The sequence below is a fragment of the Dama dama genome, chromosome 1, assembly GCF_033118175.1.
Source record: "Dama dama isolate Ldn47 chromosome 1, ASM3311817v1, whole genome shotgun sequence".
NCBI classification, from domain to species: domain Eukaryota; kingdom Metazoa; phylum Chordata; class Mammalia; order Artiodactyla; family Cervidae; genus Dama; species Dama dama.
The window spans coordinates 72921895-73208147 of record NC_083681.1 but is presented as its reverse complement, the minus strand read 5'-3'; the positions used below and the strand labels follow the sequence as shown (position 1 = coordinate 73208147).

Genomic DNA, 286253 nt, shown 5'->3' with positions numbered 1-286253 from the left:
GATAAAGAATCTGCCTGCAATGCGGGAGACCTGGGTTTGGTCCCTGGGTTGGGAAGATTCCCTGGAGGAGGGCATGGCAACCCCACTCCAGTATTCTTGCCTGGAGAATTCCATGGACAGAGGAGCCTGGCGGGCTATAGTCTATGGGGTCACAAGCAGTCGGACACGACTGAACACACACACACACACATACACACACACCCTCTCTCGGGTCAGTGTCCTCCTATTCTTGGGGCCTTGGTTCATTCTGACCAGTCAAGAATTGGGCACAGAGTCAGCCATGAACCTGGTCCATGCTCACACATGCCATTTCCAGAGACAACAGCAGACATCACGAATCAGTTAATACACTCATTCCCACCAAGCCCAGATATGGCCACGGAATCCTTCACATTGTGGGTTGTGATCCACAGAACACCTATCAACTGGTTGCAATTGGCATAGGAGTTGAAATTAAATTGCCCACTCAGGATTAAAGTTGATCCCTATCTCCTGGAGGCAGCAGTATTAAAAAAACAAAAACAAAAAACCTCTTCATTTTGAAATAGTGGAAGCTTTGCAAGGAGTTGTAAAGTTGTTATAGTGAGTTCCCATATAGTCTTCTTCTAGCTTCCCAGTGATAACATCTTACATAGCCAGAAGTGATTGTCAGAATCAGGAAATTGACTTTGGTGTAACACTGTTAATTAAAATGCAGACCTCATTTGGATCTCACCAGCTTTGTGCATGTTCATTTGGAGAGGAGGTATAGAGCAGAATCAAATGTTATCACACCTGTAGATAAAGAAGTTCCCTGCACTCCCCCTGCATAGTCACACCGCCTCTCCCAGCCCCAGAAACGGAGCTTCCATTCATCTCTGGGTCTCTCCCTCTGCCAGGATCTTGATTGCTGTCTTGATTGCTATAGCAGTGGAATAAAAGAACTGCCTTTTAATAGGAATTCAGAACTTAGGCCGTAAGTAAGAAGCTCTGATAGTGAAATGTTGTGAAATCTGGATTCCAGGCTTGACTCTGTGTGATTTGGGGTAAGTCACTTCACAATTCTGGGTATTTTGTTCTTTACTAGTAAAGTAGGGATAATAACAATAGCCTTCTCATTGCAGAGCTGAAATGAGGAATCCGGGAAGTTACAAATAGTCTTTGACCCCTAAAGTGCTATCAAAGTGTTTTGTTGCTCAGTCACTAAGTCGTGTCTGACTCTTATCGACACCACAGATTGTAGCTTCCCTGTCCTTCACTGTTTCCTGGAGTTTGCTCAAGTTCATGTCCATTGAGTCGACGATGCCATCCAACCATCTCATCCTTTGTCACCCCCTTCTCGACTGTCCTCAATCTTTCCCAGCATCAGGGTTTTTTTTCCAATGAGTTGGCTTTTTGCATCAGATGGCCAAAGTATTGGAGCTTCAGCATCAGTCCTCCCAATGAATATTCAGGGTTGCTCTCCTTTAGGATCGACTGGTTTGATCTCCTTGATGTCCAAAGGACTCTCAAGAGTCTTCTCCAGCACCACAGCGCAAAAGCATCAGTTCTCCGATGCTCAGCCTTGTCTATGGTCCAGTCAAGGTGTTAGTGTTGATGTTTTTGAGGGGGGCTGATAATTGCCTCTGCTCATCCCTCAGTTCTGAACCAACTGAGAAATGGAAAAATATCAGTGTTATTACTGATCAAGCTGATACTGGAAATTGTAGCTTATACTGGAATTGTAGCTTATGGAGAAATGAGCTGCCTAACTCTGAATGCTGGAATCAGGCAGCACTACCCCCACCCCAACCCCCACCAAGGAGTTCTGTGTACCATTCATCCGCCCTGGGATGCCTTGGGCTGCGGTATCAGTGCCAAGATGGAGAGAAGTGGGTGATTCTGAGATCTCACACGGAGGCGGAGCTGCTGACAAGGTTTGCTGATGGATTAGATGTGGGTGGTATAGGGAAGGAGGGAAACCAGGATGGCTCTTCTGTTCATAGCCTGGGGAACTGGGGGGAGGTGGTGCCATTTACTGAGATGGGGAAAAATGGGGGTTGGGACACGTTACCTGGAAGGGAGGGGACCAGTTCAGCCACAGACTGCGTGATGGGCCACGGTTGAGCCCTGACCCCTGTTAGATTGACCCTTAACCCTGGGCATTCTCTAGGTCTTTTCCCTACTGATGTCCCCAGACTCGTGCCTTTGGTGTCCAAGTGGGCCTCGTCTGTGGATGAGTGTCAGCTAGAGAGGGTAGGACCCTGGGAGCACCATCCAGTGCCCTTCTGAAAGGTCAGCGATCCCTGGGCATTCCTCTGCCCAAGCCCATGGCCCTCACATCCTCAGTGCAAGGAGCACCTCTAGGACTGAAGGTGCATAGGCCCTCAAGCAGGCTGTGGGGACCCCAGATAAATAAGACACTGGTCTTGTTCTGCAGGAGGGCACAGCCTGGTGGGAGAGGCATTCTGCAGTTATGTCCTCTTATAAGAGGCTGAGTGGTCTAAACTCAGGCCTCAGGACCCCCGACTAGTGCTCCTCCTCCTCCATCGGACTTCCACTCAGAACGATCCCCTCTCTTTGCAGGGCTCCATCCCCCAGGGGCTCCCCTCACCCCCATCAGAGCGGACTGGTATAAAGACAGTCCCTGGGTACCTATGCGGGCTTCGGTGGTGGCTCAGATGGTAAAGAATCTGTCTGCAATACGGGAGACCTGGGTTCGATCCCTGGGTTAAGAAGATGCCCTGGAAGATGGCATGGCAACCCACTCCAGTATCCTTGCCTGGAGAACCGCATGGACAGAGGAGCCTGGTGGGCTACAGTCCACGGGATCACCAAGCGTCACACATGACTGGGCAGCTAAGCACGCAGGGCACAGGGCACCTGTGGGGCGCGGCTGGGCTCACAGGGTACTGAGGGTTTCAGCGTGCTCTCTGCCTCATTCATTCCTCGCAAACATCCCAAGGTCATGCCCGGGAGCGTCACTCCAGGCCACATTCAGATGGTGTTCAGGAAAACGTTATCCTCTCCCTGCAGAGAGCCCGGGAGTATTGAAGGCGGGGGTGGGTGGGGGAGGCGTGGGAAGGGGCCCCCCCACTCCGTGCTGCTTGAACTCAGTCCTGCAGGGAGGGGTGCATCTCGGGCACCCCTAACGGCCAAGAGCAAAGGTCCTGCCCCCACCGAGGGAGTCTGGGCAGCCTTGGCTCCCTGGTCTCGGCTTCTGCCAGTCGGACCTGTGAAGGTGACAGAGAGGACGGCTCTGTGATTCACAATCGGAAAAAAACAACCGCAAGGAAACCAGAGAACCACCCGGAAGGCGAGCTGAGGGCAGAGGGGAACAAATCTCAGCTCAATAATACTCAGAGGGTCCCACCTCCCAGCTGCTCGGAGCTTGCCCAGCACAGGTTCCAATGCGGAAACTGAACCAAAATCCCAGCACGAACTGAAAAATGCAACTGACTCTTGCTCTGCCCGTAGGATAGTTAATGATGTACTTATTCAGTATTATTTTTAGTGAATAAAATAATGTCATCTATTGAGAGTTTACTCTAGGCACCAGGCTAAATCCACTTATGCTTCAGCTTATTGGATTCCCTCATCAACTCCGGGGCCATTATTATCTTCATATTACTGAAATGAACTAGAGAAGATAAGTACACAGCTAAGAAGGGGGAGGTGAGAATTGAACCAGGTTTTCCCGTGCAAAACTCACACTGGTTTAATTATTGTCACTTCATAGTATATTTTGGTATCAATAAAGTAAAATCTCCTTGTCATCTTTTTTTTCATCACTACTTGTCCATAATTTTCTTGGCTATTTGCAAGCAATTAGTTTTCCAAGTGAAGTTTATATTCCCACTACTCCTTTCCTTGGAATTACCTTATGTTTATGAATTATAGGAGAGACAATTGACATCTTTACATTTAGGACTTTCTTTCTAGAAATATGATTCTGTCTCTACTTATTCAGATATTCTTTCTTTTTTCCTGTTGTGAAGTATTAATAGATTTCTTTCTAGAGCTCTTGCAAAGTTTCTTGTGAAGTAAATTCCTAACAGGGTTTTCAGCTTCCTATTATAAGCAAGATCCTATTGCAAATAACACTTTGAAATGAAGTATACTAACAAGATGGGAAAACAATTAATTTTTACCTAATTTTCATATCTACATCTTTTAACAAACGTTTTTTTTACCAGCATCGCTCATTGCTATCCAGGCATAGTTGTTTGGATTTTTCAACTTAGAAAAATCACATCATCAGCAAATTGTTACCATTTTTGCCTCCCTTTCCAATGTTTTTCATCTCTGTTTGTGTTTTCTTGTTCTTGGGACCACCTGGAGCAATCCTCTCATGTGCTGAGACTGGAACCAAGTCCTGGAGAGTTAAGAGCCTAACGCCCTTGTTCATATCATTTACATTTCATATTTTCCGAGTGCCATCACAAACACTAACTCATTTGATACTCACAACAATCATTTTGTCAATCAAAAGCTGTGTGCCAAGCACCTCCTCTGTGCCAGGTGACCCAAGACATGTGTTTCTTGTCTCCATGGGGTGCACAGAGTGAACCCAGGAAGGAAACATTAATTAAACAATCACAAGTAAAGAAAACACAGGCCTGAAAAAGCATAAAGCATCATCACCTCCAATTTATAGGTGGGGAATCAAGGCCCAGGATGGAGCTGTGACTTGCACAAGGTCACGTGGCAAATTGGTGGCCTAGCTGAGATGCAAATGCTTTTTTGCCCCTTGAGGTTAGGGGCAACCTCCCAGCTTTCTCCAGCCTGTGCTGGTGACCCTTCCTGGGCCCAGAGGGCCAGCTGTCCTCCAGCAACACCAGTGTCCAGCCGAGGGCCGAGGAGAGCTCTCTGCTTTCCTTGCCAGCCAGCCAGTCAGACAGGGAGGTGAACGCTGCTATTGGCAGAGCTTCTGTGGAAAACCTTGAAGCCCACAGCTGTTGCTACTCTCTGGGCACCTCCTGCCCTCAGAGTTTGCACTGCTGGGGAGTCCCGCTTCCCTTCCTAGAAGGCTCTGCCCTGGGAAGTGAGGTCTGGCTGTCGATGGTGACCTGGCTCCAGGACATGTGGCTTCAGGCCCGGTTGAGAACCGAGGCCAGTGCCAGGTCTTGTAAAGTGGGAATGAGTGTGGCCATTGGCAGGGAGGCTACACTCATCTGCATGTTCCCAGGGGCTCCACGGTGGCTCAGAACAGGGAGGATGGAATAGAACCTTCTATGGCTCCACCGCCAAGACCAATCCTAAAGCTCCCACCTTTGACCCTCCTCCACTGGTCCAGCCACTCTTCACCTTTCACGGCCTTCATGTTCAAGGCCAAATGGCGCTATTGCAAGTTCTCCATTTGCCTTCCTAGCTTACACCAGCTGTGTGTTTGCTCACTCTCTTGCCTCCAGTACTAACTTTGTCTCCCTCTCGCCCCGCACCCCCGCCCCAATCCTTTGTCCACACGACCAGATCCTCTCCATCCCATGCACCCCAGCCCAGATGTCTCCTCCATCAAGCCTCCTGCACCCACCCATCCGTCTGCTGGAAGTGAACTTGCTTCCTCTGAACGCCAGGTCAGACAGCCAGGTATTCTGATTGGCGGAGTTGGTGGACCTCTCAGAGCCTCAGCTTCTCTGTCTATGGAGCTGGGATGCTAGTCCAGTTACCTGGGACAATCACTGGCTCAGAGGATACAGTGGAGACTCATGCAGCACTTGCTACCTGCCAAGCACCATGCGAGGTGCTTTGCAAAGGTGGCGCTCTTCTTGTTCCTGGCCTACGAAGAGAGAATCAAGGCCCAAGGAAGTGAAGGAACAAGCTCAAGGCCTAATCTGCAGCCAAGGCGAGACTGTGCCAGGGCAGTCTGGTTCCAGCTCCCTGCTCTGAATCACAGTGTGATAAGCAATAGGGGTGTGTGTGTGTGCGTGTGTGTGTGTGTGTGTGTGTGTGTGTAGGCATGTGTTCGTGTATATATATGTATATGTGTGTGTCCATTGTGTATCTATGTTTGTATGTGTATATATGTGTGCCTGTGGGTAACATTTACTTTCACCGCTCCTCTCTGCCCCTCTGACTCGGTCCCTCCTATTTTGTGTTATAATTCTTGTGCTCACAGCTTATCTTCCTACCACCTAACTGAGAGCTCCTGAGAGGGGGGCAGGGGCTGACTCTCCCCCAAGTCTGGATCTCCAGGCCCACTCCCAGGAGCCCTGACCACCTCCCCTTGCTTAGATTTTACTTTCCATCTTTCTAGGATGATCCCACAATATCTATATTTGTCTGTTTCTCTTTCCCTCCCACTGGTATCTAAGCTCTGTCAGTAAAGGGTCCCTGTCCGCGGAGGAGTTCAGAGCAGAGCTTTTTACCCGACCATGTGCTCGCCATTCACCTGGGGATCTTGCTAAAATGCAGATTCCAGTGGAGTAGGACCAGGGTTGGGCCTGAGAATCTGCATTTCTAACAAGCTCAGGTGATGCTGGTATGACCAATCCCCACGCCCTGAGCAGCCAGGTCCTAGCTCTGTGGTTGTCAGCCATATGGAATCAGAAGCTCTGGGGCGGGGCCCAGTGGCAAGCGTGTTAATGGGTGATTTGGAGACACGCTCGACTGTGCAAACCTCTGATCCAGAGCTGTGTTAAGGGAATCAGCCCTGGAGCCAGGGCCGCCTCAATTCAAACCCTAGGGTGACTTATTCCCTGCACCGTTGCTTGTCCCGCTGTGTAATGGGGATGGTGGGGCTTCCCTGGTGGCTCAGTGGTAAAGAATTCACCTGCCAGTGCAGGAGATGCAGGAGATATGGGTTTGATCTTGGGTCGGGGAGATCCCCTGGAGAAGGAAGTGGTGACCCACTCCAGTATTATTGCCTAGAGAATCCCATGGACAGAGGAGCCTGGTGGGGCTATAGTCCATGGGGTCATAAAGAGTCAGACACAACTGAGCAACAGAACAACGCAACAATGGGGATGATAGCAATCTTTCTCACGGGACTGTTTGAAGATGGAGTGAGTTAACACATGCTTGCTGTCACCACTCTGCTGATTTGTCCAATGAGTGATTGGGTGTCAGCCAGAAGCTGTCAACAGGAGGTGATGGGAGTCGCAACTGAAGGCCGTGCCAGGCTGGGCATGACTTTCCGGGCCCGCTGTCTCACTGGCTGACAAGGATTCCTGTCGCACTGACTCCCAGGCTCCAGCAACATTACAGGGTTGGCCTAAGCACCAAGCCACACCTGCTCCGTGGCATTTGCAGAAGCGTTGGTCACACAGGAAAGGAGAGGTCCCGGGTTGCCAGGGGTGATCTCTCACCAGGCCTTGTTCCAGGGATGCTGGCTTGGGGGTTGCCTGGGTACCATGGAGGAGAAGAGGTGGCTCTGTCACCAGCCCAGATGAAAGACATGACACTGACACTTTTCCCAGGTGACCTCATTAGAGTGTGTGTCAGTCTGCAAACTGGGCATTATCCCCATTTTACAGACAAGGAAACTGAGGCTCATGGAAGCGCCTGGAGGGATCCACAAACAAAGCTACTACTGATAGGGAAGCTAGAAGGGCTGGTCCTGACCCAGAGGAAGGTAGGTCCAGGACCCCTGCCCTAGCCATCCCCATCCTTTATCCACCAATCCCTGGAGACTGAGGGCAGCACCCCCAAAAAAACTCAGGGTCCCAACCTTCCTTGTAACTTAGCATACAGCCACAGGCCTGGCCCCTGATGACTGACTGAGGGCCAGTTAAAACCAGGCAGTGATAGGCCTGCTGGGGCAGAAGGCGAGCCAGGCTCTAAGAAGTGGGCATGCCCTTGTCTCTGCCATGCACCTTGCTAGCCGCCTGACCTACACTTTCCCAGAGAAAGTTTTTATTAATTCATAAAGTAAAGTCTACATAATTATATAGGAAACCAGTTATGTTAAAATTTATAAAGCAAACAAAAAGTTGCAATATAGTAATATAGAGGTGTTGTTGTTGATTCATTAGATAGCAAGATCCAGTGGCAGCTCTAATATACTAGTGTGATTTCAAAGCAGTGATGATAAATGATGAGCACAAATGAGATTTCAGGATGCCTGCCACACCTAGCATGCATTAATAACGTGGAAATACCTGTCATTTCTTGTGGCAACAAAGTCACAGGTGCTGCTTATCATTGTGGTTTGTTGCCTACACACTCTGGAAGGAAGTGGTAAATTTCAAAGAAGAGAGATAGAAGTGTTTTTCTCCATTCAGATCCGTGGATCTCAGTCAGAGCTCTTTAAAAGAGGCTGGAGCCCAGGGGTAGAGCCTGGAGGGGTGATGCTTGAGAGAGCTGCGACTATGGGTGGAGGGAGACAGAGCCTCACCAGGGCCCTTTGGCTTTGACGATCCCCTCTCTGCACTACCTGGTCTGACCATCGGTGTTCCTGTCCGCTGTTGCATGCCACTTCCCTCCACTGACTTCTCAGCATGATCTGAGCTCCCTTTGGGGAGAATGGGCTCATGGAGAAAGTCCTCTCCCAGAGTCTGTATCCCCTGGGTTTGCACCAGTTGTCTCCCCCCAATGCCAAGGCCAGCGGCGCCTGGAGGGAGGTGTGGGTGGGGCAGGGAGGGCCTCCCAGAGCTGAGATCCAAAGGATGAACAGGAGGCAACGAGATGGGAGAGTATCACCTGGGGGCGGGGAGCCGCTGTGCAGAGAAGGGGTGAGCTGTGCGGGCCCCGGGATCAGGCTGGTTTCAGATCCCGGGGGGGGGTCTCACTGACTAGTTGTACAAATACGATAAGCCCTTCACACTTCGAGCCTCGATTTCCTGAAAATCAGGATAATAAACATACCTACCTCACAGGAGTGTCATGAAGATTTAATGGAGTGAAGGGAATAAAACAGCATGATGCCTGGCCCCTAGTAAAGGCTCCAGTTCACCCCTCTAGCTTTTTTTTTTTTCTTCTTTTTTTTGGCTGCACCTTGCAGCATGCACGGTCTTCGTGCCTCAGCCAGGGATTGAACATATGCCTTCTGCATTGGGAGCACAGAGTCTTAACCACCGAACCACCAGGGAAATCCCCAGCCCTTTAGCTTTTAGTAAGTGTAGACACAAAAAGACAAATCCGTAAAAGCAGTTCACAAGAAGCTCTGGTCACAGCATAAACTGAAGGGGTATGTGGAAAGTTCTACTGGATCGCCCAGCAGTGGTTCAATCTCAGCCACATATTAGAATCATCCAGGTGCCCGGGGCATACCCCCTATCAGTTAAGTAACCAGGTTCTCTGAAGGCCCATCACAGTACCCGTAGCATTTAAAGCTCCCTACTTTATCCCAGTATCCAGCCAGGACCCAGAGCTACGGTCTTGGAGGGAGGCTTCTTTACTGTCTGCTGCAGCTGAGGAAGGCTTCCAGGGCTGTCGGTGATTGAAGGTACCTTCCAGGAACAAATAAAAAAAACTAAGATCATGGCATCTGGTCCTATCACTTCATGGCAAATAGGTGGGGAAATAAGGGAAACAGTGACAGACTTTGTTTTCTTAGGCTCCAAAATCACTGTGGATGATGACTGCAGCCATGAAATTAAAAGACACTTGCTCCTTGGAAGAAAAGTTATGACAAACCTAGACAGCATATTAAAAAACAGACACACCACTTTGAGGGTAGGGTCAAAGCTATCGTTTTTCCAGTAGCCAGCTAGGGATATGAAAGTTGGGCCGTAAAGAAAGCTGAGCACCAAAGAATTGATGCTTTCAAACTGCGATGTTGGAGAAGACTCTTGAGAGTCCCTTGGACTGCAAGGAGATCCAACCAGTCCATCCTAAAGGAGATCAGTCCTGAGTGTTCATTGGAAAGACTGATGCTGAAGCAGAAACTCCAATACTTTGGTACCCTGGTGCGAAGAAGTGACTCACTGGAAGAGACCCTGATGATGGGAAGGATTGAGGCAGGAGAAGGGGATGACAGAGGATGAGATGGTTGGATGGCATCACCAACTCAGTGGACATTAGTTGGAGCAAGTTCCAGGAGTTGGTGATGGACAGGGAAGCCTGGAGTGCTGCAGTCCATGGGGTCACAAAGAGTCAGACACAAATGAGTGACTGAACTACAACAACAACCACGAATAGAGAAGCTTCAAACACACAGAAAAGACCAGGGAAGGAATTGCAGACTTTGGGAAAAGGCTGAGCAAAATCTTGGAGATTGGGGTGTGGCATGGCATTTGGAAAATGAGATATTTCCTTCTTTATTTTGGCTGCACTCTGTGGTCAGGGATGGAACCTGTGTCCCCTGCAGTGGAAGCTCAGAGTCCTAACCACTGGACTGGCAGGGAAGACTAGGAGAAATGAGGAAAATGAAGGAGATTGGACCGGCTGAGGAAGAGGCTCACACAGCCAGCCGGGTAGTTGATCACAGAACTGGTGTCAATTGCCGAGGAGGCCGGAGGACAGAGAGAGGCCTTTGTTGGGGTAGACTGGAAACGTTGTTGCAAGTGGATGGATTTGGAAAAACTCATCTGGTCTGGGGCTGCCTCATTGGGAGGAACAGAGATAACAAAGGGGTATCACCTTAACATGCCAATTTCTGCTGATTGGAGTAGCCGTTGAGAGCACTGTGTTGAGGACTCTGAGCCTGCGTCTGAGTGTGGCAATTGATTAGCAGCGGTGACCAAGCGTGTGGGGCCAGCACGGGAGCTCACATGCCAGGCACTTCCTGGCCTGGCTGGGTGGGGCTGCAGGGGGCAGCAAGGGCAGACAGTAGGGGTTGGTTTTTATTTTTCTTCTGTGGTACCTTCACTGAAGTTGCTTCAAGAAGAGGACCTTCCCCACACGTTGGAAAGTAAGGAGCCCACCAGGGGGACGGGAGGTGGGTCTGAACTGGGTAAATGACAAGACAGGAAGAGGTAGGGTCAGGAAAAATGGAGGGGCGGGCTTAGAGATTCCTAAGAGTCCTTCTAGTTCTGATATTCAGTAGAGAAAAATTTCCCAAAGTGCCTTTGAGAGATTGTGAGATTCCCATCACTGGAGGCATTCAAGGTAAAAGCTAGAAGACCAGTGGACTGCACTGCAGAGAGAGCCACATCTCAGACAAGGGCTGGTTGAGAGAACCTCTTAGGGGGTCCCAACACAGTGATTCAGCAATACAGCCAACAGCTGACCAGGGGACTGGAAACTGGCCTGTTCCTGGAGGCAACAGCAAGGATTGCAGAGGGCTGGATCTGTGCCTCGGAGGCCCAGAGAGCAGAGATTGGGACCCAGAGGGAGGCGAGTGGGCGAGGAGGGGGTTCAAGGAGCCCAGAGCCTAAAATAAAGAATGCTGACTGCACGTTGGGTTCACCCAGCCGTCCCAGGCACAGGACCCAACCGTCAGCCAGTGGCCTTCATGAGTTTCTTTCCTCTGCGCCAGCCTTGGCCTTGGAGAGCTTTGGGACCTGGGCTAATGTCCGTGGAGTCTCTCTTCTGAACAAGAGGCTTGTAGACTCTTGTCCTCTCTCTCCTTTGCTATTCCAACAGACAGAGCCTGGAACAGCCAGATCTGCTGTGACCAGCCCTGTTTGCAGGGGGCTGGACAGGCGAGGAAGCGCTGTCTTCGGGCCTGAAAGGTCACCATGCCCATCCATTCTGCTGCGGACTTGGAGAGGCCAAGGCAATGACCTAGCATCGCCACGCGCTGCTGTGCGCACGCTTTGGGCCGTTGGCTCAGGATGCATCCCCAGGAAGTGGCCTTTCTCTGACTCCCCCGGGACGGTATAGAGCAGCCACTAAGAGTCAGCGTGGATACAGAGCTGCCTCAAGACAGACACGGCTGCACACACCCCTTCTCCTCCTGTTTGTGTAAAACATGAATCTGAAATACATACATACATGTGGGTTCCGTGTTAGTCTTGATTTCACAAAGTAGCTTGCACTTTCAGTATTTTCTAAAATATGGTACAACGTAGAGCTATTGCAGTGCATCCATAAAATGGGTAAATGTTCTGATTTAAAAAAAAATACCTGTATATTTATGCACAAATGATCTCTGGAAGGGTGTTCAAAAGCCCAATACGTGTGGTGGATATTTCTTAGGAGGGGAAGCGGGTGGCTGAAGGACAGGGTGAGAAGAGAGACTGGTCTCCTGTCACATAACTTACATAACTTTTTGCATTTTGGACCATGGGCATGAATGACTGTTCAAAATTAAATCAAGCGTAGGGCACCGTTCTTCGGTCAGACTCTCTGGGGCGAAGAGGGAAGCCTTGAGCACATTACTTACCCTCTGTCTGTGCCTCAGTGTCCTCTCCTGTGAAGACAGGATGTTGACAGCACCTGGCCTAGAGCGGGTTCTGAGAACTCAGGAGAAAGCGTGGTCAGGGATGCCCGGCAGACAGGACATCTGTGATGATGCTGCGCTGTGGTCACCACTGGTTAGCGGAACCAATGTTAGAGATGTTGTTAGAAATGTAACTAACTAACCAATGTTAGTTAGAAATTTCCATCCAGGGAAGTTTCTAATAAGGAGACCGAGTCTCAGAAAGGTTAAGTGACCCAGCTGAAGTCCCCGTGTCAGGAGCCCGTCCAGACGTAAGATCCAATGAGACACTGTCCCTTCCCATCTTGGAGGGTGTGGTGGGGACAGCTGTATGCAGGGCAGCACGTACTACGACCAATACCCCTACAAAAGGCTGTGCAAACGCAGAGAGGGGGCCGTGGGTTCTGCCTAAGGGAGGGGAGGGCACGCGGGAAGATGAGGGGGGTTGCTGAGGACTGGGTGCACGGATAGGCATGCCAGGTGGAAGGCACAGCCTGCGCAAAGGCTCAGAGGCACTGATCAGCAGCAGGTGAAGGGAAAGCAGAGAAGTTGAGTGTGAAAGAAAACAGCGGGAAAAAAAGAGATGACTGGGGAGAGGGCAAATTAGCACAAAGAAGTAGGACAGGAGGAAGCAATCAGGAATGGGAGACCAGCATGAAGCCATCGGGAGCGGGAGGCTGAGCCAGGGTAGAAAGATAAGAAGATTTTCTCTCATCTGCAATCTTCTCTGCCTTCATCTTCCATCCATGTGATAAAGAGCAGGCGTTTCCTGTTACAGACACACACAGACGTGCACACACATACACACTAATCATGCACAGAAGCAGACTCAGTCTTCATGCTTCCCTCGTCTGGGGTGCAGGAGACAATCACAATTGGGCACTGATTATATACTGAAGCAAATTAGAGAACATCAACACATGGATGGATGGAACAAGATGAAGCTCAGAAAGCAACGTCTTCTCCTCTGTGGGGCCGTGTGGACCACCTTGTGTAAACCACAGAAGCCCTCCTCCAGCCCCACCCTCCTCTGTGTCTATCATCTTCTGGCCTTCTGATAAGCTACTTAGCTGTTTGTTGTCTGTCCGCACCAACATGAACACTCCATGAGGGTGTGGGTTTGTTTTGCTCTCCAGTTCATCCCCAAGACCTGGAACCGTGCCTTGGACACAGTAGATGCTCAAATAGCAATATTTATCATGGTTGGGCAATTACCTGCTTGTCAATTCTCATGCATACTTTGTTTTACTAACTGTCTCAATCCCACCCTTTGAGGTGGGGAGTTTGATTTCCATCTTATGGAAGAGGAAGTTTAAGAGGGATCCAGTAAGTCACCAAGATTTGAATCCAGCTCCTCGGGTTCAGTCAAACCTTTAAAAACCTCTGAGTGCCTTTCGAGCCCCTCTGAAGCAGGGAGGGGATAGCCAGGCTTCCACCACCCCACCCAAGTTGGGCACAGAAGCCTGCAACTTGCCAGCCAATGGGCCTGAGGAGTTTAGTCACTTCCACCAGGGACCCCTTCCCTTGGCACCAGCCCCCTCTTTCATAGAGGAGGCAGCAGCCCACCAGATTATCACCCAGAGTGTGGAATGCTACTTCTTATTGTTGGCTGTCTGACCGAAGCCCTACTCTCCCCTAAAGTGGAAAACAGGTCGTTAGGTGTAAATAAAACAATTGAGTACAGTGTCTGACATGTGCTGCGTTAGTCAAGATCCCACAGCAGGTAGAGGCACAATCAAGGATTTAACTGACGAGAACTGAAGAGCCTCTTTAGAGAAGGGTGATGTATTAGTTTCCCACTGCTGCTCTAACAAATTACTACATGTGCTTATCCCTTAAAACAATACAGGGCCTCCCTGCTGGCTCGGTGGTACAGAATCCACCTGCCAATGCAGAAGACATGGGTTCAATCCCTGGTCCAGAAAGATCCCGCATGCCATGGCTATTGATCTTGTGCTCTAGAAGCTGGGAGCTGCAACGGCTGAGCCCACTCGCTGCGACAACTGGCGCCTTGGAGTCCTTGAACCTGTGCTCTGTACCAAGAGAAGCCACTGCAATGAGGAGCCAGCACCCACAGCTAGAGAGTATCTCCAGCTCGCTGCAACTAGAGGAAAGAAGGCCCAGCACAGCCCAAGATAACTAATTAACGAACTAAAAAATGTTTTTTATAAAGTACAAATTTACTCTCTGGTTCTGGTGGTCAGAAGTTCAAAGTGCTGGTTCCTTCTGGAGGCCCTGCGGGAAATCAGTTTCTTGTCTTTCCCAGCTTCTAGAGGCTGAGGGCATTTTCCCAGCTCCTGGCCACATCATTCCAATCTCTGCTCCCATCATCAAATCACCTTGCCCCTCAGCCTCCCTCTTATGAGGACCCTAATGATGACATCATTGCACCTGCCCAATAACCTGGAATAATCTGCCCATTTTAGGACCCTTGATTTAATCACACCTGCAAAGTCCTTTTAGCCATATAAAGTAATATATTCACAGGGTCTGGGGATTAAGGCCTGGGCACCTTGGGGACCATGATTCAGCCCATCACATGTAGAAGTGGATGGAGAGGCAGCCAGGGATTAGCATCTATGGGGAGCTATTACCATCCCTAGGCCGGAAGCAGGAGAAGGGGAAAATGAAAAACTGACCTTTGCTCCTGCCAGTGCCTCCCGCTGGCTGAAGCCCAACCAGAGGCAGAGGCGCAGGGCAGGGCAGGGCAGGGAAGAGATGGGGGTGAGGAGATGGAAAACCAGCAGCAAAACGTACTGGAGTTGTCTGAGATATGCCTGGTGTTCTGAAGGGGGCCCAAGGTCTGGGTTGCCTGTGCTCACCTCCCCCTCCAGGAAAAGCAGAGCCTCCCATACCATCCCACCACCCAGGGTGGAAAGTCTGTTCTCCCCAAGACACACTGTTAGGATTTGGGGCAAAAGAGCTGCTGGGGAAATTCAAAGCAAAACAGCCAGCAAACTCTTCAAAGCCCATCACTGCAACAAAAGACCGAGGGAAGAAAAAGGCGCAGGCCAGCAGGTGGCCAGTTAAGCAGCTGCCAGGGCTGCCCGAGAAGCAATTAGAGCCTCACAGCCTCTCTGATCTTGCACAGAACCCCTCACAGGCCCTTAAACAAATCCCTCTGGTGAGCTTGAGGCTGAGCAGTGAGGGACGGGGAGCCCAGAGCCAGGAATCTGGAGACTATGCTCTTGACTCACTATTTGACCTTGAACATGTGCTCATTATGCTCTGTGCACCTCAGTTTCCTCATCTGTACAATGGGGCCAAGGGGACTCAGTGACTCAGGACAGATTCTCTAGAAGCAAAGACTGAGATGAGGATTCTTGTCCAAGTGGTGTAGAGAGGGAAAACTGGACGGGAAAAAAGGAAACAGGATGGGTTGGAGAAGAAGCTAAGCAAAGCTATGGGTTCTGTTGAAGTCTGGGTTTAATCTGATCCTAGAGAAGTCTCAAGAACACCACAGATTTGTTCCCCTTGAGGCAGAGGTAGGGCCTTTGTATCCATGTTGGGGGAGGTGTGTGCCTCCATCCCTCCCCCACCAGAGCAGACTGGACAGTAACCCCCAGGGATGTCCACATTCTCATTGTCAGAACCTGTGAGTATGTTACTTTCTAGGTTGAAATAAAGTCGGGGTGGGGGAGACACTGCAATTAAGGACGTTGAGACAAGGACATTATTCTTGGTTAACTGAGCGGCCCACTGTTATCACATGGGTCCTTATAAGGGGCCTAAGAGGGTCAGAGTCAGTAGTGGGAGAGGTGATGTTAGGTGCGAGAGACGGCAATGACATGAGGAAGGGGCCACAAGCCAAGGAACGCAGGCAGCCTCTGGAAGCTGCCAGAGGCAAGGAAACAAGAGTCTCCTCCAAGGCAGCTGGGAGGAGCTCAGCTCTGATGCCGCCTTGATTTTTGACTTCTAGCCTCCAAAATGGTATGGTTTCAAGCCGCTTTGGGAAAACAGCAGTAGGAAACGAACACACCTGCTGCGGCACGGTGTGGCCACACAGCTTGTCCGAGGCCCAGGGGTCCTGGCCCCAGCTCTGCGCAAGGGCTGCCCCTGCCTCCACTTAATGGGTAGGTGACACAAGAGATCCCCTGGGGTCCTTTTGCCAATTCCAAGTGCCCCACCTCCCACCCCCCAGCTTCTGTGCTCTTTGGCTTCTAGCAGTCCTCAGGCCTGGAGCCCCTTTGACCTCGGTTGCAGAGGGCGGGTAGCTAGGATGACCCTCAGCCTTGCCTCAAGTCTGACCAGCTCAGAGGCGTGATGCACCTCGGCTCCCCTCCCCCACATCGCCCTGCCCCCCACTCTCATCCCCCTGGTTCCCCTGCAGCCCGGCCCTGATCGACTGGTTGCACAGAAACTCTCCTCTCAGGCTCTGCTTCAGAAGGCCCAGCCTGAGGGGCCCTGGGCCAGCAGCCTGCTCTATCTGGTGGTCCCCATTATACCCTGAGATGGGGAGGATGACGATTCTCATTTTACAGACAAAGAAACTCAGGCTCTGACAGTTCCTGACCATAGGGGTTATTAAGCCAGAATCAGAATCCACACACAGGAGACAAAGCTTTCATCCACGGACCCTGCCACCTCGAAAAGGTACCCTTCCTCCCAGGGGATGCTCCTTTAGCCCTTGGGAATAATCGTCTGCATTTCCTGGGGGCAGGAGGCAGTGGGAGCAGAGAGTTGGGCTCTGTTGGTGTCTTACCCTTCCGGCCCCAGCCTGGGTCCCCACAATGGGCCAGTGTGGGAGGAAAAGGTCTAGACCCTGAAACTGGGGTTTCAAAGCCATGGCTCTATGAAGCCATCAATTGCTGAAACTCACATAGACTTCAAATAGATTCTCAGACCAAATCCTAGCAGAGGCTTTATCCCTGGCAGATAATTTATCTCCCCTTCCTTTCTCCTCTGTGCGATGAGGCTCATAGTCCTATGACTTTCATCCTAGTCCAGGACGAAAGGAGTAACAGATGGGAAGTGGCTAGGACAGAGACTGCCATGGGGGAGGAGAGGGGGCTTCTTTCCTGCTTAGCTAATCTTGCCGAGCCTCAGCTTCTTCACTCGTAAAATGGGGATAATAGCATCTACAGTGCAGTCACAGTAGAGAGAGACTCACCATACGGAGAGGTTGCTGTGGGGCTTCAGGAGTATGGCCACCGGAGCCCCAATCCTGGGTGACCGTGGACTAGTCACTTAACCTCTCTGTTCCTCTGCTTCTTCCTCTGGTTAGTAAGAACCATGTGAGGGCACAGATGAGATGTGCGGAAGGGTACCCAGTGCATAGTAAGTGCGCTCCTTACCACATGTTCAAAGGGCTCAGCCAGCACCTAGTGCGTGATTAGTGCTCAGTCTTATCATCAGCGTTCCCTGGTCCCCGGAGTGAACGTCACCTCCCTACACTTCCAGCAGCTCTCTGGCTTCAGCCTCCAAGGCCCAGGTCTCCAGAAGACTGATCAGGTCAGTTAGATGGAGATGATTTTGAGAGAAGTGTGGACCCTCCTTGGCCCCTCCACCCTCTCGGGGTCTTTTCATGCTTCCAGCTCTCACCCCAAACACATCCCCCCCACCCTCTTTTTCCCCAAACCCGCATCCTTCACCCACTGGTTCCCCACCCACCACCAGCTAATCCATGGTGACTCACACGGAGCCGGGCCGATGCTGTGATGCCAGCGTAGGTGTGCTAGCCTTCCAGAGTCTCTCACCTTCTCTGAGCTCCTGCGGCACGGGACCTGCCGCCTCTGAAAGTCTGCCCACCTCCGGGGCTCTGAGGGTGCGGCTCTTTCTCCCCAGGGAACCCTCTAACGTGGCAGCTCGGTCCAGGAGGTCCCGGTGAGGTCCGGCGGACACCCCCGCTACGCCCACAACTCCAGGCGTTTCCACTGGTGCATTCCTGCCCGAATAGGAGAAATCAGCTTCCAGTATCTGACACCTCTGGTACTGAAAGCAGCAGCTTCGGGGCTTTGACCTTTCTTTTTCTGGATGAACAGGCCTGGATTGCGGGACCCATCTTCCTCCCTTCTTGGGGTTCAAAACCCCAGGACAGACCGGGCAGCCCAGAGAAGGGATCCCCTTTGGCCCTCCACCTTCTCAGCATCATGCTGGCCTCTCATCAGGAGGTCTAGAAGATTCTAGGCCAGAAGATTCTAGACCAGAAGCCCTGCATTGCCTCCCATCGCACGCAGGAACTCAGCTGGGGACTGGGCCAGTCTGAGGGCGCTGAGCCAATCCATCTTCTAGGCAAAACCAAAACGGGGCAGGGGAGGATCTGAGTCTGAATCTGAACCACCTCCTTTGTTAAATGAAACAAACCTAGAAAACTAGCAGAGTGAAAAAAAACCCCAATTCCGCCCGCAGGGGCCTCCTGCACGGCTGGTTGGTAGAGTTCCAGTGATGTGGATGATGGTGACGGTCTTGGCTCCGGCTGCCCCTGGGCTCAGGAATGAAGCCACACATTCCTGCCCCTGGGACTGTCACAGCCGGGTGGGAAGGGGAGACTGAAGCGGCACGGTGGAGGCCAAACAACGCCCAGAGTGGACAGACACGTGGTGAGGTCTGGCTGAAGAGGTCAGGGCCTCTGCTGGGAGCAGTGCCCCAACACAGCACATCTGTCCCCACACGAGCCACTCCGCCACCGGGGCCTCTGCTGGCTCCTCTGACGGCAGGCAGGGCCTTCTTATCCTTCCCTCTTCTGCCTCCAGAAGCAGCTCCAGCATCACTGGCTTCAGTCTCCCCTCCCCTAGTCCCTGCTTCACCCATCACGCACCCCCCCACTTCCCTCCTCACACACTCCACATCCCCCCTGGTATCACCTTCTCTTACTCAAGTGTCCCCTCTGGTCCCCCAACTACCACCACCACCCTCCTCCCCTCGCCCCCCACTCCCCCCCCAACCAAGAGAATCCCTGAAAGGAATGACGGTGACTAAGGGAAAGGCTACCCACTCCAGTATTCTGGCCTGGAGAATTCCATGGACTGTATAGTCCATGGGGTTGCAAAGAGTCGGACACAGCTGAGCGACTTTCACTCACATAGATATCTCAGCCTGATTTCAAATCGAAAGAAGCTCGGCTTTATTAAGGGCTAAAGGCTCAGGAGCTTTTAAGCTCAAACACAAGACTTCAAAGGCATTTCCTGCTAATGGGATTAAATGAGATAATGTGTGGAGCCCGGCGCACTTCCTGTGCAGACAGAGGCTGCTTTGGATAAAGCCCTCAGACCACCACCAACCGGGGTCCTGGCTCTCCTTTGCTGTCAGGGCACTTTGGACCGGGCACATGATGCTGGGGAACACAGCAGACACGGGAGCCCAGTCATCCGGGCACCTTCAGGCACAAGTGTGTACAGAGGGACGTGCATGCGTCCGATGGAGAGGTGAGGAGAGCAGGCAGGCTGACGGGAGAGCCATCTGACCACGTCCTGCTGAGTCTCGTGTCTCCCTCGGCGTTTCACTTAGCTGCTGTCTTGCTGCCACAGTCAGGCTGGCCTTAGGAGGTCACTGTGGTCAGTGCGGTTCCCCCTGGCTTGGCCAGAGTCCTTTTCCCTTAGACCTGCTGTCATTTCCAAAATGATTTTGTAGGAAGAACAAGGTGAAAACCTGAGCATGTCTGTATGCTTGATAGTTATTCCTTAAGGCCAGGTTTCTGGTTCTAAGAGACCCCCAAGGAATCAGCAAAGACAACTTTGAGCCTCCCACGCTCCCACTAAGATAACCACAAAGGCACATTTGGGCATACAAGCATTCTTCTGGACATTGTCTACTAAGAAGAGTCAGCCATGGTCCACAGGCATCAAGTAGGGGACAGGCATTTCCAAACACTGAGTTCCCACACTGCCCAGGTACTGTGCTAGGAGCTTCAATTCATGAGCTCATTCATTCCCCGTAACAACCTCACGACACAAGGTCCAGCTAGACAGGCCCTGCTCTCAGGGTACAGAGTTGGAAAGAATGACTCCAGCTACGGAATGTCTTCTGGGCTGAAAGCTGATCCATATTGTATATGTGAGAGCACCGGACCCTCTCAAACCAGGGGTAAGAGATTAGGTGCTTTCCTTGTCCCCATTTTACAGATGAGGAAAGTGAAGTCCAGGGAGGGGAAGGGATCCATCTAAGATCCCCCAGCTGGCCAGAGGCAGCATTCTGGGACTGGAGAAGCTACTCCCCTCTATCTTCCCAGGCTTCTTGAGGAAGAAAATGGGCAAATTTGGCAGCTCCTAACTTTCTGAGAGCTTTGTGTGACTATCATCACTTCAAAGATTTACAAGGGCTCAAGCTCAGACTAGGCAAGAAGCAGGGGGCTTTGTCCGGTGGCCCAGAGCCCAGCTTGGCCAGTGGCCCAGTTGAGTCACAGTTCCTTCTCTTGGACTCAGCTGGAGCAGGAACGTTGGATGCTGAGGTCCTGTAAGCCTCTCCCCTGCTCCCCCTCCTCGGCTTCCTGCCTGACCTGGGCCACCCCTGGGTCTTGGGCAACTCTCCCTCCACGCTGGCAGGATCTCTGCTCTCCTCCCAGCAGGGTGGCCAGGCAAAATAGGGCCAACACAGCTTCTGGGACCAGGACCAGAAGCTGATTTTAATCCCAGGTCTACCACACACAGCCTGTGTGACCTCAGACATGTCAACTCACCTCTCTGAGCCTGTTTACCCCCACGTGGTGATTAACAGTAGTACTCTACTCCAAAAGATGATGCAAAGCTTTCATCACTTCCACCTCTTCTTTTTTTTTTTTTTTTTTCCATTTTCAGGGAACAGTATTTATATAGCACTTACTTTGTGCCAGCCACTGTTGTAAGTACTTGTATTCCTAATTTAAACCTCATCAAAACCCCATAAGGAAGTCACTGTTACTATCTTACTTTACGAATGAGGCTTCTGAGGCACAGAGAGGTTAAGTAACTTGCCAAGGGTCACACAGTCTTTTGAGGAAATATAATTGATATCTAACATTACATACAGCTTTTAAGAGGCAGAGATAGGACTCAAACCCTAGAGTTCAAGTTTTTAACTTCCTACTCTGTACTGGGGCTTCGCAGATTGTTCTGCCTCTGGCAGAGGCTGACTCTGGCCAGCTGGGGCATCTTAGATGGATCACTTCCCCTCCCTGAGGGGTCAGGGCCCGGCTAGAGTGTGTGTGGGGATTCCCTCCTGACTTCCAGAGAAGGGCAGGGGGTGCTCACTCGGTTCTGCCCACCCAAGCCCCCAGCAGACTTCCCCCAAGCACATCTCCTGTGCAATGCAGGAGACACAAGAAACTCAGGTTCAGTCCCAGGTCAGGAAGATCCCCTGGAGGAGGGCTCAACAACCCACTTCAGTATTCTTGCCTGAGAAATCCCATGGACAGAGGAGCCTGGTGGGCTATAAATCCATGGGGTCACAAAGAGTTGGACATGACTGGGCAACTAGCCCAGCACAGTACTCTGTACTGAGATAATATGTATAAAGCATATTAGTATGAAATTTAACAAAAGGGAAGTAATAAATGTTAGCTCTGGTGGCTGTGTGATCTTGGGCAGGTCATTTTACTTCTGTAAGTGTCTATTTTTTTAAATCTCCAGAAATGGGGCTGGTGATACTTCTCTGACAGTCTTGTGAGAAGTGTTGAATACAGTCATGGGTGTGGCGTGTCCATCACAGATGCCTAATGCAGAACTAGATATATACTCTCAGCGGCCCTCCTTTCTGGAAGGGAGCGGGGAGAGTGCAGGGCTGACTTTAGACACATCTGCAGAGCCAGCAAGAACAAAGTGTAGAAAACCCACAGATCTGGCGGGGGAGGGGCCAGGTGAGGCAGCAGGTGTGCGGAGCATAGGCAGGTATAGGCCTCTGAGGAGGTAGCCTCTGGGGGTCCAGGCAGGGGCCTCGGGGGAAGAATGTGAGCACTGATGAGGCCGTGTAATCCTCACAGCAAGCCTGAGACAGGGGACGTGACGAAGCCACGCTGCTAGAAGGGGTGGTGACGGACTTTGCAACTTAGTGCAGCTTTGTCCTTTCCTCTCCCACCACTAGCAGGGTCAAGAGTCCCAACTACAGGGTCCAGGTCCAGGCCAGGAGGCCCTGTTTCCTCCAAGGGTCCATCACAAGAAAGGCGAGAGTTCCTTCTGGAGAAGCGTCCTAAACAGGCAGGGGCTGCAGCGGGGCCCTGGGGGGTGGGCGAAGAAGAGGGGTCCATTTAGGAGGGGGCAAGCAGGTGGGGTGAATGAGCAGCAGGAGGATGTGGTCCGGGAGGGTGCAGGGCCCGGCTAGGGTGTGTCAGGGGATTCCCTCCTGATTTCCAGAGAAGAGCAGGAGGGTGCTCGCTCGCTTCTGCTCACCCAAGCCCCCCAGAAGACGCCCTAAGCACATCTCAGAGTCACGGCTACCCAGGCACCCACAGCCAGTGGGTGATGGGAGCCCTTTCCAAGGAAGCTGTCTGTTGTCCTCAGAGGCGGGAAAGCCACTTCCTGTGGCCCCAGCTGTATCCTGTAAGAAACCAATCCCTGGCCCAACAGCCTCTCTCCTAACTGTAAACCGGAAGCGGCCTGGGGCGGATTCACCCAGAGCCCTTGCCTCGAGGAGGGCAGATTCCTGTCTTTGCAGCTCTTCCACTTCCCCCGGTGGTGATGACGGCCCAGCCGGAGCCCAGCGGCCCCAGAGTAAGGTCACCGCGCCGAAGTCTGACCTCAGTGTTGCCATGGGAACGCTAGGGATGCCCCCGCCACCTGTGAGCAGTGGCAGGGAGGGCAAGTGCGAGGGGACAGTGGCTGATGACGCTCCTGGCTGCTGGGGTGGTTTGCCGCCAAACGTATGTTGTCAGATCTCAAGCAAGCAGGTTGGGCAGCGGACACCGGGTGGGTGGGGGGCACTGCTGGCTCCATGGTGTGTGTCTGCGTGTTCAGGGCATGGGAGAGAGGTGTTTATGAGACCCCCCGGGGTGCTGCATTTTCCTCTCCCCCTGGACCCAGCTGATCCCTCTGCTCTTCATGGACCCAGACTTGACATTCATAGACCTGGTCTCCATAGCAACCAGCTGTGACACCACAAGGAACCTATGGACCCTGTAGCCAGAGCAAAGAAAGCACATATGCATGTTCAGGGCAAGAAAGAGTGCCTGCTTTCCCTCCTGCAGCCCCTCACAAGATAGGGGAAGTGGGCAGGATAGGCGAAGGGCAAGAGATTCTGGTTAGGAAACCAAGTTTTCCTGTGAGTTGCAAACCGACACGCCTTTGGAGGTTTGAATGGCGTCTCAATCAAGCGGCTCCCTCCCTCTCATTCTCTTCTCTCTTGGCATCCCTTAGAAATTACATCTCAGTTCCCTCAACTTTAAAATGAGGATAATAACATCATTCTTTATTAAAGTCTTGTTATGTGCTTACTTGTCACCGTTTTTAAGCACCTCGTGTGAATTTTCTCCTTAACCTCATCACAGCGCAGTCTATTAAATAGTATTTTCCTCTTAGTAGTCCGCCTTTATGAGCAGAGGAAAATGAAACACAGCAAAAGAATTTGAATGCAGTCTGGTTGGAGAGCCCATATTCACAGCCTCCCAGGCACTCAGCGGCACCTCTATTTTCAGCCACGCTGTGGCAAACAGTTTCACGCGGGCTTCGATTCACTTTGCACTGACAGCATCTCGCCTCATGTGAGTACCAGGCATTTTTCTTTCTCTGCCCTAGAGCTTGTGCAGCGCCCAACATGGGCTGCTGGCCCAGGAGTACGCTCAGCATGAGGATGTGTGGAAGGAAGCTGTCTTTCTCTGGGCCAGCTTCAACCAGTGGGGCCCGGAGTTGATGGATGAGTGTTCCTGCCAGCTCGCCATCTGGCTGACAAGCTGGAAGGCCCTTCAATACGCTGCTTTTGGAAGGTCCCAGCGGCACTGAGACCCAGTCACCCACAGCAGTGACCTGGTGAAGCTCCGTTACTTTGGATTTTCTGCTTTTCTTTTTTCAGTCGGATTGGTCCCTCATTTCTGCTCCCTGGGATCACCTCCAAAATAAAGTCCTTGGACACATATCCATTCATTGGGTTCTGTTTTGAGGGGACTCTAGGCTAAGACAGTTGGTCCTGTGGCATGCTGGACCGGATCACTCGGTGAGACATGGTGAGGACCCCACTGCAGTGGGATTGGGGCAGGAGTGGGTATGACAAGCTGCTATACTAAGCATCACAGACTTTAAGACTGTTGGCAGTGTGGGACTGGCTGGCTACTGTTAACTGCTTTGGAGGCCTTAAAGAAAGAAAGTAACAGGCTCAGGTCAATCAAGTATCAACTCATGGCATATGGCAAGCACCCAAACCCTCAATGGTACTGTTTAAAGACTCTCTCTTCCGGAGGCCAAAGAGAAGCAGCCTGCATTGATGATCAGGCTCAGGGGGGACTTGGAGAGGGGCAGGGCTGCAAGGGAAACTAGTGCACGGTCTAGAGATCTCTAAAGCAGAGCCAGAGCCCTACTCAGGAGAGAGTGGGACCCTGACATCTGAAATGGGGACCCTTGGGTGGGGGATTCTGAGAACCTTAGAGGCCCAGACTCCTCTGAAACTTTGAGCACTGAATCCCCACAACTCAGCAAAGCACTCCTTGGCCAGTTGAGGCAGAGGGGCAAGGCTGGGCTGCCTCCAGGAAAGATTGTCTCCCCACCCTGTCACTTGTTCTGAGTCAGGCTTGATGGAGAAATCTCAGTCAGGGACAGGTCATACATGTTCTCAAACAGAACACCAGGCCCTGAAATCTTGTCTCATTTCAAATGAGCTTGGGATTCAGATTCATCCAGTCTTGAGTGGATACACAACCTAGCAAGGTGGAGACCACAGCTGGGCTTGAGCTCAGCTGAACCAGCACGCTGCCTGGTCACTCCCATTGGTGGCTGGGACCCAGGGAATCTTGTGGATCCAAAACCCATTACCGCTGACCGGGCAGGTATTTACCGTGTGGTAGGCACTGCGAAATGGGAGGCTGCAGCCATAAATAGCTCCTGTCTTTTCAAAGCACTTACAGTCCAGTGGGGAACACAGACATGTATAAACCAACAGTTAAAAAAAAAATGGACTTTTTTGAAATTTCACTAAACACCAGGCTTTGTACTGAGCTCTTCAGGTATGTGGTACTGTAAGATCCTTTAAGGAACTCAGTGGAGGGAATTTCACCCCAGTTCACAAATGGGAATGAGTGGTAGGGCTCAGAAGCACGTGCTTTGCCTCTGTCCACAATCTGCTTGCATTCAGGGTTGTGACAGCCACAGCTGATGGATGTCCAAGATAAAAGGGAGAAAGACCACGTTGGTCTGATGGGAAGGTCCAGGAACGTCTCCCAGAGGATGACAAGACAACCCACATATCTAAAGGACAGAACAAGGGGCAACCCTGGTTAGCTTTTTATCCAGCATCTGTAATGGGGGCTCTGTCTTGGGATCAAGTTTTCAGAAATGGTTCAATGCCACACAGATCAAAGCAAGAAGGAGTTCTAGCTGCTGCCCCACACTCGAATGGTTAGAGGGCAGCCCCTGACCTTGGCAGCTACCTGGGTTATTGTTGTTCAGTCGTTAAGTTGTATCTGACTTTTTGTGACCCCATGGACTACAGCATGACAGGCATCCCTCTCCTCCACTATTTCCTGGAGTTTGCTCAAACTCATGCTCATTGAGTCAGTGATGCCACCCAACCATCTCATGCTCTGTAATCCCCTTCTCCTCCTGCCTTCAATCTTTCCCAGCATCCGGGTCTTTTCAAATGAGTTGGCTTTTCGCATCAGGTAGACAAAGAATTGGAGCTTCAGCATCAGCATCAGTCCTTCCAGTGAGTATTCAGGGTTGAATTTCTTTAGGATGGACTGGTTGGATCCCCTTGCAGTCCAAGGAACTCTCAAGAGTCTTCTCCAGCACCACAATTTGAAAGCATCAATTCTTTGGCGCTCAGCTTTCTTTATGGTCCAACTCTCAAATCCTTACATGACTACTGGAAAAACCATAGCTTTGACTATACCGATCTTCATCAGCAAATTGATGTCTTTGTTTTTTAATATGCTATCTGGGTTTGTCATAGCTTTCCATCCAAGGAACAGGAGTCTTAATTTCACGGCTGCAGTCAATGTCCACAATGATTTTGGAGCCCAAGAAAATAAAACCTGTCACTGCTTCTACTTTTTCCCCTTCTATTTGCCATGAAGTGATGGGATTGGATGCCATGATCTCAGTTTTTTGAATGTTGAATTTTAAGCCAGCTTTTTCACTCTCCTCTTTCACTCTCATCAAGAGGCTCTTCAGTTCCTCTTCGCTTTCTGTCTTAGGGTGGTATCATCTATCATCTGCATATCTGAGGTTGTTGATATTTCTCCTGGCAATCTTGATTCCAGCTTGTGATTCATCCAGCCCAGCATTTCGCATGAAGTACTCTGCATATAAGTTAAATAAACAGGGTGACAAAATACAGCCTTGATGTACTCCTTTCCCAATTTTGAAGCAGTCCATTTGTTCCATGTAAGGTCCTAACTGTTGCTTCTTGACCTGAGTACAGATTTCTCGGGAGACAGATAAGGTGGTCTGGTATTCCCATCTCTTTAAGAATTTTCCATAGTTTGTTGTGATCCACACAATCAAAGGCTTTAGCACAGACAATGAAGCAGATGTTTTTCTGGAATTCCCTTGCTTTCTCTATGATCCAAGGGATGTTGGCAATTTGATCTCTGTTTCCGCTGCCTTTTCTAAACCCAGCTTTTATATCTGGAAGTTCTCATTTTGCATACTGATGAAGTCTAGCTTGAAGGATTGTGTGCATAATCTTACTAGCATGTGAAATAAGCACAATTGTTCAGTAGTTTGAATATTGTTTGGGATGGGAATGAAAACTGACCTTTTCCAGTTCTGTGGCCCCTGCTGAGTTTTCCATATTTGCTGACATATTGTGTGCAGCACTTTAACAGCATCATCTTTCAGGATTTTAAATAGCTCGGCTGGAATTCCATCAGCTCCACTAGCTTTATTTGTAATAGCGGTTCCTAAGGACCACTACCTGGGTTTCAGAGCCCCACTTCTGACCCCAGAGGAGACCAAACACTTCCGTTCCCAGATCTTCTCTTCCAGGTTTTCTGATGAATGAATTCTGGAGATGGGGACTCCTGGGTTGGGTGTTTTCTGGCCTGGATGGAGGCAAGGACATAGTGGTTGGGCTCCAGAGTTTGAGCCCAAGAAACCAGTTCACACTGGGTTCAGTGACAGGGGGGACATCTTTTTGAAACCCTGACAGTCTCTTCCAGATTGCCCATGTGGGACTGGCAGGTAGGGCCAGGTCTGGGGAGACGAGAGCTGGGCTCAGAACCGTGGGGAATGTCTCTCCCTCCTCATCTGGGTCCCCGCTGCCAGCTGGCCTTGTTCTTCTCCCTCTTGGCCAAGAGCAGTTTCCATTCCTCAGAGGCCATGGCTGCCTGGAGCAACTAGGGCCCCTCTTCTGGCTCCATCCCAGCCCTGCAGAGAGACCAACCCGCTGTGTCCCTCCCTCTCCTGCCCGTCTCAAATCCCGGTGTTCAAGGGCAGGAACAACTGACCCAGATGGGGTCACAGGTCCACCTTGAGTCTAATTACCCCTAGATAGAGTCACACAGTACCATCCCGCACCCTCCCTCGGGGATGTGGGCAGAGGAGTTGCTATAGAAAGGAGGGGTTTTCTCCTCCTAGGCTCTGCAGACCTTCCCAGGAGTGGCTGAGGCCAGGGACCTACCTCTGCATCCACCTCCTACCTGCTCCCCTCTCCCCACCCCTACCCTGGCCAGATACCCACAAAGACCCTTTTTTAAAAATATTCCACCAGCCCTAGATCTCAAGCAATGTGTAACTCATCAGCTAAAGCCCTAGCCCATCAATGGAATTAATACTTTCACCTTTCTCTTTATCATTATTACTGTCTAGCATTATTGAGGTCTTCCTCTATTTCCGGCACTGGGTGTAGCCCTTTACACAAATTGCTTCATTTAACCTTCACAGCAACACCGTGAAGCAGATACCACAATTATCCTCACTTTATGGAATTAGAAGCTGAGGCCAAGAAAGGTGAAGCAACCCGCTGACCATCCCTGTGGGTTGGCAGGGCTGGCACAGAAGCCCTCTGAACCAGTGGGCTCGGCTCTGTGCTGGAGGCTGCCGGGCAGAGAGCTGCGGGGCTCTGCTTCGTTAGCAAGACCTTTCCGGACACAACAAAGTCACGGGCAGGACTGGCTGAGCGCACCGCTGCGGGCTAGCTGGAGGAGGTCGCAGGAGGAGCTCAGAGAGGTCCTGATCAACGAGGAAAGGTTTCCTGGAAGGTGGAACGTGAGCTTCAGAGGACGACTGAGGCTAGGGGAGTGGAGCAGGGGCACTTGAGAGAGAGACCCCCATCGGGAGGGTGCGTGTGAAGACAGCCGGAAGGTGGCTCAGGTGGGCTGCAGCTCAACCTCCAGGCCAGACACCGGGGCAGGCGGGCAGGCCCCGGACTCCAGCCGGCCCGACTTCCAGAGGCACCCCTGGGACCCAGCATTTGTTGAACTGTAAGTAAAGGTGACCCAGAGCGAGAGGAAGGTGGCACAAGCTGTGGCTGAATGAGACCCAGTCCTGTTACAGGTCCTTTACGTGGGTCACGTACCTGCAGTGTCTCTCCAGGTAGATCCTCACAAGTCAGTGATGTCGACAAGGATCACTCCTCCTCTTTCCCAGATGATGAAACCGAAGCAGAGAGAGGTGAAGCAAGTTGCCCAAGGTCACAGAGCAAGCGGGGGCCCAAACCCCGTGCCCTCTGTTACAAATCCAGGCCTCCAAGTAGGGGGATAAGGCATCCCATCCCATCACTTCATGGCAAATAGATGGGGAGACAAATGACAGACTTTACTTAATTGGGCTCCAAACTCAAGGCAGATGGTGACTGCAGTCATGAAATTAAAAGACGCTTACTCCTTGGAAGAAAAGTTATGACAAACCTAGACAGTGTACTGAAAAGGAGAGATATTACTTTGCCAACAAAGGTCCATATAGTCAAAGCCATGATTTTTCCATGTATGGATGTGAGAGTTGGACCATGAAGAAGGCTGAGCACCGAAGAATTGATGCTTTTGAACTGTGGTGTTGGAGAAGACTCTTGAGAGTCCCTTGGACTGCAAGGAGATCCAACCAGTCAATCCTAAAGGAAATCAGTCCTGAATATTCATTGGAAGGACTGATGCTGAAGCTGAGACTCCAATACTTTGGCCACCTGATTCAAAGAACTGACTCAATGGAAAAGACCATGTTACTGGGAAGGATTGAGGGCAGGAGAAGAAGGGGATGACAGAGAATAAGATGGTTAGATGGCATCACAGACTCAATGAACATGAGTTTGAGCAAACTCCAGGAGATGGTGAAGGACAGGAAAGCCTGGTCTGCTGCAGTCCATGGGGTTACAAAGAGTTGGACTGGACTGAGTGACTGAACTACAATAACAACAAGCAGGAGGGGGCTTGATAAAACCTGGGGACAGTTTTCCAGTGTCTAAACAAATCAGGAAATGCTTAAACGCTGACATTTAGAGACAGAGGGAAGTGTTCTGGACCCACAGCCACCAGGGTTTGAATTTTAGCTTTGTTTCTTCCTAGGCAATCCTGGGCAAGTCACTTATCTTCCCTGTGAGGACAACGGCTGGGCTCTGAGGGTCCTTGTGAGAATTAAGGGAGTCGATCCTTACACACGATGAGCTCAGTAAATGTAAACTATTATTTATGACCATCACAAGTTGCTTAAGCTTTGAGCCTTGGTTTTCTCAGCTATGAGGTGGGGGTAAACGTTCCGAAGGAATCCTAAACATGGCATCTGGGAAGACAAATGAGACAACATACCCAGGTCCCATCCCAGTGTCTGGCTGAACGCACATTCCTTCCATCCCCCTGTGATCCCCGTGCCAGACTTACTCTTCTAGCATACATGACCCACCACTCGAAGAAAAGCACCGCTTGAGAACTTGAACACACAGGCGTGAGCTGAGGAGGCTTAACGCATGTCCCCTCCCCGACCTGGTGAGAAAGCCTGTGCGGACGTCAGGGCGAAACGGCCTGAGTGGGTGCACCGGTACCAGAGGGATCAGGCTGGATTCAGCTTCCAAGATTCTCCTCGGGTCCTTCTTGCCTTTTGGTTGGGGGTGGGTTGACCGGGGGTAGGGCAGAAAATTTGGGGAGCAAGGCAAGGACAATGTCCTCTCCCCAAGACTGAGCCATAGATCTGAACTCCTGTTTTCTTTTCCTTTTAACTAAACTACCAATTTACTAAGTTTCAGGCACTGTACCAAGCAGTTTACCTGAATCACAGCCACAACTCTCTGTGCAGCCTCAGGCAAATCACTTAACCTCTCTGAGCTTCAGTCCCCTCATCTGCTGTTGTCGCTGTTTTTGAGTTGCTCATTCTTTGCAACCCCGTGGACTGTAGCCTGCCAGGCTCTTCTGTCCACGGCATCTTCCAGGCAAGAATACTGGAGTGAGTTGTCATTTTCTTCTCCAGGGGATCTTCCCAATGCAGCGATCGAACTCACATCTCCTGCACTGGCAGGCAGATTCTCTACTGCTGAGCCACCAGGAGAGGCCTCCTCATCCGTGAAATGGGCTTAATAGGATGTCTGCCTCCTAGGGTTGTGATGAGGGTTAAATGAGTTCATACACACCAGTCTTAGGGATTAGATTTTGGTGTTTTTTAAATACATTCTTCAATTTAATCTTCATAATGATCCTGGACGATTAAAACAATTGTCTTCTTCCTCACCTTACCCCGGTTTTTCGATTTGTTTTGTTTTGTTGGGGGGAGGGGAATGAAAATTGAGAGGTTAAATTTGTGGCTCCTGAGTGTTGACCTGACCACATACCAACACACGGAGAACGTGTGATAAACAAAGTTCCCCGGGGAGTCCAGGATGGGCCCAAGATGCGTTTGCAGTGAGTGCAGCGTCCCAGGTGGTCTGGAAGTGGGAAGCTGGGCTAGATGATCTGGCAAGGGCCCCACAAGGGTAGGATTTGACTGTTGCAGTGGCATCATTTTCACAAGAGCACTTCCACCGGTGGATGGGTTCTAACCTACTCTCCATGGCTCCCTGGGGCTTGGGAGGGGTGGGGAGCGGGGGTGTGGTTCTAGCCTGGCCCTCTCTCTCCAAGGAGGAGGGCTGCAAGGGGCTGTCTGGAGCAAGGTCTTCTAAGCAGCCTTTTGCAGACCACCCCGCCCCCGTCATGGCTTCCTTTCCCAAAGCCACCCAAGCTATTTCATCAGCTCTTGTGCATTCTGGAAGGTCTCACCAAGGATCAGAGACCTGGCCCCCTTTGGCTCCACAAAGACTTCCTCTTCAGGACCCCGTCTCTGCCCTCTGGTGCCACTGGGCACGCGGAGAGCCTCAGGCAAACGTCAGGAGCTGCCGAAGCATTTGGTTCTTTTGCTCATTTTATTAATAAATGTGCACTGATGCCAACAACATGGAGACTGATGCCTGGGAACAGGAATGGGAGCTTGCTCTGGGGAGTTTTCTGGCTGGATCACGGTGGCAGGAGTGACAGGGATCGGGGCGGGGTGGGGAGAGGGCAGGCAGGAGGCCTGATAGCCCAATTTTGGGCAACTGGGGGCATCCAAGGACCGCTGGAGTTTGCGAAGACCTTTTTGGGAAAAGGAGAGCTTGGAGGGACCTGATGAGAAGGCCCTGGTGCCCTGACCCTCCAGCCAGAGGACCTGGAGCTGCTTGGGGCTGGAAGCCTGGCTTAGCCCAGCTGCAGGCAGGTGGACACATCTTTCCCCAGGTCTGCTGGACTCTGGGTGTGTGAGGAGGGGTGGGGGGAGATGGCATCAGTGCTGTACCTGGAGAAGAGCTTAAGCCCCGAAGGCACGAGAAAGGCAGGGAGGCAAATCCCCAGGGGGGCTGCCAGCCTGATGCCGGGCTCCGAGGGAGGGAGGCAGGGATGTGGAATGAAGGGCCTGGGGCCTGACGCACAGCAGACCCTCCGTACTCACAGCGCAGCATCAAGCACCTTTCCAGGATGCTATAAACAGACACAGTCAGCCCTGGCGTGGCTGATAAGGTCAGGCCAGAGAAGTGGGTCTCAGTATAGAGGTAGCCAGCCGGCAGACCTTACAGTGGGCAAGCTCCCAGTCTCCAGCTCCATGCACAACCATCAGAAGCACCCTCCCTTTCAGCCAGGATGTGTGTTCACTTCTATTACTGGCCAGTGAATAAATAAGCGAAAGACTTGCCAGGATCTGCCGTTTACCCTTTAAGGGAATGAACTGTTTCATTTGGGGAGTTAAAAAAAAAAAAATCCCTTCCAGATGAAATCCTCACATCACAGTCCAGGGGTGTCCATCAAGCTTGCTCATGCCCCTGACACAGCAAAAAGTTTTGACCACACCTACTGAAAATCTCTCTTCATTTATAAGTAATAATCATGCATTACTATACTCATGTAGGCTGAATGTTATTGAACAGGCACAAAAATATAAATTGAAAGTGAATTCAATTAAATCAGATTACAATAATATTTTTAATGTTTTAATAAGTGTGACTGGTTTTACGCCATCATTGGCTAAGATCACAAACCAAAAATCTACATTTAAAGTTGGAATCCATGGCTCAGTGGGTAAAGACCCATCCTGCAATGCAAGAGACGTGGGAGATGCAGGTTTGATCCCTGGGTTGGGAAGATCCCCTGGAGAAGGAAATGGCAACCTACTCCAGTACTCTTGCCTGGAAAACCCCATGGACAGAGGAGCCTGGCAGGCTACAGTCCACGGGGTCGGACACGACTAAGCACACAGGCAGAGTCACAGTGGTGGATACAAATTCTCGTTGCAAATTGTCTTCTCACTCATATCTGAACTTTGGGGAGCACTCTCTTATTAGACCCAGTTGGATCATCATGATGTTTGCTCATCTGTGGCTGTCAGAGTGGATGCTGGGAGGCAAAGGGCCCACACCAGGCCTCATTCTGGATTCGAGCACTTGCATTATATTCAAGGTTTCTTACATTTTTTGTCCCTCCTTTACGCCGTCCTTTTAAATCCTCCTTCCACTTGGTGAAAAATCAGTCGGAGAGTATTCTAATCTAGAAATTTGCTGAACTGGTCTCCAATGAAGAGAAAATTCTTCAAAATGCAGACAGCAAAGAAAAAGGCCGGGCTGCCAGCCCAATCTTTCCCGCAGTAACATTTGACATAGAGACCAAATATGGACATCAGCGTGAGTCCATAAATACTGGTAAAACGAAATTCTCCTCCCACCCCTTTCTGGATTAAATGGAAATGGAAATATCAATTTTGAACATTCCTTTCTCCCCAGTGAACTCCCCCGCACATCTCCCGGGGTGTCTGCACCCCACTTTGGAGAGCTCTGTGTCAGGTTCCTAGCCGTCCTCCTCACTCCCTTACCATCTCTGTCACAAACAGGAGCCCGGCCGGAGCTCAGGAATATGTGAGAAATGTGGGTTTGGCCAAGTCACTGCCCCTGGCTCCCTCTCACCCTTCAGGTCTCAGTTCTAAGATCACACCTGTGAGAGGCCAGGTCAGCCCCTCACCTAGAGATTATTAACCATGCCTCCCCTCTGCAAGTATCCTCTGTCTCCATGCTCCTTCATAACCTCCAGAGCACCCACCACATTTTGTCACTATGCAAATCTGTTCGCAGACTTCGCTGTCTCTTCTCCCAGAGGATAAACTTAGGGGACGACCGGGGAGTCCCCAGGTTCGCCTTTCTCACTGCTGTGCGCTTGGAGCCCACTGTGGTCCCAGGCACACTGCAGGTGCTCACTAAGCAAATGAACAATGAGATGAATGAATCTGGTCTGGGCGGATCTACAAAAGTTCTCTGGATCAGCCTCGTCTCTTGGCCAGCGCTAGAAGCTCCACAATATGGGAACCAGCTCCCCATCTCTGGCCTCAGGCCCCTCCAGCCTTGCTGACATCAGGGAGGCCAGATGTCCCCAGACCTGTCCACGGTGCTCAGAGAAAGCCTGGAGAGGCTCTTTGAGGCTTTGAAGAGCGAGATGTCAGCTGCCCTCCTTCGAGGGCCGAGAAGCCAGAGTATCAGAGAGGGGCAGGGTGGCAGCTAAAGACGCACAGCAATGTCGGGACAGGGAGCACTTCTGGATGAGGAGACAGTTGGCGCTTCCTTGGCACAAGCGACTACGGCGCCCGGGAAGTGTGTGGTCACGGGGGACAGTGGTGTCGTCGCCTGGGCGGGGCCCTACAAGGGACAGGGTTTGAGGCCTGACGTCGCCCTCCCTGGGGACTGCTGTCTGTGCTCACATGACCCTCCTGGGACCCTCGTGGGATGTCCCTACAGCCTGGTCAGGGAGGCACAGATGAGGTGCAGAGAGGAGTCTAGGCTCACGCACGTGGAGCCAGGGCCACACCTGGGTTTCTCTGCGGACACAAGGTGACGGCCCTTCCCCTCCCCACCTCCACCTCCTCTTTCTGAGCCAGCGTTGTGAGCTGCATCACTCTGGGGCCCGCTTGTCCTCGGCATAGAGAGGAGGGACAGTCGGCAGCCTCATCTGGGTGTCATCAGGTGCGGCCGCTCCACCGGCACCCACCCCAGCTTCCCCTGCTCAGCGCTTGCCTCTGAAAAGGGATGAAATCTGACCCTCTAGGAAACCTTGGAGAAAAAACAGGGGAAAATTTCTCTTTTCAAGAAAGAGACCCAAAGGGACCCTGTTTCACCAGATTCCTTGTCAGCACCTGGGATAGGGAAGCTCGAATATATTTTAAAGAAAACTTGAAGCCCACGAGGTAGAATGTGGTGGGAACTATTTTTAAACATCGTTTCCTCTTTGGGTATCAGTTACTCCTTTACCATGAAGGGAAATGGCCTTTATCACCCAGAGCCAACGGCACAGGCCTCCCGTGTCAGATATCTAGGCTCCAAGGAACGTTCCTCAAAAGTGGAAGCTGCATTTGGGTCTGGAAAGATTTGCAGAATGAAAAGTTCAAGCAAACACACAGGTGGGCAGGCCAGGGCCAGGTCTGGGGAGGCAGCCAGGGCCTGATCACAGGGTAGGGAGGAGGGAAGGGGGAGGGGTAACAGGAAGAGCCTCAAATCCTGACCCTGGGTTCCACTCCCGGCTCTGCCGCTGACCTGCTGGGGGATGTGGGGTGGGGTCTCTGCCCCTTTCCAGGCCTCAGCGTCCCAACTGGCAAAACCAGGGGGACAGGTTTAAACTTGTTCAGTTGCCAAGTCCTCTCGGACTCTTTGAGACCCCGTGGACCACAGCACGTCAGGCTTCCTTGTCCTTCACCATCTCCTTGGCCCAAATTCATGTCCATTGCATCGGTGATGCCACCCAGTCATCTCATCCTCTGTCGCCCCCTTCTCCTTCTGCCTTCAATCTTCCCCAGCATCAGGGTCTTTTCCAGTGAGTTGGCTGTTTGTATCAGGTGGCCACAGTGTCGGAGCTTCAGCTTCAGCATCAGTCCTTCCAGTGAGTATGCAGGGTGGATTTCCTTTAAGATGGACTGGTTGGATCTCACTTAGATGAAGTGAGCCTTAAGCTGCCTGGGCCAGAGGTGGCTCTGACAGCACCTCCCCTCCCCTCCCGCTCCGTCCTGGCTCCAGCTGAAGCTGCCGGTGTCACAGGACTTCTCAGGCCTCTTCCAGCAGCAGCTTGCAGTGGGTCCCCGCTAATCTCCTTAAACCCACATCTTCTTGGCTGCAGTCACCATGAATGGCCTGTGGGAGCCTCCTCTCCCTGGAAGAGAGGACTTTGTGACTTGGCAGGAGTGAGGCGGGCAGGCCCAGCCCCTGCCTGCCCCCTCACCCGCCTGCGGCCCCCTGGCCATCTGTTCTTCAGGCTGGGTCCCAACAGAAAGGCCATTCAGCGCTCCCTGTCTCCCCGCCCCGGCCCAGGCCTGAGCAGATGGCCTGCTGCCACCCCTCTCTGCAGGCTGGAGAAGTCTGGAGGCCCAGCTGGAAGCCGGGGGCTGGTGGAGTCTGTCCTCCCCCTCTTTCAGAAGTGGTCAGTGGGTCCTGGGCCCCAAACTCACTGGGCCTCTGTGCCAGGCCCACGCCCTTCTCACCTCCCACTGCCCGGCAGCCCCACTTCTGAGCACCCAGAGAGGCACTGTGAGGGTGTGAACACCCCTTGACATGGCCCGGCCCAGGCCAGTCCCCTGAGTCTGCACAAAAGACGCCAGCCACCCGCTGAGGCCACACAGTTCCTCAGAAGTTAAGCCAAGACCGCAGCTTGAATCTCTGGCTCCTGGTGAGCGCTCACCGCCTCACGGCTGTGGTCCTCAGTCTGCCTGGACCTCAGTGTGACTTGGGGTGGGGAGGGGTGGCTAGATTCTGACCCGGAAGGTCTAGGGAGGGCCCTGTGAATCTGCATGCTTTTCACTGGGGGGTTGGCCATGCTGGGTCTTCGCCGCCGTGTGTGGTCTTTCTCGTGACTGCTCTTCATCGCGGCAGCTTCTTTAGTTGCAGAGCACAGGCTCTAGGGCGTGAGGGCTTCACTAACTGTGGTGCACAGGCTTAGCTGCCCTGAAGCATGTGGGATCTTCCTGGACCAGGGATCGAACCCTGCATTGGCAGAGGTGGATTCTTAACCACTGGGCCACCCAGGGAGTCCAGAATCTGCAATCTTGGTAAACCTTCCAGGTGATTCCCAGCAGGCCTCACAGGCACGGGCTTGCTAGCTGTCTTCTCTATTTATTTTTAGCGTGAATGGCAGTTAAAGTTCTGTGACACAGGCAAGTCGTCATTCCCAATCCACAGGGGAAGAAACCGCGGCCCCCAAAGGCAGGTGATTTCACAAAGTAAACCTCACACAGGAAGGTCCTGCCAGAGGCTGGTCTGGTATCGAATGCTGCTGGCTCCTTAGTTAGTGGCTTTTGGACCACAGTTCCCTGCCATCTCCCAGGGGACAGCAGGGATGGCCCTGAGACCCTCGTGACACTTCTCCCCTCCCCACACTTAAAAACACTTAAAGCCCGAGTGCTGAAAAGATGATGGCATCTCCCTCTATCTCCAGGGAAACTCTAAATAAAACATTAAACTCTAAAGTAATTGTAAGGAAATCCCAGGATGACAATAGTACCTTGCATTTAAAAAATATCATTAAATCCTTTAAAAACACCTCCCCTCATTTTGTGGCCCTCCTTCTATGGTGCCCAGAGCAACACCCCCACTTCTAAGAGATAACTCATTGTCCCAGGGACCCTTTCCTACCTGGGGGCCTGAGTGAGGGGCCAGCCTGCCACTGAGAGCTGCCCTGTCTTCACTGGGCCTCATCCTCCCCCTCTCTCCTCCAGCTCCACCCAAGTTCCTCCCCACAAAGCTGGAATCCATGCGCCATCGATCTCAGACGGGCCCTGGCAAGGCAGACTCTCACTGGTGGGGACTTGAGATGTCTGCCTCTCATCTCCCTGACCATCAGCGTTCTCTTTCTGCGGGGGCTCTGAGGGAAGGTCCAGGCTCCCTCCTCACCCCTTTGGGGAAGGGATTCCTCCCTAATCCTCTTCAGAGAGGAGAGAGAGGGAGCAGCCTTCCCAGGGACGGGGCCCTGAAGCTGCCCTCGCTCCTCTCGGGACCACCGGCCTTCGCTGGAAGGACGAGTCCCCTAGAGGGACTTTTGGGGGGCTAAGAAAGCCATGCTGTGTGCCCTTGAATAGGTCATTTAACCTCTCTGAACCTTACTAAAGTAAAACAGGACCTATATTCTAATCCTACCTTATACCATTATCCAAAGATGGAAGGAGATAGTACACAAAGACACACACACACACACACAGAAGGCATTGAGCACAGAGCCTGACTCACACTCAGCATTCAACGCGCTGTCCTCATTATTGCTGTGAGCTAGAGCGACATCAGAAGAAAGAGCACTGCAGAAGGAGTCAGACACCTGCATCCTAACCGGGATCTGCCACTAAAGGGTAAGCGGTTTTGAGCAATTCCCACAGCCTTCTGGGGCCTCAGTTTGCCCATCTGTAAAATGAGAGAGTGGGGCCGAAGAGGTCTCCAGCCCCTTCCAGGGCTGGCTCTCCATCACTCCACCACTTTCCATAGCTCCCATCTGCCCTTCCCTGCTCAGTTAAATGTCACCATTTCTAGGAAGCCTTTCCCAAGAGTCCTAACTCACAAGCCTTTCCGGCAGCCCCAACCCCAACACCGCATTCCTCCCACGGGCCCCGGGTAGGCTGACCATGTCCCCTGATCCATACGGGCTGTGTGTGCCACCTTGACCTCTGACCCTCAGCGTCTGGAAGAGTCATGAGATGGAGCAACCCTCTGTCCCTTCCTCTGGGCCAGTGTTCCCTCCGCCCCACAGACGCAGACACTGAGGTCTGGGTATTAAACAGCCCAAGCGGCACGACTCAGGGGGCCCAGGAGACCCAGCGCCTCCCCCTGATGTGCTGTAGTGACTCAGGACTCTGGCAATCATCACAGGGGCGATTACTCCTCAAACTGGGTATTTTTCACTGTTGACGCCATCGCTGCCGAATGGGATCTCTCTCTCTCTTTTTTTTTCTTTTCAGTTTGCATTCATCAGGGCGGGGGAGGGATTGAGTGTGAAGCAAGGCAGAAGGCAAAGAAAGAGAAAGCTGGACTGAGCAGAGAGGTCAGGGTGGCTGCGGGCTGCCCTGGGTCCCTGGTGGGGGAGGGGGAGGGGAGGAGAGGGGAGGGGGAGGGGAGGGGCAAGTTGGGGGGAGTCATTCAAAAGCTTGCTGCACCCACTGGAGGTCAGGCTCCTTGGACTCCAGGAGTTATGCTCCGGGCCGGGGAGCTGGATGTGTGTTGGAGGGGGTGCTGCTGAGACCAACACCACCCCTGCTCTCACAGACATCCCCCCGCCCTCGACACACTCCCTGCACTCCTCAGACACCCACTACATGCCCACCCTGGGCTAGGCACACAGATACAACAGTGAACTGGACACAGTCCCGCCTGGAAGTAGCTCTCAGCCGGCCCTGGGCACTCCGAACCTAACTCTCAAGTCCACCAGGGTGTCTTGAGAAAGTTGCTGGGGTCACCTGCATCCTAACCTGGGCTCTGCCACTAAAGGGTAAGCGGTTTTGAGCAATTCCCACAGCCTTCCTGGGCTTGTTTGCCCATCTGTAAAAAGAGAGTGGGGCCGAAGAGGTCTCCAGCCCCTTCCAGGGCTGACTCTTCATCACTCCACCACTTTCCATAGCTCCCATTCGTCCTTCCCGGCTCAGTTAAATGTCACCATTTCTAGGAAGCCTATCCCAAGAGCCCTAACTCATGAGCCTTTCCGGCAGACCCAACCCTGGTTTGGGGAGGGTCTTTGGGAACCCAAACTGGGACTAGAGCATGGGAGAGGCAGGTGAGCGGCTAGGAAAGAATTTGAGAGGAAATGAGCTAAGAGAAGCATGGACAAGAACTGCTAGGTGAAGACTGGGCGTGGTGGGAGAAGAGCATTCCAGCGGAGGTAATAGCACACAGGATGGATCCAGACAGCAGGACACGGCAGTGCCCGAGAGGGCAACTGGGAATAGCATCTGCTCGAATGTCTGTCTCCCCCATCAGATTACAAGCTTCTCTGTGGCAAAAATCACTTGTTTTATGTATGTATATTCACATACTCATTTAAGCTCAAACATTGGAAGTTCATTTAAATATCTTGCAAAATGAAGTGACAGGTTTATGATGGCCTTTACCCTCGGGCTGTTGGGTACTGTTGCACAGGTTGTGCACTGCAACATTCCCTGTGCAATAGGATAGGATTAATATCTGGCGCTTCTGTGCTACATTATTATTTATTAGTAATTATTCTCAATCCCTCTGTCAATCTCCCCACCTCTCTCTCTCTTATGTAATATGTACAGAATAAGGTGCTAGGAATACAATGGTGAGTGAAACAAATCAAGTTTCTATTGGCAAGGAGGGTATATTTATTGGAGGCAGAAAAAAGAAACAGATACATTTAAAAATGGAAAGGTAATCTTAGATGGTGACACCTGCTATAAGGGTACAGAAAAGATGAACCAGTTGGGTGATAGGGGTCAACTGTGATATGGTGACTGAGTAGGCTGAGATGACCTTTCAGTTGACACCAGGGTTGAAAGAGAGAGAGAGAGGCTGCCATGGGAAGGCCTTATGGGAACAGCATTGCAGGTAGAGGGAACAGCATGTACCAAGGGCCCAAAGTAGAAATAAGTTCAGTGGATACAAGAACTGGGAAGGTGGTCGGGAAATTCCCTGGTGGTCCAGTGGTTAGGACTTGGCACTTTCACTGCTGAGGGTCCGAGTTCAGTCCCTGGTCAGGGAGCTAAGATCTTGCAAGCTGCACTGTGCCGCCAAAAAGAAAGAACTAGGAAGGTGAACACCGTGTGGCTGGTGCAAGGGAAAGAGAGAAGGAAGGCAGAGAATGAAGGGCCAAGATGCCACAGTGATGAGTCTGGATTTTACCCAAAGCAGCAGGGGAAGCCATGTTTTGTCTTCTCCAATAAACTTTTTCAAAGCTCTCTTGGACTGCTGAATGGATGGCAAGCTGGAGAAGGCAAAGCTACGAGCTGGAGACCAGTTAGGAGGACAGACAGCAATTGAGGTGAGAGATGACAGTGACTTGGGTTACAGTTGGGGAGACAGGGTAGGTGCTGGTAGCTGAGTTGAGGCAACATAGAGATAGGTATTCTTACTGCTCTCAGTAAGTAACACCACCACCAACAATAAGTTGACTCCTGAGTGCAAAGCACTTTCACAGCTACTTTTATCACCTGTGACAGGGACAGGGCCCTAGCAATGGGCCCATTTTCAGCTGTGTAAACTGAGGCTCAGATAAATGAAAAGTCCTGCTCTCCAAATCCTAACGACCTGGAGGAGATCCCCAGAAACTCCCTCCTGCCCTCAGGATCCCCACTGACACCTCCTCTCCCCATGGCCCTGCCTGGGGCCGCTGTCCTTCCCCACCTCTGGAGTGCAGCAGCAGCCAGGCAGAGTGGGCTACTGTTTACTGCCTGGGGCTGAAAGTACATTTTAGCAATTGGCAAAACACAGGCGCAGCAGCTCAACATGCTTAGATTGGCAAACACACACTGTGCCCTTCTCTTAATATAAGGATATAAAACAATAATTTATTCTTACTCAGAAACCAGAACACTTCCTTCTGCCAAAGTCTTCCTGCAACCCCTTCCTTCAGCCACACCGCAACAGAGGGGCTCCCAGAATGCCCGGGGCGGGGGGTGGGGGGTGGTGGGGAAGTGGGCAAATCTTGGGAGCTAGAGTGGAGGGGCACATATTGAGCACCTGCTGTATGCTGGGCCTTCAGTGTTTCTCATCCAATTGCCAAAACAATCCTGTAAAAGGGAGATTAGAAACACAGGAGTTATCAAGACTAGGGTTCGAAGCCAGGCTGTGTCCCTTACCAGCTGGTGATTTGGGGGAGTTTACTTAAGGGGGCTTCCCAGGTGGCACTAGCGGTAAAGAACCCGCCTGCCAATGCAGGAGACGCTGTTCGAGCCCCGACTCAGGAAGATCCCCTGGAGGAGGGCTTGGCAGCCCAGTCCAGTCTTCTTACCTGGAGAATCCCTTGGACAGAAGAGCCTGGCAGGCAGGTGCAGTTACCAGGTGCTCCCAGGGCTGGAAGAGGCGGCCTTGAAGGCTTCCTGGTACACGTGTGATGGAGGGAGCAGCGGGGAGGTGCTGGGAAGGACCGCTCAGGAATGAGACTGCCAGGTGAATGGCAGGAGGGTATTCCCGGCAGAAGGCCCAGCCTGGGCAAAGGCCAGGAGGGCTGAAGCACTGGAGTGTTTGGGGGGTCTGGCAGGGTGGCTTCGCAGGGTCCGGGCTGGTGCCGCGTGTGGGGGCGGGGCCGTTGTGCTGATCCCCACTCACCCCAACAGGCAACAGCGCGGCCTTGGCACCCTCTGCGCAGTGAACACCAGCGCTTCCCAAGCCGAACCCCTTCCCCAGACCCTAACAAGGAGATCCACACCGTCGCCAGCATCCTGGTGCTCGGGCCCTAAATAGGCAAACAGAGGCAACAACTGATCCACGGTGGTTATAAAGACCTCTTGCAGGGTACCAGGGGAAAACCGTGGATTTTGGAGCTGACAGATTCGCGGGCTGGAATTTACGGTGCACGGGGCCTCAGGTTCCCATCTGTAAAATGGGACATGTCACAGACGCTTGATACGTGAGGCACGGGTCTTGCACCCACAGGTTGCCCAACGTGTCTCTTTTCTCTCTCTACCTCGACTTCAGTGAGGATTGGACAAAGACAGCGGCAGTGGCGGTGAGTGCAGGGACGGCAGACCCTGGTTCAGCCTGCCGGGGTGCGGGGGGACTGGGCGGTGGCGGGGACTGGAGATCTGCCTCTGGGGGCCCCCATCCCAGGAGCAGCAGGCTGCACCCAGCCACGCAGGGGTTAACCCGCCTCCAGGCCACGGGCTCTGGCGTGGGAGGAGGAGCGCGCGGGGTGAGGACTCCTCGGCAGGTGCTCCCTCCACCCGCTCGCCGCCCCTCGGAGTCCCCGCGCCGCTGAGCGCAGCCTCCCAGCCGGCTGAGTCCCCCTCCCTCCAAGTACGGGCGGCGGCCACTGGTGCCCAGAGCCTCGGGCACGCCCAGCCCTGCGCTCCTCCTCGGAGCAATTACATAATGGTGCCTCTGGCGCGTTGCGTGGCTGCAAGGCCGCCTTTGTTATTGCGATCCGCCTTGGCAGCGCCCGGCGAGTATTAATAAACCGATACCGCAACACGCCAGGCTGGGCTGTTTGTGAATTTGGGCTGGGGCACCTCCGAAAGAATAATAAACACGGCCCGCCCCCTCCCCTGGAAAGGAGGGCAGCTGGCTCCCCCCTCCCACCCTCAGTCCCTCGGCTCTGAGCCCCTCTGCCTCCTCGCCTAGGTCAGCAGTCTATACCCAAGAGCGAGGCGGGGCGGGGAACAAAACAACACAACAGGACCACTGCAGACTGTGGGTCCCAGGCCCATCTCTTCCACTTCTCTGGTGGGTGATAATCTGGCAGAGGGGGACTCATTACTCTTACCTGTAGAATATGCCGAATGACAGCCAAGTGTCAGTTTAAATAAGAGCGTCTAGGAATTGACTCTGCTTTGTAAGCTCTGAAGCCATCGTTCTTAAACTTTAGCTTCATCAGAATCGCAGGGAGGACTAGTTGACATGCAGATTGCTGGCCCAGCAACTCTGTCTCTTCAGAGTTTCCATTCTGTGTAATCTGAGGTGAGACCAAGACTTTGCATTTCTAACCTGCTTCCTGTAACCATGCTTTGAGAACCACTGCTCAAAAGCCATTTATGAATTACTGTTATAAATGTAAACGTTTGCCCTTACTCCAGACTTGGATGACTACACTAGAGATGTGTGCACATGTGCTAAGTCGCTTCAGTTGTGTCCGACTCTTTGCAACCCCATGGATGTAGCCCACCAGACCCCTCTGTCCGTGGGATTCTCCAAGCAAGAATACTGGAGTGGGCTGCCATTTCCTCCTCCAGGGATCCTCCCTACCCAGGGATCAAACCCTTGTCTCTTACATCTACCTTCATTGGCAGGTTGCTTCTTTACTAGGGCCACCTGGGAAGCCCCATACTGGGGATAGGGCGGGGCTAACAGTCTGCTCAGCCTTGCAGGAGATTCAACCATCTGTGCCCTGGTCAGCCTCACAGCCAGAGCCATCTGCAGCAATGGGCCTGGGGTTCCAATCCTGACCTCATTGCTCCTGGGGTGTGGCCTTGGGCAAGTTATGTAACTCAATGAGCCTCAGTTTCCACATCTATAGAATGGGACTAATACTGGGTACCAACCTCATAACATTTGTTAAGGTGTGTGTGTGTGTTAGTTTCTCAGTCGTGTCCGACTCTTTGCGACCCCATGGGCTGTAGCCTGCCAGGCTCCTCAGTCCGTGGGATTCTCCAGGCAAGAATACTGGAGTGGGTTGCCATGCCCTCCTCCAGGGGATCTTCCTGACCCAGGAAGACTACCACATTGCAGGCAGATTCTTTACCATCCGAGCCACAAGTGATCCTTTATTATGATGAATACCTGTAAATCACCCAGATAGGTGTCTGAAAGCGATCTACTGAGATGATAGAGCCCTCTGCGGTGTGGTACCCAATGCGCAGGAGGCAGGTGAGGTGCTGCTCATGGCCCTAGCTGGCTACCCAGGGACCAAGGTCCTGACCTCACAGCCCAGAGTGGCTGCTGAATGCTGTCACTGTGAAGGGGTGCTGGGGGTCTCCAAAGCTGAAGATCCACTACCTGCTGTTCCCTGATCCCATAGCAATTCTTTGTGGTCAGGCAGGGCTCAGCGCGTTCAGAGAGTCTGCCCCCATCCTGAGGCTCTTATTTGATTTGCAGAAATGTCAGCTGTACCCACAGGGGGTAGTCCCTACTCCATTCTGTCTGAGTTTTGGAAGCTGCCTTCTTCATAGCAGCACAGAAAAACAGGTGTCCTGGGCCCCAGACAGCACCCCCCGCCCCCCCACCCCCTGCAGATGGCAGAGGCTGGCTTTCCCGAAGACAGTCATATGCACCTCCCTCCACCCCACTCGTTGCCATTTCCACACGTTCATTTATTCACTGAGTCAATGAGCATTAACTGAGCACTTCTGTGAGCCAGGCTCTGAGCTGTGCCTCACTTAATCCTCCAGGTACCCTGTGCCTCGTCCTTTTTCTCTTCCCATTTGACAGATGGAGAAACCGAGACTCAGAGAGGTTGAGTTACTCAACTATGGCCACAGACCTAATTAGCAGGAGACTGGGGCCTTGACCCTAAACCCAGGGTGGTCTAACTCCCAAGTTCTGCCCTCACCTGCCCCCTTGAGCTCACTCCATGGGTGTAAGAAAGGGCTGGCTGTGGTTGCCGGTCCCAAGGCTGAGCTGTTACCTCCTTCCTTTAGAAGGACTGAGCCTGCCTGCTTCCGCCCCCATCATAACAGGCTGCCTCTCCCCAAGGTGAGGAGCTGCTTGACTTTCTGTGGTCCTGGAGCAGCAACAGCAGCGGTGGGGATGATTCATAGGAGGGAGGGCGGCCATGGAGGGAAGGAGCCTGGGCAGCTCTCCCCGAGCTGGAGGCAGAGGCTAGGCAGTGTGGGGGAGGCCGGCCCCGGGGTCCCTGAGTTCCCGGCAGCTCCTCCCAGTCCCCAAGGCTGTGCTCAGCCCGGGCCTGCCCGGACTGGAGAGGAAAGACTCAGAGATCTTCTTACGGACAGGCTCACAGGGAAGGAAGCAGCTCTGGAGGAAGTGAGGCGAACCAGGAAGGAAAGCGGCAGGAGTTATGAGAGCCCATCTGGCCTGCTTTCTGAAAGCCCTGTGTCCTGGGACAGCAGACCTGCGCCCGGGCCGACATGGTGCTCGTTGTGGCATTTTCACCACCCCCTGGCTTGACAGAGCTCACCCCAGAGCTAATTTTCCAGTTTCCAGAGCACCAGCCCCTTGGAGGCCCTCTCCCTCCCTCCCTCCTCTTACGGGCTTCCTACTAATAATATCAGCCTCAGCGGTTTGCTATGTGCCTTTTCTTTCTAAGGGCTTACCGAGCATCCTCTCTCTTAAATTCCCAATAACCTCTAGGAGGAAGGCTCCACTATTACTCCCATTTTACAGACCAGGAACCTGAGGTTCAGAGAAATGAAATCACTGGCCCAAACCAAGGATTTGAAGCCAGGCCAGTCAGTTCTTGCAAGGAGATCAAAGTAGTCAATCTGAAAGAAATCAGTCCTGAATATTCATTGGAAGGACTGATGCTGAAGCTCCAATACTTTGGCCACCTGATGGGAAGAGCTGACTCACTGGAAAAGACCCTGATGCTGGGAAAGATTGACGGTGGGAGGAGAAGGGGACGACTGAGGATGAGATGGTTGGATGGCATCACCGACTCAATGGACATGGGTTTGAGTAAAGTCTGGGAGTTGGTGATGGACAGGGAGGCCTGGTGTGCTGCAGTCCATGGGGTCACAAGGGTCGGACACGACTGAGCGACTGAACAAGAGTCTGTTCTGTAACCCCTGGGCTCAAGCACCACAGGCCTCTGACATCTTCCTCTACACGTCCCCGCTCCCGCCCCCCTCTCATCCCGAGAGGGGACCCTGGTGAGACCTATCCCCAGTCCCTAACACCAAAGACTAGACCAACCCACACTCCCCCAGCCTCTCTCCTCATCTCTTGGGTGCCAACACTGGTTCCACTGCTGGAATCTTTGAAATCTAATGGCATCTGCATTCTTCCCCAGGGATTCACAATCCACAAGTGATTTCTAACCACAGACACTGGCATACCCTGTGCCCCCCCCACCTTCCAACACCCACCTGCGCGTGCCGCACACACAGACACACGGGCACAAAGGAGGTGCTACCGCCCTGCTGCCGGCTGGGCCCAGGGCAGATGGAGTCCCAGCTGTTCCCAGGCTCCTGTGGGAGGCTGGAGGGGAGTGACCCACCCCCAGCTGGTGGCTCCGGGCTCCACCCCCACCGCAACCCCCCACCCCCACCCCCACCCCCCTGGGGCTTTGACGGATTCATTTCACAATAATGAGAATCACAGTATGAATGGTAATAATAGGAATTTGCATTTCCAGTTTGCAAACCGTTTGCATTTCATCACCTCACGTGACTCTCACAAGCACAAGAGGCAGGTACTTTTCTATTTCTGTTTTTCAGGAGCAGTAGAGAGGGCCCCACGCTGATTAGAAACAGAGCCCGGGTCCTAACCCCTTTCTCTCTCCCTGTCAGCTAACCTTCCCTGTCCTGCACTGTAAATCATCATGACATCTCATGGCTACTATGTGTCAGGCATCTATTCTTGCCTAGATTTGGGCAGCACTTTAAAGTGCTGGTTTTGGGGAATTCGCTGGCAGTCCAGTGCTTAGGACTCTACACTTCTGCTGCAGGGGTGCTGAGTTCAATCCAGGGTCCGGGATCTAAGATCCCCGAAGCTGTGTGGCATGGCCAAAACAAATAAATAAAATCAACAATCAATGTGTCAGTTTTTACCCTCTTTACATTTATGTTCATTGTAAAGATGAGGTAACTCAGAAATGTTAAGGGTAGAATGGCAGTCTAAAGAATGTTCCTGCAATAGAAGCACATCATTCTAGAAAATTGCATAGGAAGGAAAAGAACAGAGCTTCTAATGGGCTCTTTAGTGAAAGTGGACGCCAAGGATACTGCGGAATGGCTTTACCTTCTCCTCTGTGCCCCCCACCCCCCAAGCACTTTGACTGTTCCTGTCAGCTGTTTCTACTGTTGCTGTTGACTATATGTGAGTGTATCTGTCTCCCAGGAGCTGTCAGCTCTTCAAGGACAGGGACTGGGACCTTAGCAGCCAGCACCTTGCCTGGCACACCAGAAGGGCCCAGTCAACATTGCCTCCTTCGCAAAGGATGAAGAAGCTTGTGCTCACCCCTCCCATCTGATGGGCTTAGGAAACAAGAACACAGAATCGAGTCATCCAGGGCTCAAGGTTTATCCACATCAAACACCACTAGGGCGCGAACCCCTCCTTTGGCACCCTCATCAACTCCTCCCTGGCTTCTGCTTGTATGCCGCTAGTGACAGGGTGCTCAGCTCTACGGAGGGAGCTCCTTCTGTATTGGAGATCTTGGAGTGATCCCTATAACCTCCTTCTACTGATATAAGGCAGGCTCTTGTATAAGGAGTCACACCTGGGGCGGGCACTAGAAGTGTCTCCAAGTTGGGGGGGACAATCAGGAGGTAACACTGCATACCAGTGAGTCTGGTGCCTGCCCTTGGGCATGCTGCTGGGAAGGCAGGAGAAATGACCAATGAATTCATCATTCCTGCTTGAGCCAGTTCTGTTAAGGCAGTGCGCTGAGACTCTAAGGGGTCACAAAGGCTACCACCAAGCCCTGAGACTCCAGTCAGGGAGATCTTGGGTCTGTGCTTCACCCAGCACACCTAGGAACAATCCAGATCTGTAGTCATATTCATTCATTCACTCATTATTGGCCATCACCGGCCAGGCACTTGGCTGGCAGCAGGGACGGTGACAGTGTGGGCCACGGCACTGCCTCTGGATCAGAGTTGTTACCTTGCTAATTAGACAGCTAACCTCACTGAGCACTTCCTGTGAGACAGGCACTTCCTGTTTACTTCCGTGTAAAGGGCACAGCATCTCCCACCCAGTCCTAACTCCCAGGAGGGTGATGCGAGTCTGCTTGGCACCCCAGCTCTGAGCACCTGATATAGTCAGTGCCCAGTAAGTGTGAGTTGCTGCCATTTAAATGTCCACAACAACCATAGTGGTTCCTACTTTTGGTTGCCCCATTTTGTACACTGAGAAATTCAAACCGCTAGAAGTTGGGTAACTCGTCTGGGCCCAGCCACACAGTTTCCAAAAGGCTGAGTCAGGATTTGGATCTGGGCAGTTGGAGATCCCTAAACCTGATTAAGGAATGGGTGCAGGAAAAAAAAAAAAAAATTCAAAGCTGGAGTCAAAATGCCCACCTAGCTAGAAGCCTGGGGGAACCACTCACCTTTCTCTGCCCCCTTTGTTTATCTTGCCAAGAAGAGGGAGTTTGTCAGCAGCCTTGCCTTCCTCTTCCAGCCACCTCCTCCCCCATTGAGACCATCAGCCAAGATAAAGAGGTAGATGTTTTTTCTAAGGAGGAGGTTGGTGGGAGGTGGGGTAGGGAAACACATTACTGGTAACAAAGGATTGAAATGAACCCAGAATCTTGGTGTGTGGGGGGGGGAGTCGTTGCTGTAGGAATCCAGTTTTAGGCTGAAAGGTTCCCAGAAAGCCTCTGGGACCCCCAAACTCCATTCTCATCCCTCTTCCCCACCACAGGATGTGTGGGCATAAAAGGACTCACCACAGTGCCGACCCTCCCCCCACGGTGCCAATGAGCCCCAGATAAGATCTTATTTGCAGCAACCTGGCTGAGGTCGGATATTAGGCTGGAGGATGGAGATGTGTAAGTGTGCGTGGGGGGGGGGGGGGATAGGTTGGAGGGGTTGATGGTGTCAGGTTATTTGACAAAGTCACACCAAATAAGGGGCGACCAGAAGGGTGAGCCTAGGCTGGAAGCCAGAAGGCTAAATGAAATCAAACATTAATGACGGCGGTCTATAAAATGGGATCCATCATCCCGGCCCCATAGGTGGTTGTGAGAATTACATGAGTTAATACTTGTAATTCCTGCAGCACGCGGTGCCTGGCACAGAGCGGGCGTTCAGCAAAACGGGGACCATTGTTGTACAACTGTGTTCTTACACACTTCAGTATCTACCAGTCGAAGCAGAGTCCTTTCCATTTTAGATACTGGCCTAGGCCCCAGGGGATACCCCAAGGATATTTAAGACAAGGTGGCTTGCCAACCTATGGGGGTGTTGATAGTCTCACGAAAGGAGAACTTGCCACGAAAGTCTTCCCTGGGAGGCGCCCGCCCTCCGTTAGGATTCCCGACCGCCTTCCCCCCGGGGTGTGAGCGCGCCCCCCGCAGGCCATCTCCGGGAACGCCTCTGCTGGGGAGCCCGGGGGGCCTAGTCCCCCCAACCCCTCTCTCCCGCCCGCCCCGGCGGCCACCCTCGGGGGCGAGGCAGCCCGGCGCGTGGGAGGGGACGGCGCGCCATTGGCTTGTGCGCGGAACTGAGAGGAGGGACCAGCTCGGGCCGCCAGACTCGGGCAAACCCCGGCCGCACAGGGCGCCGCGCGCAGTCCAGCCGGCCCTGCCCTGCCCTGCCCCGCGCGGGCGGCGCGATGTGAAGCGCCCGAGGGCCCGAGTCCCCCAGCTCCGCGCAGCGCCGGCGCCAGCAGGCGCTACGAACGTAAGTTCTGCTCCCCGCCGCCGCTTCGGAGCCTCGCACTTTCCCTTCCCGCCGCCAGCCGGCCGGGTGCCTGCGCAGCACAGCCCATAGGGGCTCTTGCGGCCGCAGGGACCGCCAGGGACAGTGAGGACCCAGTGCGCGCGAGCCGGGCGCCCCAGCACCTCTCGGCGCCGGCAGGTTCTGCCGGGACCCCGGGGATCTCCGCCCCCACCCCCATCCTCGGCTCTCCTGGGCGCCGTCCCGCAGCCCCTTCTGGTCCTCTCGTTCGCGCTCTCCGCTCGCTGCCCTGTCCTCTGACTCGGTTTCCCTTTCTCCTCTGGCTTCCTCCCTCTTCCGTCTCCTCCCTCCTGGACTGTTGATTCCGCCCTCGGCCTCCCCGTCTTGGGCTCGGGCTCTCTGCTTCGGAGCGAGGGAGAAGCCGAGCGGAAAGCAGTTTCTCCCGCTCTGGGGTCTGACTCGGTCCCCGCGCTCGGTTCTCTGTCCCCTCCCCCGCTCCATCCCCGTCCCCATCCTCCTCCTCCCTCCATTGTTCCCAGGTCCAGGGTGCGCGCGGCACAAACTTGCGAGACCCTTTCCTCGCCCCCGCTGGGTCGAGGCTGGAGGTGGCAGAGTTCCCGCTGCCCACAAGTCTGGCCGGATCTTCTGGTTCGGGGGGCCGGGGGCGGGGACGACCGCAGGCGCCCAACAGCCCAGAGCTACCGCCTAGAGCCTCCCCCCCCGCCCCCCAACGGCTCGCAGACTCGAGCCTCAGAAAGTGGGTGGGTGTCTGGAGCTGGGAGATAAAGGACCCATGGGAGGGGGGAGGAGCCAGATCGGGAGACCCCAGTCTCGGGGGTTGGGGGCAGCAGAGGCGGGAGCCGCGCCTAAGCCCCAGTTGTTGGGAGGGGGTTAGGGACGCACAGGTGGAAGCTGGCGCTCTCCACTCTCTCCGGAGCCGCGCGCTTAGCGGGACGGGGGCAGTGCGGGGCCATTGTCCTGGCGCTCAGTGGCCAGGGACTGCCAACCCTGGGCCGTGAACGCGCACCCACCCTGGGGGTCCTCAGGGGAGCCGGCAGAACGCCGCGCCCACCCCTGGCGCCCCCAGAGCGGTGGGGATCTCGCGCGGCGTCCTGTCGCCCCGCCCTCCCCCGCCGGGTCCTGGGCTCCCGTCGCCCCCGCGAGGCCCCGGGGGGAAGCGGGTTTCTACCCAGGAGCGAAGGGGGCGGGGGCGGGAGCCCGGTGGAGGGTGGAGGCCGAGAGCCCCGAGGCTTCTCCCGAGCCCAGAGCCCAGCGCCGACGCCCAAGGCGGCCTCACCGCCCCACGGACGGCCCCGCACTTCCTGCCTGATTTCCTTCGGACAAACTTTTCCTGGTGGGGCCGTTCTGCGGGGAGGGCACCGGGGATGCCTGCCCCCACTGAGCGGCTTCTTGGACCTCCAGCCCTGGTGGCCTGTGGGGAAGGGGCTGATGCCTTCTCTTCCCCCAGCCCGCAGATACCAGGGACTCCGTCGTCACCTCCAGGCAGGTCCATGGCTCTGAGTTGCCACCTGGATCAGGAAGGAGGTGGTGAGCCAGGACGGGGCAAAGTCCATTTTTCAGCCTCGTTCCGTTTAGCCCAGGGGGAGCGAAGATTTTTCTTGTTGGGTTGTTAGTATAATAAATAAGACCACGGTATTCTCCAGACCTCTGTTACGCCATCTGTAAAATGGGCCCTCTGGCCTCCAAGGTCCCCTCCAGGCCCCATTGTCTTGGGAACCAGCGGCTCTGACTCCTCCTTTTCTGTCCACTTGCTGTCAGCTTAATATATCCTTCTAAATTTGGAGTGGAAGGTTGAGGCCCAAAGCCCTCCAACCATATTTGGCCGTCAGCACCTGCTGGACGCACAGCTCAGGCCTGTTCTCTGCAGACCCCTCAATCCCACCCCCACCCCAGGGCCTGCAGCCCCACACTCAACTGCCTGCCCTCCAGCAGGATCTTATGGTCCTCCCTCCTCTGCTGGAGGAAGGGCTTGCTGGTGCTTGTTGGTCCTGGGGTTGGCATGGGAGGGACAGTGCAGTTAGCAGTGACCTGTGTTATTCACACAGCCCAGAACTGTTCTTTCCTTTCTTTCATTTACTGAACAAAACTGTGAGTGAGGGCTAGGCCAACATGATTTAATGAATAAAGTGCCAGATATAGTTCTGGGCACTACGAGACAGCTGTGAACAAAACTGAAAGATTCTTGCCCTTCTGGAGCTGACACGGAGTGAGGGAGGGACAAATAACTAATAAAGTAAATAAGCAAATTATATAGTATATTGAGAGGTGAGGCGGGGGAAAGTTGAGTGTTGGGGGAGTGTTGAGGCCAAGGGTGGGGTCACCATTTCCAATAGGGTGGTCAGGGAGGTCTCCCTGAGGAGGTGACTTTTCAGCTAAGGTTTTGAGAGAGTGAGCTTTGGGGAGAGTTTCAGGGACTAAAGATCTGGCAGAGAACAGCCTGTGCAAAGGCCCTGAGGCTGGAATATGCCTGCTCTTTTTGAGGAACCGTATGGAGCCAGCGGCTTCCCTGGTGGCTCAGTGGTAAAGAATCCGCCTGCCAATGCAGGAGACCTAAGAACTGTGGGTTCGATCCCTAAGTCAGAAAGATGCACTGGAGGAGGAAATGGCAACTCACTCCAGTATTCTTGCCTGGGCATCCCACGGACAGAGGAGTCTGGCGGGCTACCGTCCGTGGGGTTGCAAAGAGTTAGACGTGGCAGAGTGACTGAGCATCCACACACAGGGAGCCAGTGCAGCTAGTAGAGTGAGAGGGTGTGGAAGAGATAGGAGACAAAGCAGGCCGAGAGGGCATAAGCATTCCCATCGCATAGGGTGGGGTGCCCAGTGTTCTAACTCCTAGCTCATAATATTTTCCCTTCATCCTGCATCCCAACCATTTATTCACAACAGTGGCTGTGCCTCTCGCAGGGCCAGGCCTGGCCGAATGCTGGGGACACAGAGGGAAGCCACACAGACTTAGTCCTGGCCTTTCCCAGGTGCTTCCTCCCCACCTGTGGTCCGTACACTCAGGCTGTCTTCTTTCTCCTGAGCCAGAGTGACCCTAGTTCTCTCTTCCCACTTCCTTGTATGGCCCCTTCCCTGAAAGCACCCCCCGACTCCGTATCCACATGCGGCCGCTACAGGGAGACCTGTTCTGAAGCTGATATGGCCAGGGGAGAGACTGAGCAAAGACGTTGAATTCCCTTGTCTGAAAATAACAGCACCATAATTTTCGAGCGTCCACCAGAGATCAGTGCTGTGTTAGGGGTTCTTGTGCCTCTTCTCATGGGCGGGAGGTGCGTGTCATTATTACAGAGGAGGAAACAGGAGGAGCCCCAGAGAGGTGGTGTCACAGGCCCAAGGCCATGCAGCTAGCAGCGTGATGGAGCCAGGATATCAGCACAGGTCTTTTGAGTCATGCCAGAGCCCCACATCCTGGGGAAGGTGGCCGGTTCTGGTCTGTGGTTCTGGCCCATCCAGGCCCCAGGAGAAGTACCGGGACCTTTCTGCTTGCCTCTCCCAGCTCACCCAAAAGGCAAATAGCTTCTTGCTTATGAAAACGTTGGCTCAAAATAGTGGAGCATCTCTTCAGGGAAACTCCCTTTCTCCTCCCCTCCAAGTTTCTGAGCATCTTCAGCAGCGGGGGAGGTGGGAGGAGTCGGAGGGGCAAAGGGTATGTCCACTGCCTTCTCATAAGAGCTCATGGAATCTGGAAGCCAGGCTGTCCTGATGGCCATGGCCGCACAGGGTCTGGAAGCACCAGCTGCCTTTGAGGGCCCTGATGTGGTCACTGGGCCAGGGGGGAGGCTGGCCCGTTCCTGGGTTGAAAAGGACAGGAATTCTCCATGTGTTCTGCCCTTTATGATGGTAGGGACAGGGATGCCCCTCGCAGTGACTCCTGAGTGGCGGTGGATGGCCATCAAAAGGGCTGGGGAAGTCAGTGACAGCCCCCCACCCCCACCCCGTGTCCCCTCCTTCTTGCTCCTTGCCTGCCCTGCCCTCTCACCCTCTCCAACGCAGAGGGGATGTTTCATTTTTTCTGTCCCTAAGGCCTTAGAGATGTTCGTGATAAAAATGTGGGCTTTCCTCTGTCCTGGAAATTCTGCAGCTTCAAAAGAAAGAGAACTAGTCGAAAGGCAGCACGATTGTGTGTTTCTAGAGCCAATGAGCGAGGTGCTGGTGGGACTTGGGGGCGGGACAGCCTGTGCTGGATTCTTTGCTGGAGCTGGAGTGTGGCTGGTGAGTGACAGGTCTGGAAACCAAGTCAGGAATATCACAGCCAGGTGGGGCCCTGGAGACCACGCTTTCATTTTTTGAGACGGAGGAAACTGAGTCGCAAGGTCAGGCCCCGGCTTACCCTCTCCCACGAGGGCAGAGTCTGTGGTTGACCTCAGTTGTCCTGTCTCCCGGCCCAGTGACTCAGGACTCAGCCTTCCAGCTTCTGTCAAACCTTCTGCTGCCAGCTCCTGTGTTCCTGGAGGTTCTTGGAAATGGGGCGTGGAATCCCTTTCTTGACTGCAGAGCCCTGTCATGGGGGCAGGTTTATGTCCCCGCGGGATTCGAATCGTGTTCTTTCCTCTCCTTGGCCGGTTCTACTCCGTCATCCTCGCCTTTGACACATTCTGAGTCCGGGTGGTGAAGCTGGGACCCACCCTCCCCTGACTCTCTGGCTACTTGAGAGACCAGGCGAGCTGGCCTTTAGAATAACTGCGCTCTGCTCTCGAGGGACACGCTGCAAGGAAGTCCTGCCGCGTGGTACCCTCGCCTCGGCTTCTGCCCTTAGCCCGTGTGCGCTGAGGAAAACCCCCCACCCTGGCAAAACCTGCACCCCAGAGGCCGCTGTGATGGTGGCCGTGATGCAGCTGTGTGACCCTGCTGACACCCTAATAAGTCAGGCGTTGCCGCCCTGTTTACAATGAAGGGACGGATGCTCCAGGAAGTCAATCTGCCCAAAGGCACAGGACTCACGGGGCAGAACCCAGAGACTTGGACCCTTGAGACTGGAGACTCACTCTGCCTGAGGGCCTAACTAAGCGGAGGGCTCAGGGTTGGGGGTCTTTAGACACCCCCTCTTGCCCAAGGGTCTGATGGGCTGCCCTAGGAAAGGGCTGCAAGAAGGATGATGCCGGCTCTGGACCTCCTAGCCCCCACGGTGCCCTTGCTGGGCTCTCCCTGCCTCCCTTCCCTCTGCCCGGGGCCGGGAGACTCCGGCTCTCACTTCCCCCACTCCTCCACTGCATGATCCAGTCCCCATTTCCAGCTATTTTGTACCAACGTGATAACAGAACAATGGGTCTCCCTGCAGCCCTCCCCAGGTCCTGCCGGAGCCACAGGGCCTTCATCCAAGGGAGGCTGGACCCCAGGGCGGGGTTCAGATGCTGGCAACCCGCCAGGGGCTTTCAAGGGGAGATGTGATGGGGAAGAAGGCTTAGAGCTTGATTCTTGTTGGGTGTCGTTCACCACACCACACCCCCAGCCCCACACACCAGCCCCAGCACGTACACACACACACACACACACACATGAGCTCCTCTCTGAATATCCATTAGGCACCGTTAACTTGGTTGGAATTTCAGCTTTGTCATTTTGGAATTTTAGCCCGAGATACACATGTGTGTAAGTCACTTGGGCCTTAGTTTCCTTATCTGTAATACAGCTGTTCTCATCGGGCTCTGGGGGTGAGCACAGAATTCCTGGTCTGGAAGTACTTGTCCACTGCCTCCTTTCCTGAGGTGGAGGATCCGGGGGCGTTTCTCCTTAGGTGCGCTGACCCTCCTACAGAGGGTCTTACTTGCAAAGGAAGCAGCTCTTGGCTCTGATACTCAGCAGCAGTGACTCCCCCCTGAATCACCAGAGGCTTGGCAGCTGGTGGGTGTTCTGGGCCCCTACCCCTGCTGGTTAGGTTCCTAAGCCAGCCCTCGTGGGGGCACAGTCTCCACGAAGGGGACTGCTCTGCAGTCCATCTGTTTCTATGGAAACCGGGCTTCCCGGGAAGGTTCTGGGGGGGTTGGGAGAGGTGCTCCAAGACTGACACGGGAGTGATGCCCCAGCCCCATGGATCTGCTGTGGGGGCAGGGCCTGGACAGCTGCCCCGTGAGTGTTGTTAATTGCTGTCCTCTGGGGAGCACCAGGGGCCAGGCCCCTCCATGCCTTTTCTCAGTCTGTCTAATCAAAACGCTGTGAGCTGAGATGTTGTCCTGTGGTTTCACAAATGAGGCTAGGAGAGGTTAGGTAGCTTTCCTGACGTCACAGAACAGTTGAGAGAAAGGGTTGGGGGTTTGAATCCCAAGTGTGCCCAGTCATGAAGTTTATACCCACCCTCCCATCCTCCCCTGACTCTTGTAACCCCCAGCCCACAGCACTCCCCTGCCCAGCACCCCCGCCCCAGTGAGCCCTTCTCTCGGTCCAGTCTCTGGGGGCGTTGCTGTCTCTGTCCCATCACAGCCCCTTCCACCCCTTCAGCCTCTGGGAGGTCTTTGCGGGTGTTCTTTTCTGGCCTTGGACAAGGAAGGAGGAAGGGCCTGCAGGGGTGGGAGGAAGGATGTCAGATCTTGGCCAGCAGGGGACCTCAAAACTCTTCCCCCCAACTTTTGTCACAAATTTTTGTTGAGCTCTTCCCACGCCCCGAGCTGTCCAGGCCCGGTGAGCAAAACGGTCAGTAAGCGCTGCCCTGTGGCACTCCCCTCGAGGTGGCTGCGGCTTTCTGGGGGTGGGGGTGGGGTCTCATCCCACGCTCTCATCCAGTCTCCACCCATTTCCTAGGCACCCCAGATGCCAGGGGAAACCCCAGCCACTCTCGGGGAGTCTTCAGCACCCCTAACCTGCTTGCCCAAGGCCGCCTTGCCAGAGGAGGTGCCAGATTGGAACCCAGCTCTGCCCGACCACAGAGTCCCTTCCCTGCCCGTCCTGTGTTGCCAGCTCACGCGTGGCCCAGGGCAGTGCCTGTTTGCCCTGGGCCTCGGCGCTCCGCCTTGGCAGCCTGTGTTTGGAGCAGAGCCTCCCCTCGGGCCCTGCCAGCTCAGAGGGTGATCCTGAGTGTGCTGGGTGGGGTGGGGGAGGCCTGCTTGCCTTGGCCCCTGTCTGGTATTCGTCTGTGCCGTTGAGTGTCTCTGTCTGGGGACCAGCAGGACGGTTCTCAGATGGGCACAATACCAGCTCTGCCTTCAGATCGCTGGGTCCTGGGGAAGCCAGCTGGCCCTGAAATGCTCAGAATGGTGGGCCGGAAGCAGCCTGTGGCCGCCACTGAGAGTTCAGAGTGGGGAGGGCACTGTGCCCTGGGCCGGCACCCTGGAGGACCGGCGCTGCAAAACCCTTGAGGAGCCGGGGGCCTCGGGGTGGGAGGAGCAGAGGGCGGTGGTTCAGAAAGGGGAACAACTGTTCGAAGGCCCGTGATTTGCCGGATTATTGGGAATTGAGGTCAGAGAAGCTGGCTGGGGGCAGCATGCAAAACATCATGCATGCTGGGTCTGGGGGCTGCAAGCCGAATTTCCCCTTCTCCTCGCCTGGCCGGTGGAGAGGCAGCCCTCCTCCCGCCCCTCTCTCACTTGCCTTGGGCAGCCTGGCACCAATCTGGCACCCCCCGGGGGAGCCCTAGGGGCCCTTCAGGGGGCAGCGGGGCCTGGGCACGGAAGGGAGACAGCTGTGACAGGCAGGACTTTTCCACTTGCAGGGCTGGGTGAGGAAAGGGGAGGCGAAGGCGCTCGGCTTGGCCTGGCCCTGGGCAGGGCGGAAGGGCGCTTTGCTCTTGGCACCTGCTCATACATACTCTCTCCCTCCCTCCCTCCCCCCCGCACTTCTGCGGAGTGCCCCTTCTCATTAGCACAGGGGCAGAAACGGGGAGAGCTGCTGCGCCTTACAGAAGCAGGATTTGAAGCCAGGTCTGGCTGTCCCAAAGCCACTGTCCAGCTGGGGTGCAGGGAGGGAGCGGGGGACACTCCCTCCGTCCTGTCTTAGGTTAAAGTGGGGCCACTCCTAAAAAAGACACGTGGAGAGGCCTTGAAAGGGAGGACAGTTCATGGGCAGATGGGGGTGTGTGGGGTCGTCTCAGGGTTGGGTGCTTAGGGGTTGGTGAGAGCTGCCCACCGGCCCTCCCTGGGGGGAGCAGGGCCCCGTCCTGGGGTGAAGAAGTCCCGGGACTCAGCGCTCAGAGCAGTTAGCTCTGTAGGCCCGGTCGGCTGCTGGGGCCGGGCCCTGGGCTCCAGGGGTCCCCCCGGCCCAGGTTCCTGACGGCAGTGTCTGTGGATAAGGCTCATCCCACATCAGCGATGCTGGGCGTCCGATGGCGCCCAGGACGCTGTGACCCCCCCCCCCTGCCGTCCATACCAGCCCTGGGCCTGTGGTGCCAAGGGGAGCACTGTGCTGTGTTGGTGGCGAGGGCACGGGGGCAGAGGAAGGCAGCTGACCCTCTGAGCAGGGATCGCTGACCCAGCCCAGAGCCTCAGCCTTAGGCGATGGGACTGAGATCCTGGGGCTTCGTCCAGTGGGTGCAGACGTTAGGAAATGCTAGTTAGGCCATTCTCCTGATCCTCCCCAGTCTCCATCCGAGCCCTTGCCACCTGGGGGGCATGGGGAGGAGGGGGTGTCTGTGCCTCGGTGCCCATCTCAGCCGAGTACTTGGCGTGTGCCCGGCACTGCCCCACACTCTCTCCATGTGTGTTTTCTGACAGCTTCCCAGTGAGGGAAGACCCTTGGCTTTCCCAGCTGCACATGGGGCCACTGAGGCCCAGAGAGGTTAAGTGACTTGCCCACAGGCACACAGCTAAGAAGTGGTAGACCTGGGCTTTGAACTTGGGAGAGTACAGCTTCGGCAGCTAAGCTCTTCCGGCTTTAGCAGTTAGCTGGCCCTTTATTAACTACTTTCTGGCTATTATTTTGTGTCTCCTTTGACCAGTCCTAGGGAAAATGTAAGGATTATTGTTTCCAGTTCACAGATGAGAACACTGGGGTCAGAGAAGCAACTTGCTCTGATGGGTGGCTGACAGGTCAGTATCCCGACCCCCACCCAGACTGTAAGCTGCTGAAGGGCAGGGGCAGGGGACGGGTGCCACCGCCCCGTGCCTGGCTCACAGCTAATCCTTACTAAATGTACGTCTTTCATTTAAACATGCAGGTGCTGTGCTGTGTGCTGGGACTGAGCTTCTCTTTTTGCCCCTGGATCTCTAGGAGCTGAGAATTACAGCTCCATTTCACAGATGGGGAAAACTGAGGCTCAGAGCTGTGTGACTTGTCCACACAGCTAGTAACGGGCACAGCAGAACTGAGTCAGGCAGCCTGGCCGGTCTGGGTGAGAAGGGTTAAAATGCCAGGGAGACCCATATGAAGGGCCAAAGTCAAGTTTGAGAATGGCTGATGCTGGGGAGAACGTGGAGGAACAGGAACACTTGTGCATTGTGGGGAAACGTAAAGGGTTCGCTGCTTTGGAACGCAGTCTAGCACTTTCTTCTAGAGTTGAGTGTAGATTTACTGTATATTATAATTCAATATAATTCCACGCCCAAGCATTTACCTTAGAGAAATGAAAACTCATGGTCACACCCGAACCTGCACACGAATGTTTATGGCAGTTCTATTCTTAATGGTCAGACTCTCAAACAATGCAGATGTCAGTCAGTGAGTGATAGGGGAAACGAACTGGTACATTGACATCCGGGAATACCACTCTCCTGCCAAGAGGAGGGGACCGTCCATACACACAGCGTGGGTGGGTCTCAAAGGCACGATGCTGAACGAAAGAAGGAAGTGGGTCTCTGAGGTTATATACTGTATGATTCCATTTATGTAACACATGTGCAGAAACAAAACTATAGCGGCAGATGACAGAACAGATCGGTGGTTGCCAGGGGTTAGGGGCGAGGGCAGGGTCTGAGTGGTGAGGGTCCTGAGTGGAGGGGGTGTTACCTGTCCTTGTGCTACGATTCTTAGCACTACAGACCACAGAGAAGGTCCATTTTGCTGTATGCAAATAAAAGGCCAAAGGGGAGGCTGGAAGCGGAAGGGTGGCTGCCAGGTGCTTCCTTGGTGGAGGGCCGGGTGGGGGCCAGCTCTGGGCTGTTCCTCGCGGTGGCAGCCTCCCGCGGTCCATCTGGCATCGGGAGGGACGCAAGTCTAATTACACCTTCTAACTGGATTCACAAGAAGGTGGCGGCAAGTGACTGAGCTGTGACAGGGCCTGGGCCACCTCCCCGCCCCCGTCCCACCCCGAGGAGCCCAGTCACACCCTGGTTGCCCCAGGCTGGGGTTGGCGGCCACCCCCTCTGACCGGCATTGGGCATTGGGCTGCCTTCCGGGTCACCGCCAGCTGCCGCCTCCCACTCCCCGAGCGTGTATAAACACGGGAGGGAAAAGCATAGCTGCCCTTTTTTTTTACAGATGAGGCACTAGGCTTGCGGGGCTTCGGAGGGCCGCTGGGTCTGGGCATCACTCACAAAAGACCTCCAGTCAAAAGCAGAGACATTACTTTTTCAACAAAGGTCCGTGTAGTCAAGGCTATGGTTTTTCCAGTTGTCATGTATGGATGTGAGAGTTGGACTATAAAGAAAGCTATAAAGTTTGACTATAAAGAAAGTTGGGCTATAAAAAAAAAAGCGCCAAAGAATTGATGCTTTTGAACTGTGGTGTTGGAGAAGGCTCTTGAGCGTCCCTTGGACTGCAAGGAGATCCAACCAGTCCATCCTAAAGGAGAGCAGTCCTGGGTGTTCATTGGAAGGACTGATGCTGAAGCTGAAACTCCAATACTTTGGCCACCTGATGCGGAGAGCTGACTCATTTGAAAAGACCCTGATGCTGGGAAAGATTGAGGGCAGGAGGAGAAGGGGACAACTGAGGATGAGATGGTTGGATGGCATCACCTACTCGATGGACATGGGTTTGGGTGAACTCTGGGAGTTGGTGATGGACAGGGAGGCCTGGCGTGCTGCGATTCATGGGGTCGCAAAGAGTTGGACACAGCTGAGCGACTGAACTGAACTGAATGACCACTCTCCCCAAACTCGGGGCCGCTGTGCTCCATGCCCAGCTCATCTGGTCTAAAGCCTCATTATCTGAACGTCCTGCCATATGAGTCTTTGTTCTGATGTTTGTTTTCTGGGCGCTTTATTTTGTTCTGGGACACTGGGAGGCTGGAGGGCTGGAGGTGACCTGGGGACACGTCTGTGCCCTCCCTCTGGCAGCCCTGGCTGTGACCGGGAGGCTGAGATGTGGCTGGGGCCACAAGACAGGAAGACCTGCATCTGAGGCCTGGTCAGGGGTGTCCAGCAAGCCCACCTCGGGTCCCTGGCCGAGGGACAGGCAAATTCTGAGCCTTGTGGGTTAGCGGGGGGTGGTTTTCCTGCCCTGCTGGAGTTACTGTGGGTGGGAATGAGGTGCAGGGATGTGGGAGGCACCCAGCATGAGTGGGCCACATACTCGGGTGGGGGTTGCTACCATTTTTTAACCTGGTCTCTGCTGAACTTCATTGAACTTGGTTTCCTCATCTGTAGAATGGGTATAAGTGGTACCCGTCTAGCAGGATGGCTGTGGTCACAGGAGGCCCCCCTCGGGGCCAGCTTCTGGACACCTTGACCTCACTCTGGCTTACACTGTTGTCTCCTTCGCGTAGATTTTGTGCTGACTGAAGGTGAGGACGGCCACTCAACTCCCCTCAGCGTCTCCATCGCCCGGCACACAGTAGGTGCTCAAGATCCTGGCCAGAGGTGGAGCTGGGGGGAGGCTGGTGATTGGGGGCTTTCAAGGCTTATGGGCGGGGGGTGGGGGAGAGGTAAGGCCGGACTGCTGCCACAGAGCCCGACCGTCCCTCCTGGCCATCCCTCCTCTGGCTTGGCTGGGTCCTGGGGTCCCCCCCGCTCTTCTTTCCAGTGCTGGCAGGCTGAGTGGAGGTTGTCTGGGAGTGTGGGTGGGTGGGCGGGAGGGCTTGCTGGGCAGTAGGAATTGTCTGGGCAAAAGTTCAGTGGGGGCCTGGACCCCAGCACTCAGGACCCCTACCCAGGCTTGGGCAGACCTTTCCCTTTTCTGGCCAGGCTGACCCAGGCCCCAGTTAACTCCCTGCCTCCAAGAATCTTTGGGTCTGGTCTCCATCCAGGCCTGAATGCCTCATCCTAGGCCTGCACTTCCCCCACTTACAGGGGGCTGTCTGTAAGGCTGCCTCCAGCCTGGTCACTGGGGGTGGGCCACATCCATTTAGACCAGACGGGCTGGTAGAGCTGGAAGGTCTTAAGACCATCTGCTCTAACCCATTTTACAGATGAGGAAGTTGAGGCTAGGACAGGGCAGTGACTTGCCCCTTTCATCCCACAGCAGGGTGGTTAGGGAGCCCAGTAATAAGCCCGGGGCCCTCAGAGTCCTCTGGTGTCCACCTGCTGCCCCAGGCTGGGGTCTGGCTGCCTTCTGAGATCTGGGTGCTGGTCAAGGTTGGCGGCTGAGACCGGTGTCTCCCTGCAGCTCTCCTGCAGAGGCCGGGCCCCAGGACACAATGGCAGCCAAGCAGCCCCCGCCTCTCATGAAGAAGCACAGCCAGACGGACCTCGTGAGCCGCCTGAAGACCCGCAAGATCCTCGGCGTGGGCGGGGAGGACGATGATGGGGAGGTCCACCGCTCCAAGGTGGGCCGGGGTCGGAGGGGGGGCCTTGAACCAGCCACACACGGGGGTCTGCCTCTGAACACCAATTTGAGGAGGCGGGTCTGGCCCACTCTTTGGGGAAAAGAGTAGCTGAGACCCATATAGCTGCAGGGGGCCCCCAGATTCAGCTCATATCTTCTGGAAATGTAATGGATGTGTCAGAGGAATAGTAGCAGTAATGAAAACAGGTGGTTAGAATTAGTTGAGTGCTGTTTATTTGCTTGTTACGGCACCAGCTGCTCTATAAGCATTATTTTATCTTCCTGTTAGCCCTGGGAGATGTAGGTTCAGTTATTAACCCATTTTATGGATGAGGAAAACTGAGGCTCAGAGAGATTAAAGACTTGCCCAGGACAACCCCAATGAATGGTAGAGCCAGGCTTCAAGTCCACAGCTGGGAGAAGCCTGACCTCACATTTCTCAGCCCCCATATTTTCAGCTTCTCCCGGGCCCTGGTATCAAGAGGAGGCGGAGAGTGGCCTCAGTGTGACCCTCCCAGCCTAGGTGACTCTGGCTAAGCAGAGGCACACAGGTGGGTCCCTGAGCATCTAGCAGGCGCTGGGAGGTAGGGAGTGAGCTGGGCAGACAGTGCTGCCTTCTGACCCCTCTCTGTCCACAGATCAGCCAGGTCTTAGGCAATGATATCAAGTTTGCTGTTCGAGAGCCTTTGGGGCTCAGGTGAGCATTGACCTGTGAGTGTTGCTGGGGGGCAATGCTGTGGGGAGGGGCGCTGTGTAGTCTCGCCCTTGGTTTCCTCCTCCAGACCAGCTATCCCTCCATCTTGCCTGGAGAAGGGAGTGTCCCGGGGTGGGACCTGGGGGTGGCAGCGAGGGGGTCTGCCTCTGACCTTCCTCTCCACGTCTCCCCAGAGTCTGGCAGTTTGTCTCTGCTGTTCTCTTCTCCGGCATTGCCATCATGGTGAGTCCCTGCCGCAGCCCTGGGACCTGGCACTCTCCCCTTCCCTGAGACCCCCTGCTGCCTTTCCCCACAGGGCCATCGGGCTCTCTGGCCTCCTCCCTGACCTGTTCAGATGCTCATCCCCATCTGTGCCCTGCTCTGGAGCATCCAAGATCCCCTGGTCCACGGTCCCGACTCTTTGTCCTTGGAACCTGAGATCTCTGCTGCCGTGGATGGGGTGGGGGCAGTCAGGGTCCTGACCCTGGACTGCTGCTGGGGGAGGGAAGGAGATGTCCAAGGGGAAGGCTCCACAGGGAGCCCCTCACCCCGAGCCTCCCTCCCACTGTCCGCAGGCCCTTGCCTTTCCAGACCAGCTCTACGATGCGGTCTTCGACGGAGCGCAGGTGACCAGCAAGACCCCCATCCGCCTCTATGGCGGTGCCCTCCTCAGTGAGTATTGCTGGGCGGACGCTGGGAAGGTGATGGGCAACTAGGAGGCCCATGGAGGGCGAGGGAAACCTGGGGAGCCTTTCTTTTCTTTGTGCTGGGGCTCCGCTTCCCAGAGGCCGCCCTTTAGCTGCCGAGTCTGTCTCTGCCGGCTGTGTGCTACCATCTTGCGGCCACTGATGGAACATCACCCGTGGTTCAGGGCTGTTCTTAACCGTCATCTTAGATGGAGCACTTACTGAGCGCTTGCTGCATGTAGTGCTCCACCAGGGCATTGGGATAGAGAGATGAAGGAAGCCCAGGTTCTGCCTTCCAGGGTTCCTCAGCCTAGAAGAGGAGGCGAAATCAACACAGCATCTGTAAAACCCTCACCGCTTCTGTTTTTTCTCCAGCCTGAGTTACACACAAGCAGTGCCTGTTAGGAAAGTGAACGACAGCATTTAAAACCCCACACCTGTGGTGTCCCTATGCATCGCCAAAACTTTCTATGGCTCCCTATGACCTGCAGGCTAAAGTCCCAGTCTGACGTTCAGGGTTATCTGTGGGGTGCGATCCAGCCTCCCTTCCAAAACCTCCCTGCCTGTGAGTCAGGGCAGGGGATGCCAGAGGTCCTGGCGACTTTGCCGAAGGGGAGAGGAGTGGACCCCTTGCCCCTGCCTCAAGGACCGGGGTGTGTGTGGGGGGTGGATCAGGCCGCCCCGCGCCCAGTCCCTTCCTTGTCTCTGGCCCCAGGCATCTCCCTGATCATGTGGAATGCTCTCTACACGGCTGAGAAGGTCATCATCCGATGGACTCTGCTCACTGAAGCCTGCTATTTCTCGGTCCAGTTCCTGGGTGAGTCCTGAGCTGGACAGTTGCGGGCTGGGGGGGTTGGCGGCGGGTAGCTGACGGGGTGCCGGCAGCTTAATCCCTGACCTCCCCCAGCTCTTGCCACTTGATTTCTGGGAAGTGATGAAAACCCGTGTGCGGGGTAGGGACTCGTGTGGCCGTGTTCACCTGTGTGTGCGCACACCGGTGCCCACACGGCCCACGTGTGCCTGTTCCTGAGTGCACGTCCGTGCATCCACCGCCCACCGCTCCATCGTGTCCCCAGGACAGGGAGGGGACAACACACGCCCAGCTGTGCGCACATGCTTGCCCCTGCCCCTGCCACGTGGGGGACTGACAGCAGACCTACCTGTGGCTGGCCGGACGCGCCAGCTCAGGGCAGGACGGGTCGGTGGTCAGCCAGGCAGCTGCCCCGGGGTCCCTGGCGCCCCGTGCTGGGGCGGGGAGGAACAGCGCTCCTGACCCCTGTTCCCCCCCGCCTCTCTCCCGCAGTGGTCACGGCCACGCTAGCCGAGACGGGCCTCGTGTCTCAGGGGATCCTGCTGCTGCTGGCCAGCCGCCTCCTTTTTGTCGCCATCAGCGTTTACTACTATTACCAAGTCGGCCGAAAACCCAAGAAGGTGTAGCCACCCGCAGGGCCAGGGGCCCCTCTGGGGCAGGGAGGCCCTGGGACCGCCCTCGGGTCCCCTTTGGTTCTGGAAGGCAGGAAGCACCCTGCCCTGGGCAGGCAGGGCGGGCGCCTTCCCCTTCCTCCCCGGATGCTGTGATCTCTCGGGCCTTCAGAGCTGGGGAGGGAACGGGGCCCCTGTACCCCGTCCTGCCCCCTGCACGGTGATGCCGCCTTCTCGTGAGCCTCCCAGCCTCTGGATCCCCCTGGAGAGATGCTCACGGGAGAGCTTGAGTCACGGGCATCCAGCCGGGCCAGGCCCCTTCCCCTGTCACGAGACCCTTCTTTCTTGAGAGGCTGTGGACCGCCTCCCTGTCCGTCCCCTGCACCTCCCGGCCAACGCTGCCCAAGCTGCCAAACTTGGCTCCCTCCCCTGCCTGGAAGACCCGAGACCTCGACCCTGGGCCCCTTCCCTTCCATGCAGGCCCCCTCCGCACACAGGGGCCCCTGTGCCCCCTAAACGCCCAGCACAGCTGTGGGCTGGCAGGGAGCCGGGTGGGGGGCCACCTTTGAGCCAGCACCTCCCTTTCCGCCTCCCGGGGGCAGCAGGGCCCTGTCCTCAGCCCCGGGCTCACTCTTGGCTTCTCTGCCTTGGCCCCAGCTTGTGGAGGCCCCCTAGATGCCCCCTTCCTCTTGGCCCCAGGCCGGCCCTGACAGATGGACCCCCGGGTAACCCTGGATGAAGGCCACCTGTCAGTGATGGGGCTTGAGGTCAGGCAGAGAGAAGAGCATTCCTCCTCACTTGGGCGTGTCCTCCGGGGTTTGCTGCACATCCAGCCCAGCCCCCTTGGCCACCTTCCCCCCTTCCCCAGGGTGCTGCCCTTTGGCCTTCTGTCCTGGGTTTGCCACGAGGCCCGGCTGTGGGTGTGACTGGGTACCCTTCAAAGCTCAGCAGGGCAAAAAAAAAAAAGAAACAGTTCAGCAGGCCTCCTCCACTCACACCCGTTTCCCCCACTGCCCCGAAGGGGCTGAGACCCCTGCAGGCCCAGCACCCTTGTGCTGCCCAGCCCCCACCGGGAGTCCCTCCTTCGCTCTGTCACGCCGGGACTGGCGGCCCCCGTGTCCTGGGGACGGGTGTGCAGGGAAGCAGGCCGGGCCCAGACTTGCCTCCTGTCTCAGCACCGTGTTGAAGGGGCGGGCTGGGTGGTCCTGAGGTGTAGCCCAGCTCTAGCTGCTGCCACGTGGGGGTCCCCCACCCCGCCCTTGGGCCTCACTGCCCTCCCCCACGCCCACAGCTGTCCATGCGGCCACAAAGCCGGCGCCATGGCCTTTGCCCAGTGATGCCACTGCTGTTAACGGAAGCCCACTCGGCGGGTCGGGAGCCCAAGGCTGCTGGCTGCGGCTGAGGGCAGGGGAAGCAGGACCCTGAGGACGGGCCATTCCCACGGGGCCTCCGTCTCTTGGGCTGAGGTTCTGGTCTCCCTGTAGAATCGTGTCCACCCCGCCGCACCCCTCCACCGAGTCCCAGGCAGGCCCGGAGCCAGTGCGGCCTTTGGAAGGAGGTGTTGGTGGCGGGCGGGCCGTGCCCCCCCCCCCCGCCCCCGCCGGCCCCGCTGTGTTGAAGCTGACGCATGCTTTTCGAGGCCTGGCTACTGCGCCAGCAAGTGATGGACAGTTTGTCCTAAGAACCAACTGCTGAGCAGGGGAGGGAGGCTGGCAGGGAAGGGGGAAGCGTGGGCGCCGGAGCAGGGCCCCGGGCCGGGCCAGCCAAGCTGGGGAGGGTGGCACGGCCTTGGCTCCTGAGAGGGTGAACAAGGGCCCGCAGGGACGGCGCTGTCCCTCCTGAAGGCTCGAGAAGATCCAGCGTGTCCCCGCCCGGTTCACTCCCACCAAGCTCCTGCCTCAGCCCCAGCCTCCTCCACCCCCACCCCCAATCAAGACCACCGTTCCTCACGGTCACTATTTATTCTTCGTTCCTTTTTCTTTTTGTAAGAAACAGTCACAAAAACCAGTGCAAAACCGTCAGTGTGGGCGTCCTGTTTTATATTACAAAAACTCCTCTTGATATATAATATAAAAAAGGGAGGCTCACAGGGGATAAACATGATAAATTAGCTCTGCTACCTACGGCAGGCAACATGTACAGTTTCCAAAATAGACTTTCAACAGATAGGACCCACCAGGGAAGGGACGAGGGGGCTTCTAGGGAGATGGGGGACTGGGGCCTCAGCTGGCTTGGAGGGTCCTTTCTGGGCTCCTTAGGCGTGGAGAGGAGAGAGGGGGGATGTGGGATGCTGGGCAGGGTCCCAGCCCCCGGCCCCTAAGCAGGAAGGTGGCCTTTTCAGTACTGCGTGCGGTATGTGACCAAGTGCAAGGTCTCCCTGGTTCCTGGTCTATTTTCAGGCTCAGGAAGTCTCAGCTAAGAGACTCCATGCCCTGCCCCGCCCCACCCCGTGTGTGCATGCTAATTTGCCTAAGTCGTGTCCTGATTCTATGACCCTACAGATTACAGCCAGCCAGGCTCCTCTGTCCATGGGATTCTCCAGACAAGAATACTGGAGTGGGTTGCCATGCCCTCCTCCAGGGAATCTTCTCAACCCAGGGATCAAACCCACGTCTCTTACATCTCCTGCATTGGCCAGCAGCTTTGTTACCATCAGTGCCACCTAGGAAGCCCCACCCCCTCCCCAGCGGCCCCCAAATTGCCATCTGCACCCATCGAGAGCTGTTGGGGCTGGGCTTAGCCTTCTCAGGCCTGTTCAGAATGGTCGCAGACAGCCTTGCAAATAGCTACCAGCCTGCATTAATGCTATAGAGCAGAGGCCTGCTTCCCCTTTCCAGCCCCAGAATGTAGTCAGTGGTGGCAGATCCGGGCTCCTTGACCCTTTCTGGAAAGCCCTTGGTGATGAGAGACTCTCACATCCGCCTTCAAACCCATCTCCCCCAGATGTTCCTCCACGGCCAGCCTTTCATCTCAGGGGCCTGGGGAGGTGGGGTGGGAGGTGGTGTCTGATGCCTGGTGGTTCTTACCTTGAAGGCCCCAAAATCTGGGCAGTGGGGACTGGATGGGGCCTTGATGCCTAGGGCACCCCTACACTGAAGCCACACAGTTGCCCAAATTGACCCTAACCCCTGCTTAATCAGCTTGCTTTATTTTGTCCACCTCATACCAGCCCTTTGCAGGAAGTTGAAGCCAACTTACGGGTGGGTCTAGAGACCCGGCAGGAGTACCAGTTGCATGGCCTCTGGGGTCCTGGGGATGCCGGGTCACTAGGGAGTTTGTAACATCATTTATGGAGGTGCCAGGGCAGCCTGATACAGGAGCACTGTGGAAAGATCCAGACCAGAGAGAGCTCTGGTGGTCAGGAGGGTCAGGTGGCAGAGCAGGGGAGCACAAGCTCTAGGCCGCTGCTCCGTCTCCTGGCGGCTGGAAGGCTGGAGGGGAGGCTGGAAGCTGGCTTAGGGCCTGTGAGACAGAATGGGTCCTTCCCAGACCCCAAAGACGGACAATGATAGGAGGAGAGCGGGTAACATACCGCCCCTTCCACGCCCATGCCTGTGGCAGACATCACCAATCCAGCCCGAGTTGCTTGGCAGACATCACTAATCAAGATCACACTGTCCCTTGCCCACTGAGCCCAGACCAGAGCTCAGATCCTCTGCCCAGCTGCCACTCCTGACTGGTCAGGGTCGAGACATCTTGCAGTGCACTTGCCAACACTGGTCTGGAATTCGAGACCTGCACATATAAGGGGCTGATCTGTGGGTGCTGTGTAGGTGTGGGTGAGTCTGTGAGGAAACCTCCCCCTGCCAGATCCTAGAGGAAACACTCAGAAGTGTGTGCTACAGACGGTGAGGGGACCAGAAAGCCATGGCAGAGCAAAACTGACAGGTGCTCTGGGGGTCTTTAGCCTGAGGGCAAAGGGGCTCGGGGGGGGGGGGGGACAATGTGTGGCCTTCACACTTGGGGACAGAGAGAGAGAGCACACGGAGTGACATGGACAGAACCACAGGAAAGCAGAAACCTCTCGCGTGTACTGAGCTGATGCTGACGTCAGAGCGGTCCAAAGAGAAGCCTGTCTTGGGAGGTAGTGAGCTCCCTGACCTTGGAGGTGTGTGAGAAGAAGATGGAGAAGTCTTGGCAGGGATCATGCAGAAGGCATCCAAGCGGCAATTCTGAGTGAGGAGAGGTGAGCCAGATGATCCAGGGGGTTCCTTCCTGCCCTGGGAGCCAGAGAGGGGCTTGTGAGGAAAGGTGGGCAGTGTGGGAAAGGGGCTGTGGTGTGTGTGTGTTCCTGGGACTTAGAGAAGTGTGGGGAGGTGGGCAGGGGGTGGAGAACGTTCTTAGCTGTGGAGCTGGGAGGAGGCCACTCCTGACCAGCTTGCCCTCTCTCTTCTGGGAAACCAGGATGCGGAGGCCAGGGAGCCGTGAGAGCGGCAGATCTGCTGGGACCAGCAGACCCTTGGGAGGAGTGACAGGCAGCCTCGGGGTGACGGGGTTCTTGTTCAGAACGGTCATGCATGTGCTGTGTGACTGTGGATGAGAAACTGCTCCTCTCTGGGCTTTCCAGGTTATTCAGTCTGACAGATGGGGAAGCGTGGACCCTACCAGCCAGGCCATTCTTGGATCCAGTGTCTGGATCCTACTCTTGGCCCCAGCCTGAGGCAGGACAACTCCATCCTTGGGGGACCAGAGAATCCGAGTAGGTTTCAAATCCTCAAGGACGTGGTGACCAGGTCTCCCGGGGGCCCCCTGGGCTTCGCCAGGCTTCCTCCAACATCTTCTTTTGCTTCATTTGCCTACATCCTTACGTTCTTGGCACCCACTCCTGAAGCTGCGAGCCGAGGGCCCAGGTCCCCGGCTGCCGGATCTGGTTGGGCCGAGGAGGCGGCCTGGGCCTGCTGTTGCTTTGGTCTCCAGTGCAGACTCCCTCCTGGGTGTGCCCGGGTCCATGCAGTGAACCTGCGGTGCCCACTCCAGTCCAGACGGGCTGTATCAGTCCATAGTTTTGTCTTCATTTTGTTTTGTTAAAAAAATAGCTATTTTCCTCTGCCCCTTTTTCCTGGCCACTCAGGATGGCCTCACCTCCTCCCCCGGGGCCAAGAGGGCAGGGGTGTGGGGGAGGGGAGGGCGTTGGGTGCTGGGCAGTGGTGGGCGGGGTGAGTCTTCAAGCCTCAGGCCACACCCTCTACTGGATGCCCCGGAAGAGGCACATGGCAAAGATCATGGCAAAAAGCTGCAAAGAAAGTAGGATTTGGCGTGTCAGTCTGGGCTCACAGCCCTCCAGGGCGCTGTCCCACCCCGAGGAGAAGGGGCTGCCTGCCCTGGCACAGCAAGGGGGCTCACCCGTCACTCTTAGCACACTCTCGCTGCAGGCACTCCTGAGACTGCCCTGGGCGGGGCAAGACCCTCTGCCAGCCACTGTCCCCTCATGCAGTGTGGTCATGAAAAGAAGGAGGCTGGGCCATAGGTTCAAATCCAGCTCTCTTACTTGCCGTCAGCAAACGTGGGCCAAACACTTCCCTTCTCTGGGCCTGAGTATGTATCAAAAGCTTACTGTGTGCTGGACACAGTTCTAACTGCTTTCTCAGAAGTATTTTCACAGATCAGGAAGTGAGACCCAGAGAGGCCATGGAACCCACCTAAGATCACACAATAACAATGAGGAAGCCAGGGTTGGAGTCTAGGCATTCTGAGTCCAGAGGCCAGTCTCACAGCCCCTGCACTCCCCTCTTTCTAGCTCACAGGAAGGGGGTGAGATGGGAAGTCTAAGGTGATTAACAATATAATGAGGCCTATTATATAGTAGATGTTTAATTAAAAGTTACTAGAAATGTTACTGACAGCCAAGAAAGACATAGCCTTTCCCCAAAATAGGAGCACAGTCACTGAACACTTGTCTGAGGGCCATGGGAGGGTGGGGTATGCAGAGACCCTGACTCGGGGATGTCTATTTATTCAGGCTGGCTTGTACCCCGATGCCAGAGCTCCTGCAAGGAGTACAAGGCGCAGTCCCCAGACCACAGGCTCATGACCAAACCTCCAGGAGGGACTCTGGGTGGGGGAGGCGAGGCATATGGTAACCGTCCCTGTCTGAGGTCCTGCCCACCGCCCCCGACACACAGCTGGGCTTGTGGGCTGGGTGTGAGGGCAGCAGATTGGGAACACAGACACTGCTTAATGAGCCCCTGTCACAGGGTCCCCACCACCTCTGATGTCCACAGTGCTGTAGGAGCCAGCTTTTAGCATTATTTTGCAAATAAGGAAACTGGCTCAGGCATCCTGTGTGCGGGGAGAGGCAGATCTGGGAGCTGAACTCCAGAAGCCCGTGTTCTTCCTGCAGAGTACGCGTGTCTGCGATTTCCCAGGGGGCCTGGTACTGATCTATGTTTCCTGATCATTGTTTCCTCCCAGGAGAGGACTTGTTCACCTAGAACAGTGTTGGTGCACAGCTGGGGCTCAATCTATGCTTGATGAGGGAATGAATGGGTGAATGAATAAATCCATCTCCCCATCCTCAAAAGTCTCCACAAAACTGCTCTAGGACTGCAGGACAAAATACTCAATGGACACGAGTTTGAGCAAGCTTCGGGAGATGGTGAAGGACAGGGAAGCCTGGCGTGCTGCAGTCCGTGGGGTCCCAAACATTCGGACACAATTGAGCGACTGAACAACAGCAAAGGACACGGTAAGAAGCTAAGCAAGTCCAGGTTTATGGTGCTAGGTGGGAGGTGTAGGCTGAGAATTGCGCTGCCTGATTCCCTTTCCCCGCTGGCCAAGGACTGGCCGCCCCTTTCTTCAGATCATCCGGCGTAGGCAAAACTGTGCAACCTCCCAGGCCAGGGGATTTGAGATCCCAGACAGGGCTGGGTGGAAGGAAGGGGGCAGCGCCACCGTTTGACCACAGCGCCACCTAGTGGCGGCTCTAAGCATCTGCAGCGGCCTTCCTGTTACGGGGGCTCAGCGCCCTTCTGATCTTCGCTGGGGTCTCCATCTGCAACTTGTGAGGTTAGCAAGGCCCCACGGGCTCTGAACATCCCACAGAGAAGAGGCCTGATCTAGAAGCACAGGCTGTAGCCCCTCCCTCAAATCAGCTGCGTTGATCCTTCAGAGTTCACTCTGGACCTTGGGTGGGGTGCAGGGGTTGGGGGCGAGTGACTTTCAGGGCCTGTCTACCCCCATTGCCCGGAGACTTGCTCAGATGTGTCCAGAGCCCCATAACAACTCAGGGAACAGACAGGCATGGCTGAGTTTATCACTCCATAGTCCCCAAAGCGGGGTCTCACTGGGTCCTGGGTTAGGGAGCTGGAGGTAGGCTGGGGGTCCAGGCTATGGGAGGGTCTGCCCCAGACCCTGTGAGGGTGTCTTGCTTCTGGGGAACTGCAGAAGTGGGGGCCTTCACTTACCTCGATGGCCAGCACCCCTATGGCCAGGGCCCCGGCCAGGTAGACGTAAGTCTCAAAGGCGTTGAGGATCACTGTGTAACAGCCCTGCGGGGGAAGGACCAGAGGTGAGGCCAAAGCCAGGAGGGACAGGGGTCAGGGGCCAGCCTCCCGACTGGGGAGTGAAGCGTGGGAACTGGCATGTGACCCCAAAGCTCAGGCAGCAGCCGGCCTACCCTGTCCCACTGCTGTTGGGATAGTTCAGCGGGGAGGGGCTGGGCGGCAGGAGGCCCCTAAATGCAGCAACTTGGCACCATAGACCCACCTGGCCCTCTAGCCCCTAAGGTGGGGCTGAAAATGGCCAGCTTGACTGCTGCTCAATCCGACACAGACCCTTTTTTCTCTTTTGATGGGAATATTGGAAAATTTGCAATAAATGTCTGGACTCCCTTCTGCTCTCAAAAAAAAAAAAAAAAAAAAAAAAAAATCAGAAGATCCAGTAAGGTAGGCCGTCATTTCTACGTGGCTTTCCCTGGGGACAGGTACCCCCTGGGAATTCGCAGTCCCCACCATCTTCTATCTTCCCACACCCACCCTCTCTACTCCTCCCCATTACCAGCCTGGCAGCAGGATTTTGGTTTGCAACCTCTGCCCTAAGGAAAGCCAGTCCATTCTTCAAGATCTAGCACATACCTCACCACCTCCAGGCAGCCTTCCAGGACCAGCCCAGCTCTCACAGGACCCCTTCTAAATGGACTGAATTCCCATGCTATTACTGCTTTCTCAGGCAGTCCTCAGGATATACGGACTGAGACAGAGATGGAGCCAGTGAAAGGATGAGACAGAAAGAGGGGGACAACATACCATCATGTGACTGCCGCCCCATCTGACCCTGAGTGCCTCACGCCTTGGTCATCTTTGAGCCCACGCTCCCTCCCTCTGCTCCATGCTGACCAGAGACTGATGTGTGGTATTTGCTTTGAATGAATGTATTTTTAAAGAGAGAGAATTTTCTTTCTTTTAGGAGAATCCGCATATTCCTTGGGCCCAGCCAGGGGACCTGCAAGGGAAGGAGTCGCCAGGTGGGGGTTAGGGGATCACGCCTGGTCCCTGTTGGTGACACTGGCTGTGTCTGGGTTCTGCTGAGATTTGGGGGTGCTTCTTAGGTGATTCTTGGGGGCTCACACCCATTGTCCGTCACCCGGAAGCTCTGCCTCACTGGCTGGAAGTGGAAATGACACACCATGAGGCTGCACTCAGGCAGGTGACAGCAGGACCTGATCTGGGCCGAGTGGCCAGGCAGATGGCACGGGACCCTCCTGCTGGAGGCTGATGGGGGCTGGGCAGGGAAGGCCCCCACAGGCCCCTCTTTGAGCACCCTGCAAACATACAGGATGCTCCCAGACGAACAGACCCCCCAGCATGGTGAGCTGGATCCGCAGTGTTCTTGGGGCCGACGGTATGTCAGAATCATCTGAGAAGTAGTTAACAATACACATGCCAAGGCCTCACCCCCAGGACCCTGGATCGGAGGGTCGGGGGTGGTGTCTGGTGTGGAGCCCAGGAACCTACGTGGTGAGCAGATGCCCCAGGTGATTTCTAAGGCCTGTGCCATGGTCAGGCTGAGACACCCCAGGCCTGGCAAGGATGACAAGGAAAGAAGGCCTTAGCTGACTGGGAGCCCAGCCAAGCGCTGTGTGGCTGGGGCCCTAAGGGCGCCCTCCCGCGGGCCAGCTGGTCTGGAACCCAGCGTGGTTGGAGGTGGCTTCAGAGCCGGCAGGGAAGCCCCATGCAGCCGGCCAGGCCTGGGGCCACCCTGGGTCCGCCTGCGGCCCGTGTTGGGGCAGGACGCAAACCGCCAACCCCCTTGCTCCGTTTGCCTGTGTTTGTGTTAAGTCACTTCAGTCGGGTCCAACTCCGCCAGGCCCCTCTGTCCATAGGGATTCTCCAGGCAAGAATACTGGAGTGGGTTGCCATGGCCTCCTCTAGGGGATCTTCCTCACCCAGGGATCAAACCTGTATCACTTTCAATTCAGTTCAGTCGCTCAGTCATGTCTGACTCTTTGTGACCCCATGGACTGCAGCATGCCAGGCTTCCCTGTCCATCACCAACTCCCGGAACTTACTCAAGCTCATGTCCATCAAATCGGTGATGCCATCCAACCATCTCATCATCTGTTGTCCGCTTCTCCTCCCACCTTCACTCCTTCCCAGCATCAGGGTCTTTTCAAATGAGTCAGTTCTTCCCCTCAGGTGGCCAAAGTATTAGAGTTTCAGCTTCAGCATCAGTCCGTCCAATGAACACCCAGGACTGATTTCCTTTAGGATGGACTGGTTGGATCTCCTTGCTGTCCAAGGGACTCTCAAGAGTCTTCTCCAACACCACAGTTCAAAAGCACCAATTCTTCGGCACTCAGCTTTCTTCACAGTCCAACTCTCACATCCATACATGACCACTGAAAAAACCATAGCTTTGACTAGACAGACCTTTGTCAGCAAAGTAATGTCTCTGCTTTTTAATATGTTGTCTAGGTTGGTCATAACTTTTCTTCCAAGGAGCAAGCGTCTTTTAATTTCATAGCTGTAGTCACTATCAGCAGTGATTTTGGAGCCCAAAGAAATAAAGTCTCTCACTGTTTCCATTGTTTCCCCATCTATTTGCCATGAAGTGATGGGACCAGATGCCATGATCTTAGCTTTCCGAATGATGAGCTTTAGGCCAACTTTTTCACGCTCCTCTTTCACTTTCATCAAGAGGCTCTTTACTTCTTCTTCACCTTCTGCCATAAGAGTGGTGTCATCTGCATATCTGAGGTTATTGATATTTCTCCCGGTGATCTTCATTATGCTTCATCCAGCCCAGGGTTTCTCATGATTTACTCTGCATGTAAGTTAAACAAGCAGGGTGACAAGATACAGCCTTGAGGTACACCTTTCACGATTTGGAACCAGTCTGTTGTTCCATGTAAGGTCCTAAGTGTTGCTTCTTGACCTGCATACAGATTTCTCAGGAGGCAGGTAAGGTAGTCTGGCATTCCCATCTTTTGAAGAATTTTCCAGTTTGTTGTGATTCACACAGTGGAAGGCTTTGGCATAGTCAATAAAGCAGAAGTAGATTTTTTTTTGGAACTCTCTTGATTTTTCAATGATCCAATGGATGTTGACGATTTGATCTCTCATTTCTCTGCCTTTTCTAAATTCAGCTTGAACATCTGGAAGTTCACAGTTCACATACTGTTGAAGCCTGGCTTGGAGAATTTTGGGCATTACTTGCTAGTGTGTGAGATGAGTGCAATTGTGTGGTAGTTTGAGCATTCTTTGCCATTGCCTTTCTTTGGGATGGGAATTGTTATGCCCGATGTCCGAATCCCCGAGCGGGAAGAGAGAAGGCTTCCAAGACAATGCAACTCGCAAAAAGGGAAGTTTATTGCTGACTCGAGTCAGGGCTCCTGCCGCATCCAACGCAGTGGTGCGGGTCAGACAGCCCCAAGCCCAAGCTGTTACACAAATTTATAGGGTGAGCACACGCCGTTGGTAGTTGGTTTAAGCGGATTGGTTACAAGTTTGCAAAGCAATTTCATTGGTTAAAACTTTCGCGTGCGGGACTTTCCTGGGGGGGTTTCCGCCCCGTTCCTAATTGGCAAACAGTGGTCAGTGTTAAGTGAAAGCTGATTGATTGTATCCAGGTGGCCTGATAATCTTACCAAGTAGGAAGGCCTACTCCTAATCTAAGCTGCGTTACTTCTGCTTGCCTCACAGAATGAAAACTGACATTTTCCAGTCCTGTGGCCACTGCTGAGTTTTCCAAATTTCCTGGCATATTGAGTGCAACACTTTCCCAGCATCATCTTTTAGGATTTGAAAGAGCTCAACTGGAATTCCATCACCTCCACTAACTTTGTTCATAGTGATGCCTCCTAAGGCCCACTTGACTTTGCATTCCAGGATGTCTGGCTCTAGCTGAGTGATCACACCATCGTGATTATCTGGGTTTTGAAGATCTTTTTTGTATAATTCTTCTGTGCATTCTTGCCACCTCTTCTTAATATCTTCTGCTTCTGTTAGGTCCATACCATTTCTATCCTTTATTGAGCCCATCTTTGCATGAAATGTTCCTGTGGTATCTCTAATTTTCTTGAAGAGATCTCTAGTCTTTCCCATTCTATTGTTTTCCTCTATTTCTTTGCACTGATCACTGAGGAAGGCTTTTTTATCTCTCCTTGCTATTCTTTGGAACTCTGCATTCAGATGGGAATATCTTTCCTTTCCTCCTTTGCCGTTCGCGCCTCTTCTTTTCCCGGCCGTTTGTATTACCTTACGTCTCCTGTATTGGCGGGCGAGTTCTTTACCACTAGCGCCACCTGGGGAGCTCTTGCTTTGTTTAGCTTGTTTTAAAGCATCAGAACCCCAACAAAGAACCGCAGCAGCAGCAAGCAGGCCTGCTCCAGAGGGAAGGGAAGGAGCCTGGGAGAAGCCTGGGAGAGGGGCTTCCAGCCTCCCAGCCTCCCATCATTCCTCGAGGCTGCCACTCACCTCCTCCCTGCCCCCCACCACGCCTTCTGCCACCATACTCCACGCCCCACTCCCTCTACCCAACACAGCCTGGACTCACGATGTGCTTTGAGGGGCCACCCAGTCGAGAGGCACCAGTAATCCGGGGAAAAGTGGTTACACAGGTAACACCAGCCACTTGCTTACTGGTGAGCTTACAGGCACATTTCGTTTTATTGCACTTCACAGTTATTGTATGCTTTTAGAACTTGATGGTTTGTGGCAACCCTGCATTGACCAAGGCTGTCGGTGCCATTTTTCCAACAGTGGTTGCTCACTTCATGCCTCTGTGCCTCATCTTGGTAATTCTCACCACTCTCAGCATTTTCATCCTTATTAGAGGTGTCACAGGGATCTGTGATCAGTGATCTTTGATGTTACTACTACCTCATGCTTCCCAGGTGGGACTAGTGAAAAAGAACCCACCTGCCAATGCAGGAGACATAAGAGATGTGGGTTCGATCCCTGGGTCGGAAAGATAACCTGGAGGAGAGCGTGGCAACCCACTCCAGTATTCTTGCCTGGAGAATCCCATGGACAGAGGAGTCTGGAGGGCTGCAATCCATGGGGTCGCAAAGAGTCGGACACGACTGAGCGACTTAGCACACACTGCCTCTTGCTGATGTCTCAGATAACGTTGAGCATTTGTTAGAAATACAGAATTTTAAAATTATGGCATGCATACTGATTTTTTTTTCTTTTGATGTAAAGTGATTGCACACGTAACAGACTAAACGGTAGTGTAAAAACCATTTTTTTTAAAAAAAATTTGCTTATTTATTTGACTGTGCTAGGTGTTAGTTGTGGCATGTGGGATCTAGTTCCCCAGCCAGGGATTAAACCTGGGGTCCCTGCATTGGGTCCCTCGCTTCATTGCAATGGTCTGGAATTGAACCCTCAGTCTCTCTGAGGTGTGCCTGAAATTACTTTTTCTCAGCCTCCTTTGCCCCATCCAAAGACTGGGGCCTGTGTAGGCTAACTACATCCTAGGACTGGTATGAGGATAAGATGAGATGCTACAGATAAAGCAGGTGGAACAGTGCTGGCAGGGACCCACCCCTCAGTCCTGTTAGGACCATGTGCTCTCTCTCTGGGCCCCTCAGAGCACAGCCTGGGGGTGGGAGATGTCTGAGTGCAGAACTGGGTTTGCCCTGTACAATCCCGGGGATCAGTGGACCCCCCACACACACGCATGCACCCCTGTACCATAAGGGGATAGGAGAAGCAGTAACCCCCTTCTGAACTTGATGTTGACTTTCACATGCCTCACCTGGGCCTGGGGGCCTTCTTAGGCCTGGAGGGACCTTATCTGGCCAAGGGAAGTTGTCCCTGCACCCCTCGCCTGCTGCGGGCAGGGCACCCGGGGCCTTAACTGCTCATCTGCCCTCTGTCGGGCTCTGACACCAAAGGTTCACCCTGGGCTGAACTAAGTAGATGGCTTGGCTGACGGAGGCCCTGCCACTGAGACGCCCTCAGGGAGAGAAGCCAGGGCAGGGGGCAGATGGAGATGCCGCCAGGACCCAGTGAGTGTCCCCTCTGGCCAGGACTCTGCTGGGGCCTCATGTGCTTATTCTGACTTAGTCCCCATTCCAGCCCCTCGAGGAAGAGGAATGGAAGGAGGGAGCAGACAACCACTGGCTCAGGGTCACTGCCGTGGAGGCAGGGAAGCGGGTTTGTACTAAGGGGAGTGCAAGCTTCTTCTCTGCTCTATTCTAAGGGGAAGCAGTCATATCAGGAAGCCTTGGTTCCTGCTCCCCTGGGCGGGGTCCCTGGCTCAGGGCCCCAAACTCCAGCCAGCACCCCTGGGTATCACCTCTTCCTCCCGCTCAGGACGGATGCCCAGCCCTGACCCCCTACCCCGCCCAGGGAGACATTGCAGGGACCATCCTTCCCCACTCTGCCACCAGACTGTGTGCCTGAGCTGTGCTGCTATCGCCAGCACCTCCGCTCCATCTCTGCAGGGAGGGAACTTGCCCCCACCCTGACTCCCTGCAGCAGTCACCCTCCCAACCTCATCTGACAGAGGCCAGAGGGGCCACCACGAAGACCGCCACACTTCTATGTCCAGCATGGACCTTCCCCCGAGCCCTGCAAGTCCAGCTGCCTACTGCCTGCAGGCCCACTCCACACGCCCCAGGGCAGATCTGAGGTCCTCCCCCAACCAGAACCTATGAAGTCACTCAACACCGCCTCATCCTCCCTTCTCCAAAGTCAATCTACCACCGTTTTACTTCCTGATTCTTTTCTCAGATCCACACACTTCTCTGTGTCTCCTCTACCGTCATCCTGGTCTAACCCATCCTCGTTTCTCACTGGGACCAGTGTACAAATCCCTCCTGTCTATTCAGGCCCATCTCTAACCCCTGGCCAGTAAGCAGCCAGAGAGCCAACATGGCCACAGCCCCACATAGAACTTGGGCTTCTTTGCATTTCCAGCATCTTTGCCCTGGGTCCACAGGCACCGCATGGTCTGGCCCTGCTGATACCCTTGCCTGGAGCTAGTCTTGCCTTATTCACTGTACTCCAGCCATACTGGCCTTCCCTTGGTTCTGGGACACACCATGCTCCCTCCTACCCCAGGGCCTTTGCACAGGCTGCTCGCCCTCTCTGGCTGGAGTGTTTTCCCTTGTCAGGAAGATGAGAGTGTAGAACTTTATGTCTATGAGAGTCACAGCAACACCCATACTCACGACAACCCAGGAAGCAGGTGGGGATCCTTGAGGATAAAGGAAAGAATCAGTGATGCTATGGGGCGAGAAGACTTAAGACCACCCTGACAAGTGAAAATAGATGGTTTCCTCTATTCCTGAAAATAGATGGATCGAGGTCTAGCTAGGTCACCATCTCCCGGGACAACCCCTGATTTTTTTTTTCTAAGCAGGGAAATACATTCTTGACTTGCCCATAAGACTATCTTAACCCAGGGAAGGCTGAGGAATGAGCAGTAGAAGCTGCCATGGTGGATTCAACTCATACCTATGGAGGAGCCTGATTTTTCATTTTGGATCACATTCCTTGGGGACTTCCTCATTTCTCTTCATTGGCATTCAGTGATAAACAGGGCTGACGGACTAACTCAATACCCACGGATGAGTGCCCTCTGCCTCAGCTCCTGACAGCTATATGACTGAGTTCTGGCCAATGAGACTTCTAAGCAGAAGTCTTAGGGAGGTTTCTGGGAAAGAAGCTGGCACCGCCTTTTAAGTTTCTTCCCATCTTCAATGAGTGGAATGTCTGGAGCCATGGCAGCCATTTTGCCACCATGAAGTACTAAGCACAAGGAAAGGCTGCAAGGATTACAGAGACTAGACCTTGGCTGACATGATGGAGCCATTGATAAATAGGGGAGCCACCATCTTCCAGAATTCTTACTGTGTGTGAAACACAAAGGCATTTGCCTTAATGTAGATTTTCAGTTACTTGGAATCAAATATGTTGCTTACTGACTCAACATTGTGATGAGGATGTGAGACAAAGTCAGAAATGCACCCTGGGATTTAGGGAAGTAGGCTTTGGAGAAAAAACAGAGAGAGTCCCTCAGCAGAAGCTTTTAAAAGGAAGAGTGCTCAGGGGGATGCTAGTGTCTCAGAAAAGGAATCCCAGAAGTCAGGCTCAGGCAGTCCTCATGAGGAGCTGGGGAAGAGTCATGGAACTAATGCAGCTGCACAGGGACCTCTCTGATGAGCTTCAATTTCAAAGCCACGCCCGGGAGATGGAAGGAGGCAGTGTAATGGAGGATGAAGCCAGTAAAGAACAGGGCCCATGAGAAACCTCCCTAAACAATTCAGAAGTGGCTTTAGGAGAGAGGTGTGGCTGCAGGCAAACTTCTATTGGTAGAAGTTTGTTTGTCTTTATCAACCCCTGTCTTCATCAAAGCATAGACAAAGCTATGGTTTCTCCAGTGGTCATGTATGGATGTGAGAGTCAGACTATAAAGAAAGCTGAGCACCAAAGAATTGATGCTTTTGAACTGTGGTGTTGGAGAAGACTCTTGAGAGTCCCTTGGACTGCAGGGAGATCCAACCAGTCCGTCCTAAAGGAAATCAGTCCTGAATATTCATTGGAAGGACTGATGCTGAAGCTGAAACTCCAATACTTTGGCCACCTGATGCAAAGAACTGACTCATTGGAAAAGACCCTGATGCTGGGAAAGATTGAAGGTGGGAGGAGAAGGGGACGACAGAGGATGAGACGGTTGGATGGCATCACCGACTCGATGGACGTGAGTTTGAGTAAACTCCGGGAGCTGGTGATGGACAGGGAAGCCTGGCGTGCTGTGGTCCGTGGGGTCACAAAGAGTCGGACATGACTGAGCAACTGAACTGACTGATCAACCCCTGAGTTGCTGGCTGCTCTGCTTCATAAGGTTGTCAGTGGCCTAGGTACCTTCTCTCTTGATGCTTGGATATTCTAGGGGATCACCTTCCTCTGCAAGGTCTGAGATGGCTGTCAATCACGAGCTGGGGGTTGGGGATGAGAGGGAGAAGGGGTGGGCTCAGCACTTTCTCTGCAGGACATGACTCAGTTGCATAGATCACCTCTGCTTTCCTCCCTTTGGCTAGAACTTGCCATGTGGCCTAGCTGCAAGGGAGGCTGGAAGAGCAGCTTTACCTGATGGTCACTGGGTCTATAAACCTCCTCTTTCCAAGGAGGAAGCATGAACTGAACATGAGGGCAGTCAGCCGTCTCTGCCACTGCATGGGGAATGTGAGGTCTGGAGAGTGAGTCTTGGCCAAAGTGACACAGCTTCTGACAGCCCAGGTCTGCCTGACATCACAGCCTGAAACTCCCCCCCCTCCCCGATGCTCTGCAGCCTCTCCTCAGGGCTGAGACCTAACTCCTGGGGGTGGCTGCCTCTGCCCCCAGCTCACAGCAGCCTTGTCCTGGGACCTTTGTTTCTTTACTTAGGTCTCTTTCACTCAACGCAGGGACAGAGGACCATAAGGGATGGAGGAATGTGACTCTCCGGGCCTGGGGAATCCTTTGACATGACATGGGCAGGTGCAGGGGAAGAGGGTGCTGAGTTTATGAGGCAAAGCTGAAGCTGGAAAGAGTCTCATCAGATGGCCAGGGTCAGGCCTTAGCCCAACTCTCCTCTTCCCTGGGGGGACTCTGAGAGGCTTGCCTTAAGCCCTACCGCCATCCCATTCTGTCCCTTCTAGCCCATCATCCAGTTTTATTTTCTTTATAGGGAAATGATTATTTCATGTGAGATTATGACTTCTTATGTGCTTGCTGCTTGCTTATTATCTGCTTCCTCTAACCAGACTGTAAGCCTTGCAGGAACAGGGGCTTTGTCTCCTGTCCCCCGCTGTGGCCCCAGGTATCCAGAGCTCTCCTATGGGAGCCTCATCAAAGGTCAAATCAAGCACGGGGTGTGGGGCTCAGCTTGCCCTCATTTTCCCCCCACTGCCCCACCCTCCCCCAGCCTGGTCTCGCACATCCCCCTGAGGAGTGCGGGAACTGGTCAGCAGGAAGGGGGGTCAAGGTCAAGGGCACTGTGTATCTCCCGGAGGGGACATAGCAGGAAGGGAAAGGGCTTCTTCCGAGACAGATGAAGTCCTTGGGTTGTAAAAGAAGCCAAGAAGTCTAGGAGCTTCCCTGACCTTGGAGGCTGAGGTCAGGGAAACCTTATTCTCTTGGGGTCTGAGGGTGCTTCCACATGACAAATGTGAGTTTTCCCCCAAATAAAGTGCACAGCTGAGGAGGGGCCCTGCTGTGTAATTCTGGTTTTGGTTCTCGAGACCTGCATTACCAGAAGCTCAGGGAGTGTTCTACCTGGAACACTAGAAAACTCCTAGTTACCCTTGAACCCCAGCCAAAATGCCCACTCCTCTGGTCTATGCCACTGATGGACTGTCTGCCATTCTCATCCTTTAACCCCTTTGGCTGGATCTCAGGGGCATGAATGGAGCCTTCCTTAGCCCCCGTTCAGGAGTCCCACAACACAGCCAACATTTCCACGGGATTCCCTGAGTGCCTTCAGACCTTCTGGGCTCACATTGCCACCCACCCAGCTTGGCCAGCCAATCCTGATGGACAGGTCTCCTCTGCCAGGGGAAGCAGGGCCTGGTACCTGCTTGTTCAGGAACAGATCCCTTCCCAGGAGGCATTCCTCTCTGCTCAGCAGGACCCCGTCCCGACTCTGGGGTTCTCTCCGGCAGCAGGCCTCCGGCACCTCATCACTGTCCAAAGTCAGGAGTCGGAACACTGATGCATACTTAAAGTCTTCGGGCCCGTTGACTCCACAGCAACCAAACTAGGAGAGAGCGAAGAGAAGCGGGGGATAGGAGCCGGAGCCAGGTATGAGAGTGAGGAGACTCAGGCCAGTGTGGGGCAGTGTAGTGGGGGGAGTCGTGACCCAGGTGGGAGCGGGCTCCAGCTGCTCCTCCTGGGCAACCAAGGGAAAGCCAGGCAGCCTCTCTGAGCCTCCGGTGTCCTCATCGGTAAAATGAGAGTGGTGGTAACAATTCCTACTTCACCGGCGCTAAGCACTCAGTAAGTAGTTGCTATGGTTACCATCACTGATGACTTACAGTTGCTTGAGGACTCAAGACAGGGAGGGCAAACAGGTTTCACCCTGAGTTCGGACTGTGGCTGGTGGGCCACGGCTGCCCAAGATGCTGTGCGGATGGATGCCGGTTCTGAGGCTGGGCCGGGGCTGGGCGGATCAGTGCCTGGTTGATTATTGACATCTGCATAGGCGTGAAGAGCAAGGCTCCAGAGGCCAGACAATGGGTCCCCTGGGTGTCAGGGCTCTTAGGGCTCGGAGCATCCCTGGGGCCACTCACTGTGATCATGACGGAGTTCCAGGTGGCGGAGAAGACGTCTGTGTCATTGTTGCCCTGGTAATGCTTGGCGAGCTCCTTGGTGAAGAATTCACGGGTGAGCTGGAGGCAGAGGGAGGGGCTGGGCTGAGGGCCATGGCAGCTTGATACGGCGGGCGCCCCCTTCCCTGGCCTCTCCACTGATCTGCTCCGGGGGAGGGTGGGGGAAGGCTTCTGGGCCCCAGTGCCAGGGACCCTCCTCCTAAGCAGCTAACTTGGGGTGGGTCCTTGGGGTCCACCCCTCACCTCTAAGGACCTGTGGCCTCCCTGCATCGTCAGATCCCCAGCATGAACACGCAGACCACCCACACAGCCCTCAGCAAGCCACTGGGGAACCTCCACTGGTACTGTAGCTCTTCCCAGAGGGCGGCGGGTCCACAGTGGGGAGCTCACCCCTCCTGCCACTCCCTAACCCTGAGCTGTTCCTCAGACAGAACCGAGTGGATGCGCTGTGTCCTGGGCCCTGAAGAAGCCACTGTGTGTGCAGCAGGCCATCTCTGCAGAGCCGCAGTTTCCAAAGAAGCCCTTGGAAGTCACTGCTATCTTCAAAATACTCCCCGGAGGCCTGATCACCCTGCTCCCCCCTGCAGGGAAGGGTGGGGCCTCCGGTGGTTGGAGCCTCTGGGATAAGATGGTCTCTGGGGGCAAGTGGCCCAAACTGCATCCCTGTCAGGGCCTCGTCCAGGAGGACTCTGCCCTGTTCAACTGCTTGGTGCAGATTCTGCGTGGGGTTGGGGGTAGGGTGGGGGGTGGGCAGCCTCTCTGACTATCCCTGGACTATGAAACTACTACTGCTGGGCCAGTGCTGGGCAAGGCATAGGATGGAAGATTCTAGAGTCAGGGATGGGGTTGCACCAGACGCTTGGAAAGAGTGCAGACCCTTAAAGGCCCTCTGACTCTGACCTTCTGGAAAACCCTTGCAGGGACAGGCTTGCAGGTTTCTTTTTGGGCTGTGGGGCTTCATTGGGGTGGTGGATTGTGATTGAAGCTGGAACCACTGGATGAGAGGATGCCGACTCTGTGAGACCCTCTGGGGACAGAGGGGCTGGCCATGAATGGGCCAGGGCACACAGGGCCAGGTACGTACATTTTCCCTGAAGATGAAGGCCAGGATGGCTGCTGAGAGCTCTGCCAAGAAGATGATCAGGATGAACAAGAAGAACTGCAGAGAGAAGGGGGCAGACCTGTGAGTCCCAAGGGCAGGTAGGAAGGGGACAGCTGACCACTCTCTGAGGCACCCTTCCATCTATCACACAATGGTGGCAATGTACTGATTTCATAAGACCGAGGAACTTAACTGCCATAAACCAGACATTTTTCATAATAAACACCCCAACAATCCACCTTTGGAGCCAACAAGGTCGTAACACAAATATGGAACAAATAAACATACAGACATGCCTTCTGTGCAAATGGCACCCTTTAGTGGCCCCTTGTGCAGTGTGCGCTCTGAGCAACAGTACTTGGCAGCCCTTGAAGAAGATCGATGTTGAAACTTGTTTGGTCCTCCCCCAGGTGGACTGTCCAAGTAGTGGGAATCCTGAAGTCCCTGGGGATCCCTGGCTGGCTGTCCCCACCCCATGGGGCCCAGGACCGGGCTGCCTCTCATTCCCATGGGTAGTAGGGGAAGGGACATTACTTTTTAGCTGCAATAAAGGAGCATGATTGGAGGGAAGGTGTTAGGTCTATCAAAATCTGAAAACCCAGGGGCTGGGGGTCTGGAATCTAACAGAGCCCTGCTCTGTGCTACTCTCTGCATGTCTCCATGTTGCCCAAACTCACCACGACACCTCTCACCTCGGGAACCTCACACGCTGAGCTCCCTGTATCTGGAAAGCCCTGCCCTTGCTTGCCCACCAGCACCCTGCTTTCCAGACTCGGTTCCTGGCTCCACCCACATCACAGGGCCCAGCAGAAGTGTGTCCCGGAGCCGCTGTGTCCCCGCTGGATCACCACCATCAGCTGGGATCCAGCGGGCAGTGTTCTCGACGCCTGGAGAGCACCGGTGTTGGTATACGGCTCTCCGATGAGTAAATGAATCCACGAACGACCAACTCGCCATAATGACCTTGCTATCTGCTATCTCTAGGCCCTGGCCATCGTGGGCACTGTTACGGTGGATGGTTGTCGGCAGAAAAGAGAGGAAGTAGCCGTGCCCTCATCACTCAGCGTTGTCCCCTTGCACTGGGACAATCCTGGAGTTGTCACCCCACCTGGAGACCGCCAGTAGGGCCCTGAAACCCCAGCGCACATGGACACGGCGGCCCCAGGACCTGCTCCCTTGCTTGGGTCACAGTCCTTAAGTACGCACCGTCTGTGCCCAGGCTGGAAGGAAGCGAGGGGTCCTGAACTTGTCCTCAGCACTTCAGCCCACCCTGCCTCGCTTTGAAAGTCTTAAGACCTGGAGGCTTTCCTGGGTTCCAGGATAACAGGGTGTTAGGAGCCTGTGTTCTAGAATCGGAGGTCCCGTGTTTATTTCCACTGTGCCACTTGCCAGCTGGGCCAGCTCCGTCAGGTTATACCGTGTCTGGGTTCCAGTTTCTCCATCAGTAGAACAAGGGTGTTGATGGTCCACAGCTGCTTTGCCAGGCTGCCCAGAGGGTTCAATGAAATGACTCACGTAAGAGCCATGCTTAGGTGTTAAGCGCTGGATGCCCGAGGGAGTGCGTGAGTGCTAAGTCGCTTCAGTTGTGTCCGTCTCTTTGCGAACCTATGAACTGTAGCCCACCAGGCTCCTCTGTCCACGGGATTGTCTCCAGGCAAGAATACTGGACTGGGTTGTCACGCCCTCCTCCAGGGGATCTTCCTGACCCAGGGACTGAACCTGCGTGTCTTAAGTCTCCTGCATTGGCAAGCAGGTTCTTTAACAGTAGTGCCACCCAGGAAGCCCCAAGCACTGGATAGATGATGGTTATTGTGCTCTTTCCAGAGACCGCCCATGCCCAGGCTTGTCTCCAGGAAGGCCACGCTGGCTCTTGGTTCTGAGCCACCATCTGAGCCATCCTCATATTGGGCACGGCACATCACCTGCATTATCTCACTGATGCGGTGCCTAGTCCCCCGGAAAGTGCACGCACGCTCCCAGAGTGACGAGCACGTGGAGTTCACGAGCTCCGTCTCATCCATAGTTTATAACTACCTAAGCCGAGATCGATAGGCAGAGACAGCTCAGTCACATCGCTGGGGTGGAAACCATTTCCGAGGCTGCTGTTTGCCAGCTTGAGGACTGTCAGCAACTCCACCGAGAGGGCAGAGGGCAGGGCAGGGCTCCGTGGAGGCCTTGTGAAACAGAACCGGATGACCATCTGTCGCCAGCCAAATGGAGGTGCCAGGAGGCCTGCCAGGGCCCTTCATTGCTGTCACAGGGATGAGAGGCTGCAGAGGTGGGGAATGTACCTCTTAACCCAAGGACCAGCTCTTGGAAGTGGAGGGGGATGGGATGGACACTGTGGCCAGGGGCAGGCTGCCCAGGGCACAGGAGATCTGTCACCTTCTGGTTGGGAAGCTGTACCTCCCAACTTCAGTCCAAGATCACCCCACACAGCTGACTGCAGTGAGGCTTACTGCAGGTCTGGTTCCTGACCTGTCGGAACCAGAGCCCCAGGTTTTAAGACTCAGATGGCCTGCAGGGTCTCTTGTGGATCAACAACAATTGTTTTGTTTTCAGTTTATCAAACGCTTATATGTGCCAGGAACAGAGTTAGGCAAGATGTACATTTTCTTAATGAATGATGATCACAATATTATGGCTGGTAAGGAGGTATTATTATCTCCAGTTTACATATGAGGGATCTGAAGTTCAGAGAGGTTAAGTAATTTCCCACAGCCAGGAAGTGGCACAGAGGGATAAGAACCAGGCTTTTCTGACTCCAAAGCCCAGGCTCTGACCCACGCCTCCTCCCTGTTCCTTCGGTCCAGGCCTGTTTACTGAGCACATACTCTGTGTCAGGTACTAGGTGGTTGTTGTTTAGTTGCTAAGTCGTGTCCAACTCTTCTGCAATCCCATGAACTGTAGCCTCAGGCTCCGCTGCCCCTGGGACTTCCCAGGCAAGAATACTGGAGTGAGTTGCCATTTCCTTCTCCAGGGGATCTTCCTGATCCAGGGATCAAACCCTTGTCTGCTGCATTGGCAGGTGGATTCTTTATCACTCTGAGCCATCCGGGAAGCCCACTGTGCTAAGTATCGATAAACAAACACACACAAGGGTGATGTGATCCCCACTCTGACGGAGTTTCCACTGAGCCAAGATTCATGATCCATGAAATGAAATTCACAAGATGAAAAGCATAAGAGTCATGAGATGAAATGAAAGAATAAATCTGTAACTCATTGGTGGGGAAAGCAGGTCTCCCCAGAGGAAGAGGGTCTGCAGATCTCCTGGCCATTGTTCCCGCCTGAAGCAGGGCCTCCCAAAAGCCTGGGCACGGAGGCGGTGATATGAGTGTGTCAGTCACCTGGAGGAAAGTACAGGGCTGTAGGGTCAACATCAGTAACAAGGTCACTTCTGCCCGCGTCTCCAGCATGAAACAACTGCCTCCTGCTTGACGAGATTACTGTAGTAACTGGTTATTTGAAGGGGGATCCTGCCTGGACCCAGCCACAGGGCTGATGCTTTCTGGGGCTCCCCCAAACCAGGGCCTTTCCCAGAGTGTTAGTCTTGAGTTATCTGACCTCATCCCATTTGCCTAAGGGCATATTTGCCAGTAATTCCTCAACATCAAATTTACAACACTTTGCTTAGGATCAGACGATTAATAAAGGGGTAAAAACTGCTATTTTGCCTACTCGTGAACATTTCCAGACTTTTCTAACCCATCTGCCTACAATACATCTGCTTTTCGTTCTCATTTCTAATAATATTTACCAAATTTACATACTTGATGTACAATTCAGCTTGTTTTATCGCTTTTAAATTATACTCTTCCCTTTTTGCTGTTCTCTTTTCCAATTTAGCATGCCTTGGTTATAAAATATTTTTAAAATGTGAAGTTTTCAATAAATGGGTTAAAAACATTCCTTGAACTGTTTATAGGTAAGCAGATAGGCAAAAAGGGATGCCACAAAATATCACAAATAGGCTGAAGTTGTCCTGTGGTCCATGAAAATGCTCTAGAATTGATAAACAGGACTGTTTAGAAAATTTTTTTGAGAAAAGTAGGTCATTAGGTGACATTATTCCTGGGCTAAGGGTCACTGGGACCCCTCAGGGCTTAGCCTCCGAGCAGGGGCAGGGGTCGCCCAGGTGACCTCCATCCCCAGGCCTCCTCTCTCTGTGGGCCTTTGAGCTCCAGTTCCAGAGGGGACTGAAGTCACTCTCTCTTGGCTTCTCCCAAGACTAATCTTGACTTCTTCACTGAAGTGTGACGAGGTGGCTCAGGCTTCTTTAGCGACCAAGGAGCGGTGAGACTTGGTGTTGGAACCGCCCTGCAAGGCCGAATCCAGGTTGGAAAAGAAAATGGTTCTTCTTACTTTTCAGATCATGAATCTTTCTGAAAAGGTTCCAGAAGCTGTGGGGGCCCCAGAAAGACACAAGTATGCACACCACACACACACACACAGAACACACATGTTATAGGAACACACACAGAGGTCCTGACATAATATTTTGCATATAATTTTGGTTGCGCTTTGAACCACTTGAGTTCATTCCATGTTAGGAACCCCTGGACCAGTCCCTCTGAGACAGCAGATCCGGGTCCAAGCGTCCGCTGCCTTTGACCTGCACTGTGGCCTCAGGGTTGTGTGCCTTAGAGAGGAAAGCGGAGGGGACAGGACAGCAGGAAGGGGAGGAGAGGGGAGGTAGGGGAAGTCAAGGAGGTGAGGACAAGGGGGAGAGGGGCAGAGACAAGGGCGCGTCCAGGACCAGGAAAGGCAGCGGGGACAGAAACCACGGGATCAAGAGGAAGGCAGAGAGAGACAGGGAGACAGAGGCAGGGGAAGCATGAGAAAAGGGGGGGACAAGCAGATAGGATGAGACCGAAGGGAGACCAAAGAGAAGGAGGCGGCGAGAGCGGGGACTTTAAGGTTTGGTGGGCAGACCGGCCACAGCCAGGACTTAAGTCTCTCTCCAGGGAGAGTTGCAGCCAGTCCCCTCCTGGGCCTCAGCCTTCTCCCCTAGGCACTGGGGAGAGCGATGCCTCGTCCAGCTGGCAGGCTCTGAAGGGGCCAGTTAGCTGGAGAGGGCTTGTGAGGTCCCCCGCTTGCTCCTGGCCCAGAGAGCCAGCCTGGTTTCTGTCTTGGCTTCAGAGATGAGCCCGTTCATGCTGGAGGAGCCCCAGGCACCGAGGCGCAGGGTGGGCGGGGGAGGGTGGGTTTGGTGTGTCCTGGGACCCCTACTCAGCTCCTTTCAGAGTCCCAGGCTCCCCAAACCCAGACCGCCGGCACCACTGGACACCGCACAGAGGTGTCCGCCAGGGGGCGCCAGACGCCTCGCGAGGCCGCTTCGCGGACCGGCCCGCGCCTCCCTCTCACTTAACTCCTGACCCACCCGCCGGCTCGCTGGCGAGGCGCGTCTGCAAGTTGGCCCAGCCGCTGGGCCAAGCTGGGCTGTTTTTAACTTCCCCTCCGGCAAAATTGCGCTCAACCCAGTTTTCCTAATCCCGAAGGCACAGGACCTAGGAGGGGAGGAAGTCCCATCACCAAGGCCAGACCAGTAAGGAGAGAAAGGGCCACAGCCCATGTGAATACAGAAGACCCAACAAACCCGACATCCACTGCAGGTCTCCTTTGACTCCCGTCTACAGCCGAGCGAGTTGGCCTCTCGCTTCAGCAGCAGACGCTAAAGCTCAGGGAGGTTAGGAAACTAAACCAGAGTCACACTGTTTGTTATGAGACAGAGTCCCACACACAAACCCAGCTCATCCTCCCGCGGCTCGCCTGACCCCACCCCCCCAATACTATGGATGGTCACTCAGCCCTCGATGCACCTATAGCATGAGTGAACCACGTGGCCTGTGACAGCGGGTCAGAGACCATTCATTTAATGAATAAAGGACCTACCGAGATCATATCACTTCCATTTTAGAAGTGGAAATGTGAAAGCTGGATGATTTATCTGATAGTGATCTTCGCTCTTTTATCACGGACTTACATATTTGAGTTCTTAGAAGCAAGCAAGTCGAAAAGCATCACGAGTCAGTGTTCTCAGCTGACCCTGCTGTGGGGAAACCTGGCCGTTCGGACCTGGAGGCCGAGGCCACCGCGCGCCTGGGGGCGGCTCGACCAGGCGGCAGGCATGGGGCCAGCACGGACGCATATGGCAAGGGTTGGTGGCTCTCCTGCTCCTGGAGGCCAGCCTACCTGGCTCAGACCCCAGTGGACAGCCCACCTGGCTCAGACCTCAGTGTGAGCCCCCCCTGGTGTGGGTGCAGGCCTCTATCCACCCCCCACCCCCAACCAGGGCACCCATGGGTGGGGTGGGGGATGGGATACTCACAAACAGCAGCAGACACTTGTTCTCCCGGACGGCCCCGCAGCAGCCCAGGAAGCCGAGCAGAAACAGCAGGCCCCCCATGGCCAGGAGGATGTAGGCGCCCGTGATGAGCAGGGGGTTGGCGGCCACAATCTCCCGGAAGCCGGTGGGGTCCACCATGACCCAGATGCCGATGCCCAGCAAGCAGGCTCCGCCCAGCTGCTCCCCGGGGCCAGGCAGGAGCGCGGAGAAGACACGGGGAGACACCGCAGTTAGACACTCCACACACACACACCAGTTCCCTGCTGGAGGCCCTGGGGCGGAGGTGCTGAGTGAGCTGGGCAGAAACTCCAACTGTGTTTTCCTCTGCTTTGAATTTCCCTTCTTAACTCTGACCTAGTGTGCATCACGCACCCTCCAGAGCCCGTCTCTGCCCAACACTCTACTTTGGGCTGCGGGGAACCATGTCCCGTAGAGTCTATCTGTCACTTTCATGTTCTCCTTAAGTGTTAGAGCCACTGAGGTCATTCAGTCCAACCCCCTGATTCCATGCTGAGCCCCAGAGGGGGCCAACCATTTGCCGAAGGCCATGCAGTAGTTTCATAGCAGAGCCAGGGCTGAGCCCCAGGTCCCCCTGACTCCAGCCCCAGGACCCTCCCCAAGTTCATGAACATGCTCTGACACCTATGCTGGGAAAACACAGACGGAAGCCATCCTTTTTGTCCTTACAGGAACTCTCAGTTGGGGCAGGCTCCCCACTCTCAAATCTGCTCCTTCTTGTTCATGACTTCATCTCCACGGTCCACCTCTCCACGCCTTGTTTATCTCTCGAGAGAGGCAGCTTAGTCCAGAGAAAGGGCTGTGCCACGTATTAGCTGTGAGACCTTGGTAAAGTGCCTTAACCTCTCTGAGCCCTAGCTTCCTCATGGTTAAACGAAGATACTGTTTCCCACATCCCAAGGACTTGAAGGTGCCTAGCAGGGTTCAATAGACATCCATTCCATTGGTCTTGGGCACAGACCAGTCTCTTGGAAACAGACCTGTTGCAGGAGAAATCACTGGGCGTCATGGATTTTAAAGACAGGGAAGTGCTTGAAATCCCCGTGTGGTGGGAAGACCGGAGGAATGATGCAAAATGACGCAAAATTGCCGGCTCACAGACAGGGTCTGTAAGCAGGGGTGAAGAGCTGGATGGTTTGGGGCAAAAGACGGTCCTTTCAGGTGCAGCGGGGGGAGGGTTGGACCGCAGAGGCCCAGGGGACCAGGCACAGCCAACAGCAGAAGCAACGTTTTGCTGTCTGGTTTTTCTCCCTGGTTTCCCCCCAAAACCTCCAGAAAAATCCGTGTCCCCTCCTCACTGTTGCTGGAGGTTTGGGAGTTTTAACAATTGTGTGCTGAGTTCTGCTTCAAGGGGGGCTCAGGCACAATGGCCCAGGGTCATCCCGCTTGGAAATTGGGTCTAGAATTCAAGTCTGTGGGGTTGCCTGCTCTTCAGAATTAGGGGCAGGGGAGGGAAATCCAGGAAAGTTGCTGAAGTGTACACAGAATAGATGGAGACAGACAGACAGACAGACGGAGTCAGTCTTGACCAGAAGGGGCCTCTCTTTCCTAGGGATCCTGCCCTGGCGGACTTCAGCGGCTGTTGACTCATCCAGGTCTTGGCTGCACTAAGGTCAAAGGTTGAGGTGGGGTCATGTGACGAGTGCGGCTCTGCTCCAGGGAGAGGCCAGAGGTATGAGCAGAGCAGGTGGGCAGGGTTGCAGGGCTCTGGGCTGACCCCCTGGGCCCTCGGGGCCTCTGTTCTTTCCTGTATAGAATCCATAAGTTGGATGGGGATGGAGCCGATACATTCCAGGCACTTCCTAAACTAATCTTGCTTCATTGTCAAAGAATCTGTTGAGGTAGAAGATTAAGGGATGAGGATACTGAGGTTTAGGGAGGCGGCACGTGTTTTGGATGACATCGTGGGTGAGGTGCAGAGTCGGGCTGTGAACCCAGGTGTCCCAGTCCCGGGGAGGCTTCAGACCGCATCAGGTGGCTACGTCCGCTCTGCTCTGCAGTCCGCAACTGCTCAGGGGGTCAGGGCTTGGTGGCAGCTCCTGCTACCCTCTGATCATCTCCACCTTCCCTTTCACCTCAGCTCCCTATGAGGGGTCAGACCCCAGGGTAGTAGCCGGGGCCAAAGCCTCTGCCCCCTTTCTTTTAGAACAGCTGAACTATCCCGGGGCTGTGCACAACATCTCTCCTGTGATGGCGGGCTCTCCGAGTGGGGTGGGCACTACTCAGGGTCTCCCCACCACGAACCCTCAGCCAGGCAGGTAGGGCAGCTGCTAACACTGGCCCTGGACCTCAGCCCCACGTGACTCTTAGCAAGCAGCAGTCAGTTTCCCCCACCCTGCAGAGGCCGGGGGAGAACCCCAGACACGTTCCAGGAATACTCACAAATATGAAGAAATTGAACACAAACATCAGATACTTCATGCAGCTCAGACAGTCTCCTTCCATGGTGATCCCCCTGCAAAACGGCAAGGCCCCTTCAGTCCTCTCGCTGGGGGACCCCATCCAGAAAGAACCCTTGCCCATCCTCTGCCTCCTCCCCCTTGGGGTGTCCCACTGGCCAGGCTGCCTCTGGAGCTGAGAGGGGAAGAGAAGAGTTGCTCACAGTTTCCTCATCACAGGGCTCTGCCCTGGGGTGCTGGAGTTGGGAGTGAGGACTTGTGAGCCAGCCAGCCTGGGTTCTCTACCATTCATGTGCTGTGTTGTCTCAGGCAAACGGAGGCTTCCCAGGTGGCACTCGTGGTAAAGAACCCACCTGCCAAAGCAGGAGACGTAAGAGATGCGGGTTCGATCCCTGGGTTGGAAAGATCCCCTGGAGGAGGGCAGGGCAACCCACTCCAGTATTCTTGCCTGGAGAATCCCATGGACAGAGGAGCCTGGCAGGCTATGGTGCATAGGGTTGCAAAGAGTCAGACACGACTGGAGTGACTTAGCACGCACGCATGCACTCAGGCAGATGACTCCATCTCTCTGAGTCCGGCTCGCTCCAAGTTGAAAAGGGAGATTAAAAACAGAAGCTTCCTCCCCAGCGGTACTGGGGGGATTAACTGGAATAATGCATAAACATGCTTAGCACCACGTGACGGACGCTCAGAGTATGACGTCATGATGTTACTTGATTGCAGGCATGAGCCTTCTATTTGATAGATGAGAAACTAAGGCTCAGAGCTGTGAGGGTCTTGCGGAAGTCATGGAGCAGGATCAGGACCCAGGCCTGACAAACTTCCTACCACCCCACATGCCCTCTGACCAGAAGGACCTGCCCCTGGGGGAGGGGGTGTGGCAGAGAAAGAGTTGCTGGCACCTCCTGGGGCCTCAAGCCCCCAGACGCTCTCCCAACCCTGACCACCTCCATCATGAGACCTACCGCATCCCACCTTCCCCTGGAGCCTCCCTGGTCCCTATGGACTCTTAAGTATATCCATGGTAGTGGGACAGACCACTGAATACAGTTCTATCCTGCCAGCATTTATTGTGCAATGACTTGATGCCAGGCACTGCAGCTTGAAAACAAGCCTTCCCCTGTGCCCGGGAGAAGCAGATGGCATCCGCTATCACAAGTCAGCCTTCAAGGTGCAGATAAGCCGTAGTCATGTTCAGTACACCACATTCAGTATTCCCACACTTTCTTTCTGATAGCCCTGGGGAGAAGATGGCAGGTCCAGGAGGATCCTTGTTCCAGGCCCTGTCCTCCCAGCAGCCCGCGGAAGGTTGAGACGCAGTGGGGACCTGTGGGTATGGCAGGTCTGTGTAGCAACTCCAGGTCCATGCCATGCGCATCAGTTGTTAAACCATCGTCCCTGACAATGGCTCATCCTTGTCTCTTGCATCGTCTCCAAGCCCAGGCTCTCGACCTCCAGAACAGGTCCCCAGACCAAGCCAGCCACCCTCCTCCAACTCCTCCATCTCTGACCTTCTAGAAGCAGCATCTAACCTGCATCTAAATGGGACAGTCCCAAGCGGGGTCTCTGAAGTCAGACACACCTGGGCTCTGATCCTGGCTCTTCACACCTCTCTACCTCTGTGTCTGGTAAATGATGTAACCTCTTAGAGCCTCCGTTTCTTCATCCATGAATGTGGGTGTTTAGGACCTACATCATGGCATGTTGTGAGGATTAAATGAGACATCCTACGTCAGGGCTCCCCACAGAGCCTGCTTCAGCGTGGGGTGGACAGCTCTTACTCGGAACACACCTAACTTGATAGTCACAGGTGACTCACTAGGCTGTTGTGGCCCATGAGACCAGGACCCCAGGATAATGACCTGCACCCAGGCACTGCATGCTGACCCCTCTCCCTCGGGCACTTGGCTGATGCAACTCCACATGTCTGCTGAGACCCCATGCTCCTTGGACAGGGGGAAGAAGACAGGAAAGAGCAGTCACTGAAGACGGATTCCTTGCCAGCCATATGCCAGCTCCAGGACGTGACTGCCCTGAATCTTTCCACAGTGTCAAAGGCAGGAAGCACCGTGTTCATTTCATAGGCGAGGACACTGAGGTTCAGGGCGTGAAGTGGCCTGCTCAACCTCCTGGAGCTTGTGAGCGGGCCCCTCAGCCCAGTCCACATGTTGTGCTTTCCCTGCCCCAGGGGCCGGTGGCGGCAGACAGAGGGCAGAAGGAGCCCTGGATGGGGAGCCGGGAGCCCCACGTCCAGCCCTAAGTCACTTCTCTGCAGCCTCAGTGTCTCCATCTGCAAAATGATGGAGAAGGAGTGTGACGGCCTGTGAGCTCCTGCCATCAGGTTCGGACTTGGACGGGCCTTTGGAGGGCAGGAGGGACCGCCCCTGTGAGATGTTGAGAGAGTCTGCAGGAGGCGGGGGACCCCCTCCTCGGCCCACCCAGGCAAAGCCTAGTCCCCAGGGTCGGATCTGGCTTCAGCTGGCTCTGACTGTTTGGCAATTAAGGGGCATAATAAACATAGCAGCTCATAAACGGGCTACCTGTATTTATTATGTATCACGTTCATTAGAGATTACATCTAATGGGCAGCTTGTGGAGTGCTGGGCTCCCAGGCAAATGCAATAAAAGAGGACGTGTCTCCTGGGAAGAGCCTCTGACCAAGGTGAGGAAGGTAGAGAGAGAGATGATGTGAGCTGGAGGGCAGATGGAGGCAGGGGGCCTGGGCCCAGCTCCAGGGCAGGGAACCAAGTGGACAGAGGGCTTGGGAGCCTGACGGAGGACCACATCCCAGCTCAGCCAGGCTCAGCTGGTGGCCTCAAGCAAGTTCTTGTACTGCGTGCATCTGAGTTTCCTCATCTTTAAAATTATACCAAAATAATGCCTTCCTCATAATGGATGGAAAATACAGAGCACAGAGCTTGGTGCAAGGTAGATGGTAACAGCAACAGTGAGTAACATCCGGCTCCCCTTGAGTCTTACTATGTGCCAAGGAACACGCACAACCTCATTTAGTCTTCCTGAAACTCCTGGAGGTAGGTAATGTCAATGCCCTTGTTTCAGGTGAGGGAATTAAGCCTCGGAGGAATCACTTGTCTAAGGTCACACAGCATGGAAATACCCGAGCCAGGATTTGAACCCAGGTCTGTCTTAATCTAGAACCACAACTCTTTTTTTTTTTTTTAATTAAAAGTTAATTTTTATTTATTTGGCTCTAGTTGCAGCATGTGGCATCTTTTATTCATGGCATGCAGACCCTCAGTCGTGGTGTGTGGGATCCTGTTCCCTGACCAGGGATTGAACCCGGGCCCCCTGCATTGGAAACGTGAAGTCCTGGTTACTGGATGACCAGGAAGGTCCCTGGAACCACAGCTCTTAATCCTTGTTTTCAATGAATGCTAATTCCCTTGCCCCATTCACCCATTTTCCTCTAAAATTCAGGCCTGTCTTCACACCTCCTCTGCCCAAGTACTCAGTTATGTCCAACTCTTTTGCGACCCCATGGACTGTAGCCCGCCAGGCTCCTCTGTCCCTGGGACTGTAGCCCGCCAGGCTCCTCTGTCCCTGGGATTCTCCAGGCAAGAACACTGGAGCGGGTTGCCATTTCCTTCTCCAGTCTCCTGCATTGGTCTCCTGTGTTGGTAGGCAGATTCTTTACCACTGCACCACTCATGAGCTCAAATATCACAGGTGCTGGGAAGGCAGTTGAGGTCTGTGGATCCGGCTGCCCTTCCACTCGGGCGCCTGCCCCAGGGTGAGCCTGAGTGGGAGCTGTGGACTTGCGGCCATGGCTCTCATAGTCTCAAGTCTGGTGTGCCTGTCACAGCGCCCCCTGCTCCCGGACACTGAGGCTTCCCTGCTCACAGATGGGTGTTTTATGACTCAATGTGACCCTGGATGCAACGGGCTGTTTCATGTATAACAAAGCCAAAGGTGTTTATGGACTTGAAGGGGAACTATAATGTGACACTTCTGTCTATGTAATAACTGATTTAGAGTCCAGTCCTTGTGTAACTTATGTCACCGTGGAAATGGAAAAACAGGTTTCAAAAGGGAAAGGAGGTGTAGCTAAGTTACAGAGCCAATTAGTGAGGGATCTGGGCCTGGGGAGACCTGTTTCTTAAAGCCTAGGCCAGTGCCCTGCGGCTAGTCTCAATATTTCACTTATTTCTTTTGGTAGCACACACCTTCCCCTGTTAGAATGCATGCTGAGAAAGGCGTGGACTTGTTTTGCTCACTGCCATGTTCTAGTGTCTAGAGCAGTGCCTGGCAGGTGTGGGTACTCAGTTTCTCTGTCTGGATGAAGGAATGAATGGAGAGCAGGAAAAGAGAAGACAGACACAGAGAAAAATAGAGACTCAGTAAGTCAGAGAGATAGGCAAAGTCAGAAAGAGAGAGGAAGATGGAGAAAGACACGGTGAGATTCGGCGAACGAGAGACGGCAGGGGGGGATCCACGAAAGGACAGGCTGAGATCTTCTGGGGAGACGGGGTGGAGTCAGGGATACGGCAGGGGCAGGAAGGGGGTGCGGGGAGCAATTACTGACTTTTCTCCTGGACAGTTCTTCCGACGTCAGCAGGACAGCGTCTCCTGGTCAGTCTCCCTTATTGGGCCAGCTTGTCCTGTAAGAGAAAATACTCAATTACTCTAGAAATAAGGAGCAGCCCCATTCGGGAAGCTGCATGTGAACACCTGCCCGCCCTTCAGACACACATTCAGGGCCTTGCCGATCTGGGCCCATTAGCGCTGATGAAAAGCTCTCGGCACCTGGGGCACTCCAGCTGGGGAGGCCCGCACGCCGCGCCTGCCCTCTGCCCGCATGGCAGCTGCTGGCTGCCCGCGGTGGGGCAGCGTGGGGAACCTCATCTCCAAGAGACTCGCGGTTTCTGGCACGGGCTTCATCACACACTGCTGCATGCGGCTGATGAACCGGGAGGAGGCGTGGGGGCCCATACCCTGGGATGCCACCTGGCTGCTCCCTGGGCATCTGCAGTGATGCCCCAGCAGAGAGAGAGAGCCAGCCAGGCCCTGTAAATCAAATACCCTCCCCAGAAACCCTGACTCCCAGGGGGAGAGAAATTTGACGCTGGAAAGGGTTCCTTAGCTTTGCCTAAGGATTTGCCAGAAGGCCCTTTTAGCCAGCCAGCTCCCAGCAGTGGAAATGAGGGTGTGGTTTCAGCAGTCGCGGGGGCCCATATGGAGACGCCTGGCCGATCACACGAGTGGGGAATTCCGCAGCTGCTCCTGCTCAAACATGGGCTGGAAGACACTGCCAGGGAAAACCGAGGCCGGGGGCACGGGCTGCACGGGCATCCCCATGTGCAGGAAGCGGGGATGTCTGGGCCTCGGGTACCAGTTCAGATTCCTTTCCCATCTCATCAGTGGTTGGGGGGGGGGGGTTGTGGTTGAGCTGTAGACGGAAGATTCCTCTCTGTCCAGCCATCCATTCATCCATATACTAGGTTGGCCATAAGACGTTATGGAAAAACCTGGATGAACTTTCTGGCCAACACAATACATCCCTCCCTCTCTCCATTTATCCCTCCATCCATCCACCCATCCACCCATCTACTCTGCGCTGGGTGCTGTGTTAGGGAACAGAGATGCAAATAAGCATGAACTCACACTTGGGTGGTGGTCGGGGTCGGAGATTGGAGGGGCCAAGGGAAGGGATGTCAATAGGGCTGAGGACCACAGGAAGGGGGACAAACTCTCCCCTGGAGTAACTCCACTGGGGGCAGTTGGGGAGCTTTCAGCTGGGAAGGGGGTGGTGCAGGGGAGTAAGTTTGGAGGGAGTGTAGAGGTGGGGATGGGCAGATGGGAAGGAAGGCAGGAGAAGGGGCCTCCCTCCTGCAAGCTCTCAGAGGCCCTGGAAGCTGGTACTCTGCCCTGAACATAAACACGTGGAAAGTTCTTCAGCCACTTGCCTTGGTATCTGCCGAATGGCTTTGGGCTACACACTTACATGCATGAGCTCATTAGATGCCAAGAACAAGCCTAGGAAGTAGACATACCATCACCCTCATTTTACAATGGAAACTGAGATCTGGAGAAGGAAGCGACTTGTCCAGCATCACACAGCTAGCAAGTTATGGACCAAGAATCCACACCCAGGAGTCAGAATCAAAACTAGCTTTTGTGGAAAGGGCTGTGCATCCACCCATGTAATTATGGTGAATCCTCATGACGGCCTTGGAAGGTGGACTATTGCCCCATTTTATAGAAGGAAGCTGAGCCTTAGAAATTTAAGTGGCAAAGCTGAGTATCCTCCTGAGATTTCTAGGCTCTTTCTCCTAGAAACTTCAGGCAAGATGGTAGAATAGCTGTGTTGGGGCAGGAGTAGGGAAGAGGCTAGAAGCCCAGTCCCATCTGAACAGTGAGGGATCCCCTGAAACTGGCCCTGGGGGTTGTGGGGAAGGGAGGACACTGTCTCTACCAGGTAGGACCCTGCTACCCAGGTGGACATCTGCAGTGAAAAACCCACAGGTCTAGGCGAGGGCCAAGGACATTTGGGCTGGAACTGTCCAAGGGTGGCTTCCTGGGTAAGATGAAGCCAACTTCAGTTCCTTCTTAAAACTCAGGTTTCTGCAGCCTTCGGAAGGGGAGCTCGAGAGTCTAGTTCAGGGACTACATCCCACGCCTGACCCCAGGGCTCAGGGAAGCAGGAGGGGGTCATAGTTTTCTCTTATCCCTGTCCTTCTCCTGCCCCATCCTAGCCTGCATGCCAATATCACCATTCTCTGCCCAGAATCTCAGGTTGGTAGTTGTCCTGGATGTGATGTGACCCACCTTCCTCTGGACACTGAGGCTGGGATGAAGGGCTGGGTGATGCAGAAGCCCCCCCACCCCAGGGGCAGGGAGGAGGTGCTGAACTCCATGTGAATCTCTGACATCTTCTGCCCTCCTCTTTGCCAGGATGCCCCCTCCCCAACTGTTTTTTTGACACAGTGGAGATCTGCCCTAAGGGGAAGCTGGGAAAGGATGGCCTGGGAGATGTCCCCCACGCTCAGCCATCACCAGTGCCTCTGCACAGCCTGGGACGGCCCCTGCCCCGGCCAGCTCCCTGGAGGCCTTCGGAGAGTCACCGCCCTCCCTGAGATGCTAGGTTCTCCCCTGAAAACTGCGATTCTCAACTTTGAAGTCGGAGGTGGTTGTAAGAATTCGTGCAGTGAGGCACATGAAATGAAGTGATATGATGTGAAAGCACTTGAAAAACTGCAAAGCACTGCTCCTATGAGGAGTTATTATTATCAGCACCCTCATATATTGAAAATAGGTGGATGCCCAGACCATGTTCACCAGTTATCAGTGGAGGTGGGCGTGGGGCAGACCACGGACATCTGGCTTGGTCAGGAGGGACATATATATATGTGTGTGTGTGTGTGTGTGTGTCTATCTATATATCTATCTTTCCTCTTAGTGGCCCCAAAGTCAAATTAGTTGCTCCAACTTTGTGATAACTGAACCTCATAATAACTGGTGGTATTGAGCATTTACCATGTATCAGACTCTGCTAAGCATTTCTCCCACATTCTTTTATTTAATCTTCACCTAGGAAATGGGTATCATTGTTAACTCATTTAACAGATGAGCGAACTGAGGCTCAGAGAATATAATTAACTGGCCTGGATTTTAATCACATGTTTCGTAAGACCTGGCCATGAATCAAGCCTAAGTCTGCTAGACTCCAAACCAGAACTTCCGATAAGGTCCATGGACATGGCTAGCCAGAAAGAAGGAGTGCGATGCCTCAGTCTCCAAAGTTTCTAACCCAGTGCTGTCAGCCCAGAGTCAGGCAACCAGGCGAGCGCGTCCCAGGGACCGGCTAGCATCCTCCCCCGTGCTAGCTGCAGGCCTCTGGGGGATGACCTCGTCCTGCCATCCGTGACAGATGGGAGCCCCGAGGCCCAGAGAGGGGCAGACATGGGACGAGGTCACATGGCCCTGCCGGGTTCTCCTTTGCAGGCGCCGGCCTGGGCCAGACAGCTTTATTCATCTTGCCTCTCCCACTGCCCCCAGATGGCCACTCGGTTCCATCTGCACAGAGCAGGCCCAGGAGCGGTTCTTTGATGGAGAAGAACAGCTCAGTTCATAAATCACTGCTTTTATTTTCACCGCCTCTAGCCCCCACCCCGGGCGTGCTTTCTGGAGAGAGAGAAAAGAAAGCACATGACACAGACAGGGCAAAACCCCCATCGGAGGAAGCAAAGGTAGACCTGCTTTGGGAGCCAAGAAATGTCTTGTATTCGCTCCTGCCAGGCGAGGGCCCTGTGGTGCAGGGCAGAGCCTCTGGGAGTCCCAGGGGGCCAGCCTCACCTGGGTCTCAACCAGTGCCCTTGCCGCCAACAAGCGAGGCCTGGGCCAGCCTCCTCATCACCTGAGCCTCCATGGCTTCACCTCTGAGATGGGCATTCTCACATCTAACTCCCAGGGTCAGTGCGTGGATTCAAAGAGGTAGTGTCGGTAAAAGCACTTTAGAGTTCCTTCCTTCCTGGGTGTTTATGCCAGCACTGGGCTGGGTTCAAGGCACGGAGGCCAGTGGCTTCCCTCCCGCAAGGACTCCAGTCCACTGAGAATTCATAACCCGGTACTCAGAATAGTTAACAGCCACACTGACCCCGAGCCGGGCAGGAAGGGAAATGAGCACTGACCGCCTTAGAGGGTGACAGGGGGTGCGACAGGGGCAGCCTAGAAGCCTGGGGGGCCTGAGTGAGGGGAGGACACACATTTTTGTTGGCAGGGACCAGCATTTTTGAGCCTCAGTGATGCTGCAGGGCATTGCGTTCTGGGCATTTTCCTATAATGACCTTACTTGATCCTCCAAAGAGATCTGCAAATTAGATGAATTGCCATTGTTCCCTTTCACAGAAGAGGAAACTAAGGCCCCAAGGGGCTCAAAAAGCCCTTAGAGCCAGAACTGACCCCAGTCTGCCTGACTCTAGGACCCATGTTTTCCTTCTTCAGGACATGGGACTGAGGCTTAGAAAAATCAAACAAACAAAAAAAGCAAGGCAGTATTTCCCTGGCAGTCCAATGGTTAAGACTCCGCCCTTCGGGCCACGGGTTTAATCCCTGGTTAGGGAACAAGAGCCCATGTGCTGAGCAGTCTGGCCAAAAAAGAAAAAAGAAGTAAGGACTTGGGGCTGAGACTTGCGGGAACAGCGACGATGCTTGTCGTCAGGTTCCAAGCCGAGGGGGGAGGAACGTATCTGCTCGCTGGCGGTGCTTGCTGCGCTTCATCTCAAGACAGACGGTCTCATAAACAAGCGATTGGCCCCCAATCCTGGCGTGCCTGATGAATGGCACAGACGTGGGGACATGGACACAGCTGATGGGGGATAACATCTAATTAGGCTCCTGGAGGCAGAGCCTGTGGTAGATGCAGCAGATCCTAAGTGACAGCCTTCCCCGGGCCCGCACTCACTGAATCTTGCATGTCAAGGAAGCAGAGTGGCTGCAGCATCTTGGAGAGCACAGTCTCTGATCCGGGAGCTGAACCAGCTCTGGGCACTGCATGTTCCTGCCACGGGCCCTCGCCTCTGCCATCGGAGGATCTTCAGGGAAGGACGCCTTAGTGAGGTCTGACTCCAACTTTCTCTTTTCACACTGGGGGATGCTGAGGCCCAGAGAAGGGCAGGGTCTGGTCCAAAGGCACACAGCAGGGTCAGAACTAGGAACTCCTGATTTTAAGCCCTGTGCTCTGCCCACCTGGGGCTTCCCAGGTGGCGCTAGTGGTAAAGAAGCCGCCTGCTGATGCAAGAAATGTAAGAGACGCGGTTCAGTCCCTGGATCAGGAAGATTCCCTGGAGAAGGAAATGGCAACTCACTCCAGTATTCTTGGCTGGAGAATCCCACAGACTGGCAGGCTGCAGTCCATGGGGTCGCAAAGAGTCAGACACGACTGAAGATACTTAGTAGCACTCACACTCTTCCCACCACTCAAGGCAGCCTCCTGAGACTAACATCTTAATTTATTTTGACTTTGGAGAGCATTTTACACACATTATTTCTCAATCACCCAGGAGATAGGCACTCCTGCTTTATAAAAGAGGAAACTGAGGCTCGGAGAGATGAGACCCCTGGCCTAAGGTTGGAGAAATTGCTGGGCAACAAAGCAGGATTCCTGTCCTTCTGCCCTGGTCATCCTCCAGAGGTGTGGCCTGGGGACTTTGGGTAGTCAGTCCCCAGAGTGACCCTTGCTACAATCCTTGTCCCCTGCCCCACGGACCTGAACTGGACTCAGAACCACAGAAGGTGCTCGTCTATGACAGTTCCTGGGACGGGGCATTGGCTCCATCTTTCTGCCTTTGCCCTTGAGACGACCCATGTGCAAAGGCCTCTGGGAAGGCCCTGCACCCTCCACCAAAGGCTGGTAGCCAGCTTGGCTGCTTTCATGGAATTCAGAGAGCATCTACCCCAGGGCCCGGCCTGGATGGGCAAAGAACAAACTCTCTCCCAGACAAACATTATTCTTGTGGTAATTTACATCAGAAAACACCTTCTTTCATTCATTCTTCCTTTAGTGAGCACTACAGGTCTTTGGCAGAGAAGGCAATGGCACCCACTCCAGTACTCTTGCCTGGAAAATCCCATGGACAGAGGAGCCTGGTAGGTTGCAGTCCATGGGGTTGCTACGAGTCGGACACAACTGAGCGACTTCACTTTCACTTTTCACTTTTATGCACTGGAGAAGGAAATGGCAACCCACTCCAGTGTTCTTGCCTGGAGAATCCCGGGGACAGGGGAGCCTGGTGGGCTGCCGTCTATGGGGTCGCACAGAGGCGGCCACGACTGAAGTGACTTAGCAGCAGCAGCAGGTCTTTGGGGGTAAACCTACAGCCCTGTGGGACGAGGTGCTGGGAAGTATCATTGTGACCCCAGGTCTGGCAGCCTTCTTCCCCATGTGGGTTCTCCCTGCCCAGCCTGGTTCAAGGGTGGCTTCTGGTTACACCTCTTGAGTCTCCTTATTCTCCAGGGCATCTCCTAGAAGCTTGTGTTAAACTTTATGCTACCCAGAGCTTGCATCTAGTGAACTCTTACTGTGTATCTATCTGGCCTCGAACTAACAGCATACAGATCCTCTCAAGGGTCCTAGGAGGTGGCTCTGCTCCCCCACTGACCTGTGATTGAACTGGGCTCAGAGACAGTGAGCGGCCTCCCCTAGGGATTCCCCCGGCCTGATCCGAAAGTTAAGCTCCTTTCCCCCACCCCTACGTAAAATAAGATACATGGGATTAAACCAATTATATTAAATAATGTTATCGAAATATTTTCAAAATGTTTGTAATACACAAATACTTCTTTATTAACTCTTTAAATTCAAGATCTAGTGATAGATTTGATGGCTCTTGTAATTTCAAAAGATCTGCCACAGTTTGGGGGCGATGTGAAAATATCCACTTCCACCCATCGATGGCAATATTACAAGTACAGCTAACAATACTACAGCTTGTTGCCTGTGCTCACAGAGGACGAGATGGTCGGATGGCGTCACCGACTCAATGGACGTGAGTTTGAGCAAACTCCGGGAGACAGTGAAGGACAGGGAAGCCTGGTGTGCTGCAGCCCATGGGGTCACAAAGAGCTGGACATGACTTAGCGACTGAACAACAACAGGAGTAAGAGGATATGCTCGAGGTCAGGTAAATGTTAGTCAAAGTAAAGAGAGAATTTTTCCCCCCAAGCTTGCCAATTTCTTGAGTTCCGTGTGATCTGTGGACCCTGGGATGGGAACTCTTGCCTTAGACATAGATCATCCCTGATGGTGACGCCCTCCCCGTCTGTAGCTCATTAATCCACTTTGTTACTTCTGATCTCCATCCCCCCCACGCCCCACCCCCACCCCCAGACAGAGGATGCCCTCTCCCCTCAGCCCTGCCCCCAGCAGAGGGGCAGCAAGTTTATAGCAGGAGCAGATGGGACCACAGGGGCAGGGGGTGGGATGGAAGGATCAGAATCCTGTAGCTGAATGTGGCCGCCTTCCCGCCCAGGGCAGACCCAGCCAGCTGGGGTGGAGGGGGCGGCCAGGGAGCCAGCCTGTCTGAGAAGCCCCTGGGGAATTTGTTAATAAGCCCTCGAACTTCCAGGCTCCAGCCCTGAGATTTGGATTCTGTGGGCTCCAGGAGGGGCCTCGCCTAGGCCTTTCCTTTGGATCCATCCCTGGAGGGGTCTACACTGTGGGGTTCAAAGACCTCAAGGTGAGATCCCCCCCAGCCGAGGTCTATCCAGGATGCTGGGGCCCCAGGCTGGCTGAAAATCATGCTCCCCAAATCTAGAAAGGTATCGGTGCAACCAGCCAATGGCTGTCTGCCGGTTCAATGCCCAGCGTCCCTCCTCCATCACCATGGGCAGCCGCAGCCCAGGTTCCCTGACCTAACCCAGCATCCAGCACGTGGCTCCTGGCCTCCTCTGGGCCTCCCACTCGCCCACCCTCCCCTTCACGGAGAAGCAGGCAAGGATTCCGCACCACTGGCCTCTGACTGGGACGAGCCAGCACGTGTCTGGAGCTTCTGGAGCAGAGATGTTAATTCTCTGGAAATCCTCCTGTCTTTGGAGAGAGCCTGGGGCTGGGGTGGGAGGCAGCAGTGGGGTTTAAGAGGGGAGAAAATACAGGAAAGCAGGTGCTTTGAGGACTAGAGAGCAGAGTCCATGTGGAAGTCACATGAACTAGAAGGGCTGGCCTCATCCCCTCAGGCTTACTTCCTAAAAGGGCATCACAGGATGAGGTGGGGTGGGGAATGGGCCATCTTTATGGGTGGCTGGTGCCTCCATGCCAGCTGGAAAGGGGGCTGCCCCGGAAAGTGACTCAGAGTCACCCTCATCCCACAGCCGAGGAGACTGGCATCCAGAGGGGAAGGGACTTGCCCGAGGACACACGGCAGAGTCACGGCTGGAGGCACAGCCCCGGCTCCCAGCCTGGGTGCTCCCTGCCGTATGCTGGGGGCCGGTCTCAAAATGCATCCCAGACAACTCCCAGGCAGACTCACACTGGGATAGGAGGGGACAGGGGACACTGGACGTGTCCTCAGAATTTACCACTGCTGGCAGACCTTCCCATCAGGTATAAGCCTTTGGTGGCCAGGACTGTGTCTCCCACTTCCTTGGAGTCCCCTTAGCGCAAACAGGGGTGGTGGTTGTTCAGTCGCTAAGTCGTATCTGATTCTTTGCGACCCCATGGACCATACCTTGCCCGGCTCCTCTGTCCATAAGATTTCCCAGGTAAGAATACTGGAGTGAGCTGCCTCTTCCTCCTCCGGGGAGCTTCCTGACCCCGGGATTGAACCTGCTTCTCCTGCATTGGCAGGCAGATTCTTTACCGCTGAGCCACCAGGGAAGCCCCGGGATGGAATATCATCAATATAATGACTGCTCCTGCTTCACGTGGGCCAGGAGCCGTGCTGAACAATGTCCCAACATCATCTGAAATGAGTGAATTATCCCCAGCAGCACACGGAGGCCCAGAGAAGGTAAGGTTCCCACGGTGGTCTAGCTGGAGAGGCAGAACTGGGGTGCAGACCCCAATCCAGACAACACGCACACAAGGTGGAAACAAGTCAAGAGAACAAGCTGGCAGGCGTGAGGCCTGGATTCAAGTCCAGACTCTGGAAAACCGGGGAGAATCCTGCCCTGTCTCTGACCCTCCAGTCCTCTGGCTGATTCCCACGACGACGGTCTCTGTAAGTCTCAGTGGGGCACCGGAGCCCCCAGCCCGCCCTCCCTCTGACAGTTCTCCCTTCCCACATTTCATCCCCCTTCGGGCTAGAGCAGCGGGAGACCCTTTGAAAGACTTGGTAATCCATCCCAAAATATGCAGGACTGTTGCTGGGGCAACCTGGCTGCCGCACAGCCCGGATTTAAATATTTAATGGCTTCTCGGGTATTAAGGGGTCCTGGGAACTGGGCGGGAAAGGGCACAGGTCTGAGCTGGGGTAAGGGGGTGGGGGAGCCCTGGCAGCTCCTGCACCCCCACCACAGGGGTCTTTGAAAAGACCCTGATGCTGGGAAAGATTGAAGGTGGGAGAAAGGGACGACAGAGGATGAGATGATTGGATGGCATCACCGACTGAGTTTGGGTAAACTCTGGGAGTTGGAGATGGACAGGGAGGCCTGGCGTGCTGCAGTCCATGGGCTCGCAGAGAGTCAGACACGACTGAGCGACTGAACTGAACCGGTGTCTGATGGGATAAGACAGAAGCCCAGGCAGCTGTAAGCAGGTGGAGGGGAGCAGGTAATGGAAGGGGAGGGACTCCCAGGGGACGCTGTCTGTCACAGGTAGATTTTTTTTTGTTCTTAAGTGCTGCAGTGCAGTGGACGCCGTGTTAAAGTCTTACATTCTCTCCTTTGAGCCTCACTATAATCCTATGAGGCAGGTATGTTATCAGTCCCAACTTACAACTGAGAACGGGGATCAGAGAGGTGACGTGACTCACCCAAGGCCACACAGCTGCTGAGAGGCACCCTGGAACCCGAGGCCAGGTGGCTCCACAGCCACTGCTCTTTCTGCTACCTCTGTCGGGAGCCAGGCTGGAAATCCTGCTGAAAGCTAATGCCTGTAACAGGAGGGGCGTATATAAAGCCCTTTCTATAGTCTGGGCACTGTGCTAAGGACTTTACAGGCTTGAATGCACTCAGCCTTCACAACAGCCCTGTGAGGGAGGTGTTATTGCCCCCATTGTACAGATGTGGAAACTGAGGGCTTGAGAGGGGCGGTCAGACCCCAAGATCACAGGGACATGGGGAAGCCTGTATTCCGGCCTCAGCGGGACACTCCGGAGCCGGCGTCCTTCATCTAGTTCTTAGCCCAAATTTAGAATGTTGTATGACAAAAACAACAACAAATAAATAAAAATCAAATTCAAAATCCCTTTTCACCCTGATGCTTTGTCCATGTCCTCCCAAGATGGATAGCATGGCAGGAGGAAATTCTTCCAACCATTCAGTAATGAAGATGAGTCACCTTGAGGTTTTTTGGCTTCAGTAACTTACTCTACACATAAAACATGGGCACATAGACAACAATGTAGACATAGCCTTGGAGACACACAGACACACGCTAAGACAAAATTATAAGACACAGACCCATAGACTAATGTGGGTACACACATAGGTACAAACACAGGCACATACACACACAGAGATGTGGACTCTGATCACTTTCCTCCTGATTGAATTAACTATGTGTCAGGAGAGGGAAAAGACATCCAAAATCATTTGGCCAATGCCTCTGCCAACCTCAAGACTATTTTAAACAGCCAAACTGGTCTGATCTTATTTTTAAAGCTCTTCAGGAAGGAGGACAAATCCCATAACCTCATTCTGATGTCTCCTCCTTAAGTAGGGAAGTTCTCCTGACATCTAACCAAATTCCTGCTTTAGATGGTAAAGAATCTGCTGGCAAATGCAAGAGACCCAGGTTTGATCCCTGGGGAAGATCCTCTGGAGGAGGAAATGGCAACCCACTCCAGTATTCTTGCCTGGAGAATTCCATGGACAGAGGTGCCTGGCAGGCTACAGTCCGCAGGATTGCAAAGAGTTGGACACGACTGAGCGACTAACACTTTTCGCTTTTACATTAATCACAATGCAACTTTTCCCATCAATACTCTGCTTTACAGCTCCCAAAGCCCTCCTGTATTTATGTTCTTGCTTAACCCTCACAGCCGTCCAGCGAGGCAAAAGCAGAGCAGAGATGACTGTAGTATTTTATGGTGAGTGTGGCCCAGAGAAGTTAAGGAGCTTGCTGGAGATTACACAGTCCCTATTGAAGCTGGGCTGCAGCCCAGATGTAGGCTGCTGATTTCACGGCTCCTCGAACTATACCAAGTGCTGTCAATGTCCCACCATTTTTGCTTTGTCTTCTCATCTCAGCCTCTGAGCTTCCTTGGATCTCAGCCTGTCAGTGAGGGGTCCACAGGGCACCTGGCTCACCTCCCTCTTGCCTGAGTGATGCCCATGTACAGCGTAGGGGTGGGGGCCTCTCAAAGTTGGGTGATCCCAACAAGCTCCTCCACCCAGAGGCAAACGGCATGCTCCCGCCCGAGACAGCGATCTTCCTGTGCTGAGGGCGGGCTGGTGAAGCTGCCCGCTCCTCCTCTGAGCATCCTTCATCCCATGGAAGGCTCCTCCAACTCCCCAGGGACCCGGAGCTGTCACCGGAGATGGAGCCAAGCCCCACCCAAGCCTCACACCCACCAGGCCCACTGCCCCACTTACAGTCACTCGGTAGTAAATATTAGAGACACCCGGTCTTCCCAGGCCAACTGCAACGATTCCAGTCATCTGGCCTGATTTAGGGAGGGCCACAACCCCTTCCCATTAGAGGAATGACTACAGGTATTTGGAGTTCAAGTTATGGAGGGAAAGCAATGGGAAAGGAGAGGGATCATGACAGAGTCCTGGCTGGCTTGAGAAGATCCGGAGAGGAAATGAATCAAGGGAAGACGGGGCTGGGGCCTGAGAAGAGGAGGAGGCAGGAGTCAGAGAGACCTGCATTCTTTCCTCCCCATAAAAAATCATCCCAGCTGTGCCTAGGAGCCCTGAAGGAAGAGGCAGGCAGCGTGGGGCTGGGCTTAGATGGAGACAGGCGTGGGGCTCAGGCAGATCTACAGCTCCAGAGGAGGTAAGGATAAAAAGTCCAGGGTTCTGGAATCAAATCCCGTTTGGGATTTCAGGGCCACCAGCTAGCTCTGTGGCTGGACCAGTCCCCTCTCACTTTGTCTCAGGTCCTGGGTACCAGGCTTCCCTCTGTCTCTCCATCTCGAGTCCCATCTCTCTGCTCTGTCTGTGCTCTCTCCCTTCTCTGAACGCATAAGCGCGCGCACACACACACACACACACACAGACTGTGACCACTTCCTGCAGGGGTGGAAGGCTACCTGCTGATGGTGGCTAGATCCCTTTCCTCTTAAAGCCCACCTCCTTGGGGACCTGGACGGAAATCCCCTAGCCCTGCCCTGGGACCGTGACCCCCAGCGGGTGGCAGCCACGTTTAATTGAGAGGCTCTGCACGTGTAAGCCTGCTTGCCCAAGGCAGCCTGTGGACTGCCGGGGCCCTGCTGGGAGCGGGGAGCCTGGGGAGCCTCCTTGCTGGGAAAAGGAAGAACGTGGCAGGTGTTTCATTTCCCCCCAGCTGCCCACTAATTAAGGAAGAGGAAGACTCAGAGAGTTCAGGGGGCAAGCTGGGGTTTCCCAGAGACCCTGTGGGGGTGAGGAGGGGGTGGGGGTACAGAACAGGCTATAGGACGAGGCTGTCCTGGGCTGCCCTCTGAGCCTACCCCTAGGTGCTCATGTGACCTTGAACAAGCACCTCTGAGCCCCTCGAAGGTGACTTCAGGGCCCCGAGGGCCCAGACCACTTGTGCAGACCTGGGTCACGTCCAGACAGACATAGGCAGCAGGGCTATGCCGGGAGATAAGGGACGTGTTGGTGAGATGGTTCTGCATTTTGTCTCAGGCCATTACTCCACCAATTGCCCCTTCCTGGGTGTAATTCTGAACAGTAGATGTTATTGGAGAAGAAACTCTGTGGGGAAGTGGATCTTCTGTACGTGAGTGCACAGTCCCTCAGTCATGTCCGACTCTTTTGTGACCCATGGACCGTAGCCCGCCAGGCTCCTCTGTCCATGGAGTTCTCCGGGCGAGAATACTGGAGTGGGCCGCCATGCCCTCCTCCAGGGGATCCTCCCAACCCAGGGAACAAACCTGACCCTCTTATGTCTCCTGTGTTGGCAGGCGGGTTTTTCTGTAGAGGCTTCATATTGGACTTTCCAAGGTCAGTGTTCCCATAGGAGGCAAGGAAAATCTAGATCCATAAACCAGGTGAAGCAACAGGGAGGGGATAAACCACCTCCAAGCTCCACCCTGGGGCAACTAGTGCCTCCCGGCGAATTGGGATGAAGGAAATATGGAGGTGCTTAGAACAGGGCCTGGTACAGAGTGGAGCCTCAGGGAAGGCCCACACACATTGTCTGGCGCTGGGTGGAGAATACAGATGTTCACAAACGTCCCAATGAAGCTTTCTGACACCTTGCGACTATCCTTAGTTCATGGAGGAGGAGACTAGGATGAAGTCCCTGAAGGATTAGAGAGCAGTGGGAGAGAGGGTTAGGGCTGAACTGTGTGAGTTCTAAAGCCCAGGCCTATGCCTTTCTCTCTGCTGCTTTTCCATTACTTCACACCCTTTTAAGGTCAAGTGTCCCTTCAAAATATGGATTTAGAGGTCCTTTGTTCAACTTCATCAGTGGTACCCAAAGAGGTCCTTTCTTCCCAGGTTATCTTGTCCCCATCACGAGGTTACATCTGCCCAGCTGCTTCCGGAAGGGACTGGCCCTCAGGGGCAGCAGTGGCAGAGGTCCAGAGGGTGGCAGGGGTCTGAGAAGCCAGGGCCTGGGAAGGAGGGACCCTGCCCTCAGCTGTGGAACCAGTTCACCAGGAGAGAAAGAATAACGACGTGTTGCACGTCCACAGAGCTGCATGGGCCAGACACGGTTCTCACTGGCTTCCGTAGATGCTTTTATTGTCCCCAGTTTTCAGCTGTGACAACCAAGGCTCAGAGAAGTTAAGCCACTTGCTTGAGGATGCACAGTGAGAAAGCAGCAGGGCTGACTCCAGAGTCTGGGCTTGTAACAAAGGCCTGACGCTGCCCCTCTCCCATCTGTAATAGCAGGGGGACCCCAGGCCTGCTGCAGAAAGACTGACAGCCAGAGCCTTCAGCCTGCAGGCCTGGCCCTGAAGGGCCACTGGGCAAATGTGGGACCTGCGGTCTGCTGCCCTCACATGGGGAGGAATGGTGTCCTGGTGGATGGGGTCTCAGGGAGGACTCCATCACTTTCCCATCTTAGAGACTGTCAAGCCTTGAGGGGGCCCCCGAGGTCCTAGAGTCCGTCCTTTTCATGCTCTGCAGACCTGCCCCACCCCCGTCACACAGCACGTCCTGTAGAGCCTCAGCATTACGGGTTAGTCTTCAGGTTGTTTCACCCTCTGCCGTTCCCTTCCCAGGTCACCTGTGACTGGCTGCTGAGTCTCAGAGGGGACACCCAGGCTGACACCCCACTCCCAAAGGGTCTCAGGGAATGACTACTTGCCATGTTCCATGCGCTTTGATTGCCCTCTCGTTTGATCCTCACATCACTATTAGTGTCCTCATTTACAGATGAGGAGATGGGATCCCTTCCCCAGGGTCACAGAGGTTGGAGGAAGAGACGCTCTGGGCCTCTGCCCTGGGGCCACTGGCAGGGAGGAAGGGTCTCTGATTACCCACATGCTCAGCAGAGGACAGCTTCCAAAGCTCTGCCCATGGGACCTGGAGCCTGAGGCTGCCCGGCTGCCCCACTGCCTGGAGTCCAAGCCGTCCATCTCGGAGTTCATTTGGAGGAAGGGGACAGGGCTTATGAAGCTGCACCGCGATGGCCGTCTTGGGGGCACTTCTGGTGCATACGGCATTGGGGTGCCTTGGGTTGGCCTGGATTTTTTGGGGGTTTGGCCTTTTGATCACACAGCTTGTCAGAGATGGAGCCTCAGAGGCCCAGGGAGGAGGCAGAGATCTAAGGCAGGCATCATCACCTCTCACCAAACCGGAGGGCCTGCCATGCATCCCTGCCCAGGGACAACATGTCCCCGAGTTTCCAGGGGACAAAGGGACACTTTATCCTTCCCCCTGCCATTCTGGCCTCCATGTACTAATCGTAGGGGACCAGAAGCAACCAGCACTGGTGAAGGAATCCTCTACCCCTGGGCCATTTATTGGGTTAGTCAAAAAGTGTGTTCAGGTTTTTCTTAACATTATGCAAAACACTCGAAAGAACTTTTTGGCCAGCCCGATACTTACCCCATCCCATCCTCACAACAGCTTACAAGCTCCCCCCCCCCCAGCTCATCTTAGGCTACCCCCTCCTCCCTCACCCCACTCCAGTCAGCTCCAGTCACCCCACTCTCTTCTACATGGTAAGCACACACCTGCTTCAGGGCCTTTGCACACGCTGGTCCTTCTGCCTCGGAATCTCCTGCCGATATTCTACACATTGTATTCCCTCACTTCATTCAGGTCTCTGATCAAATTCTGCAAGGAGATCTTCCCCAACCACTCCCAACTCTGCTCCCCAACAACCTAAAATAGTCCCTCTCCCCAGTCACCATCACTGACTCAATGGACAAGAGTTTAAGCAAACTCCAGGAGACGGTGAAGGACAGGGAAGCCTGGCGTGCTGCAGTCCATGGGGTCGCAAACAGTCGGACGTGACTGAGCAACTGAACAAGAACAGCCAGTCACCATCCATCCCCGTGTTGACACTTATCTCCAACAAAGCTCTCTTTCAGTTATTTGTCTTCTGTCCCTTTCCCTTGAATGCAGGATGGCAGCAACCTTGTTTATCTGGTTCATTGCTGAATCCCAGCCTCTGATACAGTGCCTGCCACAGAAGGAGTGCTCAATGGGCATTTGAAGACGGAAGGAAAAAAGGAAGACAGGCAAGGAGGAATAAATCTCTGTGTGGGCCTCTTTCACACGATTCTGATTTGACTCTTGCTAAAACAGTATTAGAAGATGCAGGACCAGTTACATCATTTGTGAGGCCCAGTAAAAGCGAGGGTGTCTCATTCAAAAGTTATTATGACTTACAAGATGGCAACAGCAGACCATTAAACCAAGTGCAGGGTTCTGGGCCACTGCCCAGGTTGCATGCCTTTGAAGCTGGCCCTGAAGTGGTGTTATAACCATTTCCCTAGAGACAGGAGGATCAGAGAGGTATAGTGATTTGTCCAATATCACACAGCATTGTGCTATGGCTTAGAATCTCACAAACTCTCCCCTCCTCAGTTCTTTCAGAGGCTATGGAAGGAATCGTGTTATCCCCACACACCTGGCAATCAGGGGACCCAGCCCAGAGAAGAAAGTAGGAGAGCAAAATTGCCTATAAATCTCCTATTTCACCTCACATATTCATGTCATATATATATATTTTTTTTCATTCAACAGCAAAGTATATCCACGGATGTTTTAATATAAAGATAAGGTATTATCTTCCGAATCTTTGAGGGCACTGATGTTCCATTAGGATACACAGAGCTAGTCCTGAGACTCTGTGCAGCCCCTGGCTTGGGGAGGAATACCCCAGGTGCTGCAGGTACCCACAGCTCAGCTGAAAAAGCACCATTCTCCGTAGAAGATCCTCGCACAGGTTCAACAGCGCACACTGCACAATACATGTTAGTTTCAGCTCCTCACTCATCGTCTCTCTCCTGCTTGGTCCAGAGGAAACCTCCTCCAGAATGGCCCCAGACCCAGATGGCGAGGAGTTGCGCACAGATCTCATTTTCACAACAGAGAATGGGGGATGGGGTGGTGGGGGGAATCCTCCCTCCTGGGGAAATACGCCTTGACCTGTTAACAGCGAGAGGAGAGCTTATTACCCTGCTCAGCCAGCCAGCTTCACTCGCCGTGCTAATTGGAACGTGTAATGGTTTGTTAATACGGTCTAATCTGGGGAGCCCGGCTCAGCGGGGTCTCTGGGGTGGGGGTATGGCGTGGGGGTGGGGGCTTCTGAGGGTACTGACAAGAAGGGCCGGGAGTGTGACTTTGGTGCCTGCTTTGCAAAATGATGTCTTAATCCAGCATCCAAACCCAGCAGCACAACTTGCAATCTTGGGCTGCTGCAGTTGTGTGTGTGTGTACCTGTGTGCATATGTGTACGTGTGTGTGCACAGTGAATACGATGGCTGGCGGGTGTGTATACTGTGTGTATATTCATGGTGCCAGGTATAGGACTAAGAGGTGGGGGGAGAGAAGAGAACGTAGCTGAATCACACCTAAAGGCAGGACGCAGCCCTCTAGTTTCGACAACGCAAACAAAGACATCTATTTTCCCATGACTAGCTCACCCAGCCCCTATTAACACTAATTAGGAGGACTGGGAATTCCCCATAACTTCATAATTACTGTTAACAGATTTCACAGGGGCCATGAAGGAAATGGAACACTCCATCCTATATTCATAGCTAAGGTGACGATGGTTTCAGGTGGTCACTGCGTTCCCCTGCTCCAGCCACAAGGCTCTGCGATTCCCCCCAGGGACCCCAGGTGCCCAGACTGTCCGATACGATAGGATACTGGAGGTGAGGGTGGGACCAAGGGCTCCGTCATGGACTGTTTTAATTGTGCCAAGTAGATAAGGCACCCTGGGTAAGGTCTCTGGGGAAAATTCTCTGGTGTTGGGAGCAGGGAGAAATGAGGCAGGAGTCCAGGGAAGATGGGCTGCTATTCGGGAAGAGACTTCAAGTTTGGCCTTGGACCTGGAGGTTAAGGAACAAACAGATCAGCCCGCGCTGATGTTGACCCATCACTGCCAGCTCAAGCCACCTGTCCTGGGTACACGGCCCCTCCCCCGGCCCCTGCTGACCCCGTCTTAGCCCCAAGTCCATTAAGATGAACCATATTGCAAAGGTGGCGCTGAAGAGTTGGCAAGACCACAGCAGTGACCTCACAGCGTCATTAGGCCCCCTCCCCAGGCTGCAGCCAGACGGCTTAGGAAACCACAGTTGAGCCATGATGGGGACCTCTCAGCTGCTTGGCGGCGGGACGGCCACTTCTGCCAGCTGACAGAGGCAGGGGCATGCCAGGAGCCCCATTCATGCTCACGAGACCCTCGCCTGGCCTCCCCACCTCGGCCCCGGCGGTCCCGCTGCAGGCCCTGCGCCACGAGGGGTGGTGGGGTCAGGGGCCCGCTCTGTCCCCCTCGCCCGAGTGTCCGCCTGGGCATCCGCCACCCCCCCCCCCACCTCCCCCGGCTGTGATCTTCCCAGCCCCCACGCCCGGGAAACGCTGTCCCTCTGTCCAGCGCTTGGGTTCTGGCTCCAGTTCCAGAAGACAGGTCTTTGTTCTTTCCCTGCCTGCCTAGAATCTGAGATTCTCCATTTATTAGGGAGCTTAAAGACCCCTTATTTAATCATATTAAAAAGGGCTGAAACAGTATCAAACATAAACTGCCTCTTGTTGACTTTTAATTCTTTATATTCAGTGACTTTTTTTTCTTACTAGGAACAGGTATTATTCATCTAATTAAAACAAATCATTGCAAAGGGGCCATTTCCTCCACACTCTGAAGCTGCTGGGTCTTTGTGAGTATTGCAACCTGGGCCTGGAATATCTTTTCTTTCCTTGTCCACCTAGAGAACTTCTTCTCACCCTTCAATGCCCTGCTTGATGGCTCCTCAGCCATGGAGCCTTCCTTGATTTCTCCAGGATTGGCAGAGTTCCCTTCAGTTTTTTTTTTTTTAATTTTATTGAAGTATAGTTAAGTTACAATGTTGTGTTAATTTCTGCAGTACAGCAAAGTCATTCAGTTATACATACATATCTGTTGTTGTTCAGTTGCTCAGGTTTATCACAGGATGTTGAATACAGCTCCCCATGTCATACAGTAGGACCTTGTTGTTTACGCATCCTGTATACATTAGTTTGGCTTTGCTGGTGGCTCAGCTGGTATAGAATCCCCCTGCAATGTGGGAGACCTGGGTTCGATCCCTTGTTAGGAAGATCCCCTGGAGGAGAGAACGGCCATCCACTCCAGTATTCTGGCCCGGAGAATTCCATGGACTGTATAGTCCATGGGGTCGCATAGAGTCGGACACGACTGAGCGACTTTCACTTTCACACATTAGTTTGCATCTGCTAACCTGTTTATTTCTGAGACCCTTGTTTTGGAGATGAGAGGATGAGGCCCAGAGAGGGGCAGGGGTCTCCCCCCAGTCTCACAGCTAGGTCACGGGCGCTGAGGTTACCCCAGGACCCAGAAGGGCTCCTCTAGCCGCAGGGCTGGGGGCGGGAGGGAGGGAGAGCAGTGCAGACCCTGCTCCATTCTCAGTCCCCCGTCCTTCCCCGGAGCCAGAGCCTGCCCCGGCTGAGCCGGCCTTGACCTCCGGCTTTGTTCTCCTCGGGAATGAGCCAGGGTGCTCTTCTGCCTGCCTCCCGGGGCACAAATCAGTGAAGCCCGGGATGAGGAGCAGAGAATGGGCCGGTTGTTGTTCCACAAAGGGGATGGGGGACAGGAAGCACTGGGGCCTCTCCTCCTGCTCTGGACCCTGAGGCTGTGTCTGAAAGGCCACCTCTCCCAGGGCCCCCCTGCCCACCCTGCTCCCGCCCTGGGCCCCTCCCTGGCGCAGTGGCTGGAGGCCAGGCTCACACAAGGCCATGCCTTCATCGCCTTGACTGTGCCTCTCAGCTTTACCGCTGAAAACAGATGGGAGTTCACCTATCTGCGGTTTCTCTTATCAGTGCTAGGTGCTAAGTCACTTAAGTCATGTCTGACTCTTTGGGACCCTATGGACTGTAGCCTGTCAGGCTCCCGTGTCCATGGGATTCTCCAGGCAAGAATACTGGAGTGGGTTGCCATTTCCTCCTCCAGGGGATCTTCCTGACCCAGGGATCAAACCCACATCTCTTACATCTCTTGCATAGGCAGGCGGGTTCTTTACCAGTAGCACCATCTTATTTCTGAAAACAACCTACTGTTTATTAAGCCACTGGGATCCGGGGCCCTGGTGAGGTGTTTTATAGACGCTGTGCCTCATCCTGACCACACTCTGAAGAAGCTATTAGCACTCCCATTTTACGGATGAAAAACTGAGGTTCACGGGAAATGAAGTCACTTCCCTCGGGTCAAGAGTTAGAAAGTAACTGAGCTGGGACTTGAGTCTGGATCTATTTGGGGGTCAGTAAGCCCAACTCCCAAGGTAGTTTCACGGACTGGAGGAGATAATTACACAGGCCAACAGCTCTGCAGATAATAACACACTGAACATTATAGCTTCTTCTCATTTTCTTTTCATAATAAGAGCAAACACTGCAGGGAACAGGCTGTGGAACCCGCCCAGTGGATGGTGGGTGGGGAGGCGAGACATCTGGGGACCTGGCAGGGCACGGCAGACCTCCTGGCGACCCTGGTCCCTCGAAGCCCCAGGGCCCAGACTCGCCCCGAGACAGAGTACTGTTTGAGAGTAAATATTATTTTACCCTCCAGCTTAATCCAGACCAAGCTTATCTTTCCCACTCAAAAGCCCGCAGCCCAGAGAAAGTTAAGCCCTTTGCTGCTCTCCTAATTGCAGGCTTGGAGCTCTGCTTGGGGACGCTGGTTCTCTGGAAAAGCCCGATAAGTGGTCTGGTGTTTGGCTGTGGCATCAGAGAGGCTGGCTCTGGGCTGGGCTGTCTGGCTTTCAGGCCCGCATTGGGCTGGGGGAGCCCGACGGGGGAGAATGTAGGCTGTAGCACGGGAGCTGGTTCCTGGGGCCCCCCTTTTTACCATGGATCCCAGAACCACGGCAGATCTGGCTATGGTGGGGATGGGGAAGTGAATCTTGCCCTTCTGTTTGATGCCAAGTTCCAACTGGCTGGAAAAGCAAAGTGGGTCAGACCCCTTCTCTTCCAGTTACCATGTCTGTTTTCCTTCTGCCAAGAGGAAGACCTCTGAAGTGTGGATAGAACTGGTTCTTGTTCAGACCAGAGGCTCCCACACCCTCCACCAGCAGTTTCTCTAAAAAGGGGCCATTAGAGGGGAGGGGTCCAGTCTACTGGAGGAAGGGAATCCTCAAAGGGTTCAAGGAGCCAGCCTGGGCCCAACCCAGCCAGGTCAACCCACCCAGGCACCAAATGTCCAATTAGTTCTCCAGCTGGTTCTCATCTCACTGTTTTCCTCTTTCTCCCCTGGCTGTTTCTAGAAAGATACCTGGGAAGAGAACTGATTAGTGTCCAGGCTTTGCAATCAAGACAGACTTGGATACAAAGGTTTGCCCTGTTTCCATCAGGACAATTTGGCTGCCTTCTCTGTGCCTCCGTTTGCTTGTCTGTATAATGGGATTACCACACCACCATCTCATGGTGTTGTAGGGAGGACCACATGAGATCACGGGGTACAGCTCTTAGCCCAGTCCCCGACAAAGGCAGCTCTCAGTTGACTCTGCCCAGGATGAAAAAAAGGCAAAGGTACCCAAGACAGTTGACTTTCCTGGGGCCAGATGGGCTCTTCCACTTGAAAACCCCCCTCTTCCCCACACCCGGGATACCTGGCTGCCACCTCTGTTTGGAGGTGGAGGAATTGGGGGTAGAACTGGCCTTGATTGAGGAACTATTGTATGTCCTGCACTGAGCTCTTCCCATCTGCTTTCTACAGATGAGGGAACCGAGGAAATCCCGTGGCATGAAGGAGTTTTCCCCAGAGCGCACGGCGCCTGTGGTGAGGCAGGACCATATTCTCGTGCTTTCATACAGGGCTCTCCCTCACCCACTCGGCTCCTCGAGCCGCCCCCCCCGCCCCCCCGCCGTGAAACAGCGGGGAGTATCAGTCCTACTCTGCAGGCACGAACCTGAGGCTAAGACAAGCCTCCCAGCTGGCCTGGAGCAGTGAGTGGGGCTGGGATGAACCCAGCAGTGCCACCCCCCAGAGGTGGCTCACTTTCAGCTTTCCGGAAGGAAAGAGACCCCAAAGAATCAAGACTCCTTGAATCCCCCAGGCTTCTGGAGGCAGAGGGCTTCTAGCCACATCTCCTTAGATGTTCCAACTGTTTAAGTCTTGTAAAGGGCTTTCTAGGTGTCTGTGGTGTTAAAGAATCCACTTGCCAATGCAGGAGACATAAGAGATATGGGTTTGATCCCTGGGTTGGGAAGATCCCCAGGAGAAGGAAATGGCAACCTATTTCAGTATCCTTGCCTGGAGAATCCCATGGACAGAGGAGCCTGGTGAGCTACAGTCCATAAGGTCGCACAGAGTTGGACTCAGCACAAGTCTTGTAAATGCACATCCAGGTATAGATCGTTCCACGCTGTTTCCTTTTCCCGCCATCAAAGAGTTTGCCTACTATGAGTCTGCATATTCTTCTTTCTGAAAACATAAAGAGTACAGCTAGGGGACCCCAGAGATGACACGCAATCCTTGAGGTTGTCACAGAATCCCCAGGGTTCAAAACATCTGGAACCTGCAGAAGCTCCCGCAGTGATCCTGGGAGTGTCCAGATCCCTGGGTTGTCACACTGCGCTGAGACCACACAGGTCCCTTGAGTGTCAGAGAAGATTGAGGGGCTACCGTATAATTCCCTGAACCAGTACGGAACCTCCAGGTTTCAGCGCGGGACAGGGGATGGGGGGATGCAGCTGGGCTGCTCCAGGACATCTAGGCGATATCAGAGACCCTGGGCCACCAAAGAACCCCTATGCTGTCACAGGACCGCTGGAATATCTTAGTATGGAAATGATCAGTTTATGGCTCCTCCAACAACCCACAACTGCACACTCTCATTCCCAGCTCTGTATTCAGGTTGTGTTCTTTCTGATCTCAGCTTAAATGTTGCTTCTTCCAGGAAGCCCTCCCTGGTGTCTCCCCGGGCCTTGCTAGCTGCCATAGCACAGATGTCATGTGTGAGCTCCATGAGCGCTCCCTGGGTTTGCCCCATTAGAGCTCTCGGCACACAGTGCTGCCACTTCCTGCCCTCGGGTCTGTCTCCTCCACCAGCCTGTGAATTCCCAGAGTGCAGGGACTGAGTTCTCGGCATGCTCAGATTACCCTGAATGAATTTGTTATTATTGTTTAGTTGCTAAGGCAAGCCCGACTCTTTTGCGACCCCACGAACTCCAGCCCACCAGGCTCCTCTGTCCATGGAATTTCCCAGGCAAGAATACTGGAGTGGGTTGCCATTTCCTTCTCCAGGGGATGTTCCCAACCCAGGGATTGAACCTGTGTCTCCTGAACTGGCAGGCAGATTCGTTACCACTGAGCCACCAAGGAAGCTTAATAAACACTATTCAAATAAATAATGGCATCAATGCTATTAACCTCTTGGGCACGTGATGGCTGTGTGACCCGGGGCCAGTCACTTCACCTCTCTGTGCTTCCCTCTCTTCACTGCACAACTGGGATATGAAGAATATCTGTCTCACAAGGCTGACATGAAGCTTACATCCGCTCTATAAAACACTCTGATGGAGCCTGGTACAGAAGCATGATATAAATAGATGCTGGTTTTTTTTTTTAAACTTTTTCATGGTGATAACCACCCACTCCAGTATTCTTGCCTGGAGAATTCCCATAGACAGAGGAGCCTGGCAGGCTGCAGTTCACAGAGTCCCAAAGAGTCGGACGTGACTGGGTGTCTAAGCACAGCACACACAGCACAGTCTGAATTCCCCCAGCGTGACTCTATTAGAGATACAGCCCTTAGGGAGGTGATTGAGGTTAAAGGAGGTCATAAGGGTGGGGCCCTCATCCAACAGGATTAGTGTCTCTAAGAAGAAGAGAAGACCCCAGAGATTCCTCTCTCTCTCTTTCTGGGCACACACAGAGCAAAGGCCATGTGAGGACACAGTGAGAAAGTGGGTGTCTATAAGCCAGGAGGAGAGGCCTCACCTCAAATTAAACTTCCTGGCACCTTGATCTTGGACTTCTTGACTCTCTAGAGCTGTGAGAGAACAGATGTCTTCTGTTTAAGCCCCCAGACTGTTCTGTTTTGTGATGGCAGCTCTAGCTGACTAACAAAATGTAGTGTTCTTCCTAATTTCATTTGATACATGGACAGTGAGGCATGTGAACTTAAGGGTCTTGTCCCAAGGTCATACCTGGTGAGTGGCAAAGCTGGACTATGAACCTAGCATTCGCTACCAAGTCCACACTCTACCTGAACCTGCCTCCAAGTTCAAGGGCAGGGGCTAGGCATCCCAGAAGCAGGTGGCCAGGTCCGAGCAGCATGGACAGTCTATATCAAGGAGCATGGGTGCAGGAACGGGGTACATTTTGGCCAAGACTCTCAGGCTGTTTCCAAGACCTGCTGCTATGCCCAGCGTCTGAAGGCCAGTGGTGGGGAGAGGGGCTGACCTCATCCTATGTGACTACAAGCTGGCTGTGGCTACAGGGAGTCATCTTCAGCCTGGCTTAGAGCCAGAGCAGTTCTACAATGGAAAAGGTTCCCAGGTCAGGGGGTACGCTCACTGTCCCTGAAGGTATTCAAGCACTGCTGTTGGACCTCTACTTACTGGTGATGTTTGGGGAAGAATGAACAGCAAGAAGATATTTTCATACAATATGAACAGCAAGAGCAGATATTTTCAATAGTTCTCTCCAGCCTCAAGCAGCTGTGAAATATTAGAAGGGAGAGCAGTTAGAAGAGTCCCTGGGAAAAAAACTTCCTGACCAGCTCTGTCTGTTAATTCCTGCTCATTTTCCAAGTCCCAACTCAGATATCACCTCCTCCAAGAAGTTTTCCTTAACTCTTTTTCCCTCCAACCTCCTCATGTCCAGGTTGGTGGCATGGGAGGGTCCTACTGGGGCGTTAGTGGTAAAGAACCTGCTTCCCAATGCAGGAGATGAAAGAGACTTGGTTTCGATCCCTGGGTCGAGGCAACTTCCTCGAGGAGGGTATGGCAACCCACTCCAGTATTCTTGCCTGAAGAATCTCATGGACAAAATAGCCTGGCAGGCTATAGTCCGTGGGGTTGCCAAGAATCAGACACAACTGAAGCGACTTAGCACGCCTGCACGCATGGGTCTAACTGGCAAAACTAGAAATGACATGTGACAGTCACAGGGAGACACAGTTCATCTGGATACAGTAATATGTATCTCCCATCTCTGTGAAGTCAGAGAGGCCTAGGGTTTAAATCCTGGTGTCCGCCACTTCCTGCTTTTGGGGGAGTGCCTCAATCCCTCTGAACTACAATTTTCTCCGCTGTAAAATGATTTCATCTCAGAGGATGAAACCAAAGATGAAAGATATCACTAATATCTGGCAATACAATATGGTGTATGGGCCAGTGGCACTTGGTGTGTGATCAGGACATGAAAATCTCCTTCAGTCTCTGGGAAGGCAGTAAGGTAGCGGAGGTAGTAAGCTGCGTGACACTGGGTGTATTCAAGCAGACGTCAGAGTCTGAGCGCAGGATCTGGGTCGGAGGATTTCTTGTTTGCACTGAAATAAAGATTGTACTTGGTGTCCTTATGAGTTCTTGCAACTCTCAAAAAGCACACTTACAACTTGGCCTTGGCCGGCTGTGGAAAGAGTGGACATGGTCCCCACCCACCTCCACCAGGCTATGAAAAACAGGAGTCCACACACAATGCATGATTCCCTTTATAAAAAATGTCCAGAAAAGGCAAAATTTATAGAGACAGAGGGTAGATTGGTTGTTGCCTGGGGCAGGGGGTGGGAACGGGGACTGACAGAAAATAGGAACCAGGTTTCTTTTGGAGGGTGATGGAAATAGTCTAAAATTAGATTGTAGTGATGGTTATACAACTTCATAAATTTACTACAAATCATTGAATCATACCCTTAAAGTGAGAGAATTTTATGGTGCATAAATTTTGCCTCTATAAAGCTGTTTAAAAACAGAACCAAAACAGTCACCAATAAAAAAGGATTCCAGAGGAACCAGTGGTGTGGTGGAGGGTGATGTCCACACCCCACAGGAAGCTTGGTGGTAGCAGGTTGAGGTCAGAGGTCAGGAGGCCTGAGGTCACCTCCCGTCTCCTCCACCTGTGGCTTCGCCTGGGTACTTCCTTGTTATCTTTTGTTGTGTAGGATGCGAGGAAATGGAACAGACCCACCGGCCAACCTCATTAAAAGCCTGCAGAGAACCGCAGGTGATGTGAGGAGGAGGGGTTCTGCAGAAGGGTGAGGAATCCAGAGTCCTGAAGGAGACTGGCCTCCAGGAAGACTTCAGAAACCAGCGCTGTGTGGCAGCTCAGAGCACTTTCTGGTTCTGGGTCTCCGAGTTAGGATAAAAGCCAAGGACTTGGCCTGGCCTTGTCTTAAGGCACTGCTGGGTCCACCTGAGGGAGGAGGAGACGCAACCCATTATCTGCTGGGCACCTACTATGTGCTGGGGAGGGTGGGCACTCACCCTGGTGATGTGACTGGCTGTGGGCCTGCAGACCCACAGCAAAGTCTTATCTGGGCACAGACCTATGCACTGCGGACAGATCTGACTTGCTCATGGTTGTAAAGCTGCCTAGTTTAAACATAAATGAGAAGTGAGTGTTTATCAAACCTTCGCTTCCTAGGTGGCTCCGTAGTAAAGAATCCACCTGTCAATGCAGGAGACCCAGGTTCGATCCCTGGGTTGGGAAGATTCCCTGGAGAAGGAAATGGCAACCCACTCCAGTATTCTTGCCTGGAGAATCCCAAGGACAGAGGAGCCTGGTGGGCTACAGTCCATGGGGATGCAAGAGTTGGACACAACTGAGCAACTACACAGCAACATTTATCAGACCCATTTAACATGAAAGAAAACCAGAGCTATGGAAGCTACGTCACTTGCCTGAGACTGCACAGGAAGTGGCAGAAGTAAGATTTGAACCCAGGGTCTATGTCAAGCAGGAGAATAACTTTCAGAGCAATCTGAATGAAAGTGGATTCTTGGTGAGTAGTGAGCTCCCCATCACTAGAGGTATGTAAGCAGAGGCTTAATAAATAACTCTCAAGAAGTCAAAACAGATGACATTGGAAGCCCTGCTAGTCCACTTAGTTTGTGAGTCCACAAATCCATGCTGGTCATTTTCCTTGAGAGTTAAATCTGGACTGAGAGGAAAGTAGAAAAGCTGGAGCCATTTCTGAGCCCCTGAGGGAGGGGATATAGAGGGCAGGGCCTGACTGGTATGTCCTCAGCTGGAATCACAGCTCCTCTGAGCTCCTGCAGCATACCACCGCTGATTGCTGTTTGGGGCTAACATGATACTCGAATACACAGGGGCTGGGCCAGGGTGAGCATCACCGGGCTCCAGGCAACTGCACTTCACCCTAAACTAGTCCTGGGAGTGAGGGCAGGAAGAGCAGGAGCTGCCACCCCAAAGCTGCTGCCCAGCCGGGCAAAAGGGCCCCGTCTGGCCCTCCAGCCCGAGGCCTGTTTCATACCTGCCCCTCCTCTGCCCCGCAGGGGCACTCAGATCTGGCCTCCCTGCGGACTCCGCATCCTCCCAGCTCTGGACTCACCACGGGATGAGCTCATCAGAGGCCCCTTACCAATCAAGAGCCCCAGGCCTGGGAGAGGCCCCGGCTCCCTTTCAAGTGCCGGCCTGGCCCTGGAAGACAGCGAGGGAGGCTGGGCCTCAGAGGAGGGGGCTGGGCTGGGGGCTTCCTCTGCCTTCTCCTCTTCAGGGGGCTCCCCAAGCCAGCACTGAGGTTGGGAAGGCCAGGGGCCCTTCTGACCCACACCGTCATCCGCGCCAGGGCCTTCCCACCTCCCCAGCCTCTACCCTGCTCCACCCTGCTCCACCCTCAGAGGGAATCTCCATTTGCTCTTCTCTCTCTTGCTGCCTCACTCTGGACCCAGATCCCAGACGTGCAGGAGGCACTTTAGTCTCTTCTGTGCAGTTGGTAAAGAATCCACCTGCAATGCAGGTTTGATTCCTAGGTTGGGAAGATCCCCTGGAGAAGGGATAGGCTACCCACTCCAGTATTCTTGGCTTTCCCTTGTGACTGAGCAGGTAAAGAATCTGCCTGCAATGAGGAAGACCTGGGTTTGATCCCTGGGCTGGGAAGATCCCCTGGAGGAGGGAAAGGCTACCCACTTCAATATTCTGGTCTGGAGAATTCCACGGAGTGTAGAGCCCATGAAGTCGCAAAGAGTCGGATGCAACTGAGTGACTTTCATTTTCACTTTCACCCCAGAAATAGTGAGTGGAGACTCTGGGGAGGGAAGGCATGAATGCACAGACTAATTGCAGTACAAGACAGCATCCTTTCAACGTCCTAAGTCAGAGAGGGACAAAGATGGTTACCTGGGCTCTTGTACTCTCCTGAGAGAATGTTTCAGTAATGGGGCCAGGCTCCTCCACGACTCAGGGCGGCCCAGCCCCACACTGGCTCCTTCTCTTCATCTGCTGCAGGCTCAGCCGTGCCCTCCAGAAGACAGCCTTCCCCCTGCTGTGATCCAGGAACCCCATGCAACCATCCATCTTCCCCATCATCCTTCCTCTGCATAAACCCTTCCATGGTTCCCCAGCACTCCTGGGGAAAAGCCCAAACTCAGAGCACAAGACGCCTATTGATTGTGCCCTCCCCTCCCCCACGCCCAGCAGCACCCCTTGGAGCTCCTTGAATTCTGGGGCTCTAGCACGCCCCAGGGACTTCGCATGGGCTGATCCTTTGGCCAGGAATCCACTCCCCTCCCCTAAGTCACACACAGATGTCTTTGTCCACCTTTAAGTCATTCACAATCCAAGCCTCCCCCAAGACCTCCCCCTTCCCCAGCGTGGGCTCCTTCACCCCTTCTCAGTGTGACTGCACCACAGTGTATCAGACCCTGGCTGCCTGCCTATTGTTCTCAAACTTGATCTTGCATCAGAATCCTCTGGAAGGCAGCAGAGAACAGGAAGAGCAGACTGTCAGAAGGTGGACAGGAAGGAGCAACTGTCTTGCTAGAAACATGGAAGCTTGGGCTGGACTGAGCCCTGGGGCACAGTGACAAAAGAGGGCCTGGCCACACGGCCAGATTTGTGTCTATAGGCCTCCCACTTCGAGCTTGGTAGGAGTGTGACCCCTCAGGCTACCACCCCAGGACTCCAGGACATAACACTGGAGACCCTCAAGGCTCAGAGCCAACTGGAGCCAAGGACACACAGGCTGCCCTGGCTCCAATAGGACCGCTGGTACTGACTGCAGCACTTTTGGCCCTAATGGCAGTTTGATGCAACGGCCAACTGTCCGCTGTCCCCTTTTGACTGTCTATCTGCCCTTAAGGCAGCAAAAAAGGAGAAAATTCCCAGACTTGGGAAGCTCCGCATTCAAAGAGAATATTGCTGGGGAAGGGGAGGGAAAGAGCTGGAAGGTGGCAGAGGGTGGGTGGGGGGTACTGGTTTTTATATTTAAATCCTTTCACTTGCATTTTTAAGGAGCATGTATTACTTCTGTAACAATAACCTTCAAAAATAATTTTTGTCTTAAAAATGCAAAGCAGTCTGCAAAAATTTGTTCAGAAGGGAGAAGTCTATGCCACAATAGCTTAAGGGGTCATTAAATACATCATCATCCTCTCTTGAGCATCTACCATGAGCTACCAAAGCGCTACTCCACGTTGTAACACCCATTATTTAATCTAATGCTCATCACAGCGCTACGAGTTGGAAGCTATTAGTATTATCATTTTCTAAATGAGAAAACAGAATTTGATCCAAACTAAATAACATGTCCAAGATTACCCACCCTTGGAGCGGGGGTCTGAACTCTCGTGTGTCTGACAGACAGATGTCAAGTCTGACAGATCTAAGGTTTCATCCTTAATCAGGGTACACACCACGCTACCTCCTGCACCTGAAGCTCAAACACTGACAGGCCCCCAAAGCCATTTGTTTTGTGTTTACTCCACTACTTGAAAACCACTGGTTTTGCACAGGAACCCAAATCAAATTGTCAAAGAAAAACAAACCCAGGACCTGGTATCACCAAATCACCTTGGAAATTTGGGCCAAGGCAAGGAAAGTGTGTGTGACAGTGACTCCACCGTGATCCACCCATCCGTCCAACCATCCCCAACCCCTGAAGCCTGGCATGCCTGGCTCTGCGCTAGACGCTGGGGATCAGAGAGTGTGAGATGCTCCGGCCACCAGGAGAGGATCAGGTGAGCACAAGGCAGATAGGACCCCTTAGCACCTTCCAATTTGCCAGCTTTGTGTCCTCCAGAAGGACCCAGAACCCTTTGCAATCCGGGACCCAAACAAGCATTACAGGCAGTAAGAGTAAAACACAGCCTGTAACCCATGCCCACTGTTGGGCTTCCTCTCCCAGAGGCCTTCATGTGCATAATGCCAAGCCTGGTCTTGGCAATCCAACCCATGCGTACACCAGACCAGCTAGACGCGGTGGATCCTGTGGCATTTCATCCATTAGCCCCAAGATGGAAAGGAAGGGGTTATGCAAAGCTCCAGGAACTGCAGGAGGCAGGATGGGATTTCTCCCCATGTTCCAACCTGCAGACTCGAGTGCATTTACGCTGCCATGAGCTCCTCTGGCCAGTGGTATCCACGGGGCCAGCTAGAGGGCAGAGACTACCCCAAGCACTGTCTGAGCTGCTGAGAGTAGGCAGCGTAGGTGCCCCATTCAACAAGATCCTACGTGCCTCTCAGAGACCCCGGAACACAGCATGTTTGATGGATGAATGAATGAATGTGATTTTGAGGAAGGCAGCTATGTCCCCATTTGGAGATAGGAGGGGTGTGACTCTCGACCACATCAACCAATTTTGGGGGACACGGACATAGGCTGCCTTTCAGGCACCTACACAAAGAGTTTGCTGAGGATTCCTCCCACAGAGTTATAAAACTGAAAATATAAATAATGTTAACACCAGTAGCATCAGTGCTACATCACAAAGTACCGAGCGCCGGCAGGTGTGCTATCAAGCACATTATCTCACTTAGTTATCTCATTGCATCTTCACATCAGTCCTGGGAGATACAGAGTATTATTAGCCCCAATTTGTAGATGAGAAAACTGAGGCTCAGAGGGCCAAGCCTGTACCAGTAGCAGAGCTGGGGTCTGCACACAGGTCTGACTCGGAATACAAGTTTAAAGCTGGAGGGGCCTCACCCCTCATGTTACAAAGCACAGACTACACACAGGGAAGCTGGGGGCCTCAGGAGCACAGCTGGGCCAAGAGCTCTAGAGTGCCCCTCCCTTCAGCGCTGGGTCTGCCCCTAGGTCTGCTGCTTGCGACACTGTCACTGATCATGGTTTCGAAGTTCTGCAAAGAAACTTGAGATGGGAAGATTCATTATTCTTGGTCGGTGTGCAGCACTGTCTCTTCTAAAGGGTCCCTCCAAAACTCCTTCTCCTGGGCATGGAAGGGAAAAGGAGGAAACAGAAGAGCCACTCGGCTCCAAGCCCAGTCTGTGGTTTAAGGCGGCCAAGCCTGGAGGACTGCACGGAAGAAGCTGACTGCCTTCATCTCACCTCCTGCTCGGTACAGTCTTCCAAGCTCCAGAGCTCCTGCCTCCAGGCTTCAGCTCTCACTGTTCTTTCTCCTGGAAAGCCCTCCCCCCAGCATCTTCGCCTGTCCCATGTCCTACCCAGTTTTCAAAGCCCATATCAAATACACTGCTTTCCCCTCATTTCCCACAACTATCACCACCCAGAAGAGTCCTCTTGAACTGGTCTTTGCACCTCCCAGCCTTCCTTCATATTTCTGCTCCAAACTCTCCCATTCTCCACCTCAAATGACGGGATTTACTTTCACGTCTATCCCTTATAACCAGGTGGCTCGGAGCAGGGCCCCCAGCACTGGCTGGGAGTGCAGAGGTTGGCCTACTCTTGACTCATACACACCCCTGACTGTGTTTGCATACAGATCTCTAATCTTCCCTCCTCTTCAGGGCCCATCGCCAGCTGCATCTTAAACTCTCAGTCCTAGAGGATGAGGACCAAATCACTCCAGTGTCTCTGCAGCATCAGTCATAAGTGGGGGCTTTAAAAAATAATGTGGAAAATAATTGTGACAAACATCTGCCAAGTCCAACTACAGTTTGGCATGGAATGAGACACTATATGAGGGGTTGGGGGGAAAAAAACCCAGAGGAAAGATCCTGCCCTCAGTGGATCTCACAGAGGAGATGGGAGGGATCCCTGAGGGCAGGGACCTTTCGACTTTGCCCACTTCTAATCCCCAGCAAATAAACAGTGTCTGGAACACAGTAGGAGCTCAAAAGACAACGGCTGTAGAAATGAATTAATACATATTGACCTCAGAGCAGTGAGCATCCCATATAAGGCAGGGTGGTGCTGGACGCTGAGTGGGTCTGTGTGGTGAGTCACGGCCTCAGAATTCACAGGGGAGAGAGATGGAGAGAGAGAGAGAGACACGGGTACGGGGCCAGGAGATTTGTGGTTGACCGAAATCAACAAAGGACAGATCTTAAAAAGCACTTGGCCACAGTTGCCTGGGAGGCAGCATCAAACACTATGGTTTTCCATCTTTTTTCTGCAAAGCAATCTTTTTTCAAATGAAATCATACACCGTACCGTAAATGCATAACAGAGCTTCCATGGTGCACGTCAGCTGGGACTACGAGGCTGGCCTGCAAACCCGGGGACTCCTGGGGCCCCTCCAGCTCCACCAGTGACCTCCTCCTCTCCTCTCCCATCCCTCCAAGAGGCCGCAGGAAGGAGGTGGCTGAGGGGAGGGCTGTGGGCCCTCTCTGGGCAGTCATAGGCCAGGTCTTCTGGGAGGCCATTTAGGGCAAATAAACGCTGAAGTAGGCTTCATGGTGGCTCAGCCATAAAGAATCTGCCTGCAATGCAGGAGACGCGGGTTCGATCCCTGGGTTGGGAAGATCCCCTGGAGGAGGGCACAGCAACCCAGTCCAATATTCTGGCTGGAGAATCCCATGGACACAGGAGCCTGGCAGGCTACAGTCCATGGGGTCACACAGAGTCAGACACGATGGAAGCGACTTAGCACGCACACACGCAAATGGTAAAGTGGCTCAAGAAACTTTCCCCAGAGATGAGCGAGTGGGGGCGGCGAAAAGAAAGCAAAAGGCCCTCCCAGCAAGGGAAGGGCAACCCAAAGCCTCCAGGTAAGCGGTAGCTGTTGTGACCCAGCTGGTCAAGAATTCACCTGCAATGCAGGAGTCCTGGGTTTGAACCCTGGGTTGGGAAGAAGCCCTGGAGAAAGGAAAGGCTACCCACTCCAGTATTCTGGCCTGGAGAATTCTATGGACTGTATATAGTTCATGGGGTCGCAAAGAGTCGGACACAACTGAGCGACTTTCACTTTCAAGTGGTAGCTGAAATAGGGAACACAAGGACTCAATTTAGGAAGCCCTTGCTTTCTGGACAATACTTTCAGAAAGTGAAGCGACACCTGCAGAGTGTGTGTGTGTGAGGCTTTCAGATACCAGATCCACTGAAACGGAACGCATCTGTCAGAAAGAGGCTACCCGGGTGCTGCAAGCCACAGGAAGGGCCCGTTTAGGACAAAGCAGCCCCCACCCCCTGCCACGGCACCAGTAGGGAGTACCTGTTGTGTCTGCCCAGCATCCCTTCCTCCTTCTTCTGAAAATAGCACCCGGGTTTCCCCTTTGGGGTACCAGCCCTCTCACTTTCAGGCTGAATCCTCCCACCCACAGCACGCGCACACACACAGCCCCCTCCAAACACAGACCATGCAACACTGGCCTAGTCTGGTCAATGAGCACATCCTCTCCTTCAGTGATTGGTCAGAGGTGGTCATGTGACCCAAGACTAGCCAATAAGCTTCGACTCTGGGACTTTCGGTGTTCCCTGCAGCCAACCTTCACTTCTGGCCCGTCACTGGTTCTTCTGACCTGGGCAGCAGCTCTAGCCTTCCCCTCAGACCCAAGGACTGGGCACAAGCCAGCAGCCTCTGGGGCTCACCCGTACCCCAGGCTTCGCAGTTGTCTGGCCCCACCTAGGGTTGTGTTTTGGCTGATCTACTGAGATCCCTCCAACCTGGGCTCTAATTACTCCTGGGAAATACAAGCTCTCCTTTCATTGGGTTTGCAGTGAACAGGATGTCAGCCTGGAGCTGCTGGCCGCTGCCCTACTGCCACGTGGGGAGTGCTTACTAGGGACTGAATCCCACAAGGAAGGAAGCAGAAGGCACAGACCTGGGCATCTCTTGAACCTTGGACACCAATAAACAGGTCCCAGATTGCCATGATATTGGAAAACAGAACAAACAAACAAAATTAATATGTTGCATATCTTCTTGCTTTATCAGGTTTGAAATGAGTGTTGGCTCCCAAATGATGCAGCATCTGAGCTCAGTTCAGGCTTTGCCTGGCTTCCCTGGTGGTTCAGACGGTAAAGAACCTGTCTAGTAACGCAGCACACCTGGGTTCAATCTCTTGGTCGGGAAGGTCCCCTGGAGAAGGAAATGGCAACCCACTCCAGTATTCTTGTCTGGAGAGTTCCATGGACAGAGGCGCCTGTGCGGGCTCTAGACCATGGAGTTGCAGGGAGTCGGAAATGACTGAGAAGCTAATACTTCACTCATCGCCCCACCCCACCCCACCACCCTGTGTCCCCTGCCCCACCTAGGGGTCTCATTGGGCTAATCTAATGAGACCCCTCCAACCTGGACTCAAATCCATTCACTCTGCCGCCATCCCTCGTTGTTCTGTTCACTGAACTTCAGTTTTGCCTCGAGAAACAAGACACCACACAGTGAATGAGGGCCCTCCTGAGCTTGGGGTGGGAAGAGTCACCCCATGGCTTTGGCCTATGCCTCAAAGAGACCTGCGGAGGGTAGAGGCAGTGGGGTATGACTGGGCTCAGTTGTCAAGCAGGTAGGGAAAGTTCCTCGATCTTTTACCCGCTGTGTCATCTTGGGCAAGCTGCTCTCTCTGTTGCAGGATCCTCAACTTTAAGTGGGGATCATAGCACCAAATACCTGACAGAAGGACAAAAACCTACAAAACTGGCAGCACCAGTTGGTGGTGATGAGACGGCGCAAAAGGAACTCTCGCTTGTTGCTGGTGGGGATGCGAAGTGAAACAGCCACTTTGGAAGACAGCTTGGCATTTCCTTAAACAGCGAGATGTACTCTAACCGTACAGTTCAGCAGTCATGCTCCTACATAGTTACCCAGCTGACTGAGAACTTATGTCCACACAAAAACCTGCACATGAATGTTTATACTAGTTTTATTCATAATCACCCCAAACTGGAAATAACCAAAATTTCTTTCAACAGATGAATGGATAAACGAACTGTGGTACCTTCTGTGGAATATTATTCAGTGGTGAAAATGAATGAGCCATCAAGTCATGAAAAGACATGGAGGAATGCATATTATGAAGTGAAAGGATCCAGTCTGATAACAATACCTACTATATGATTCCATTATATGATATTCTGGAAACAGCACAAAGAAAAGAAGGCAGTAAAAGGATCACTGGTTTCTGAGGGTGAGGAAGAAGGCATGGAGGATGAAAAAAAGGGGGGATCATATCAATGGCAAGGCAGAGGGTCCCTTAGTATCCATTGCCCCTCCTTTCTTTTTAATAGAATTATAATTGGGCAGATAATCCCCCAGAATAAAGACTCTAACTCCCAGCCTCCCTTGCAGCTAATTGTGCCGCAGGACTCTACTCTGGCCAATGGGAGCGGAGAGGAAGTGACGTGTGCACCTCTTAAAGGAAGGGGCACCCTCTCCTTTTCTGATTTCTTCCTTCTTGCCAACCCGAATGGAGAGACGGTCACGGGCCGTCGTGGGTCATGTAGACAAGCGATGGGTACAACCACAGCACAAAAGGAACTTGGGTCCCTAACGTTTTTGTGTCAAAGGATCCCTTTAGCTTAGAAATTTCCTGAGAGAAAAATCAACCTGTCTCTTGCTTAAGGAAATTTAGTTTGCATTTTTATCACATACAACCAAGTGATTATCCTTATAAGTGCAAGGACCCTCAAGAATTGTCCTGAGGATTCTGCATAATATAGGTAAAACAGCTTCATTCACTCATTCATTCATTCAGCAAATAACAGCCAGTTTATTCTGCTGGCTTCCCTGATGGCTCAGGCTGTAAAGCGTCTGCCCGCAGGGCAGGAGACCTGGGTTCAATCCCTGGGTTGAGAAGATCCCCTGGAGAAGGAAATGGCAACCCACTCCAGTACTCTTGCCTGGGAAATGCCATGGATGGAGGAGCCTGGTAGGCTACAGTCCATGGCGTCGCAGAGAGTCGGACATGACTGAGCGACTTCACTTTCACTTTCTTACTCTGCTGGGATCTGGGGGTTCAACTAAGAATGAGACAGACAAAACCCTGTCCCTCTGGAGTCCATATTCTATTGCAGGAGACAGACAAGGACTCAACATGAGGATGAGTTAATTACAGATTGTCACAAGTACAGTGGTGCTATTAGTAACAGCTAACGCTTACTGCGTTCTAAGCTTAGTACATGTCCTGTTCTAAGGGCTTTTCATATATTATTTCATTTTATCTTCACCACAAACCCAAGAGAGGGGTGCTGTTGCTTCCTCATTTGACTGAGGAGGAAGCAGAGTCACAGAAAGATTGAGAAACCTGCCCAAGGTCACACAGCTAGTAACTGGTGATTCAGGATTGGAACCCAACTCTGTTCGACTTTAAAGCCTTAGCCACTGGGCTCTCCTGCTAATGAAGGGAATACAACAACACATGGTGATAAAGAATGATTAGGGTGTCCTCTGACGGCTGCTGTTAGCAGCAGCAAAAGCTGCATAAAACCCCGTGCTGAACACCCCGAGCTCCCTTACCTGGGTAGCCGGTGTTGAGAAGTCTGGAAAAAGATTGTGCCCAACGTTTTTAGGAGTTCAGATGCAAAGGGTTCACGTTGCTTTGATGACAGTTTCGGAAGGTCTGGTCTCTGCAAGCCCCGGCTGTCACGGAGATGCCCACCTGTGAGACACAAGCAGAACCGGTCACGACTGCTAGTGGGGGACCCCATCAGCTCACACTGCCCAAGGTCTGTTTGTTTAAAATGCACTCTGGGCCCGGAGGAGAGAGTGCAAAGGGCAGCTGGCGGGCGGGAGCCTGGGCCTGGGTCTCAGGATTGTGGGGGGAGCCACCCTCTAGGTCCTGGCTGAACTTGCCTGCAAACAAGTCCAAGACACAAAGATATGCATACGCCTGTGTGTGTCCGTCCTGGATATAAATACGCAAGCATCACACCCACTGTGTCTAGCACAGCACCCTTGGCAGAACGGGAGGCTTGATGAATGTCTCCCGATTTGCTTTGATGTGAAACATCATTTTATATGTCTGAGTGAGTGGGAGGAAACTGCGAGTTCACGCGCATTGGCGGAGAGAGTTTTTTCACTCGTGTGAAAATACACTCCTGGGATGCTCCATCCAGCCAGACTAATGGCCTCGTTTTAGCAATGAAGAGACCACCCCCACCCAGAGAGGGGCAACGACTTGCCCAAAGTCACAGAGCAAGTTGGTGGCAGAGTGAAGTCGAAACCGCAGTTTCGCCTAACCCGTGGCTGGGTGCTCTCTCCCGGGCCACGCCCTCCCTTGTGGTCATCAGACGGGCACCCCTGGAGCAGCCTGGGCACAGGCTCTGCTCCTGGTCTGACAGATGAATGCTGCTCACAGGCCTGAATGGAGAGTGGTTCTCTGGCTGCGTCCAAGCCTAGACAAGCTATAGGAGGTAGTGCCCATGGTGGCTGGGAGCATGGGCTTGCAGGCAAATGGACTTCCATCACATGTCAGGGCAACCTCTTTCCAGGAGTGAGAGACCCTGGGGGAAGCAGGCATCCTTTCAGAGCATCAGTCTCCTGGTCTGCAGAACAAGAAAACAAGTAGCATCTCTCTTGAAGGATTGCAGAGAGTGAAAACGACTCTCCCAAGTCTGTGGGGCCACGGCAGAGCATTTGGCTCATAGCCATCACTCCAAAAAGCTAGGGAGGCGACCCAGAGCAGGGTCTGTGAGAGTCAGAGCGTTGGACTTGGGAGGTGCCTTGCGCCCTTGGCAAGTCTTTAGACAAAAAAACTCTTGATGTTACCCCTGATTCATGTTCTCAGCTCCCACTGTCCATCCCCATCTCTCCCTTCACAGCCCAGCGTACCTGCCTCTCCCTGCTGGCTGCAACTCCCCACCTACCCACGGGCTCCCCACACCCCAGCCCACATTTCACCAGCCAGCAAAATGCAAATGTCATTAGCACTCTGCAAGCTGGTGAGCTAATGTCACCAGACGGCACATGAGAACTGGGGAGGGGCGGAGGGTGGGGGGCGAATTCCCCAGGAGGGGTGGCGTTCTCAGCTTTTTCCAATAAGGGTATGATGAAGAACTAAATGAATGGCTTCAGGAAAGAGGTGACAGTGGAGACTGTTCTGGCTGCCTCTCTGCAGCTGTGACTTTTTCCAGCTTCACCACGGCCGCCTGTGGTCCCTGCTTCAACCCCCATCCAGATGATGGATGTGTCTTGGCCTCTCTGGGCCTCCACCCCCTCCCCCAGCTGATGAAGCAGCTCAAAGGCGGGACACTCAACCTCCACCCTCTCGTTTCCATCCCAGCCCAGCTCCCTCAAATCTGCTGAGAGAAGTAGACCACCCCCTCAATTAACATGGCAGTGGTGGGGGGGCGTCCTCTCTCCCAGGAGGAGGTGGCAGCATTGGACCCTTTGGATCCACAGGCAGGCGTTCTGGGTTCCAGCCCCAACATGGAACTAACTTGCCCTGAGCACTCAGGCACATCCTCCCCTACATGGGGGTCTTAGCTTCTCTAGTTGTGAAAGGGGGTGTCAGACTTACCACCAGTCCCGACAATCTCTCCAAGTCAGCTCTAACCACCACCACCCCCACCTCAACCAACTCACAGGCAGAGATGCCAACGTACGTTTCCTTCTCTCTTTTTTTGTCTGTGCTGCATGCTTGCGGAATCTTAATTCCTTGACCAGGGATCAAACCCGTGTCCCCTGCAGTGGAAGCTCAGAGTCTCAAACCCTGGACCACCGTGGAAGCCCGAGGCTCCTCCTCTTCTAATGCCCTTATGATGCTGGCAGTGATGACACCAGCAGGCACATTAAGGCTTCCTGAAGGAGGGGGCAGATGTGTGTGTGTGTGGAGATGAAAGCAGGGAGCTGTGGGCAGGGTGCTGGGTGAGCAAAGGCATGGGGAGACACAGCAGAGGGAGAAGGACTTGGAGTGAAGGCTGGCCATGAGGAGGTTGGAAAATGAGATGGAAGAGTCCTGTGGTCAGTGCTTTCCACACAAGTTCCCCTTTAATTCTAACAGTGCTAGCTTTCCCAATTTATTGAGGAGAAACTGAGGCTCAGAGAGGTTAAATAATGAGCAGAGACACAGGGTTGTTAAAACATCACCAATTGCATTTGAACTCCAGAGTTGATTTAAGGGCAGAAGCTCTTGACTGCTGTGGGATGCTGCTGTCTAGACTGTTTAAAATAGAAGGAGCACTAGAGAAATTCAGGAGTCTTTGTGTCTTATAACACATGCAAGGAGTAGGGGGAGTTGCGTGTGTGAACGTGTAGACATTGTAAATGAGGGTTGGTCACTGCTGAATGAAGTTGCTGCCTGAAGCCGGGGCCCAGAAATCCTGGATGACCACTGGGGCTGGGGAGTGGGCAGGCAGAGGGCCCGGGCCATCCCATGGTGGCCCCCGAAGCCCTGCTCTGCTGGCTACGAGTTGGGCCTGTGCTCACGCATCCTGCCATGCGGCCTGGCCCGCATCACTTATCCCCGGATCCCATGCTCCTCTGACTGCTGCCCAGGAGGCTGGCATGTCCTGCCCTTGGCCTCTTTCTTGACTCAGTCTCCTCCATGGCCCCTGGGGTTGCCTGCCCCAGCCAGGGACAGATCCAGCAGACAGAGCCTGGTAGACATCTGGGGCTGCTGCCAGGGAGCGGGGAAGCCAGCAGGTGAGTGGCACCTTGCACCCACTGGGGACCAGCCAGACCTGGACTCCAGCCACTAGCCACTGGCTATGTGATCACAGCTGCAACCTGCCTCTCTGAGCCTCAGGGACCCCCTCACTGAGCTGCTAAGATGACCGCCTAAGGGAAAAGGCTTGCAAACCATGAAGTTCCGTGCCCACAGAGAGGGCTGTGGTTCGAAATCTAGTGGCTGAGGCAACCCAGGAAGTAGCAGAGAGTTCCCGAGGGAGCAACGACTGGGAATCCAGCCAAGTCCTTTATGTTAAGTCCCTCTGTTCCTCCCCTGGGCCTCAGTCTCCCCACCCATAAAGCAGAGGGTCTTCAGGCTTGGATACGGAGCAGGGCTCGGCCCCTCCGTGTCTACTGTTCTTCGCCATGGTTCACTGTTAAGGTCATGGCTGGATTTCACTTGTCAGAAACCAGAGGGCTATTCTTGCAGCAGTAAGCTGAGCAACTGGGGCCCAAGATGGGGAAGTTTCGACAGGTGGAGAGAGGTTTCATGGTTGCATGTTCAAGTCACTGACCAAGAAGGAATGCCTCTGAACAGACAGAAGGAAGCACGCAGAAACAGAGGGAAGCAGAGCTGCTGGAAGCTGATAGAACTTGGACAAACTCTCTAGCCAAATTTGCACTGGGCTGGCCCTGAGTGAGAGGACACAAGGCTTTCTATTTCCTGGAGACCTCAAGGGACAGGAGCATTAATGGTGAGCATTAATGGAGCACCTACTATGTACTGGGACTCTGGGGGTGCCAGGTGAGGTACCAACTCTGCCTTTCAAAAGAGCTCCTGTTACAGGGAAGAGTGACCACGCCCAGGTCTCCATAGTTCAAGGTGGCTTCGGGGGGCTCATCACTTTGCTTTCAGTTCAGAGGAAGGAGGGGCCCCTTCCTGCTTGGACCCCAGGGAAGGCTTCCTGGAGGAGCAGGCAGATTTGAATGCATGGAGATGAGGGCACTGTGGCAAAATGGCCAGAGTGAGCAAAGGCAGGGTGGTGCTCAAGTGGGCAGTGGGTACTCAGGACCAGAGGCAAGGCTGCCCACAGGGGTAGAATGAGAAATGAGATAGGAAGGGGCTGGATGATGAAGGTCCTTGAGTGCAGGACCAAGGACGATGAACTCTATTCAAAGGCAAAGGGGAGCCACTGAAGGTCATAGAGCAGAAACGTGCCTTAGGAGGTTGACAATGGCTAGGAGACCAGGCAAGGGGAAACAGTCAAGGAGAGGATGGAGGGAGGATGGGCAGGGCTGATGGTGGGGCTGGAGGTGGATGAAGGGGTTGCTGGAGGGATGGGGAAAGTGGGGGGGATGTTGAAACTGGCAGGTTGTGGGGAGGTGACAAAGGAGTGTGTGGGGGAGATGATGATTGGATTAGGACATGTTGGGTTTGGTCCCAGCTCTGTCACTGTCCTCATGCATTCTCTCAGGCACGTCAGTTTACCTCGCTGGACCTCAGTTGCCTCCCCTCTAAACTGAAAAAAATAAAGAGATGGGGAATTCAACCAGATAATCTGTAAGAGGTATTCTGAACAAACTAAGTGATTGTTGTATGCTTGCTTTATAAAAGGTAAGCATTTATTGCTTTTTTAAATTAGTGGTGACCTTCCCCTATTACAAATGAAGACACTGAAGTTCAAGGTCAAAGGAGTGGCTGGAATTGGCAGTGTTGGGCCTCAAATCACAGGAGAAGCAAATTATGAGCAAATAAATGTGGGATGACTCAGAGAAGAGTCCTGATTTTAAAATATTGCTAAAGAAAAGGGCTGTTTTATGGCTTTTGTGCCATGTGCTTATTAAACCCAAGCTATAAATGTGAACTAATAAGTAAAATGAGTTAAGTTAATGAAAAAAATCAACCTTCAGGACGGATCCATATTACCTAATGGCAGTCCATAAACATAAACATAAAATTTTAAAATACAAGAATGAATTGTAATGCCCAGCAGCTCAAGGAATCTGCAATTTCTCTGCCTTAAACATAAAAGCTATTGATTTTAGCTTGGGTTCTCATTGCTCATGAGTGAGCCTTTGAGAAGTCATAAAGGAAAGAGTTATTTCCAATTGTTTACCCACTAAGGATCATATGTATTGAATTTAAATTGTCTCTGATTCCTAATTAGTACAAACCAAATTAGAATCCAAGTAGAGCAGATCTGGAAAGGCCCCTGGAGACATGTAAGCTCAGTGTCCTTTGTCTTACAGACCTGGAACCGGAGGGACGGAGGAGAACCAGTTGCCCAAGATCGCACAGCAGCTGGTGGTAGGAGGATCCAGCCTAGAACCCCAGGCTCCAGGCACCCGGATCAGCGTCCCGCCCTGGTCCCTGCGTCGTCTGGGACGATCAGATCAGATGGGTGTGCAGGGCTGTTACCTGGGCCTTAGTCCTGGTGGATCCTGTAATAAGAACTTTCTCCTCGCTCTGGAGAAAAGTAATCTGCCCAAGAAAGGACCCTCAAAAGCCCAACTCATCCAATACTGATAGCAAAGGGTGTCCTAAGACCCTCTAGCACCTTGCTGTGTGTGGAACCCTGAGTCCCTGTGCCCATCCTGCCAGCCAGGCCGCTCAGCCAGGAGGGGCACACGGGGGCCTGGGGTTCTGTTCTGAGAGTGGCTGCAGGTTGGCATGGCCCAGGCCCAGGTTGGTTCCTCCCCGTGTTCCAGTGAGCAGGGGGCACAAAGGCCTATTGTATGGTGGGGAGGGGAGGGGTTGCTTAACTCAGCCAGGCTCTCTCTCTTTCTCTCTCTCTCACACACACACACCCACAGGGACGAAGGAGCTCTGCCTGTGGCCCAGGCACGCATGCGTGCACGCATGTATGTTAAGCTTCAGCCCACACTTGATTATGAAGCAGATGTTTAATTACTACCTGAGTGTTATTAATCAACACGATTAATACACAACCCATACCACATAATTACTTTGCAATTACACCAAAATGAAATATTTTATTGCCGAGGGTTTGATAATTAGCCGGCCTCGCCAAAGGACAGGTATGATGGGCAGCGATTTTTCTTCTCTCCTTCCTTTTCCTTCCTACCCTGCCCTCTCATTAATATTCTGGGCTGATGTCCCCACCAGGCAGAGCAAAGAGCCCAGGCAGGCTGCCGGCCTCCTCCCTGCTGTGCTGCTTCTGCACGGACACTGGGTTTAATGTGATCCTCATTCGTCCTGTGGAGAAGGAAATGACAACCCAGTACTCTTGCCTAGAGAATCCTGTGGGCAGAGGAGCCTGGTGGACTGCTGTCCATGAGGTCGCACAGAGTCGGACATGAGTGAAGCGACTTAGCATGCATGCATGCATTGGAGAAGGAAATGGCAACCTTCTCCAGTGTTCTTGCCTGGAGAATCCCAGGGACAGAGGAGCCTGGTGGGCTGCCGTCTATGGGGTCGCAGAGTCGGACACGACTGAAGCGACTTAGCAGCAGCAGCAGCACTCGTCCTGGTCCTCTCTGCTCAGCTCTCAAGCTTGGAAATCCATGTCCTTTGCTGAAACGAAGCCGGCCTCCCACTGGCCTGTGGATGGAGAGGCAGTGGCCGGCAGGGGTTACCTGGGGGCGCTCTGCAGGCAGCTGCCTAGAGCCGAATCTCAGCTCTATCAGTTCCTCACTGTGTCACCTCTGTTGAGTTAACCATGCCTCAGTTCCCCCATGTGCAAGATGGAAACAGAACAGTTGTTACTTCAGAGGGGTCTTGTATTGCATATGATAGAAAACATAAAGTACAGAGTCTGGCACAGAGTCAGGCTCCAGTAATATCTATTATAACTATACTGTTATTATTTGGGCTTCCCTGGTGGCTCAGATGGTAAACAATCCACCTGCAATGCAGGAGACAAGGGTTCAAGCCCTGAGTTGGGAATATCCCCTGGAGAAGGGACCGGCCAACCACTCCAGTATTCTTGCCTGGAGAATTCCATGGACAGAGGAACCGGGCGGCCTATAATCCATGGGGTCACAAAGAGTCAGACACGACTGAACTACTAACACATCACTATTATTTACCCAGAAATGGCTTCTCCAGGAATCCTCCCAATCAGACAGTCTCTCAAACATTCAGGCTTTAGGATTCCACTCTCTATGCCTCACTTAGAGCTTGGTCCCGCCTACCAGGAAACTTCCTACCTTGCCCTCTCCCCTCTGCCGGCCACCTCCATGGGCCCCACTTCCCGAATCCAAGCCTTCATCCTTTCTCTGCTGGTCCACGGCCATCAGCCTCCACACCATCTCCCTGCTGCCCTCCGCCTATTCCATCCTCCAGTGGGCAGGGAGACGGGTCCTCAGGGAGCAGAGCTTGGACCATGCCACTCTCCTGCTCAACAACCGTCTGTAACTCACTATTGCCTATGCCACCTGCCCTCGCTGGATGATCACCAATGCTCCAAACTCCATCATTGCTTGGCTGCATGAGCACCTAAGCTTTTGAGGATGAATGAAGGAATGAATGTCTTGCAAGATTTGACAGGCATTCACACCCATCAAGCTGGGAAGCCCCAGAGCATTTTATGAGCCTGCATATCTCCATGGACTTAGGTTTATCTTGGAATTTGGGTTTATTCCTCACTGGTTATTTCCCCTACCCTGTCCCCACCCCCCATAAAAATCTTCAAACCAGCTGCATTTAAGAAGGATTCAGGACTTCTCTGGAGACCCAAAGGTTAAGACTCTGCGCTTCCACCACAGGGGGCACGGGTTCAATCCCTGGTTGGGAAACTAAGATGCTGCTTGCCACGCAGCATGGCCGAAAAGTAAAAACAAGCAAACAAAAACCCCGAAGCAAATAAAACCAACCACATCCATAAATAAAAAAATAAAAATAGAAATCCATATTTTCAGGCACAGTAACCACAAGTCCAGCTGAGCAAAGAGACTATATCAGGAACCTCGGATGCAGGGGCCACTGTGTGGTCTGCTCGAGAGGGGAGTGTAAGGGACACAGTGACAAATCCAGAGCAGATGGAACACCCTGGAGAGAGCCAAGGGGTGGTGGTGGTGTGCCTGTGTGTGCATCACACACACCTTTCTTTGCACAGACAGGGCCAACGGAGCTACTTCTCATGTGACTCAACTTCTTCAGTTACAAAAACATCAGGAATGGTGAGTCATTCACTTACTTGATAAACGTAAAACACTGGGCTCTGGAGTCAGACCATTTGTAGAGTCCTGTCTCTACCTCTGACTAGCTATGTGACTTTGGGAAAGTCCCTGAACTTCTCTTAGCTATTAACCTCAGTTGTTGCTCAGTTGCTAAGTCGTGTCCAACTCTTTGCAACTCCATGGACTGCAGCACGCCAGGCCTCCCTGTCCTTCACCATCTCCCAGAGTTTGCTCAAACTTGTGTCCATTGAGTCAGTGATGCCATCCAACGAACTCATCCTCTGCTGTTCCCTTCTCTTCCTGCCCTCAATCTTTCCCAGTATCAGGGTCTTTTCCAAAGAGTCGGCTCATCACATTAGGTGGTCAAATTATTGGAGCTTCAGCATCAGGCCTTCTGATGACTATTCAGAATTGATTTCCTTTAGGATTGACTGGTTTGATCTCCTTGCTGTCCAAGGGTTAGCCTCAGTTATTAGCTGTAAAGTGAGGCTAATAATAGCTCCCACCAACAGCATTCTTGTGAGAAGGTCATGCTCACTCTGATCACACTGTTTGGCACAGGGGACGAGCCAGACAGTGTTAGTTATTTTGTTATTATTAGTAAGAATAATGGGGTTTCCCTGGTAGCTCAGATGGTAAAGGATCTGCCTGCAATGCAGAAAACCCAAGTTCAATCCCTGGGTCAGGAAGATCCCCTGGAGAAGGAAATGGCAATCCACTCCGGTATGCCTGACTGGAAAATTCCATGGACAGAGGAGCCTGGTGGGCTGCAGTAGTCCATGGGGGTCACAAGAATCAGACACGACTTAGCGATTAAACCACAGTAAGAATAGTATACCCTGGGAACATATAGAAACTCAGTGTCTAAAGCAGAACTTGGCATGTAGTTCTAGACCTATGGGTGGAGAAGTTCCTGTGGGTGGAGAATCATTACAACAGAAGGCAGGAAAGTGATATTTGTCATTCATTTATTCATTCAGCAAAGACTCCCTGAGTGCCGACTGTAGAAATCTCTGTGTTAGGTGCTGCGGGAGGGCAGAGGTCACGTGGCAGATGTAGTTTACAGGGAGCTGGGAGCGGGCAGAGGCTGGGAAGTGCTTCAAACCTTCATCTTAAGGTTACTCATTGCTGTACCTCCAAAGGCTCAAATTGCTGGCCATCCCCAGGCGCTAGATGGGACGGATAGCAGCACCGATGAAGGAGTGGGCGATAGCTCCCAGATGAGTGGGCTCCAGTCCAAGGAGAAGGCGAAAAGGAGGAAACGCAGATGGCACAGCCCAGGCAGTGGCTCAGGGGCCTTCCCTGGCATGACAGGTGGAAGGAGCAGCCTCTCGGCTGTTCTCTGGCGGAGACTTGAAAGGGGAGAGGCCAAGGAGCCTGTGGTCACGGCTGGCAAAGCCTGGGCTAGTGGGGAGCCAAACAGAATTCACAGAGAGGCTGATGGGGGCCACTTCAGGTCCAGGGTTTTCCTTCTTTGTCTGAAGTTCAAGCCTTGTTCTTTGGAGGTCTGAAGCCCCCCCTGCCGGGAAACTGATGGGAACGCTTCCAGGGCACATCGGATCGAATATTTCTCTTGCCTGGAGTTTATATAAAGCTCCCTGCTCAGCCACAGGGCAAGGCCACAGGGCCAGTGCTCTGGCCACCAACCTCCACGGACGCAGTACTAGCCCAGATGACAGACAGGAAACATGACCCTCCAGGTAGATGTAGGGAGGGGCTGCAAAGCCAGGGTGCAGTTGTCCTCACTTAGGGCCAGCCGGGCTCACTGCTGGCCCAGGCTCAGCTGTCACATGAAGGTGGCTGAGCAGGGAGGCCTTCTTCCTCGCCCCGTGGGCCTCCTGGGCCCCCTCCCTCTCCCGACCCACTCTGGCTCTTCACTCACACATACACATACAGACACGCACACACAAACGCATACAAGTACACGCACACGCCAACACCCAAGGCAAACTCTGGCGTTGGATTAAAGCAATAAGGTCAAAAACATCAAGAATGCTGACCAGAAGGCAGAAACCTTTGTTCTCGTCTCAGCTCTGGGACAGCCCTGCTGTGTGCCCTGGGCTTCTGTTTTCTCCTCTACAAAATCAGATGTGTGCACTAAGTCAGGTCAGTCGTGTCCGACTCTTTTTGACCCCAGGGACTGTGGTCTGCCAGGCTCCTCCGTCCATGGGGTTCTCAAGGCAAGAATCCTGGAGTGGGTTGCCATTTCCTCCTCCAGGGGATCTTCCTGACCCAGGGACTGAATCATGTCTCTTACGTTTCCTGCACTGGCAGGCAGGCTCTTAACCACTGCTACAATGATCTTCAATGCTCAAGTGAATGGAAGGGGGCCAAGTGCCCGCAGATGGGCAAAAGTGAGATGAGGAAGAATCTGAAGTCCCTGAGGCTTCAGAGTCCCGGGGATGACATGCCCTGTACCTGGGAGAAAGCCAGCCAGGTGCCGACAGAGTCAATAACCCAGGGCTCTTACAGCTTCACTGGGGGTGGGGGGTGAGGCTAAATTCAAAGGCTGAGCCCATGGTTCATTATGAGACTGGAAACCTTATGTGAACCCCTCGAAGCCTCAGTTTCCTCACCTGTAAAATGGGTTCAATGACATTTCTTATTCATAAAGTTAAAGAAGAAGACACAAGGAGATTGCCCAGCATAGCGTCTGGGCCAACTTAGCCTCAGTAAGTGGGAGCTTTTGTTAGTATTACAATTACAGCTCCAGCCACATCACATCTGGGGGAAATCCCAGCTACAGCTCCCTCACTGCTCTGTGCCGTCCTCAGGTCAGCAGGGACTCTGAGAAGTGGCTGGTCCTCACAGGAGGGAGTACAGCCCTCCCAGACCCCTGGTAGGCCCACCCTGAAGGGGGGCTTGCCTTATGACACCTTGGCCACTTGCAAACACGGTTCTGTTCTAAACATCAGTTTTCTGGACAAACAGTGGCCACTTCTCAGAGCTCTGGAGAAAGGAACCCACCATTAGGGCTTCTAACCTCCCCTGAAACGTGTCCTTTTTATTCATGAGGGGAATATCTCCATGTATTGTTAAATACCAATGAGAATTCCTCAATCATCTGGGGACAAACACCTCTGGGGAAATCCCAGTCCTTGGTTGACCCTGATGCTGAAAGCTCCAGCTGTGTTTCTCATTCCTGGAGGAAGGGAGCTGAGAACAATGGCCTTCCCCACTCCTGGCCCTGGGGACAGGGGTTACTAGAGATCACTAGTCCACCTCCCGTCTGGGGGAGGGAAGGAGCGCCAGGCGGGGCCAGGCAGGAGAGACTGGTCCTGGGATGGTGAGAGCCTCCACGCAGATGGAGAGAGCAGGAAGCCTGACGCCACCTGCCCAACAGGTACTTGGGGGCTACGATGGAGCCGCTGTCCACATAGCATCTGATGTCCTCCTGTGGACCCTATGGGGTACTGCGCTCAGATGCTCAGTTGTGTCCAACTCTGTGACCCCATGGACTGTAGCCCGCCAGGCTCCTCTGTCCGTGGGATCTTCCCATGGCAAGAATACGGGAGTGGGTTGCCATTTCCTCCTCCAGGGTATCTTCCCAACCCAGGGATCGAACCTGTGTCTCTTGCATCTGCTGCTTTGGCAGGTGGATTCTTTACCACTAGCACCACCTGGGAAGCCCATGGAGGGGTCTCTAAATGGAGACCCAGAGAGGTGGGTGATTCCAGTAGGTGGTAGAACGGGGCTTCACACCTAAGTCTGCCAGGCACCACAGCCGGTGTTTTCTAATTCCAGAGTAAGGGATTGCAGGTGTGGGCGTCCTTCCCTGGAGGGTGTGAACACTGGAGTGGGTTGCCATGCTCTCCTCCAGGGGATCTGCTCGACCCAGGGATGGAACCTAGATCTCCTGCATTGAAGGTGAATTCTTTATGGCTAAGCCACTGGGGAAGCCCCCTAGAGGGCACACCCCTCCTTTGGCCACAGCCATGATGGATGCAAAAGTCTCCATGTGCCCCTTCTCTGGGGGCACTGCTGGCTCTGGCTGTTTGGGTCCACATCACCCAGTGATGCCTAGGAAGCTACAGCCCTGTCCCCATGCCGAGGCATAGCCCATTGCCCCTGACAGAGTGTGCTGGCCACAAACTCAATGTCATTCACGCCCCGGAGCTCCCCTGGGGTCCAGCTGAGGCTAGAAAGCTCTTGAACCCCGTCCCTGCTTAACTTCTTCTCTGCCTTATCCTGCTTCTCTCCCTGGTCCTGAGTATCCTCCCTCAGTAATTCACTTACACAACTGTCCCTGTTCATGTTCTGCTTTTAGACAACCCAACCTAAGTCACAAAGGAGATAGACACGGCTCCTGCCGTCTTGGGAGTCTGCACCCAGCGGGAGTCAGACCTGAGACACAGGCGGATCATGACACGGTCCCTTCAACCACGACTACTGCTCCCCCACTGGACTGAGCATCAAGAGCTTCAGACACGCTGGGCGACCCTGTTCCTCCTGGTATCACTCAACACCAGCAACAACCCAGCCAAGAAGTTTCGTTAGCTCCTACTTGATAGATGGAGCTGAGGCTCAGAGAGGTTATCATTTGCCGAGGGTCACTGGCAACTCCTACGTGGCTGCACTTGGATTTGACCTCAGTTCTGCCTGATTGCTGGACCCCAGGGCTTGCCTCCCACTCACAAAGGGGGCCTGAATACAACTGAGATGGAGGGCAGGGATTCCAAGTGGTTAGGGTCATCCCTGGGGGATGACCCAGGGATGCATGAATAGCTGGCTATTCCCTTCTGCCACCTCCTGGGACAGGCAGCTCAAGGACGGTAGCCAGTGGGAGTGTGGGTCACCAGTGACTGCTTCCCTGGTGCCATCCTGGACCCTTCCCCCATCACAAGCCTGGGGGGCTCTCCCTCTCAAATGATTCCCACACATCAGGCTCCTCCCCACCCTTCCCCCAATTCTTGTTATGTCACAGATCTTGCAGCTCAGCCAGGCGGGTGACAGGCAGAAAATGGGAATTGTTACCTGTTAATTCGGTTTCTGAGCCCCTGCTGCTGGCCAAGCCTGAACACCTCCACATCAGGCTCTGAAAGGAGTGAAGCGGTGAGGGGGCAGGAGGCAAACGGGGGGAAATTACCCTTGCAGGCAGTGGTGGCTCGCCCGCCCCCAGGCCCCAGCATGAATCCGACAGCCAGGCCCCTGAGTGAGGGCGCTGCAGTGGGGCCAGGGCAGGCTAGCCTCCTTGGATCCAAGAGCAGGACAAGGCTCTGGTTCCCAGAGCACCAGCCACCTGCACACTCTGCCCCGTCTTGGAGAGGAAAGGGCAGAATGCCTCAGTCAGCCCACCGCCCGGGGACGCAGCTGAGCCCAGCCCCTCATCCTTCCCGCCCACACCCTTCAGCCCTCTGCAACAGGAGCTCTCCCAGTGCACCCTGAGCCCTGGCTACCCTGGGCGCTGGACTTCATTTAATCCTCAAAAACCCTGTTCCATCCACCTTGTATGGGAAAGCTGTCATTATCATCCCTTCTACAGATGCAGAAACTGAGGTTCAAAATGATGTGGTATCCATCATTTTGCAGTATCCATCAACAAGCTCAACATAAAATTACCATGTGTGTGCATGCAAGCTCCGTTGCTCAGTTGTGTCCGACTCTTAAAGACCCCATGGACTTGGGCCTACCAGGCTCCTCTGTCCATGGAATTCTCCAGGCAAGAATACTGGATTGCCATTCCCTCCTCCAGAGGATCTTCCTGACGCAGGGATTGAACCTACATCTCTTGCATTGGCAAAAGACTCTTTACCATTGTGCCACCTTATGACCCAGCAATTCCATTCCTGGGTCTGTGCCCCAGAGAACTGAAGACAGGACTAAACAGACACTGTACCCAAATGCTGACAGCGGCACTGTTCATAGGAGTCAAAAGGTGCAAACACCCCAAATGTCATCGATATTTACATGGATAAACATAGGAATGTAATAGATCCATTCAATGGAATATTATTCTCTCAGAAAAAGGAAGTACCAATACATGCTATAGTATGGATAAACCTCCAAAACATTATGCTAAGTGAAAGAAGTCAGGTACAAAAGGCTGTGTGTTGTATGGTTCCATTTATATAAGATTTCTAGAATAGGTCAGTCTATATACACAGAAAGCAAATTAGTGGTTGCCATAGGCTGCAGGGAGGCACCCTTGATGTGTCTGGGGTTTTCTTTTGGGTGAAGGAAAGGTTCTGGAACTAGATAAAAGCAGTGATTGCATAACACTGGACTAAATGTCACTGGACTGTTAATTTAAAATGGTTAATTTTATGTCATGTGAATTTCACCTCAATTTTCTTTAATGAAATGAAGTTGCAATTATTATTATTATTTTTGGCCGTGCTGTGTGGCTTGCAGGATCTTAATTCCCCAACCAGAGATTAAACCCGCAGTGAAAACGCTGAGTCCTAATCACAGGACTGCCAGGGAATTCCCTCACCTCAATTTTTTTTTAAAAGCTGAGGGAGACTGAGGAGGGGGAAGGTGATACAATTCACTGAAGATCAAAGAACAGGTGTATGGGGAGCCAAGGCTCACTCTTGGGTCTTGCTGACTGCAGGGCATGCCCTTGACCACCACCCTCAGCTGCCTGAACTTGCTGTCCCATCTCTGGCCTTTGCCTCTGTTGTTGCCTCAGCTAGCACGGCCCCCTGTTCCTATTTCTGCACTCAAAATCCTACCCTTTCTTCAAGGGCCTTAGTTAAAAGTCACCACCTCCATGAAGCCTTCCTGATTTCTGTCCTTGGAGGCCCTGTGCCCTGTTTGGGTCAGCCTTGCCTCCTGCCTCCTGCAGGGTTGGCAGTGTACAGGCCTCTCCCTGGCTCCCCCACAGCCTGAGGGGGTCATCACACTCACAGGTCCTGGTGAGGGTTAGAGGACATGAATGCCCACGGAGTTCACTCTGGGCTTGGCAGGCAGAGAGCGCTCAATCAATGGTACTTGTTAACAGGGCTGGGTTCGCTGCGAAATGACTCGAACCTGCTGACTCATCTCTGCTTCCCTGGCACAGGCCCTGCTCCCAGCAGAACTCCTCAAACAATTGTGGAATGCCAGGTGAGAGACAGAAAACTCCCAGACAAGCAGGCACTTCCCTACCTGTCCTCCCGCTGGGCAGGAAGGCTGTCTTGGTTCACAGTTTATAATAAATGCAACTCCATTTCCTCCCGGCCGCGCTGGCCCAGCATGCACACACCCGGAGTCGGCTGTTTCTGCTGAATGCCTGGGGCTCCTGGGAACAGCCAGACCCCGACTGAGTCCTGATGTTTTGTTTCCCGAGGTATCTCCAGCCCCAGCTTCTGCAGATCAGGACAAATCAGTTCTGGCCTCTGAACGTGAGCTCGTTAATGACTGTTGCCCTGCTTATTTCACTGGCTTAACTAATGAATATGCAATAAGACATTCATCATGGAAGCACTTTCTAAACTAAACGAATTATATACATTTAAGGTATTGGCATTAAGAATAATCCCAAACACCAGGCCGTGCCAACCTTTTCAAGATGCTTTTGGAAGCTCTTGTGAATCTGCAATGGAATGTGAATTTAGTTAAAGATGCCAAGAAATTCACTTCAAATAAAACAAGGCAGCCAAATTAGAAAGCCCTCACTCCAGGAAAGGCAAAGAGATATGCACCTCCTTGATCTTTCTCTCCACTTGGCTGTTGATGGCAAGACAGGCTAAGGATGGGGGTGGGGGGTGGGAGGTGGAGGGGACCACTACCTCTCCAATTGACACTCAAAACAGAAAGAGGCAGCTTGGGACCAGAGAAGTTCAGCCCAGGCACTTGCCAACTCTGAGATGGCGGGCCAGTTCCTTAAATCCCTTATTGTCAGGTGATGTGGGGGCCTGAAGAGATGGGGTGACGATATTCACCTCCCTGAATGGTGATGAACATCAGCAAAGTTGAGACAGACGTGCAGAGCCCCTGGATGATCACAACAGAAGCTCTCCATAGTATTTATTCTCTTCCTTCTCAAACTATCCCCAGACACCATTTAGAGAGTTAAAAAAAACAAACAAACAAACAAAAAATGCAGACTGAAAGCTGTATTTATTATACATACGTATGACAGAGGACTTGTATCCAGAACATGTAAAGAATGCCTACAAATCAATAAGAAAATAACCCAGTTGAAATTGGGTGAAAGACTTGAAAAGATCATCCCCAAAGAAGATATTCACATAGCTGATAAGTATATGAAAAGGTGCTCAGCATCATTACTCACCAGAGAAATGCAAATAAAAACCACAGTATCTCATCGTGGCACTGAGATACTGGCCCACCAGTTGACTAAAATTGAACAGAGGGATGACATCAAGCATGGGTGAGGAGATGGAGAGACTAGAACAGTCACACACAGGTGGCAGGAGCTTCACATGGCACAACCATCCTCTTTGGTACTGTCTATTAAAATCAAACCCATGACAATTCATTATTTCCACTCCTGGTTATACACCCAAGAGAAAAGCCTGCATGTGCCCACAAAATGACCTGGATCACAGAATATTTGTTGCAGCTCTCTTTATAAGCACCCCCAAATGGGATATAACTTGATGCCCACACAGAAAAATAGATGAATCAGTTGTTATATATATACATACATACATACATATATATATATATATATATATATATATAAGTGCTGTGGTAAGTCATTTCATATGTATGGTGGTGGTAGCTTAGTTGCTAAGTTGTGTCCAACTCTTTATGACCCCATGGACTGTAGCCCACCAGGCTCCTCTGTCCATGGGATTTCCCAGGCAAGAATACTGGAGTGGGTTGCCATTTCCTTCTCCAGGGGGTCTTCCCAACACAGGGATTGAACCCTCATCTCCCACATTGCAGGCAGATTCTTTTACCGATGAGCCACCAAGGAAGCATATATTTGTGTGTATGTGTGTGTGTGTGATGGAATATTACACAACAGCGAAAAAAAAGAACTACTGTCATGTGTAACAACATGGAAGGATCATAAAATCACTGTGTTGAGCAAAAGAATCCAGGCCTGGAGGAACTCAAGCTGTATGATTCCATTTACATGAAGTTCAAGAACAAGAACAACAGCCTGATGGTGACTGAAGCCAGAACAGTAGGTACTTGGGGGTAAGGGGGGGCGGGTGGTGAGGAAAGAGGCGTGTCACCGGGGATGGGACACAGGATCGCCTCTGGGCTGGTGGGATGGGTGCCTGCCAACCTCCCTGGCCTTGGCTTGAGCCTCTCCCTCATCTGTCACGAGGCCATATGACTCTCTTCGCTCCATCCTTCCCCACTCAAATCCATTCCTGCCCCCGGGCTGTTGCACATCTTGCCATCTCAAACCGGAGCCCTCGTCTCCCCAGTTCTGCATGGCCAGGCTTCACCTCTAGCTTGGTCTGCATGGTTGTTACTCGGTCCCTAAGAGAATCACTGAGCTGTGTACGGGAGATGGATGTATTTTACTGTATATGTATTATCCCTAAAAGGATTTTTTTTTAAAATTCCCATAAGATTGAACTTCCCTGGTGATCCAGTGGCTTAGACTCCACACTCCCAATGCAGGGAGCCCAATGTGGGGTTCGATCCCTGGTCAGGGAACTAGATCTCTCATGCTGTAACAAAAGACCCTGCATACCGCAGCACAGATAGATCCCACATGCCGCAAGGAAGACCTAGTGCAGCCAAATAAATAAATAACCTGAGGATTCACTGGACCCAGCCATCTCTGAGGCATGTCAGCTCTATCACTTTATGATTCTCAGAGCCTGGAGAATGATTCTTAGAGTCTGATGATAGAATCTGAAGGTGGTATGTTCATTTTATTCTTTCTCTTCCCTTTCACTTGCTGAGAGAGGCCCCTTCTCTGGCTCGCTCTCCCTCCCTGACTCTGTGTAAGTCAGCTGGCCACTCCTGGCCTCATCACCCCATCTGCAAAAAAGAGAGGGTTGTGCTGCCAGGACTCCCCTCCAAGAGGGAGAAACATGGTCATGCACGTGAAATGCTCTGAGCATCACAGAGCAAAAATGCTAACTGCATTCCCAGAATTGCTAGCAGATGTCTCTTTGCATGGGGTCAAGTACGTTCAGGCAGAATTGCAATTACTACAGCGAGGGTGTGGTTTAAAATTCAAACTTGGCCCATGTGTGTTTCTTCGGTGTCGAGGGATCTAGAGATGGTGGCCGTGGAATAGAGGTCGTCATGGAAAACGGACAGCCACTGGTTTGACCTGGGAAAGCACCGATGCTAGCATGATCCTGCAGGCTATTGGGCCAGGACTGTGCTGGGCTCCTCCTTGAAGGAGACAGAGGTTGTTCCTGGGCTGGGGCTTCTGCTGACCTTTCAAAGGAAAGAGAACTGAAGCTGGAGTCTGGGGTCCTGCGTTCCAGGGTTGCTTCTGCCTCCAAATGCTGTATGACGTTGCCCACCAACTTCTCACCTCCAGGGCCTCAGGTTCCCCACCGTACTATAGACGGATGGACTAGATCCTATTTAGAGATCCTTTCAGCTAGAACTGCTTGTGCTTAGTCATGCAGCTATGTCTGACTCTTTGCGACCCCATGAACCACCAGGCTCCTCTGTCCATGGGATTTTTCAGGCAAGAATACTGGAGTGGGTTGCCATTTCCTTCTCCAGGGAGAAATGTTTATGAGTTTGTAAACTGCTTACTTCTTAAAGTCAAAATTATACCATGTCCCTCCTTGCTTAAAACCTTATCTACTGCTTCTTATTCAACTTAAAAGTCCAAATCCATGACCAGATCCTTATAGTTAGATCCCTGCCAACCTCCCCAGCCTTGGCTTGAACCTCTCTCTCATCTGTCACTAGGTCCCAGCCATAATGCTCTTCCTTCCAGCCTACAACACTCAAATCCATTCCTGCCCCAGGGCCTTTGCACATCCTGCCCTCTTAACTCGGAACCATCTTCTCCCTAGCTCTGCATGGCCAACCCTTACCTGTTTCAGGACCCTGACTCAGAGTTCTGCTCCTCAAAGACCTTCCCTGACCAGAGAAGCAGTCCCTCCCTGTGTTTTCTCTTTCTACCTTCATCCCACTGATTAAAACATGGAATCATTGGAGGAACTCGTGGATTTCTTATTTTCTGTCTTCTGCACTGCGGTGTAAGTTCCATGTGGTCAGCCGTGGTGTCTTGCCACCATTAAACCCTCTGACATATACACTGTAGACACTCGTGTATATCTGCATTTTCTTTCATCCTCTCAGGCAGCACTCCAGAGCTCCTGCTGCCTTCAGAAGCTCATGTCAGAATTTCTCAAAGAAAGAAAATGTTGAGGCATAGAGGACCCAGCAGGTACTGTGACGATGCCAGGCTCTCTGCATCCTTGTGTCATTTAATTCTCACTAGAGCCTTCGGAGACAGGATTAGTTGGGTAACTGAGGCTGGGAGCAGTGAAGAGATGTGCCCACGGTCACATACCTGAAGCCCTGAGCTTGGACACAGACGGCTCTGTGTCATCTGTGGGCGGGAGATTCCATCTCTCCAGGCTGTGCTTTTCTTGTCTGTAAAGTGGGGCTAAGGTCTCCCGCCTGCGCTGCAAGCTGTGTCATGATCAAGCAGGATAATTAAGGAGGGACGCTTTGCACACCAGCAACAGCGTGCAGCTGCACTGATGTTGAAACAGGTTTGTGTTGCCGGTTGGAGTCTGTGCCTGCCCCTCCCAGAGGCAGCCAGTGAGGGGAAAGAGAGCCTTCTGGAATCAGACTGCCCTGGGTTGGAATCCTGCTGCATCCCAGCTCAGAGCTGAGTGCCCTCAGGCGCACGTTACATGTCTTTGAACTTGAGTCTTCTCTGCAAAATGAGAAGAATAATTCCCTTCCCCCCGCCCAAGCAGTTAAGAACATTAAGCGCGATCACCTATGAAAAGGGCTTTATTCCTTCCAAAGCACTGTGCAAATGTTGCTTTTGATGTCCTGTGGCTTCCAGCTCTGATTTTATCAACTCCCCACTAAAGAGAGAGAAAGAGGCCTGTGCAGTTGAAACACGCAAGGATACTCACTCCACCCCCAGGTAACAAGGCTGGCTGGGCTTCATGGACCTTCACGGAATGCCCGGCACTGCGGGACACCCTCCCAAGCAGTCTCCTTGTGCGCTTAGCAGTGCCCCCTGCATCACCTTCAGTCCCATTTAATAGATGGGTAAACTGAACCAGTCAATCCTAAAGGAAATTAACCCTAAATATTCATTGGAAGGACTGATACTGAAGCTGAAGCTCCAACACTTTGGCCACCTGATGCCAAGAGCCGACTCACTGAAAAAGATCCTGATGCTGGGAATGATAAAGGGCAGGAGGAGAAGGGGGCAACAGAGGATGAGATGGTAGGATGGCATCAATGGACATGAGTCTGAGCAAACTCCAGGAGATGGTGAAGGACAGGGAAGTCTGACTTGCTACAGTCCATGGGGTCACAGAGAGTCAGACACAACTGAGTGACTAAAAAGAACAATGATAAACTGAGCCTCAAGTAGCCTTGCTCAAGCTTCCCTGGCTGTCGTGGGGACGTTTTCTCCCCGTGGAGGACTTGGCCAAGGCGGCACCTTTGTGTCTTGTAGAGCGAGGTCCAGGGTGACCTGGGACACTGCTCATTCCCGAGGTGGCCCTGCACTCGGGGAGGTGCTGGCCGAGGGCTAAACTCTGCAAGGGACAGAGCACAGTCACCCACCCTGAGTGTGGCACCTAGGAATGCGCACGCAGAACGGGGAGTGTGCCTGGAGTGGGCAGGACCGGCTCTGGGTCCCAGGAAGACCTTCCTAAGTGGGGATCCCTGGGGACTCAACACATCACGTTCACCTTGGCCTCCTTAGATAGTCACTGGCCCAGCCTGCCCCCTGGCTCCTCCCCATTGGCCAAAGCTCCACCCCCACTCCTAAATGGCCCTGGAGCATCTGGGGGCATCACTCTGTCACCATTCCCCCCATCACATGCTCAGTCTGATGGTGCCAGTCTTGGCTCCAGTAAGCCATTAGACAAGATTCATGAAGCAGAGAGAAGGCAGGTGGTGGGGGGAAGAGTTGGCAGAAAGGGACCTTGGGGCAGACAGACTCCAGGGGATGTGGAAGAGAGGGAGATAGAGAGAGGAGGCAGGCTGAATGAGAGAGGAAGAGAGGCAGCGGGATCTGGACTCGAGAGAGGATGTGCAGGGGAGACACAGAAGTGAGGACACCCTGGGAGCCTGTGGGAGGGAGAAAGACAGACCAGAGGTCCTAGGAAAAGGGGACGAAGAGCCCAAGGGAGAACCTCAGCGGACACAGGTTCATGTATCTGGCCTTGTCCCAGAGGGTGTCTGGGAAGTGGTTTCCCCTTGCAGGAGGCCAGGGAGGCAGCTTTCGTGGAGGGAGGGCAGGGTGGGAGCTGAGAGACCCGAATCCAGGATACTAATGCTCTGAACCATGGGGCTACTTGCCCTGGAGGTAAAATGAGCAGAAACACATTTGTGTGGCCACCACAACATTCACAGCAGGTCCACAATAGCCAAAAACACTGGGAGCCACCTATACCTGCCAGTTCTCCAGAGACACAGAACCAAGAGCAGTTTTATATATAACCATGTATATATCTATGTATCTCATATAGATGATATCACATATATCATATATGCACAATATTACATACATGTAATAAATCTGTGTGTGTATCTATTGAGAGAGTTCTCTTAAGGAACTGCTTTATGCTGTTGTCAGGCTGGGAAGTCCCATATCTAAAAGGTGGATTGGAAGCTCAGATGGGAGTTGATGCATTCTCGAGGCAGAATTCCTTCTTTCCTGGGAAACCTCAGTTTTTGCTCTTAAGGCCTTTTAATTGATTGGATAAGGCCCTTCCACACACCTAAGTCAACGGATTGCAGATGGCCTAGCCATGTCTACAAAAAACCTTTAGGGCAACGCCTCGATTGGTGTTTGCTTCGGTCACTGGGTACGACAGCCCTGCCAAGCTGATACATCACACCACCTCACATGGTTTCCTCTGGCTGCTCTAATGAACTGCCACAAATGTAGGGGCTGAAAGCAAGACACAGTTATTGTCTCACAGTTTGGCAAGTCAGAAGTCCTTTGAAATGGGACTCAGCAAAAGTCAAGGTGTTAGCAGGGCTGTGCTCCTTCTGGAAACGCGAGGGAGAAGCCTTTTCCAGATTCTACACGCTGCCTGTGCTCCTTGCCTCGTGGTCCCCATGTCTTCAGCATCAGCCAAGGCCAGCCTCGCCTTTCTCAGGCTGCATCCTCCCGACACTCCCCTCTGCAGTCAAACTCCCCTTTGGATCTTTTAAGGATCCATGTGATTAGACTGACCCCACCCAGATCAGCCAGGATAACGTCCCATCTCAAGACCCTTCACTTGTCTACAAAGTCCCTTTAGGCATGTAAGAAAATAAATTCGGAGGTTTCAGGCATTAGGACGTGGGCATCTTTGGGGGCTCACTGCTCTGCCTACCTCTGCACCCGGAGGCTCATCAACCGTGGAGGGGACACACCTCGGTGCCACCACCCATCCAGTGAAACGGGATGCAGCGTGATCAGAGTTGGGCTGTAGCTGGCTTTCCCAGCAAAATCGGACCCCTGAGAGCAGTCCGGACCTCGTGGAAGGCACAGAAGAGCTCTCAGGAAACAAGAGGAAGATCAGCTTAGAACTCCAAAGGACTGTGGTGTCTGACAAAGGATCTACTGACTCCCTGCACAAGTGTGCTATGCACTTGTCAAGGTTCATGCCTCCCTGTGACCATTTTTGTTGTTGCGTTGTTGTTCAGTTGCTAAGTCGCATCCAACTCTTTTACGGCCCTATGTATGGATTATATCCCGCCAGGCTCCTGTGTCCGTGGGATTTCCCAGCCAAGAATACTGGAGTGGGTTGCCATTTCCTTTTCCAGGGAATCTTCCTGACCCAGGGATTGAATGCGTCTCTCCTGCATTGGCAGGACCCTTACATTCAGGTAATACCCTGTATTAATGGTAAACATCAGGTAATACCCTGAATGTATTAATGCAGGTAATACCCTGCATTACCCTTACCTTCAGTACTTGTCCAGTGATTCTGATCCCTGGTACCACAGGCCGCACCCTCAGCGCTAGCTAAGAGCTTCACATACGGTGGCAGCACTGTCTGGGCTCCTCCAAGGGCCCCTGTTCTGTGTGCTTCTTCCTCCCAAGGCCTGCACCTGCCGCCCTCATGAGAAGACTGCCCTTGGGCTGCCAGAGCCCTTTGTCCCCGTGTTTAGGGAACCAGAAGTGTCTGGGAGCTTACATCTTCCCCCACATGCTTGGGTGGCCCTCAGCCAGTGTCTGAGGGCACGGGCAGATGCAAGCCCAGCTCTCTTGTCTCAGGTTGAGACAACTTCAGAGATGCAATCTACACCCCTGAGTTCCCAGCAGGGTCGGGGAGCAGCCTCTGCTGGACTCAGCCTGACTTTGCTCCCTTTCTCGGCATCTTTTTTCCTTCCCCATTCTGCTCCCACAACTTCTTACTGGTTTCTTCCTGAATAAATCCCTTATTCACAAATGCTTATCTTGGAGTCTACTTCTGGGGCATCCAGACAAGGATACATATGTCATCTCATTGAATATCAACCCTTTGAGGTGAACGCTGTGATGATTCCCACTTTTCAGATGAGGAAGCTGGGGCCAGAGAAGTTTAACAATATGCCCAAGAACGGGGTGACAGGGGATGAGATGGTTGGATAGCATCACCGACTCAATGGACGTGAGTCTAAACAAGCTCCGGGAGATGGTGGAGGACAGAGAACTCTGGCATGCTGCAGTCCTTGGGGCCAAAAAGAGTTGGACACGACTGAGCGACTGAACAGCAACCAAGTTACAAAGTAAGTAAGTAGCCAAGTGGGATTTGAATAGCCATCAGTCTGAGACCAAGCATTCCGGCCTCACTTCTCTGTGTGATGACTCCCTCAACCCCTCGGAGATGTGAGAACGTGGAGGAAGGGGGTTGGGGAGAGGCATCTAGTAAAGGACGACAGGTGAAAAGTCCTTGTGGGGTCTTGGGTTTCATCAAAGTGAAAAACAAATACAAATAAACTAGATTCATCATTCGCCAGCTCAGGCACGCAGTGTGATCTGAAGCCCACCTGTCAGGCTTTCTCCGGGGCTGCTTCTCCGGCTTCCCGAGAAGGAACCCTCTGGACTCTCCTCCTCCCAGTCAACGCAAGGCCCAGCTCAGGCAGCAATTTGCTTTCTCAGCAGAGAGGGGGGGTGCTCTAAGGGGCCGTGGGAACTGGCAGGTCCTTGCTTGTGTCAGAGGGGCTAGGTACAAGGCTAGGAAGGGGCTAATGACTTGCTCTTCGGTGCCTTGGTCCCCTCATCGCCCCATGGGGTCCTTTCAAAAGAAAGAAAAAAAAATCACAGACAGGTCCCTCTTTGCTCCTAGTCTCTGAGACCCGCCTGGGCTTAAACCTTGGAAACAAAGGCTGATCCCTGGGCTGCATGAGGCCCGGCAGAGGCGGGCAGCAGTAATTAATGATCTCCCAGCTGCCGTCATAAATTCCTTTTCTGTGTGTTATTTACCTGCCCAGCAGGTTCCATCTGTGCAGGTGATGGGCACATCAGCCTTCTCTTTAGATGGGAGTGAGCAGTCAATTACAGATGATCAGGAATGGGGGCCTCTTTATTCTCCTGCCAGTCCGCAGATCCCAGAGACCCAGGTGACTTTTAAGAAGGAAAAATCAAGGCAGAAGTAAGGTGTGGATCAGGGCCGGTGTCTGTACATGTCACCTTCTCTGATGCTCCCAGTTCCTCTTCCGGGCTGGCCACCCTTCTGGCTTTACCAGGATCCATGGCAAATTTAGCCACCACAGAAGAGCACCATGATGGAGGATTATGTCATGCATCCTCATAACATGAATCTAGCGTAAAAGATAAAATCATCTAACAACTGTTCTAAGGGGCAAAATTGGTCATTAATGAAGTGCTGGGGGGGTGTAAGAGGAAAGAAGGACTAAGCCTGGGAGGCCATGGAGGGCTTCCTGGAGGAGGTGGACGGTAACACCCTTGGGGTCAGGGCAGGTAAAGGCAAAGGAGGAGTAATTATCACACAGTTACGATTTGTGGCATGCCAGGATGGAGGTGGGGGCTTCACTTAGCCTCTAATCATTAAGTGAACCCAGCAAGGTAATCTTGGTTAATGATTAATGATTTGGCCCAGTTCACAAAGGCGGTGATGGTGGTGGTTTAATTGTTCAGTCACGTTCAACTCTTTGTGATCCTGTGGATTGTAGCCTGCAAGGCTCCTCTGTCCATGCGATCTTCCAGGCAAGAATACTGGAGTGGGTTGCCCTTTCCTTCTCCAGGGGATCTTCCCAACCCAGGGATCGAATCTGGGTCTCCTGCATTGCAGATGGTTTCTTGCATTGCAGATTCTTCACGAACTGAGCCACCAGGGAAGCCCCAAGGTAATCTTACTAGTCCACCTTATAGATGAAAGAATGGGATAAAAGGGTTTGGCTAGCTGCCCAAGGTCACTAAGCCAGCAGGAAGGAAAGCTAGGCTTTAAGCCCAGGTCCGTGTGTCCTGCCCTGTGCCCTAAGTCAAGAACAGCTGGGCACAGAAGTGAACAGTACGGGGCAGACCATGCTGTGGAGCTCCAAGCTGAGAGACAGTGCTTCTGTTGGAGCAGCGTAGGCAGGCTTCCTGGAGGAGGTGTCTTCTAAATGTGGGAGCTTTGGGCAGGCAGAGAAGGGAGGAAGGGCATTCCTGGTGTTTGGCATTATGCAGGACAAAGGCACGGGGTGGGAGTGCAGAGAGGCGTTAGTGAACAGCCTCACTTAGTAGGTGTCAAAGGGGCACTGCTGGAAAATAAAAGTCCCCAAGATGCTCCATGCAGGGAGTCTGGGCATCCGGGAACTGGTGCTCCCTCTGGTAAGAGTCTCTCATCCTGGATCTTTGCTCGGTTCATTCCCTTATTTCATTCAGGTCTCTGCTCAGATGTCACCTCCTCCAAGAGGGCTTCCTGGACCACTCTGTCTCAGGCAGCTCCCCACTCCCCCAGTTACTCACTGAAGGAAAGTTCTGGGGGATGGAGACTTCGTTCACCGTTTTCCCAGCATGGAGAATATTGCCCAGCACAGAGCGAACATCAACATACATTTGTGCAGTAGCCAAGATATGGAAGCACCCTAAGCGTCTATCAACAGATGAATGGATAAAGAAGATGTGGTATACGTCTACAATGGAATATTACTCAGCCACAAAAGGGTAAAACATGGCCATTTGCAGCAACATGAATGGACCTAGCGATCACCACACTAAGTCAGACAGAGAAAGACAAATGTACGATACGACTTACATGTGGAATCTAAACAAAAAAATACAAATCAACTAGTTTACAAAACAGAAACAGATTCACAGGCATAGAAAAGAAATTTACGGTTACTACAGAGGAAAGTGGGGAGAGGGGTAAACTAGGAGGACAGGATTAACAGATACAGAGTACTAGATATAAAATGGGACTTCCCAAGTAGCTCAAATGGTAAAGAGTCTGCCTGGAATGCTGGAGACCTGGGTTCAATCCCTGGGTCAGGAAGATCCCCTGGAGAAGGGCATGGCAACCCACTCCAGTATTCTTGCCTCCATGGATAGAGGAACCTGGCGTGCTACAGTCCGTGGGGTCGCAAAGAGTCGGACACAACTGAGCGACTAACACACAGACGCATATAAAATAGGTAAACAACAAGGATTCACTGTGCAGCACAGGGAACTGTATTCAGTACCTTATAATAACGTGTCATGAAAGTGAATCTGAAGCGGTACACCTGAAACTAACATGATACTGTAAATCCACTCTAATTAAAAATAAAAAATACAGTTGTGACTGAATGAATGAATGAGTGAATAAATGAATGGCCCAGCCCAGATTACCTGGACTTCCCCAGCAGGACCAGGGCGTGGGGAATGGGCTATGTGAATAAGCACAGTGATGGTCAGGTCTGGATTTGTGGCTTGGCTTGTCCCAAAGCCAAGTTCTGGGATCCCCGAGGCTGGCAAAGGCAAAGGCCTGGGTGAAGGACCCTGAGAGCGATGAACCAGAAAAAGTAACACCACTCATCAGCGCCAGTGTGCCGTGCAGTCCTGACATCTGTTTTTTTTTTTTTTTTTTTTTTTTTTTGAGCCACATCTTCTGAGTCCAGAGCTCTGAGAGCACACATAATCTTTTCATCCGCTCCTGAGGCAGAAGAGAGCCTTTCAATGGGTCTGACGGGGCAGGACAGACTGAGATTTCCTGAGGAGCTTTGCTTTTCTGTTTCCTGTGCCCTAAACCAGAGTGGAAAGCCAGTGTCTGGGAAGCCAGAGCTCCCTTGGCCTAGCACCGCGGTAGCACATGGGCATTTAAAAATAAAAACAAAACTATGAATGAGTCAGCAATATTTAACAGTTGGAAAATATCTCTTTAAAAATCCAAGTTTTGGACTTCTTCATTTTTTTTTTTTTTATTTGCAGAAGATTTAAAAATACTGGAAGTAAAATGTTGCTTCTTTCCTCAGAGGGAGTGTGTGTTGAAGCTCACGGCAGTGTCTACGGCTCCCAGACAGTCAAGTCATGGTTTAAATGCCCATTATCATTGAGCCTGGGCTCCTGGTTTGTTTGTTCACTTGTCACTCAACCTACTCACTTATTTGCATTAGCTGCTTGGTCCATGTCGGAATTCGAGTGATTCCTGGTCTAAGTACCCTTTGCCCCAGTTTCCTCACTTCTAAAGTACAAATGATCTTTCCTCCTAAAATCAAAGATGAATGAAGGTGGTCAGACTATGGCTGGTACCTAACTGATGCTCCATAAATACTTCCGCACCCCCTTCCTGTCTGGCTAAACTGGCCCAGCCCTTCATCCTCCAATCAGCACACAAATGCCAAGCAACACCTTTATGCCAAGTGCTGGGCACAACCCTGGGACGCGTCTGAACAACAGACGGACATGTCACTGCCTCCGTGGCACTTCAGACCATTGTTAAATCCAATCGCTATTATTAAATCCAAATCAGTCTGTAAATCTGGTTTGAGACATGTGCCACCATGGCAATAAACAGAGGGGAACGCTAGAGAAGATGAGGGAGGGCTCCCCGGGCAGGCTGAACATGGAAGAGAGGGGCCTGCCACTTGCAGAGGCTGGACAAGTGTTCTAAACAGGGAACAGCCTCTGCGGGGCCCCCGAGGCAAGAAAAGGGCCCCGTTCTAGGAACCGGAATGGGGCTGAGGGGGCAGGGGTGGCAGGGCACGGGCAAAGGGAAGGGTGTGGGTGAAGTGACCTGGGAGGAGGGCAGGGCCGGACTGTCACAGGAGCAGGGGTTTGATTCTAAGCACAGCGGGGGCACAGAATGCTGGGAGAGGCATGCGGACCCAAACCGCCTCACTGAAACAGGCAGACAGGAGAAAGGACACTACGCAGAGAGTAAAGCCATGCCCTTCACCTGGACTCGCAGAGAGACACAGCCCCCACCCCCACCCCCCCCACGGCTGACTCACGCCCCGCTCAGGACACAAGCACCTGTGTCTGTCCAGCCACAGGCGGACATTAAGAGGCAGACCCACGGGATGAGGCGCTCTGGCTTCGGAGGCGGATTTCCGGTTTTAGTTCTGCCTCTATGACCCGTCGGCTGTGTGACCTGGGGCAAGTTACTTAACCACTCTGTGCATCTGTTTCCTCATCTCTAATCCTAGGGAGAAGTGAGGCAGGTAAAGCCCTGGGCACAGAACCTGAGGTGCTGACGTTGCTGACGTTTGCAGGCGGCAGACACAGGGACAATCCCCAAATGCCTGCACTTCGTGTACTGGTGGACGCAGACTTTTGTGTGGCTTTCTGCTGTATCCCTCTAACTCTGGAATGTAAAGAGTGTTTTCTATCCCCTATCTCCTGCCGTCTTTCCTCCAGCCTGCTGAGGGAAATTTTATCATTGTTCCATTTTACCCATGGGAAACAGAGGGAAGTGTCGAATCTCAAGGCCCAAGGTCCCACGGCCAGCAGAGGGGCAGGGTGGGGGCGCAGAGCCTGATTTCCAAGGCCACCTCACCCTGCACGTACTGCAAGACATGCTGAGAAGTCACCCACCTCGAAACATACTAAAGGAAAAACAAGTCCAGCAGGGGCTCCGTGTATAAATGGGGAAGCTGAGAATCCAGGAAATGGCCTTGTAAAAGAATGCAGGCCCCAGGTGACACGGAAAGCCACAGACGGTCTGCCCTGATGCATTTCTATCAGGCTCGAGGGCTGACCCACAGACCTGCCGGAATCCTTAAACAAGTCAGCCAGACCCTGACTCCTGTTCCCGGCTCACGTTCATCAGGAGACGCCCCCCAACAGGAGGGGATTCCTCTTGGGGGCATCAAGTCAGGCAAGGCTAGCCTTGTCCTAGGTGGGGCTCCACCTCTGCAGGTACCTGAGAACCCTGCAGAAAGCACATGGAGGGGGAGAAGTTTGCAAAAGGCAGTGAGACCCGGGGAGAAGCGTGAAGGCTCTGAGTCCACAGACCTGGCTTACCACCCAGCCGCCCACTTCCTCAGTGACGTGAATGGGCCCCGTGACCTCAGTCCTCTCCTCTGTGAAATGGGGACAAAAGTCAGCCTATCTCAGAGGGTGTCCTGAAGATTAAAAGGTCACTGGGGTAATAATCTGTACAAGCTCCCACAGTAGTTTCTGACACATGGAAGGTGCTGGATAAACCTCAGCCTCCTAATTGGTTGCATTCTAAGAGTCCTTTGGTTTGGAGTTGGAAAGAGATTAAAAAAAAAAAAAAAAGCGAACTCTTTGACCACTTTTGGTACTCAGCAGGCATTTAGGGTGCTCAGATCAGAACACCCCTGACCTCCCAGCCGGGCCCGGACCAGTGCATGCCCCTCAAAAGGCAGTGTATTGCTTCATTCTCAGCATCACTTCTAAACATTGGGTTTGTTCTGATTGTTCAGCTGGCTATGCGGAACCATAAAGATCTGCTTGGTGTCTGTCTCCAGGACCAGAGAAGGGCTTACCAAGGACAGGGATGGGTGGATGTTGATTCTACATTCCCAGCACCAAGCAAAGCCTTTGGTACCAGCTGGTGCCAAATAAATGTCTGTGGCATTAATGGATGAATGAATGATGGCAGTGTCCCTGTGGAAGCACCAGATAGGCAGTCTGTCCTTGCTCAGTCTTCTCCTGAAATGGAACAATAATCTCGAAGATCACAGCATAATAGAGAGGGCGCTGGCCCTGTAACCGCAGGAAGCCCAGCCGTGTTTACACTGCAGCCTCCTCTCACTGGGGTGAGAGGAGCCGGCCTCCGGAATCCCAGGCACAGACCCCAGGGCTCTGGGCTTTATCTCACTGCTTTCTCCTTCCTCCTATTGTCCCTGCCTGGCTTCCCACAGCCCCAGGCCAAGGGCCCGGCTTTGTATGGAGGTCACTGGATGGCCCTGCCAGCCTGAGGTGCGGGTCACAGCAGAGTGGCCAGTTCCCCTTCTGGGACATTCCTTTCCCAGGGACCCTCCCCATCACAGCTTGGTTTTCTCAGAGACTGGGAGGCCTCCACTTGCCCTGTGCCTGCCCCCAACCCTGCCTGGGGCTGGTAGTCCACTCCGGAGGCCCCCAGGAAGCCAACTGATTAGCTGAAGTGGGGATTATGCCACAAAGCTCCACGTCAAGTAAGTAACCAGGGCTGGTAACTTCAAATGCTAAATAAGGACCGCTAGGAAGGGCATGGAATGGGGAGTTGTGGGGAGGAGGCAAACCAGGCCCTCCCCCACCAGCAGAGGGGAAAGTCCATGGAGGAAGAAGGCATGTGAAAGCACCAGGAGTCTATGGATTTCTCAGAACTCAGGCTGCTCAGAGAAACTCAGAGGCCTTAACTCCAAACCCTGGACTGGAGGTGGTGAGGTAGGTTTTCCACTAGGGGAGGACCCAGAAGACAGGAGGCAGGGGGTGGCGGGGGGGCTCAGCACCAAGCCTCATCTTCTAATTGATTTACAGCTGCTGTCACGGAGCAGAGCTCCCGTGGCTGTCAGAAACAGGCCAGAAACACGCCTGCTCGATCCTGGTCTTCCAGTGAGTGGGATGGCAACACCCAGCCCTCAGGAGCTGATTCTTTTTCCCCCTCCCCATCTTGCCCAGCTCCAGCTCCTTTGACTCCAAAGACCCTCTCTAATTGTCACAGAGAGGGATGGAAAATGCGGAAGACAAGAAGATCTCCAGTCAGTTCAGTTCAGTCGCTCAGTTGTGTCCAACTCTGTGACCCCATGGCCTGCATGGACTGCAGCACGCCAGGCCTCCCTGTCCATCACCAACTCCCGGAGTTTACTCAAACTCATATCCATTGAGTCGGTGATGCCATCCAATCATCTCATCCTCTGTCATCCCCTTCTCCTCCCACCTTCAATCTTTCCCAGCATCAGGGTCTTTTCAAATGAGTCAGTTCTTCGCATCAGGAGGCCAAAGTATTGGAGTTTCAGCTTCAGCATCAGTCCTTCCAATGAATATTCAGGACTGATTTCCTTTAGGATGGATTGGTTGGATCTCCTTGCAGTCCAAGGGACTCTCAAGAGTCTTCTCCAACACCACAGTTCAAAAGCATCAATTCTTTGGTGCTCAGCTTTCTTTAGGGTCCAATCTCACATCCATACATGACTACTGGAAAAACTATAGTTTTGACTAGACAGACCTTTGTTGGCAAAATAATGTCTCTGCTTTTTAATATGCTGATCTCCAGGCAATATCAATTCTATTCATTTTGCCCTTAAACCTGAATCAGGACTGTTCACTTTTGTTGAGGTAATGAAGGAGAGAGGACCCGGGTATCAACAGCAGCAGCTCACATTTATTGAGTGTGACTATATGCTAATAATCCTCATGGCAACTCAGCGAGGATTTGACAACAACTCAGAAAGTTTAGAAACCTGTCTGGTGCCATCAGGCTAGCAGGTGAAAGATCAAGTGCTCAAACGCAGCCCGTCAACCCTTAGCTACTATAATGCCCTTAACTTGGACCGGCAGGACTTAATATTATACAAGTAGGCAAATGGAGGCCCAGATCAATGACTTATCTCTCTTTCGCCCTCAGGAGCAGGGCCTGGTGTTCATTTGGAGTCTAACATTTTCTCGGTTAGTTAGATTATGTCTCCTCAAGCTGTTGGAAAGTGCTCCTCAGAGAGCTGAAAAGGGTTACAATTCCAGTGCAGAGAGATGGACTGTGTTCTAAACACTCATGCTCTCCATCCAGAGTGAAGAACTATGGCTGGAAAAAGCCTGCTCAACCAGGAACTACGTTTCCCAGGCTCCCTTGCACCATTGGGGCCCTGTGAGTCATTTCTACCAATGGGAGTGGAAGTGATGTGAACCTTCCTAGTCCAATGTGATGAGGAAGCAGACAGACCCTCTCTACCTTTTCCTACTCTTTCCATGGTGACCTTGGAAGCCACATGTTGAAGATGGAGGGAAATAGGGGCCCTCAATTCTGTATGGAAAGCCGCCTTCCACTTTCACTGAACTGTTGCTGAGCAAGAAATAATTTTGCATTGTTTTAAACTAATGAAATTCAGGCTTTACCTCTTATAGCACTCAGTATTGTCTTAACCAATACGCTAGTCTTATGTTCTCATTTATTACAACCATCTCATCAATAACCATTATTGAGAATGCTGGGAAAGACCCTGGCAACCCCAAGGGTTCAGCTAGAAGTCTGTTTAATTCAGGAGACATTTACTGAGCGCTTCCTATACCTGGCCCTGTCTCACCAACATGTAAAAAGTTCTCTGGTAAACCCATTACTTTATCTCCACCGCCATGCACAGTGATGATTCTTTCCTCCCTTTCAAAGCCATACCCCTCACTGGAGTTGTCTATACCTCTTGTCACCATTTCTACATCTTCCACTCACTTCTCAACCCCCTCCAGTCTAGCCTCCATTCCAGCTCTCCAAAGAAAGAACCAGCAAACATCCTCTCTCTATATACCAGTCAAGGTCTGGAGTATCTTGACTTCTTGGAATCTCAATTCCTGCATCAAATGGCCTCCCCTTTCAGGAGCATAGTTGTCCATACAACTTGTCTACAAAGCTGACTCCTTCTGACCCTCATGACAGCTAAAGAGATCATTCAGCATTTCTAGAAATTCCTAGAAATGTGTGTTAGGCAGCATTCTAGAAGAGGAAGAAAAGGTAAAAAAGAAACCATCCTTGCCCTTGAGACGCTTTCAGTCCAGGTAGGGTAATATATCCCCATTTTTCAGATGAGGAAACTGAGGCTCAGAAAGGCTAAGTGTCTAAAATAACACAGCTGACTGGTGACATCTTACCCACTGACCCAACATATAGGAATCATCTGAAAAAGAAGATCAATAAAGATGAGGTACTTCCTTCAAAAGATTAAAAGCAGAATTTCCAAATGGAGACAAAGAAAAGAAATAGAATAGTCCCAGGTTCACCTTCTCTTCTACTTTCTTTTTTAATGTGTAATATTCTAATAAAAGTCAAGCACTCTTAAGCAGCCCCAAATGAGATCTAAGGAGATGTTTTAATTTTAGCTCCATGCCAAACAGCCCAATATTATATTGTTAAAATTATTTAATAATGAAATTACTAAAAGGTTGCATCCCTTCTCTGTGCGTCCGTTTCCCCTTGGGTATGATGAAAGAGCTAACCTAGCAGTCACTCGGGCTCCCTGCCGTCTTCAGAGTCTGTGACTCTAGAGTTCTCTGGCTTGCTGATGGAGGAACTGCCTCCCCTGTCCACCTGTCCCTGCTGGTAAGTGGACATCTTACTGAGTGTTTATCCAGTGTGACACAGAGCGGTCACATATCTTTTATAACAAACCTATGAAGTAAGGGCTGTCATTTTATAGATGAGGATACCGAGATGCAGCCAAGTTTAAGTACATGGCCCAAGGAAGCACAGCAAGTAGGTGGTCAAACCAGGATTCAAATCCAGGCAGTCAGGCTCTCAAGGGCTATGTTGGTAGGACCCACAGTCTCACCTATCCTCAAAAGGCTTTGCCCATGGCTCTGAAGAGTGAACGGCAGACCACAGGACCCCGCCCCACCGTCCACAGCTGACAGGATCAGAAAGGACGCCTGGCCCGGGGCAGCCCATTCTTTGACCACTGGCAGTACCAGGCACAGCCTTCTGGGGAAGGCATTCAGGCAGGCTTGCCCAGGGAAGCTCCAAGGACCCTTGGCCATGAGACTGAAACCCAGGGGAACGCAGGGTCTGCTCACCAGGATCAGAGTCCCAATCAGCAGCCACCGCTGGTCAAAGCTATGAGAGCACAGAGCCACCCCAAAGGGGCCTGACGGCAGTTTAGAGTTCCTCAGATGTGTCTCTCAGGCTCTAGGAGCTTGGAAGTGGCCCATTTTGGTCCCTCAGATTGCCTTGAACCCTGGATGTGTCTTGACAGCCACCTCCCTCGAGTGGCTCTAGGGCACGTGGTCCTCTGTCCCCACCGCCCCCCAAGGGGTTTGCTGAAACCAGCACCTCTGAGCAAACAGACTCCCCTTCTGCTCGCCAGACACCTTCACTGGGTCTGCCGGCACCTTTACAAAACCAACACGCTCCTTCTAAGTAAGCCGCTGGCTCAGGCGCTGGACTTTTCTGTAACACAGAGATTTGTGCCGTCACAATATTTACTGTAATAGGATTTGACAAATAGAGCAGTGGGGTGAGAGGCAGTCTGTATAAAAGGGGGAAAAAAGAGAAAGAGAAAGGAGGTGCTTTTTTTTCTTTTTTTTAAATAACCCTTCCTAGCTCAAGAAAATGGAAAAAGCAGAGTGCCTAACAGAGGGGAGAAAAGTCAATTAAATCATGATAATTACTTCTGCTGCCGTGCCCGAGAGCAGCATGAGCGTCTATTAATTAGGATTTCCATGTTGACTGTGGCCGTTTGACTTCAACGAGACTGCCAATGGGCTCAGTAATAACCGTTCTCCTGGAGAGCGAATCTGCGAAAATATTTTCACCCTGACAATTAGCAGTTTTAAAGAACCCAAGACACACCCACACATATACACACACACAGCAGGGTTCCCCGGGCCCCTGTGATTAGCATGAAATGTAACCCCCACCTCCAACTCCAGAAGTCAAGATATCCCAACCCCACTCCTTACAGTTAGCAGCTCCTCCCGGCTCTCTAATTAGCACTAAGATGCTTCTGAGGGTGCAAATTCCTACAGACCAGGAGGCTGAAGGAAGTGGCATGGTTCTTTTTTGTTCAGACCACTGCCTCTGGCAAGACCAGCCCCAACCACTCAGGAGAAGAACCAGTTTTAAGGCGACACTGAAGGAAGGACGTTCAGCACAACTTGACTCCATCCTCAGAACCACTTTCACATGAAACCAGAAGCTTCGATATCGGTGGATGTTCTAATGATCCACACGACCTGGGTCTGAGATGACGCTCCCTTTTCAGACAGGCAAAGGCCTGCAGCATCTGCTCACGAGGGCCCTGTCCGGCCTGTCTCTAGAATATCAGGGTCAGGACCGCTGTGAGAGATGCTAGGCCACCTGGCAAATGGAGAAACTGAGGCTCAGGGAAAGCAGACCGTGTGCACTCAGCTGCAGGACCAGGACTCAGGCCTAGGCCGCTTGAGTCCCAGCCGGGTCTCAGACAAATGCAGGACACTGGGCCAATCATGCCTCAAAAGCCCGTGCCACTTCCCCGCCTGCCCTGATGCCCTGGAAACAGAGAACCCTGGCTGGCAGCCTGGGTGGGGGGCCCTGCCACGTGCCCTCTGGCACCTGGGGGGGCTAAGCCAGGAAATCCTACAGCTCTGGGGCCTCAGGCTTGCCCCAGCCTCAGGGCCTTGGGCAGAGGAAGGTCAGGGTCAGGGCCCAGGAGAGCTGTGTCTTGGAGGGAGGATGTATAGAAATAGCGTCCCCTGCTAGGGCAGGGCTCACGGAGGGAAATGGGCTTTCCTGTCATTCACCGTCTGTCCTGCACCGGCCAAGTCAAACAACAGAGACTTGCCCACATCACACACCTTAGCCAGAGGCAAAACCTGGGTATCCTGATACTGGCAGGCTACTGCTCCCAGCCCTCCTAGCCTAAAACATACTTAACGGCTAAAAGGAGCAGATAAGAGCACTCAGCATGGAAAGAATTGGAAGTCTGTGGACAGACTCTCTGGCTTCTTGGATGGATGGGTGATCTCACTATGGGACTCCCCTCTCTGGCTTCAGCCAGCCCTTGTACCAAGTAGGTACCTCTGGGGACCGTTGGCAGGTTGGATATAAGCAAATCGGCACCAAGGGAAGTGCCTGGACCACAGTGGCTAAGGGTTTGGACCCAGGGAAGTGTGGTCTGGTGAGACTTCAGTTCCTGAGGCTTTGTTTTCCCGTACAGGAAGAAGACAGGGTGGGGAAGAGCCACCACCAGCAGAGCTGATGTGTCTGAGGCACTTTGCATGGTACCTGGGTCACGTGGGTGCGTGCTGAGTCTGCGCTGGGGATGCTGTGCAGTCCTTCCGTACCTCAGTGGTAGCTGGAGTGGAATTAAGAGTTCCCAAGCCTCCCCGCCCCGCAGTAGAATTACTCACCCACACCCTGGCCAGAGCCTCACATGGGCGGTGATCGCCCACCCTTTGACTTTGGGCCTGAGTGGGTGGCCTGCTTTGACCAGTAGGGTGTCAGAGCAGAGCATGGCTCTCTCTGCACGGGTGGGAGGGCCCTCTTGGGCACTGGTCAAATGCCATGAAAAGAACATGTCTCAGTAGCCTGGCCTGCAGAATAAACACGCATAGAGCAGACCTCAAGCCCCAGTAGCTACTGGTCTAAGGAGGATGAGAGACAGGTGGTACAGACTCAAAGCCCAATCTGCAGCCAGAGCCTGGAGTCCAGGCCAGCCCACCCAAGGTGCAGCTGTCTCACAGCCCATGAACATGAGAATAAATGTGGCTTTAAGCCACTGAGCTTTGGGATCTTTTGTTATGTGGCATTATTTTGATGATAACAAATGCAACTCCCATTGTACTATGAGGAAGAGAGGTTAAGTGACTTGCTCGGCTGATGATGCTGGCAGATAGCAAAGCAGGGGCTGGAACCCAGGACGGTCCCGAGACAGACCCTCAAGCTGCACCGACACCCCCCTCCCACCCTGCACCAGCAGGCTGAGGCAGTGATACTCAGCAGGTGTCCCCTGAGGGGTTGCTGCCAAGCAGACCCCTACATCCTCCCCTCCAGCCCCACACTTTCCTGAGCAGGGTGTGGGGTGCGGGGGTGTTGGTTGGAGTAGCCCCATCAGACTGCATCCAGGCCACTAACCCCAGCTCTGGGACCAGATCTCTTGCCCTAAAGGTTGCCCTCACCCAGGCTGGGCACTCTGATTTATCACCCTCTCACACATCCTAAAGGAAATCAGTCCTGAATATTCATTGGAAGGACCAATGCTGATGCTGAAACTCCAATACTTTGGCCACCTGATGCAAAGAACTGACTCATTGGAAAAGACCCTGATGCTGGGAAAGATTGAAGGTGGGAGGAGAAGGGGACGACAGAGGATGAGATGGTTGGATGGCATCACCGACTCAATGGACATGAGTTTGGGTAAACTCTGGGAGTTGGTGGTGGACAGGGAGGCCTGGCATGCTGCAGTCCATGGGGTCACAAAGAGTCGGACATCACTGAGCGACTGAACTGAACTGAACACACACCCTTGGCAGGGACAGACCCGGGTGAAAGGGAAGGAGAGGGAAAGCAGACAGCAGTCAGAAGAGAAGGTTGTCAGGTTCTTGCTGGGCCCACCTACCTCCTGCACCTGAACACCAGGCAGCCGGGAAGCCAACTCCTTTGAATAAATCTACATTCACTTTGATTGGCAGGCAGCAGGCTTGAGGGGAAGCAGGAGGGCATAGGAGAAGCAGGCGGTCAGTATCTATTTCCATGGTCTCACTCCCCACGTGAGTCTCTGTCAGGGCACAGTCTCCAAATGTGTGCAGGGTCCTCCCCTTCTCTGAGAAGGCAGCAATTACAGCAGAGTGTGCTATTTGCAGTGGGAGAGGTTCCAATCCAGGCCTCTTCCTAGCTGCAAGGCCAGAAACCAGTTCTCTGGGCCTCAAAACCCAGTATAAGGAGGGAAGACCTAAGACCCACCCCGGGGTTACTATGAAGACTTCATGGGTTATGAGCACCAGGGCCTGCGGTAAACTCTAAAGCAGTGTCACACATTAGCTAACACTGTTCTCTGATGTTTAAAAGACACTTGGTCCTTGGAAGAAAAGCTATGACCAACCTAGACAGTATATTAAAAAGCAGAGACATTATTTTGCCAACAAAGGTCTGTCTAGTCAAAGCTATGGTTTTTCCAGTGGTCATGTACGGATGTGAGATTGGACTATAAAGAAAGCTGAGCACTGAAGAAGTATTGATGCTTTTGAACTGTGGTGTTGGAGAAGACTCTTAAGCATCCCTTGGACAACAAGGAGATCCAACCAGTCCTTCCTAAAGGAGATCAGTCCTGAATATTCATTGGAAGGACTGATACTGAAGCTGAAACTCCAATACTTTGGCCTCCTGATGCGAAGAACTGAGTCCTTGGAAAAGACCCTGATGCTGGGAAAGATTGAAGGTGGGAGGAGAAGGGGATGACAGAGGATGAGATGGTTGGATGGCATCACCGACTCAATGGACATGAGTTTGAGCAAGCTCCAGGAGTCAGTGATGGACAAGGAAACCTGGCACGCTGCAGTCCATGGGGTTGCAAAGAGTCAGACATGACTGAGCAGCTGAACTGAACTGAACTGATTCTCTGATGTTGGTCTGTGCCAAGGGTGGTTACAAAAGCACTCCATTCTGATGAACCAAAGGGGAAAACAGACAGATGCTGAAATGGCTACAAGCACAAACATACCCAAAATGGCCTCCTGCCAATTTAGTCACAAGCAATGCAGGAAAGGCAGATGTAGCACACATGTAACTATTGTACCTTCTAATTCCCACCGGGGGCAGACATCACTAATCAATGACAATACTCTTTGCTGATCAACACAGAAGAAACCACAGAGTCATTTCAGCCCAGTGCTTTGGCAGCTGCTATCACTGGTCTGAGTTGGCACTAAGAGTAAAACCTATTTCTCCTCCCTGGTCCCATCCAGTCTTGTTTTACAGAGCAGAAGCCCAGGGTGAGCGATAGACTTGCCCCAGGAAGCACAGGGGAGCACAACAACAACTCAGGTCTCTAGATTCTGCTGCTCACCCCAACCGCACCAGCATTTTTCACACTGACACTGGCTTTGTTTTCTGGATATACTGGGGGGAAAGGAAGGGACTAGTCTTCCCTGTCTCGTCAGTCTCTGACACATGAGGCGCAGGGAGGCCCTCCGTCTTCTTGCCGCCCCCCCGCCCCCCGCCCAGTTTTCTCTGCTCCAGCCACCCAGCCATCTGTATGTTCCTGGATCACACAATTCTGTCCCCACGCAGGGGCCTACATCTGGCCCCTCTGCCTCCCGATGACCCAGGGCTGGAGAGCTCTCAAGCTCAGCTCTCAACAACCCCTTCTCAGAGAGGCTGCCCTTTCCCTGGCCCCTCGCTCTGATGTGGCTGCACCCTCAGCCCCCATTATCCTGCTCTATGATCTCCTTTCCTTTTCTTTAGCATGTCATCCTCACCATAGCATCTTCAGGGTCTAGAAGGATCCCCAGCATCAAGTAGGTACTTGATAAATATTTGTAGAATGAATCTTGCCTATCCCACCCATCCAGATCCAAACAAACACACACGCACACACCCCTCTGCAGAAGGGCTGGCCAGCTGTAGCACTGGGGAATTAAGCTTCTGCCTCTTGATTCTCAAGCACCTTCTGGGAATAGGGCAGGTTTATTTTGGTCCCTTGGTTTCAGATGTGAGATGGCCTGAGAAAGACTCTGAGATAATGCAGGACCAGCTCCTTGTTCTTGGCCCACCCACTCTGCACCCAAATCATGTGTCACAGAAAGCAGGTCTCAAGTGAGGGCCGGGAAGTTCCCCCAGGAATGCTGCCTCGTGGGACAGCCCAGAACCCTGGTGGGCTTCCATCTTCACACTGGCCAAAGCTCGGGCAGACCCCAGTGTGAGGCCTGTGGAGGCCCCAGGCTCGTACCGGCTGAGTACTTGGCCCCCTGGGCTTTCTCCCCCAAGGGTCAGCAGCTGGAGCCTCTGCACTTGTTTTTACTCCTTTCTCCTCTCCCCTCCTGATTCAACACCTCCAGCTGCAGCAAAGGTCCATCTAGTCAAAGCTATGGTTTTTCCAGTAGTCAAGTACGGATGTGAGAGTTGGACTATAAAGAAAGCTGAGCACTGAAGAATTGATGCTTTTGAACTGTGGTGTTGGAGAAGACTCTTGAGAGTCCCTTGGACTGCAAGGAAATCAAACTAGTCCATCCTAAAGGAAACCAGTCCTGAATATTCATTGGAAGGACTGATGCTGAAGCTGAAACTCCAATATTTTGGCCACCTGATGCGAAGAACTGACTCATTTGAAAAGACCCTGATGCTGGGAAAGATTGAAGGTGGGAGGAGAAGGGGATGACAGAGGATGAGATGGTTGGATGGCATCACTGACTCAGTAGACATGAGTTTGAGTAAACTCTGGTGATGGACAGGGAGGCCTGGCGTGCTGCAGTCCATGGGGTCGCAGAGTCGGACACGACTGAGAGACTGAACTGAACTGAACTGAGATGCCACTCCGGAACTTCGTGCTGCTGCTCCCCCGCACCAAGCCCACTTCCATCTCAACCATGGCTCTTGCCACTTCCTCTGCCAGGAACGTGCCTCCACCAGCCCTTTGCGTGACCAGGCTCTTCTCATGGCTCAGGTCTTCACACAGATATTGCCTCATCACCTGACCACCCGACTGTCACTGTCCTGTCACTCTGTTCCATCATCAGTGTATCATTTTCACCTTATTGATTTGCTTCTTTTAGTCTACGTTTATCTGTCTGTCCCACCAGGCTTCAAACCCCGTTAGGCGGTCCCTAACGGCTCTATGTTAGCTGGTCTATTGCGGTGGCTCAAAAAGCTATTGATGAATGAAAGAACGACAGAATGAGTGATTGATTCTTCCTGTGGGATCCAGTCCTCCTTGGTGAAATTTCTCTCTGAAGCTCCGGTAGCTAAAGTACCCGGGGCCTGGGGCAGTGCATGAAACATACCCTCAGGAAACATCCAGAGAAGGAGTTGTCTTATTTTCAGGGTCTCGGTTTCTACATCTATTCAGTGAGGCAGCAGGACAAGTCAACACTCTTCAAATGGTGTGGCTGGAAACCCTCTGGAAGCGGTTCCCACTGGTAGCGCTCTTGCTGTGGATTTCAAATCCGCCAACGAGCAAACTCCAGACAGGCAGTGAGGTTTCAGGAAGACGGGCGTCCTCCTTGCAAAGCCCTGCCCTTCTACACTGGGGTGGAGAGGGAGCCAGACATTCATCTGAGAAATAATGGTGCTGGGAGATAGTCGTTGTCTTTTTTTTTTTTAACATCCTTACTCTGTAACAGGAAGAGGTTGTCAACCAGATGCAGATGTCAGTCCTGACTCTTTTTTTTTTTTTTTTTTGGTAATTTTATTGGTAAAGGAAATGAAGTCTGGGCCCCTCCACCCTGGTGCTCTGCTGACATGCCCCAAACAATGAGCCCTTTTCCACCAACAATGAAGAATTAAACTGCCCAAGACTCCCTTGCTTTTGTCTGTTTCCTATTTTGAGCTCCATTTGAAAAAGTCATTTTACTGCTTTATAGAGTTCGACGATCTCAGGACTGATCTCCAAGGCCCCATTTCCATGGTCTCTGTGCCCTTGATTCTTGTCACATCGCAGCCCCTAAGCCTAATCCTAACCCTGTGCTAAACTGTGCTTGGTCACTCAGTCGTGTCCGACTCCGTGACCCCCTGGAATGTAGCCCGCCAGGTTCCTCTGTCCCTAGGGATTCTCCGGGCAAGACTGGAGTGGGTTGCCATACCCTCCTCCAGGGGATCTTCCCAACCCAGGGATCGAACCCAGGTCTCCCACAGGGCAGGCAGATTCTTTACCATCTGAGCCAACCAGGGAAGCCCAAGAATACTGGAGCTGGGTAGCCTATCCCTTCTCCGGGGAATCTTCCCAGGAATCAAACTAGGGTCTCCTGCACTGCAGGCGGATTCTTTACCAGCTGAGCTACCTGGGAAGCCCAACCCTAACCTTAACTTTCCTCCAAGTCCAGGTGTGCTTGCACTCCTGACGTGCAAGAGCTGGAGGACCCAGAAAGTCTCCTGCTAGACCAGCTGGGTCCTTCATGCCGGTCTGGCAGTGACCATTGCCCTCTGCCCCACACACTGTTTCCAGGGTCTCTTGGCACCGGACATTGTGCATCTTGCAAAAAAACACAAAATAACTGCATTTGAGGTGTGGCGGATGCATCTGGGGCCCTGGCCCTGGGAGTGGTTGTCCTACCTTCATTTTTAGCCTCATTTAGAGAGACCCACGGTCTTATTCAAGGTCACACAGCAAGGGAAGGCACCAAGCCAGTTCTTAGAGGTCTCTTGCCCAGCAGCGTCTGCTGAACGGAAATTTCAAGAGCTCTTTGGCAGCCTGTCCCGGATGTGAGAAACGTTAAACCTGTCTCCAATTTGCTCACCCTGTGTTCAAAACCCCGGGTGTGGAGTGCTGGGGCTGTGCCAGGCACTTCAGGGCATCTTCCCAACCACACATGCAAGCCTGTGTCAGGAGCCCGACTCGAGTCTGTGGACACTGAGGCATGGGAGGTTCCATAAATTGCCCATGATCACACAAAAAGTCCGAGATGGGGCTAAGCCAGGATCAGATTTGCATCTACTCCGCCCTCTTTCTTTGTGTCTTTTCCCCAAGTCATGGCTGCAAGTCCCTGTCCACAGGACGTTCAGCTGGCCTTTTTCTGCATAGGGTCGTGTCTCTAAAAACAGCCTGGTTGAGACCCTGTCTTGCAGAAGCAGGAAGCACCAGGCTGCTGAGGCCAGGAGCGGCTGGAGAAAATCTAAGACTTGGAGACATCAAAGCTTCAGGGCCACTCTGAGCGAGACCAGGAACAGAACAGTGAATAACGGCAGGCTCTGGCCATGTGAGGGGTGCAGGGGGCAGGTGGTGTCTGAAAGGACAGGGCTAGTGCTGGGGAGGGTTGCAGAGAGACACGGCTCTGCTCTGTCATTTCACTAATTAACTCACACACACAGAGCATTTATCTCTGTCACAGAGCAAAACAAGTAATTTGGGCCCCTTTGTGGGCTCCGTGTATGTGTGTGTGTGCACGCGTGTACATGTGCACTAATAGGTCTTGGCATTTCTGGAAACCCAAGAGGCCCCACTAGTGCCAGTAGCAGCAGCATCGCTGAAGGAGGGGCTGCCAGCTACATCCCCCCTCCCTTCTGCAGAGACTCACTCCAGCTAAGAATCCACCAGCCCCTGCTCCAGCCCAGAGAAGCTACTGCATGAACCTGGCATGTGCCTTAATGATCATGGTGCCCCACATCCTTTGGGGTTGGGACGGGTGGAGAGGTGGGTGGAGAAGTCATCCCGTCATCTGCTGAGCCCCCATTTCCCTTCGGGATTCCTTCTTTGAGTTCCCTCTTTGAGCTGGGATTGGTTAGTTCTGCAGAGAGCAAGAGCCACACCTTGTACTCCTAACACACCGTAGACAGACCCTAACTTCCAGCCTTAACTTCTAACTCATCTTAGGCTTCATGCAATAAGGCATTGGGCTTCCCAGGTAGCCCAGTGTTCAAGAATCCACCTACCAATGCAGGAGATGCAAGAGATGTGGGTTTGAACCCTGGGTTAGGAAGATCCCTTGGAGGAGAAAATGGGACCCCACTCCAGTATTCTTTTTTTTTTTTTTTTCCCATTCCAGTATTCTTGCCTGAAATATCCCAAGGACATGAGAGCCTAGTGGGCTACAGACCCATGGGGTTGCAGAGTCAGACATAACTGAGCGACTGCGCACGTATACAGTAAGGTACTATCAGATCTCACCTTAAACACACACACACCTGGAGACCTCGGCCCACCTAACTACACTGCTCACCTTGTTCTGAAACCCCTCCCTGCCTCTGCCCAGGCTGGGCCCTCATGGGAATGAATGCCAACCCACCTCTTCCACCAGGCAGACTGCTGGTCACCCTCTAGGAGCCAAGTAGGGAGTCACTCCCAGGAAGATGGGTCCACGCCCCCAGCAGGATTTCCAGCAGTGCATGGTACATCCTCTGTGATTGCATTTGTCTGTTTTTGCTTGTTTGTTTTTTTAAGAGGTGCTGTTTTTTTTTTTCTTTTAGGTAGACCATTATTAAAATGTTTATCAAATCTGTTACAATGCTGCTTCTGTTTTATGGGTTTTTTTTTTTTTTTTTTTCCTGAACGGCATGTGGGATCTTAGCTTCCTGACCAGGGATAGAACCTGCACCCCCTGCATTGGAAGGCAAAGTCTTAACCACTGGATCACTGGAGAAGTCCTCTTTTTTTGTATATCATCCCCTTGGACTGCCCTTCAGGACATCAGAGGAGTCACAGCTCCCATCACACACCACAAACAAAATGCCTGGAGTCTGGAGGGAGGAAGGAAAAGGGCACAGTAAGAAGAATCGTAGAAGTGAGTGAGTTCTTAATGTTTCTTGGTTACTATAACCTCTGAGAGGTTGAGTCATTTCTCCAAGGTCACACAGCCAGGAAGTGGCCAGGTTGGGAATCTGAAACCAGGCCTACAGACCTGCAAAGTACATGCCCTTGGCCCTGGTTTGGCCCACGTGGCCTCGGAGGGCAGAACGGGCCCAGCCTGGAGGCCCGTCTGGTGGCGACCTGGGAGGCCTGCTCTGATCAGCCACGGAGAGTGGCGTTCCCAGCCGGCGCACCAGGGGACAGACTGACGGCAGCGCACGGCGCGGCTGGCTCTGCCCGCTCACGGGGCTGACGCGGCAGTGGTCACCCCAGGCAGTGAGCTGACCCTTCTCCGCTCTGCCTGGGGTTCCTCACTTCGCCCACGGCTGCTTTCATGAAGGAGCTTGTCAGCACATCAAAACTGAACAGGGGCAGAGCCCCACATGTGGAGCCAAAGAAATACAGCATAAAATACTGTACGTGCCGTCAAGGAGTTTATCACTGGAAGATGAATTGTTCTTGCATTTCTGAGTCCCTCCCCAAGGCCAATTGGTGGCTGTGCTTTCTCCCGCCTTCTCTTTTCTCACATCTTTTGAGTGGCTCTGAGTGCCTAATGGAGGCAGTTACAAACCCAAACATCAGATTACGTCAATAAACATCAACAGAGACACAGCCTCCCAGTTGGAGAGCAACTGGTGGAAAAGCAGTGGCTACCACCTGAGAAGGCTCAGGCGTGTATTTGTATGTGTGTGTGCACATGTTTGTGTGTTTAAAACATGAAACAGGGAAGTTGAGGTATTTAAACCGCATTTGTAGCACAGGAAGTCTATTATTTTCGGGGATGAGACAGACGTGAACCAAATTCTTTAATTATAAATGCCTGCTGGCTTAGTAATGTTAAGATACGACAAAGCAGCACGCATCTGCCTAGTTCTCTAAAACTTAAGGAAAGTATTATAAACCCAAGAGATTTTAAATAGGTAATAAAGCAAGCCTATGTACATGCACGGTCAGAGCAGCACTACCGACAGCAACCAAAGGGTGGAAACAATCCAATGCCCAACAACAGATGAATGGTAACTAACTGTGGTCCAGCCATCCCATGGAATATTACTCAGCCACAAAAAGGAATGAGGTCCTGACACATGTTACAACACGGATGAAACTTTAAAACAACTTGCTAAGTGAAAGAAAGGTTACATCCGCAAAGGCTGCATATTGTAGGAGTCCACTGATATGAAATATTCATAATAGGTAAGTCTATTGAGAGAGAAGGCAGATATGAGGAGCTGGAGGAAGAGAGGAATGGAGAGAAACTGCTTAATGGGTAAGGGGTACTACTGTGGAATGACATAAATGTTTTAGAATGAGAAGTAATTGCACAAGATTGTCAATGAACCGGATGCCACTGAACTGTTGGCCTTAGCATGGTTAATTTCATGTTATGTGAATTTCATCTCAATAAATTATTTTTTTTTAAAGAAAAAAAATTAAAGAAACCCTGAGCTTTCCACGATGAAACGGAGGCAGGGGATGCAGGGTACTGGATTGCGGGTCAGGGGCCCTGGTGGCACTCTTGTTCAACCTTGTCTAACCCCGGAACTTAGGGCAATCACTTCCACGCTCCCTCAGCCTCAGTTTCCCCCTCTATAGAATGGGGGCTTTCTAGGCTGTGTGAGGGTCCAGCAGGTGCGAGATGGGGAAGTTATTCTGAAAACGTAAGATGTATTAAGCAAATGTTTATTAAAGATTGATGGGTCACTTACTGTGCAGAGCATTTATTGCCTTTTTTTCTCATTTAATCTTCATAAGTAAACCCATTTTACAGATGAGGAACCTGAAGTTTAAAGAAAATCAGAGCCGGGGAGCCAGAGTTCAAGCCCAGGCTATGCTAACCATGATACCACGCTGCCTCGCCCACCTCACACTTGCCACCATTGTTTAGGAGAACTGGCCATTACTGGGCTCAGAGCATCTCAAGATCAACACCAAGCACCATGCCCTCCAGACTCGCGAGCCCACCTCATCTGCACACCAATGTTCAGTGTTGAGCAAGGCGCCGGGTCATCCTGCCCCACGTCTCACCAACCAGCTGCCTCCGTGGGCTCCTTCCTCTTCAAATGGCTTTTCCTGATTCTCAGCGACCACTGCTGTAAATTTTCCTGAAAGCTAACTTCAAATTTGAATCTTTTTTTTTTTTTAACAAAAACAACATTATCAACCATTCTCCATGTGCCAAGTGCCATGCTGGGTCCTGGGATGCAGAACTGAGGAAGCCCAGGCCCCAGCTTCAAGGAACTTGCGGTGGAGAAAAACTGGAAAATAAATGAGTACTCTTGAGTATCATAAACTCAGTAATTGACCTCTACTCAGAAGATGCTGGATGCATATCCAAGGAACTCATGGAAGATACAGTGTGGCAAAGTGTTAAGAAGGCAGACTCTAGTTCTAATCTTCTTTCTATCACAGCTGAGCTGTGTGACTTTGGGCAAGTCACCTAACCTCTCTGGGCGTCACGTCTAAAATGAGGCTAAATGTAGCCACCTCAAAGGGTTGTGCTGAGGGTTAAATAATTGAGGACATGAGACATGCTTAGAACAAGGCCTGATGGGTGAAAAGTGAAAGTGAAAGTCACTCAGTCATGTCCAACTCTTTGCAACTGTATAGTCCGTGGAATTCTCTCGGCCAGAATACTGGAGTGGGTAGCCTTTCCCTTCTCCAGTGTATCTTCCCAATCCAGGGATCAAACCCAGGTCTCCCACATTGCAGGCGGATTCCTTACCAGCTGAGCCACCAGGGAAGCCCTGACAGGTGGTAATTGCTATATGATTACCGTTAAGTCTTATTATCATCACCCTGGTCTCTGCCTGTACAGAGTGTGGGCCTGGGGAGAAATCAAGGTGCAAAGTTTAGAAAGACATCCAGTGAACCACAATAGACCCAGAGGCCAAACGAACTCAGGCCTGTTTTCAAGGGAAAGTCCACGTGCAAATGTGAGCCTCGTAAGAATAAGGGCAATCGGCGGCTATCATGACCGTGGTGAGAGAGACGTAGCCCAGGAGACAGTCCACAAATTCAGATCTACTGGGAAGTGAGAATATCCATTTCCAAGAAATGTCAAATTATATCTCCTTCCCTGTGCAACTGCCAGGCCCCAGGGAGTAATTTCATGTTCAAATTGCTTTTTAATCCCAGGAGACTGCATCCCCCTGCCCCCATGGTCTCTAGAGGATGAGTTTGGACGATTTTACTGGCTCTTGTGCTGCAGAGAAATGTGAAAGCCTCAGATGAGGTGATGATCCCCTGTGTCTCCTTTCTAGAAAGACAGGTGAAATGAAGAGCATAAGACTGTGGGGTGCCTTTACTTAGGGGATGCTTAGGTGCAAAGCGGTGTGGGATTTTCTGGTCAGTTTCCTGTCTCTTCTCCTATGCCAGGTCTGTACATCACCACAGCTATTTCCTGGATCCAGATACAGAAACACCCATCCTGAGGGCGGTAGGACCAGGGTGTCGGAGCAAGAAAGACTGCAAAGGTTTCCAACCCTCCCTCCGCCTCTTCTAGCTGTAAGACCTTGGTCAAGGTACTTCACTTCTCTGAGCCTCAGTCCCCTCATCAGTAAAATGGGAATAGTACCACTTTTCCCCATGGGGTTGTTTTGGGAGTAATAAAAATTCAAGTGAAGCACCTGGCACATAGTAGGAGCTTTAAAAAAAGAAAAGATCAAACCAAAGCTTCCTAAATTAGTTTATTCTCCTGATCCCATTCTAGCCTCGAAACTGTAGGAGGCTGCCTTCTCAGGATCGCTTCCTAGAGTCAAGCATTCTAGGGGACCCCTCCAGCTCAGAGCCCTGGAACTCAGCCAGCCCCACACTGCCCCCACTCTTGGGCATCTGAAAGTTTGGACCTGTCTTCCAATCTGAATGCTACCGGAGGCCCCTCTGATTGGACAGCCACCTCTAGCCCACATCAGCTCTCCCTCCGTGGCCAGTGCTCCACAGGGACGATCCTCTCTGAGCCATCAGATGGAGAAACTGATGCCCAAAGGCATTAAGTGACTTGCCCGAGGTTCCCAGGCCAGTAAGTGGTACAGCCAAGACCCAAACCCAGGTGTGAATGCCAGCGTCTCTAATCCACTCAGCTAGTGTTCTCTGAACTTGAGTGGCTCCCATAACCCCATCACAGTATCTGCAATAATCCACACCCGTTGCACACTACCTCCCTTCACTCATCTTACCATAAACATATCCCATTTGTACTCTTCTTTACTGAATCTTGCTCTTTCAAATGACTTAAATAAACAACCTAGTTTTTAAAACCTGACCTTAAGCAACACTATTCAGGAAACCATGGGTTGGAGATGTTTAATAGCTATATAACCATTAAGATGAAAAGTGCTCTAATTCACCTGAGTTCCACCTAAAATCTTCGAGCATGTCATGGGCCTCTGACTCCTGATGTCCTTTCTCCCTGCTCTGGAAGCATTGAAGGAACCAGACTCCCAAAGTTCTGTTTGATTTAGACCTGCCAAGACTTCCTAGATTATCCAGTCAATATTCCAACAGTTGTTGGATCGAGAGTCTGTGGAATCAGAAAATGTTCTTTCAGCCCCAAGATAAGTGAGACAGAGTTTTATAATGGAAGAAGTGACATAAAAAATGATAGCTCTGACATTTTTCTTTAGACGTCCAAAGAAGTCTGAGGTTGTCTAATACAAACACCACAGGTGTTGTAGTTAAGCGGCTACATTTCTTGGGGAAAAGCCCTGTCTTCTTGGAACCCATCCAGCCCCCAACAGGCCTAGCTTAAGTTCTGCCGACGTGGACTTGTTATGAATGAAGCTGACAAATCCAAAACAGTGTCTTACTCATCTTTGGAGGCTCCTTCCCCCGCACCCTGAACCCAACAAGCACTCAATAATTGCTTATGAACTACGCATGTTGAACTCCATAAAATACAACTCTTTAAAGGAGGAAGATATATTGGGTTGAACCGTGTTCCCCCCAAACACAAGACCATGGGAACCTCAGAACGTGGCCTTATTTGGAAAAAGGGTCTTTGCACATGTAATTAGTTAGGATGAGGTCATCCTGACTTAGGGAGGGTCCTAAATCCAACGACTGAGTCCTTGTAAGAGGAGTGGAAGCACAGAAAAACAGACACAGAAGCAAGACAGAGTCAGAGGCAGGAGCGGCGCAGTTACTAAGTCAGGAAACACCGAAACTGCCAGCAGCCACCAGAAGCTGGAAGAGGCAGGAAGGATTCTTCCCCAGAACCCTGGATGGAGCTCAGGCCTTGCTGGCCTCTTGATTTCAGACTTTCATCCTCGAGAAGTGTGAAAGACTACACTTTTTTTTTTTTGTGGCACTCAGTTTGCGGTAACTTGTTACAGCAACCCTAAGGCTAACACAGAGGGCGAGAACAGAGACCTAGAGAGAACTGAGGCCACAGGATTCCTTCATCTGAGACCTGGGACTGAAACTCAAGCCTCCCAGGCGGGGTCTTAATCTTTCCTTGAAAGAGACAGGAGCGTCCCAGAAACCAGCAGCCAGCACACAAGGGACGCAGACCCTACCTCCAAACTTCCCAGATCCCTGAGACTGTATTTGCCTCTGCAGAAGCAGCTATTTTTTTTTTTTAACTTTTTATTTTATATTGGCGTAGAGCTGATTAATAACGTTGTGACACTTCCAAATGATCAGCAAAGGTACTCGGCATGTATCCATGCCATACATAACGCGTGTATCCATTTTCCCCAAACTGCCCTCCTATCCAGGCTGCCACACAACAGTAAGCAGAGTTCCTTGTGCTGCCCAGTAGGTCCTTGCTGGTTATCCGTTTTAAACATAGCAGTGTGTACATGTCAACCCCAAACTCCCTGATTCTCCCTCCCCCGCATCTTTCCACCCTCGTAACCACACGTTCATTCTCACAAGTCTTTACTTCTGCATCACAAAGAGCTGTGAAAATTGGCCAGAAATGCCACCTGTCATTAGCCGACTTTCCCCACGTGTTCTCACGGGGCTGTCTGCACATATCTGCACATCCACGGCTCCCATTTAGAGCTGGTTTTGTACTCTGCCAAGGGCTTCCCTGGTGGCTCAGATGGTAAAGAATCTGCCTGGAAGGCAGGAGACTGGGGTTCAATCCCTGGGTGGGGCAGATTCTTGGGAGGAGGAAATGGCTACTCACTCCAGTATTCTTGACTGGAGAATTCCATGGACAGAGGAGTCTGGTGGGCTACAGTGCACAGGGTTACAAAGAGGCAGACATGACTGAGCAACTAACAAGGGGCCCCACCCAGGCATCGATCAGACCCAACTGTTATAACAAGCAATAACCAGAGCAGTTTCTTCTGTGTGGACAATGCCGGGCTGCTTCAACCACTCCCACTACCAAGACGCCAGACAGGCACTCCCCATGCCTCCCCCAGGATGGCTGTGGTTTTTGCTGCTAAATGCAGCCAGCCAGGAGAAAGTCTATTCCTTCTCCATAAACTGATTTCTTCCCCCTTCCTCTTCCCAGCACCCCAGGGGCTGGGCTGGTGGCTCACCCCACTTAAACACCCCCGGCTGTTTTTTTTTTTTTTTACCCCCGGCTGTTTTTATAGCTCTAACCTCTATCCCAGAAATCGGCAGGGGGTTGGGGATGGAGAAGTTTTCTTATTTTCTCCTCTTCCTTCTTCCCTCCCCCACCACTCCTCCTCCTTAGAAATGCAGCCCCGCTTGTTTTATAGGCTGAGGTCTGTAAATGCCTTTGGACTTGAAAGGAAAATTTATATCCAAGCCTTAAAGATAAATACACCGTTGATGGTAAACATGGCAACTACCAGAGAGGAGCTCTGAAACCTCAGCCTGCAAAGAATCACTCCTCCACTGCACACCGGTCCGTGAATATCAGTCAAGAAGCTTCTGAGCGCTAGGCTCAGTGCTCAACGGAGATGAATAAGGCCTTCTCCCTCCTTCCCTCCCTTCCAGCTGCCTTGTTGAACTCTTCTGTTACCAAACAGCGACGTATTCTGGGTCCATGCGAGTAAAAAGAGAACAAACGTGGCCTGCCTTGTGGCCCCAGATGAATTCAACATCTGCAAGAGTTGAAAGGAACAGAATCAAAGACACAGAGTAAAGGTGAGTAGCAATGTAGTCTGATAAAGACCACACAGTTAGGCTCTGGGCCAGCAGTATTCTATCCTCCTTTTCAAGCCTTAATAAAGGTTGCTCGAACGTCCATCTCAGGGCTGAGAGAGTACCGCAGGCATGGAATTCAGATAGAGGAACAGTGGTGGGCTGAGAATTATAACTCTCTGCTCAAAGCTGAGTTTATCATCTCCCTGACCTATCCAGCTTTCTCTTTCCCCATCCTCTGAGCTCCCGCTGCTTTTCATAGCAGCCTCAACAATCTCCCAGTCACCTCATCATTTCTGCTGTCGCTCCCCCCCAAGTTTGTTCCAAAGTCCTACAGCATCTTCCCGTGGCTTCCTGCATTTGCCCCCTTATCTCTATCCCAGCCTCCCTGCTCTACCTGACATCTGCATGTTCTATTGCTTGGACCTCGGCAGGAGGCAGAGGTCCCAGTCTCTCACCTCTTCAGTCCATCCTCTGTAGCCCTGTCAGAGCAAGTCCGCCTTGACCATTGGCTTGATCCAAAACTTTCAAAGTCTCCCTACCCTCCAAAAGGCTGAACAATTAAGTCCAAACTCAGCATTCAAGGACTTCTATAACCTGACTCCAACCTACCTTTACAATTTAATATTCCGCTACTCCTCTACATGTTGCCAGAACTGTCATCAAAAGAGATGATTCCTTCTTTGCTTAAAATATACACCCCATGCTTTCCCATGTCCAAATGTTGCCAAATGCCACCCCATTACCTGAAATGTCATCGTCCCAACCCCAGTACTTCAAGGCCACCTCAATGAAGGCTTTGCTGACGCCTCTTTCACTTCTGTCCTCTTAAAAGGTCTTAACTCTCCTTGTGGATTTTGCTTCTGACTCCATTCATACCCTACCTCAGTGTTATGGTCTGTAATTACCCCTTTGCTTTTCTTTTTTAAAGACAGTCTGTTATTTTATTGCACAGATTTCATTTTTTTTAAATTGAAGTATAGTTGATTTACAAGGTTGTGTTAGTCTCAAGTGTATAGCAAAGTAGTTCATTTATATATGTAGTCAATATTATGAGGCTGAATTCCTAGGGGCAGAAACCTGGTCTTACGGACTAGTCAATACCTTTTCATACCTAGTAGGGTCCGGAAAACACCAAGGTCTCAGTGAATGTGTGGCTAATGAAATTACACTGTTCCTCTCTCCATAGCTGTCCTCACTACTTCCCCTACCATCAACAGGTTGGTGTACCAGTTGACCACAGCAGCTCAATGTCACAATAATGGCATTTTAAAATGTTTTACAAAATAACACTAAAAATGTTATTTATTATTAATTAATGTTTGAACAATAACATGAAATGTATAAACAACAACAATAATTAAATCAGTAGATGCATGCATATTCCAGGTGGGTGGGGGGGCTTCCTTAATAAAATCCTCTGTGTAATTTTCCTCTCTCCATTTCCTCTTCTCTCCCACTATTTTGAGGATCCGTCTAGACAAACTGAGGGCCCCTACCTCCCAGCTAGATGCTAGGGTTCTCCCTAACCTGTAGCCCCCATCTGTAGACCCCCAGTGGCCTCGCTTCCAGGTTCTTGAACCCACCTGAAAGAAGATGTGTGTGTGTATGTGTGTGAGCAACGCTCGCCCCCCAGCAGGTCCTTCCTGGGGGTGCGGGCAGGGGTGGGGCAGTCCTGACTTCAGTCTCTGTTCCTCCAGATCCTTGTCTCCTGCTTTGGCCCCTGTAATCCATTCTCCATGCAGCAGCCAGAGATTTATTTAAAATGCGAATCAGAACCTGGCGCTCATGCTTTAACCCCTCTGCAGGTTTCTCATTGTGCTTATTTTATTTTATTAAAATTTTTTTTGGCCATGCCATGGTGGCACGTGGGATCTTAGGATCCTGGCTAGGAATGGAACCCACGCCCCCTGCATTGGTAGCACAGAGTCTTAACCACTGGGCTACCTCATTGCATCTCATTGCGCTTAGAATAAACCCAAACTCTTCAAAGACTATGGCCTTCCCACCTGCGACTTTATCCCCTAGTCTTGCCCCCTACTCACCCAGCCACATTGAGCTTTGCGTCTCTGAGTCCCTGAACACTCCCCAAGGCCCCTGTGTTTGCTGCCCCTCTCCAGGAGGGTTCCTAACCCATCAGAGACCCCAGGGGTCTCCCCAGGGTTCCCCCATCTACTTCTTTCTCCACTCACCGGAGGACCTCCCTCCTTTCTTAATGAGGAAACTCCCGAGACCTACACGGGAGCTTAGTTTAGCCCCGCTCCGTGCTAGCAGACATGGATGCACCGGCCGGCAAGCCAGTGCAGGAGAACACAGAGACAGATGTAGACAAATAATAAAAAGAGCTGTGAGTTAGGGGACTTCCCTGGTGGTCCAGTGGTTAAGACTCTGCGCTCCCAATGCAGGGCGCCTGGCTTCAGTCTCTGGTCAGGGAACTAGATCCCACACCGTGCAGCTAAGAGTTCGCAGGCCTCAACTAAAGATCCTGCATGCTACAACTGAAAAAAAAAAAAAAATCCACATGCCACGTCTGAGGCCCGGAGTAATCAAATAAATAAAAAGAACTGCGAGTTATCCTAAGTTTTGTGGAGGAAGCAAAGAAGGACTGCAGAGGAGAATGGTAATCTAATATTTTCTTTCAGAGAAGGCCTTTCTGAGGAGGTAATATGTAGTTTAAGATTTTAACTGATGATTGTGGAAATTTTCAAACATACACACAGAGAGAATACCGCAGTGAATTCTCATGGATCACTCACTCAGTGTCAACAATCCCGCCATCCTTATTCTGATGCTATTTTAAAAATAAATAAATAAACATGTGTAGCTGAAAAAGTATCAGACTAGGGTGGGGGTCAGAAGATCTGTAAGATCTGACCTACAGCCTCAGGCCCCGGCAGCCCCCAAAAGCCAGGCAGGGTCCCTGCATGGTCATGAGCCATCGTGGTCTTCTGGAAATCTCCTTTCCCAGGAGACTGCCTTCCCTGAAAACACTCGCTTCTGGTGGGGAAAGCTCTGCAGCTGGCCCTGATTTAGGATCTGACAGCGGGCACCCTCCTCCAGTCCTGGGAAGCTGCCCTCTCAGGGAGGGGACCACATGTGGAGTGGGGGATCTCTGGTCCAAGTGGGGAAACTAGAAACTTCCACAGGCAGAAGTCACCCAGAGTCCTGCTGGACAGCCCAGGAAGAGCCCCCAGGGAGATCAGTTCCAACACTAGGCAGATAGAAGCCCATCAGTCAGTCCGGAAGGGCCCTGGACCAGGTGGCAGGCTCTCTCACGGATCAGAGGGGCTGGTCTCCTGCATTAACCTGGCTGTCATTCACAGGTGACCCTCACCCAAGGGCTCAGGTGAACATCAGTTGAGCGAGAGAGGTTGGTTCCAATGCTGGATCCATGGGCTCTGGCGCTTCTGGCAATTCCAGTCACCCCTTGGGACCTCAGTTTCTCCATCATCAAAATGGGGATTGTAATTCCCAGGTGGTCAGCCTGAAGACAGTAACTGGAAAGAGAATCTTGAAGCATGCGCGCTTGAGAAAGGCTGTTTTGGAGGCAGAGACAATGCATGGCTCACAAACGCTCACCAGACCTTCTGATAAGTGCAGGGGATGTCGAAGAGCAGCTCTGAAGGCAGCCTGCCCCGGTTCGAACCCTGACTCTGCCGCGTGCTGACCGTAAACCTGAGCAAAGAGCATCACTCCCGCAGCCTGTTGCCTCTGCTGCAGGCAGGCCGAGCAGCTCCCTCACGGGGTTGTTGTGACCGCCTGGGTCATAGCTGGCACATCATAAAAACTCAGTGACGCTCCTCCCGATCCGTGCCTGCAGCTGTCACCTGCCCTGCCTCCCCCCCCCCCCCCCACTGCCTCCGCCCCACTTGCGAGTCACTGCTTGCTCCATGCGGTGAGAGGCTAATAGATGTTTCTGGAACTGGAATACAATTGAACGGGGGTTGGGAAAACCTAAGGGAAGAATGAACTGGCTGATCTAATAAAACGGCTAAATCCGAGCCTGGCGCTGTGTTGCGGTTGTGTTACGTGGACCATGGGTGTGGACCGTGCAAGGGCAGTGGGGTGGGGTAGGGGGACAGGCTCCTGGGGCAAAGAAAACCCATCTGCCGCCCCCCACCCCGCCCCGCCCCGACTGGTTTAGTCTGGTTTTCCAAGGGGATGAGGTTCAGGGAGGTCTTGGGCAAGGCTGAGGAATGTTCCACAGGCCCCGTGGGGAGGGGGCAGGAGGGGTCTATAGCCTCACAAGGATTCCATTGTGTCCTCTCTGCACCGGCAGGCCCCACAGCAGCCCAGTCTCTGGGGAGCTCTCAGAAGAACAAAAAAACGAGGGAGGGGAAGGATAGGAGGGCTACACTGGTTGGGACAGAGCCTGGGAGAGGGGGCGGGGAGGGGGCACCATATGCCAAGTCACAGGGGCCAGGGTGGGAGGGGGGGCGTCCCTGCACTAGGGTCCCCTTGTCGACCCCAGTCTCCTTCAATTCAGTGAGGGATGGGAGAGCCTAGAAAAGCAGGAGATGGCCAAGCCCGGACGGGGCTGAATAAAAGTCCTTTATTTGTCTTAATATCCCTTAAACGCACAAACTTGAAACCCTAAACCCTCCCTCTCTATTTCTTTTGGATGTGGCTGTGCAGAATTCTCCCTCTTGCCTGGCAGAATTCTCCCTCTTGCCTGAGCTCCTGACCAAAATTATACCAGCTTCCTGTTTAAAACTCTCCTATTCCATGGGCTTCTGAGATGCTGGGGGCAGGGCAGGGGGTGGGCTTCCCAGCCAGCTAGCAATGCAGACACCAAACTGCGGGCTCTCCTCCGACCCCCAACCCCACCCCCCAACTCCCCTACCACCACTGTGGTTTGGCCAGGGCCTGGGACGGATGGGGGTGGGTACCAGCCCCTAGCAGGATAGGGTAGTGGTCAGGCTGCGGGAGGGGCACGCTCTGAGACCTTCCAGTGACTACCTGCTGATTCGGCTGCTTTCCAACCTTGGGACCTGAATCCTCCCAAGTCTTGCGTTTGAAAAACCCTGAAGCTGGGAAAGATAGAAAGCGGGAAGAGAAGGGGACGACAGAGGATGAGATGGCTGGATGGCATCACCGACTCAAAGGACATGAGTTTGAGTAAACTCTGAGAGTTGGTGATGGACAGGGAGGCCTGGCGTGCTGCATGCAGCCCATGGGGTTGCAAAGAGTCGGACACAACTGAGCAACTGAACTGAACTGAACTGAAAATGAGGATGGCAGTGATAGTATCCAGTTCCCAGGGCTGTTCGGAGCTTTCAATGAAAGATTCCTGGGAACTACTCACAACAGCGTCTGGTTCAGGGTGTGACTGAGTAAGGAGTGGCCATTATTATGATGCTTAATGATGGCACCATCTTCAGAATAATCCTCAAGCTCAGGGAGCGATTTCCCCAGAGCCAAGTGTGGGAGTGCACCTTGTCCCTGGACTCTCTTCAGCGACAGCCAGCGATTGAGCAGATACGAGGCGGCCCGGCCAGCAGAGCCTTTCTTGAAGTGTGTTCAGATGTTAAGTGCACCAGCAATAAAAGGCCCTGTGATCGGTGAAGTCTGGGAAATGCTGGCTTAACCCAAGTTAAATAGAATCTTTTGTGAGGGACTCATCAAAGTCTTTGTTGGGCCCAAACTGCATCTCGAATCTCCAGAAAGGGAGGCGGAATTACACACACTGATTCACAATCCTTTAGAGCCAAGGGTAAGGGTTCTGTGTCACCAACTTGGGGGGAAAGTCAGATGCTGCTGTAGCCATTCCTGCTTCATTTATTCACACGTTCCTGCCTTCATGAGCTCTTTCTCCTCTCTCATTCACATCTGCGCTCCACGAACCAGGAACCTCATCCCACGAGGCCCTGCACAAGAATCTTTTTGTCTTATTAGGGAGACCTGCAGCTATGTCAATCTGCTCCCCTATTTTTGATAATGGCAGGACTCTTCTCCTGGAGGCTCAGGTCCAAACTCCCAGCCACTTTCTATCCCTCCTGCCTCTTACCCCTCACACCCCCTCCATCAGCAAGTCCTACTGGATCTACCCCAAGATATGTCCCCACTTTAATCATGGCTCACCGTTTCTAACTACTACTGCACTCATCCCAGTCCCCGTCATCTCTCGCGTGGACGCTATCGTTGCCTCCTCAATGATCTTCCAGATTCCCTCTAGCCCCACCAGCCTTATCCCCACAGTGGTGGTTTAGTCGCTAAGTCGGGTCTGATTCTTGTGACCCCATGGACTGTAGCCCGCCAGGCTCCTCTGTCCGTGGGATTCTCCAGGCAAAAATACTGAAGTGGGTTGCCATTTCCTTCTCCAGGGGATCTTCCCGACCCAGGAATTGAACCTGGGTCCCCTGTACTGCAGGCAGATGAGCTAAATGCAATCAGACCATGCCCCCCCCCACCCCCCCCGCTGCAAACTGCCAAATGGCTTTCTCTCACACTAAAGCAAAACCTTTGTCTTCTAAAGCTCCCCATGGTCCTACCTTACCCACCAACTTGCATGCAATTCACCCTACCACTCACTGTCCTGCAGCCTGGTTGGTTTCCTTTCAGATCTCACCCCAGGGCCTTTGCATTTGCCGGTCCCTCTTCCTGCAATGGGCATCCTCTGGAACTTCATGCAGACGTCAGGAGTCTGCCTAACCATCCACCTTCGAGAAGAGACTCTCCCTGACCACTCCATCCCAAGTAGCCCCTCATCGCAATGGTCATAGGTGCTATCACATTTCCCTGTCTCCTTACCAGCACTACATCCATTTGAAAGTTTTGTATTTAATTTGTTTCCATATTTCTTTTCTCTCTCCTTGAACTAGAAGGTAGGAAACTCCATGAGGGGAGGAGATTGCCTTATGCATTGTTCTAGTCTTGGTATCTAGCATAACACCTCGCCATTGCAGGTGTCCCAGCAATATCTGCTGATAGGATGAGTGAGGGAGACTGCTCAGCAGACAAGGGTGAGGACAGTCGCTGGCTTGCGGCATTGCCAAGGGTGATCCTGGTCCTGGTCCAACTGAGAAAATACTCCTGCACGTCATCACCCACAGGCCTGATGACAGGGACTCAGGCTCTAAGTCCTGAGCAAACAGCCAGGAGCCTGCTCCACTTGGAAAGTCAAAGCTGAGGCCAGGTATGATAGCCAGCACTGAGCTAGGCACTATTACATACTGGAGGTAAGTTTAAAACCCTTCACATCAACACTGAGAAGTAGATTTCATCTCTCTAACTATAGCTGAGGTCACATAGCCAGTCTGTAAAGCAGGGGACCAGTAACAGATCTCTCCGTCTAAAACAGTGTGCCATCAGAGGAATGAATGAATGAATGGAACTTCTAACTGCCAAAATGCGGAGGGACAGAGAGGTGGCCAAAGCCTTTCCTCCTCTCCCTTCTTACCCCTCAACCACCCCCAGCCCCTCCTCCCCTATTCCCTAACACCTACCCCCCATCAGGGTACAGTAGGGCTCAAATATCCAGAGTCTGGTTTGTGAACTCACTGGCCTCGAGCCTCACGAGGAGTCAGCTTCTTGGAGCCTCTGGGTTCTCATCTGGAAAATGGGCAGAGTGAGCCTGGCTTTGTCTGCTTTCCTGGGGAGTCATGAGAAATCAGATGAGCCAATCACGCAATGTGCTCAAAAGACATGGTCATTATTAGAGCCTTCCTTGTGGCCTTAATGAAGAGCATCTCCCAAGGGCATCCTCGTCAGAAGGAATACCAAGGGCAAAGCTTATCCCTAAAGACAGATCCTCCCATGGCAGAATGTCAGGTCTGGTGACACCTGAAACGAGATGAGGGTACTACCTGGGGGCAGGGGTGTATCCCTGGCACCCTCAAAGCCGATAAAAGAAGAAACCCACATGGTGGCCCTGATGAAACCCCAGTGATGACCACATCAAGCCTGTATCTCAAGAGGGACTATGCCTGCAGACTCGGGCCCTGGGACCTAGGGATACACATGTCAGTGAACTGAGTGATCTTGTTTTCATTTGCAGCTGGGGCAGGAGCACGGGAAGACAGAGGAGGGAGGGCGGGCTCGAGCTCACCCAGGGTGAGCAGGTCTGGGGCCTGTCTGTTGCTGTGTGACTGAGGATACACCTGTCCCTCTCTGGTCATTATTTTCCCTGTGTACAAACACGAGGGCAAGACCCGTCATCACAAACATTCTGCTTATTCTAATATTCCAGGTTCCACGGTAGGCACAGCGAACAAGCCACCCCTCTGCAAGAGGGCCAGCAATACAATCCAAGAAGGAGCAGCCCAGCCTGAAACAGGGGGCTCAGCTCCCCATGGGACACTGAACCCTGGGCTTTTGCTTTATACCTCCTGGCACGAACCCAGAATAGTTCTCCAGGGATGGCGGCGGAACCCATGGGGTGAAAGTGCGGAACAAGAGAGGACGTTGACATCTTTTTTCCCCGTGAATCAGCAGAAAACCTAAAAACCAAGTCTCCCATTCGTGCTTTCTCCACCGCGAGAAATGCACACCTCCAGCCATTTGCCGGTGAACTCTGAAACATAAGCATAAATAATTAAAATGAAATTAAAGTTGTCAAAATAAATGAGCAAAGAACCAGGAGCCTCCTCCTTGCCATCCCGTGAGTTCTCAGCTGGCTGTTCTGCAAAAGCTGATGATCACAGGCAAAGAGTGTCCTGGACCCTGAGGCAGTGAGAGGCGGCTGCAATGTGGAAGGGGCCCAAGGGCGATGGGCTGGGGCACGGAAAAGGACTGGCAGGTGTATATGTAGCCGTGGCAGAACCTTGCAGTTCGGGGTGGTCAGTGGCAGTGACAGGTCAGGTCCGTGGGCCGCAACCCCACATTCAGCAGGCCCAAGGGCAAGGGCTCTGGCCAGTCCTCATTCAACCCAGAGTCCCAGAACACCCTTGGAGCAAGTCCGCTGTGGGCTCTGGGCCCAGGGCGGTCCCACGTGCCTCCCCTAAGGAAGCAAGTGCGTCCTGCAGCTACACAGCCTTAGGCTCCAGCCAGCTGGGCACTAATCAGATCCTGAGACTGAGCCCTCCAGGGGTCTGGTGAGAGAGTCCACCTTTCTCCCTGCTCTTAGAGCAGGGGCCTGGCCCACCAGAAGCGGCAGTACTCAGAAGGTGGCAGTTCCTGGGTGTGAACTCACTGGAGGTTTGGTGCACATCTGATCCTGGCTACCACCCTTGTCTGTTTGAACTAATGCCTCCTACCCAGTCTCCGGGGCTTCTGCCCTACTGCTTGGTAGAATGAATGAATGAGCAGAGGTAAGGGTATCATTATGCCCATTTTACAGATGAGGAAGCTGAGGTTTAAAGAAATGATCTGGCTCATGTTTACTGGGAGAGCTGAGGTGGGACTGTGGATTTCCTTCAGATAGGAAGACTAAAGGGCAAGCATCTTAAACATATCTGATGCCAATATCAGGACTAGGGGACTGGGCGGTGGTGTCTGCTGGATGATGCCAAACATCTCCCACAGTGAGGAAAGAGGGGTCCCAGCAGAGAAGCAGGTGGTATGAAGACAAGAACTGACTTGGTATGCTGAAGGAACCCAGGGAAACCAATACGGCTGGAGTAGAGACAGCAAAGAGCAGAGGTAAGACAGGTTGGCAGGAACCCGCCCATAGGATGGGCTTAGATCTTACTTTAAGTGTGATGGGAGGACCCTGGGGGGCTTCCAATGGCAGATGGGGCAGCAGCTCTTAGGGGGCAGGCCTGGATAATAACAATTTCTTCCCCAAGCCAGTTATGACCCATCTTTCATGCATCAACCAAAGTGGCACCATTTACTTCCATTGATTCAGCTAATAAATATAAATGATCACAGCTAGCATCTGAGTTATGATGAGATGGCTGGATGGCATCACCAGTGCCATGGATATGTACTTGGGCAAACTCTGGCAGATGATGAGGGACAGGGAGGCCTGGCATGCTGCTGTCCATGGCGTCGTGAAGAACCGGACACGACCGGATGACTGAACACCACCAACTAGCATGTGTTAAGCTTCTACTGTGTGCCAGCTACTAGGCTGAGCACTGTTCCATATCAATACATCCATTCTCTTATTAAACCCTCATGTCTATCCCATGACACGGTTTCACTTACAACATGATTTACTGCTGCTACTGCTAAGTCGCTTCAGTCGTGTCCGACTCTGTGCGACCCCATAGACGGCAGCCCACCAGGCTCCGCCGTCCCTGGGATTCTCCAGGCAAGAACACTGGAGTGGGTTGCCATTTCCTTCTCCAGTGCATGAAGGTGAAAAGTGAAAGTGAAGTCGCTCAGTCGTGTCTGACTCGTAGCGACCCCATGGACTGCAGCCTACCAGGCTCCTCCGTCCGTGGGATTTTCCAGGCAAGAGTACTGGAGTGGGGTACCATTGCCTTCTCCGATAACATGATTTACCTTACAATAATACACAGGTTATTTTCAGTACTATCTCATTTTACAGATGGAGAAACTGAGGCTCCAACGGTTAAGTAGCTTGTCCAATACCCCAGCCACTGGCAAAGCCAGAACTTGAACCCATGTCTGTGTGAGCACAGAGACTGAGTCCTCAATACTAACCACCACCGCCTCCCCGCCCCCAAAGATACACACACACACACACACCCCACATTGGGTTTTAACTCTCTGGAACTAGGAAACATTGTTGAGGTGTGGAGCTCATAGTGGGTTACAGTTTCTCAAACAGAACTTAACTGTGGCTCTCTCTTTCCTCCTCTTGCTGCTCTGGCCCATGAGACGGGGCGCCAGGGGAAGGGGGCCCGGCTTCTCTCTCATGTAATGGCTCACGTTCACTGCTGGATAACGCAATCAGAGCTCAAGGATTAATGGACTTGGCTCTGGCTTTCAAGTCCCACCCGCTGACAGATCGCCTAATTCCCCCCTGTTCCTGAACCTTTCAGAAAAAAATGCAGGCGGCTTGCTTATCTTAGTATGGGGTTGCCGTGGAAACTGCATCCCTTGTGAGATGCACTGTCATAACATTTCAGTCCTGTTCTGAACACTTAAAGACACAGCCTCCTCCTCTTTGGGGCCTCAGTCCACGAGCACTTGTCAAGTGGCTGGGGAGCAGGTAGGGGGTGACTGTGGTGGGAGGTAAAGAAGGAGGACCCCTGGCTTTGGAAATGTCGGCTCCCATCCATCTAAGGCTTGGGGTCACCTAGTGCCCGGCAAGTTGAGTTCAGAGAACATTCTTTAAGTGGCTTCTAGTCTGGGCAATGGGCTCTGCTTGGGGTTTTGTGATGAAGTTCACCATCTGCCCCATGAAGGTGGCAGAATTATGAACCCCACTTTACAGAAGAGGAAACTGAGGCTAGAGGAGATGGGGTCATTGTAGAGGCCACTGTGGCAATGCTCTGGGTGACCAAACATCCTGGTTTTAGCACTCAAAGTCCCACGTCCCAGGAAACCCCCTGGTCTCTGGCAAACTGGGATGATGGGTTCACCTCCGGCGCATTTGTTTCTAATGCCTATACCTGTGACTCTCCTTCACATCCCAGAGATGCTCTGCTCACCAGCAGACAGTCAGAAGTTCTCTGAGCCACCCTCCTCTATGCTGGGGGCAGGCGGCGGGGTGGGGTGGGGTGTGCTGAGCCAATAGCTGACAGGAAAGCCTTGTTCCCTGGCCTTGGCCTAGGACAAGTTCTGAGCTCCCCTCGGGGCTCAAATGGAAGCCACCTTCTGCCAGACGTCGCCTGGGATGCCCCTAGCTTGACACCCTCCCCACTCCTCCCTCATCAGCTCCCACGGGGGCAGAGCCTTAACAAATCGCTCACACAGGCCCCGCCTCTCAGGCTCTGCTCCGGGTGCAGCCTAACCTCGGGCACACAGTGGGTCACGTTGGAGCTGTTCCCATACCCAGACCTTGGCTCTCAGCCCTTCCCATCCCTCACGCACTCTGGACTTCCAGGCACACTAAAAGAGGGCCCTTCCCCACAGCCACGCTCCTCCGAACCTCAGGGCCTTGGCATGTGCCGTCATCTGTACCCTCGGCTTGGCATCTCCTTCCCAGGCTGCTTCCCCAGGGCTGAGGTCCACGCACCCTACAAGGCTGGCTGAGGCATCCCCTTGCCTGGGAGGCCTTCCTGGGCCTCAGCCACTGCTGAAGGGGCTCAGAGGGGCACAGGGACCTCCTTGTGGCTACATCACTTCCACCAAAGCCCCAACTTGAAGGGGATGTCCTTGGTGTCCCAAGGTCGGCTGTGAGTCCCCAGGGCAGGCACTGAGATGTCCTGCCTGCATCCTCACGCCCTGCTCAGGGTCCATCACTGAGGAAGTGCTAACAAACACCGAATGAGCGAATGCAGGCACACTTAGGTAGCACCTAGTCTGTGCCAAGTAGTCGGTCAGACAAGCCGCGCAGTCCTCACGACACGTGCAAGACCCTGTATGACGCCCGGCTGCCTCCCCGGCCTCCTCACACTCGCTCCCCCACGCATCACCCCAGTTCTGGAAAGCCAAGCCCTTGGTGCCCGCGGATCCCCTGTCTGCAGCCCTCTGTACCACAGAAGCCCTGGGCGTGTTCCCTCACTTCCTCTGGTCTCTGCTTAAACATCCCTGTCAGAGGGCTCTCCCCGACCCCTCTATCCCCTCTATTGAAAACAGCATCCCCCATCATCACTCACTGATTTTCTCACTATCTGAAGTACATATTTGTTTATATATAATATACGAGCCTACAATAAGTATATATTTATTTAATGACAGGCATACAATTGAATATATGCTATGTATATAACATATAAATCAATTCACATTGACCATATATTTCGTTGTCTGTCTCTCCCACTAGAACGTAACGTCCAGAAAAGAAGGACCTTTGTTCACTGCTATAATCCAATACCCAGAACGGTGGCTGCAGCACACTGTAAATGTTCAACAAATATTTTTGAATGAGTGAATACAGTCTTAGCCCCTCATCGACTGCTGAGAAACAGTCCTTCGATGTAAGCGCCATTACACACTGAAGCTCACTGGGTGAGAAGACTTGCCCAAGGCCACACAGACCAAGGACACCCTGATTCTAAAGCCCTGGGGCACCGCTGTGACCATGAACCCTCACCAATACCACCACACCCTGCACACCATCCCCAGAGCCTGGCTACTCTTTCCAGAGCAGATGCCCAGACCCTGGTGATGGCTCTTCCATGGCACGGGACACAGCGGGGACCTGGAGGAGGAGATGGTCCACAGAAGGGGTGGCTGGCCCGCCTCTGAGCATCTCTCGGTGGCCATGAGGAGGTGGGGCCAGTGGAGGCAGGGGCAGGTATTCATCAGAACAGAAAGATGCCCCCACCAGCTCTTCAATCACAGCCAAGGCTTCCAGCCTCCCCATGTTAGGGGTCCAGATGCAAACTCTGAAACCTCTTCGGCGGACCCGATATGTTGTTACTAATTGAACATGTGAGACCATTAGCTCAAATGTTTGAATGTGTATCATTATGAACGTGTTTCAGGGATCCCTCCATCTTCCCCCACCAAAGCAGGAGAAGCAGAGGCCCAGTGACACTGGTCCCTTTGCTCACCCGGGCTAGAGTCGGCCAACGGCAGAACATTGCCAAGGGCATCTCCACTGACCTCGCCTTCCGTCCCTGTTGTGTGTTTCAGTAGTGAGAGAGGAGACGGGGCAGGATAGCCTATCCCAGACCCAGTTTCCAAAAGTTCACGGGGCACGGAGTTGCTCAGAAGACCTCGTTACCCAGCTTGGGGCTGCTGCTTGCCTCGACATGGGGACCAGTGTAGCCTTCATTTTCTGAGGGCCTGGAGAAGGAACTCAGGAGAGACCCTGCCCTAGATGCACTAGAGAATTCCCACCTCCAACACAAAATAACCTTTCCTAAGGGGATCCACGAGAGGAAGCCACTTCTAGGATGACTCCGTCACCGGGCCGCCCTGTCCTGGCTCCCGTTGTGTACCTCGCCCGCACTGACCTGTCCTCTCGTCCTGTGAGTGAGCTTTCCTCAGTCCCACTTCACAGATGAGGATGTCGAGGCTCAGAGGGGAAGTGCAGGACTCTAAACCTCGTGGTGTCCCTGTTTAGGTTACCTAACTCTGCTTGACCAGGTTCCGGGTATCCGTAGATGTCTGCTATCCCATCTCCTTTTCTGTTCTCTGAGAGCTCAGAGCAAGCATTCACACAGGTGTGCATGCACACACACACACACACACACACACACACGCATGCAGCCAGGCACCTTCCTGGCCTCCGATAGCCCAGCAGTGAAGTTACTGCCCAAGTGACGGACCAAGGGCTGTGAGTCCATGATGCCCGAGGTCCTGGACTCAGGGGCAGGATAAGGACATTCTCATGACTGGTGTCCTACTGACAGCTCATAAAATCCCAAGAGACTCTGCTCCCTGGAATACCAGCCAGCATCACCCCAGGCCCCCAAAGCACTCACCAGGGGCTGTGGCATGGGGTGAGGGCTCCTGAAGGGGTCTTTCTGGTCCATGCACAGTCCCACAGACAAAGATTGGGCGGAGGGAGCCAGAGCTACATTTAAAGACGGACTATTATTGTTTTTCCTTTTCCAATGCTTGCAGTGTCCTGCTGACAGACTATGAAAATAAAGATTCATTTCCCACTGATCTGGGGTTCTTTTTTCTTTTCATTCCACTAATACCATAATTCTGGCACACACTCCACCCCTGGCTTGCTCCTGAACCAGCATCACTAATCTTGAAGTCTCCTTGTGAGCACACCTCCCTCTGCTGTATGACAGCCCTGCTTTTTGTCTCAGCAAATTCCTAAAAGCCCCCTGTGAGTTACCATTGCCCACCCTTGTCAGATGGAGAGACTGAGGTTCAGAGAGGGTAAGTAACTTGTCTTAGGCCACACAGCAAGTTCAGAAAGGAACAGACAAATCTTGGAAAGCTTTTTTCTTAGTAGATATAAAAGCCAATAGAGCTATTTTCCTTTCCAAGGCTCCAAATTGGACAATTCAATTCTGGCGGCAATGGCTAAAGAGGGGAAGAATCCTGTAAACTCTGCCATTGGGTGATTTTTTTATTTCCCCTCCTGTGACTTATTTCTGTTAGTGAGAACCTCAGCTTTTCTGCCGAACCCAGCCCTGCCTCATGTAAACATTCATAAGCTGTGAAAAGAACTCATTGATGAATTTATACAACAATCCCTTCTCCCCACATGAATGAAACCCAGCCCCTGACACGAGGGTGGTAGGGCAAGGTTGTCACACACCGAATACCCGCACATCTCTCTCCTTTTGCTGTCCTCATCACTCTCTGGATGCCCAGGCTCTCTGCACAGCCTCGTCTGCAGAAAGGCAAAGGCGGCCGGACACCTGGATTCTTCCTTCCTCTTGCTCTCTTCTCTGCTTAGAGCAGAGGGGAGGGAATTCATGTAGAAATCAACTCTGACACATGACTTCCTTGATCCTGGCCGGCTTCTCCAGGTACAGGAGAAATAAAGCCAGGGATGAGATGCCACCAGCTCTTGTTGAACACCTCCCTTTGCAGGAAACCGCTCCTCCAAACTGCACGGGCCACTGTGGCCGCCACTAGCCACACATGGCTATTAAATTTAAATCAATAAAACGGAAATAGAATTAAAGGGCCCGGGAGCAAAGTTCTGCTTTGCCAGGTCCAGTCAATGACCCGATGCATATAGGGTGGAGCAGAGCCGGGGAACCTCCGGACAAAGGGAGCACTATGAACGGTATAAACCACCTTGCCAAAGCCACAAATACTTTGTGGAAAAACACTCACAGAGGACTACAGTCTGTGCCAAAACGCAAAGGAGGCATTTGAGAGGAAAAGCTCGCTTCACGTAGTGGTGGGGGGTGGGACACACATACCGCCAGGAGGAATTTTTTTTGGGGGGGCGGGGTCAGAGGAAAAAAAAAATCACCTATCTTTCTTCGTTTTTAAAAACTGCAGGGGTGGGACTGGGAGACTCTGTAAGGCTCCCCCAGGGAGTAGAGTTCTACCAGCATTTGCTGGATGAATGTATCAATGAAGAGAAAATATTAAAGTCACGGATGTGGAAAAGTCATAAAAAAAAAAAACAAAAGGCTAGAGGGGGATAAATGCAAAATCCGGGCTGGGAAGAGACTGGCTCAGGTCCGGTGAAACCTCTGCTGTTTCTGGGTTGGGGCGATGGGTACTCACGTGTTCAATGTGTTGTTATAATTGATCCCCTACACTTATTTGATAAATATCCTTTGCATCCCAATGTTCAACAGAAGCATTCACACGTAAGATATACCAAAGACCCTAAAAAACATCTAAATTTTAGCCCTAATCTTGCCCATGTTTCAAAAGATGCTTTGTCTCATTATTGCAGTTGGGGATAATTAAAATCAACATAGACATTTTTAATGATACCTTTCATTTATATAACACTGCACATTTTTATAGCATTCACCACTTTCTTCCACTATTGGGTTTAAACTTAGGAGGAAATAATGTAGCCATCATAGGGCAGAAAATGCCAGAAACCAGATCTGCTTTTCCCTCCTGACTCTGCCTCTCATCAGCTGTGAGACCCTGAAGAAGCCACCGAGTTTCCCACAGCCTCCGTTTCCCAAATGAGAAAATGGAAGAATGTACTCAGTTGTCTGGGCTTCCCAGATGGCTCAGTGGTAAAGAGTCTGCCTGTAATGCAGAAGACTCAGGTCCAGTTCCTGGGTCAGGAAGATCCTCTGGAGAAGGAAATGGCAACCCACTCCAGTATTCTTGCTTGGGAAGTCTCACGGACAGAGGAGCCTGGCAAGCTATAGTCCATGGGATCGCATAGAGTTAGACCTGACTTCGAGACAAAACAAGAATAACTTAGTTGTCTATCACGGGGGGGTGGTTGTGAGTTAACCTTCACTGGTTGGTGACAGATTCATTGAGCAATTCCTGTGTCCCAGGCTCAGCTCTGAGTGCCGAGGACAGGACAGGGGCCTGTCCCCAGAGAGCTATGGCCAAGGGTTCCACACATCTGATGGGGGCACTAATGCCTCAACACAGTCTCATCATCTGAAGGTGTGTTGGAACGATAATGGGTTGAGATGAATAAAAAGGCTTTAGATAAAACAGGATAAAGGCAAGACCGTGAGCCAGGACCAGAAGGCCAACCAGACAGGCCAAGAGATCGCCTGCACACTCCGGATCGGACAAGAGTCCTGCCATACGCTGGCGCCGGTTGGTATTAACAGTTAACTGTTGTTCTGGGCTCCAAAGTCTCCCCTCAGCCCCCCAGCCCCTCCCCAGCAGCTGAAGGACGGGTGTCTGCTCTCCGCAAGGACCTCTGCGACTCAGCGCTCTGACCAGGGTCTACCTTGGCCGGTCAGCACCAGCACCCACCTGTCATTAAATAGCTGGCATTTTGTCCCTGTGTCAAAGGATGAGGGGGGAGTTCTACATCACGCCTCAGTCTCTCCCTGCAATGCAGGCTGAGTCCTGACCCTCCCCTTCCATCCAAGCCCCCACCTGGAGGTGATGAGTCAGCCTCCACCTCTAGGGTCCAGGGAAGTTCCCCTCAAGAAGGTTCACCTCAGGTGAATTCTGAAGGGTTCTGCATGAACCGCCAGGAAAAGTGTGTTCTTCAGGAACAGCCTTTGTGAAGGGAGCTCTCCCGGGAGAGCTTAGGACCTCGAGAGACTGGGAGACCAGTGCGCGAACACAAGATCTTGAGTGGCAGGGGGCGGAGTCTTGAGGCCACCTCCAGGGTGCTGGGGCTTACCCTGTGAGTGCTGCAAGTTCAGCAGGGTTAGACTTGCGTTTCAATAGAGAGCACCCTGGCTGCTAGGGGAGTGGGATCTGTAGGACCTCATAGGGTGCGGCAAGTGCCAGGTAGAAGCAAGTCCTCATAAAATGGTTGTGGTACATCCTGGACACATGTGCTGTGATTTTCTTCTTCCGGTCTGTGGATTTCTGATTCACTTTTCTTAAAAGTGAATGAGCAGAAGTTTTAAATTTTGGTGAAGTCCAGTTCATCCGTTTTTCCTTTTACGGTTCCTATTTTTATTGTCCTGTCTAATAAGTCTCTGCCCACTATAAGATTGTGAAGCTATTCTGTCAGGTTGTCTTCCGAAAGTTAAATAATCCCTTTAACTCAATAATAAAAAGACAATCCAATTAAAAAATGGGCAAAAGACTTGAATGATAGTCCACAAAAGAAGACATTCAGATGAAAGATGCTCAACTCCACTGGCCCAACAGGGAAGTACACATGGAAATAATGAAATAATGTCACATAACTATAGAATGTCTAAAATCGAAAAGCTCTGTTGACAATACCAAGTGTTGATCAGGCTATGGAGGAATTGGAACCTTCAGACACAGCTGGTGGAGGTGTGAAATGGTACAAGAATTTTAGAGAACAGCTGGGCACTTTCTTTTAAGTTAAATATACACTTGCCCTCTAATGCAACCATTCTACTCATAGGTATTTACACATGAGAAAAGAAGGCAGGGGTCCACGCAAAGACTTGTACTCAAATGTTCATAGGAGCTTGATTACATAATAGTCCAAAACTGGGAACACGCAAAGGCCCATCAAAAAGGATGAATGTATAAACAAGATGTTGTATATACATAAGATAGAATATTGTGCAGCAGTTCAAAGTAATGAGCTCCCCACATAGCTCCCAACAACAGGCACGAATTTCAGAAACATCAAGATGGTTAGGTAGCATCACTGACTCAACAAGCTCAATGAACTTGAGCAAACCCCAGGAGATGGTGAAGGACAGGGAAGCCTGGCATGCTGTTGGGGTCGCAAAGAGTCAGACACAACTTGGCAACTGAACAACAACCACAAGCTGAGGGCAGGAAGCCAGACACAAGAGCGCAGACTGTGTGATTCCATTTATAGGAAGTTCTAGAACAAAGCTAACCTACAGTGATACAAAGCAGAGGCGTGGTTAACTGGAAAAGGCGTGAGGAAACTCCCCGGGCTGATGGAAAAGTTTCCTGTCTTGCTGGGAATTCGGATTACAGGGGTGTAAACAAGGTCGGAATGTATGGAATGCTTTCGATCTGAATATAAATTGTACCCCAATAAAGTTTCTAATTCTTTGTGGCTGGGGCGGGGAGGGAAAAGTTGCTGGATGAAAGTATATATAATTCCTTCAACTGCTTGTTATTTCATTTATTTTAAAAATAAGTTTACTTATTTATTTATTGAAATGTATTGACATATTTGTTGTTGTTGTCAGCTGCTCAGTCATGTGTGATTCTTTGCGACCCCAAGGACTGCAGCACGCCCGGCTTCCCTGTCTTTCACCATCCCCCGAAGCTTGCTCAAACTCATGTCCATTGAGTCGGTGATGCCATCTAACCATCTTGTCCTCCTTCGTCCCCTTCTTCTGCCTTCTATCTTTCTCTTTTCTAATGAGTCAGCTCTTCATATCAGGTGGCCAAAGTATTTGACATATAACATTGTATAAATTCAAGGTGTCCAACAAGTTGATTTGATGTATGTATATTGCCATTATAGTGATAGCACCTTTATTATATTACATGGTTATTTCTTTTTTTTTTAATGTGGGCCATTTTTGAAGTCTTTATTGAATTTGGTACAATATTGCTTCTGTTTTATGCTTTGGATTTTGGCGGCAAGGCATGTGGGATCATAGCTCCCCGACCAGGGATGGAACCCACATCCCCTGCATTGGAAGGCAAAATCTTAACCACTGAACCACCAGGGAAGTCCCATCACTTCTTTTTTGAGCTGGGAATGATTAAGATCTAGTCTCCTAGCAACTTCAGTGACTAATACAATACTGTTGCCCATTCTCACTACACTGTGCATTAGCTCTCCAGGACTTGTCTCCTAGTTGCAGGTTTGGACGCTTATCTGACATCCCTTTTATTCTTCCATTTTCCAGAGGCTCCGTAAGTCTGACATTGTTACTAAGCATGCCAGAGACGGTGAAGAGACAGAGGCAAGTACAGGCAAGCTGCTGCAACATCCCATTCCTTCCTCATCCAACAGAGATCTGCTACCCCTACTGCGGCTATTAGGACCTCTGGAGCAACAAAGGCCAATATGCCAGTGTCCCATGCATCAAGGAGCTCACAGTCATTCTGTGTGTGTGTGTGTGTGTGTGACTTCTCAAGAAGTTAGCCAGGGGCTTCCCTGGGGGCTTGGTGGTAAAGAATCCACTTGCCAATGCAGGAGACATGGGTTTGATCCCTCATCCGGGAAGACCCCACACGCAGGAAGCCTGGGAGCCATGACTCCTGAGCTCACGTGCCATAGCTCCTGAAGCCTGTGCACCCTAGAGCCCGTGCCCTGCGACAGGCGGAGCCCCCACAATGAGAAGCCCGCGTATCGCACCTAGAGAGTAGTCCCCACTCGCCATTACTAGGGAAAAGCCTTCTCAGCAGTGAAGACCCAGCACCACCATAAGTAAATAAATTATTTTTAAAAAAGAAGTTAGCCATCATATTTTCCAATAACCACTTAAAAGTGTAATAATATTGAAAAAAAAAAAACAAAACACAGCCACTAGCCACCTCTTCATTGCCCCGGGCCCTAGGCAGCCCTAACTTCTGGACCTGCATCAAGAAGGCCCAGGGTTGCGGAGGGGCGGGTGGGTCTCTCTGGGGATCTGGTGACTGTGGGCTGCCCTCCAGCAAGGCCCAACCTTCCGCCGTCAGCGAGGTTTCCCGAGCCTCCAGCCGGCTTCGCTGTCTGCTCCCTAGAGACGCTGGGGACCCTCCAGGGCAGCCCCCTGATGGCTAAGCCACCAGCTTCTGGCTGCTCCTCCTGCCCTTTGCAGAAACCTCTAGAGCAGCACATTTCCTTAATGTGTGTGATAGCTAGTCCTTTCTCAATGTCTTTCTCTTAAAAGGACAGAAAAATAGAAACTGACCAACCATGGCTGAAATGTAGGCATTCCGCAGACAGACCCAAAGATCCACCAGGACCCACATCCCCGCTTCTCATTCCAACCCTAAGAAGCTGCAGGTTGCAGGGAGTTTATTTTGCCTTGTTTCATCCCTATTTTAAGGAAGGTTTTGACTTTTTTATTGAAGTATAATTGATTTACAATATTATGTTAGTTTCTGATATATAGCAAAGTGATTCAGTTATACATATGTATATTTTTTTGTATTCTTTTCCATTATGGTTTATTACAAGATATTAAATATAGTTCCCTGTACTGTGCAGTAGGATCTTGTTGTTTACCTGTTTTCTATATGGTAGTTTGTATCTGTTAATCCAAACTCCTAACTTAACCCTCCTACCCTTTCCCCTCTGGTGACCTTGTTTTCTATGTTTGTGAGTCTGTTCTGTTTTGTAGATGAGTTAGTTTGTGTCATATTTTAGATCTACATACAAGTGATATCATATGATATTTGTCTTTCTCTGTCTGACTTATTAATAGTATGATCATCTCTAGGCTCATCCATGTTGCAAATGGCATTCTTTCTTTTTTTATGACTGAGTAGTATTCCATTATATGTATATATATGACATCTTCCCTCTCCATTTATCTATTAATGGACATTTAGGTTGCTTCCATGGTTGGTTATTGTAAATAGTGCTGCTGTGAACACTGGGGTGCATGTATCTTTTTGAATCAGAATTTTCAAGGAGGGTTTTGATGATGGACACAGAAGTCCCCAAGTTACTGCTCATGGCCACCATCCACAGGGCCCAGCACTCTTCCTGGAATGAGGCACCATGATTCCCATTTAACAGGTGGGGAAACTGAGGCTTAAGGATGACAGGATATGACCAAGGTCACAAAGCTAGCAAGAGGCAGAAACTAGATTCCAAGTTTTCTCATTTCAAAAAAAAGTATCAAGGCCCTATGTCATTTCATATAGTTCTCAGATCCATGAAAGAAGTGCCTGGTTCACTGCTATGAGTATGTGCTAGAAGAAATGATGGGTAGATTAAGTAAATGCATGGATGGATGGATGGACTGGTGAATGGAGAGATGAAGGATGAATGGATGGATGGATAGAAGGGGAGATGGGTGGATGGATGGATAGATGGGTGGATGGGTAGATGGATGGGTGGATGGATGGATGTGTGAAACAGGAGGAGTCAGGACACTTGCCTCACAGGGCAGTTGCACTGGGTCCAGGCTTACTCTGACTCAACCTTCTCACTCTCCCTGGAGCCCTTGCTGGGCTCAGCATCTGAGTAAAAAGGATCCCAGATAATCCAGAGTTCTGCAGGCTGAGAAACAAGCAAGATCATCTAAGAGTCTGGTTGCAGCCTATGCATGTGTGTGTGTGCTCATGAAAGGTGGGGTAGGGAGGGACTCTATGGAAAGGACAGGGTGTGTATAGGAAGGCTGTGGGTAGGAAGCGGGAGCCGGGGTGGGTGTGGAGGAGAGGCACGTGCCGGGATGTGAGGGCACTTGCGTGAATGGGTGCGTGCAGGGGTGAGTAGGTACACACAGGCGTGTTGGAGGTGTGCACAGGCGTGCGATCAGTACATGCCCAGGATGATGAGCATGAAGGCATGGGGCTGGCAGGGGCAAGTGCCCGTTAGAAGCAGTTGAAGGCAGCCTGTGTCTTAACAAGGCCATGGTTCAGGCTCCCAGGGTGATCAATTTCAACCACAGCCATGATCCCAAAGCCTCCCAGCCTGGGAACCTCGCTGCCTCCCACTACCCCTCCCCAGGATCTGAACCCCAGCTGGCCTGCCCCACTCCCTCCTGTCCATCACAGGTCAAGGAGGGACCCTCCCTGAACCTGAAAAACACACAGTGCTTTTATTAGCGTCTGAGGGCAGCCCGGCCAGGGGAGGCCTCAGACAGTTCTGAAATCTGTGCTCCCATCCAGCCTCATTTCAGAATCCTGAGGGCAAAGGGGTGGTCTTACTGCCCTGATCTCAGGTAACCTGAGGACAAAGGGCACCCCAGGAGGGGCGGGCTGGGGCAGAATGAGCAAACCTGGGAGGAAAGTGAGCACGATGGAAGGTTCTCCCCGCTGAGAAGAGCCCAGAGTCAACGCCAGGGCGGGCTCCCAGGACCGACGCACCGGGCCCGGCCTGAGCCCCCCAGCGAAGTCCCCGGTGGGCAGCCCAGCTCCTCCCTCAGCTCAGCAGGACCCAGAACCCGAGCCAAGGTTCTCACTGCACAGGCTGGATGTGGTGGGCATCTGACCAACTGCCGTGGGGAGGCCTTGCGTGTGGACCAGGGACCAAGCCCGATGTCCCAAGGGACCCCCACGCCCTCTGGCAGTTGGACAGGTGGCCGCACAGACTGCCACCTGTCCGGAAGGATCCGAGCCAGCCCTGCCCTTGGTCAGAGCTGACCCCAACACTTGAGGTTCTGAGAACCACAGACCACAAGACTGTCAGCTCAGAACAGGGGGAGGGGGAGAGGGGAGGGAGGAGGGGGAGGGAGAAGGAGGGGGAGGGAGGGGAGGGGAATGGGGAGGGAGGGGTGGGGGAGGGGACAGGAAACTCCCTCTTTCAATAGAGGCCATTATTGGCCAATTCAGTCCTTCGCCACAGGACAAGTGCTCCACCTGGCTATCTCTGGAAACTGGGCAACCCTGGTCCCCGTCTTCCCTTTAGGTCCCCCCCCTCCCCAGCTCAGAACCAGAAACGACCCAGCCTACCCACATTTCCAGCTCCTCCTCCTCCTGCTTCCTTCCACAGATGCCATGTCTAACCCACCAGAAAGTTCCCTGCCACCCCACCCCCAGGAAGTGCCGTCCTTCACACCTCCAAGGCTCTGTGCTCTGGCCTCTGCCCAAGTGACCCTTTCTGCTGGGAAAAAGTCCTTCCAGGCCCAGGACAAGCAGGCTTGCTACTTCCCAGCCTTCCCCTCTGTTATACAGACAGATCCCAACTTGCCCATCCCCAGCATGGCCACAGGTCTCAAAGCAACTGTTTTCCTCCAACAGACACTGCTGTTCTTGTCCACAGTTCCCCTTGAGGGGAAGAGCCGGGGCAATAGGCGCGGCACTCACCTCAGTACCCCCAGCACCAGAACTGGGGATGGAATACAGTAGGTGCTCAGTAAGTGCATGGGGGAATCACACTGATGCATCTTCCCGGCTGCCCCTTCTGAAGCTGGAGTAAAAACTTACAAGGGGGACTTCTTTGTCAGGCCAGTGGTTAAGACTCTGCGCTTCCTATGCAGGGATCGCAGGTTCAATCCCCACATAACCGCCAGGGCACGGCCAAAAGGCAAAACAAACAAAAAAGACAAACAAACAAAAAAGACGACATGGAATTACAAGCGCAGGGAGGGCTGTGGGAGGCAGGCAGTGGGGAACCACAGTGAGATCTGTTAACAGCGGGAGAAGAGACGGAATGAATTCATTTCCTCCCTGTAGTAATGTGCCTGTAAATATTCACAAACCGCGCCGTTTCTCTCAGCCTTCCCAGTAAAGATAAACGCATAAATAAACCAGCCTACCCGGGGCTTTGCACACAGACTGCTGTTCCTGTCCCCAAGTACCAAGCTGACTATTCAGCTGCTGCAAAAAACCCCAGAGGGTGTCCAGAGTGGGTGACTCGGAGAGCAAGGAGGTGGCTCCGCAGGACTCGGAAGACCCATGGAGGTGTGGACCCAGCAGGCCAGAGCCCGAACAGGTGGCCTCATTGGCTTAGGTTTGGCTTGACGAAGTGTCCTTCTCACCCTCCAGCCCGGACCCCAGGGGGGTCCAGAGGTCACACACAGAGATCCCTCTGTGCTCCAAGTGGATCCCTTGGTAAGGAGAAAAACAAATGCCTTCTTGAAATGCTAGGGATCCATGACATACGGAGAGGGAGCACCGAGGTCACAGACAGACAGACAATTGGAGGGTGATAACCTCTGGGCAGGGGCTCTGTCAGGGCAAATGTAGGGCCCCTCATAACCTACCCATGGCTCCCTCTTGGTGTACTTCTCTGAGCACTCAACGAGGGGTAAACACCCGTCAGACAATGGCAGGAAGAAAGAGCGGCTCTTTCCTTCTCCCCAGACTGACTGCAAACTCCTGGGGCACCAACAGGGAGCCTGGTCTACAAGTCTATTCCTGCTAACATGCTCAGGGTATGGACCAAATCCTAAAAGCCTGATTAACCTGGACTCACATAATCAAGTCCTAGAATGACAATGGCAAATCCTTGCATAACACTGGCCTGGACAAGCTCTCTTGCTTTTAATCCTCATGACAACCCTACAAGGCAGGTCACTACTATCCCCATTTTATAGATGGGAAAACTGAGGCCCAGAAACAGAACCACCCAAGGAGTGGGACACAAGGTTAGGATTCAACCCGGACATTCTGGTCCCGCAGTCTTGCAAAGGATTAAGGCACAGAGGAGACAGGACAGCAAAGTAGAAAGAAGCTGGAGGCAGGGTCCCAGGACCAGAGCATGTGGGACATTTGCGGATAAGAAAGTGTATGTGCCATTTAAAAAAAAAAAATATGAAGACCCAGGTGTGCAGCCCACCCACGATTACCTCACTTCATCTCATCAGCAGCTCTGTAAGGAAAGGTTATTATGCCCAATTCAGAGATGGAGAAACTGAGGTTCATGAAGCTTAATGGTCTTCTTCCAGCCAGGAAGTAAGGGCCAGGATTTGAGTCCAGACCAACTCACCACCACCATTTCTGCTGGTTTCAGGTTCAGCTCCTCTACCAGCCAGAGTGACTTGAAGAGAGTCCGTCACGTCACGGACCTCAGTTTCCACACCTGCAAATGGGCCCCTTCCTGAGCCCCAGTCCAGAGTGGCTGGGAAGACCGAAGGAGGTGGCGGCGGATGTGAAGGAAGGGCCACTGCATGGCACACAGCCTACGCCACAGGCTCCAAAGCCCAGGTCCTGACTGCACCTAGAGGACTGACATTTACAACAGCATGCCCCGACGCCCCACAGGATGCTCTGCCAGCAGAGAGATTCAATTATGGTCATTATGGTGCACTTAGGAAAACCAGGGAGCAGGCTAATACATTTCAGAAAGATTTGCAAGAGCAGAGGATGAATCAAAACGAGTTTTCTACTTAACCCTCAGTTAAACAGAAAATCCATTTAACCACAAGGCATCACTCTGTCTTCCCACTCTCCAGTCAATCATTTTTTTTCTTTACTGTCTGCCACTTTGATTTATATTTTTATTCCCTGAAGCTGCCTTAGAATGAAAAATAAGTTCATTGATGGGGAGAAAGATGTCATAAACCTCTGAGGGTCTGCAGCCCTGGACCAGCATCTCAAACCTTTGCTCCTTCCGGCAGGGCAAAGATGGGCACAACTGCTTATATCTGTGGCAGCTAGAGAAGCTGATGGGCTCTGGAGGAAGCAACACCATGGACCCAAGGGGGAATGCTAATACACACCTCCCACCAGCCCTTCCTTCTCCCTCCATAAAGCACACCAAATATCTGCAGTCATTGGCAGTCTCCAGAAAGAGGCTGAGGGAGAGATGTATTCAGAGAGACCACAGGGGATGAATTCATTGACCTCCAAGTGCGCTAAGCCACAGAGCCATGGCTATCAGAGTTGTCGGGGAGACACAATAAAAAAAAGCAGGGATAGATTCAAGTTAGGGAGATTGTTCCACACAAAACGGGAAAGGAAGCTTATCACCAGCTAGTTTTCTGTAGCATTCAATAAAGCAGCCTTGACTACACATGCAACAGGACTCTCCAGGTACAGTTTCCAGGTAAAATCCAAGATGCTCAGTGAAATCTGAATTTCAGACAAACACTAAAGAATGTTTTAGTTTTCATTCCAAATAGTCCGTGGGACTGATACTGATGGAACATAAGAGTGTGAAGTATTAGTTGCTCAGTCATGTCGGACTCTGCGACCCCATAGACTATAGCCCACCAGGCTCCTCTGTCCATGGAATACTCCAGGCAAGAATATTGGAGTGGGTAGCCATTCTCTTCTCCAGAAGGGTCTTCCTGACCCAGGGATCGGGCCTAGGGATCAAACCCAGGGATCAGACCTAAGGATCGAACCCAAGTCTCCTGTATTGCAGGCAGATTCTTTACCATCTGAGCCACCAGGGACACCTACTGATGGGAAACACACTTGCACTAAAAAACGACTCGCTGGCCCTACAAAGTTCGAGTTAACCAGGGCGTCCTGTAGTGCGATCTGCTAACCTGGCAACCCTTTCCAGGAGGCACACACTTAGCATCGGGCGCTGGTGGACATCGGAAGCAAGCTGCCGGAATGGGGGCCCCTCGCCTGGTACTGCCCAGGAAGGAGTCCCACATGGCTGTTTTGCAGCGGGACCTGGTGTGCAAAGAAAAGCAGGAAGCCGAACTCGGTGAACTTTCTGGAGGCATCTCTGCTGTATGTGTGCCTGAGTGGGAACAAAAGCAGGAAGCGAATGGGCCTCTTGTCCTGAGAGGGGCACTGCCTGCGTTCTCTTCCCTCCATTTCCCAAGCCCTCTCTAATGTTGTTTTACGGCCTTAACAATAACCGTGTGTGCTGGCATGCCCGCCCAGGCACAAAAAGCGCTCAATTTTTCTTATCTTGGAGAGCAATCAGGTTGTTCTATCAGATTTCAAGCTTGTTGAAGTTATGGACCAGGGATTTTTAATTCCTGTATCCCAGAGGATGCTCAGCGAATGCTGAAGGGAGAAACGAAAGAAAGGGGATGGGGGAAGAGAGGATTTGTTGGTACAAACGCCAAGAGCTGGGATGTCTGGGCTTGGAAAGGGGCTCCCAGGGCCCAGAAGACTGCCCAGGCTGCAGAAGCTGCTCTGTCACCCTGGGTCTCCTTGCTCCGTCCCCTGGGTGCAGAAGCCTTGGCAGTCATGGGTTGGGGGGCTATTTGGGGAGCAGGCAGCACAAAGCCCAGCCTCAGGTCTGAGACCCCTGTAGCCTCCGCCCCCCGCCAGCGCTCTGCATTTATCCAGAGCCACGCCCTGGCAGGAGGACCACCACTAGAAGGAGGAACAGGCCTGGGGAGCTTTTTCTAGGCCAGAGGGCAGATTCCACACCCTCCTGCTCCACTGTGCCCCCCTCCTATAGGGGATGCGCCTGCCTCCCGGTTCAAGTTCAGTTGAAACAGATGTTGTGTCCCTAAGAAGCCAGCACTGTCTTTGAAGCCCGGGAGAAAATCTCAGCTCTGAAGGGATATTTCCTACCAAGGAGGCTCTCCGGGGAGTCTTGGCAGAAATAAAAACCCAAGGTCCTGGATGCTTATCTCCTGGTATTTATGAGATTTTTCATTAGAACGGCTGTCTTCACGGACTGCTCTGCAGAAAAAGGAAAGGGAAGGAGAGAGAGGGAGGGGAGGAGGAGAGCCGGGATCCCACTGAGCAGGGCTGAGTGCATCTCCAGGGGGGATGTCGTCTCGTATCCACCAGGACAAACAGCCACTCCACGGAGGCAGCATTCCGTGTCCGGCTCTCTGTTATGCTAGACCTTGTACATAGATGGTGCTCAGACTCAGGGTGGCCTTTAGGAACTAGCGCCTAATGCCAACCTACTCAGGGTCCTCCTGCTTCTCTCCTCAGTGTATACAGGACACCTACAAGGCCTTTCTGCACCTATTTCCACCTGGAAACTAGCTGGTCACACAGCAGGGCCCATCCATAGCATCACCTCTTCAGAGTCCTCTGCCGGCCTCCCCTCCGCCTCCGCCCAGGACAAGAGGCCCATTCGTTTCCTGCAATATCTCCCAAGGGCCGGGTGGTAGGAGCAGTCTGCACAAGGTGTAGGCAATAGGTGATGCATTGTCTGCAGGAACATTTAAAACAAACGTAAAACCAGCTAAAAGCTGACAACGCTGAACAACGTCAATGATAAAATGTACTGCCTTGAAAAAACAATCTTGTTGTTCCAAGTTCTAAACAACTGCTGTAATCACGGCTGAGTTTTAACAATATGTGTGGAAGCTCCAGATGAGCACATTTTTATTACTTGACCTTTCGTAAATATTGTGCTTACATGGATGTGAGTTCAGAGAACAACCTCTGGCACAGTCAGACCCCAACATGAGCTGATTCTGCTGCACATGTTCTGAGAAAAGATTCAGAGGAAAAGGATTCAGAGCTGAGAAAAAGGATTCAGAGCCGGGCGAGTTCTCTCTGTACGAGGTGGTACTAGTACTTTGTACTAGTTCTCTTTGTACCAGCACCTTTGATACTAGATATTCTCACAGATACCAGATATTCAAGTCTTAAATAGTCGACCTGAGCTAGGCAATGACAGCGCAGTGACTGCAAGGACGTTGAAACAGATTATTGCCAAGGCAGCCACCTCTGTTCATTCTCCCAGCCTTGCGGGGTTCATGCTTTTGGAACTTTCTTTGTGCAATTTTTTTCTTTTTCCAAAAAAATCCATTAATGTAATTAAAAGGTGTGAACTCATTACTTCTCCCCCCGCTTTTTTTTGTGTGCTGTAATGCTTGTTGACCGGCATGGTTCTGTATATAAAGTCCACTGAAAGGAACGTTTTGCTGTTTCTTTTCTGGCCATTATTAGAATTGGTTTTATTTCACTGCTATTACTGAAAATAATTTTGTTGTGCAGAGATGACAGGTGTTAAGAGCCATCTTTCCTGGGTGTCGCATATCCTAGGTACCTCGTCCTGCTGCCCGGTTCTAGCTCACGTCGAGCACCGATAATTGAACAGCGCTCGCCTTCAAGGCAAGCTAAGCCTGGGCTTGCTCTCGCAGCTGGCTTCTCTTCCACAACAGTTCCCTGGACACTGCAAAGCTAAGATCTGTTCCTCCTTGGTGTCCCAGATGGGCCGCCCTCTGGGCAGCTCCCGGTAGCCGCCAGTGGGCACCTTCTGCAGGTTCTCCAAGACCCTGCACTGCTCCATCATCTCCATCTACACTCACCCCGAGGGGGTCTCATTAGGGACGGAGGCTGGAAATACTCTGTCCGCTGATGGGTCCCAGATTTGTCTCTCCAGCACTGACCTCGCCCCTGAACTCCAGGTATGTACCTTCATTCGTGATTTTGCCACCTCCATCTGGATGGAGCAATGTCCCAACTTAAAATAGCTCAAAAGAGAGCTCAGTATGTATGTGCCCCTCAACCTTCACCAAAGCCTAGCCACCGCGGCTCCTTCATTTACAGGCACAAAACTCTACAGTCATCCGTGACGCCTCTATTTCTCTTCCTCCTCATCAGTGAGTCTGTCGGCTCTACTTCCCAAACAGATGATGAATGATTGGGCTTCAAAGCACCTCCACTACCCTTTTTGTCCTTCCAAAATCACCTCATCTCTGGCCTGGACCAGTCTCTACCCCAGTCTCCTTGTCCCCTACAATCTGTCCTCTATCCCGCGGTCAGAGCAATCTTGGTAAAATGTATTATCTTATTGGGTAAAACAAAATCGATCCTGTCTCCTCCTTGTACACTGGCTTCCCATCACACTTAGAATCCAAATCCACAGTCCTCACCTGACTGGCAGCTCCCTCCTGGCCTCGTCCCCCTCCTTACTTCCTCACTCTAGCCCTGTGGCCTCCTTGCTGATCCTCCAACATGCCAGCTGCCATTATGGCCCTTACTCTTGCTGTTCCCTTCACCGGGAAGGCTCTTCCCATAGATGAAGTCCAGGCTCACTCCTCACTGCCTGCAAGTCTCTGTTCAAATGACATCTGGTCAGGATGCCCCCTATCTGAAATAGCACATCCCTGGCCCCTGCCTTTCTCTTCCTGCCCCTAATACTGTCTGACGCTCAGTTTATTTGTTGATCTCTGTCTCCTCCAACTAGAGCCCAAGCTCCATGAGGGCAGGGACTGTGCTGTTTTGTTCACAATATTACATTCCTAGCAGATAAAGCAGAACCTGGTACATACATACCAGGGGCTCAACAGCATTTACTGAATCAATGAAGTGGACTTATATTTGACATCTTCCCTCAGACTAACTCTGGGTGAAGTATTGCTATCATCACATCCATTTTGCAGATGCAGAAACTGAGACTCAGAATGGGAGGGACTTAGCCTCAACACCCCTCAGATCCATGTCAGTTAGTGACGCATCCATGATTAAAACACGGGCTTCAAAGAAGAGGAAATCAATACAGAAAATCAACAAAATCAAAAGCTGGTTCTTTGAGAAAACTGGCAAAAATGAAAAAGCCTCTAGCCAGGCTAAGAAAAAAAAAAAGAGAAAATACAAATTATTAATATCAGAAATGAAAGAGAGGACATCACTATAGTTCCTACAAACATGAAAAGGGAAATAAAAGGATAATGTGAATAATTCTATGCCCATAAATTTGATAACCAAGATGAAACAGACCAATTTCTTGAAAGACACAATCTGCCAAAAATCATATAAAAAGAAATATGCAATCTGAATAGGCCTGTATCTATTAAACATTTTGAATCAATAATTAATAACCTGTCAAAAAAAGAAAACATTAGGCACACATGGGTTCACTGGTGAATTCTACCAAACATTTAAGGAGGAATGTATCAATTCACAACAATCTCTTCCAGAAGATACTAGCAGTGAAGGAAGTGGTAACCCACTCCAGTATTCTTGCTAGAGAATCCCCATGGACAGAGGAGCCTGGTGGACTATAGTCCATGAGGTTGCAAAGAATTGGACATGACTGAAGTGACTTGGCATGACAAAACTGAAAAAGATATTGTAAGAAAACTATAGACAAATATCTTGTAAACATACATGTAAAAAAATCTTCCACAAAACATGAACAAATAAAATTGAAAAAAGTATAAAAAGAATTATACAATATGGCCAAGTGGGATTTATCCCAGGTATGCAAGGCTGTTTCGATATTCAAAAACCAGCTAAAGTAATCCATTGTATCAATCAGCTAAAGAAGCAGCATCACGTGACCACATTAATAGATATAAAAACAGCATGACAAAATCCAATACCCATTCATGATAAAACTCTCAGAAGACTAGAGAAATAGAGGGAAATTTTATCAACTTGATAAGGAATGTCTATAAAAACCCATATCTGACATCATCTTTAATGGTGAAAAGCTAGAAACTCTCCCATTAAGAAATGAGGAAGTACATCCCTTCTCACCATTGCTTTTAAATATTGTACTGGAAGTCCTAGCTAGTGCAATAAGACATAGGCTTTTTTATTTTCACATATTAGGAAAGAAACTTTTCTGCTTTCTCAGTTCAGTCACTCAGTTGTCTCCAACTCTTTCTACTTTCTACAGGTATTTTAATTTTACAGCTTGGGAAGGAATAAATAAAACTGTCTTTGTTCACATATGACATGATTGTCTATCTTTAAAATTTGAAAAAACTGACAGAAAACTGCTTGGAACTAATAATTATTTATAGTAAAGTGAGGTTGCAGGATACAAGCTTAGTATATAAACGTCCCTTGCTTCCCTATTCACAAGCAGTGAACAAGTAGAATTTGAAATTTTTTTAAAAAATAGACATTTCCATTGGCACCAAAAGAAATGAAACACTTAGGTATAATTCTAACAAAATATGTAAAAGAAAGCTCTACAGGAGGAAAACTACGAAACTATGATGAGAGACATCAAAGAAGAAACCAAATGATTAGAGAGATATTCCATGTTCATGGATATGAAGACTCAGTGTCGTCAAGATGTCAGTTCTTCCAAATTTGATCTATAAATTCAATACAGCCTCAGTTAAAACTCCAGAAAGTTGTTTTGTGGATACCTGAAAACTGATTTCAAAGTCTTATGAAGATGCAAAAGATCCAGAATAGCCAACATTATAATGAAGGAGAAGAACAAAGTCAGAAAGCTGGCACTACTGACTTCAAGACTTACAAGCTATAGTAATCAAAACAGTATGGTATTGGCAAAACAGTGATCACATAAATCAATGGAATAGAATAAAGAGCAGAAACAGACCCACAAAAATACAGCAGACTGATCTCTGACAAAGAAGCAAAGGGGATGCAGTGGAGAAGTAGTCTTTTCAGCAAATGGTGCTGGAACAACTGAATATCCACAAGCAAAATATATATATGCACACACACATAGACCCAGATCTTATAACTATCACAAAAATTAACTCAAAATGGATCACAGACATAAACATAAAACACAAAACTATGAAACTCCTAAAAGATAACACAGGAGAACGATCTAGACGACTTTGGGTATGGCAGTGACTTTTCAGATAGATACAACATCATAATTCATGAAAGAAATAATGGATAAGCTAGACTTGATTAAAATTGCAAAATTCTGCTCTGTGAAAGACATTGTCAAGAGAACAAGAAGTCATAGACTGGGAGAAAATGTTTACAAAAGATGCATAGATAAAGAATTATTACCCAAAATATACAAAGAACTTGTAAATTTGTAAACTTGCTTTGTTGTTAAAACTCAACAATAAGTAAACAAACAACCCAATTTAAAAATGACAAAACACCTGAACAGACTACTCACCAAAGATCCACAGATGGAAAATAAGCATATAAAAAGATGCTTTACACCATATGTGATCAGAGAACTGCAAATTGAAACAAAATTGGATACTGCTATACACCTGTAAAAATGGCCAAAATTCAAATCACTGACAACACCAAATGCTGACCAAGATGTGAAACAACAAGAACTCTCATTCATTGGTGTTTGGAATGCAAAACAGTATAGCCACTTTGGAAGACACTTTGGTAGTTTCTCACAAATTTAAACATACTTTTACCACATAATCCAGCAGTTGTGCTGATTGGTATTTACTCAAATGAGTTGAAAATTTATGTACACACCAGAACCTGCAGAAGTTTTACAGTAGCTTTATTCATAATTGCCAAAACTTGAAAGCAAACAGCATATCTTTCAGTTGTACTGTGCTTAGTCATTTAGTTGTGTCAGACTCTTTGCTACTCCATAGACTGCAGCCCGCCAGGCTCTTCTGTCCGTGGGGGTTCTCCAGGCAAGAATACTGGAGTGGGTTGCCATGCCCTCCTCCAGGGGATCTTCCCAACCCAGGGATGGATCCCAGGTCTCCCGCATTGCAGGCGGATTCTTTACTGTCTGAGCCACCAAGGGAAGCCCAATATCCTTCAGTAGGTGATGGATAAATAAACTGTGGTACAACCAGACAATGGATACTATTCAGTGCTAAAAAGAAATGAACTTAGCAACGTTACTGGCAATGGCTAAAATATGAATACACTCTAAGGGTCCAACAGATGAATGGATTACCAAAATGTGGTTTACACATACAGAGAAACATTGCTGAACTTTAAAAAGGAAGGAAATTCTGTCATACACTACAACATGGACAAACCTTAGGGACATTACACTAAGTGAAATAAGCCATTACAAAAATAATAATAATGGATGATTCCACTTATATAAGGCACTTAAAGAAGTTAAAATCACAGCAACAGGAAAGATGAATGGGGTTTGCCAGAGGCTGGGAGGAGAAGGGAATATGAAATTATTGTTTAATGTTTATTTTTACAAGATGAAAAGCATTCTGGAGATGGATGGTGGGGATGGTTGCACAACAATTTTAAATGCACTTAATACCACTGAACTGTGCATTTCCAATGGTTAAAATATTAAATTCTGTTATATATATTTCACCACAATAAAAAATAGGGGAAAAAAGAGAAGTTGAACTATCAAAACATGAAAAGACATGGAAGAACCTTAAACGCACATTACTAACTGAAAGAAGCCAATTTGAAAAGGCTTCATACTGTATGATTCCAACTCTATGACATGCAGGAAAAGGCAAAACTACAGAGATAGTAAAAAGATCAGAGGTTTCCAGGGTTTAGTAGAGGGGGAAGGATGAATTGGTGGAGCACAGAGGATTTTTAGGGCAGTGAAACTACTCTGTATATACTGTAATGGTGGATACATGTCATTATCCACTTGTCAAAACCCATAGAATGAATACACAACACCAACAGAGAACCACAGTATAAACTATGGGCTTTGGGTGATGACGATGTGTCAGTGTAGGTTCCTCATCTGTACTGTATGTACCGTTGGGTGTGGGATGTCAGTAGTCGGGGTGGCTGTACGTGTGTGTAGGAACGTACAGAGACAGAGAGAATATGAGAGTTCTCTGCACTTTCCCCTCAATTTTGCTATGAATCTAAAACTCCTCTAGAAAACAAAGTCTACTTTAAAAAAGAAAAAAGCTTCAAAGTCCAGACCCTACTCTCCTGCCTCCAACCCATAACACACCCCTGCCCATGGCCCAGAAAAGGAAGATGTCTTGGCAAACCCCAAGGCACAGGGGACGTCTCCATTCATTTCTTCTCACAGCAGCAGCTCTGGGCAGATGATATACGACCATGTCCACCAAAGCAGCACTGCCAGCTGATTTGGGCTTTTTGCTTTATTTGTAGGCTATTAATGAACATACAGTATTTTATACGTTTTTTTAAAAAACTAATTCTTGGTAGTTCTGGGTCTTCTTTGCGGTGCACAGGCTTCCCCTAGTTGCGGCGAGTGGGGGCTGCTCTTTGGCTGCGGTGCGTGGGCTTCTCATCGCGGTGGCTTCTCTTGCTGTGGAGCACGGGCTCTAGGGTGTGCAGGCTTCAGTAGTTGCAGCATGTTGAGCCCAGTAGTTGCAACTCCCGGGTTCTAGAGCACAAGTTCAGTAGTCATGGGGCATGGGCTTAGTTGTTCTGATCCCGTGTGGGATCTTCCCGGATCAGGGATCGAGCCCATGTCTCCGGCATTGGCAGGTGTATTCTTTATCCCTGAGCCACCCAGGGAAGCCCTATTTTACACTGTTAACCAATAAAAAAAGGTGGCTGGGTGCAGTAGGAGGATCACCAGTCCAGGTCAGAAGACCTGCAGACGAAGCCCATCTCCTTCCATAGCTCTGTGACTTTGGGCAAGGCATTTTGCCTCTGTGATGCTGAAATGCATCTGAAAATGAAGTTTCTACTCCCTCACTCTTTGTCACATCTGGCTATTTGAAAGTTCTTCAGCTGTGACTCACAGTGTGGATATATGTCATTACTTAAAAAAAAAATAAAACCTTTTAAGGGCATGTTATGCTCATTTTTGCTGCATGAACAGAAAAATAATACTCTGCTTATCCTTTAGATGAGTAAGTTTAGACTTATTATCAACTATCCATGATGTTAAGGAGTGGTCACCCCACAGAGTGAAGGGTCAGTCTGGCCTTGTTCTCACAGCCAACCAGGTCAGGGAGAGGGGACATTTCAGAGGGAAAAACATAGGGACAATGTGTGTGTGGTCCTGGGATGACCTTCTTGTGCTAATCTAGAACAACTTGAAAAAGAAAGAAAAGAAAGGTTTGGTAAGGGCAATATCCTGGAAGGCAGAGAAGGACTAGGTTACTGTCACGAGTCACAGGGAGATGAGCTGGACTGGGACTCAGGTCTTCCTCAAAATCACACTAGGGTTGGGTAAGAGGTTAATCAAGCTCACCTGGACCACTGGCTTCTGTTTGACACCTCTGAAGCCTTCCCAGAATCAAGGAGAACCAGAATGTCTCCCTCATTAACCTCTTTCGACTTTATCATGGCCTCTTCACCTCAGTGACTGAAGCTTTAGTTCAGGGTCACATCTTCTCTGCCCTGCGCTGCCCTGAATCATCCTGGAAGCCTCCCAACCAGCCTCCCTGACTGTGCTTCATCTTCCTCTAAACACCAGTAGTGAGCAATGGTGGCTGTACATTGGAATCACCTGGGGAGCTCTAATATTCCTCCAAAAATTATACATAAAGCTACAGTAATCAAAACAGCATGGTAACAGCATAAGGATAGACATATAGGCCAGAGGACAGCAAGGAGACCAAACGAGTCAATCCTAAAGGAAATAAACTCTGAATATTTGTTGGAAGGACTGATGCGGAAGTTGATGCTCCAAAAATTTGGCCATCTGATGTGAAGAGCTGACTCATTGGAAAAGACTCTGATGCTAGGAAAGATAGAAGGAAGGAGGAAAAGGGGGTGACGAAGGATGAGATGGTTGGATGGCATCACTGACTCAATGGACATGAGTTTGAGCAAATTCCGGGAGATAGTGAAGGTCAGGGAAGTCTGGTGTGCTGCAGTCCATGGGGTCACAAAGAGTTGGACAAGACATTGACTAAACAACAACAAATAGACCAGTGGAAGAGAACTGAGATTCCAGAAACAAACCTATACACCTATGGCCAATGAATTTTCAACAAGGGTGCCAAGACTATGCAATGGAGAAAAACAGTCTCTTCAATGCTTGTCCAAGGATATTCATGTGCCAAAGAATGAAGTTGGACTCCTATCTCAAACCAAATACAAAAATTAACTCAAAATGAATCAATGGCCTAAATATAAGAGCTAAGGTCTTAAAACTCAGAAGAAAACACTGAGGTGAATCTTTATTAGTTTGGATTTGGCAACAGAGTCTTAGATATGACACCAAAAGCACAAGCAACAAAAGGGAAAATAGATAAGTGGGCAGAGGCTCTACTGCAGTGGCAGCCAGGCCTTCTTCACCACCACCCACCCCCACCAGCCACTTGCTTCCTGCTGTGAGATCCCAGCAGGAAGATGATCTGGAGGCTTCCAGGAAGCTGCCTTCATTCATTTTCTCAGCTTTCTGTAAAGGGCTGGCTGGGCAGATAAACACATCAAGGGACTCCCCATTCTTCTTGAGCTCCACACTCCATGCAAGGCTGGGTGGAGAACACAGGAGCAGTGCCAATGTGGGTGCCTGCCGTGGTGTGTCACTGCAGGCATGGGGGGTGCTCTTTAGCCACATGGGGACCACCATGAATGCCACGGGGTGATGATGTGAGGCCTGGGGGTGCTTCATGAATGCTCTAGGTGCCTCTGTGGGCACAATGGGGAACCACTGCAGTGCTATATGGAGTCTATGAGGACACACACTAGGTGCCTCTGGAAATGTGGAGGGCTGCCTTTGAGGGGACTGTGGGTGCTGTGGGGTGCTATGGCAAACACACTGTCATTAGGGCAGGAACCCTGGGTTTGGGTCCTAACCTTGCTGCTTTTTAGAGGTGAACCCTAGGATAATTTACCACTTTTTAGAATCCCAATTGTCCTTAAAAAGAGCTTACTAACCCCTGCCTCCCAGGATGTGGGGAGGATCCGTGATTACCTCCAGAGAGGGTCCAGGAAAGATCACTGGGAGTCAAATGTAAACCATGGAATTAAGGTTCAGGAAGAACTGTTCACACCCTACACGTCCTCCCGCCCCAGGAGTGTCAGAACAGAGAGCTGACACAACCCAGGCGCTTCCTCTCGGACCATTTTTAGATCACGTACAGAAAGAGGTATGTGTCTCCAGGGTGACCCCACTGTGCTCACAAACACCCAGCTTTCTCATGTCAAGAGCCCAAGCCTCTTCACAGAGGTCACCTAGGAAGGCCACCCACATCATTCCAGCAAGCAACCCTCGTTCAAAGCAAACAGGAACATCGCGCTGGTGACTTCCTGGCCCTTACAACCACTCAGTGGGGGTGCATACTATTTGCCCACTTAATGGATAAGAAAACTGAGATCACTCTGGGTGATCAAAGCACTCACCTGGAGTCAAACGGCTACTGAAGGGCAGAGCTGGGACTCAACCTCCATCAGTTTGGCTATGAGACGCCAGCAAACATTTCCCACAATGGTGCACGCCTGTCTGCCCATAGCTGGTGGTCATCTTTACGTGCTCCCTGTGACTATAACATTTCTGTTTTCTGATTAACAACAGAGCCAGGCGAGATCACTGCTGTCTCAGCAGCCTTGCTGATGGTAAACCAAGATCAATGGCCCCCTCACTGTTTTTCTTTCTGTACTTCAAGAGACTCTTTCCTCTCACCCAAGGCCCAAGGCTTCCCCTGATGGAGAAACATCCCTTACAGAAAGATCCTGAGGAAGTTAAGCTATTTCTGACTCACTTTAGCGCCTTCCCCTGATTAAGAAAATCAGGCAGGAATCCAGGCTCTGATAAGGTGATTGCTTCCTGCGGGGATCAGGGCAGTCGCTGCCAGGAGGTTTACATTGAAGATTATGACTGAGGTGGCTGGTGGAGCCCAGGGAGCTGCAAGACAGATGCTATGAGGGCTCCAGAGAAGCCCCCCTATCCCCGATTCCTGGCCTCACTGCTCCTCTGCATTGTCCACTTGGGTGGCCCTTGACCTGGTCCTGCTTTATCTGCTGCTAGGACCTGGCCACCCTGCCTCGGATTTCAACCTAAAATAACCCCAGTCAGCCAGGATGCATACTCCACCGTTGACAGGATGAGCTTGGAGACTGGTGGAACGCCAGATTAGTGACTCAGAAAGTGACCAAGTGCGTCCCAACCACGGGCGCCAGAAAACCAAGACCCGCAGAAATTTTAACAAGAGCCCAAACTTTAAAAAAAAATTGTTAAAAAGACAATTTCGTGTCTTTTTTAAGAAATGAAGTTCAGAGATGTGATTTGGTTTCAAGGAATTTTTTAACCTTAAGATTGAAGTCATAGAACCGGTAAGCAAAGTGCACAAGAATGGTTGGGTAGTTCAGGGAGGTGCTTCAAATTCAGCCACACAGTGCTGAGTGACCTTGAGCGAGTCACTTAACTTCTCTGAGACCTGATTTTCTCTTCTCTAAGATGGAGGTGACAGGAGGGCTGTTGGTACAGAAACTGCAACTTAACCCTGCACTTGGCATGGAGAAGCTTCAATCAAGGTTAGTAAATCTGACTCTTCTGATTAGCTGGGACTCAAACACAGTTCCACCCACACCTCTGTGATCTGCACCTGGGGTGCAGACCACTCTGTGGTCTTTCCCCTGGGGGTCTGCGTCATCCTTTACTCAAAACAGGCAATCAGATCTCTCAGAGCTTTCTAATCCCCTCTCCTCTCTACAGACTTGACCAAACCTCTGCCTCCCTGCCATTCCCCCTACCCCGATACCACCACCCGTCCCTTCCTCTAGCTCAGCCCTGGTCTTGAGACCTCAGCCAGGCACGTGTGGTTGGAACAGAGATTCAAGTCACTGCTGCCCCATTTTACAGATGAGAAAATAAGGCACAGACCGAGTGCCAGAAGTCAAACATCCTGGCTCCTCATTCAGGAACCTTCAGGGAAGAAAATGAGGCGACCTGGCCTATCACCAGACCTGGGATTGTGAGCAGCCCAAGAAGCTTCCAGAACCCAGGAAGCAGACCAAAGCATTCCCAGTTCCATCGTGGAATGTGATGACTGATCCTAGTACTTGTGGATTTAAACTTTATCCAAAAAGAGTCTTGGAATGGGGGAGTGCATGAGGCTCCGGAGAGGTAGGGGTGGAAATCACCCTAAGAAGGTATTTCCTTCCCACAGTCCCAAGATTAAGGTGGGTGTGGGGGAGGGGTGTGGGGGTGTGTGGGGGAGGGGAGGTAGGGAGGGGTCCTTGACAGAGGTGGGACCCTCTGTGAACCTCCAGGAACTCTGCTTTCCCCCGGAGGGCTCACTTCCTCCAGCCCTTCAACCCTCACCTCCTGGGTTGTCTCAGGACCAACCCTGACCTTCCACCCCATCAGTGGGGCAGCACCCAGTCTGTTGAGATTCCCCCTTCAGCGTCAGGCTCCTTCCCCTCATCCCTCACCCCTCACCTTTGCTCCCATCACAGAGCAAACATCTCGGGGTGAGGACAAGAGAAAAGCCACCCTTCGCCTGCCCTGCAGCCTCCAGCACGAGCTGAGAGCTTTCTCACTCAGCCACAGCGGGTCTGGGAGCAGGGAGAGGAGAGAAGAAGATTCGACCCTCTTCTTTGAATAAGTTGAGATCCGCGCCTCCAGGGCGCCAACCTTACCTTTTTCAACTGGTGTCTGCTCCCGTCTGGGGTGTCAAGATTCTCCTGAGGTCTCTTTCTGATGGTGGCTTCTGGATAAACTCTAGAAGGAGGACAGAGAGAAATACATTTTAAAAGGCTAAGGGGGGCTTCCCTGGTGGCTCAGGGGTAAAGAATCCACCTGCCAAAGCAGGAGACAGGGGTTCGATACCTGATCTGGAAAGATCCCATGCATCACGACTACGGAGCCCACACGCCACAATTACTGAAGCCCATGTGCCCTAGAGCCGGTGGTCCACCACCAGACAAGCCACCTCAATTAGAAGCCTGCACACCACAGTTAGACAGTGGCCTCCACCCGCCCCAACTGGAGAAATGCCCACGCAGCAACCAGCACCGCCAAAAATAAATAAATAAGGCAAGGGATGGGGGGCATGCGGCTTCTGGGGGCCGCATCACCTAGATGTTCACCCACTCCTACCTCCCATCTCTGCGGGAGGTGATACAGAAGCCAGACAGGGCCCAGAAAGACAGAGGCAAGCACCCAGCCCCACCAAGCGTCCCAGGATGGTGTCCCCAGAGCCTAGGGCCCGGGGTGTATTTCCAGTCTTCCAAAATAACCCCAGGAGGCTGTACAACAGCCCTGTGATGACGTGGAGCGGGCTGATCGCAGCACCACACTGCATCTCTTTGCTTCTAGCTAGAATATTATCAACTCGGTGTGGGGACTCCACTTTCCTCGGGCGAAGGAAAGGCTCTCTGAGTCATTTTGAAAACGCGAAAGAGAATTAATCACTGCTTAATGAATGCAGGCTCTGGGGCAGAGCCACACTTTCAAGATCTGGTATTCAGGCACAGATAAATAGTAAGTGGAGAACACTGGTGACGAGAAAAACAACTCAGCTCCAGAGCCCAGGACCCAGAAGTCCAGCCTCTCCCCTCAACCCCCCACCTCCTCTCTGTCAGTTTGACGAAGAGTTTGCGGGTCACGGGAGAAGGATCAAATTCACCACATCCAGGCTGCATACCTGTCAGCCAAGGCTTAGGCCGGTTCCAGGGGACCAGCTTGTTCACATGCCCAGCTGAGCAAAAGACACAGCTGAGCAGAAACAGGGAGGGCCGGGGGCCCCCATCCCTGCCTTCCAATGACCCGGCCGCACAGAAGCCCTGATTAAATTTCATGTTGCCTCAGATAATAATGACAATGATCCCAACACCCTCAACAATCTCATGAGAAAGCATGGCCCCGTTAGGAATGAGGACCACGATGAATTCCGAGGCGTTAACTTGCCCACACTGCCGTACTGCTGAAAAGGGACAGACCCGGGACGACACTCAGGGAAGTCAAGACTTTGAAACTGCCCTTTCCATGGTGGGGGAGGCCTAGTTAAAGGAGAGCAATGAGTTCAAGGTCTTGCCCTGTATATCCCAGCGCCAGTGCACCCGATGCCTAAAAGAAATTATCAGAGCTCCCTGCTAACTGATGGGGAACAAGGCTTGGCCAGAGGACATGACCTCATTTTATTTGGCTATCTCTGCCTCAAACATCCACCCAGATGGTGTCAGTCCAGTGGGCCAGACTAAAGCTATAGTCAGAGGAATTCATGATACATGTACATGTACAGATACACCTATAGCCATATCCATCTCCATATACATCCATACACATATGAATATGGATATGGATGTATATGTATATAATTTTCATTTTTAACTACAAAAGTGCAAGTTTTTCCATACTCATTTATCCTTTTTAGCAGATAAACTCACTGTGCAATCTCTGTAATATGACCTTCCAGGCTATAGTCCACGTAATCACATATGTGTGTGCGTGCACGCTAAGTCGTTTCAGTCATGTCTGACTCTTTGTGATCCCATGGACCGTAGCCCGCCAGGCTCCTCTGTCCATGGGATTTCCCAGGCAAGGGTACTGGAGTGGGGCCATTTCCTTCTTCAGGGGATCTTCCCAACCCAGGGATCAAACCCAAGTCTCCTGAATTGGCAGGCGGATTCTTTAGTGCTGAGGCACCAGGAAAGCCCCAAAATACTTGATTAACTCCTCTCAAATAGCAGGGCAGCAGCCCCTTTGCTTGAATGCAAATTTGAACTCAGAGTTTAGCCTGCAGAGTTGCTTTTCTGCTCACCTCCCACTGGCCTGGCAGGTCGTGTTCCCTGGATGAGGAAGGAGTTTATTTCTTGGCTTATGTAGCTGTCCACTGTTTCACTTCCCTGGAGCATCTCTGTGTTCCTCGTCCATCTGAGCCCGGGAACTACATTTACAGGCTCAGAACTGATAATGAGCTTTTATGAGCTCTAGGGACCGCGAGGAACACATATTAATGTCAAGTGTGCCCATCAGCCACGCAGCCTGGGTGAATGTCACACATTAACAAAATTAAAGGCTGCAGCCACGCTGGGAAGGAGCCGCGGGCTGCGTGTCAAGAGGTGCGAGCAAGGCCCGTCAACAACAAAATTACTTTTCAGGTTTTGCACTTCCTAGCCCCGAAGCTGTCTTCAGTCTTCGTTGGAATTCTGTCTTCCTGCAGCCTAAGAGGAGATTAGTTTATTACCAGCCTGCCAGGAGAGGTGAAATCCGGCACTAATCCTAATTCCCATTTAAGCAAATCTGCATTGTGTGAGGGAAACCAGCTGGGCTCGGAATGTCTTCCCTTCTCCCCTGAGATCTCCTCCCAGCCCTCTCCTCTCCGTGGGGGAGGGAAGTCACTACAGATGTTAGACCCAGAGCCCTCGAGGAGGGGAAAAGAATCCTAGGGTTTAGGGCCAAGATGGCAATGTGGGGGCTGGGGGTGGGGGTGCTGGTGACAAGAGGCAGCATTGAAAGGTGGCCGGCAGGGTGATGGCGGCTGCGGTTGTGTCTCTTACCGTGGATTTGCTCTTGCTTTTATCCAAAAATTCCCCACCCACGCCCTCCACCTGCAGGTTTAAAGTGAAACAGGTTGGAATCCTGTTGTTCAGTCGCTCAGTTGCTCTTTGCAGCCCCAGGGACTGCAGCACGCCAGGCTTGCCTGTCCTTCACCATCTCCCAAAGCTTGCTCAAATTCATGTCCGTTGAGTCGGTGATGCCATCCAGCCATCTTGTCCTCTGTCGCCCCTTTCTCCTCCTGCCTTCTGTCTTTCCCAGCATCAGGGTCTTTTCCAATGAGTTGGCTCTTCACATCAGGTGGCTAAATTATTGGAGCTTCAGCTGCATCATCACTGACTACGCTAAAGCCTTTGACTATGTGGATCACAACAAACTATAGAATCCTGAGTCCACCTCTGACTAGCTCTGTCACCTTGAGCAAATGAACTTCCTGCTCCACGCCTCAGCTCCTCATCTGGGAAACAGGGTTAACAACAGCTGATGACTCATACAATGTGAGGATGACATGACGAATGTACACACAGGACTCAGCTAAGAGCCTGGCACATGATACCCTGTTTCTTGAATATAAGACTCCATGGGTTATAATTGCACCATTATTTTATGGGTTTCTGATAAAGAGAAAACAGTGCCTGTTAAGCTATTTGATTATGACATCACTTTTTGTATGATGCACCCCCCATTTCAGAGACCTTTAAATATTTTTTTAACAAGGGTGCCTTCAGTTCAGTTCAGTCACTCAGTTGTGTCCAACTCTTTGCAACCCCATGGACTGCAGCACAGGCTTCCCTGTCCATCAACAACTCCCGGAGCTTGCTCAAACTCATGTCCATTGAGTTGGTGATGCCATCCAACCATCTGTCGTCCCTTTCTCCTCCTGCCTTCAATCTTTCGCAGCATCAGAGTCTTTTCCAAGGAGTCAGTTCTTCACATCAGGTGGCCAAAGTGTTGAATTTTCAGCTTCAGCATCAGTCTTTCCAATGAATATTCAGGACTGATTTCCTTTAGGACAGACTTGGTTGGATCTCCTTGCAGTCTAAGGGACTCTTAAGAGTCTTCTCCAACACCACAGTTCAAAAGCATCAATTCTTTGGTGCTCAGCTTTCTTTATAGTCCAACTCTCACATCCATACATGACAATTGGAAAAACCATAGCCTTGACTAGACGGACCTTTGTCGTCAATGTAATGTCTCTGCTTTTTAAATATGCTGTCTATATTGGTCATAGCTTTTCTTTCAAGGAGCATGCGTCTTTTAATTTCAAGGCTGCAGTCACCATCTGCAGTGATTTTGGAGTTCAGAAAAATAAAGTCTGTCACTGTTTCCACTGTTTCCCCATCTATTTGCCCTGAAGTGATGGGACCAGATGCCATGGTCTTGGTTTTCTGAATATTGAGTTTTAAGCCAACTTTTTCACTCTCCTCTTTCACTTTCATCAAGAGGCTCTTTAGTTCTTCGCTTTCTGCCATAAGGGTAGTATCATCTGCATATCTGAGGTTATTGATATTTCTACCAGCAATCTTGGTTCCAACTTGTGCTTCATCCAGCCTGGCATTTCTCATGATGTACTCTGCATATAAGTTAAATAAGCAGGGTGACAATTTATAACCTTGACATACTTCTTTCCCAATTTGGAACCAGTCTGCTGTTCCATGTCCAGTTCTAACTGTTGCTTTTTGACCTGCCTACAGATTTCTCAGGAGGCAGGTCAGGTGATCTGGTATTCCCATCTCTTTAAGAGTTACTATGGGCAAGAATCCCTTAGAAGAAATGGAGCCCTCATAGTCAACAAAAGAGTCCAAAATGCAGTACTTGGGTGCAATCTCAAAAACAACAGAATAATCTCTGTTCGTTTTCAAGGCAAATCATTCAGTATCACAATAATCCAAGTCTATGCCCCAACCGATAACGCTGAAGAAGCTGAACGGTTCTATGAAGACTTATAAGACCTTCTAGAACTAACACCCAAAAAAGATGCCCTTTTCATCATAAGGGACTGGAATGCAAAAGTAGGAAGTCAAGAGATACCTGGAGTAACAGGCAAATTTGTCCTTGGAGGAGGGCAAAGGTTAATAGAGTTTTGCCAAGAGAATGCATTGGTCATAGCAAACACCCTCTTCCAACAACACAAGAGAAGACTCTACACATGGACATCACCAGATGGTCAATACCGAAATCAGATTGATTATATTCTTTGCAACCAAAGATGGAGAAGCTCTATATAGTCAGCAAAAACAAGACCAGGAGCTGACTGTGGCTCAGATCATGAACTCCTTATTGCCAAATTCAGACTTAAATTGAAGAAAGTAGGGAAAACCACTAGACTATTCAGGTATGATTTAAATCAAATCCCTTAGATTATACAGTGGAAGTGAGAAATAGATTCCCTTCAGATCTAAGGGATTAGATCTGATACAGTCCTTGAAGAATTATGGACGGAGGCTCGTGACATTGTACAGCAGGCAGTGATCAAGACCATCCCAAGAAAAAGAAATGCAAAAAGGCAAAGTGGTGGTCTGAGGAGGCCTTACAAACAGCTATGAAAAGAATAGAAGTAAAAGGCAAAGGAGAAAAGGAAAGATACACCCATTTGAATGCAAAGTTCCAAAGAATAGCAAGGAGAGATAAGAGAGCCTTCCTCAGTGATCAGTGCAAAGAAATAGAGGGAAACAATAGAATGGGAAAGACTAGAGATCTCTTCAAGAAAATTAGAGATACCAAGGGAACATTTCATGCAAAGATGGGCACAATAAAGGACAGAAATGATATGGGCCTAACAGAAGCAAAAGATATAAAGAAGGGTGCCTTGGAATCCATAAAATACACAGTAAGAGCTTAGTCAATGCTAGTTAGTGATGATATTAGCCAGGTGCTCCCATTTTGCAAGGTCTGGTTCAAAACTTAGATCTTCTTTCTCCTTTCTTCCAAGCAAAGCAAATCTGCATTTTAAAATAAATGTATTTCAGTGTTGTCTGTTGTGATCTCTCCATTTTCATTTCTAATTTTGTTAATTTGGTTCTTCTCTCTTTGTTTCTTAATGAGTCTTGCTAATGGTTTGTCAATTTTGTTTATTTTTTCAAAAAAACAGCTTTTAGCTTTGTTGATTTTTGCTATGGTTTCTTTACTTCCTTTTTCATTTATTTCTGCCCTAATTTTTAAGATTTCTTTCCTTCTACTAACCCTGGGGTTCTTCATTTCTTCCTTATCTAATTGCTTTAGGTGTAGAGTTAGGTTATTTATTTGACTTTTTTCTTGTTTCTTGAGGTAAGCCTGTAGTGCTATGAACCGTCCCCTTAGCACTGCTTTTACAGTGTCCCATAGGTTTTGGGTTGTTGTATTTTCATTTTCATTCATTTCTATGCATATTTTGATTTCTTTTTTGATTTCTTCTATGATTTGTTGGTTATTCAGAAGCGTGTTATTTAGCCTCCATATGTTTTAATTTTTAACAATTTTTTTCCTGTAATTGAGATCTAATCTTACTGCACTGTGGTCAGAAAAGATGACTGGAATGATTTCAATTTTTTTGAATTTTCCAAGGCTGGATTTATGGCCCAGGATGTGATCTATTCTGGAGAAGGTTAAATCCACGAACCTATGGACACCTTATCTTCGACAAAGGAGGCAAGGATATACAATAGAATAAGGACAACCTCTTTAACAAGTGGTGCTGGGAAAACTGGTCAACCACTTGTAAAAGAATGAAACTAGAACACTTTCTAACACCATACACAAAAATAAACTCAAAATGGATTAAAGATCTAAATGTAAGACCAGAAACTATAAAACTCCTAGAGGAGAACATAGGCAAAACACTCTCCGACATAAATCACAGCAGGATCCTCTATGACCCACCTCCCAGAATATTGGAAATAAAAGCAAAAATAAACAAATGGGACCTAATGAAACTTGAAAGCTTTTGCACTACAAAGGAAACTATAAGCAAGGTGAAAAGACAGCCCTCAGAATGGGAGAAAATAATAGCAAACGAAGCAACAGACAAAGGATTAATCTCAAAAATATACAAGCAACTCCTGCAGCTCAATTCCAGAAAAATAAATGACCCAATCAAAAAATGGGCCAAAGAACTAAACAGACATTTCTCCAAAGAAGACATACAGATGGCTAACAAACACATGAAAAGATGCTCAACATCACTCATTATCAGAGAAATGCAAATCAAAACCACAATGAGGTACCATTACACGCCAGTCAGGATGGCTGCTATCCAAAAGTCTACAAGCAATAAATGCGGGAGAGGGTGTGGAGAAAAGGGAACCCTCTTACACTGTTGGTGGGAATGCAAACTAGTACAGCCGCTATGGAGAACAGTGTGGAGATTTCTTAAAAAACTGGAAATAGAACTGCCATATGACCCAGCAATCCCACTCCTGGGCATACACACTGAGGAAACCAGATCTGAAAGAGACACATGTACCCCAATGTTCATCGCAGAACTGTTTATAATAGCCAGGACATGGAAGCAACCTAGATGCCCATCAGCAGACGAATGGATAAGGAAGCTGTGGTACATATACACCATGGAATATTACTCAGCCATTAAAAAGAATTCATTTGAATCAGTTCTAATGAGATGGATGAAACTGGAGCCTATTATACAGAGTGAAGTAAGCCAGAAAGATAAGGAACATTACAGCATACTAACACACATATATGGAATTTAGAAAGATGGTAATGATAACCCTATATGCAAAACAGAAAGAGACACAGATGTACAGAACAGACTTTTGGACTCTGTGGGAGAAGGTGAGGGTGGGATGTTTCGAGAGAACAGCATCGAAACATGTATATTATCTATAGTGAAACAGATCACCAGCCCAGGTTGGATGCATGAGACAAGTGCTCAGGCCTGGTGCGCTGGGAAGACCCAGAGGAATCGGGTGGAGAGGGAGGTGGGAGGGGGGATCAGGATGGGGAATGCATGTAACTCCATGGCTGATTCATGTCAGTGTATGACAAAACCCACTACAATACTATAAAGTAATTAGCCTCCAACTAATAAAAATAAATGAAAAAAAAAATAAAATAAATGTATAGGAAAAAAATCTGATAGCCACTTCAGTATCCTGGATAGGACCAAGATGAAAGACTTAAATATCTACCCTGATGTTTTCCACTCTATATTAAAGTTGAAATAGTATACACACACACACATACACACAATGGTGTACACACTAGGAGTATACAGCCGCCTACTGGCTTTTCAAATGGAGAGTACCCGTGGAACAGGACACCCAGATCAAAGACTTCCCTCTTCTCCCGGTCATTGTTTCTCTCCCATCCCATGTCTCCCCAGTCATCCCTGTTTCTCTATCCTCACTGCCCCTGCTGGTCCCTGCCTGGGCACAGCCTGAGGTCACCTGTCTGCTTACTGCAAATAGGCTCCCTCTCGTCTACCAGCCTGCTGCCTCTGTTCCTTCCAACATGCCCTCTCCTTTGCTGCCAGGCTGAGCCCATGTCTTTCTCTCCTGCTTCAGTGGGTTTCTTGGCCTCCCCCACAGGACCTTTTATCATCTGACCCCTGGCTGCCTTCCCAGGCCCATCTTCAGGTCCTCTAAATATGCACAGACCCCATAGTCAAACTGAACTGACCTGGACACTCATGCCACACCACCACACTCAGTCGGATTTGGCTGTTTTTCATTCCACCTGGAAGTCCGTTCTGCCTTACCTAATCCTGAACTTCAGCCCCAACCCCACACTCCCCAAATCACTGGGCAAACTCCTAGTGAACCTGCAGAACCCTTCTTCAATAACTGCTCTGAGAAACCTTCCCAGACTTACACAGGCATGATTAATCACTGTTCTCTGGGCTCTTATAACAATTTGTGTGTACAGGTAGTAAAGACAGCATCTGAGCACAGCCTGTTTTTTCTTCATGTGATTTTTCTCATCCATCAGACTGAAGGATGTGGGTGATGTCTTACCGGCTCTGTGGTCTCAATTCCTGACTCAGCACATAATAGTTGGATGAATATGATATGATGAATAAATGGATGGATAGAGAGTGGATCTACACAAGAACTGAATGGTAGAAGAGAAAAAGGAACTAGATTGTAGTTGGTTGCAGGGATGGATGAATAATTAAAGATATAGAAAGACAAACAATAGATACATGCATGTAGAATGGTACAGATAAATGAATACAAGCATGCATGGATGCATGGAAACAGAAATGGATGACAGATGATACACATGGATGGATGGATGATGGATAGATGGACAGGTAAATGGAGAAATGAATAGGAGGACAGATGGAAGTGAATGTATCTATAAAAGAACAGGTTTTATATGAAAAGTAGGAAGGCAGAACAACTTGGTTAATGGAGATAAGAGAAGGAATGAAAGACTCAACTATTTGTGTAAATTCCTGTGGACTCCAAGAGGCTATGTTTTTTCCAGTAGTCATGTACAGATGTGAGAGTTGGATCATAAAGAAGGCTGAATGCCAAAGAATTAATGCTTTCAAACTGTGATGCTGGAGAAGACTCTTGAGAGTCGCTTGGACAACAAGGAGATCAAACCAGTCAATCCTAAAGGAAAGTGTAAGTGAAAGTGAAGTCACTTAGTCGTGTCCAACTCTTTGTGACCCCATGGACTGTAGTTTACTAGGCTTCTCTGTCCATGGGATTTTCTAGGCAAGAATACTGGAGTGGGTTACCATTTCCTTCTCCAGGAGATCTTCCCAACCCAGGGATTGAACCCGAGTCTCCCACATTGTAGGCAGATACTTTACCGTCTGAGACCCCAGGGAAGTCTAATCCTAAAGGAAATCAACCCTAAATATTCACTGGAAGGACTGATGCTGAAGCTGAAGTTCCAATACTTTGGCCATGTGATGCAAAGAGTTGACTCATTGGAAAAGACCATGATGCTGGGAAAGATTGAAGGCAGTAAGAGAAGGGGACAACAGAGGATGCAATGGTTGGATGGCATCCCCAACTCAATGGATTTGAGTTTGAATAGACTCTGGGAGATAATGAAGGACAGGGAGTCTGGTGTGCTGCAGTCCTTGGGGTCCCAAAGAGTTGGACACAACTTAACAATTGAACAACAACAAAATGGCTGAAAGGTCAGGCTCAGTGGACAGTGTAGAACCATTTGGATGGTTACCTGTGAGTAGGCTCAAAGGGAGAAAATCCCCCACTAGAGCCTACTGCCTCTCTGCAATGTGGGGCAGGGTGGATGGTAGGTGGAGTGCCCTCAGCATCGAATGGCAGTAAGCATCATGGTTAAGAGACCAGGCTTTCCTCTCCCACAGGCCTAGGTATGAGTCTCAACTAGGCCACCTGCCACCCTTGGGGCATTTATCCCATTAAACCTCACGTTAGTCACGTGCAAATTCTGGACCACCACAGTCCTACCTCATTGGCCTGAGCTGTAGATTAAATGAGCTAAGGGATTATAAGTGATTCCCACAGTGCTCAGCACAGAATAAGCCCTCGGAGGCCATAGAAATTACATGGAAGACTTTGTTGCTACTTTCTATAAAGAGGGTAGTGGCCATGATCAGTGGTTCCAAGTCATAGACGTCAGACCCTGCCCTCTCTCCCTCAGGGGTCCTACACTCAGAACATGGCATCTACACCCTGTATATACAGCCTACCACTTAATTCACAACAGATGGACTTTCTGACTGATTACATATTAAGTTTCCAGATCATGTTGAAGATGGCTTACTGAGAGCCTCTTGATATCCTAGAGTCCCAAGTCGGTAGAATTTCAGAGTGGAGAGCTGGGAAGTCTTCCTGGAAGAGACAGCAAGGAAAGGAGGGAGAGAAGAAGGTGATCAGCTCAATGATGAGCCTTTTCCTGGCTAGCTCCTGCTAAAAATCTCTCTCTTTCTCTCTCTCTCTGTTTTTCTCCCTCTCTATCTACTAGCCACCCTAGGTGGACCAGCCTTCCTTCTGAGTTCTGTGATCACAAGGACTCTGGGTCTTGAGCCCCAAGAAGGGACAGCATCCTCGGTGTGTCCTGGAAGCCAACTCAGCCTTGGGCCCCCTCGCCCCACACTGATGCCAGGCCACGGGATCCAGGCTGGACCACATCCAGCCGGATGCATCGCTTGTTGATGGATAAAAGCTCTGCAGTTTATGGCTCCAAAGCAAAGCTGGGGCTTTGTTTTGCTTTGTTTTAAATTAGCAACGCAGGGGGTTGGCGTGGGGGTGGGGGAGAGGGAAAGAAGCCAAGGCTTGTTCAGGACGAGTTCCTGCTGCGTCCTTGCATCTCAAAGATCCCCCGGGCAGCCCTTAATGAAGCCGCCTGAGCTCATCACGCCTCTGCCTTGTCTCTCCACCTGCCCTTGTCTCGCTGGGGGAGGAAGAGTGCTTCCCAGGGCCGCCCGCCCTGTCACTCAGCCCCATCACCCTCTGTTCCCATGATGAGTCCCTGAATGAGCCTGTTAATTGTGTCTCAGGGTCTCGATGGGGCTGAAGTGGGAGCCGTGACATCCTCAGAAAGACTGGGGGGTATGATTTATCGTCGCTCGGGGAGGGGAGGGCCGCACCTGCCATCGGGCACAGAGCAGCGGGCGCTGGCACTGCTAGCCAGGGCCCAGGAGGATCCGCCTGGTTGGCGAGGGACTCCCAATCTGAGCCCATTCGCTCTTGGTGGCTTGGGGAGGGTGGAAGGGCCCGGAAGAGAGATGTCCCTTCCCCACAAATTAACATGTGAAGCTGTTAATTCTCACTGCAACTGTCATAAGTGATCCCCTCCCCTTCTCGGCACCTGCCATCAAGTCTGGAGTTTTTCTGCACATGCCAGTGAGGATCTCCAGTGCCCTCTGCATAGTACCGGGATCTGTGGGACAGATGCCACCCCATGATGCTTGACAGAACAGGAAGGAGAACTGGCGAGACTGCCCTGTTGTCAGCGGGCATTGCCCTGCATCTGCTCCCCCTCTTTCCCGACTGGAAGCACTTTTTGGTACCCGAGGGGGCGGGGGGACAAAGGCTATGCATCCCCTGGAGCTGACTGTACTTCTGATCTTCACTCCTCTTCCTCCCACATTGCAAAGAGAGAATTAACACTCTTCCCATGTCACAGATGGGGAAAGTGAACTGAGCCACAGGGTTTTTATGTAACTGAACGTTGGTTTGCGAGCATGCTAAGTCACTTCAGTTGTGTCTGACTCTTTGCAACCCCATGGACTGTAGCCCACCAGGCTCCTTTGTCCATGGGGATTCACCAAGCAAGAAGACTGGAGTGGGTTGCCATGCCCTCCTCCAGGGGATCTTCCTGACCCAAGGATTGAACCCACACGTCTTATGTCTCCTGCACTGGCGGGTGGGTTCTTTACCACTAGCACCACCTGGGAAGCCCAAACATTGGTTTAGTTCATAGAGAAAGGGAAAAAGAATCAATAAGACTATCTGCTAATAAGGCTCACTCATTCTCACAAGGAGATCGGGGCTCCCGCAGACCTGTCAGACAAGCGCCCAGAGAGACCCAGGAGCCCTAACGGTTTAAGGAACTTATCTCTGAAGATGGAGCCTGGCTTGCTCGGCCCTGGCTTCACTGTGTCATCTGAAGCACAGAGAAATGAAAGATCTGAACCCCAGTACTCTTGTACTAAGTGGCCAGCATCCTCCTTGTCACTAACAAAGGAAGGAAGTGATGCTCAGAGAGGTCACTTGTCTGCCATGACAGAGCTGGACCAGGCAGAGGAAGGACCAGAACTCATGATGCTGTCTGTAGCCAAAGTTCTAGAGTCACTTCTCCAGAGTCCAGTGTGCATTAGGCTAACCCCATAAGTATCCTGTCTCCGGAGGATACATCTGAGAAGTTCTCAGGCCATTGGGCTGTTTGGACAAAGATGCCTGGAGTTTCAAAGGCTTCAAGAACAATCCAGCGTTTCCCAGCATAGGGTTCAAGAAGAGCTGAGACCGTCTCAGTGCTGAAGCTGACTTTGGCACAAAATGAATCTCAACACGCTGCAGACCCTGAACTCAATGGGGATCCACTGAGCAGCCAGCTTTACACCTACGGGAACGCCTGTCTGAGGATATTCTGCCTCTGAGAGAATCAGTATTAAAAAGCCACACGACAGTAATAGAGATGTTTCCAAACCAGCCGCCCTGCCGTTAGCCAGGAAGCCGAAAGCTGAGAACTCATAACTGAAGGGCCAAGCCTACAGCCCACCACAGCTTTCCTCTGCAACATGGGGCTATTAATTCAGCATTTACAACCCACGGGGCTGCAGTGGAATCAGGGAAAAAAAGCACCCCAACTCCTTGTAATTCTTCCCTGCTCAATATATTTCCCTGTAAATATATTCCAATGCAGAAAAGGGTCTGCAGGAGGTGAGACGGCAGATCTATTAGCATTTTGATGGGTTTTTCCCAACACAGGGAACAAGAGGGCTTTAAAATTCATCACTCAGAGATTAATCCTTCCATCACCCCTCTCCCGCCACAGCTGGAGGTGGCCAAGAACTTTTTACCCCTTTAAGACCTTGATTAGGAAAAAGAAAGTTAGGAACTCAGCTCAGTCTCAAGAGTACTACAGAGAAGAGAGAGCTGCGTTATCTAGACGGAGTGTGTGGAGCTCTCCAAACACAATTAAATGGCAGAATCAGGCATGGGGGGTGGGGGTGGGGGTGAGAAGGCTGTGATACTAAGTGGGGGTTGGGAGCTTCTTTGACTCAACGGAAGGATGCAGCCAGTCCTGGAGAGGAGCCCTGCTAGTTCGGAACAGCACGATTCGTCTTTTGTAACTGATGAAGGTCAGGCCTCTTAACATCCCTGTTCACTCACTTGACAAGCATGGCAGAAGAATCACTTATTAGGTGCTTGGGAAAGAAGGGTCAGGAAGACGGTTTGACTCAACAAATCTCTGATCTCAGAAAACTCAGTCTAGATGAGGAGACCGAGAGAAGGAAATTGACAAATACAAGAAAATGCAGCAGGAGGCCAATGCAGTTGCCCTGGGACCCCAAGGTGGGGGCGTGGGGCACCTCAGTCAAGCTGGGCTGAAGGACGAGTCACACCCTTGGGGGACTCCTGGTCCTCCCTGGAAACTTGCTTTTGAAAAAAAAAATGAACATGAGGGAATATTAAGTATAGAAGGTGAAGTATGCAGCTAGCTAGCCTATGATCAGGAAGAATATATAGACACTGGTGGGATAAATGATAACTGAAACTTTCAACATCACATTGGAGCACTGTTAAGCAGACTCACCCAAGGAGTGATTATCTAGGGCAGGGGTCCGCAACCTCCGGGATCTAATGCCTGATGATTGGAGGTGGAGCTGATGTAATAATAACAGAAATAAAGTGCACAATAAATGTAATGAGATTGAATCATCCTGAAACCATCCTCCCCTCCGCAGCCGGGTCTGCGGAAAAATTGCCTTCCATGAAACAGGTCCTTGGGGACAAAAAGGGTGGAAACTGCTGATCTAGAGGATTCTAGAGAAATGTAAGTTTGACTCATGGGAGGTTACAGGTGAATTCTTTGGTCTGGTAGAAAAGCTAGCCCAAAGGTGAGGCTTAAGCTTTGTATATCCAATCCAGCTATCTTCTCCCAGTATTCTTTCTCCCATGCCTGCATAACTGCTGACTCTCTAGTTCTCCTGAGAACCAGCTTTACCCATGAGCTTCTCCTGTTGGCTCCCTCACTTACAAGTTAAATCAGTCTTTGATCCTTGTTTGTTCTAGATTTACATGTGATTCAGGATTTATAATTTTTTGAAAAGTATACTTCGACAGTACATGCTCAATTACACGCACACACACACACACACACACACACACCATGCACAGGGGTAAAAGCGGAAAGAAACTACAGCAAAATGTTACCAGTGGGCATCTTTAGGTAACTGGTGTTTGTGTATGAGTGACTTTTACAATCAGAAAAGAAGCGATAAACATTATTTTTTAAACGGAGAAATACACACCCATGTACAACCCCCAGGCTAGCAGCTAAAACTAACTGCTTGCTCATCACATCTGTCAGGGCAGGTGGGGCTCTAAGCACCTAAGTGGACCACCTCATTAACGCCTCACCATCACACCATCCAGGCCGAAACTACTATTACTCTCCCCGTTCTACAGACGAGAACATGGAAGTTAGCCTCAGATCATGGATCTCAACAGCAAGAGCCAGGATCTGAACCCCAGGCAGTCTGGCCCCCACAGCTTGCCTGCCTAACCACCCTGCCAGCCGCCTGCCTCCCAAGTGGAAAAGGAAGAAATAAACACGTCTGCCGGGCTGCCAGGGTCAGGCTTGGAGAAGACCGTGTTCCCACCCACTCCCAGAGCACCGTGTGCTGGGAAGTCAAGCGCAAACCTCGCCAGCCTTGAATTGGATTCACATGTGTCTCTCCCACACTTGCAGGCTGGGCTCTTCTCCATTCCTGGAACCTCCCATCAGGACTCAGCACTTGTCTCAGAACCCCTCTCTCCCTGCTCTGATGGCATCTCTTCTAGCTAAGCCCATGCAGGAACTCTAAAGGGCAGCCTCTAATTAATAGCACACTCCATCTCTCTCCTTGCCCACACAGGCATTACAGACTGGTTTATTACCTGTATCTTAAAGCAAAGGGCAGCCTGGCTTCCGCAAAGAAGGGGTTCAGCGTGTTGGAAAGGGACATGGCCTTGGAATCCTGGAGGACATGGGCTCCTGCCTCCAAATCGCTGTGTGACCTTGGGCAAGCCACCAAGCATCTCTGGGCCATCGCCTTGCCCTTAAAATGGGCAAGGGGGACCTGCTGTGCTATGACGCCCCAGATGTCTTGCCAGCATCAGTCTTGCTGTCGCTGCCGGGGTGTTTAATATGTAGCAGGCATGGAGCGCATACCAGAGACCCATGCCTATTGATTCTTAGTAAAGCTCTTCATGTGGCAGTTCACTGCTGGTTAAATCTGTGCGGAAATTAGGTGTTGAGGGAAGAATACCTTGTGATCTGGAAAACCAAACTGAGGTGGAGGGCTGCAAAAAGGGGAATGGGGGAAGATGCTTCATCTCAATAGGGCCCTCAAGAGCCCCTACAAACTACCCTATCTGTGGATTCATTCTGCTCACAATTTATTTGTTTATTATTTATTTTGGTCAAATATGTTTACAGAGTTGGGCAGGATTGTTTGGGCAAATACTGTTTCAAAAGATTCCAAGTAAAAGCCCCATTTTCCTTGATTTAACAATAAATAACCATCCACCTCTACCTATGAGGAAGGCAGAAGAGAATAATTCAGAAATGTCAGCCGCTAAGGAAGTGTCAATATTGAAAGACTCATCTCTAGGTGATTAATTAAGATCAATGGCCAAAAGAAACATAGGAGAGCCCTCTTCTAAAAATGGGAAATGATACTGCTAATGAAAATGATTCTAGCAGATGTGTCAGCCTCTGATTCCTGGGTGAGTTCATGCCCCTTTCGGGATCTCAGTTTCATTAACTGTCACCTAATGGCCTGTGATTCTCAGAATGGGTTTCCCAGGGGTTCCTCAGGAGATACCCGTGTGGAGAAGCGGGGGGGGGGGGGGGGGGACCAGCCGCCTATGCCTACTTCAACAGGGCAGCTCCTCTCTGAATTGTTTTGAAGGCTCCATGGTGAACTTTCTTTGAGGTCTGTGACCACAGGTAAGTTGCATGCCACTGGACTAAGTCATCCCAGACCCTTTTCACTTTGGCATCCGGGATCTGGGATGCCGAACATGGTACCTTGGTTAAGAAACTAGAAGGTCATCTTACGGGCAAATGTTTTTTAATCCAAAGGCATCATGGTGATCTGTGTGTAATAGCACTTGGGGACAGAATGCCTCTGACTCTGGGATGGGCTCTCTGTGGCAGGCAGCACGTCCACACCCCTAGCGAAAGTGTCAAGAGGCCAAGACAGAGCATAAAAGCCCAATAAGCGCTGGCTCACATGGCAACACTTACACTGTCCCAGGTACTCTCTCTCTCAGCCCTCATGGCAGCTTTATGCAACAGGCATTGATCTTCTCTCTATTTTGCAGATGGAAAATCTGTGCATCAGAGAAGTTGAGTAACCTACCCCAAGGCCACACAGCTCTGTAGCAGGATTTAACCCCAGCACCCTACCTCTGAATCACTGCCCGAAATCACTGCACAAACTGCCCCACACAGCCACAAAATATCACTCTGGAAAGGGACTTAGGGATCAGTTGATCCTCTTCTCCATTTTACAATGAATGTGCATGCGCGTGTGCTCAGTGGCTTCAGTCGCGTCTGACTCTTTGTGACCCTGTGGACTGTAGCCCGCCAGGCTCCTCTGTTCATGGGATTTTCCAGGCAAGAGTACTGGAGTGGGTTCCATGCCCACCTCCAGGGGATCTTCCTGACCCAGGGATCAAACTCATGCCTTCTGCATTGCAGGCAGATTCTTTACCCACTGAGCCACCTAGGAAGCCCTTACAATGAGTGACTGAGGCCCAAAGAGGGTAAGAGATTTACCCAAGGTTCATAATGAGCCTGTACTAGAGGAGGATTAATTTTCAGACTCCCGTCTTGAAATCCCATTTCTCCCCCCTCCATGTTGGCATCACTGGGCCACTCAGGACAGCGTGCTTTCGGGGTCAAAGCTTAGCACAAGTGTAGGTCGCTGCCCTGTCACAGACCCATCTATGACCTCCCAGGCTCCTGTCTCACCATCCTTAAAACGGGAATGATTTTCATACATAACCTGTAGGGCTGATGCAAGTATTCAAGGGGACAGTATATGCCATGTATTTGCCATAACCTGGGGCAGAGACAGGGACACAAAATAAAGTGGATCCTTCTGCTGGGCTTGGTGCAGGAAGCATAGCATCTTTCTCCTGATTTCCACCCCCTTCCTGCATCAGCAATGGCAAACTGACCACCATCCCTGTTTCCTGAGTCCCCTCTCCTGGGGACACCAAGGGGAAGAGGAATGGGATCCAGTGAGATGTTATGATGTTGTGTCTCTCCAAACTCAAGCATGAATCACCATCTTGAACTTTCTGGTTTCTCCTGACCTCGCTTTAAGTTCTAGACTCCAAACAAAATGATGTGTCCTCAGCACCAGGAAACGGCTAAAGAGCAACTTCAGGTTGGCGCACAGTCTGCCTAATGAGATCGAATCCACTCATTTGCAGTGTCAGGGAAATTAAGATGTGGAAAGAACTTTATCTCAGAGCCTCTGAGACACGGCAGAAGAAAGTGATGATCCCTCTAAATGCAAACTGGTCGCTTTGCCTCTGTTGTGAGAGAGGGAACCAAGGCCCAGAGAGGCTGAGACTCTATGCCTGCATCATATAGCCATAGAGTCTTTGGGTTAAAGAAACTGAGTGAGAACCAGATCTCCTGACCTCAAGGCTCTGCAGGCACTTGGAGGGGTGGGGGGTGGAGGGGATGAGGGGGAGCAAGGGTCAGGAGGGAAGTCTGAGTGTGAAAATGACCATTTATACCCCCGAGTGTAAGTAGTTGTGAGAGCACGAGCCTCTGGGGGAGAAGGAGAAACTTCTGGGGCATCTGACCTCCCCCCTGCACTTTGACTGCGAGCAGGGAAGTGTGAACAAGCGTGAGCAAGAGGGCTCTGCGCGGGGAGTGAGTGAATGGGTGAGTGAGGGGAAATCCGAGTGTTGGAGAGAGAGAACAAGAGGAGGAAGAGCATTTGGGCCATTTTCAAATTCCCACAGTCAAATAAATCAAAACAGATTGTTCTGAAACAAAGAGTCCATTTCAAACCACATCCTTTACCCCAAAGTCCACCCTCAATGGCCCACCTGATGCTTTCTCACAGCCAACAGTCAACAGCAACGGTTAACATTCACAGTCATAGTTAGGATTCTTGAACAGCCCTGAAGAGCAGGTGTGATCAACACCCACTTTTCAGACCAGGCCACTGAGGCTTGGAGAGGGGAAGTCACTTGGTCCCCACATCTCCTCGCCCGGGTGATTCCAGGGATAAGGAAGCCTGGTGAGCAGCAGAGATGCAGCCAGCAAGGGTCTTCCAGATGCACACTGTTCCTGAGGACCCTCCCCTTAAGGAGGGCTGCTCTGGCCACTGCAAGCAGGAAGGAGAAGCAGACACCAGGAGCAAGAAGGAAGTGAAGATGACAGGTTCCCAGCTGTCCGCAGGGCAAGGCAGATGCTTGCCTCTGCAGGAGTGCCTGGCACCGTGATGGGCAGTATTAGCTACTAGGAGCTGTGGGTGTCACTTTGCCTGGGCGCCTGGCCCTGATCAGCCAGAGGCAGGCCCTGCCCTTCCATGCAAGCCAGGCCCTGGTGCACAGGACTGGACCAGAGAGAAGGTCTCCCATCTCCCATGTCAAGCTCAGCACAGGGACACGGGTCCAGGTGGCCACATCTCAGTAACCATAGAGTCTCGTGCTCCCAGTAGGCATGAAGGGACAGCACCAGGCAAATGTCCCTCTGCCAAGCAGACCCAGCCACGAGGCATCCCACGCACTTTCTCATCCTAATCTTGTCCCGACCCCCGAATAATCCTTTGAAGTGGGTGTTACTCTTATGGCTTTGCAAACAGGTTAACTGAGGCTCAGAGAGACTAAATAACTCACACAACATCTACAAAATTCTAAGTGTCCCCATGGTCAGGACCGAAGCCAGCCTGACCTGGAGACTTTGCCTGTTCTATGTCACCCATCACTCACCTGCAAAGCCTTTCTCCCTGCAGGAGGTTGGGAGTCCCAGAGGGCAGCGTTTCAAAGGCAAATCCCAACAGACAACCTGAAACAGACAACCTGCCCCGAGGGGGCAGCTCCTGCTCACCCCTAGCCTACTCTTGCCATGAAGGGGCTCCTTTGTCAAGAAAGCAGAAACCTAGAGTTCTATGCTAGTCTCTTTCTCAACTGGCTAGAATTCTGTTTTCTGTTTTGTTAACAATGCAATATATTGAAATATAACCTATAAACAGAAAAGTACCTGGGTCTGAAATGCACAGCTCCATGAATAGTCCCAAACTGGACACACCTGTAAAACCAGCAAGCAGAGCATGAAAAGGAACAAACCAGTGCCCAGAAGCCCCTGGTGCCCTCTTCCAGGCTCTCCCGACTTATGCCCAAACAGAATCACTATCGTGACTTGATTTAACACCATAGCCTCATTTTGCTGACTTTGAACTTTATATAAATAGAATCATTCTATGTATTCGCTTTCACCTCTGGGGTCTTTTGCTCAATATCAGTTTTCTGAGATTTCCCCCCAACTTGCCATCAGCAGCAAGAGTTCATTCATTCTCTGCTGTGTAGTACTTCCATATCCATTCTAGAAGTAATGAACATTGAGTTGTTTCCACGTGTCTATCATCTCTCATGGAGAATGAAGCCACAGACATTCTTATACATGCCTTTTAGGAGCACATGTACACTTCCCTATTGGAAGTATACTTAAGAGAGGAATTGTTGAGTCATATCATCTATGTATGCATGGTCTATGTATGCTTTAGCTGGGCTTCCTAGGTGGCTTAATAGGTAAAGAATCCACCTGCAATGCAGGAGATGCAGACAGACATGGGTTCGATCCCCAGGTTGGGAAGATCCCCTGGAGAAGGAAATGGCAATGCACTCCAGTATTCTTGCCTGGAGAATCCCATGGACAGAGGATTCTGGTGGGCTACAGTCCATTGGGTCGCAGAGTCGGACACAACCGAAGCAACTAAGCATGCACACACACCCAATATTTTAATGTTGAGTCAGTTTTATGTCTTAAACATTCTGCACCTTAAACAAAATACATCTCCAGCTAGGATCTGGCCTGCAGGCCACCATGTTCATGTTGCACCTTTGGCCTATGCACTTCATGCAATGTAGCCACCAGCCAAACCATCTTCTGCAGTGCCTCACGAGTTCATATGACAACAGTAGGGAAGATTCTAACATTTCCCTTCACCACACTGATGAGTGACTGAGACCTCAGTTAGCTGTCAAAGGCTGTCCTTCAGTGAGTATTTCTCTATGAGGATAAAATTACTGGGTTGGCCTAAAAATTTGTTCGGGTGTTTCCGTAACATCTTATAGAAACACCCAAAAGAATTTTTGGCCAGCACAACACATTGCAATCATTTGAGCGATCTCTTCAAATGACACATGCCCAGCACTGCACGAGTACCGATCAGACTTCCTGAGAACACAGACACCCAGGCATGATTATTCTGGAATGTATCCTAATTGAGAATCTCTGCCTGAGGCCATAGAGCACGAAGCCAGTGACAGCAGAGAACCAAGGTTCCCAGCAGCTAGTCTCCAGCACCCTAGAGGTGCTAAGTCACTCCAGTCATGCCCGACTCTGTGTGACTGTATAGACTGCAGTCCTCCAGGCTCCTCTGTCCATGGGATTCTTCAGGCAAGAATACTGGAGTGGGTTGCCATGCCCTCCTCCAGGGGATCTTCCCGACCCAGGCACTGAACCCACATCTCTTGTGTCTCCTGCATTGGCAGGCGGGTTCTTTACCACTAGTGCCAGCTGGGGGCCCACCCAGCACCCTAGGGTTCCCTAAGTCTACCCTGTGGGCCAACACTCCACCTTCCTCCAGCCATAGCAGACATTAATAATTGATCCTGGCCCTCCTTCCTGCTGAGTCCAAGTAACCCAGCCTGATCTACCTTTCAGCAGCCCCTACTAATCGATCAGAGTTGGCATTTGAGATTAAATGCATTTGCCACTGGGACTTCCCAGTTGGCACTAGTGGTAAAGAACCTGTCTCCCAGTACCGGGACTTTGGAAATGTGGGTTAGACACCTAGGTCAGGAAGATCCCTTGGATGAGGGCATGGCAACCCACTCGGGATTCTTGCCTGGAGAATCCCATGGACAGAGGAGCCTGGCAGGCTATGGTCCATAAGTTCACAAAGAGTCGGACATGACTGGAGCAACTTAGCATGCACACATGTATGTATTTGCCGCTCCTGCTATTCAGTGTTGGCCTCTGGAAATGCTTGCTACTTTCCTAAGTGGCTCCGCCTTTTTACATTCAGGACGGGTAAGAAACAGAGAAGAGACCAAACCCAAGCCTGGCCCCATTCTTCAACTGCTTTGATTCTGATTCCCACGCCAACCCAAGAAGCTTGCCATGAAGATGATTTATCTCTGCCCTGGGGTATTTGTGTTTGTTTGGGGTTTTGACTGCGGGTTTTATGGGTGGTAAACAAGTCCAGAGACGGCCAGTGCCTTGCCCAAGGCGAACCTGAACCATCTCCCCATCGCTAATCCAGGGCTCTTTCACTCTCTCTAGGGGACCTCTCACAGCCAATTAGGAACTACTGGAAAAGCCAGAAACACAATGGCAACCTCATTCATCCCAAACCAATCACATCTGGTTCACTTCTTCCCCGCTAAGCAGTAAACAGTGGAGACAGCGTCCAGGCTGGCTGCGGGCTGGGATCTCGGCTCAGAGACAAGGCCTCGGCCAAGAGCCGGCGAGAAGTCATTCTCACGCTGATCCCTGGGCTCCAAGAAAGAGATTTTCCCTAATGCAGCTGAGTTCGGTGACCCAACATGGCTGAAAATTGTCCTTTTCCAATGCGATAATCCACACAAACCCAGGGAGGGGCTCCAAGATGGAGCAGCTTCCAGCAGCAGCCGGGGGGCAGGTGGCCTCCGTGGTCCCACTGCTTTCTGTCTTTATTAACATTTGCAGAAAAACTCACAGTGTGCTTTGCTGCAAATGAAAACCACGCAATTTCATTTTCTCCCCTCAACCAGGCCAGATGGCTCCTTCTCGCTCTTTTCCCCTTGCTCATGCTGGAATTTTTTTTTTTTTTTAGCTCAAAAATACTAAAAGATCCCTAACATCTGCCTTTCCAGGTCATTTTTAGCCAAAGGTGCCCCAAACTGAGTCCTTAGATTGTCTTAAAACAGCATCTTCCCCCTTGGGAAACAGCTGTATCTTCACCTCCAAAGTCTTCGCCTTCTATAGAGCTTTGGGGCTCCCAGGGTGGCAGAGGAAGGACAGCATGCCTGTCCGTGCCCACATCTGCATTGGAGACTGCAGGCAAGACCCAGAGTGCCTGCAGTATTTGGGAGACGTCCAGCTCTAAATGTGGGGGATTCCTACCCTTGCACACACCTCTCCCCAAACTTCTGAGGACTCATGTTCATGGCAGGACCTGACTGAGTTACTCAGCTTCCCACCAACCTGCACTGCTGTTATCTAGTTTCACATAGAATTTAAAAAAACCAACTCGAGGTCGCTCTGTCTCTCACACACACACAGACACACACACACACACACACACACATACACACACACAGAGCAGAAAGTGGCAGGGTCAGAATCTACCCATGAGGGCCTGACCCCAGGCCCAGGCCCTGACCGCTGCCCTACAAGGTTCTTGTCCCATTACTACTAAACTGGCTGGAATGGACCTTGCCCTATCCTGTCCCCATCCCAAAGGGACAGTCATCTGCTGCCTTCAGCATGGCACTCATTTCCAACGTGGCCCTCGGTGACGCCTTAAGGCCCAGGTTCCTGTGTGTGTGCTAAGTCCCTTCAGCCGTGTCCAACTCCTTGTGACCCCGTGGATCGTAGCCAGGCTCCTCTATCCATGCAATTCTCCAGACAAGAATACTGGAGTGGGTTACCATGCCCTCCTCCAGGGGATCTCCCTGATCCAGGGATTGACCCTGCATGTCTTATGTCTCCTGCATTGGCAGACAGGTTCTTTACCACTAGCACCACCTGGGAAGCACAAGGCCCAGGTTCAGGGCCCTGCAAAACCCATCCAATTGCACACATGTGTACGCATTGGTGTGACATCAGCTCCTTAATTCTCTTTTGGGGGAATAAATACTACCTCTGATCACAGCATCCTGTTAACTGGCAGGAGAGACAAGACTACAGATGTGAACTAGGGATGACCTGCCGCTCCCCATGGGAGGACCCTTAAGAAAACTGTTCTCTCAAGAACTTTTAGGTACCGAGGCACAGATAGTCTCAGAAAATCAAGCAGCATCAGGAGCCCAGCCAGGACTGGTAAGAAATCTCTGACAAAGGGTGACTTTGTATGGGAGGAAAGGAAGGTGAGGTGGGTCCCCATCATTCTCCAAGTGAGAGCAGTGCCAAGGCTGAGTCAGCCACATAAGGCACAGAGGATCTTCCAGGAGACCAGAAACTCCATGTCCTCAGAGGCGGGGACAGAGGGGGCCTGAGACAGGGGCGAAGTTTGGGACATGAGAGGGGTGGGCAAGAGGGCGCAGCCTGAGTCAGGGATCCAGGAGAGACTCCTCATGGTGGATATGGTTCACGGGCTTCAAGACCAGTGTTGAACCGGATGGTTATACACCTTCTGGATGTAGCACCCTCCACCTCAAATCTTCAGTAAAAGTCTAGTACAGTCATCCCTCGAGATTGGTTACAGGACCTCCATGGATAGCAAAATCCACTGGTCCCGCATATAAAATGGTGTTGTATTTACATATAACCTACACCCATCCTTCTGTATCCTTGACATCATCTTATTGCTTATAATACCCAAAGGGAAAAGTGAAAATATTAGTTGCTCAGTCATGTTCGACTTCTTGCGACTCCGTAGACTGTAGCCCGCAGGCTCCTCTGTCCATGGAATTCTTCAGGCAAGAATACTGGAGTGGGTTGCCAGGGAATCTTCCCGACCCAGGGATGGAATCTCAGTCTCCTGCACTATGGGCAGATTCTTTACCATCTGAACCACCAAATGTAAATGCTATGTAAATAGTTGCTCTTTCTCTCTCTCTCTCAGTTGCTCAGTCCTGTCCAACTCTTTGCGACCCCGTGGAGTAGTCACCAGGTTCCATGGTCCATGGAATTTTCCAAGCAAGAATAGTGGAGTGGGTTACCACCTCCTACTCCAGGGGATCTTCCCAACCCAGGGATTGAAACCACATCTGTTGCATCTTCTGCACTGGCAGGCAGATTCTTTACCACTGAGCCACCAGGGCAGCCCAAATAGTTGCTGGAGTGTGGCAAATTCAAGTTTTGCTTGTTTTGGAACTTTCTGAAATTTTTATTTTTGAATATTTTCAATCCACAGTTGGTTGAATCCACTGATGCAAAATCTGTGGATGCAGAGAGCTGACTGGACACACAGCGGAAGAAAGAAAGAATGAATGAATGTCTACACCAAGCAACACCAGGAACCCTTTTCTGCATTCAACAGACCTCCCAGGCAAGGCTCCTCTTGCAATGGAAAAGGCTGGGCCTTACAATGGTTCAGAGAAACCCTTCCAGTTTCTCATACCACTGCAAACAACTGGGTGATCTATGGAATTCCAATATCTTAGCACCTCAAGTTTCCCTTCCATAAAACAAGGATTAAAAATCTCACCCCAATCAGACTGTTGGGCATCAAATGAGATCATATACATGGCTGTCTGCTGGACACATGGAAAAATTCTTCTGTGCTTCTGGGATGTGAAAGGGGAGGAAAGAGAACCAATATAGAAGGTCATACCACACACAGCACCAGGCTGATCCAGCTTGTATTGTCCCCTTCTTTCCAGATGAGGAAACTGAGGTTCAGTTAGGATAAAAAACTTGCCAAGGCCATATAGCTGGTGAGGATTTGAACAGTGTGGATTTGAAGTGTGGAATTCAGAAGCCGGAATTCCCCCTTACTTATTTATATCCCCACTCAAATACCACCTGGGTTCTACAACTGCCTTCGGAACTCTTCCTTATTGAAAAGCATCTAATTTTAATCCTGTACATTTCTCCCCAGCAGACATGCACAGAACTTTATTTAAATATATTGTTATCATTAGTATTGCTTTGCCTAAAGATTCCTTAACAGAGATCTTTTTTTTTTCTTTGCCCACAAACATACACACATGCACCTCTCCAACAGGTTTGAATAGAGCTTTGTGAGTGGTAGGGCTACTTAGAAACAAAAATTGCCTATTATTTCAATTCAATTACATAGCAACCACTTTTTTTTTTTAAAGAGTATATTTATTTGAGCTTATTGTGCAGCAAATCATCAGACATTTTCTTTCTCCAAACTATTTTGAGAAGAGAAAATGATCAAATGAAAGGGAGGAAATGTTAAGCATATCATCCCTGCTATTGAGAATAATGCTGATGGATTTTCCTCTTGCACTTTTAATTTATTTAAACAACACCCCCGCTTTCATCAACAACCACGCCTTGGCTTCCTGATCGCTTTTCTCCAGGGGATTCGCGGCCATTCGGTTGTAGTCCCTGTTGGAGACACGAAGGGGAGGTTCTGGAGCCAGAGCAGACATGGAGGAGGAGCAGTCCTGCTCCCCAGGGTGTGGGTGTGATGTCAGAGGTCCGCAGCACTGGTTGCAGCCCAAACAGGGTTAGGTCTAGGTTCTGACTGTCTGGACTCCCCATCCAGGGCTCGCCCCACCTCCTCAGTTGGGGAACAATGGTAAGGATGGCAATTCAGGGATTGGGGTCTAGTCCAGCCCTCTTGGTGTGTGCATGCTAAGTCGCTTCAGTAGTGTCTGGCTCTGTGACCCCATGGACCGGAGGCCATCAGACTCCTCTGTCCATGGCCATTCTCCAGGCAAGAATACTGGAGTGGGTTGCCATGCCCTCCTCAGTCCTCTTGGTGTCCCCACCCAATTCCCAGGCCTCCGTGAGCCCATCCCAGGCTCTGAGCTTGGCCCCTGTAGTCCCCGTTTGGTCTCTGGGCTCAGAGGAGAGAAGGGCCCCACCTCGGGGAAAGCCACCACCCGTGGCCCCCGCTCCAGCCCCTCCGCAGCCCCTGCAACCTGACCTCTATCTCCTCAGCCTCACAGAACCAGCAGCAGCGGCCTCAGAGGTCGCTCTGTTTGCCTTGGCTCCGCAAGCCTGCTTCCCCAGCAAGAAGCCACTGGAAAGGAAAATAAAACAACAACAAAAAGCCTTTTGATCTGCCAGTGGACGTCCTCGTCCAACCCTGGGGAAAGGTGGAAACCACTCTCTGGAGTGACCTGCTAACCCCTCTTTCACAAATGCTCTCCAAAGGGCCCCAGGGTCTTTCAGAGACCCCACCAGGCCAGACTCCTGGCCCCATGAGATGAAAGGGTCAAAATGACATCTGTAGGGACTCAGCGGGGATGGGCAGGGGCCAGGAAGAGGCCAGAGAGGACCCGGAAACCACGGAAAGAGAAGATGGCCACGGACCCAGGCTGGCCACTCCACAGGAGGTGGTCACCACAGATTGTCTGCTTGGAGGAGCAACGAGAAAGAGGTGTGTCCCAGAAAAGCAATTCAGCTCAGCAGTGGGGAATCCAGCAAAGGCATCACGCTGTCCACACAGGGGTACGCCAGGCACCCACCCCGAGACGGCGCGGCTAGTAACTGACACGGGGCCGTGCCTCCCCGCTGCCCCGAGGGCCACTCTGGAGCCTCCCTACGTCTTTGGGGACAGTTCTGCTGGCTCCGGGAGCCCCTACTCAAGCACCCCCATTCAGTCTCTTGGCTTGAAGGCAGGCTGGAAGCTTCCAGAAGCTGATGCCCCCAGGAGCCACCCTCAACCAGTGAGAGATGGAAGTTGGTGAGCACCTGCTGGACCAAGTCTGAGGGGTGCTTCACACAGTCTCTGGGAGGGTCCCCAGCGGGACGGGGCCCCGGTTGCCCACAGCAGGAGGCAGCCTCTTAGCACATCTTTGGCTCTCCTCCCCTCCCTGCCCACTCGCCTGTCTGAGACGACCTCACCACACATACACTCTTTGTACCCAAATCCTTGCTCAGGGTATGTTTTTGGAGACCCCATCTAGACCAAGGCAGAAGTGTACATGCTAAGACAGGACAAACGAAAACATGCACCATGCAAAGTAGAAAGGGCGAAATGCCTCCAGGGGCACAAGCCCCCTCCCTTCAAGTTGCAAATGTTCAACGATGCAAACATGCCCCTGGGTGCCAACTGTTAACACTGGTACTACTCTGCTCTTCAAGGTACTGTACTGAGAGGTTAAAAATGTTTTATTTATTTTTTGTATCGTTTGTGTGAAAAGTATTACAAACCTGTTACAGTACAGTACTATATAGCAGATCGTGTTAGCTGGGTACCTAGGCTAACGTTGTTGGACTTATAAACTGGACTTACAACCGTGTTCTTGGAATGGAACTTCATACGTGATGGACCTACTGTATATAGGACAAATATACATATATATACATGTATACTGGCAGACTTGGTGGCTCAGACGGTAAAAGTGTCTGCCTGCAATGCTGGAGACCCAGGTTCGATCCCTGGGTTGGGAAGATGCCCTGGAGAAAGAAATGGCAACCCACTCCAGTACTCTTGCCTGGAAAATGCCATAGGTGGAGAAGCCTGATGGGCTACAGTCCATGGGGCCACAGAGTTGGCCGTGACTGAGTGACTTCATTTCACTATACTGTATATAAGACATATATACATATAGTTGGGTACCCAGGCTAACTGTTAGACTTACAAACTGGACTTAGAAATGGAACTCCTTCATACGTGAGGGACCTACTATATATAAGAATAACAGGCGCTATATACACAGCTGTGCTCATTTACTGGGCAAACAGTTCAGCAGGGTTGGGGGTTGCTCACAATGGGTCTGGTTAAGGAGATGGGCTTAAGACTCAGTTTCCATTGACTCTACTTTTGTTCTATTTCTGTACTCTCTTACTATGTTTATTCTGATTATTTTTTTCTTTGGTCTTTTATCAATAAAAGGTGATTTATTTCAAAGAGTTTCTAGAAAGTAAAGAAAATAAAATAAAAAGAGCTATAGAGAGGGAGAAAACCCAGAGTCAGCGATCCCCCCAACTTCCTAGGACCCTCCCACCTCCTCCTCACCTCCCCGGCCCGTGGCCTCCCTCTAGTCCACCTGCAGCACCACGGGCCCCAGTTCCCTTAGAGGTTTGGCAGCTGCTGTCAAACAAAGGAATTAGGGGCTGGAGGCGAGCTCAGGACCAGGTGACAGCCCTCTAAGACCCCTGGATCCTGATTTCCTCCCACTCTGGCTGATAAGACACGAACTGGCTCCAACAGAGAAGACCTTGGTGTCCCACAGAGGAGCAGAGCCAGGGAACCGTGTAATGCTGGGTCTTTAAAGAGATGATCAAATTAAAACGAGGCTTTTAGGGTGGGTCGTAATCCAACCTGACTAATGCCCTTATAAAAAGAGATTTGGACCCTCGGGGGACACCAGATTGAACCTCCAGAGGACACCAGATTGGACCCCCAGGGGACACCAGAGGTACACATGCACAGAGGACCCAGTGAGCAGACAGCCTCCTGCAAGCCTAGGAGAGAGACCTCAGAAGAAACTGAATCTGCCAACACCTTGATCATGAACTTCTACCCTTCTACCCAAAACTGTGAAAAATAAATCTGATAAGAATTAATTTACTTAGTGCTCACAACAACCCAATAAATCAGGTATTATTTTTAGCACCATTTTATGGACAAGAAAGCGATGAACAAAGAAGCTGAGTAACTTGCCCATCGCTGCAGAGCCGGTGAGTGATAAGAGTTGGGAATGTAAACCATCCCTTTGAATGAGATAGGGCTTGTAAGTGCCTGGCACCCTGAAAGTGATCAATACATGGTCGCTGCACCCTTCACCCAAAACAACCTGAAAAAGACTGGTCTGCAAAGGGTAAAAATGGAGGAAGGCATTTTGTGAGCACCTGCCAGGTGCCTGGGACCCAGGGGTGAGCCAAGGCTGACAGGGGTTACACTAGAATGGGGAGGTGGAAGTTAAATAATCACACAGACAAGTCAACAATCACCCAATTTTAACAAACTCCTGTTAAGAAGAGGATAGTGGAGCCAGCGGGGCTTCCCTGGTAGCTCAGCTGGTGAAGAACCCATCTGCAATGCAGGAGGCCCTGGTTCGATCCCTGGGTCAGGAATATCCCCTGGAGAAGGGATAGGCTACCCACTTTGGTATTCATGGGCTTCCCTTGGTGGCTCAGACGGTAAAGAATCCGCCTGCAACGCGGGAGACCTGGGCTCTATCCCTGGGTTGGGAAGATTCCCTGGAGGAAGCATGGCAACCCACTGCAGTATACTTGCCTGGAGAATGCCCAGGGACAGAGGAGCCTGCTGGGCTGTAGTTCATGGGGTTGTAAAGAGTTGGACACGACTAGAGACTAAGCACACAGCACAGTGGAGCCATCAGAGCCAATGGGTGAGAAATTTGGCCCACTTGGAAGTCAAGGAGGGCTTCTTGGAGGAAGTGATAGGATCCAAAGGATAAAGGGGAGACGGGTAGCTAAAAGAGGAGCGAAGGATTGTAGTGACTGGGGAAGAACATTCAGAGTGGCCCTGTGCAGGCAGGGGCAAGAGAAGGAAGCCAGGTGGCGGTAGGCTTGGGTGGCAGAGTGGGCAGAGGTTGCCGGAAAGTCTTAGAAACGCAAGTGAGGTGCTCGCTTCGGCAGCACATACACTAAAATAAATGCAAGTGAGAACATGGAAGTGTTTCCAAAAGAGCGCAACACGGCTAGCATGATCACATTACACAACAGATGCTTCCTCTAACAAAGCATGCAGGTTGAACGTCAGTAAATTGAATTTTATTTTTAAGGCGGCAGGGAGGAACGGGAATCTGAGAGTTAACTGTCTGTAAATGGGATGAGGAGCCTCTGATCCAGCTGGCATTTCACAGATCTGGCCACCTCGAGTGAGGTACACCCGCTAGGTAACAATACCGGAGGAGGACTGGCCTTCTGTGTGGCAGCAGGCGGGTGAGTGCCTCTGCTGGTCATGGCCGTCTGTTCCCCCTAACGAGTCTCGGGGCACCGGAAGCTTCTGAACACGGCTCTCCCCAGCAGGCCACCACACAGCCTGTTTCCTGGTACCCACAACCTTCCAGGCTCCTCTTCCCCAGCTCTTCCTCATCCCCAAGCTTTAACTTGTACTTACTTCCATGCGGAGACCTTTGCTGCCCCAGCCTCCAGATGTAACTGCCTTTCATGAGTTTGTCCCGCCACCCCTGGCTCCCCGCGGGTTTGTCCCCATATATCCCCAGTGCCCCCACCTAAGGGGGTTACCGGTAGAGGCCTTGGTGCACAGCAAAGGAGGATGAGATCCCAAAAAGCTCTAAGAATTCATTCATTCATTCATTCATTCAGCATGTATGAACACCTATGAGCATCCATCTATTTTGTCCTGGGCACTGAGTTACACATGCTGTGGGCTTCATGGAGAATGAGACAGGCAAGTCTCCGCCCTCATCCCACTGAGGAAAACACATCATAAATAAAATAATTAGAACAATTCCAACATTCATTGAACACTTTTGAGGTGCCATGTTATATTCTAAAAGATACATTTATGCACTTTATTTTATCTTTATAAAGCCTTATGATGGTGATCATTTCACAAAACATATAAAAATTGGGTAATCATGTTATACATCTGAAACTAATATAATGTTTTATGTCAATTAGACCTCAATTTAAAAAAATAACCTTATGGTGGTACAGAGAACTTAAGTATTTGGTTAAAGGCCACTGAAAGTTATGAACTGTGGCTGAACTGGGACTTGAACCAGGGCCCTTATGCTCAGGACGCCTAACCCTGCATGGCATGTTGCCTCTTCTGCTTTCAATGCACGGGATGCAGCTGTGTATCTGAACCTCCACAGCTGAGCCTCCAAACCCTCCAAGGTCCCTGTGGGATGGGCTCGGGGGCTGGAAGCCTTAAGCCTCAGCTAGTCTGTCCTAGGCCCCCTTCTTGTGCAGAGAAGTCGGGATACCGCCCCCGGGGGAGAGGAACCCAACTTGCCAACATCATTGTGATCTCTGGTGCTGAAGGTGAATCTGGGATAAACAGCAAGGATAATTCATCAGGACCAGACATTCTCAGCCTGAGAGGAGCTGGACACAACAGGTACCCCCCAACAAAGACAAGGTAAAAAAAAAAAAAAGTAAATGGTGCCTTTCCTGCAGTCCTTTCAAATCATTCTTTCTAGAAAACATCCTATCTGCAATTAGTCACGATTCACATGCATCGATGCTTCTTAAGCCCGTATTGAACACCCGACACCCTTCCAAACCTGTTGTATGCTGTGTGCTAAGTCACTTCAGTTGTGTCAAACTCTTTGCGACCCCATGGTCTGTAGCCCACCTGGGTCCTCTGTCCACGGGATTCTCCAAGCAAGAATACTGGAATGGGTTGCCATTTCCTCCTCGAGGGGATCTTGCTGACCCAAAGGATTGAAACCACGTCTCTTACATCTCCTGCATTGGCAGGCGGGGTCTTTACCACTAGTGCCACCTGGGAAGCCTCTCCAAGACTGTTGGGAGGGAACAAACATGGAAAACTGCATCTGACAAATGTCAGTGGTGGACAGAGCATGTCTGATGCAGACACTGCCTCTTCTGATGCTTATAACTAGGCAACGAGTGGGTGTGAATCCTCACTTTATTGATAAGAAGACTGAAATGTACAGAGATTCAGTTCAGTTCAGTTCAGTCACTCAGTCGTGTCCGTCTCTTTGCAACCCCATGAATCACAGCACACCAGGCCTCCCTGTCCATCACCAACTCCCAGAGTTTACTCAAACTCATGTCCATCGAGTTGGTGATGCCATCCAACCATGTCATCGTCGTCCCCTTCTCCTCCTGCCCCCAATCCCCATTACTAATTGTATAGTTGAGTGACCTTGAGTGACAACATACCCACCTGTTATGGATTGAATTGTGTGCCCCCCAAAGCTGTGTTGACATCCTTACCGCTGGTCCATGACCTTATTTGAAAACAGGGTCTTTGCCAATGTCATCAAGTTCAGATGAGGTCACTAGGCTCTAATCCAATGTGACTGGAGTCCTCATAAGAAGAGGAAGGACAGACACAGGGAGAACAGCTTGTGATGACAGAAGAGGAGACTGGATTGATGTGTCTACAAGCCAAGGAACACCAAGAACTGCCAACAGCCACCAGGAGCAAGGAAGGACCCTCCCCTAGAGCCCTGCTGACACCTTGATGTTGGACTTTCAGCCCCCAGAACTGTGAGAGGATGAATGTCTGTGGTTGGAAGCTCCCAATTCAGGGTATTTATCACTGCAGCCCCGGGAAACCAATTCGGCCTCATCGGGCTCTTGAGCTGGTCCTAAGCTCTGCCTCAGTGTTTAGTGGGGAGGGGCTGCAACAGCTGACGTCTGGGGGCAGGAGTGAATGAGGTGTGTTTTAGGGACCTCACAGTGCCTGACTCATAGCCTAACTGGCTTGCCCCCCAACCCCTGCTTCTCAGAGAAGCCGTGGGCATCTTGGTGGCAGCCGCAGTGGGAGGCCAGTCTCTCTGTGCCCCCAGGAACAATCATCCCCTCTACTTAGGGGGACACAGGCCACCTCTGAATCCTGTCTTGAGGAGCCAAACCTTCCCAAAGACCCTTCCACCCCAGTGTCCAGTCCATCAGCTATTCCTGGGAGGTCTTTTGCAAGGGAGGGGACAGTAAATCCCCATTATCCTAGGGGTGTTTATATTTTGGCTGGAGGAGCCCCTCATTCCCCAGGGGCTAAAAACGCAGACAAAATGAGTACCCTGGGCTCGCCCTGGGGAGGGAGCCCTGTATGTCAGGCACCAGGTGGTGGCAGGCTGCCGCGCCCCCAGGAGGCTGAGGCGCTCTTGGCCAGCGAGAACGCGGCAATCTGTCCCAGCCAGAGAGGCGGCCTCTCTCAGCGGCACCCCCAGGCCCCGCGCCCACAGTGGTAATTAGACATGAAAAGACGGGCCTAAATCCAAGGGCCGGGGCTCCAAATTCTTCTCCCATTTCACATGGAAGCCGCATTAGTTCAACACGAGAGCCCAGCCCGAGGCCACCCAGGATGGGAGCCCAGACCCTCTCCATCCAAGAGACGGGAGTGAAGGATGGGTGTGTTGGGGGGCGGAGGGGAGGATGCTGGGGAGGCGGGGAGCACTTGGAGCCTCGCCTCAGATGCTGGCCCCTGGCCAGAGGCATCACTCCCTTCTAACTCAAGTGGGCGAGGAGGAATGCGCAAACATCCTGACACCTACTAAGTGCCAGGCGCTTAGTTAGCTCTATAGCTTTCTACATCCTTTCCATTTTACAGAGGAGAAAACTGAGGCTCAGAAAGATGTACTCATGCTAAGCAGAGGAGTCAGGATTCCGATCGAAGTTTGACCATCTTACTGTTCTCAGAAAAACAGGGCTGGGAAGCCTCATTAGACTCCCTGTCTTTACTTGCTCAGTCCCACAAGGAGCGAAAGGGGAAGTAGGAGGCTGCAGAGATGGGACAGGAAACCCAGGTAACTTTCTGTGTCATTTGGGGGGTACCCCAAAGCTTGAATGCACAGCAGTTCCCAAAGCAGTGTATGTAGGGCCCAAATGCCTATGGCTTTCACTATGAGTATTTACAGCCAAGCCTTCTCATGCCCTAAGGCTACTGCCTCAGCTTCCAGATAGTTCCTGCAGCCTCCTCCAGCCTCCTCTCCCCCTGCCCCTTGCACACACAGAAGATGAACACAGAGCTCTTCCCCATTAGGGCACGGGAAGAGGAGACAGAAGAAGTAGGCTCTGGAGGGTCTTGGAAGAAGTCCTCAGAGCAGCAAATTTCAGTAGGGCAAAGGAGGCCATGGGAGCTCTGGGGCGGAGGTCAAGGGCCTGGCTCTGCACCCTTGCTGTGTGTTCACGGGCCAGTCCCTTGGCCTCTCTGAGCCCTGCCTCTCTCCCGTGTCTTATGGGCACTACATCATCTGCCCAGAGGTCGTTTCCAGGTATACAGTCTGTAATCTCCTAAGAGCAATGCACATCAAGGATCATTAAGGAAAGGAAGCATCTGTGTAGTTTAAGGACTAACTACGTGCCAGGTCTACGCTAGAAGCTTCAAATGCATCATCTCAGTGAATCCTCAAAGCACTCTATCCAGGAAATAGAAATGCAAGGAGTTAGTGCCCGGTAAATAGCAGCCTCCCTTGCAGCTGGTTTGGGGCCAGGTGACAGTTCTGACCGATGCACCAGAGCTGAAGTGACATGTGTCACCTCCTGCTGAGGCAGTGGAGTCTTCCCGGGCCTTTTCCTTCTCCATCGCTCTCCTCTCCTTTTGCAGTAACCATGGATGCCACATCACCCAGGATGTGCAGCTATAACGACGGTGGAACCACCATCCGCCGGGGTCCCTAAGTGACCGTGTGGAGCAGAGATCCACGCTAGACGAGTAGCATGAGTGAGAACTGAACCCACACGGTTAAGCCACTGAGAGTCTGGGGTCACCTGCTGTGGTTGCTGGTGTTACTTCGCTTGACACCGGAAACCAAGGCCACAGAGTCAATAAACGGCAGGCACAAGAAGCAAGTTCACATCTGTGACTCCAACACGCATCCTCTGTCAACTACAACTTTCTGTGGCTGAATAAGATCATCCCCTTCCTATAAGCAATCTTGTCCCCAAAATCTCCTACCTTTCAGCATCCCCAGGACGGCTGACTAATCAACACAGGATGAAAAAAGAGCAACTCATAAAGCACTCTGAGCCTGGAAGATGAGCAAAAGCAGGGAGGAGGAGGCCTGATCATATCTCAGGGAAATCTTTCCTGGGCTTTGGGGCTCCACAGGTGGTTTTGGTGGGAGAGAAACATCACAGAATGGTTTCAAGCACAAAAGGGTAAAACAGATCGACCTAGGATCTAGTTCCAGTCCCCCGCAACTTACTGGCTTGCTTTTTCTGAGCCCTACATTCTAATCTGTGAAACAGGGGCGATATCTGAACCAGCTTTCAGGGTTGGAGGTGAGATGAAGCATTGTCTAGGTCCTGGCTGACGTTAAGCACTCCCCAAACATCTGCCATCGTGAAGATCATTGCTGGAATGGCTCAGAGAACAGCCTCTGCTGGAGAGAGACGAGGCCACGGTGCCGCTAGAGGCTGCCCCGCCAGGATGGCTGACATAGCCCAGACCACGGGTCTGGCCCAGCCCACGTCCCTGCAACAGACTGAGGGGCAGAACACTGAGAGGGAAGCAGGGCCAGCCAGACATAGTGCAATGCAGCCGAGGAGCCAGATTATTTATTTTAAAGTCGAAAGTGTCTTCTAGGAGGATGGCCTTTTATTTGGGTGAATCTGGGAGTTGTTTATCAGCTTAAACTCATTATCTGTACATATGGTCTTCGTACTATGGTTAAGGGTGGGAGACAAAGGATGGGCATCTACTAGCTGATGAAATATCATCCCTCAAGTGCCAGAAAGCAGGATATTTTCAGTGACGTCACATTGGGCTTCCTGCCACAAGGATGGGGCTATCATGAGAACACGCACAAGGTTTTAACTCAGGAGTCCCTCCAGTGAGGCAGGGAAAGGAAGAAAAAAGAAAACAAGCAACAAAAATATTCACCCTAGTCTTCCATCTCTAAAGCAGACACACACACACACACACATATACCATGCCCCAAAATATCAGAGCTGGAAAGGGTCAACATTGATCCCCCCCATTTCACAATAACAGCAACTGCAGAAGGATAATAATGACAGTGATGATACTGAATGTCTGCTGAGCATTTACTACCTGCCTGGCACAGTGCTAAGTGTTTCACATGTTTTATCTTGTTGATGTTTCGCAACAATCTGAGGGAGTGTTATCAGTCCCATTTTACAGATCAGGAAACTGAGGCACCAGAGGTTGCATGGCCTAAGGTCACATGGCTAATAAGTAGAAGAAAGCTGACATTCAAACCCAGGCAGCCTAACTGCCTCACCATGTTGTGTCTAGAGAGATGGGGAAACTGAGGCTCAGAGAGGGGTGGTGACTCACTCGAGGCCCCACAGCTCCAGCTGTAATAGAATTGGGGCTAGAACACAGGTCTCCTTACTCCTGATCCAGCTGGTCCAGTGACCTTTCCACTGCATCCTGTTGCCAATCAGTAAGTACACACACGCATACGACTAGCGCACATGGTTTTGCTCATCTCCAAGTGGTTTAATTACTAATTAAACCAGTAGTCTTGCGTACCAACAAGGGGCAAGGGCTGGACCTGAAGATAACAAGTGCTGAGATGAAAGATCTGCTTTGCCAGCTGCAAACACTGGGGCTCATCTCTCTCTCTCCCTCTCTTCTTAATCAGCGTTTCATTATCTGCACACTCTATCCCCCAACCACCCAGGGCAGAGCGTTGATGCGGGTCCAAGGTGGCAGCCCGTGCAGCAGGAGGAGCCCAGGCTGGCGGGTTACTTCACAGCATCAGATTGCGAAAATACCCATCAACCCATCATCTGCTCTGGGGGACCAAAGTGCTGGCTTCCAAAGGGCCCCCTCCCTTTGCTGTGTCCCAGCTGAGCATGAACAAATGTTCCTGGTTTTTCCTCTCAATGGTTGATGAAATAGACCGGAAAAGAAGCCCTCTGGAAAGAGGGGGTCCCTAAGAGGGGCCACCATTTGCTCTTCCCGGGAAAGAGCAGACAGTGAAAGCTGGACAGACATCCAGAGAAAGGTAGTGGACAAGCCTGCAGGCAGAAATGAGGAGCCCAGCAGGAAATGGTCACAACATCACCCTCTCTGTCCCCAAGCCACAGTCTGATGGCTGACAGGCTCCTGGTTCACGTTGCTGTGCGGGGCAGAGCGGAGCAAGACACGGCCAGGAGAGGTGCCCCCGGCTGGACGGAAGACAGGGCTGCCTAGCGCCCTGAAATGTCAGACTCTCCTGACTTGAAGTTGCAAGGCCTCCTCAGAATCTCCTGGGCCGACACTCTCATCTTACAGGTTTATCCTGTTCTCCATCCCCATTCTGTCTCCCCCAACCCCACCCTGGCCCCAGACCATTAAAAACTCATTCAGTAATTCAGGTAGCTGTTTCCCGGCTGACGAGGCAGTTCTGAAAGGAAGCAGGGGGCCAGTTTTTGCTGGATCAACCCAAGGTGTCCTAACTACTACTCCAGATGAACCGATGCCTCTAAAAAGTGGCCTGGAACTTTCATCCATATACTGCCATTTCAGCCTCGGGCTGGGTAAAGATACCCCACAGGTCTGCCATTTGAATGTGTCTGGGGACTGTTGGACCAGGAGACCTGAAATTCTACTGGATCAGAGATCTTAGAGTTTCCCAGGGAGCAGACTGAGCTCACACATGGTACTCAAACATGGACGTCAGATGCCCTCGGAGTCTCAATCCCCTCCTCTTTTCGGGGCAGGTTGGCTGTGAAGGGGGTGGGCAGGGAGGATGGGTAGAAAGCAGACCTGCCAGCCTTCTAGGGGCCGCTTGCTCACTCCCAGGTTCCAAGGGCAGGGCTATTCGGGGCAGGCTTCCCTCGGCAGAAAAACGAGTCATAAAAAACAAAACTGAACACAAACAAAACAACTCCTTTTGTTTTCTGGCCCCATGGAATGTCTTGAAGACAAACCCAGAGACAGCAGGCCTCTCCACCCTTTCCTCTGTCTCCTCCCTTCATGTCCTCCTCTATGCAAAATAAAAACCATGCTGCTCTTTCTTCAAGGCAACTTTGTCCTACAGCAATTTGAGAGCATCCAATAAAAAACATTTGCTATACCGAAAGCAAGAACCTCAGCTCTCCTTCAAGGACCACCCCGTCTCTATCACCTTTGCAGGGGACTCTGGGGACACGAGAGGAAGGAGGTGGGGGTGGGGGTGCTGCCCAATGAGCCACTGTTTGGAGCCAAGAGAAAGATGAAAATTTCCACCGGCTGCTACGAGGCCACTGAACATTCTTAGATTTGCTCAGTTGTACTCACTCAGGGTGCTGGGAGGAGGGAGAGAATTAAAGAAAGATGAGACCACAGTCCCTATAGTGTCCCTTCAATTTTGAACAGTCCCACACATGGCAAAGACGATGCTCTTCACAGAAGCCAGCAGTTTTCCGCTTTCCAAGGCCTTAGCACAGACTCACAGATTCAACACACAGGGGCCCTGAGGTCCCACAGTGGGACACACAGCAGATTTCTACCAATAATTGTGAAATGATCGGATGAATGCGGCCTGTGGACTCCAGACCCCAAGATGAGGGGCTCTTGTTGACTGAGAAATTTACCACTGGACTGCTAAAGTCTTTAAGGCTCCCCCATCAACCCCACCCTGTGCCCAGAGAAAGGATACACCCCAAGACCCTCAACACCACACACACCAGAAAGGGATCTGACCAGATCCCTGGAACAAAGGTACAACTTTCACAAAAAGGGTGCATTCAGCCGTTTAGGTTTCAGGCTCCACAGAAACCTCAGAAAGTTAATTCTCCCATCCAATCATTTCACACCGATTTGCTGTTAATGTAAAGTTCCCCTCCTTTTTGTTTTTCTGAGGGTGAATTTTTTTTATTCACCCAGACATCCTGTCAGGTCGCCCAAGAAAAACCAGCTTCTGAAAGCCAAGCTTTCCAATGCAGTTATAACTGGGGGCACCCTAGCTTCACACTCCAACCCTCTCCCCCATCCCGCCTGGGGTGCAGTGCTCCTCAGGGGGGGTCCCCCGGGCGTTGGGGGCTGGTCTGTGGTTGCGGTCTGTAGGTCCTGCATTTCTGTGCGTTTGTCTCTCTGGAACCAGGACTCGCCTTTCTAGGGGTGAAAGGGCCAGAGAAGGGCGCCCCCTGGCGGGAGCCAACTCCCCTCAATCCGGCCCGGACGCCAAGCCGGCGCGAACCCACCCGTGCCCGCCAACCCTCCAAGCGTTCTCTCGCTGCGACCCTAAATCTGGATGTGCTCGAGTTTCGGATTCACCGAGCACCTACCGGAGTCTCGGCTTCCCCAAACCGCACACACCGCGTTCGGAGTAAAGGGGGACCCCCCCCCCCGACGAAAAGCGTGGCGCCCCCGCCCCGCTTCCAGGGACCCCGAAGACTGCCGGCCCTCAGTGGCCCCGCTGGGGCGGGCAATCCCCACAGCCCTGATCCTCGCTCCTAATCCCTAGCCCCTACCTGCGCCGCCCCCCCCGCCCCATCCCCTTACAGAGCGGCGTGGCGCGCACCCCCTCCCCTCCGGACTCAGCCCTCGCCTAGCCCCCCGACCTCGTACCCACACCTGCCCCCCACCCGGCGCCGTTCTGCAGGCGTCCCCCACTCACCCGGCCCGGAGCGTCGGGCCGCGCTGCACCTGTCCCCGGGGGACGCCGCCGGCCCTCGGCGGGTTCGGAGCGCGGATGCGGGCGAGCACGTCTTCCCCGCCCCTTCCCCAGCCTCTAGCCGAAGTAGAACTCGGTTCCCGGGCTTCCCCAGAACCATCCTAGGAGCTCCCCCCATTCCACCCCAACCCCTACCGCGCCGGGGAGGGCGCGCTTGGGTCCCCAGGTCTCCCGGGGGGCGCGGCGGCGGAGCGCGCGGAGGGCGCGGAGGTGCGGTGCCCTACCTTCCAGCCGCAGCGGCCGGACCCCGCGCCAACTCGCGTCGGCGGCCGCGGGGTAAACTTTCCCCCGGGCGGAGAGGCGCGCTCGCAACTTGCTCGGCGCCCGCTGCCTTCCCGGCGGTGGCGGCGGCGCCGCGTCCGGGGACCGACCGGCGCGAGGCGGCGGCTGCGGCCGCGGCGCTGGCTCGGGGCTCGGGGCTCGGGGCTCGGGGCTCGGGCGGCCTCGCGCGGCTCCGCGATGGATCGCTCGGCGCAGCGTCCGCCCGCAGCCTGGAGCCCCGGAGTCGCCGGCGGCTGCTGCGGCCGCCCGCCCGCCGGCCCCACCTCCCCGCCGCCGCTCCGTCCCTCCCTCGCTCTCGCCCGCGCGCCCTCCCCTCCCCGAACCTCCTCCCCTTCAGTCTCCAGCCGCCGCCGCCGCCGCCGCCGTGAAGGCACGTCTCCTCCGGCGGGCCGGCCCCCCTCGTTCCCTCCCGGCCTCGGTCCCTGCCTTCTGGACGGCATCCCGGCCTCGCCCCGGGGGCCCCTGGGGCCTCCCTCTGCTCTTCTCCGCTTCCTTCCCTCTTGCTCGCCTCCCCGCCCTTGATTCGTCTGAATTCAGGAGATCCGCTGGGGGTGTAGGGAGAGGGGTACCCTAGACAGGGGATGTGTTCCAGGGAAACTTCCACGCTGCCCCCTCCACGTCCCTGACCGGACCTCAGGGCTGGGGGTGGGACGATCCTCCGTGGGGACCTCGCTCCTCGGCTTCCCGCTGCCCTGGAAGGACCTGTTGAAAGCCAGGAGGGATTCGCTCTCTCTGGGCTGCTTTGAACTCTGTCCTTAACAGAGACACCTGGAGGGGTTGCTGCAGGAAGTTGGGGGGGGGGGGGGTGGTCCAGGGGCCTGGGGGGTGCGGACCCCCGACCAGAAGCAAATGACTTGATTTCAAAAGGCCAGACCTGTGTCTCCGTCTCAGGGCTTATCTGTTCATCTTTGTACCACTGCCTCAGCCACATCCCCCGCTCCGGCCACTGACACATGACTTCACCGAGACATTTAACCTCTGAACCTTTGCTGTGAAGTAGTTAACCGCCCCCCCACCCCCACCCCACCCCCCTGCCTGTCCCGGACAAAATGGCAAGGAAGCCGACCAAAGCAGACAGCCCAAGTGAAAATGCCCCCTAACCCCCCAGAGGAGAGGGGGCCTGGGTTGCCCAACTCTTTTTCCCTGGGCAACAACTTTTGGAGTCGCAGTTCTGAAGCATCCATACCCCGTGCCTGGCTGCCTGGACATTCAAACACACTCAAGCTCTGCGGGAGGCCCCTTGGTCAACTGATTTGCACTCAGGGGTGAGTGACTGATAGGAGTTGAACCTACTCCAGTCTTGGATAGGAATGTTGGTGATGTCAGGCCATCGGGCAGTGTTTGCAAGGGGCAGGAAGTCGCTGCCTTTCCTTGCCCACATTCCAGGAAAAGGATACATCCTTCTAAGGACTTCGAAGATGTCTGGTCCTTTCAACTATTTCACTGAGTAAATCGTGGTGAGGATAATACCTTAGGGGAGTGACTGGGAGAAAAAAAAAAAAAAAAACCTGGATCCACAGTTTTTAAATGGACCCAGAGTGAGCAATGCCTAACCCAAGGGAAGAAAAATCTTTACTAGTGCAGTGTCTGTAAAACGAGGACAAAGAACACTTGAAAGGGCTTCAGGCTCCACATTCACCCCTTCAGCTGCCAAAATAGGGTTGGGGGAGAGGCTGACCCTTTGCACTGAGAAACCCCATAGGCTCTCTGTTTCTGGAATGCTCTTGGAAGAGGCCGGCTGTGTGGGCCTCCTTGGATGCGAGGCGCCACATAAATTTAAAGAGGAAGAAAGCGTGAACCTACCATGAGGGTGCTGGGGGCCTGGGAGGTGGGGGCCAGAGGCACCAGGAGGGAGGGAGTTTCTGAGGGTCCCGGGGATTGGCAGAAGCAGGCAGGGCGAAGCAGGAGAAGGGAGCAGTGAGAGGAGGACGGAGCAGGCCATTTGGACATTCGGACACCCAGCTGGAAGGAGAGCTCTGGTTCCAAGTCAGAGTTTCCCAGACCTCAGCCCTTCTCCTGCCTCCGTGGATAATCTGGCAATATCTGCACACCAGACAGAACCATTTGCTTAATAGCTTTCTTTAAATCAGCTCTTGGGCTTTTTGTTTGTTTGTTTTATCGCTCTCTCCCTTTTTTTAAAAAACTTAAATGTGCTTGTTTTTACAAAGAAATGTTATATCATTACCATAAATGGAAAACGGGCATCACGCTACTATAAATAGGAGGTAACCATAAAAATGAAGACAGTGAAAATAAAATAGTGTTATTAAATTCTAGCAATGTATATTTAACCACATTAAAAAAAAAAATTCCAACAAGATACTGATGCCTAGGGAAGGTGTGGAGCCAGAGGCCCTCTGTCTCTGAAAAAGAAAGCTTAACAAGGAAAAAAAAAGTGTTAAGGACACAGCAGCAGTAAACCAAGACTCCAGATCAAAAGGACTGAGAGTTGGAAAGGGACGTCCACCCCTCCTCCCCGGGAGGTCCATTGGGGGTATTAAAGGCCCCCATAAAGTTTCCTTGAGACTCTCTGATGCCCCATAATCGGGAAACCCAATTCTAAATGTATTAGGCAAAAAGTACTTTTTGGCAAAAGTCAAGAACCATGAGAGTTTAGTCCTGGACTAGACAAAGTGATCTGGGTTCCAGAGAGCCAGACTCGCTCCTTCTCACTGGATGGCCTTGGGGAAGCCCTGCTTCGCCTGACATCAATTTCGCCGCCTGCACCACTAGGGGCCAGGGCAGATGGCTTCTGGGATCCCTCCTGAGATTTCATCCTTTGATGAAAGCAAGGAAGGAGCTGAGATTGTGGCTTGTTGGAAGACAGAGAGGGAGATGGCTTTACCGAGGAGAGGGGGTGGTTGGGGTGAGGCCATTAAGGGAGGAAATGTTGTGTGTGGGGTGGGGGCTGTGAAGAAGGGTGAGCAGTCCCCAGGAAGGAGTGAAGGTGGTGTTAAGGCCACTGCAGACCAACTGGAGTCTGTTGTTGTTCCATTACTAAGTCGTGTCTGACTCTTGGTCACCCCATGGATTGCAGCATACCAGGCTTCCGTGTCCTTCACCGTCTCCCAGAGTTCCCTCAAATTCACGTCCGCTGAGTCGGTGATGCCATCCAACCACTTCATCCTCTGTCGTCCCCTTCTCCTCCTGCCCTCAATCTTTCCCAGCATCAGGGTCTTTTCTAATGGGTCAGCTCTTCGCATCAAGTGGCCAAAGTGTAGGAGTTTCAGCTTCAGCATCAGTCCTTCCAAAGAATATTCAGGGTTGATTTCCTTTAGGATGGACTGGTTTGATCTCCTTGCTTTCCAAGGGACTCTCAAGAGTCTTCTCCAACACCACAATTCAAAAGCATAAATTCTTTGGCTCTCAGCCTTCTTTATGGTCCATTCTCACATCTGTGCTTGTCATAAACCCAGAAGTGGCCTGGCCCCAAAGGTTCTAGATTCCGCGTTTGTCCACCCTGGCAGCAATCTTGTAGAGAATTCCCTGTACTCCAACCACTCATTTTATAGATGGGAAAAGTGAGGAGGAACCACAGACCAGCTGCCACTGGTGGTCAGAGAACTGGGCATTGAACGAAGCCTCCTGACTTCGAGGTCAGGGCCCTTTCTACTCACCTGGTGTTTGAGGGTCTAGCACAAATGGTTCTTCTGAAAATACTCACCTCTCCTCCAAAGGGTTCTCAGACGTTATTTTTCTCTGTCACTGTAAACATTGTTGCATTGGCATGAAAGCCCCAAACTCACTGAGCGTGGCCGGTTGTGCAACCCGGGAACTGTGCTGCAGCCTCTGGGTGCAGGACACCTGGAGTGGGCAGCCACGCTTTGGCATCCTGGGGGCACTCAGGCCGAGCCAGGAGCCCCAAAACACGAGTCCGTGGAGCCGAGTCCCAGTCCTGCCCCTCTTGACAGTCCCCTTCCCTCTCTAGGCCTCAGTGTTCCCATCTGTAAAGTGAGCTGTTTAGGGGGACTCGGTGGGTCTCAGTTCAGGCTGGCAGTTCCTGCTCCTAAAGACCATGGAAGAGAGAAGGACTTCTCCTTCCATGCGTTAGCCAGAAGCAAGGTCCCTTTTCCTCTGTTTTGCACGCTGGTGTCTCACATTAAGATTTCAAGGAGAAAGTGTCCTTCACTTGAAAAGAATTCGAAATCACTAGAAGAGATGACCTTTTGCTCCTGACACTTATAAATTTATGGCCGATTAGACTGTGAGCCTCTCAAGTCCTGGGGCCCTGCCTTATTCATCTGCAGGCCTTCGGTACCTGGCAGGATCAGTGCTCAGGGGACGTGGGTGCGACTTCCTACCTGTGCCACCATAAACTGGCCACTTCAGAACTCTCTGAGCCTCAGTGCACTGATGTATTTCTAGATGGGAATTCTAAATACAATTTACAATTGTAAGTTGGGGTGGTTGTGGGAGTCTCCTGGAAAACCCCTGGCATATCATGAATGCTCAGTCAAGGTGCGCCTCATGTGTGGATGGCTGGCTGAACCAATGCTAGTCGGGCTAGATCCTTTTCCCAGAAGACATCTTGACCTTCCAACCCAGCCTTTCCAAGGCAGTCTGCATTATAAATATTTAATCATTGCCTCCCTGATTTTTTTTCCTGAATTGTCTCTTTTTATATGTAATTTGCAATCATTTCCCCCAAAATGACGGTTCATTAAATGTACAACTGAGTGTGATTGAATTTGTTTATCTTTGCAATGATCTTCATAGAAATAAATCTGCAAATCCTTGGAACACTCTTTGGAGCTTTGATGAATATGATTTTGACCCTCCAGAGCCTGGACCAGTTATAGGATCCTCCCCACCCCCGCCCCTTCTCTCTTTTTCTGCCTCCAACTAGCTCACCCACCGACACTGGCCAGTCTTACTGAGAGTTTTCAGCACCAGGCCCAAGGGCCTGCCTGCCAAGGTCTTCCTCCACCCCCAGGAATGCTGCCGGCTGGGAGCTGGGAGAAAGGGATGGCCTGTGCCCCCTCCCCCACCCTCTGCAGGAAAAGAGGTGGATTCTTAGTAGTTGGGCTTCCCTGGGGACTCAGATGGTAAAGAATCTGCCTGCAATGCAGGAGACCACCGGGGTTCAGTCCCTGGGTTGGGAGGATCCCCTGGAGATGGGAACGGCTACCCACGCCAGTATTCTTGCCTGGACAGTTTCAAGGACAGAGGAGGCTGGCAGGTTACAGTCCGTGGAGTCGCAAAGAGTTTAGACACAACTTAGAGACTAGCATTAACACTGGATAGGTGCGCTGGGAAGGGCCCAGGGTTGAGCTTCCTTTGGGTGTTTTGTAGCCCAGTTTTCCAGAAAGCAGCTCCTCGACTAGATCCTGACAGATAAGGATACTTCTGAACCTTCATCGTTACCTTATTAACTGATAGTAAGTAATACAATACTATTGGGTCAGCCTAAAAGTTGGCTCAGGTTTTCCCAGAAGATCTTAGGGAAAAAAACCTGAAATAACTTTTTGGCCAGCCCAATAGCAGCTGCCATTCATGAGTGCTAACTTGGGTAGAGGCTTGGGTTTTAAGGTTGGATAAACCCAGGTTCGAAGTCCGGCTCTTTTGTGTCCCAGGTGTGTGGTTTTGGGCAAGTTACTTTCCCTCTCTTTAGAGCAGACTAAAGAGAGATGGGAAAACTGCTTTAGACTCCTGATCTTTAACAGGAGGAATGTACACTGTATGCCAGGCACTGTGATAAGGCTGTTTTTTAAAGCACCAGCTCGCTGAAGCCTCCAAACAATTCCATTAGATGGGGACGGCTGGAGAGAAAAGCTCAAAGACGTCCCATAATTTTCCCAGCAAAAAAATGCACAAGAATTCAAACCTTTGTCTTTTCACCACCTTTGGGGGCACATACTCAGGAGACAGGGAGAGAGTGGTGGGCAGGGAAGAGGTCAGAAAGAGGGTCATCCTGGCACTGAACATTCTGGCTGTGTGACCTTGGTCAAGTGGCCTAACTTCTCTCAGCCTCCCTGTGCTTTTGTAAAGGAAGATGATAGGAGCTACCCCACGGGGCAGTGGTAAACATTGAAGAAGATGACATCTGCAAAGGGGCTTTGAAAACCAGAAAGCAAGTAACAATTCCAAGTTTCGGTTTTTTAAATCATCTTTATCATCTGTGCTTAGGACTCAGAGTTCTCCTGGTACAATTCAGTCAATCCAATAAAAATTCCTGAAGATGCAACTGTGAGCAAGGAAGTGGCTCCGTACCTGGACATACAACCCTGAGTAAGAACAGAGAATGTATATGGTCCCTACCTTTCTTTGGGTGATTGAACCATCAATGCAGTCAGAAAAGTTTTAAAGTTAAGACTCACCCTGTAAAACAGACTTCTCACTTCACAGATGAAAACACTGACATTAAGCCCAGGGTGGGGAGCAACCATTTATCCATCTGCCAGCAAGTTGACTTCAGAGTTTGGGCGAAGTTGAGTCCTGCTTCCAAATCGGTGTTCTTTTGACCAAACCACCTGCCTCATTTTCTGTTGTCAGCGCCTAAGTTGCTAGTGGCTACCGACTTCCCAGTCTGACCTAATAGCAGACCCCCACACCTCTACCCCCTAAACTAAGAGCCTGTGTCCACCCTTTCTGCCCTCTGATGAAAACAGCTTCCGAAGAAGGACGTGGCCATGCACATTTTTGGTCAATCGGGGGCCTTAGGCAATATCCAGGAAGTGACTGCAGAAAGCTCTTAGAGATGGGTCTTTGGCCAAGGGCAGTTCTGCCCATGGGCCCTGGACCCCTCATCTGGGACACTCAAGCCAACAGGGAAGTCACTGGGATTAAGATCAATTTCCTTGCAGTGTTAGCATGTTGCAACTCTTTGGACTCTGGGGCAGATTAGAAGGGGGCTATGACTTAACCTCCCTGAAGCTCAGTTTCCTCCTCCTCAAGATTCATTGAAATAGCACATGGAAAGTGCTTCTAGAGGGCACAGGGCAAGTATTCAAGACTGTTCTACTTATTTTCCTTGCAGACCGAGTCTCACTGATACACTAGGTGCTGTGAGCATACTGTGTGCTTAGAAGGAGGCTAAGCTGCAAAGGCCACAGACAAGAACTTTATTGAGCTCTTACTGAAGCCCAGGAAGCTCGCTTAACACTGTACTCTGTTCCTCCCAAAAATCCTATAAGGAAGAATCCAGTAGTGTCCCCCTTTTACAGAGGGGAAAACTAAGGCTTAGAGAGACTAAGTTGCCTGTCCTCGATGCCCTAGCTGGTGAGATGGAATTTGAACCCAGGCAGTCAGCCGTATTCCAGAGTCCAGTTTCTATATCCTGACTCACTCCTTCACACACATTGGCTCTCTGTTCTTCCCGATAACCCTGTGGTTATTAGACCCATCCCCATTTTACAGACGAGCAAAGTGAGATTCAGGGAGGTAGAGTAACTCACGAGCAGAGCGGCAGCAGAACCAGAAAGAACCCTAGATGTTCTGCCTGCAGTGGCCTTGACTTCTGTGACACAGGCTGGGTGACTGGCCTACGAGCTCCATCTAGCCAGGAAGGGCTGCCTGTGTGGAGCTGAGTGACACTTCAGGGGTCATGCAGGGCTCTCAGGCCACTGGGGTGTGCACTGGGTGGGTGACAAGAAGGTGCGGCCACCTTGTGGTCCTTGATTTTGATGTTCATTCCACGTGCTCAGGTGCCAGATAGCTACAGACAGCAGGGCTGAGAAGCCTGGCTCCCTGCCGGGCCAGCTCCAAGGACAGATCTGCACTTGGCTGTCATGGTGACAGGACTTGTGAGCTCCCAGGACCTTAGAGATGGAAGGAACTGGGATGGTTGGCTAGCCTTCTGCTTGAGTGTGTATGTATGTGTGTGTAAGGGGACACATCTATGCTTACGATGTGTATATATGTTACTTGTAATGGTATGTATCTCTGTGTGTGTGTGTGATGGTACATGTTTGCACTTATGTAAGTGTGTGTGTTGGTACACGTCCACACTGCTTAATGGCATCTTTTTTCTTTCTCAGAGAGAGGCTGATTCATTTACTCAAATTAATGTTCACATGGTGACTGACTCATTTAATGGGAACAGCTAGTCCATGTGCCAATAAGTGAACTGACCTTCGAGACCCCTCCACCAACAAAATATGGAGTGGCTCTCATTCCTGAGTTAACAAGCATTAGGCAACGGTCAGCTTTTCTCTGACTTTCTCTTGTTTTGCACAGCGAAGTCTACTGACCTCCGTCTAGCATTCTGACAAAAGAGGAAGTTTGAGAGGCTTGCAAAGGAAGATAGGGAATAAAAACTCCCAGAGGAGAGGTAAAGGGGAGTATTTCCTGGTTTATCAAAAGTGATTTTATCCAGCTGACTTGCCGTGCAGCTGTGGAACCTCCCAGAACCCAGCAGGTCCATGGAAGCCAAGTTCGTCTGCTGACTTGCAGCAGGACGAGGGTCGACCCCATTGGTCCAGCTTCTCTCCTCTTGTTTTTTTCCTTCTACCCACGTTTTTCTCTTTCTCTGCTACTGCCTGCCAGATCCCTTACTTTTTATTCCAAATATGTAAAACTCTAATAAACCTAGAGACAGGCTTATGTCTGATTTATCCCCAGTTACAGAGGAGCCCGAGCCAATTATAAGGTGGATAAAAGGCCCCATGTGCAGTTTATAGAAATGCTTCCCCAGCATAAACAGCTTCACTCCATTAAGCACCCCCAGAATGTTTGCATTCTGGCTCCCTCTTTTTGAGGCCAGCCTTTGTGACAAGACCCTGGGTCCACTCAGACCATTACCCCAGAGCAGATCACAGGTGCTCACGACCGAGGATTCGCGAACCATTCACTTCCATTGTCTAATTTGCAGCATCTGGCACCTGGTAAGGATTTGATAAATACCTGGTGAATGAAGGAGTGAATCAAATAAATCAATAAATGTTAGCTTTAGCAAAGCAGAATTAGAAGATAAATTCCTCTAAAAGGAAAATAACAAATAGCATATTCATCCTGGCAAAAAAAAAAAAAAGTCTTGTTCTGATAATCTCTGCCTTTGAACCCCATGTATTTAGAGACAGTGTGCTGCATTCTGGGGAAAGATCCTTCAATTCAGAGGTTTCATTTATCTGGTCAATATTTTAGAGGCCTGCCCATGGGCCAGCAGCTGGATAAACACTGGGCGTTTAAAGGTGAACCTGAGATATGCAGTCCCTGCTTTTGAGATGCCCAAAAGACCGTGGGAAAAGCTATCTACCTTGGGACTGACTAGACATGAGACTGCCCAGTGAAGGCAGAGTGGCCCAGTCCCTCCTCATGGTCCATGGTAGGGAAAGACCCCAAGCCCACTTATGGGAAAAGGGGGTGATGCTCCCACACTTCCTATGAGGCCAAGCTGAGCATTAGCACTTCATTAATAGAGATAAAACTCACTGTACAATTCATACTTCGCTTTCTAAAGCCCAGAACCGCTACCCTGTAAAACAAACTGAAAACTCAAGGGAATAATTAAGCCCAAAGAGGGGCTCCATGGAGCCCTGAACACACTCAAAACTTGGAGGCGACGGGATTGGGGGTGGAAGGGTCTGACCACCCTGGTCGTCAGCAGAAGATTCTAGCTGGAATTGGTGATAGGCTTGTGAGCTGGAGAAGGCCTTGCCCTTTCTGGCTCCTACAGGTTGGATGAGACGAGCTGTGAATTCCCTTTTAGCTCAGGCCTTGGCGTCTGTGTAAATACCTCTAGTTCCCGGCCCTGTCCACGCCCGTTACCTGTCATCCCCTGACTCAGGATCCTGCTTTTGCCTGGATTGCCCTGTGTTTTTCTGTCATGTACTCTCACTCTCAAAAGCAAGTTCCCTAGGGACCGCTGGCCACAGCAGCCAGCCCCCAAGACTCAGCCAACCTCAGCTCCGGGAGGGAGCTCCAGCCTTCACTGTTGGGCTCAGAAGTCAAAGGCCAAAGATGCCAGCGCTAGTGGTCCAGGGATACCGGGACTGTCTGGGCTCAGGGCTCTGCACACGATGCCATCCTGTGGCTTGCCAGAGACCGTGATCCCAGGCTTTCTGTCACCCACAGGGGCGCTCACTTCTACTAGGGGTTTTCCCACAGATCACCTGCAGACCTCTGAGAACCAAGGAGGAGGACAGATCAAAGGGCAGCCCTGCGTGTCCACACTGCTTCTCAGAGTAAGAGCTGAAGTTCTGACAGTGCAATAGCGGGCTTATCTGTTCTCCCCACTAGCCTTATATCGTCTCCTTCCATCTCCTACCTCACTTATCCTGCCCCAATCATACTGGCTCCAATAGCGGCATGCTAGACATATTCCCACCCCAGGGCCTTTGCACGGGCTGTTCCCTCTATCTAGGAAAGGGACACTGCTAAGCACAAATGCGTCTGCCCCTCTTGTCTTCATCATTTGCCCTGGTGCTTCCAGCAGAAGGAGGCAGCCCTCTGGGAGCCTCTTCTCCCCACCTGGGCTCAAGTTCCCCCAGCACAGTATATGCAAGGACAGAAAAGACAGGACAGGTGAGCTTGCTTGGCCTAAATGAGGGTGGGGGGGGGGGCGGAGAAGGGGAGAGTCCTTTTATGAGAGGGACTTAGACAGAAACGGGATTTATTTTCCTTTTTATTTTTTCCACGTGGCATGCAGGATTCTAGTTCATCAACCAGGGATAGAACCTGCGCCCCCTGTAGTAGAAGCACGGAGTCCCAACCACTGGACAGCCAGAGAAGTCTCAGAAACGGGATTTATTGCAAGTCTTCTTACACATGCCCTTTCTCCTCAGATTCCTCTAGTTCAGGCCACATTTACAGAGGCCCAGTAGAGGCACTAGGGACATGAGAAGCTCAGACAGTAAATTAGGCAGGCAGGTACATGTTTATTGAGCACCTGCTGTATACAAGGCACCATGCTGGAAGTCACACCAGAGGGTAACTTACAGTCGGGACAACCAACAGTGACCAAGTCCTGCTATCAGCGCTTCCGCAGGCTGAGTGCGTGTCAGCTGGCTTCATCTTCATGACAGCGATTATCAGCTGCTCCCACCACGTTGCCCCCGCCTCACAGAAGGTGTGGCTTCAAAGAAAGGGTTAGTTATGCAACGAATGGTATAAGCCGAACCCTGACTGCCCCCTCCCCTTTTTTTTTTTTTCTTTTGGCCATGCCTTGCAGCATGCAGTATTTTAGTTTCCCAACCAGGGGTCGAACCCGTGCCCTCTGAATTGAAAGCACAGAGTCTCAATCACTGGACCACCAGGCTAGTCCATGCTCCCTTTTTCTTAATCCTTCAAAGGTCATGAACAGCTCTGAGAATGTTGAGAAGCTGAAAATTCCTTTGCAGAAAAATTTACATTCGTGGAATTGGTATGGATTGAACATGTCCCCGCAAATTGATATGTGGAATTCCTGCTCACAACGTAATGGTATTTGGAGGTAGGGTCTTTGGGAGATTATTAGGCTTGTTACATAGACCCTCATGCTGGGATCAGCGCTCTGGTAAAAGAAAGAAACTCCAGAGCCTCCTTTCTTTGTCATATGAGGATACAGCAAAAAAAAAATATATATATATATATAGCCATCTGCAAGCCAGAAAAAGGGTCTTCACCAGACAGTGAATCTGCTGGCACCTTGATCTTAAACTTCCCAGCCTCCAAAACTGTGATGTTTGTGGTTCAAGGCACCCAACCTATGGTGCTTTGTGATGGAGCAGACAAAATCATTTCACACACAGTATCAGGGGCTGTAGAAAGCCCTGGTGATCCAAAGTAGTCAAGTAAAGAATTGCCAACTTGGAAACTGGTTTTACGTGCATGAATTATGACCATTTAGATTCGAGCTTCCCAGCAACCAAGGCAAAAACGTGATAACCATCAGAGGGGGGAAAGGCACCTTAAGTTCTTTGAAAGAGAAAAATCTCCTTGCTGGCACCACCGTCTAGGGGGAATTTATCTCTTGGCGGCAACACAGTAGCTCTTATTTTTCCACTAGGCAAGAGCTGCAGGTTGCCAGGGAATCCCAACCTGCAAAGATGGCAGTAACACCTTGAAATGTAAAATACGCCAGCTTCCTTTCTCCAACAATAGACTGTCACCCGCCCTGGGCGTAAATACGGCTCCCAGTATGGAGGCAGGTTGCTAAACATATGCGCGGGACATATGGAGGACCGGGGAAGGCAGCTTCCACCAGGAAACACTTCAGCAGCCAGCCTCCTGCGGCATCATCACCGCCGCTGTTCCCAGTGGTCCCCACTGAGCAGCCGGGCCCCTCGTGTCTGGGCCTGGGGGCACTGATGGGATCTTGGCTGTTCTCCTGGGAGGCAAGGGGCACAGCGCTCCTGACCTTTCCTAGGGCAGATTGAGGTTCTCCTGGGTCCCTCCCAATGGCTCAGACTCAGATCCCAGTGGGGCGGGGCTGGGCACCCACTGCCAATCTGCTCATCTTTTAGCCTCAATCCTCCTGCCCCCTTTCCTGTTCATCTCTCTATTTCTGATTCCTTTTTCTTTTCCTTATGTTTAGCAATTCTCTCTTTCTTCTAAGTCCCTTTCTTTTCTCTGCTGGTCTCTCCTGCCTGCCTTCTCTCTGTTACCCTCTTGTTGATTCGGATTTCCTGCCCCAGTGTTCTTCAGCCTCCCTTTGCTGCTGTCTATATTTAATCCTTCCTCTAACTCTGCCTCAGATTCTCTCTGTTTTCCCTTTCATTCTCCGTCTCCTACTAGATTTACTCCTCATCTCTCCGTGCGTCTCTGCATCTCTGTGTCCCTCAGTCTCCGTGTCCCTTTCTTTCTGTCTGTCCTCCGTTGGCACTTTAAGTGGGAATCTGCCCTGTCCCTCTTCCTCTCTCCTCTGTCTGTCCTTTCTCCTCCTAATAACCTCTCTTTCTCCCTCCCCCTCTGCCTCCTGCCTCTCTCTTTCCAGTGTCAGTTTCTCTCTCCATATTCCTCACTCCATCTTTCTTTCCTGTTCTCAGAGAAGGGGGCTGGGACCCAGAGAACTGTGTGCCATATGATGCATAATGATGGTTAACCAACTCAGCGCCCTGAATCTCGGCCTTACGGTCACCCCTTTCCCACAGCCAGTCCTGGAGCACCCCTTCATTTCCTCCTGTACGCGCCCCCCCCCCCCCCCCAACACACACGGTGACCCTGGGGCCCGGCCTGGCCCGCAGGCCTCTCCACGGGTCTGGCTCCATCCATTCCTGGCTCCAGTGCCTGGTTGCCATGGTTACCTCAGCTCTCCTCAGAGGCCACAGGGGACAGCTGGTGCTGGTGGCTTGAACTAGCTGGGACCAGAAACACCTCCCTGGCTCCCGTACCCCTCCTCAACAGACCTCTCTCCTCTAGTCCAGGGGCTCCAGCCTGGAGAACCCTCCATCATTTTCTAGGAGGCCATACCCTTCTCCAAAGAACACTGCTGACAGTTCATGTGCAAAGAGATGTTAGACCCACTGCCAGCTCATCTCAGCTGAGCTCATGACCAGATACCATTAGCCAAGGGTGGGTCAACTTTAATCAAAGCTGGGGAATCCTTACTAACCCTCATTCATTCAAATACTCGGAGATAGAGGGATGAATAAATTCAGGTCCCTGCCTTTGAGAAAATCCTGCAGATAACAAGGTACGAAACTCTGGAAACACCCATTTCTTTGAGTCTGGGGCATCAGAAAGGTCCCCAGAGAGGAAAATGGCTGGGCCTTGGTGAAAAGAGGTGAACAGGGGTAGGAGAAAGGTGAGTGGATTTGAGGTAAATGACACAGCTTGTGCAAAGTCACTGAAGTGTGTTAAATGTGGTAGTAGGAGTGACTGCAAGCTCCATGAGGGCTGCAGCCTTGATGTCTAATTCAGTGCCTGGCATATTAGATGCTAATGCTGAGTGAGTGAGTGAATGAGCTGAATGAATGAATGAGCTGCTAGAAGCTCAGTGGGGCTGAACGCATAAGGAGCATGGAGGAGGTTGAGGAAGAAGAGCTGGAAAGATATGTTTGGCAGGTTTTATGAATGGCAGCCCACTCCAGCATTCTTGCCTGGAGAATTCCATGGCCAGAGGAGCTTGGCAGGCTATAGTCCATGGGGATCACAAAGAGTCGGACACGACTGAGTGTATAACACTACACTATTAACGACTCTTCCATCCATGCTAGAGTTAGGACTTCATGCCTTAACCGCCTAGAGTTTTTTTTTTTTTTCGCTTGTTCATTCATTTGTTCATTTGCTTTTTTGCTTTTTTATTTATCTATGACTGAGCTGGGTCTTTGTGGCTGCAAGGGCTTCCTCTCATTGCGGCGAGCAGGGGCTCTCTCTAGTTGTGGCGTACAGGCTTCTCTTTGCGGCGGTTTCTCTTGTTGCAGCACAGACTGTGGGATGTGTGGGCTTCAATAGTTGCGGCTTGCGGGCTCGGTTGCTCTGTGGCATTGAAATCTTCCCAGACCAGGGATTGAATCTGTATCCCCTACATTAACAGGCAGATTCTTAACCACTGAACCCCTGGAGAAGTCCTATTCTTTGGCTTTTAAAAGAGCCATCACTTCGGCAGCTGTTTTGAAGATGAACCAGGGTTGGGACTTGTAAACTTGACAGCTCCAGAACCACGCTTGTGGTTTTCTCCATCCCAGCTTCTCGCAAACCTGCAGGAAGCAGGAAGTATGCCACGGTTTTCTCTACCCTGGTGATGGCGACTCCACCCTTCCAGTTGCTCGGGCTGAAACCTGGCGTCATCCATGACTCAGCGCCTTCTCTGCCCCTTTACATATGATTATTCAGGAAATCCTGTCAGCTGCACTTTCAAAAAACTGCCTGGACTCCATCCACTGCTACCCGCCTCCACCATCACCATCCCTTTTCCAGACACCATCATCTCTTCCCTGGGTTGTTGCAATGCCCACTAACTTTCTGTTTCCCCTCCCCTCTTCTCTTCCATCCCCCCCTCCCCACTACCAAGTCTCTTCTTGCACAGGAGCCAGAGTGATTCTATTATAATGTAAGTCAGATTGCGTCACTCTGTCACTCTACTGCTGAGAATTTTGCGGTGGTTCCATCTCAGGCTGAGTAAAAACCAAAGTCTGTGCAATGGCCTAAGGGCCCTGCAGGCCCTTTATCTCATCTCTCCTGCAACATCACACTCCTCACTACTTTCTGGTCTCCTTAATTTTCTTCAAAGACTTCGGATAAGTGCTTGCCTCAGGGCCTTTGCACCTGGCTGTTCCCTCTGCCTGTGTGCTGTTCCCCCAGATACCCTATCTTCCCACCCACATCCTTCATATCTTCATTCAGAAGTCATCTTCTTCATGAGGTCTACATGACCACTGTATTGGTTTCCTGGGGCTGAGTAATGGAGCGATACAACCTAGGTGGCTTAAACCACAGAAATTTATTGTCTCGCAGCTCTGAAGCCTGGAAGTCTAGCATCGAGGTGTTAGCAGGCTTGATCCTTTTCGAGGGAGAATCCCTTCCACGGTCTCCTCTAGCCTGGGTGGTTTGATGATTGTCTTTCGTATTCCTGGGTTTGTGGATCTCAGCCCCCCTCTTCATTGGTGTTCTCCTTATCTGCATCGTTGTTGTTGTTGAGTCATTAAGTCGTGTCTGACTCTTTGCGACCCCATGGACTGCAGCGCGCCAGGCCCCCCTGCCCTTCACTATCCCCCGGAGTTTGCTCAGATTCCTGTCCTTTGAGTCAGTGACGCTATCTAATCATCCCGTCCACTGCCGCCCCCTTCTCCTTTTGCCTTCAATACCTAATGAGCATGTGTGTGTCCAAATTTCTTCTTTTTATAAGGACCTGATGGGAGCCTATTCTACCCAGCCTGACTTCATTTTAACTAAACTAATTACATCTGCAACAAGGTCACATTCTCAGGTGCTGAGGAAGATATGTACTTCAACAAACTGAACTAGGGGGACACAGTTCAATCCATAACAGTCACACACACACAAAAAGAAAACCCACAAAAAACTATTTTTCAACCGTGCCTCATGGCTTGTGGCCCTCAGCAGTGAGAGTTCAGAGTTGTAACAACTGAACCACGAGGCAATTCCCAATAGTCCACAAATTTAAAATTGCGGCCCTGCCTCTGAGCTTCCTCATCTGGATCAACATTTCTTTTTAGCCTGTGTGGTTCCCTGTCCCACCCACTTGTTTTGTTATGAGTGTTACTGGCTTTCCTGGTGGCTCAGACAGTAAAGAATCTACCTGCAATTCAAGAGACCTGGGTTCAATCCCTGGGTTGGGAAGATCCCCTGGAAAAGGAAATGGCAACCCACTCCAGTATTCTTGCCTGGGAAATCCCATGGAGCCTGGCGGGCTACACTCCATGGGGTCTCAAAAGAGTCAAACATGACTGAAAGTTTAACATTTTCAACACTTTCTCCGCCGGTAACGATATAAGCTCTATGAGGGCAGGAATTGTTTGTTTTGCTCACTGCAGTACCCCAAATGCCTAGATCAGTGCCTGACATGTTGCAGGTACATGATGAGTTTCATTGGATGAAGGGGGATGGGCAGGAACCTGAGAGACTGTTTAGGAGCTGATGTGGTTCCCAGGCCTTTGTAGCCCAAAGTCCACCCAGAAGGGACGACAAGAAGGGGACAAACTAAGAGGATACAATGGAGTTAAAATGGACTGGAGTTTGCAGCTCTTTGATGGTTACTAATTTAAAAAGGCTGCTGAAGGTAAAGATAGAAGACATTCCCAAATTTCCTAATCTCTTTCTGACTCCTGAGTGTCTTACGACAGACACTGCTGGTTACCTTTCCTAAATCATACTCAGCCCCCATCTCACAGAGAGGCTGGCAGCCCTGATGTTGCTGTGACATTCACTCAACATGAGCCATCCCTTCCCCCAGACATTTCCCTGAATCCCAATTATGCCTGTGGGGCTCAATATACAACGTCACAACGCTGCCTCAGATGTACCCAGGGTCCCTCGGCAATCACTAGGGTGCTTCATCAATGTACATGCAAATAACATAAGCCCAACTCAAAGTAGCCTAAAGAGTAAGGACATATCATTTTCTCATATAAACAGAAGTCTATAACTAGAGTACATAATTTATGCTCCGTGATGGCATCAAAGACCCATTTTCCTGCTCAGCCATTCCTGCCTGTCTCATGATGCAAAATGGCTGCAGCAGCTCCAGGAATAACATGCTCAAACAACATCTACAGACCTGAAGGCAGTGGGCTCCTTCCTCCTCCTGTTCCTTTTTTAAGAAAGAGAAAAACCTTCTAGAAGCACATGATCAGACCTCCCCTTGCATCCTATTGGCCAGAATTACACATATGTTCTAACTCCACGCCTGGCGGCTTAGTCTGCTGGGGCTGCCATAATAAAGAACCACAGAGTGGGCTACTTAGACAGCAGGGATGTGTTTTCTCACAATTCTAGAGGCTACAGGTCCAAGACCAAGGTGTTGGCAGGGTTTCCCCTGAAGCCTCTCTCCTTGGCACACAGATGGCCATCTTCCCCTGAGTCCTCACATGGTCTCCTCTTTGTGCATGTTTGTGTGCTAATCAACCTTTTTTTCCTTTGGATTTTTAAAAAGCTGTTTATTTTGTATTGGAGGGTAGCTGATTCACAATGTTGTGATGGTTTCAGGTGCCCAGCAAAGGGACTCAGCCATTCATGTACATGTACCCAAGCTCCCCCAACCCCCCCATTCAGGATGCCACATAACCCTGAGCAGAGTTTCATGTGCTGCACAGTAGGTCTTTGCTGGCTATCTGTTTTAAATACAGCAGTTAATCACCTCTTATAAGGACACCAGTCATTTGGATTAGGACCCATCCTAATGACCTAATTTTGCTTTTATTACCTCCTTTAAGGACTTCCCTGTGGCTCAGATGATAAAGCGTCTGCCTACAATGCAGGAGACCCGGGTTTGATCCCTGGGTTGGGAAGATCCTCTGGAGAAGGAAATGGCAACCCACTCCAGTATTCTTGCCTGGAAAATCCCATGGACGGAGGAGCCTGTTGGGCTACAGTCCATGGGGTCACAAAGAGTTGGACACGACTGAGTGACTTCGCTTCCATACTTAAGACTGAAAAAGATCACAGTTTGAGGTACTGGTTAGATTAGGGTTTCAGTGTAAATTTTGAGAAAACACACCACAGCTCATAACACCTGAGCTATTAGTGTGTGTATCTGCGTTTGTATTCAAACTTGTGTGGTTTTTTTTTTTTTTCCCCAATTGCATTCTCCATCTCTGTAATAGAAAGTGAAGACTGCTCTGACTGAATTGTTCAAAACCAAGCATCTGTACGAGATACTGGGCTTCCCAGGTGGCGCTGGTGGTAAAGAATCTACCTGCCAACACAGGAGACATAAGAGATGCAGGTTCGATCCCTGGGTGGGGAAGATCCCCTGGAGGAGGGCATGGCAACCCACTCTGGTATTCTTGCCTGTAGAATCCCAATGGACAGAGGAGCCTGGTAGGCTGTAGTCCATAGGATCGCAAAGAACCAGACATGAAGTAACTTAGCACAGAGGCATAAGACATATTACTTTGCAAACAAAATCCTAACTCAGGGAGGAGTCACTGCTAGTAGGATTCAGGACTAGTATCCCCTAGAGGACAGGGAATGTGTTCTTGGCCCCTGGCTCCTGCCTGATTTGCTCCTGAGGACCACCTAGTGTGGTATCCTGTTGTCCCTGGCCTTCTGGTTTTGCCTGGAGTGGTCATAGCTGAGTGGGACCACTTGGTGGCAGGGAAA

At 51.6% G+C, this 286253-nt stretch overlaps 2 protein-coding genes and 1 long non-coding RNA gene across 5 annotated transcripts; 1 reads left to right on the top strand and 2 right to left on the bottom strand.

Moving 5' to 3' along the window:
• Positions 1 to 41302: 41302 nt before the first annotated feature.
• On the bottom strand, positions 41303 to 46495 carry LOC133054967 (uncharacterized). The gene is made up of 4 exons (XR_009692549.1): positions 46390 to 46495; positions 43116 to 43304; positions 41646 to 42089; positions 41303 to 41424 (listed from the first exon to the last, which is right to left on the bottom strand). It is a non-coding gene; the product is annotated as an uncharacterized LOC133054967 (long non-coding RNA).
• Positions 46496 to 49738: 3243 nt separating this feature from the next.
• On the top strand, positions 49739 to 67283 carry TP53I11 (tumor protein p53 inducible protein 11). 3 transcript variants are annotated; one of them, XM_061152270.1, is made up of 8 exons: positions 49739 to 49869; positions 61463 to 61530; positions 62302 to 62461; positions 63099 to 63157; positions 63349 to 63397; positions 63730 to 63826; positions 64556 to 64657; positions 65144 to 67283. In XM_061152270.1, exons 3-8 carry the CDS (start codon positions 62333 to 62335, stop codon positions 65275 to 65277), a joined length of 570 nt encoding a protein of 189 aa, XP_061008253.1. In that variant the 5' UTR covers positions 49739 to 49869; positions 61463 to 61530; positions 62302 to 62332; the 3' UTR covers positions 65278 to 67283. The 3 variants fall into 3 exon arrangements, with proteins under 3 accessions (XP_061008253.1, XP_061008254.1, XP_061008255.1); XM_061152271.1 differs by having other exon boundaries at positions 61463 to 61534; XM_061152272.1 differs by lacking the exons at positions 49739 to 49869; positions 61463 to 61530; positions 62302 to 62461 and having other exon boundaries at positions 63118 to 63157; positions 63730 to 63749.
• Positions 67276 to 267684, bottom strand: TSPAN18 (tetraspanin 18). The gene is made up of 11 exons (XM_061152269.1): positions 267557 to 267684; positions 227526 to 227607; positions 135108 to 135249; positions 98434 to 98509; positions 93874 to 93946; positions 91456 to 91650; positions 85107 to 85181; positions 83984 to 84082; positions 83269 to 83451; positions 72666 to 72749; positions 67276 to 70495 (listed from the first exon to the last, which is right to left on the bottom strand). Exons 5-11 carry the CDS (start codon positions 93934 to 93936, stop codon positions 70448 to 70450), a joined length of 747 nt encoding a protein of 248 aa, XP_061008252.1. The 5' UTR covers positions 93937 to 93946; positions 98434 to 98509; positions 135108 to 135249; positions 227526 to 227607; positions 267557 to 267684; the 3' UTR covers positions 67276 to 70447.
• Positions 267685 to 286253: the final 18569 nt, after the last annotated feature.

Bases quoted from the DNA above. Each gene is read 5' to 3' on its own strand.
- TSPAN18 (XM_061152269.1), bottom strand. From the start codon at position 93,936: ATGGAAGGAGACTGTCTGAGCTGCATGAAGTATCTGATGTTTGTGTTC. The intron at 91,651-93,873 runs GTGAGTATTCCT...CCCGGGGAGCAG, and splicing joins TGTTCAATTTCTTCATATTT to CTGGGCGGAGCCTGCTTGCT. The intron at 85,182-91,455 runs GTGAGTATCCCA...TTCTCTCTGCAG, and splicing joins ACAAGTGTCTGCTGCTGTTT to TTCTTCTTGTTCATCCTGAT.
- TP53I11 (XM_061152270.1), top strand. From the start codon at position 62,333: ATGGCAGCCAAGCAGCCCCCGCCTCTCATGAAGAAGCACAGCCAGACG. The intron at 62,462-63,098 runs GTGGGCCGGGGT...CTCTGTCCACAG, and splicing joins GGGAGGTCCACCGCTCCAAG to ATCAGCCAGGTCTTAGGCAA. The intron at 63,158-63,348 runs GTGAGCATTGAC...ACGTCTCCCCAG, and splicing joins CGAGAGCCTTTGGGGCTCAG to AGTCTGGCAGTTTGTCTCTG.